At 33.3% G+C, this 288358-nt stretch overlaps 3 protein-coding genes and 2 long non-coding RNA genes across 7 annotated transcripts; 2 read left to right on the top strand and 3 right to left on the bottom strand.

Annotated features, from left to right (window-relative positions):
* Positions 1–29056: 29056 nt before the first annotated feature.
* On the bottom strand, positions 29057–42467 carry LOC128676614 (uncharacterized). The gene is made up of 3 exons (XR_008405437.2): positions 42306–42467; positions 31078–31465; positions 29057–30651 (listed from the first exon to the last, which is right to left on the bottom strand). It is a non-coding gene; the product is annotated as an uncharacterized LOC128676614 (long non-coding RNA).
* Positions 42468–49503: 7036 nt separating this feature from the next.
* LOC128676569 (uncharacterized) lies at positions 49504–54513 on the bottom strand. Its single transcript, XR_008405428.1, has 3 exons — positions 54417–54513; positions 50856–50993; positions 49504–50040 (listed from the first exon to the last, which is right to left on the bottom strand). It is a non-coding gene; the product is annotated as an uncharacterized LOC128676569 (long non-coding RNA).
* A 690-nt stretch (positions 54514–55203) lies between these two features.
* Positions 55204–59478, top strand: LOC128676709 (very-long-chain (3R)-3-hydroxyacyl-CoA dehydratase 3-like). 3 transcript variants are annotated; one of them, XM_053756989.2, is made up of 5 exons: positions 55204–55343; positions 56164–56296; positions 56637–56842; positions 57975–58114; positions 58595–59478. In XM_053756989.2, exons 2-5 carry the CDS (start codon positions 56188–56190, stop codon positions 58935–58937), a joined length of 798 nt encoding a protein of 265 aa, XP_053612964.1. In that variant the 5' UTR covers positions 55204–55343; positions 56164–56187; the 3' UTR covers positions 58938–59478. The 3 variants fall into 3 exon arrangements, with proteins under 3 accessions (XP_053612964.1, XP_053612965.1, XP_053612966.1); XM_053756990.2 differs by having other exon boundaries at positions 55229–55343; positions 56170–56296; XM_053756991.2 differs by lacking the exon at positions 55204–55343 and adding an exon at positions 55409–55846.
* Positions 59479–87352: 27874 nt separating this feature from the next.
* Cad86C (Cadherin 86C) lies at positions 87353–213901 on the top strand. Its single transcript, XM_053756387.2, has 16 exons — positions 87353–87568; positions 140358–140444; positions 196803–196993; positions 197564–197808; positions 198514–198597; positions 200046–200171; positions 201029–201187; positions 201454–201559; positions 207080–207272; positions 207922–208165; positions 208402–208987; positions 209078–209429; positions 209935–210205; positions 210287–210417; positions 210848–211177; positions 211282–213901. The coding sequence occupies exons 2-16, from the start codon at positions 140401–140403 to the stop codon at positions 213749–213751; spliced, it is 5532 nt and encodes a 1843-aa protein (XP_053612362.1). The 5' UTR covers positions 87353–87568; positions 140358–140400; the 3' UTR covers positions 213752–213901.
* Positions 213902–236758: 22857 nt separating this feature from the next.
* On the bottom strand, positions 236759–242649 carry LOC128676759 (uncharacterized). The gene is made up of 8 exons (XM_053757071.1): positions 242537–242649; positions 242025–242136; positions 241522–241615; positions 239566–241373; positions 238876–238974; positions 238433–238610; positions 237747–237882; positions 236759–237388 (listed from the first exon to the last, which is right to left on the bottom strand). The coding sequence occupies exons 1-8, from the start codon at positions 242566–242568 to the stop codon at positions 236830–236832; spliced, it is 3018 nt and encodes a 1005-aa protein (XP_053613046.1). The 5' UTR covers positions 242569–242649; the 3' UTR covers positions 236759–236829.
* Between the last annotated feature and the right edge of the window lie 45709 nt (positions 242650–288358).

Raw genomic sequence — 288358 nt, 5'->3', positions numbered from 1 at the left:
GATCATATAAAAAACCCGTTGGGAAATCAGGAACTTATAAATAGTTTGACTTACCGCAATCTATGAACAAAAATGAAAACATGTTTTTTATTTGTGTGAAAACGTATTTTACTGCACATGTTTTTTTCGTCACAAAGCGATCTTGGTATAGAACAGAAAATCATATCCATATTTAATTCTAGGATAAATCAGGCCATGCTTAGGTATTGCGGCATGGATAAATTACCTGTATCAGTTTTTTTTACGACAATATTATGAATTGTCAAGTTCAATAAACTAATCTATAGCCAACTTCCGACATTTCATTGCCATTACCTTGGAATGCATTGCAATTCATGAAATATATTTTTCATACTCATTTGGCAGTTTTTCCAGTTACTGGATCCGCTTTTCTACTTTCTCTTCTACACTTTGTAAGGTCTTCGGCATTCTTAGTTAGGCCCCGACTGAGCACGACTGAATAATGGCTCAATCGTGTTCCGTTGTTGTGATGTCCGTCGATGGACAACGCGGAAATCATGGATTTAGAAAGGGCCCCGTGCGCGGGTCCTTTGGAAATTGTATGGAGATTTAACGCACGACAGTGTCAAAATGGAGCGGCACTTTTTAGACCAATTGCAAGCAACCTACATCAAAGTTAACGCGTAATATTTCTCTTCTACCTGGATGATTTTATACTTTGAAGTAAAATATATAAAGCGGCAAGTTTTAATCAAATGATATAGTTAGATGACATTCACCACATCATTATCTCATACATTGGGTTTGTCTGTCCAACATTATATATATTATAATGTTGGTCGTTATAGACAACGCTTTTGGGAATTTCTCAGTACAAAGAGCTCGACTGTTGCGCTGCTCTGTAGAATTGAAATCACATTGAGATTACTCTAGGGATACAAAAATAAAATTGATTTACCTCAAAGAACTGAAGTTATTATAAGATTTAGACTTTTATAGTATGAGTTAAATATTTAAACGAACTTTGTAAGCAATCACAATTTGAATTAACTTGAAGTTACGATAGCTATAGAAAAAATAACACTTTCACTTCACATTCACTGTTTGTTACGTCTGCGTTATATTCCCGAATATAAAAGTTTCATGAAAATATTCTTAGAGTGCCCTCTTTTTATCTCTACATGACTGTGGAAAAGAAGAAATGTTACTAAAACTAAGTTTTTATTTATTTCTCAAAATGTACATATTATACCTACATATACATATCATACTGAGAACTTTAGGCAGGTACAAAATTATTTTATTAATTATTTGACACTATTGGACATTACATAACTCAATATGCACGTACATACTATTATTATATTATTATGATGAAATTATTAAAATTAATATAGTTTTGACTGACGTTGTTAACAACGCTGTGGACAAACCTGTGGTTTTATCAGTAATATACCTACTGTCACAATTTGTATACAGATTGTCAAATAATTAATATAATAATTTTATACTTGCCTAAAATTCTCAGTATGATTCAAAGGAACTTCCCTTCCCATTCACATATCCAATTGTATATTGGTTTACGACTTGTATTTCGTACATAATAATGTATAATTTGAAACAAATATTGTTTAGTTTAATTTTAGTGTATATTCAATATATGAGTAAAATTTCTTAGAAAGTAAAAATATAATGCATGAAATAAATAATAATTACAATAAAATAAATTACGTTGGTAACAAAGGGAATCAACGATCAGCGCACTTTCAAAATTGAAGTTTTATCTAACAAGCAGAATCGCCGGGAGAAAGGGGATTGTCGTGTCGGTTGCAATTTTGAGCTCCATAAAAGAAAATTAAAGAATTGCTCAACTTTTAGTGCCTACAGTTGTAATATCTTTACAAGTTCTTTAGGGTAATATTTTATGTTTCTCTGTCTTTTATTTTTCGCTCGTCTGAGCGTTTTCCTTGTAAACACCAAAAATGTTATAGTTGTTTCAGAAAAGCTAATTAGATACATAGTCAAAATAAAACATGATGTGTGTAATTTTTACTCTGCGAATTTTGAAATGCATTTTTGTTTGGATTTTTGAGAGTATCGCGAAAAATAAACGCAATAAAGTGTGGTGTTGGCTATTCTGGGTTCGATTGCAAAGTCTGTCTGTTTATTTAGGCCGTGTTGGTGTTTTCCGAAACATTTTTGCAAATGTTTTCAGTTTTGATAAACAATCATACGTACCTATAACTTCAAATTCTTTAACTTTTCTATACGTTTTGTGTCAAACATGGAAAAAATATTAATATATTTTTTGTTTACCACGTGGAAAAGTATCCGAATTAACTTGATGGCAACTACCCTATTGTGCAGTGAATAAAAGCATGCTCTATAGATTATGTTTACCATTTTTCTTTTATATATTGTGTTTAGTAATTATTAAGAGCACAGATTATATAATACTTACCTCCAGTAGATAGAGGTACAGTATATTTTTTCTTTGTTAACTTATATGAAGTTTTAATCAACAAGGGCGAGGTTAGTCGTGGCAACATATATGGATCTTTATAAATATGTCTGCATCAAGGTACACAAGTCCATTTTCAAACAGACTTTGCTAATTGCACATAGTAATTTTATCAATAAATAAAAATGTATTAATGATTAGCTGCGTTTCCTAGGCTTCGGTTATGTAGGAACATCGGGATAAAATGTATTATTTACTTGTGCTGTTCTAGGTTATATTCTACTCGTGCACCAAATATCAAATGAGTAGGTTACCTATTAAAGAGTAATAATATATTCTCAGTTACATTCGGAGCTGTGACGCCCGGCGTATGAAGCACGGCGAAAAAATCAGTCATGATATTTTGAAGTTTTGGCTATGCTTTTACAACCGGCTACCTAATGTCAGCTCACTTTAGAAATATATGCCTTAGTCGTCGTACGACATCCGTGGGAAGATTTAGATTGGTCTTATACTAGGGCGGGACCACACACCTCAAGGGTTATAAACATATTATCAAACGTAAATCGGTTTACGCCCAATTGGGAAGATACTGGCAAAATTTTGGGCGTAAACCGATTTACGTTTGATAATATGTTTATAACCCTTGAGGTGTGTGGTCCCGCCTGAGGAACGCGCTTGGAGAGATAGTGGAGTATCTGGAGTTGCAGACGTGGTGACCACTTCCCATCAGGTGGGCCGCATTCATCTTTATTCGGTCAGTTATATAAAAAAACAGTTCGTTCAAATCTATCTACTACTTAGTTGGGTTTGCGTCTGTACAAGTACGCTAAACACATCCATTATCGTAATTTACACAGTTTAGTAAAAGATATTATTTAATTTATATATAAAACCTCAGTCTGGTGGTAGGTTTACCATATAATATACTTAACTTATTTTCTGTTCTGTAATTTCCGAGTATGTGAAACTATAAATCGAGTTTATTCAAGGCATTTGTTTGAGTTCGGTCACAAGTTTATGTTTGCGATTCTGACTGTTTCGCGTAACTGGGTTTCGGGTCCATAAATAATTTTGTTTGAGTAAGTAATTTGTGTAATTTTGCTTATCTAAATCATTTTAAACTTCCTTCCTAATTGGAATATTTTGACCTCAAAATGGTGAAGTATATTAGATGTTGTCTCTCTCATCTCCGCGTGTTCCTGGTTGCCGTCGGGGCTGTAAAGCCTAGGGTACAAGCCTTAAAAATACTTTAAAATTTTAAAGGTTTAGCATTTTACATCCGGCCGTTTATCAAAAACCCTCCATGCGAATGCACTGCTTTACTAACTACACGTTATAATGTTTTACTAACTGCGCCCCGTGGCTTCTTGATCCTACTTGAAACCTATACCATATTTTAATTTGTGAAAACCTCATCCAATTCTATCCAATGGTGTTTGCGTGATGCGCGAACAAACACACAGACAGACAGAATTTTTTTTTGCTCCTAATAGAACTAGTCCCATAAAGACCCCCATAAGTTTTCCTTAATTTCTGATATGTACAGTCAACAGCAGATCAACCAAGTTCATTGCAACCTCGCCGCTATTACCGCGCCATAGAGTTTCATCGAGGGTAACTTGATGTGCTGTTGACTATAGGCATAGCCCACTTATGGTTTTATTATATGTATAGATAGAGGTATATTCATTTTAATGTCAAATCCAGTTCGTGTTATTTATATATATGTATATGTTCGAAAAGCCTCTTTCAAATTGCCTAGTGCATCAATATTCAAATTGGCATCAATAATTTCAGTAGTAGACAAACATTTTATTGCAATTAATAATGTCGTGTATTGGTCAACGAATATAATGGCACGTAAATATTTTCATGGCACTAGTGGCTCAATAGTAGGTTCACAATGAAAGTTATGCTTTAATGTGGGCGTGCTTATACAAGATATTAATTAAATGTAATGTGATAGGCCCTGCACGTCAGCAGCAAACGACACAAGATGGATTGCTGTCAGTCTTAATGTTCAGTGGAAAATCCAGCCCAATGTGGGCGAACGTTACCCGGTTTTCAGGATTTTAAGTTCATTAGCTTTTACATGCATTAATGAGTTCACTTGACGAAAATTTACATTATTTAATTTATTACGTGTTTCTATCTTTAAGTTGAAGTGATAGGGACAAATTCACAAGTATCTCATCAACGTCTCCTAATTTTTGACACTGTTGAAAAATCATCATTTTAAAAAGCAATCCTACTAATATTATAAATGCGTAATTTTGTGAGGATGTATGTGTGTGTGTATGTATGTGTGTATCTTTAACGCAAAATCTGCTGGACGTATTGTTATAAAATTTGGAACACGGTAAAAACGACTTAGGAAATAGAGTACTTTTTATCGCGAAATTCCCACAGGAGTGAAGCCCCGAGGCGCAGCTAGTAATTAGAAATTTGTTTTTCATTTAGCCGGCAGTCAAGTGATAATAAAGCACGCCCCAATGCCTCAAATAAGAGCCAACAAAAGAAATGTCAAACCAAAACAATGCAAATGGAAAGCGGTGTAGACAACCGACAAAAAAAAAAACAAATTACACGTTAGTCTATCCCCCAACGTTTAAAAAACAGCGAATGATTTTTACGTTTTATGTTTACGCGCTAAATTGCGGTACAACACGTGGAAATTTAAAATCTAGACGTGTTCAAATGTTTTAATTAGATAAAAAATTTCCCTTTATGTAAATTAAAAATAGATATTTAATGTAATTATTGAAAAAATCCCTACGTTTTTATGCACTGTTGCGACATTTACTTTGTAAAGCACCACCACTGATTATCAGACTTTTTGACTGAATCCCACTGGAATCACGTACTTTTGGTATAAAGATTACCCTATGTGTTAATTTAAGCTAAGGTATCAGCTACCTCAATTCAAAATTTCATAAAAATTGGGTCATCTGTTTTAGTAAATAGTAAGAAACATTCCACCAATCCAAACCAGATATACAAGAATAGAAGAATAAGAAAGTTTAGAGTAGTTTAGTTAATACGGGCAGTAGTTACCCGTGTACAACTAGCTCTACTATACTAGCACTATTAGTAGTACAGCTTGTTCGGGTAGTGTCCTATCCAGCGCTGTAAATAGATTCAAATCTTTGTGGCTTGCCGCACAATATGCGACCCATTTCATGAATCGGGATCCTGTGTGGAGTTCGTTTTAACTTGACTCGTTGATCTTTAGTAGTATCATACAAGTCTCGTGTCAGATTACAATGGACGATAGTTGTATTGAATTATGGGAGGTGTTTGTGACAGTTGGCATTATGGTACTTGGGTATTTCACGGTAGGAAATTTGTTTACAGATTGGGCCATCACTACGAGAACATAGTATATTATTTGTTAGATAAATTAAAAAGAACCCGACTTTCAATATTCATCTCACTACAACTTTTAAACGGCTGCACCGACTTTGATCAAACATATCTAAGAACCACCGCATAAAAAATAGCTATCAAATAAAAAAACCGCATCGAACTCGGTTCACCCGTTGATTTAGCTCATCTACGGGTGAACCGATTGCGATGCGTGTCACTTATACAGACAGACACAATTAGCGGTCAAATTTATAACAACCCTATTTTTGCGTCGGAGGTTAAAAACAAAGCGTGCTCCGCGTCTGTCTGTTCCTAAGCTTTTTTCTTTTAAACGGAAAAAAATTAATGCAGTAATCACTGTTAGTTATACATACATAATTGATCCCGTTAGAAGATCCCGGGCCAGGCTTATGGTTATCTAAAATTTATTTCAGTTTGAAAACTAGGATACTTTGCGTTCTAGATAGTCTTATAGACTGAATAGTTTTCCGGATATACCTACTAATTTTGGATGTATACCAATAATTGCATACAGTTTGTGTCTCATCTCCGGCTAGTTGCTTGGTGATTGGATTCTTGGTTGGGATTCTAAGATATAAATATGATTATCATTACTATCAAAGCTCTTTGAAGATAGGTAAATATACTTGTTAATGCGTAAATAAAATATAATATTTATTTTGAAAACGAAATGAATAAAGGAAGTCGAGATTATGATCTACCTTTAAACGACAAGAAGCATCTTTACAATACCTACACGAGATTGAATGCCTTCATCGGATGTCTATTTGTGTAGTACCGGATATCGCGTGAACACTGAACATACTTCGCGACGTGTTTGCTCTGTATTCAGATAACAAGGTCTTTGGAGGATATGGTCGTACTTGACGATTGAATATAGAAGCTTGGAAATGCGTATTTATTATGAGGAAGTGTTTCCTTTCGAGATTTCCTACAAGTAAAAATTGAAGGAAAAGTCGGATAAAAGGGTAGTCTGTCTGTCTGTGATGAAGATAAATAGAACTAGGTACTCAATTTGAAAAAAGTCAAAAAGCTTTTATTTATGTTAAAAAGTATTATTTTGAATCGCACAATTTTTTTTTGCATTGTTTTAAGAATACTTATTATTATCTTTGATGAAATACAATTTTTATATCATTAAAATAATAGTTTAAAATAAATTAATAGTTTCTAAGGTTTATTCCGGGTATACTTACACCCGGGTGATATGACCTAGATGACCAAAACCCACAAGTAATTTATAATATTTATTTGCTACAGTAATTTGTCACCTTTGTACAAAAAATACAGTAATACCTAATAGCACAATTCTATGTATGTACATAGAACACGTCATGTAATTGTTAAGCAATATACATGGAGTGGGTTGCGCCAGTCAACTTTGACGTTGGCTTTAACCTGCGCAGGAAAACGCAAAGTACCTACGCCATTTTGTTGAAAAGATGGCAGCGGGCAGGTTAAAGTTGACTGGTGCACCTCACCCTTAGTTTTGAATACATTTTGGTAAAAGCAAATAGCAATAAAAAGAATCAATATTTTCCTAATTTACATCCTTTCATAAGATGGTAAAAATTGTTAGGTGAATACTGACATATAGGTATTTTCTTTTTTCTTTCACAAATTGACGATAACGGATTTTTTTGGTATAACTTATAAGATATTCTTCCTTCTTTCGTCTTCCCGGGTTCCCGTTTACATTCGGCTTTGACGCTCCAAAGCCTAGGGTTAGCGTAAAAAAATTGCCATTAAATTTGGCAGATTTGTCTATGATTTTCAACCGGCTGACGTCAAATCTTTCATGTCTATGTTCTGTTATTTGGTTTCATTTTGAGGCCTAACAAAATCTTCACATTTTTTCATTAAGGTAAAAAAAAGTGAACATAGAAAAATGCATGATTAAAAACGTTTTTCGGACTGAAAATATCGTATAGAGTCAAACAACCGAAATAATTTGTTATTCTTTTTACAATAAAAGTAATATGTAGCATTAAAGTACATTTTACATAGAATAAGTAGGTAATTAACAACTTTTTGTTCGGGGTTAAAAAAATTAAAACGATCTAAACACTAACCCTGAGTGTAACGTTGTTAGTTCACCTAACCTCCCTGCAGTTAACGGTTTATAGAATCGGGAAGCCATCCCAGCCGGCAAATTAAAGGTCCCTAACGAACTTATACCTAGTAGGGTTACCATAGGTCTCGCTTATTGAGACTGTCGCTGTATCAATTTTGCCCCTTCATGTGGTATTTGGGCCTGCCCTAAAATAGGACCACTCCATAGTATTTTTCTGAAATCTGTCCTATACAGAAATTTACATCATACTAATATTTCACTTAATGCTATAATCTTCTTGCATTTCAGAACGACCATTGCTGAGAAGAAATGCCGACAGAATTGTGGCCTGAAAATGAGTTTTAAAGGCTATTTCACCCGAATATCCCGCATTTGTTACTAGAAATTATGGCAACCCTACTTATAGACAATTTACCTTAAAGGTCGCCTTTCTAATCCGGGATTTCTCGACTAATTTACTGCCAACTTTTGAGATTCCCGTGCTTTTGTTAACAATGAAAATGAGGAATTATAATAAGTATTTTTCGGTGCCAGCTTAAACTTAGATTTAGCAGAAGGGATAGAAGGGTGATTCTCTATTTAAATGGAAAACCCTACAATCTCCTGAGCGAGCAAGAATTATTAAATTATTATCTGAAACTGTAGTAAGCTTAAAATTGTTATTAAGTAAATTTGTTTCAACTCAAGTACATATATCAATTTCAATACACACTCACATTTACTGAAAAACCTTTTCCCCGAAACCTCATCTGGCATTTTATTAGTTCCCTTACACGAGCGAGCACCTACAAGACTTTATGTTTATTGGAACTTTTATTGGCTAACGGAAGGGTTATTTTGAATTTGTGCGGAGATTTTTGTTAACATCTCGAATTATTACTATAACGAAAATTTGTGGGAAATGTTAGTATTTTAATTACACATCCTTTCACCTATGACGAACGTGTAATTAAAACACATTACCCACAAATTGTCGTTTATTTTGGTGTGGAAAATATATTAGTCATTCGCCCACGCACGGGATGCTCGGCGTATATATATATACGTGGTTTCAATATAATTACTGCATTTCTAACTAGTGTAATAATATTGGGAATTCGATTTAATTAATGTTAATGTAATAAATTTTGAGGTGTTACAATAAAACTACTAGTCGGTTGTAGGTTCGATGATAGACCCAAATACTGAATTACTTCCCTTCAATACTCTCCCTTATAAGTAGTTATAAACACGAGTTAGACAAAGATCTAGAATCTAGATAAACACTAGTTAAAATAGTATAGATCTAGCAAATATCTGTCACTCATATTAGTAGCCTACAACTCCATAGATACTGAACAATACAACATCACAGATGATGATAATCCTTGTTGTTTGTACATATATGTATATATTATACACAAACAATTCTCTCTCGTTTTCCCAGGTTCTTCTTGAGTCGTTAAGCGTCGGAGCCCAGGGTCCGCTTTCCTCGATTTTCACTTCGCACAGTCGTCGGCATCATAATTGTCAGACCATTGGCACGCATATCATTTTTGACGATATAAGATTAAATAATATTAGTTAATATTAGTTATTAGTCAAAAATAACAATTCAGATGAACATGACTTCTCATACAAAAGTTCACACGTACAATCCTTGCGCAGTTATTATGATATAAAAAGAATTATCTGTCACGGAGTTTGCTTAGGTAGATCCATGGAATATCCATGTCACTTTTGTTGACACTTATACTCGTATCGCCCTCGCTGGGAAAGTGTTTTGTTTACAAATGATAGAGTATTTTCCAGATTAACCTTACCCTTGTCAATTTCACGCCCTCTCGTTTGTTACTCAAAAAGGTATGTGTTTATTGAAAACGTTCGGTGCGAGCATCCGCCGTGTTAGAGCTATGCCCTATTGTTACGTTGCATCGACATATATACAGCGTTGTTTTCCATAGGTTTTGACAGTGACTTGGGTTTTCGTTCGTCGAATCTCCATACAATTTCTGCATTATCCGTCAACGGACGTCAAATACCTATAATGTCCCTATTACTGGAACACTGGACTATAATTTATAAATTACGTAGGGAACAAATGTTTGGATATAAGGAAACCAGGAAAACACTTAGATAGAGAGACTGGACTATAATCACACAACAAGAGAATTCCGAAGAACTATTCGAAATAAACATAAATTATTTTTTTATCATCACGAAGCATTACTGCAGAATAATAGTTATTAGGCATGGTATTACATATGACAATTCATGTTATAATCTAAACTATTATTATAGAGTCGTTATCCGAAATTGCTATAAGTATGCTATATTTTATCTAAAAATTCCGGGCAACATCTAGTTAAATATAAACCAGTCGAGTATTCGAATATTGAATTTAAGTCTGTACACGCCTTTATGCCATTGCGGTGCGCTCATTGATCCAATTCATTTAGTGCCAGTTCTGTTGGTAGGTTTGTGGTTTCGCGTATCACGGTTGGTGTTAATGTGATATTAAGCGTACAAAGTGAAGTCCTGCGTTATATTGTACGTATGTGATGGATTTTAGTACTCGATATTCAAGCCCCATTTTATCAATAAGAGCATTCATGATTAAGTATCAAAACATTGATTGATATTCTAACTTTGACTTCCTACAAAATTCAACTCAAATTCTCAAATTCAACTCAAAATCTAGAATTATACCCAAATATAATTACGGAGAACATAAATGGAGTTTATACACTCGGTAAATGAGTACAGAATTAGTAGTAAGTACGTAATTAATAGTTTCAATGTTTTACAAAACTTAGCGAAAACAATTTTTCCTTAAAAGTTGTTTCAAAATTTTAGTTTTTTTATGATGATTGAGTTTATTTTTATAATTTTATTATTATTTTTTAAAAGGACTTCGCAACCAACTTTAAATCTCCGTATATTAATTCAACGGCATGTTCCTGTCTATGTCTATAATTTTCTTTTTATTTCATTTATTAAAATTCTCTGACCGATTCTTAAGTTCCTTAAAGGTATATTAGCATAATAGTAACTTAGTTATACAATTATTATACAGTTAATTTACGATTGCCATAATAGTTGCCAAATTGCCATAATAGTTACTTGCCAAATCTACTAAATCTTTGATAACGGTTATCTCTCGTTTACCTGATTAATCTGGTAGTTCTCAAGTAGTTAAACGATTAAGGTTTACTAAGCCCTTCTAACAACGAAACTGACCTAACCTTAAAGTTTTGGAAACAGAAATTGAACCACTGATAACTGTAGTTTAAGTTTGTTGAATAAGTACTCGAATAAAGGGAAAAGTTTCTGTTACTCTAGTCATGGAGCCGATTTATAGCCAAAAAGCAAATTCATAGAATTCAATAGCTTTGTAATAATATTATTCGGCGTCCAAATAGTTATGGTTGTTTGGTACAAGGCTATTATATAGTGGACTCTGACTCCGACGCTCAACGGCTGAGAAAGTATTCGGGAAATCGCTCAGATGAGACAGAGAGAGTTTAGTGAAAGGCTGTTGTACCATATTCTACTAAAAATTTAAATTCGTTTGCAATTATTGTTTCACACAAAGTCTTACTGATAATGTTAATCGTGTACATAAAATGGATGGAAGAGAACCGTCTAAATAAAATGTCAATGATTTTCAGTACCAAATAATACTCATTACATTTTAGAGTACTTTACATATTTTGTTTCACTACTGAATAATTACTCATTGAAATAATGATACAAAACATAGTTTGACTTGAAATGTTCAACCTATTTGGTGACAAACAATTAGCCAAAGTTTATATCACCTAATATACTTATTCAAATCATAACTCCTTTTTCGAGAGTGAAATCACCAATACATGCGTGTGACTACTATTCATTACTAGATTAAGTATACTTATTATATATTTATTACATAAATATTTTTATACATACTTCCTACTATCTACTTTTTGTTATATTATAAATAAAATGTCTTAAATATATCATAGAAAACGTGGATATGAAAAGAGATGAAATTAAATATGTAAGTAACAATTTGGCACCAGAACCAGAACTGAAAGATAATTTAATATCAACAGTTTCCACTTGAGAGGGCGATTTGTTCAGTAGACAGTATTCTATGAATGTCCTAGCTGACTTTATGTTTAATCGAATAAGAAATAAGCATGGAATTAGTAGGTAATCCGTAGTACCTTTTAATTTTATGGAAATAAGTTTTTTTTACAAAAATGACATTTATGACGCCTGTCGTCAGAGAGATCATATTACATTCAACACGTGACAAAAACATTGTACCCAAACTCAATTCATTCAATAAGTATCACACAATTATACATAATTTCAGCTTAATTTGTTGAAGATATATGTTTTATGCAAGTTGCAAGATTCTACCAGAATGTACCTATTTGACATTCCTAAAAGCGTAACAATTAAGTGTCTTTCAATAACAAAATGTTGAATACAAAATATATATTAAATTGTGTTCAAATTATATTCTATAATCAATTACACATAAAAAAAATTCAGCTATGTACTTCACTAAAATTAACCAACGAAGCTGTCAGCCTTCTGGCCATGTCACCACATACCTGGTTTATATCTTATCGGGATTGTAATTTTCAATTTTTGTTTATACATTGGATTTATTTTTCATACATTTGATTATAAAGTTTATATTTAAATAACAATCCGTTGAAAAATAAAAAAAACAGGAAAATATACTCCTGTCCTTTTTCAGCTGTAAATATATTATATTTACTCTTTGTTGTACATTATTGACATTAATTTAATACTGACTTAATAAACGTAATTAAGTCTACATCATTAATTTCAAAATTGGTTGTTTGATTGTATGAAAATTAATTTGATTCTAAATTCAGAATACAATGATTTAATATAAATATGAACAAATTATTCGGTAGAGTAATTAAATTTTTTGCTAAATTTAGAATAACTATTTTTGAATAAATATTCCTCACCTATTAAGGCCAAGGGTAGTCCAGGCAAAGAATTGTGCCACTGTATATCCTCATATTTCCCTATATCTCATCCTAATAAGAGACACATAGTCTTGGTAGCTCATGGGCAACGATAGCATTCCTAAGGAGGGTTGACGCCAGACTGGCTACCCGAATCTACAAAACTTACGTAAATTTTTACCCTGATCCCGGGTTTCGAGGCGTTACAGCTCCGGATGCAATCGGTAACAAGTAGGGTGAGAGAGAGTTCCTATTGAATTATAACGAAGAATAGGGTCCGGATTTCCCGATTTTCCACTCGAGTAAAACTTCGGACAAAAGTTTTGTTGAAGCAAGGGTTTATAATAATTCAGGAAGCAGTCCTGAATTATTATAAACCCTTACTTCAACAAAGTAACTATTTATCGAAATCCTATATGGTTACTATAGTACGAGTATATTACAAAGTCGCATCCCGCTGTTTTGCTTGTTTGTCCCTATGTATCATAGATCTTTAAAGCTACGTAACAGACTTCGATGCGTGTTTTTTTAATAGATAGCGGGGTAGGTTTTGGTGTATATAATTATTATAGTTTTACCTCAGCGAAGCCGGGCCAGGCCGCTAGTATTGCATAAGTAACTGATATTATTGTTTATTTTATTCCATATTAAACCCAAAGAAACTAATTTCAATATTGACGTCTCCTTTTATTTATTATATCAGAAGTGATAATAAGTATATTAATAATCTTTAGACGAGATAAATAAACTAGTGTAAGTTGTCTATTTCTGAAATTCATGCGAACAAACTAGCAGGAACAGTTAATATCTTATAATAGAAAGCGAAAAATACAAGAAAATTAAAAAAAAAGTAAAGAACAATTGTTTTTCAACCTATTAATATAAGTCGAGTCGGGAAAATAAACCAAGTACAAAATACGGAGAGTTTAAAAGTAGCACAAGTAAAATCTTGAATATTTCTAAAGTTCATGGTGTTCATTGAGCGATTCCCATTCCCATTCTAAAAGTAAATCATAAGGGTTTTAGGATTTAAAATTGTTAGTTTTCGAAATGCATTGTGAGAAGAGTATAGAAAAAGGTTACATTTTTATCAATAAATCGCTTTTCTTTGTTAAAAAATTCTATTAAGTACCGGGACTATAACTTATTTGCCACAATTCGACGTATCTACACCATTTAAAGTAAATTGAATGTTATCACCTTGTCTTGCCATGCTAACAGCAATTGCCTTGTTCATTTGGTCTCATTCAATCTGTTTAGAGCTCTCCAAACTGGCTAGGGGAGATCACCATCTGATGGAAACTTCTTGATGCAGGTTTTACTGGTCTTAATTAATATAACTTGTCTGCTATTTCGATTCGAAAATAAGAGGAACGCTGCTGTCAAATTTACTATCACTCCAATTATGGCCAATGATACCTCTGCTTTTTCGTTATTTTGTGCCAATATTGTGGTGGACATGGGCCGGGAACAATAGCTCTCTGTCAGCCCGAGACAAATAGTCCACAAGGCGGGAATACTGATCCCAATGAATTTCTTTTTAAAACCTAGCTGTAAAATGGCAAGTGCGGTTCCCCGTACTTGGGCTTACGTTAGAGAATACTCGAGTTCTTTTTAATATGAACATTGAACATATGGATGTGCGCTAAAACCTAGGTTTTTTGCAACTTTATATAGCTGAATATTGTAATGTGCTTTGTAAAATGAATAAATTATTAATAATTAGCTTTTGGGTTCAAATCTTAACGTACCCATTGGAACCTATCAATCAGACCTAGTAATCAACAAGAAAGGGATAGAAAAATGTTGTGATTTCAGTTCTTTTTATATTTCACCAAGATGTTTTCCTTATTTTCTTTTACGCTTATGTGTTAGTAAAGATTAATTTTCCTGTTAATGTGAGCTGTAACATTCAGGCCAACTTCATAAAATGTGCGAAGTTTCAGGAGCAAACACATAAACTTGTGCTACGATATGTTGCCTCATTAGTGCATTCTTATATATTTAATTAACTAGCGTTTGTCCGCAGCTTCGCCCGCGTTCACCCTCTTAAGGATGGAATTTCCAAAGATCCCTTCTTATCAGACGTTTCTTAGTCACAATCTATCTTCCTTCTAAGTTTCATCTTAATCTACTAGTTTTCGAGATTTTGTGATAAGTGACAGTGTGTTTTACGCTTTTTAAATACAGTATACTAAAAAACTAAATACAGTATACATACTTTTTAAATACAGATCTATTCTTCTACTAGCGGCCAGTAAAATATAATAAATTATACACCTAAACCTTCCCCAGGAATCACACTATTGGTGATAACCGTATGAATATATGTGCAGTTATTGTTTAAGTTTATCGCGAATAGACAGACCCAAAAAGTTTACAAACAACAAATACAATTATGACAAATACAATTATGCCAAATATTATCATTAGGTAGCAAGAAAACTATTATAACAAGATATAAATTGAATAATTTATTTTGATGGCACACCTAACGTCTAAAGCTTATTTTAATTCGTCATCATTTTCAGCTTATATATAACATCTAGCATAGTGCTACACAAAACGGGCTTACCTTTGACGACCGGCCTGTCATAAAATTACAAAGGCATCTTACAAAATTTAAAGAATCTATGTTTTAAAATGGACAACGTTAATACCTAAAAATATTGTTTCACCAGTCTACACTTATTTGAACACCAAGTAACATACCTACAATAAAAAATACACAGGGTTAATGCTACCAGCCTTCTTGGACGTAAAAAAATACTTTACTTTTTTTAAATCGGTTAAAAAAAATGTATTCAATGGGTTATCGCCCAAAATGTGCACATGACATATAACTTTTAAATGGAATTTTGTCCTGTGAGACGGAATTTATTATTGCCCTTGATGAAACCGAAATATGTGTGAAATGGTGTTGTTTTATACAAAAAAAATAAAATAAAATTCTATATGTATAAACATATGCATTGAGATATTCAGTTTAGAAGGTGTTATACGCTATTCGTAAATTATCGTAATAAAAACAATAGTAAATTAAAAAAAACACTATCTATACGAATATGTATCAAATATAAAATGTTGTATAATTTTTTTGATGATATCAAATAAATCATTTTTCTTTCTTTCAGATACGCTTTGAAATCCGATAAATTCCACCGGCGAAGTAACTTGTTGTTACTGCCGAGTATTTTTCAGCGACCTGTGATAAACAAACAGACGCACAGAAGTAGGCCGCTTATCAGATTACTTATTTTTATTACATTGCAATGTATAAGATACAAAATCTTTTTATGGTTAAAAAAAATTCAAGGAATCGTTTCATGAACATTCAGGTCACATTGATATATAGGAAAGAAAGAAAGAAAACATTTATTTGCCAAAAAATGAGTACAAATAGACAAATTGATGTCAAAATGAATTAGACCTACACGTTTTACCGAATATAGGTATGCAAATATAAATAAATAAAGAGTAGCATGCTATCCACTACAAATCCAAAACAAAAAAAGAATTACAATGTATACTAGCCCTAAATTCAATCCGAGTCTATCATTAAAGAAATCATTTAAAGTATAATAACATTTACCAGTTAATAAAGACTTGAGGTGCAGCGGTAGGTAGGTAAATAGGTAATTTATTTTTATGTGTGCATGTCATAGTGCACATGCGCAACCTCCTCCTTCGCAAAAATAGGCAGAAAGATTTATATATAAGAATTTCAAAGGTTTTTTTTTTTTATTTGTTTCTCGATTTATGTTTTTGCTGCTAAATTAGTAACATACTGGTATGAGTAAAAGCTTACATTTAAACCTGTTGCATATTGCATGAGCGTACCCCGCTTAAAGTCGGATAAAGTCGATAATATAGCAGATGTTGAAGTAGTTTCTGGCAGCCTGAAGTCAAATAGCGCGTAAGGGTATTTTCTCGTCTCTAGTTCTTTTAAAATAAATGTATCGTGATCAGAAATTGACATTTATATGGCCATGGTATCGTACATCTTTATGGTACTAAAAGGAAGGATATACAATGCCAGTATCTTAGAACAAATCAGTATATTTGTACCGAGATACGTATGGCGTCGTCGCCGGCCGCAGCTGCTAGCTATGCCGCAAGGGAGAACCAACCTGGTGAAAGAGGCGCCGCTGACGCGGGCATTGCGCACAATTAATATCGTGGCTAATGATCTGGACCTATTTTGTTGCTCTTTGAATGATTTCAGAAGAATTGGACTATATGTGATTTGCTACAGATTACAATAGGCTCATTCTAACGCATTAGGTAATAACCTGTAATGTTAGATGTAAGAAATGTTAATAAATAAATAAATAAATTTACAGTGTTCGTTAAATTTTATAAAAAAAAGTCAGTTTAGAGCATATTAGAGTGTGTGGTTCCACCATGACATGTGGTTCCGCCCTATAATTGAACCACTCTAAATCCTTACGTGGATGTCATGTCTTAAAGGCCGACTAGAGAACACATAGCCTTGGCAGTTGATAAACAATAATAGCACATCCAGGAGGGTCGACGTCAGACAGTTGGCCGGCCGTAAAATCACCGTTGAACCTTCAAAATTTAAGGTTCGTTTCTTGCGCTCTCATCCCCAAAGGCAACCAGGCTTATACGTAGATAAGAGAGAGCTGTATACTCCATATTTTACCACCTCTGTCGAGTTTCAACTTTTCGAGTTTTAGAAGTCGTTCAAATTAATTATTGAAGTTATCGAGTCTGATGGTAGCTCCCGGGTATTTCGCTACAAATGTACCTAATCTGTCGAGTGTAGTTTGAGACAGGGTTGAAAATTTAAATGAATTCGAGTTTTTTGACGAATTCGTGAATCAAAAGTTTTTCGGAGGAGAAAAGTTACCTAAGAGAAGTTAAGATTTGAAAAAGAAAGAAAAAAGTAACGGATTCAAGTTAAATTGTTTATTTGTACATGATATAAACTTAACTAATTCGTTCGCGAGATAAACAAGAGTAATTTTTATTTTGACATTTATTTTGGAGTTTCGTGTCATGTGATATCATTTTGAACAATTAAATTTTTCAAATTTTATAAGAAAAAAATTAGAATTTCCACGTGCATAGATTGAAAAATGTACTCACGTAGAAGGTAATGCCTAACAGCAATTAGCAATCTACTACTAATCTACACATATACACGCAAACATCAAAACATACATTTCTCGAAATTTCATTTAAGGGTGGTAATTAATGGGAGCTCATTGATGTAAATGATAAAAAGCCGTGGGCCCGATAGACTGCCCTGTGGCACATCGAAAGTTACAAAGTGAGGATTGTGTTTATCCAGTGTGAAAAGATCCGAAAATTATAAACTGTTCGTACAAACATAAATATATATACACCATATATACTGCGAGCCTGTTAAACTTTAACATAAGTAGGACACGAAAATTCAAAGATTGTGTGTTGGCATTTTGTATTTATTTCAATCTATTTTCGTATTTTTTTCAAGTAAATAACAAATTGAAAATAGATTTGTAGGAATATTAAATTGTTAAGTAGGTACCTGATTTCTTAAGATAGATTTCGAAGAATGTGTAAGTTCTAAATTTGCTAATATCGTCTATATTATCAGTCTATCGCTAGTTTGAGTAGCGTGATTGTTGAGAAACTGCATCCACCAACACACTTCACAGTCTAACTACTCTCTAGACTGCAAGGCAGTTGAAACGTAAACTACATTAAATAAAGAGTGCTAATAAAATTAGATGGTAAAAGTGAGTATTTTCTATTTTACCTAAAATGTTTTATTAAATTAATGGAATTTCTACTGATCAACAACTCAACTGAATAAGACCAATGTCAGCAGTAATCGCATTTACAAATCAAACAATTAATTTCCAACTTGATTAAATTATTATATTTGAAAGTGTCAGTAAGTGGAATAAGAAAACTGGACTGGTGTAATCGTAGGTTCAGTCATTATCATGAATATTAAGCTCGAAATTTAATAATTTATTTGTAAACTAGGTTCTAAAATATCAGCAACCTTGCAGGATTACATCAAGGTGTGCGCATGGTCGATTGACTATCCAACCAAACCAAACGATTTTAAAAGTAATAAGATGAAAGAATTTTGGTATCGAGCGCGAATCATAAGAACCACTGAGCTACTGATTTCAGATATTTTTCATCGCATTATTATATTATGTGCGACATATTTTAAAAACCATGAAAAATATTATTTCACCGTGGTCTGGTTGACGGGGCCACGGGCACAAAGAGGAAATTTTCCAATATTTTTTATAGACAATTTTTCCGCATTTGTGATTTTACCATGAAAAAGAAAAGCGTATTTTTACCATGATATCTTACTTGAATGTTTTTTACGAATTAAAAAAATAAAGGGATTTAAAAAATTAACGTAATTTTTTCTTGCCCTCGCTAACTGTAACCGAACTTTCAAAAACAACTTACTCATTATGCAAAGTAAATAAAACTATTGTTCAGTTATGAAATGCCAGCCGATCCCACGCTACCAAAACAAATAGTTTACTTATTTTAACCCTTTTCTACCCTTTCTCGATCAATATATACCAGTCATCGTGATGAAGCGGATAATGCAACGTCCAGATATTATACTGTAATTTATCACTCCACCCCAGAGGTAAATGTTATAGAAGTGACAAATGATGCTCAGTTCAGTTAATTACTTAAAAAAACAAAAATAGTACTTAGTAATATATAATTGTAGTTTTTCTTTTCTTTTGAAAACATAGTTTGCGTGTGGTTCAGTCCTAGAATAGAACTAGAACTCTAGAGCCTACTGTGCGATCATTCTTCACTAGATCACTTGTCCAGATCCATAAAGGATCTGCATATTACAAGTTTATTTCTCACACGCATCTCGGGTTTCGAGCGTGGCATACAGTCGTAAATAAGGCCTGGTACACGCAAGGTTGATAGAGAGGGATATTAAATAACAAATGGGAGTTTCATTTTGTCATGAACAAGTAAAGTCATCATGTCCATTCTTTTCATAAGACTCAATGTTGCGGCACGCAGTTCGTGAAATGTCATTATTCATTTTCAGCTTTGAAAGCCGTAAAAGTCCAATTATCTACCTGTTTTATACAATTTGCATTACCGTTTTAAAGTTTGGGATCTAAAAAGAAAATTTATTTTAACAGTTATAAAATAAAGAGCTTATTAATTGTATTACTTACTATCATTTCAATTTAAAGTAACAAAATAAAATAAAATAATTATGCCTAGCAAATATTTTTTGTTTGAGTAGGTCTATTTTGTTAAGCAGTAATTTTCTGATCGTTGACATATGGCTGCTAATATTTAATGTGACCGATCACCAAGTTTGTCCGTGATTGATAAATGTATTCCAATCCAATCGGACGAAGAATCTCAAACACAGGGAGTGCCACTTCATCATCGGGAAACTTTCTTTCAGATTTTAGTATGTATCCAATATATTTCTAGTAGCTAAGATATATGATCACATCATTTCGGCATAAAAACATTTTTTTTATCATAGACTTGAGAACATTTTTTTTATCATATCTATTGCTCTACAGTAGCCTATGAAAAACATTTCAGCAAAAGATTTTTCTAATAACGTTTGCTATTCATGTAAAAGAGTTTTTATTTTAGCTAAGTTTAATTTACTTTGTATAGTTTATAGTCAGTATAGCGTAATATTTATGTATGGCATAATAACTTTACAAAAAGAGTTGTAAAAGAGTTGTACAACGAATTTTTTTTTGTAAGTTCAGCCCAGAATTCTTCTTTTCATATTGTATTCTTTCCATTCGGAACACAGATCGTCTCCGAATTAGATGGGAGTCTCGGAGACCAGAAAGGTCATCATATTTAACACAACAGTAATTAGGTATTATGACACATTGTCTTATTAGCCGTTTAAATTGTCAAAATCAAGTATACCCAAAGTAGTGATTAATGTATTAATTTTGGGTAATCAATCATTCGTTCACAATTGTAGTGTAGCTATATTTCTTTATTAAATAAAACAACTTGTAGCTGAAATATATTGTATAATAGAAAGTATACAATACATATTTCCTCACAGATTATATAATACTTCTAGGAACTTCTTGAAGCAATAAAAAACTTCAAGAACTTCCATGTCAGTTTAAAGACTTAATAAAAAAATCGTACCTGAGCCTCACCAGGAGCAGTAGGTAATTTCTCTTTTAGCTGGACGCATTCTCAGTTGCTGCCTTTTCTTCTCCACTTTGAAAGGTCTTCGGCGTCTTTCACTACCTGAACATACACGTATACTTGATATCATTAAGCCAGCACATTTTGTGTTTGCCTTTTATGTTAGTGTCAGATGGTAGATTTGGTCCAAAACAGCCATTTGTTTATCACATAACGATATATTTACTACATTACACTTATTACACCTAGTTAGGTAAAGACTAATCAGGCATTATCAGATAAATTATCCTCAATTTACGCTGAATGTGAAAGAAATTGTTGTACACAATCTCTCATAATAAGCTTGATAAATTGGTGTTATTTAGAAGAGCGTCTTATATTTCCCTGTCTTATAATATTAGCTAGTAAAATAAATTCAGCGTCTCAATATTGTGATTTCAATTTTTTAGAGTTGTCTTCTTCGTATACACATTTTAAATTTAATAGTTATTTGTCATTCCTACACAATCCTTCATATTAGAGCCTTGTTCCACTAGCTCTTCCTTGCGTCGACGCAGCACGTTTTAGCTCTGTCGTTTTCTATTGACACTGACGTGCATTGACGTCAACACTTCATACAATTTTTGCGTAGTCAGTCGACGCACGTCAAAACGAGCGCGCAATGGGGCATGGCCTTTATTTCACTAAACAGAGTAAATTATATTTTCTTTCATATGGATTTATTTATTATCTCTCTGTTGCGGGTTGAGTAAAGAACATAATTTTTTTGCCGTGGTTCCGCCCTGGAATGGACCACTCCATATACTTCTGTGGATATCGTACGAGGCCACACACAGCCGTACACACAGCCGATAGGCAACAATAGCATTCTCAAATAGGGTTGACGTCAACCAAGTGGTCGGTTGTTAAATCACGGCCGAATCTTCAAAATATGAAGGTTTTTTTTTTACGCTGACTCCGGGCTTTGCGGCTTCACAACCCCGAATGAAACCGGGTCATGCAGAGATGAGAAAGAGACAGCACTAATTTACATACCTATTCAAACAATTATCTTCATATTACGGTTTCAAAGATAGTGATATACGGATGAACGAACACAGATTGGTGTCTTAGTAATAGGGTTCCTTTGGCCTTCTTTGAGTAAAGAACCCTTACCCTATAAACGGAAACTTCGCTATGACCAGATCAAATTAACTCGGTGCTTTGTAGTTCTGCTCATACATTTAGTCTACTTATCTACTTATGTATCTACTAGGTATGTCAAGTGCAAAAAAGAAAGAGCAATATAATATATAAGAAAGCGAAAATGTAGGAAAGCGGAATCGGGTCTCCGACAGCTGGGGAAAGAACCGGGAAACCGCTCAGATGAGAGAGAAAGAGATTTAGGCTTATAGGTAAGTTTCAAGTCACGTGCAATGATATAATAAAAGCAAGCAAAGCAGTAGTCAAATTGATATAAGACGGTATTTTTATTGTCCATGTCCATAAAGTTCACTTTCTTACACGAGTACATGTAACCAATCTTCACAGTACCTACTTACTGTTGAAAATAAATTAAATGTTATTTCAAATCTTTATATTCTAAAATTAAGTAATTTATTACCCACAAAAAGAATTTACCTAAAAAAGTAAATATTAATTTATATAGGCATAAAATCATAAAAAGAAATTAGCATGCATAAAATGAACTATACACATAACATATACATATACACATAACATATATACATTCTTTGAGTTTTCATCGCGCCATCATGGAAGAAAACCAAAATTGAGGTATAAATAAACTTGAATATTACACTTATTTTGCGACCCCGATCAGCACAGTAGGGCTGACATTTTATGATAGTCGATTTACAGTAGATACTAACGTTAATAGCCACTTTCTTGTTATTGACGCCTCCTGCAAAGTACAATTTTTATGGTAGCCATTAAATACTTTATCGTTGGATGGATGAAGTTTTGTTTTTGAATATGTATGATTTTGGACGCCATTAATTTGTTGCTGAAAAGATCGGCCATAAGAGAAGCGAGTGCGAGCATTTGCATGAAGTGAATATAAATTAGAACAAAGTGCACGGCACCTAACTTTGATTTCCGCAAAGTTAGCAGTTTTGAACGTATCAAATACGTATAAAATAGAACCACGGGTACAACGCGGTTAAATAACCTTTGAAAGAGATAAGATTAAAACTTGTAATATAATTAGTAAGTTTTTTATTATGCTGTTTAATCATCAATTAATTTTCAGCTATTATATTATTTATTTCAGTTTAATTACCTACATAGTATAATTAAATGAGATCATTTGTTATAGAATTCTCAATAAGTACTCTCAGCATCAATATTTATATTCATATTTCCCTTGTTTAAGGTAGCCTGGAAGATATTACACTAGTTACAAGGCCGATAATCTTTCTAGTATTGTTCAAAATTATATCTTGTTTTTTATGCAATAAAGTGTTTTTTATTTATTTACATCTTTTTAGCCACAATAAGTCCACTGTTAGCCATATGTCTCCCAAAGCCTACCACAAGTTGGCTGTACAAGTCACGTCAGATGGTTGTAAGTTTATAATGAAATCTGACACCAGGGTCTATTGCTGACACACTCGATAAAGAAAGCCTTCCACAATCTACATAGACCGATTGAAACCAGCTTGTGTATTGCAATTTTTTAGATTTTGGTACTCATAAAAGCTAGAATAGTGCATTTAAGAAAGATCTACCATAATACAGAAAAAGATATGGAAAAAGCAGAAGTGATAACAAAAGCCATAAGATATGAACAATCCGCGGGCGTTATGCCAAATAGGATCTAGCCGAATTGCAAATGGCGGAATGCAACCGACGCGTCGGCCCGCACAATGCTCACCGAAACACGTACCTATTGTACGGTCACAATGGAGAGGCATTACATCAAAAAGATTATAGGAATTCCGTATTACTAACCTGATATTACTTCCACGATATAGGAATTTGTGTAGATTTTCATCAAAAGTTTGTCCAAATCGTTTTGTACAAACGTTGCCTAATAAATGTTGATTAGCGTAATTCAAATTTTAGCTTTGTAAAATTACGAGCTAAGTCAAGAGAACAAACACAAGAGACCAAACATTTTACGAAACTTTAGGTAACATATCCAAACTAGTAAACACTGCACCGTAATGAACCAATACCAAGGCAACGATTTTTTAAATTTCTTTGGGTAGGTATATTTTTTAATTTGCAAGATGTACCATAATAAATTCTTGTGTGACGTCACGTTAATTCTATAAATTCCTTAGATATTTTAACTATGTTATACCGTATGTGTTGTTATAAATAAACTGTAAAAAACTTTGCTACCTCAAATAATAAGTCTAAATTAAATTAAACATTAAAAATATTTAATTGAGACTGCATGTAAAATAATTTCCAAAAGAAATATTTTTTGTATATGGCAATTTTCACAAAAACGTCAACACCAAGCTAGTCTTTCTATATGTGAAGATTTACATAAATTTAATATACATAATTATACCTAGTTGGAAATGGATGTAATTTAAAAAAGAATGTAATTATGTAGAACAATGTATTTGTTTTAGGTATCATGGCGTTTTTTTTATGCCGTCACCTGCATGAAACATTCAAGACGTGATATGAATGCAAATATTTTAAATGTAAGCGATATTTTTATGCTATATGGTTTATAACAGTTCAAATAGAAGTGTATTTTTTTATTTCATTACTAGCGGCCCGCCCCGTCTTCGTTCGGGTATAACCATAATAAATAGTAGTAGCCTTACCTACACCTGAAGGTTTCGTCTATATGTGCCACATTTTATCAAAATCGGTCGATGGACAGGATTCACCAAAGTTGTCCTCTGCCCATACAGAGAAGAGGAAGAAACAAATAAAACAATTTCCAATGCAATTGTAATTATAAAATCCAAATATAATTTTAAAGACGTCTCACTTATTTCTCATTCTAGCTTGTTAACTGAACGGAACGGAGGTTCATCAGGCAGGAAAAGAAAAATATTGTTTTATTCCATTAATTTTCACCCTTTTCGCCAACAATTCAGTTTTAATTGCGGACAAAGGGATCACGTTTTCTCGTCCATTGCGGGGCGGGTATCGGAAATGTAGCGATGTAAAAATCCAGTGCTGGCCCGCTGTGTGAAGTGACGCGTTTAATGCCCTGCTCTGCATGGACAGATATGACGATCAAAAAAACGTTGCCTGTTAACGTTTTTGTGTACACCAGCTGTGAATTGCAAAAAGAAATTTAAGTCAAGTGATTTTTCCGTAATGAAAAATCATTTTTCACGTGTTCGTAGCAAATAGGTCCCAAGTCCAGGTCGCCTGTGGATCGAAAGGTCCCAGGTTCGAATCCTGCTCGGGACACATGAGTTTGTATAAACTCATGTGTCACGGGTAGGACTCTTCTTAACCAGTACACCACCACCGCTAACAATGTATTTCTGTGGACCTATAAATCTACTATTTCTATGACAGAAAACTTTAGAATGTGTATTTTATTAACAGCACGAACTTTCAATACCGTTGAAACAACTTCGGCAATTTGATAGTATACTAAAGTCAATCAGTTTGTGACGACCTTGGTGGCGCAGTGGTAAAGTTCTTGCCTCTGAACCGAGAGTTCCCGGGTTCGAACCCCGGTCGGGACATGGTGGAAAATGATCTTTTTCTGATTGGCCCGGGCCTTGGATGTTTATCTATATATGTACTTGTTATAAAATATAGTATCGTTGAGTTAGTATCCCATGACTCAAGTTTAGAACTTACTTTGGGGCTAGCACAATCTGTGTGATTTGTCCTAAATATTTATTTATTTTATTTATTTAGTTCAAGAGTATAAATTTTCACTTAGGACCGACTTTATTAAAAAATATAAAAATATAAACAAATGACGTACCTCACTCCATCAAATACAAATTGATATATACCTACGGCATTAGTGCCAGCGGCATATTGATGTAAAGGTATTTCTTATAGAAAAGTGCTTTACAATCAAATGCCAATAATCAAATTCGTACGGATCAATAAGTAAACGAAAATAAAATCCGTGGAATTCCGCAGGGAGGGATGGTATACGCTGGAGCGGAGAATGGAACTCGTTATTAAAAAGTTAACCCCTTCTCCCCAACATAATAACATTATATTACATTATTTATGCTACTTGTGGAGTTCTTTCATACAATTTCTTGTTTTTAATGAAATTTTAAATGTAATTGATCATCAAAATGTTGGAAAAGAGGTCACAAATGCAGTAAACACAAACACGTTATGTGGATCATAATCGAGGCCTAATAATGCAAGTCTATAAAATCTCTATTATTCATTGGTACCAATTAGACTCAAAAAGATTACCTCAAAGTCCACATCAAAGTCTGGAAATAATTTCAATAATTTAAATAGGAAATTCTACATAAATTATTGAAACAAACCGAGCTCCAAGCAGTACCAGGAGATTTTATGGGGGAATTTACCGCAGATGCCAATATTTTGGCAATATTTCAGGTGCCTCGTCTCTAGCCATATTTCGTTATCGATTGAAAACTTTCGCCGCAGGTGGCGTGTCCGTCACTCGAAATTTATCTCGACTTTGTAATTGCAATTTATTCTAAATTAAGTGTATCGAGAATTCTATTTTTAGCTAGGTACTTTGCATTGTTCACATTGAAAGTTTTGTTTGAACGATATATTTTTTTTCTTGGAGAGAACAAAGGTGTGCTGCGATCATAGAATTGTTTATTTAGAAATGTGATTCGTGATTCTCTTTTTTTGTAATCGATTTATAAAATCAATAAAGATGAGTTTTAATAAATTTCTACAAAATATTTTGATTTGACTCATACTTTGAGCGTGGTTTTCCGTGCAGAAAAAACAAAGAATCAAAATCAATTCACGTCATCACATCATGGTTCGTGAATCATTCATTTCATTTGATCCCGTTTAGTACCCTTAGCGTTGTCCTATACTTTGAACGTTGCCGCAGGACCATGGAAAAATGTCTGACCGAGTTCATCAACAGCAGTTCGGCATCTTTCTTGCGAAGTTTGGCACCTGTAGGTATAAATAAACTAAATGATTCTTGTGTAGGAGGAAAGTCAATGAAACTACACGTTCCTTACAACACTCTTTTAGTGTTTATTTATTAAATAAAGCGTCTTCCGTATAACAAAAAACTAAAAAAGAATTTTCTCTATAATAAGTACACTGAGAAAGTGCTTTTTATATGCATCTAGCTGAGTCGATTTTCTTGCGTATTCCGGGTAAACTAGTAAATAGCCTTGTTTTCTTTACGAATTCCAAAATCCAGGACATTACTGGTAAAGAATTGAACAGATTAGACATAGTTTAGTTTATCAGAATCTTAATAATTATGTGAGTGCGGTACTTGAAATTCTACGAACATGTTTGGGATTTAGTAAACATTCCAAAACAATTGTGAACGTTGGATATATCTCCTTATCTGGTTACACGACCAACAAGAGTCTCTAAATTTGATCGTAATTCGAAAATTCCAAATATATGATTCCCCTGTTGTTGATTGTCTACATAACAACATTGTATAATTAATTTGTCAGGTAGAATGTAGGTACTTAACAAGGTCGTGTGAGAAAATAGGGTGGGATTTGGGAGTAATACAACGGTGTCCGGTATCCTTACAAAATATTCATAGTTATAATATTAATAGGTAGGTAATATTAGATAGATGGTTTCACTAAATTACTGGGCGTCTAATATGTGGATATCGAAACGATTGTACAAAAGTATTTTGTAGCGTTGAAATGTCTGTTCCGATTTTCAGTGACGTGAACTCAATTTGTATTTGACAGTACAAGAAATTCTAACTTAAAAATGAGAGACAAGTATAAAATAAAAGTAAGGTGAAATATAGAGGCTAATAATATTAAAAATCTTCTTCCGAAAAGAACATTTCCTTCTTACGAAACATTCGATTTATTTTTCGATTAGAATTGACACATCTTACTAAAATGTTGCTACTTTTTTGTCAGCGCATTAGTGCACATTATGTAAACAAAAATGTGATAATTTAAAATTTGCAACAATAACGAAAATGTCTAATGAAATAATATCTTAAAAGTATCGATATGAGAAACTTTTATTACATGTATTGTCTTTTTGTTATTATAATATGCCTTAAGTCTAATACACATTTACTTCTATTGATACGTGTTATCATTACCATTGACAATAATTTGATTATGAGTGTTACAATTACGTAAAATTTATTTTCAACAACCCAAAAGAAATTGCACCAGATGTCCATAATCAACTTATTAAGTTTATAAACAAAGATAAATCTACTACAAAAAATCTATAACATTTTATTTAACCTCTGATCAAGTACCCATTAGACCTTCAAAATTCGACCCCATAACAATAATTACGAAGCCCGTTAGATCTCTCTGAAATACTTTTAATATGTCCATCGAATGTTCGTATTTTAATTAGCCAGGTAATTGGACCTCCAAGATTAAACCAGAGTAGGATAACACTAAGATGCATTTTTGAAGATTCATGTTTTGGATGGGCGGAGTAATGGGAGCGCAATGCACGATAAAGAGATGGGATCGAATTCTGGAAGTCCACTTAGTACGTACTAGACCTAACGACCTAACCTTTTCACTACTGGTAAAATATAATTGGTGTATCGTTCTGATAATTAAGTTACTTACTAATTTAAAATATAACTTCTAATTTTATTTTATAATTTTACAAATTTAGTTCAGTACAGTCAAAGTGGTCGGTAAATTAGTTTCAGAATGTTGGTACAAATAGCTGCCCACAAAATCCACTTGAAGAATGCAGTACGTTAATACTTATATAAATGAGTTCCTATTCTATCGTGGTTAAAGTTAAACTCGGTTACGGTTGTAATTAAAATCAATTTGTAAAAGCGCAATTTAATAAATGTATGTAATAAAAAAATTAATATATGACTGCACCATATACTCGTATATCTAAAGTGTACAGAAATAATAAAAGAACGAACTGTAATTCGGGGTGAAAACCAAATTTTTTTATACTATCTATATTTTATAAATTATAGAAAGATAATAACTAATAAGCACCGATCAATTTAATAATAAAATTAAAGGCATATTTATGTTTCTAAACAAATACACTTAAGTAAAACATGAGTAATATTTGTAAACTCGTTTTCAGCTTAGAAAATAATTCTAAATATATAATAATAAAAAATTGCTTCTTATACCTGAAATGTAAGTTATAACAATTATATCGTCATACATTGTTATCATTAGAGCCATTAGATTAGATGTTTACTTATGCTTGTGCTACAAGCACAATTGTCGTAACTTAATGTGAGTTCGCAAGCAAATACAAATAATTACGTACTATATTATCTATACTATCTATGAATCAGTCGCATTCATCTTAACAAGCATTTATAAATATTTGATGCGAATTTTGAACACTTTAATATAAAGGTGCACACTGATTAGTCAATATTCGGTCTAAGGCCGTTCTAGTATAGTTGATCGCAATCCACACCAATTTTATTAGATTGATACATCTATATTGCAGAATAGAGGAGAAAATAAAAGTTTTTCTTAGCGATAATAGCATATATACAGGATGGATCTTTAAACACCACCCAAATCACAATATCTGCAGAAGACGCCTTATAACAAATTAAAAAAATTAAAGCAGAATTTTGAAGTTGAGTTATTAATTACTCAATGAGGATCAATAATGAGGACGCTGGCTTCCTCTTGGCTGACAATAATGGGCATTTACCAGCAAATCTTGACCATTGCAATGGTTCTATACCAAAAAGAATGGTCAAGTTTTCCTTTTTCCGTTGGTCCGTTTTGTACTTTTTATAGACAGACTGTCGACAATATTGTCGACTTTCCATACTAAGTCCAGTGTACGAAGGGCAAATAAGACAGTTTTACCTATAGTTTTATTTGAATACCTGCTGTATATCGTCATCCAAAGTTGCTGCAATTATTTGTTTAGTGTTTAAAGCTACCCTGTAAATACTACTCCTATATACATACATGTTTCTGAGATGGAAATGTATAAATTATTATAAATTAAATTTAAATCATCAAAAACTGTCACGAATTATAAGTTTTCTACTCAACGGCGTTTACACGCACTCGTCTTCAGTATTTTTTTATAACAGTGCATGCTATAAAAAACTGTCAGTTTTGTTACAAAAGATGAATACTGACAGTAAGTTCGCAACATAACAGAGTATGTCTAATTTGTATATAGTACCAAATACCTATGTATTGTAAACAGTAGTACAACATTAACTTCTACGGCTCACATTCCAACATTATTAAATTTTGGATCCCTACTTTTGTAACATGTTAAAATATCGTGTCTTCGTCGACGTTAAAACGCGTACTTCTAAAGTAATGTTTTTATGATGCCTTTCAACTTGACATCTACAGCCCAATTCTATATGTACCTCACACTTGCGTCCCTTATTTCCACCAAAGGTAGTCTTTACAAGAAATTTATTTATAATCGCCTAATTGGTAAAAAAGACTACTTTTTAATTTTCGACACCTACTTTCTCATAAGGCTCCTTCGTTATAAACTCCTACGTTGATCTGCAATAAACGAGACATTTTATTAATCATACAATGATATTTCGGTTATTGTATTGTGATTTAGTTTTTAAATTCAAAATCCTTTCTAAAGAAGTATTTTTTTATATTATTAATAAGGCGAAAGAACGAGATCAAAGAAACATTATACATTTTGCATTTTAACCGAATTCTGAGGGTTTCATTCAGTATCTAAAAATACCAAATGATTTTCTTTCTTACAATGCGGTTCGAATTTATGTATTGGAATGGAATTTAGACAATAACTAGGCTATTAACGACGTTTAACATGTTCTTTTCAGGAATAAAGGAAATTATTCTTTAAAATTTTACCACACAAGAAAATATGTCAATTTTGTTTTATTTTATCCGCGATTTTAAACGTACTATTAGTGTTTTAATTACTATTCAAATTTCAAATATACTTACATATATCAGTGCTTCACCTACACCACATGTATAGGACACCCCTTTTTAGCTTTATCATTATTTATTGGGGGAGGTATAGTGACGTACGTATCTCGACTGGTCGAAGCAACAGCATCGTCAAACAATGGCGGCGGCGGGATCACATTATCATCTATATCTTCATCAGTGACCTCTTGTCTCTTCTTCTTCGGCATGTAGCTCAGCACGCATATCACCGCGATTAGAAAGAGAAAGAATATGAATACTACGTCGAACATTATTAAAAAGTTCAGCGTTAACAATTGCATCACGCTACTTCTCGATCCTCTGCTCGCATTCTGTGCTTGGGTGCAGTGTCTCGGCGCGATGTGTGAACATTTTAATACATTTTCACGTCTAGACTTCGGTTCTGTAACAAAGAAATATGTAAAAACTAAATATGTAAGTACTCGTAATTATCGAAAACAACAATTGTGACTTTCTACAGGTATGATACCTTATTATCGAAAACAACATTTGTGACTGGTATGGTACCTTAAGGGAGACGTTTCGCTTGTTTTTATTATAAACCAGCAGCCTGGATTCGCTCGGGTAAAGCCATAATAAATTATACACCTAAACTTTCTTCTTGAATCACTCATTTGAATCTACTAAGAATCACGCATCAAAATCCGTAGCGTAGTTTTGAAGATACATAGGGGCAGAGAGACAGCGGGAAGACACTTTATACTGTCTAGTGATGTGCACAATTCGTCGTACGTGATGTCCTCCATCAGGTAACTTTTCTCGCAACAAAATATTTCGGCCAATCATAGCGTACCAAAGCCGTCCACTATTGGTTGCTCTGTACCTACCTACTTCAAATGGCAATAAGGTGGTTATTCGATTTAAGTTTTGAGGTTAAACGAGATTGTAGACCGTACCATGTTACAAAATTGTCTATGTGTAGTATGGCGTGAGGATTCAATCATTATGTATGAATATATATGGTGAATCGAAGTCATTTGTAAATACCTAGTTTTATAGGTAAATAGTTTAAAAGTAGCATCGGCTTGGTAACTCTAAGGATGTTGTGATTAATGGCAAAAAAAAAATCAATCCATACTACTTATATGGGAATAAGTTTCTACAAAAATGGTCGCCTCTGGAGCCTTTCCTGGGTGCACTGCCAGGTCATGCTTATCATGATAATGCAATGTCATCCACACTACCTAAATGTATGTACAAAATTCCAGCTCAATTGGTTGAAGATATCTGCTTCAAACTTGAGTTGCAAAATTCCACCCGAGACATAGGGTCATAGGGCACTGGCAAAAATCCTTGGAAAAGTATTCAATGTGTGAATGAATGTACCTTAACTTTATTTCGATCAAAGGCAAAGAAATAGTAATATCCCGATTTAAAGTTAAAGTATAAATTAAATTATTACAAATGGGATAAAAAAATCTATTTTGATGGACTCTCTAAAAATAACTAAGCCGTAAACACTCTCTAAAACAATTTGAAGTGAGTCAAGTGTAAGTACTTATTGGTAGAATGTCTATCTGATGGAATGAATGTCTCATTCGTTTCATCGTCAAAAATAACATCGCCTCGCCCCGGTCCGGGGTTAATATCCGTCAGAGTCTCATTTAAGTGGATGTGCTTCGAAATCCCAGAGAATTTATTTCGACCGAGCCATGTCCTCAAATGTTCCGCGGTTATCTTTAGAGTATTACATCTAAAACGGCTGGACTGATTTATACAAACTTTTAAAAACATCATCATCATATCGAGTGTGTTATTGCTAACTCTGGTGTCAGATTTTATTCAAGTCGACTAAAGGTATCTGACATGACTTTTACGACAACCTACCGCCACCTAGCGGCAGGCAGTCGCATACACACTAGTGAAATGAACTGTCCACTAATGTGCAGGTTTCCTCACAATGTTTTTTAATATTATAAATACGAAATAAAGTTTGTTACCTCTTAACGCTCTATCTACTTAATCACACGTTTTGAAATTTTGCATACATGTATTTTGAAGTATGTAGAAAGGTATAAATAACGCGGGCGAAGCCGCGGGCAAACACTAGTGAAAACATAAAGAAAAAATTAGAATGTATACTTTTAGAAGTAATAAGTTTCGTACATTTAACCAATATCGGCGTGCTACTAAAATGTGACGTCTCACGAGGAATGGTACATTGTGGAGGGAAGTCGTTTAAGACGTTTCACTTGCAAATTTTTATTAAAGTTCATAAAACGTCACAATCATCGTCATAAATACAGATAAAATGTAGAACGGACGACCTCGGTGGCGAAGTGGTAAAGTGCTCTGAACCGAGAGGTCCCGGGTTCGATCCCCGGTCGGGTCATGATGGAAAATGATCTTTTTCTGATTGGCCCGGGTCTTGGATGTTTATCTATATATGTATTTGTTATAAAATATAGTATCGTTGAGTTAGTATCCCGTAACACAAGTCTCGAACTTACTTTGGGGCTAGCTCAATCGGTGTGATTTGTCCTAATAGATTTATTTATTTATTTAATTGTGAGATTATTCTCGGTAATTTTTAAGCATCAACATGTGAGAAGTAAGTTTAACTTATGAAATATGCGAAGAAAGAATATTCCAATGTTGTTTCCCGGTACGTGTTAAAATATGCATGGGCAAATGAATGTTTTCCTTGACAGCGTACAATAATGTTTGTAACACAACCCTACATCGCTTTTTCTTGACATTTTCTCAACTTTGACACAAAATATTGTGAATTCCCATGATACAAAGAGGCGTGTCTTATTTTTAGAAAATTATGCCATTGTGTAATATATATATATATATATATATATATATATATATATATATATATATATATATATATATATATATATATATTTGTCGTAATCAAATAAAATTTTGGATTGTTTAGTAATTGTCTTTTTGTAACATTATAATAAGATGTTGACGTGCGATTTGCAGAAGAAAAAGTAGAAAAGCGGCTTCTAAGCTCTGTAATGAAGAAACTGGAAAAGTCGCGACACCGCGGTCGTCAATGTGTTCTGGCTATCGCCAGCAGGAGCTGCACATAATCGTATTTACAATTGATTGCAGCGCTCCTGGCCGCAAAACATTTAAGGACAAGAAGGTAACCGTATCTCATTCATATATGTATTTGCTTTAAAATTAAGTTCGAATTTTTTTAATTTTATTCCACCCGAATAAACTTACATATTTAAATAAGCTTGTAAAAATAAATACTAACGCTAAATCACTACATAGAATAAACAAAGTAGGTAAGTTCCCGCTATCTATACTTGCTTATATAATATATTAAAAAATACACAACGGATTTTGATACGGGTTTTATACATAGATGTTTTTTGATGATGTTTGTGGAAGGTTTAGATTTATAATAATATTATTTAATATTATTTAATATAATAGAAAAACTTTATGATAAATATAATAGGCGATTATTAGTCATAGGTGACTTTAACTTGTACTCTGCTTCTGTGAATACTAATAATTACTTTGAGTATTTTCTAACATATTGTGAATTCACCCAGATAAACAAAATAGATAATAGCATGAATCGTCGGTTAGATTTAGTGTTAACTCCAGCGGGAGAAGAGTTGGTGAGCGTGCGTGCTGCTCCCGAGCCGTTTGTTCGCATTGACCGGCTACATCCCCCGCTTGAGATATCAGTGACTTTGTCGGCTTGCGCGACGGCGGCGGCGGACCAGCGACTGCACTGGGACCGCGATAGGAATGATGCCAATGTGAGTGCAGAAAACCCTCAGTGGAATTTCGCCAAGGCTGATTATCCCCTGCTGTACGGTAAGTTAACATGCATAGACTGGTCACCTCTCTGGGATTTGGATAGCGTGGAAGCGAGTGTGTCGTACTTTTATAATATTTTGAATATGGTTTTTAGTGAATGCGTCCCATTAAAAAAAAGACACCATTATTTTTCAAGGTTAAATTACCCTGAATGGTACGATAGTGAAATTATACGAGAAATAAAATTAAAATCTAAGTATCACAGGCGTTATAAGCTAACTAAATCGCGGGAGGATTACGACTCTTTTGCTAAGTGTAGGGCGCGTCTAAAAACAATGATAAGGAAAGCTCATAAAGACCATCAGGACCGCGTCCAAAACCACCTAATAGAAGATCCAAAGTCTTTTTGGAAATATTTAAAATCATTAAATAAAAATTCAAGTGGGTCCAAAATTTACAAAGACGGGGTAGAAGTAGAGGGACATCAGTGTGCTGCGGAATTCGCTGAGTTTTTCCAATCGGTGTACAGTGCTGCTAGGCCGAAGCTTGACGTGGACGCAGCAATAATGGAAGCGGGTGCTAGAAATGGAGCTGCGCGGGTGCATATCGACCAGCTTCAACTGAGCGATGTGCTCCTGGCCCTCACAAAGCTGAAGCCAAAGCGTTCTGCTGGCCCTGATGGTATTCCAGCTTTTGTCTTTCGCGATTGTCGCATGGTATTGGCTGAACCATTGCTACACATTTACAACCTGTGCTTGGCGGAAGAGGCATTTCCAGATATATGGAAGACAACTCGAGTGGTTCCAGTACCAAAAGGTGGTGCTGCTCATAGCGTGGATGGGTTCAGACCAGTAGCAGTGCTTTCAACACCAGCTAAAGCATTTGATAGCGCATTGCAAACAGCCATATATGATCAGGTAAAGGCGCAGCTGACGGACGCACAGCATGGTTTCCGGCCGGGTCGCAGTACTACCAGTAACTTGCTTTGCTACATGAGGCAACTTACGCTGGTAGTAGATGGTGGGGGGCAGGTGGACGTGGCTTACTTTGATTTTCGGAAGGCGTTCGACACGGTTGATAACGACGTTCTCCTAAAGAAGCTGGCTGGTGTCGGCTGTACTCCACATCTGCTGAAATTTCTAGCCAGTTATTTGAGCGACAGGCAGCAATATGTGGAGTGCGCTGGATTCAGGTCGGACTCGTATTATGTCAGATCAGGAGTAAGCCAAGGCAGCAATCTTGGGCCCTTGGAATTTATCATAATGGTCAACGACCTGCCGGAAGTGCTAGGGGACTCGTCTTGCCTGCTCTTCGCAGACGATCTGAAAATGTATCGATCCATCACGGATGTTAACGATTGTGAGCGTTTCCAGGATGATATAGATAATGTGCTTTCATGGAGCGAAGCCAACAAGCTGAACTTTAATTTATCCAAATGCGTTACCATCACTTTTACTCGAGTTCGTCAACCAATTTATCACGACTATAAAATTGGTGACATGAGTTTAAAGAGGGTCACAGAAGTAAAAGATTTGGGAGTTAAATTCACGGCAGATTTACAGTTTCGGGATCACATTGTTAGCGTCTGTAAGAAAGCTTACAGAAATCTTGGATTTATACTTCGTAGGTCCTACGGGTTCAATAACATAAAAGCAATCATCGCTTTGTATAATGCGTTGGTCAGGAGTAACCTCGAATGCAATGCAGTTATATGGGCACCGCATGAAGCAAAATATAGCCTTATGCTGGAGCGCATTCAAAATAAATTTGTTAGATACCTATATTTCAAGAAATATGCGGTGTATCCCTTCTATCCGCTAATGTACCCTACATTATTTATACTGGGTATGGTAGGATATAACGAGTTGCGAGTTCGTAGAGAGTTGCACCTGGTATCCTATATTTTTAAGCTGCTGAGAGGTAGGCTAACAAATAGCCAGGTCTTAGAGTGCGTTTGCTTTTTTGTCCCAAACAGGTACGTGTGGCGTCGCCGTCGCCCGCGTCTGCTGGCCGTGCCGCGCGGGCGCACTAACTTGTTCAACAAGGGGCCGCTTGCACAAGCACTGCTCACACTTAACCAAGTAGCTGACCGAATAGATTTATTTTCCTGTTCACTGGGTGAATTCACTAGAATTGCACTTTTTGTTATTAGTTATACTTAGGACTCAAATGATTTTTAAGTACCTATTTAATTAATGTAATTAAGTTAGTTACGCTATTATAGGCTAATGCTGTAAAAATAGCTGTAAGGGTGGTGAATAAATAAATAAATAAATAAATAAATAAATAATTTATGATGTTTTTCTCCGAGCGAAGTCGGGACGGGCCGCTAGTATAATAATATATGAAGATCTAATATCATTATCGCAGAGAAATGATTTGCAAAATAGATCAAAAGGGTCTATTCTAACAAGGATCTGATTGTAGACCCCGGAGACGCAGATCACTTTTTACTTCACCTTGGAAATTACGTGATAAGAATATACTTTTTTTTATCTTATCTATTTTATTTATTCAAATATAGTTTTTGAAAAATAATAATTAATTTAGACGTTGATTGTTGTCCATTTATTATTATTATTATAATAAAATTAGCTGTTCCCCTCTCCTCCTATCGCGCAATCCATATTTACATACATGTGAAAGTCTATTTATTTGTGTGTCTGTTGTGCAAATTTTTATGAAATTTGGAAAAATATAGTGACAAAAATTAGGCTACCGTGAGTGGAGCAGCGGGCAACAGCTAGTATTGTATCATCCTAAATAGGTTTCTGCCCACATACGTTTTTAAAGAAATAACACTCATTCCAGTTGCTCTGTGGTAATAATACAAAAGACTTTAGTCACGCGACAACCATTAAAATATCTTTCCTTTTTTGCGATCCTAAATTTTACCATTTAATGTTATCATAAACCTAAGAAGTTTTTCTATTATTTCACAATGTTTTGTTTTAATGGGATTGTACTAGTCTTCACCAATGTAGCTGGGTTACACGCTAACAATTATAAAATAAGATTTTACTTATTATATTCTTCTTGACAAGCGGTCCGGAGGTTCGTTCCCGAGGCGATAATGTCGAACATAAAAGTCCTGTCACTCAGCAATAATGTAGGCTTTCTATTGGTGAATTATTTTGTAAGGCGGTTTAGTAGTTCTTGAGATTACCCCCTATGTAGGGCGTGAACTCACAAACACTTTCCTTACATCCTTCCACAAGCTTATCGAATAATCTCGTAATAAGCTGAGATTTATGTTTTCCGTAACGGCGTAAAAAGCCGATCAAAATCGAATTACAAGGGTAAAAAGTGCACAAAACATTACTACAAAATATCTTGTAACATTAATATGAATGATACCTATTCGGACTTTCATCATATAAAGTATACGTTTGGACAGATTTTTGCGTTTCCAACGATGTTGCCGAGTCATGGACCCCAGAAATTGAGATAAATTGCTCTATCGATAAGCTGAGCCATTAACTGATGTATTCAGGTTGATACGTTGCATATACTCGTATGTACATGTGATATAACTTTTGGGTAGGATAATATAAATTGAAATACTGGCCTGATCCCAGCTTATGAGAGTTTATAATTAATCGGTATAGATAGGGTAGATTGATGTCATTTTAATTTGAGTAAGTGTGTTGTGGAGATAAATCGAAATTATATATTTTAGACAAGAAAAAGTCGCACAATTTTAGCTTGAGCAGTGTGGTTCCCGCCTTAAAATTAGATCCAATACCTCCTTGTGTCCATTATATCAAAGTCCATCCCGACTTTATGACTTCGAACCAAAATCCTTATAAATTTTATGTGACATAAATAAATGCACTGTAAATCTCTTGTGACATGCAACAACAAGATTTCTCGCGCTGCTGTACAGGTAAAATCAAACATGTTAAATAACTACGTATGGTCTAGGACTCTATGCCGTGGTAATACCGGCGAATTTGCAATAAATGTGGAAAGGTTTGTATGCAGTCAACTGCATTCTTGGAAAATGGAAATTCTAATCAGCGACAAAGAAACATCCCGCCTGACAATGAATGTCGACAACTGGGGATTCGAGGCTTGTAAATAATGAATGAACAATCACTAGTTTTCACTATTATATAGATATTAAATTTGGCATAAAATAAATTGTATTTTCAACTACACATACAATGTTTTACAATGAAATAACAATAAAATTAATAATAATAATAAAAAAGAAATTCATAAATAATGTTATTAATATCTAAACGATTTGTGTTAACATGGATGGTTTAGCAATAATATATATATAAATATATATATATATAATAATAATCGATTGTTATTTTGAAATAAGACGCTCTTTTCTTAGTCAGTTTATAGTTTATTGAAATAATAAAAAAAGTATACTTTAAGTACCTAAACGTTAACTTAAAAAGAGATCGGTACTTTAAAAAATACAGTATAATTAACATGGAATCCTTAGTTTTTTTTCACAATGGTACTATTTCTGTAGAATGAATGGCAAAGAAAGCTCAGTATCGAGAGTTTTTCGATATAATGAGTCATTTCGTTTTCTCATGCCTTTTATTCTTAACCAAGATTCATAACTCGACGTTTATGAACTCCTAGCTTTAATAAATTATAACTGTATGAAAAAATGACGTTTTGAGAAAAGAAAAATATTTTAGAAGTTAGTTCTTGTTGTAGGAAAAAAAGACTCCAGAATAAAAATTGTTTCCTGAAAATACAAATCTGTGTTTATATTAGAGAATCGACATCCATACTAGTCCATATCCATCCATACATCATAGATTAGCACAGATACTAATGATTATAAGGAGAAAATATTTGTTTTTTTATTTACTTTTTGTTCGTAATTAACAAACTCAAAATCTTCTAGGCAGATTTTGATGAAATTTGGTACAGAGAAAAACCTACTGGCAAGAGTAACATTGGCTAATTTTTGTAGTTTTGAGCGAAGCCGGGACGGTCAGGTAGATTTATATAAAGTGCGAATCTCCTGTTCTTGGGTAGTCGTTTAAAAATGTATACTAAATTATGATTTCTATAATAAATAACAATGTTTAAAATGTAAATTTATATCTATGTTGTTCATATTTATTATCTACTCACGTATATCTTAAGGCAGTATGATGATGGAGAATAGTAGAAAAATACACGCACATTTCCCACGTTATACCTTGCCAAATAGCTTAGCAGTAATGCTATAAATTGTATATTGAACGGCCCGCGCCAGCCTGCGACGTCCCCATACAAATACGTAGATAACAACCCCAAGCTCAATTTCTATCACTTGATCCAATTTTATAACACAATAGCTATTTGGGAGTCGGTAAACGAAAATGTAATGACGCTATGGTTTTTTTTTTTCTTTTTGAAAATAAATGCAATCATTTATCAAATTTGGAACACTTTTCGGGATTTTTAATTTATGCGTTCTTATTTTAAATTCAGTAATTGCTTGAATATTCTCAAGCACTAATTGGATACGTAAAATAAAAGATGATCACACTACCTGTCCTCTTCTTACAGTCGTATTCCTCATGGCTGAGGGTCGTGGTCAAATGGAATGAAAAACACACAACGACTCTCTTGGAAATTTTAATGGAGTGGTTTACAATTGTCTTCTCCACTTCACTACAGTACAGGTTTCCTCACGATATCTTCCTTCATCGGAACCGCTTCAAATACTAGGTACCTATAAAGTATACCTACCTACTTACTTTTATATATAACCGCCGCGCTAACTCGATAAGTGCATATTGAATTGAGGTGCGCTTTGAAGTAGTTTCAGCGGTGGTGGTCCAGTAATCAGGACGTCTTTGATTCTAAGATCAAAAGAAATACAACAGATTCAGATCGTACTCACGCCATAAGTTTGTGTACCAATGTGACTCATTAATAGTTTTCACAGACCGCCACATCCTTCCCGTGATAAAAATATTGAGTCTTCTTCTTACTGGTTGAACTGTGCGAGTTCTTACTGGTCAAACTATAAGTTTTATATAGGAAACATACCTCGCAGTCACATAAGTCAATCTATATTGAATTCTGTGCTCACAGCAATTAAAAAACTTTTGCCAAAAACACGTTTGTTAATAAGACAAATCATTCACATGACTGTAATGTTATTTGTGGCCAAACGCATCACTATTTGTATATATAACATGGCATTTATGATTTACCTAACTTATTTTACTGTGTATGGATTTCAAGCAGTCTATTCATCAATAATGGAATTTGGAAGTTTCAGAAACAGATATGGATCCAATTAACCCGAATCTGATATTCATGATCTAACCGTAAGTTATACCAAATATTGTTTACCTTCACTATTAATTCATTATGCCCTTGAATTAGACACTAATCTACTAGTTAAATTTCTTCCTGATTAAATTAACAAAAAATGCCTAAAAATTATGGCTAGAGTTCATGGCACCTTTTAACCACAATCTAAAACCTGAGTTAAAAAAATACTATTGCTTTTTGATATGATAAAGGCCAGCCAATTTTACTTCTAAAAATCTAGTGTCTAATTTTATCTAAATCGCTCCAGTATATAGTATTTTAGTTTATTCTTTACAAACGTACAGAAAATATAACGTAATTCAACATTTTCCATTTTCTTCACTTTTCACGTTTCACGTTTGGAAACTAGATAATTTGAGTGTCTTTTTGTTGAGGCATTTCATTTTATGTTACACACATTATTTCTATATTTGTAAAAAAATCAAGCTTTTAAATAAACATGTTAAAAATATTATGTCTTATACTATTTATGTCTCAAATTTTGCAATTTCACAGAGAAATCAAAACCATTAAATAATAGTCAGATTATACAATTACAAACATAGGAAAAACACGAAATATGTTATTATTTAAGCAGATCCAAAAATAAAACAAATTTTACGGAACCCCTAGTGCGCGAGCAGACTCACAGTTGACTGGTTTTTATAAGCTTTTATTTAGTTTCACCTATCGATGTTTGTCTGCAATTCAAGTTGAATTTCACCTGCTTCCACTAGATCTGCAGAGTTGAAAATTTACACTTCCACGTATGGCCTGATAGCGTACCAACGATCGTATAGATAGCTTGAGGTAAAAATGACATTTTGGTAATAAGGACTTGTTTCTATAAATAATTTAATTTAGCAATTTAGACAAAGTTTTGTGACATCGAGATGAGTAGTGTTATTTAAATGTAACGCTAGACAAAAAATATTATTGGACAGAATCAATTTTCGAATTGTAATATTATCTCATCTGGTTTGATGATTGCCATCTAGCGATAGTAGCAAAAAACGGCTGCAGAAATATTTCAACCGGCACCGACCAATCCTTGTCCCGCCACGCCCTTTGGTTGCTTAACATATATTACTGCTGTGAACACTTTACTATTACACTCTCTAATTCCTTTTCAAATTGGAAGAAATTTATCGAGTAACATAAAATTTAATTTTTTTCAATAGAAAAGCAAATAATACCTCTAGTCTTAAATTATCACACTGGCATCCAACACAGTAAGTTCCCTTGAAGTTTGGTCTGTTACCGGTAGGTCCGGCTGCACACGACACAAGATTTTCGCGGAAGCGAGGAAGCACGCGACGCGTGCGCGTCGGCCGCCGGTTCTCGGCAGACTGAAGGCACTGGAGGACTCCAACCCCAATCCTCCCAACCCTCCCCTATTTTGGTATACAAAACACTGGTGCTTTTCCGGCACTCTATGATGCCATGAACTTTACTGAAAATTGATTTCGTTCATAAGGTAAAGAAAGTTTTTGTATATCCCGTTTTATGTAGGACAAAATGAGCTCAATGTGCAAATATTGTTTCATCAAAGTAAGTGCTGTTTCGTTGTGCCAATACATTAGTTTATAGATATTATGTGGTATCTTCGTTATCAATTAATTGCGTTCCGGTTGAGATACACATATAATATCTATAGACTACAAACATGTAAAAAACATGTTATACACATTTTTATTTAAACTAATAAAAATACTCATTTGTATGTCACTATTTATATGTCTCAATTGTCTCAATATTAAAAGTACTACGTTAAAATAAGTACTAAGTTAAAATATTGTAATAGTACTAAGTTAAAATATTGTAAGTACTAAGTTAAAATATTGTAATGATTGCTTGTGTTAAACAAAGATACAAAATCATCTTTTTCAGATTGCCATGGCATTTTTCTGTAATATGATAATAGGTATTGATAGAAATAAGTATCATTGAGTATTACCATGTAGATAATTATGGGATAAAAAGTTGGGCATCCAACCATTTGGGTCATATTTAGTATGGCCCGCGTCACAGATTATACAATACTTCCTGTGCCGCGTGGAGACAATATCCGGTGCCGAGCGCACGGTAACTCATGTCAAGGCGTTTTCGTTGGCACCTGACTTTCGAACCTAAAATTACTAAAAATAAAATAATAAAAATGTACAGCTGAAGCAATTATGCTGGTCTGGGAGCAAAATAAAAATAGGATATTAAACAAGCTGCTATTCCCCCGCACAAATTGTAAAAGTAAATCAAGGGAAAGGCTATAATCTGGATATTATACTCAGAGAAAGATATGATAATGTATCTGTATGACCACATTTGATTTAATATGTGTGGCTCTGATCGGAAAGTCCCAGGATTGAATCCTCCTCATGCCACATGAGATTGTATACCAAATTTGACTTTCATTTAGTAGTTTCTAGAGACCAAATATTCGGTGCAATGGAATGGACTGCAATTAGCGGCTGCAATGATGGGAATTGAAACCAAACTGTTTGAACTAATGTTAAGTTGTAATCTTGTTACATTGGTTTTAAAATAGTATAGCAGTTCTTGTATAAGCCTTTGAAAAAAGATAAAATGACGCCTTTTCCCAGCAGTGCAACTGAGCTACTACACCTATAGGCTAGATAAAATTAATAATTATATACTGTTAAAATTACCTTGATTGACTTAGTGTTATTAGATAAATGAAATTTAAAAAACCAAGACGGCGGCTTTGAAATGTTTGAAGGTTTTTTTTAGATAAGTAATTCGGAATAGGCCAAATTAAAGGTGAATTATGAGAATCTTGATTCAGTCGACATGCAGGCATTATTTTAAATATTTTACTTATTATTACAATAGTATTTCAAATTAACGCTTGTTGAAGAACCACCACCAGACTAATAGTTCCAACAGGAACATAACACCATAAATGGGTCGTACAACGAGTCAACTTGACGAGTTTGCTTTCTTTCCAATTTTCATTCCACAACCTAGGCTTCGGCGATGATAAATTTTTGTGTGAAATCGCTTTTCATATTTTCAGAATATTATTACAAATCACGCGTCTACTACCGTGGAAAACAAGAATGGCTTTTGCAATATTTACGCATTTGCGCTGATTTCTATACCTTTTTACGTTTCTTCTGTACCTAAATAGCGCATATAAAGAATTTAGATTCTATCTGTTTAATCTTATAATTATTACAAATGCGAAAGTCTGTCCATGTGTATGTCTGTTCCTCAATTTTACATGGTTGCCTTAGCCGTATTAGAATGAAATTTAGAATAGATTACCTGCCAAATATAGGCTACCGTAAGCTGAGCTACAAAAATAGTTTGATGCATCCGTTCTTTTTGGTAAAAATTATCGGAAATCAAATTTTCCTATTTATATGCTGTTTCTTGGATTGTCTAAAATTAATTTTTAACTTTGCTATTGAACCAACTTTGAACAATATTTGAATATAGATGAACTTATACACGACTGAGTTCGCGAAAGAGTTTCTTAATAAGAGTATCATAACTTACAAATATTTGCACGACGTTCCCATTTCCTTGACGTAGGTCGTTCCGGGGAAAACATGAGATAACGTCAGCAAAAAAAACCGTTCGATGGTCGCCCTCTTCCCAGTTGTCACTTGTTGCTCTGTCCTTACCCTCGCCCATTCTTATTTTTTTGGGTCCTCCTCACGTACATATTACGAGGAATCGAGTTTCTCATTCGGCAATTTCGCGAATGTTGGCTTGCTGACACATTTGTGATATCACGTTTTTTTGGTTGGAAATCTATATTTTTTTATTGAGTTCATGCTATGCATGCTATTTCATGATAGTCTATTTTATTTCGTTGAACTGTATTCATTATGCATTTATTATAATATGATACTAGCATAGCTTTTGCCCGCGGCTTCACCCGCGTTTATTTTGTGCGTCTGCTTATAAATTATTATTATCAATATCTCGAGTTCTAAGCAACGTATCGCGATGAAACCTATACAAGATTTTGAGTTAGACCATACTGTAAAAACCAAATACAATATATAGGACAGACAGACAGACAGCCAACATTTTTAAAAAGAAAATTTTTTGGCTTCTTTTAGTCTCATGAAGACAAATTAAAAAATATTTTTCTGTTATATCTCCTATGTACAGACATAGCTCATTAGCATTTTTATTATATGTATGTATAGATTAGTAGGATTATATAGTGTTGAAATTATTTTCGTTTAATTTTACGCTGACGCAAAGCACTAATATTTTATTGCGTTTATCATTTCACAACAATCATATATTTTAGTCATGTCACACTAATTAATGTATCCATTAATTTTATTCCATTTGATATGTAAACCATAATGAGTTCTCACAAAGACCACAATTAATTATATCAGGGGGTTGCCATGTTCCATGTCATCTATTGTTTACCAAATAATTAAACGAAGGACCCAACCCTAACCTAAACCTTTATTTTATCTAAAAGGGTCGTTTCAATCGGAAAATCATCAACTCATGATTTATCTTATTACATCCAAAGTCATACAAAATCTCAGTATTTATTTCCAGTCTCTGAGGGTAGAAAATTGAAAAAAAAGAACTCAACAAACTTTATCTACATGCACATTAAATTCTATCAAAATCTTCTGAAACTGAACCACAGACGGACATTCACATTGATAGTATTGGTTTAAATTCCTGTCAGTGCAGGCAGCATTGTAAATTAAACGTGTTTGATGTTTAAATTCTATTGGAAGCCTATTGGAGTTCTATTTTGAAGGTGATCAATAGTAACGAGTAAATATCAGAGTAAATTTTATTCAAATGCTAGAAGTGGTACCACTGAAATATATTAAAGGAATAGAATGGTAATAACATAGTTGTCATTTTAGTATCGGGAAGCATTTTGCATTCTTTGATCAACAATTAAGTACATATTGTTGAGTTTATTCAAATAATACCCCGTTTAAAAACTAAATGAGAACAATCATAATTTTTCATTTGGTTTATAAACATACTTTGAACTTGCAGGAGTACTTGTATCGGATTTTTTTTTGTTGATCTGTGACTAGTTCCTCCGCGAGGATGCTAGAATCAAGCCCCTTCTAACTTTTAAAATTCCAATTTCTATGTGCGATACCGCTTGGAATTCTCTCATTTGTGTTCGCCGCGAAATCGCGAACGATTTACTGAGTAGGGTCGGTCGTAACAGGATTGTTATTTGATTACAGTATACTTACATGTATAGTGTTATGTGTACGCGATTGTACCTAAAATGTTTCGGTATATATACGCATAACTCATATGTATACCGTAGCATTGTTGGTACATATTGCGTAATAAGAAAAGCGAATCTACTTGATGTTCTGCTCTCCTGATTTACGGTAAATTAGGAAGAATTATGGTAATTGATACAAAGCCCGATACTATACTACGATAGATAGCGAAAAAAGGACCCTGGAAGTCCAGGGTCAGAAGAGCGGTAAAACGCTCAGAAGAGAAAGAGAGACAAAGCACGATACGATTTTGATACCGCTGGAGCCACATCGTAGAGACTGATCTGCGTGAATTGGAGGCTGTCAACTGGCTAACCCTAGCGGAGTCGAGTATCGAGTAGATTTGAAGTGAAACGCAGCGAACCAATCACATTGTGGTGTGGTTGTCGTTGCGTCACAATGGCGCACTATGATTGGTTAGTTGCAACTTACTGGGAAGGAAGAGATGGCGGGATGAGTTCAACAAAATACAAAGCATGCTCTTAACAGGGGTTTCGTAAGGGGTAGATAATAAAGTTTATTAAAAAAGCACAAAAGACAAGTTTTAACTTTAGTAAAAAAAATTAAATAAAAAGTAAATAAAAAAAGTTGCCTTGAAGAAATGGTAGGAAAAGTAAAGCCTTTGCCCATCATAGAGATACCAATATCTGCAGACTAATGATAAAAAATTAACTAAGTATATAAAAGGCTGAGAACAAACTATGTATTTTAATTTCATTTCTCCATGAAGAACAGACGTTTATTTGGACAGAAATGGGATGGAAGTTAGGTCTTTGCTCAACGCAACAATACCTGCAGGCTAATTAAAAAACAATACGAGTAGTGTATAAAGCGGAGATCAAACCTATTTTAATTTCAATTCTCCATATTAAACGTCCACTCCTTCGGGACGTGCCGCCCGCTTGTTCCAGAAATTAGGTCAGCCCTCCACGCCACTGACAAAGGGCTTTCATATCGACGTGGCATTTTTCGTCGCCATTACGTACACAAAAGAAACTTTCTCCGTGATGAATTTAATTTATGTTGTAAATAATTTTAGAATTTTCATGGTCATTTTAGATGAATAATAGATGTCGCTATTTTTTTTCTTTTTGTTGATCTTTGATGTCGCTCGGTTATCGCGGTTTTAACCAACAAGTTTCAGAATGCCGGCTATATATCAGCGGTGCAGTTTGCTGAACTTCGAGAATTCTCATAGGTATATATACTTTAGATAACTTCACCTAAATATAATTGCAGAAACTTCACACGTGTCCATACATACCTACAGATAAGAAGAGCGTTGATTGCATAAACAAGTACGAAATTTGAAAACCTCATTATTGTGCAAAATCTAAAGATCTTTTATGAAAGAAGGGGATGATAAATGAGCAGGGTTGGTACGTTTTCTTTTGACATTTGAACTCGGCGGCAGGATCCCGCCAGGTAAACACGTAGCTTTGAGTAACAAGGAGGGTTATTCACTACATTACGTGCGGCGCTTACCACACTTGTAGTCAGATATTTAAACTTGTAAAAATGTTTTTCGCCATTTACAGTTCAACCACACCACTATTTATTTATATAATAGCCAAAAGATGGAACGTGAATGTTTTAAAAAAAACATTTTTGAAACTACGCCTAATAGAATCAGTCCATATCTTCGAATGGATATCGTTAAAGGCGACTAAGGGACATATAGCCTGGGTAGCTGATAGCATTTCCTATACTAGGAGAAATGATAAAATTTTAAGGTTTTTTTAAGGTAATACAGCCTCGAATATAATCTGATATACGTGAAGATGGCAGTGAGATAAATGTTAAATTAAATTAACATGGCTATCGTGTTTGAGATTTATGTCATTATTATAAGTAGGTATTAAAAGTAACTACTATTACTAAGTATAATACACAAAAAGTGAATGCAAAATAAACTTCATATTTATACATTTCACCATATTTGTGGTCAAATCCGTGTGGTTTCATTGTGAATAACCCAACAAGGAGTGCTTTTAGTGTGATTATGCCGTATCGTCCTAGGACACATTGTCACAAGTACTCTCATTATTAGGAATTGCTTGATTCAGATTGATGTGGCTTGATTACTTTGCTACAATGTGATTAATAAAATTTAAATTATTATTAAGTTTATTTGTGATAGCTTGTTTTAACGTTAACGGAAAAAGATAGACAAAATCTTTTTTCCGTTTACGTTAAATCTTCTATTTTATTCACACATATATACACATGAAACAAGACAGAGTGCTGAAATATATTTGTTTCTCATTACATGCCCGTCTCAATCTGCCACTTTGTATGAGATTAGCCAGAAAGAGTCGGGAAATTTTATACAAATCTTCTGTCTCATTTGGTTACACTAGTCCGGTCTTTGAGCCGGTTGGGCTGTCGTTTTATACATTAAAATACCCCTATATGTAGTATGTAGAGTTCACGCGAAATGACAGTCGTGAAGAGAGAAATTATAACGTAATATGGTTTTGAATAGTTGCTACAAATTTGGCGAAAACTTACCTATTAGTTCATATACGAGCTACATTCAACGTTTTCCCAGACACGAACAAGAATTCCTTCATTAAACGCATACTTTCTAAACGGCGTGGTAATAAACGCTCTCAAAATTTAAATGAAAATATTCGGCGGAATTTATGACGACGTTGATTAAGAAAACCACATTAAGAACGTTGCTCGACGTCGAACTTCCACGGTTAGGTTTGGATGTACTGGAACACTTTTTTATACTGTGACTGGATACTGAAATATTTCGAAGGAACTAATATTCCACTTCAAAATGTCTATTTGACAACTTGTGTGCATAAGCGCCTGCGGCGGTCCCGACCTTGTCCCGGTCATGTCAGAAAAATAAGTGGTACTCAGAGCCAAATAATCCCAAGTCGCAAAACCCAAAGGCCACGTTTAGCTATCATCATCATAATTTTCAGCCTACATCAACCCACTGCAGGGTATGAGTCTCTTTTTTCTAGCGTCAGCTTCTAGGTACAGTTTTATGACAGTCTCATCCATCGCATTCTCGTAACCTAAACGATATCATCGCGTTCGAATTGAAAGTGAACGGTTTAGTAAATGTGGAATGGTTATTACCTATACGAAAAATCTCTAGTTTATAGCCCTTTACCTTATATATTTCGAAACATTGCTTACAAGGTCACTGAATTTGAATGGAATAGCATAATTTACAATATAAATAAAAATAAACTCGAATACAGTCAAAGCGCCCAATTTCTTTTGTAAATACTGTGCACTGGAACTTTTCCCGAGCCAGGTAACACAACAACGTCGTTGCTCTCACAAAAAGTGTAGGCGCTTGTAATTTTTCTAAACAATTGTTTTTAGCATGAAACAATTTATAATGTGTATATTCTAAGTGTAACGGGAATTTCGATCCGTCATCATTCTTACAATATAATTTAGCTTACAGTAGGTACATAGGTACGCTACGAAAAATGTATGTAAGCATACTACGTTTTATTTTTCATTTTATATATTACTCGTGAATTCTTGTCCATATCTTAAAATCAAATTTTCATATCTGAGCGATTTCCGTATATGGTTTACCGTTTCCCCAGCTGTTTCCTTAGCCATAGTGCGTGGGAGTCCAGAGTCAGCTTCCTTATGTTAATAGTAAATACCACATAAGTTCAGAAGGTACAGCCTGAAAACAATATTAGGTGAGTACTTTTTAAATAACGGAAATTACACTTTAGGTACTCTTATTCATAGAAAAGTTAATATCTATTAAAATATTTTTGTCCCTGTCTAACTATACAAAATTTGTCATTGACAAATAGAGACACACATTGTAATGTTTTGTTTTAGTTACCTCTAACATAGATTTTTAAGTATAAAAGGGAAGGTTATTAAATTTTTTGATAACATTTGTAATCTCTCCGTTGTTCCCCCACCGCACCCTAATTAGTACACGTGCTACCTACGGACATTAAATTCTCAGAAACAGCACGGATTATTTCCCGTGCATTAATTAAACAGTAGCCAAACGATTCGAGTGCAATCAGCACAAATCGCCGAACGCCGCGTAATGGCGCTAAAGATACGGATCTAAGGCTGTGTACACACCGTTTAAATTTAATACTCATTTCCTTTAAAACTCATATATTCAAATTTTTATAAAAACCTATTGCCCGCGGCTCCCCCTGTGGTGAAAAGTAGCCTACCTACGTCACTATCCATCTCTCCAAGTATCTCGTCTTCATCATAATTTGTGTTCATAATACTTAATAAAAAGTTAAGTTTTCTTTATTTATCACTTTTGTATTTTGTAAAGAAGAATTAGTTTTTTTTTTCTCTAAATCATAGGAAGTTCATATTGAGTATCTTATTTTACGTAACATACAAAAATTTCACAAAATAACTATAAAAGCAGGTTCAGAACCAAACCTACCTTTAACATACAATTGTTTTTTAAGTATTTCCTTTTTTATGTTTTGACTTTATTGGAAAATAACATACCTGAAATTATCGAGTGTACATTAGGTTTTAAACGACATCGGAGAGTAACCGCTGCCGCGCGCCGACCTCTGTTTCGATCATGCTATGCGGTGACGACACAACTACGAATTTAGAGCTTGCTACTTCATTTTGTCGATACTAAAAATATGAAATATATTTTTCAGTATTATATTCATAAAGTCTTTCACGCAACTCCTTGTGAAATGGAAACGAAAAAGTAGGAAAGCGAACTGTCTGGTCTCAGAAACTCAAAGGCTGAAGAAGAAATCAGGAAAATGCTCAGATGAATCTCTTTTGATGGAACAATGAAATACTACAACATGGAATGGTTTTGTCAACCACCCAAAAATAATATTTTTTCTACCTTCGTCGGTTTGGAGAGTAAACATTCATTATAGTACTTATGTATAAAGCAATAAAGGTGCTTATATAAAGTTTTAACTGTTATACAACATATTTGACAACAGTACATGAGAAATAAATATTACAGAAATAGCAGTAAATAAATTTAACATAAGGTTACGATTGTATTTTGACCTCAAATAGGAATTTTGTTTGGCAGAAGGTGCGTGAAGTCGCTTCTACTTTTAGTCTGTCAAAAGTATCGATATCTAAAACTAATATACATTGGTTACATCTCTATAATCGTGACCAATTCGTACACAAGCCAGTGGCGGACAGTTGTTCGATATACAAAATTAGGTGTATGGTCGAAACCAGCTGTGTTTGAGTGAAATCAATGGATAGCTTGAGACCCATGTCATTGATTTGCTGAATTAACTCCAGATTTCTAGACCAAGAGCCTGTGATGCGATGGTCAAACCATCAGTGTCTGGTGGTTCTCGAAGCGTTTCGACTGCGGCCGCGCTGTCATACGATCCATCAATTTTCTTGACGATAGAATAATTTCCAAAATCATTCTTAAAATTGACATTACCCCATTACAGATTAACTGTTTTAAGTCATAAAAGTAAATACTTCTTGTTTTTGTTAAAATTAAAAAATAATAATAAAATGACAGCGCGGCTGCAGCGGTCGCCATCTTTACTATCAACAAAGTATGTAATCTATCAACATGGTAATGATCTTTTCAGTTTGACATGGGACATATTCTAGTACATAGTCTTGTTTTTGTTAAAATTAAAAAATAATAATAAAATGACAGCGCGGCTGCAGCGGTCGCCATCTTTACTATCAACAAAGTATGTAATCTATCAACATGGTAATGATCTTTTCAGTTTGACATGGGACATATTCTAGTACTGACTCAGCCATAAAGCGTCGGAGTTATTTTCTATTATCAAAATAAGTACATATTAATTTAAAATTTAGCATAACAGCATAAAATTTATTTATAAGGAATACAGTATTTTTTATATAATTTGCCTAGAATTTCCAATATCTATTGGAGATCATTGGGTAAGTTATAAAGGGATATTAGCTGCACGATGACCTAGGGTTCGACCAGTGCATGCTAGACCAAAACATTCCACTGCCCTGTCTGAGCAATAAAGCTGCGTAATTACGAAATAACTCTGTACTACAGGGACTATTTATTTAATCACTTTGACGGGAAAATAATAGAGGTTCACACTTAGATGTAAATTACAAGAACTGACTTGGTAATGAGTATGTTTTTAACAAGATTTTTCCTACAATGATAAATTCTAGCAGTTTACACAATTCGGTAGAAATATGTAATCTGTTAGAATTTACAAAAGAAAGTAGTCTCTATGTTTTTATTTCTGAATAAAGGTTAACTTTTTAGATCTCTTCACGACACGACGAAAATAACCTTTCGATCAAAATATGTGAAAGCGTAGAAAAAAACTAAAATACTCTTATTTGGATTAGGATTCAGATTCAAACTTTTTATCAACTATTACCCGAGTGTAAAATACGACTGCAGACTATGTTTTCATCGTAACAATCAAATAACTACGTCTTTTACAAAAAATATTAAAAATTATTGTTACCTACGTCTTGACGTGGGGTCAGGTTCACTGATTTGAACTCTGTGATGACTATATTTACGTCAACTCGTCAAAAAGTGCTAACTAGCTAATTTATTACAATTTAACTATTTTCTTAAACATGCACAATATCAAAGTATTTTTTTACATTGCAAAAATTTGATGAGCAGATTTAAATAATGAAACTGACTAGGTTTAAAAAATACTATGTGTGAATGACGAATTGTTTTGTATTCCCTTAAAAATGGCTGATTAGCATGATACATGTTGATGTATTAATCACACAATGTTTATGCTGATATTATATTGATATTAGCTCATGGAAAGTCAACATTTTATGTTGTATTTTGACTACACTTAAATTTCATTTATAAGTTGTTGTTTTCCATAACATGTGTATTGTAAAAATATCTTTTCCTAATTCTTTAAAATTGTTTTTTTCTGTTTTTTCTTCACAACTAGGAACTTTGTTTACAAAATGATAAAAAACCTGTTACGAAACGTAAATAACACATAAAAATGATTGCACAATAAGCGTTGAAAAAATAAGAAAAAATCAACGTCGAACCTGTATGTAATGACTTAGAAATACATTTTAACCAACTTCAATGGTTAATTTGGTCTGCTCTATTCCCTTTTTACTCAATGGTTGGCCGGCTCTCATCAAAATTGTTTGAAGCCGATCTATCGCATATCGTGTCCGCGTGATGAAACTCCCGTACGCTATTGTATGCGGGTTAGCAATTTCCGTACTGCTTATAGTACGGTATAGTATGGGAATGGAACATACATTCCCGTTGACCCTCACCCCATGTCCCTTATATAAAATAATTTTGATTCAGATAACAATAAATCCACTTAAGAAAAAAAAACTTAATTACATGTTAGTAAAAATTAACGTGAGTCACTCCACCCACCAGTACACCCACTAGTTAACCACCAACAAACACCGCGAAAAAATATTCCAATGTCCTTTAATGAGACGACAATTATCTGAAATTGTGTCTCGTTTTTTAGTATCCCTCAGTAAAGGAGTTATTATCCTACTAATGTTATAAATGCGAAAGTTTGTGAGGATGTGTGAAGAATTTCTAATATTTCGTTAATATTTAACATATTCTATTAATTTAAAGAAATATTTTTTGTTTTTTATATATTTATATTTGGGAATAGATGGAATATGCTAAAATCGTATCTGTATATCAGTGTTCCATAAAGTTCCATAAAGTTCCATATGTAGTTCATATTAGCCCTACAAGTTTAAGTCCAATATGCAACATTTTCCCCAATTTTCTTAACCGTGGAGCAAAAGGCAAGGAACAGGGGAAATAAACTAAACAAAGAAGCGGAGATGTATTTTGAGCGATTAACATCGTAATTATAATGTATGCTCTAATTAAGACCTTATTCTATCGAAGGTTGTTTAAACATATTTTTAAAATGGAAATTATATAATAATGAATGTTAGTATGAAATATTTTAACTACAGATAATAATATAGTCTGTCTGTCGCGTATTCACTTCTTTATTAAAAAATATATAACTGGAGTATTTGCACGATATTTTCATAGAAATAGAAAATTCTTACGTCAGGATACAACGTAGGTACTTGGTTCATAGCGTATACCAAAAAATCACGCGAGTCTCCTTTCTTGCTGCTACAAGTATTCACGAGTAGTTGTACCTACGTGCTTACATAGATGTATAAATTTTTTAATGAAACAAAACATAAACTCGTCTATGTAAAAATCAAGACATGAATAGAAACATCATTTTTTTTACGTAATTGAAAGAAACCGTGATACACGTACGATTTTTTAAATTGTTAACAGAATTAGGTATACTACTATGTTTTCTAAATTTATTTGAAGGGACGAATAATTTAAGGCTGGAACAAATATCTGGCCATACAGTTTCCATAGGCAAAACTCAAAAAAATATGGCTTAATATCAATGTCAATGGTGATATAGTTCATTGGGAATCGGACGTTACCAGTTTTTTTTATCTAAGCCAGGTTTAATTCTTGACAGTGTCATTACAAAACTTTAAATTTTGAAGATTCGACGACCAGTCACCTTTCTTACCTCTACCCCCTTTGAGAAAGCTATTGTTTTTGCCTATAAACAGTCCAAATTGCTAATCCCTTAGCCTTGTATGACAACTATGGGATGATATGAAGTGTTCCTATTTTAGCGCAACGACAACACGCCATACATATAGAAGTTAAAATATTTTTAAAGTTTGATCTTTCCATGCATAGATTGTGTGCGACGCACGACGACGACTGATTTGAGATTGCGACTAAAAAAGTCGCTATTGCTTCATTATTCCAAATAAAGTAGCAGGTTTGCTTTTGCACGAGTCAAGATACTCGTGAAATGCGTTTTTTGTCATTTACAACCAAGTTTCTATGTGTGAAGTATGTATATTTTGTGCATCAATATATTCGGAATAAACTTTTGAGTTACAGATCATTTTATATGTGAAAGTTGAATAGATATAAGGATTCAAAAGGTATGTTTCTATATTTTTATTAGATATTATTCTTTTAATATATACATAATTCTAGTAAATGTTTATTTGCCGTTCTATGTTTTAGTATAATGGTTTCCGGCGTGTATACTTTCAATTTAAGTACAGATTTTATATTTAAAATTTTATTTGAAACGCACTTCGACATGTTCATTTTATTCTTAATTCTAATAGAAAAAAACAGGAGTTCACTTAATAATTTTAAAACTTGTTAGCATATTTTTATATGTATGATACTTAACTGCTCAATTACTGTATGGTTTTCTACTTTATTCGTAATATTGTTTTCGTAAGTACTTGAAGAAAAATGGTAATGTTGATTTGTTTTTGTTGGTGGTTATAACACCATCCTATGATTGAACGATCCTAGGTTGAAATCCCACTTGAGTTTATGTACCAATCTGAGTCATGTATGTTTTCATCGACCACCACTTGCTTTTGGTAAAGATAACATCGTGAAACTGCAACTAGAAGGCATTATCCGTGTAAGTCATGTCAGATGCCTTTTAACGACTGAAATACAATCTACACAGCTGTACTCATTATAAGTGAATTAGTGTATTAATTAATTAAGTCAATATAGTTTTTGAAACCTAACATGTTCAATACATAGACATATATTTACAGAACAGCTGTGATCTTCAGGAGGGCGAGATTGAAAGTCTTTGAACCAATTTTAATTTAATTCAAATTAATATAATTATTTCAATTGTATCATAAGATATTGTATGGACTAAAGTGTGATATAAATGATTTATTATATTATATTTTAAATTATTAATTAATTAATTATTATATTCAGTTACAGGTACAGTCAGTTACAAAAATGTTAATAATGTTAAAAAATTTGCAACGTCGGACACACGGTACTAAGCCAAATATTCAGGAACGAATATTAATAGAAGCTGAAAAATCTAGACCAAATTGTTTAGAAGGTATGTTTTTTTTAAATAATTATTTACAACTTTATTTATTAAACGACCTGCACACGATGTTACCCGTGGTTTACAATTCGTTGTAATTATTAATTATATAAGAAGTCACAAACTTTCGCCCTTATAATATTAGTGGGATATTAAAACATGGTAGAAAAGGCGGACTTAATGCTAAAAACATATCTACCAGTCAATCTAATATAACCTAATATATTTTTTGCATATTCTAAAGCATTCAATGGGAATATGATTGAGTTTAAATCCTATTTACTTTTAAAGTTTGTAAGTAAATCAATACTTAGTGCAAGTTAATGCACTGATTATGTTTGTTTATTTTCAGGACGACTGAAATTAGCATATCTTGTATTTTTTAACGTCGTTCAGAGTTTTGGATTTCTTTATGTACTTTACTTAACGGCTGTACATTACAGTATACTGGGATATGCTTCGTTTGCCTTCACATATGACCATTTAGGATTTATCGTGAAGTTGTTACACATCATGCAAATACTGGAGATTGTGCATCCTATCATTGGTCTTACCAAGGTTAGTACCTACATTGAAATTAAAATCATGGATTTTAAGAAAACACACGAATTGTAAATCGTGCTTTCTTTGGAGTTATAGTGCTTTATATGACACCTGCCTACGACTATAATTAAAAAAAATTATAAAAGAATACAATTCCTAATGCATAATTACAACAACGTCCAACAAATATTCATATTTGCAGTAGTTCGTATTTAAAAAACAAAATAGAATCTGTTTTCTGCCAGTCTGCATTAAAAATACGTCTTTTATAAAAATAATAACGCATTGTTATTATTAAATATTGATGCAACAGGACGGAATTGTGTTTGGGTCTGTCTAAATGACGTTTGTATCCAGCGAGGTTGATATTTATTTCTACCGAGTTATAATCTATATCACTCTCAAGAGAACAATGGATTTTCATACAATTTTTCAAGTCAAGGTTTTTATTTTAGTACTTTAATTACGTACTTTCACATAAAATTTCATAAAAACATGTAATATGTTCATAAAAAGGCATTCATTATAATATATTTTTTTTATGATATTCATTAGCTTTTCAATTATGATTATATAAAAAGTGATTCATCTCTCTTTCTCTTTCTCTCATCTCTGCATGTTCACGGTTGCGTTCGGGAATGTGAAGCCACTAAGCCGGGAGTTGGCGTAGACAATAACCTTAAAATAAATACGTACATGATTTTACAACCGGCCACCTGCCTGTTGTCAATCCTCTTTGGGAATGCAGTTCTAGCCTATCAACTGCCTAGACTGTCTCACATACCATATCCAAGGGAAGATGACTGGTTCTATTTTAGGGCGGAACTAAATGCCACAGCTTTTCAATTACATAGGTATCAAAAATTCGAAATATCTGTCTTTCTGTAATTGGAAAATATTTTTCTATGATACCACAAAAAAATAGTATTTGAATTAAAAAAGTCAATGTGGCGAAAAAAAATATCCTATTATATATATTTCATATAAAGTATAGTATTCGATTTAGGTACTTCTCACCATCGCATCGATTCAGTGATTGTCGTTACGTACTTCGAATCGATTCGATTCTAACTATATATATTATACTAACCCCTCTGAGCAAATTACTTTTTGATTTGATTATACCAAAATATAATTTACTTTTCAGGGTGCTCCAACTGTGGCGTTTTTCCAGCTCTTAGGCAGATTGTTTATACTGTTCATAATGATTGATCCCGAACCGAGGATGCAGACGAAAGCTATTGTGCCCTACCTGTACGTGGTTTGGAGTACCATTGAGGTTATAAGGTGAGTTATGCAGTCTGCCTTACTTTATCCGATTGTCTGGTGTCGGCGCAATATGTTTGTTCTTTCCACAATTCCTTATTTCTATTGGTACTTACATCCACCTCCAGCTCCCAACATCCTCATATCCTCTCTGACACAATCCATCCGAGCCGCCATACAGTCGCCTGAAAATCGACTTTCATTGACATGGAACTGTAAATTTTGAAGTTTCATAATGTTGAATATGGTATTTATAATGTTAACTATACTATACAATCTAAATTAAGATATAACGAAAGATGAGTATGACAAAATGGAAAAAATCGCTTAGCGTGTCAGTAAATTTTTTTGAGATTTTAATTCACACACTAAAAATGAACTTCTATATTTTTATGATTAAAATCTCCTCTGGGGTTGAGGCGAAACATTATTAACTTTTTTTTTATTCACAGTAAGATCGTGTTATTATTATAAAAAATTTTAAATGTAAATTATTTTCAGACACATATACTACATTTCCCAGTTGGCGGAGAAGGAAATATCTCTTCTGACGTGGCTCCGATATTCAGCCTGGATCATCCTCTACCCCATGGGAATATTTGGAGAAGCGACTGTCATGGTCAAAAACATCCCATACTTCCGCGAAACGATGATGTTTTCCATAACTTTGCCTAACACCTGGAACTTTTCAGTTGACATGATATTAATTTTGAGACTACAGATTTTCTTTTTAGTGTGCCCTGTTATGTACATGTTGACCAATCATATGTATAAAATGAGGGTTAAGAAAATGGCTCAATTCAGATTTAAGCCATTTTTAGTTAGTAAAACATTAACATCATGACCGAAGCATTGGTTAGGTGACAAGATTCAAATTCACTTGTAAAATGTCCTAAAAAAAATTATTCAAACTTTAAAAAACACAAATACAAAAATTCAGTTTTATAAATAAAAATAATCTTCCAACGCGCCACAGGGAGGAAATGTGCCCAGTATACTGGCAGCGATGCGCCGTTGTATCGCGAGACTTACACGCTGAGTAAAAAAGCTGCCAGCTCTCGAGTCTCTTGTTGCCTCCACGTGGCGCGTCGTGACGCCTTGTGAAATAGGTATACACTTTTGATGTTTGATGTTAAAAAATGATACAAATGTGTACAATGTAATTCAATATGGACGGTACAATAGATTTTTATGAAAATATTGTTAAAATCATTATCTTTTTTGAACTGCTGTTCTATGTTGCGTTCTTTATAATCAAGAGCTGTGCTCGTATTTAAAACGATACAAGTATATTTTACAATTAATTTGATACATGAAGTATATTCGTAGGTACTTATATATTTCTACACATAGAAAAATATTTCAAAATAAAGATAATTTTGAAAATTTCGATGTTATTCATTTCTATTTCTTCTAATCATAATAATTACCTACCATGAAACTTTAATACGCAAGTGAGTATAAGAGTACCTACCTACTTGTAAAAAAAATTGGTTGTGAAACATTTAATTTATAATTTTAATATTATACAAAAAAATAATCAGAAAAAGATCATGACCCGACCGTGTAAAACAATGCTTTTGTCATAAACTTTCCGTTTATTTTCTTTCTCTTAAAAATGCTTTACCAAATAATACATTAAAGATGTACTGGTTATTTTACTAAATAAATTTAAATAGTAAACTTATCAGGTGATAAGGTTATACAAACCGTGTTGTTATAATTAAACCATTTAAGATAGTGCTTTGTTATTTGGCACAGTCTATAAGAGATCACAGATAAGATTTATTAGTATTTTAAACCAAATGTGAAGTGGAAAATTGCATCGCGTATTTTAAACAATTTTCTGAAACCATACACATTCGCTAATCAAAAGAAACCTTATATTTACTGTAAAGTATTTTTATGAGCAATATACGAAGAAGGAAGTGAAATTTTATTTATAAAATGTAACTATATATGTGAAATGTTAATTACGATCGAGATTCTAAGGGCGTCTACATAACTAATATTAGATAATATTACTATATTTTTTTGAAGTAAAAATATTTTTTTATGTAATAGATCATCATGAACGAGGTGTTTATGCTTTTGAGCAAACAAGAAGTTCTATTTATTCGATTTTATTTTATGTTTAACGGCTTACCATCCAATCATAATGTCAATTTTTACGAGCATGTTAACTAAAAAAATATATTTAAAAATAAATCAATGAAATTTATTGGTAGCGTGTACACTTTGTATCGCGAGACGGATTTACAAAGTTCCAACATCCATATATAAGTTTATTACATCTTAAGTTGCTTCACATTTTATGTATGAACAATTCAAAATTACCAAAGTCCTGTACAAATAATGACGAATACACAAACACAAATGAAACGAATGTACGTACATACAATGCCCAAGTTTTTGCTGACATGGCGAAACTATAAAGCCCCCTGGCTACGGACCTTGTAATATGTAAAATAAGCTAAAACGTATTGTAGATAGAATTTGCCCTTCTCGTTTACAAAATTTTGTTAAAAAATGTCTGTTGAAGTTACAAGTTTAAAAACAATACTGATGCCATGTTTTTTACTGAAGAACACAATATCAACTTATGTTTATTTTTGGTAACAATACTTACGTAGAGGCTTGAATTTAAAAATAGAGTAACTATAGTTTTTTTTTTATTAGTTACCTATCATGGACCACCACTTGTTTCCGGTGAAGGAAAACCTCGTGTGGAAACCTGCATTATATATAGTTGGTAATTGATTATCTAGTATGTGAAATAGAGAAGGCAAATTTGCTATTAATGCCATTGTATGTGCTTCATTCCACTTAATGTCGACGATCCTTGCTCATGAGGAATACGACTAAGGAAGTAAGGAAGGTGCCACAAACATTGTGTCTGTTTTGTGTTTGTCTTATTATTATTTAACTTATTTTCCACAACACAATATATTCCCCTGCACCACCTGCACCTGCACCTGCACCTGGTCTTGGATGTTTGTATATTTAATGAAATAAATCCCCATATTCCAGAAGGTACCTTGAGGTGCGGTCGGCTGTTCTTCCTTCGTAATACACAAATACAGAAAAACAATATTATCATCAAGTGTTTTATTCCTTTTTGCTATTGGCGTTACTAAGAGAATTGCACCAGTCACTTTGACGTTAACTTTAACTTGTGTAGAAAAACGGAAAGTAGGTACGTCATTTGATCAAACCGCTGTAGAACTGTGAAAACCGCATCAAAATTCATCCATTAGTGCGTTGCATGACAACAGACAAGAATAAAAAAAAAATGGTTTGGGCTTCTAATAAAGGCCAACCATAATTATTTTTCTTTAATTATTTTATTACATCCTATATTGTACGACATGGCTCATTTACAGTTTTATTATATGTATGGAAGACTTTCTACCCGTGTACCAAATTTCATAACCATCGGTTCAGTAGATAATGCTCTTCGCGCAATATCTACTGGACTGATTGTTATGAAACAACAAACAAACAAACTTACTTTCGCATTTATAATAAAAGATTTCGCGTCAAAGTGGACTGGTGCAACCTACTCTGCGTAGGCGTCTACAAATAAGTAACTTCTACAGTAAGTACATAAACACACGAAGTTCAGAGGTCGATGTGATAAAAATACTAAAATAGCCACCTGTGTGTGGGTGTGAAGTGAAATTAATTTTGATTAGCTTGTCTGAAAAACAACGCAAAGAACTTCATTATTGTGGTCGATGGAATTTTTTCTTGTTGAGTGTTACTAACACTGGTGTCAGATTTTATTCAAGTAGCCCAAAGGAATCTGACATGATTTTACGACTACCTAGGCAAAATTACTACTATACTTGTATGCATAGAGGATTGGATTCTTTACGATGTTTTCATGGATCGGAAACCAGTGGTGGCCTATAAAAACTATTATGCATGAGTCAGATTGGTATACAAACTGTATGGTACGTGAATTCTGGAGTTCAAATCAAATATATATTTTTTACAGAAGTGCAATACACCTGTGCTTTTTTCAGCATGTAAAAATATCTATAAATAAAAACAAATTGTATTAAACTAGCTGCGCCCCGGGTCTTCGCTCCCTTGGGAATTACGGGATAAAAGTACCCTATTCCAGGTTATATTCCACCCGTGTACCAAATTTTATAACAATCGGTCCAGTAGATTTTGCGTGAAAGAGTAACAAACATACACATATGGGTGAGTTTCACGAGCGATTTGAACACCGCCGTGGGCTGTCATTAGTGTTTATTAAATTTTACCATACACAGTAATCATTTTAATTATACTATTTTATAAATAAGTAAAGTACTGGTACTGTCAATTTTATAAATATTTAATTAAAAAAATATATTCTTTATTAAAAAAAAAAAAAAGTGCGACACTAATGAAACGCTACACGCCGCGTTCAAACAGTCGTGAAATTCACCCATATATACATACACATCCTCACAAACTTTCGCATTTATAATATTAGTAGGATATACCATAATGTTAAGTCAAGTTTGTCAAGCTGCTGTCGAGTCTAATCACGTGACACCACACACCCAGCGCATCATTGTCATCGTTGTAATTCTCATGCATTGGACAGTGATTAAATAATATCATGTCATAAACTGAACGGGCGTCACTCTAAATAAAAGACTATATTTTTTACCGCCGACGCGTAAAGAGGGGTGTTATAAGTTTGACTGCTAAAGTGTGTCTGTCTGTGTACGTAGCACCGTAGCTCATCAACGGGTGGACCGATTTGGATTCGTTTTTTTTATTTGATAGCTAATTTCTATGCGGTGGTTCTTAGATATGTTCGATCAAAATCGGTTCAGCTGTTCAAAAGTTGTAGCGTAATGAATATTGAAAGTTGGGTTTTTTTTAATTTGTCTAACAAATAAACTTGTTGTATTATCGTAGTCGCGGTTTCGTCGTCCGTCTAGATCCGCGTCTTGTCCAGCACTTAGTCCCTAGTCGATAGTCCTTTTTTTCTCTCCAGTCTGTCACTTTATTTATAAAAAAAACATAGAATCAGTCAAGTCTATAGAGAGGTTGAACGCCATTACATAAACTTACTAACATTTGTAGCAGTACAAATTGTTCTCGTATTTATGTCCTATTTGAAATAGAATTTACGCTCTTTTCGGAGATCTCGTAGATTACATTCCTTTTGCATTTGTATTCGGCACGTATTTCAAATTAAGACTGATTTACTGTTTCTGATATAATATTCTGTGGCACGTGCGGAGTTTTTGGCATAGATAAATGTAATTATAACTACTGTGTTAGTTTATACGTGTGGTTTCGCCTATAGGCCTACTCTATAACCTCACGCGGAGGTCGTACGAGGCGACTAAGGAATTAGCTTAGGCAGGTGATGGTTAACAACAGCAACTCCAGGCGGCGTATTGTAAAATCATAGCCGAATTTTTCACCGGTCTTCGCGGCATCATATTTTATCTCCGTCATCATATTCCCGATTGGCGGGAATATGAATATAAAATATAAAATGTCTCTAAGTAAGTCTCTAGACAATTTTTTCAGTTTTTTTTTTTACTTTTGAATGGTAAATAAGTGTATTACATTGTTTCATCTAAAGAAAGCATCATTGTGCACTGTGTTATAATTACTTACTTTCAGAAAAAAAATCAACATTCTTTTCTCTTCACAAACTCAATATTGAAGTTGTGTAGCAAAAAAATTTCCCGTAGTTTTAAGTGTCTAAAATCGACTTTTGTACATAACAAAACCGCATTTTATCTTGATTAAAATCAGTGCTATCTAACAGCGGGCAAGTTTTGCCGGTCAGGAAATATCTGTCCAAATAAGTTCGAGACATCGCGGTCGACCCGTATCGAGTATTGTAACACGGTGTCTTAAGTAAGCGAAAAATGCAGGAAGACAGCGTTGTGTGGCAAAGTACATTATATTATTTACCACTAGCAAGCTTAAATTGTCTCGGTGAACACTCGTATAGCCATGCACGATTGTTCCGTATTCATCCTAATATAGCGTTTTAGGTATTTTTCCGAAACGTCACACTATGACATTTCATTTTATTGTCACGTCTTTTAAATTTGATTTACTTATCCAATACCAAAATGTTCCCAAATGAAAGTTTAGCAAAAACCGTTTTATATGAAAGGGGATGAATATAGAATTTAAAATGAAATTTCTGTTGAGGGTTGAGTATGGACTGAAAATAGGTTGAGTAAGGAAAAAATGAGCAGGATGAATTATCATCAGATGCATATGAAATTACAGAACAACCGACTGGTACACACACAGGAACACCAGCACCCCATTACGACGTGCAGCGTTTCGCCGTTCTCCTAGGACGAGTAACAGTTGTCATACTTTACAGCTGTCAGGTGATGATGGTTCAGAGATATCGCAAGCGTGACCACACGATCAGGTAGCTGTTACCACACGCATTACGCGGCGAAAAACTTTTACTTTATTTAATCCAACAATGATCTAAAAACGATAAGTATAGGATGAAAAAAAGGGACACGGGCGGAAATTAGACCCAGTCGTCTACCTAACCGAGATAAGGATCATTTATAAAAATACTGTTATTATGAATACATACAATCACATACATTTCATATTTGGGAACCAAATAATATAATAAAATATTTTTTTGATTGTTGTAGGTATATCCAGCAATTAAAATAGCTGATGATTATGACCTGTAACAGCGGTGTAGTTAAGGGATTATACTTGGCCTGTCATGGATTTGCTCGGGTAAATCGTAATGATATATTAGGTGTATATTAACCTTATACTCGAATCATTCCTATATATTAAAAAAACCTGCATTAAAATCTGATGCGTAGTTTTAATGATATAAGCAAATATAGGGACAGACAGATAGCGGTAAGTGACTTTATTTTATACAATGTAATGCTAATACTAATATCTATTAAATGTCCTATTAGGCATATAAACAAAATACTTAAGAGCAGGCTCTTGCATGTGATTTATTGCAATCAATGAGCTAAATAAAACAAACATAATGTTATCAGGTTAACGAGAGACTGTTACAGCTTTAAATTGCTCTCTAATACGTCTGAATATTACATAACACCCAGCGCTTCTTAAACTATTTTATGGATAGCGTTCTCGTCTTTCTCTATTACAGACATTTTGTAGCAATTTCTTGCCAAGCAAACTTTACTTTTGAAAAGGAAATAATTGAGTTAAGACCATTGAACGTTGAACGTTGAACTTGTTCATCCTATTTATGTTACTAATTTGCTCATGTTCCTTGGAATAAATTGACTACGGAATATGAATCGGTTGAGTAAGGAAAAATAATACGATGGACGAAACGTCACAGGATGAATTCGGAATAACCATAATTGTTACGGTCGGATTGGGTGGAGTAAGAAACATGATGAATGAAAATATGATGTTATAGCATGACTACGGACAATACTTTGATTGTACTATTTGTTGTTAAACCTGCGAAGGCGTGGTCAATGGGTTGAGTAAGGAAATAATAACAATATGGATGAGACGTCACAGGATGAATGCGGAACAACCCATAATAATTGTTATAGGTTGTATAAAGTACAGGTTGAGAAATAACGAGGTGAATGTGACGTCTTAGGATGACTTTGAACAACGCTTTGAGATTCACTGTCTGCTATTAGATCCGCGAAGGCGTGGCCAATGCGTGCTCGCAACGACAGCGAAAGTAATGCGATCACGATTAATGTACCACCGATATAATTGTTGAGTATTAAAGGTTCTCTCTAACCAGGATCGTGGCTGGTTCCGTATCCGTTTTAACGTATTTATAACAATTGCCGATAAATAAGACAAGTCAATACTAATTCCAACAAATGTTATAAATACGAAAGTAACTTTATTTGTTTGTTATGGTCAGTCAAATGACGTATTATCTTAACAATGTTCCCTAAACTTTTAATATATATATGTACGTATCAGTAAGAAGGACATAGTGTATGTGGAAAATGCACGTAGACGAGGCCGCTGGCAAAATATAGCTTATAAGTCTTCGTAACTGTGGCGTTGAAATATGAATCCATACAAAACTGACAACAATTTACTCTATTACGAAAACTACGCATATGAATTTCGAAAATATTAATTATTATTTGTCAATTTATATCGGAATCAGAAGAACCAGTAGATAAAGTCGACTGCAAGTAAAGTGGGGTGGGGGTAGGGGTGAGTTTACAATGATTTTGGGTAACTTCATATGCTGCTCACTGTACCTGTGATCGTAGTAACGTCACCTAACACACTTTTATGTCACAGTAGTAATGTTTTCATATACGAACATAAGTAGAGAACGATTTTGTTAAATATATAAATAATTCCGTTTGTTTTTGAGAATAGCGAGCCCTTTTTATTATATTTTACGAGTAACTATTATTTTATAAGTGCACGCAGTCTGCACATGACTTTATGAGACTTAATGAAAGGTTACAGTAAGTATCGATAAAATTTAGTTTCGTCGACTCGAACGTGACTCGTGTCTACTTTTATGAGGTAGATCGTAAATTACGTGTAAATTTATATTTCATTTAGAAATTGTGACGTAATTTTAGATAATTTCACTTAGAAAACGATCGTAAAATAAAAAAATAAATGAAAGTAGGTACTTCAGATTTCTCTTCAGATTTAATTTTATATTTATAGCTTCATTTGATATCAAAATGTTAAAATTGGGTTGAACTTTAACCTCCGCAGAAAAACCTACTTTGGGTGTCGCTAGCGCGCAGGTTAAACTTAACGTCAAAGTTATCAGTCAATGCTGACGGTAACTTTACTAGGTTGACTTTAACCTGCGTGTCACTATGTTTAGACATAATGGCGTACTTTGCATTTTTAAGCGCAGGTTAAAGTTAACGGTGCAACCCACTCTATATTTTGTAATTGACATATGACTGAATACTATATACAAAAATTTCAAGTCAACTAATTATTTTTGCTGCTTTCAGTGTAATATATCACCCTGAACCAAAAATAAAACAGAACATCAGACAAAAAACAACAATGTGAAGAAAAACTTTTAAATCTATTAAGTATGTTCTAGATACGTGCATACACAAAATTAGGTTGTTTTCTGACCAATGAGCTCAGTTCTAAATAGAGACCGCAAAATAGAAACAACCAGATATCACTTTAAATATATTGATACATTTATGAAATCTAAATTCTCTAATTTTTGAATCTTTCCGAATAAAATCATATTCGGCTGAAAAAATATTGAAAAAAAAATCATAAGTTGTGTTTTTTTATTTATTTTTAAGAACACAAAACGCATAAATATTTCAATTTCAAACAAATGAAAAGAATTTTCGGTCATTTACTTGTTAAATAATGTTAAATGTCTAATTGGTTAGAAGCTCTTTTCATTGTACAACCGGACATTCAAAAAGGGTGTCTAGACTGTCGACTTTGTATGAGGAATTATTTTTATAAATTGCTGATGTAATCTTGGTCATAGAAATGCCTAAAATTCTTTGCTTTTGTAGACTACATATTATTTTTTTTTGTTTGTCCTATAAATATTATTTGAGATTTTTTTTCCTGATGAGTGAATGTCGTGTGAACGACTAACGGATAAGCTCTAGCCGGAAGTGGTAGTACTGTATGCTAGTACTTGTATTATTCTGGGGTAGAATTAATTACGATTACTATCTGTTTCTTCATGGAAAACACGCTATCGATAACAAACTATCAAGACTATTCAATCCAACTCAAAATTCGTTTACCCATTCGGCTAGTGTTGTCACCCAAACAGCAATGGCTGAACGACTCTCACAGTTTTTGTCGAGTTTTTTGACATTGTCCGATTGAATTCGATTCGAGTTACTGTCAAGTCACAAAAGATCCCGGTCATGGTCGTCAGACTAGATCGGTGTAGACAATCCAGTAACAACCTCCCATGTAAATTAGGCGACGACAAAAAACAGGCTTCCTTCGTCCGGGATCATCAGCGTCCTGACAGCTAGGGTTGGCAATTATAAGATTTATCACGTCTTTAGCCGACAAATGGATTTAGTTTTTGCCCGAAAAGGCTCAGTATTCATAACATACTTTTGGTCACTTAACAGTCAGTCCCTTGTATTTATCATGTTATAGAAACCGAGTTTGAGTTTTTGCATTTGAAGGGTTTAATACCCATTTTAGACAACTTGACAGGATACGGAATAAAGAAAATGTTTGTTTGCACGCATGCATTTTTAGAAAACATTAATATGAGGCGAAAAAATAACAGCGATACCTATCTCGTTTAAAATCGAATCGAATACGATTGACTTCTAATTTGCTAGCAAAAAATCGAAATCATTGTTTAGTATGTACTTGTTAGGATGCGTATGAAATTAAGCTTCTAGTTTGATAAAAACAAAATTGTTTTTATCAAACTAGGATCTAAATAGGAGTTGCATTAATTGTTTTTCTTGCATTATTTATTTAACTGTAGATAGTTTAAATGGCTTCTGTTTCATACTTTCATTTTTGTATATTTTTTCAATATAAGTCTTCTGAAATAGTAATAAATAATTTGACTGTTTCTTTTGAACTTTAAACATTTCCCTCTGACCACATTGGCAACTGAGATTCACAAACTGTTGCCAAAGACATGACGCCGCTTCCTTTTTCGTATCTGCCTCGCAGTTGACAGTACAAGAGAAACAAACATAAATCATCATTTCAGCCCTTTTTCCTTCCACTGCTGAGTATTAGCTCTCTCATCGCGTATACACCGCTCTCCTCTGTCATGTAATAAACATATTTTTTTTTTTGGAAACCAAATGTATACCTCAACCTTTGAGCGTCGCGCGTCGCTGCTTTTGAATAATCAGAAAATATTATTTGACAAGAATTTTGAAAGAATTAAATTTTGGTTCCAAGATCAATTACCTATCTTTGTCATTCTGTAGTACAAATTGCTATTATTTTATTGCACCGGCAGCACAGCCTACATTATGCTATCAAAAAGTATTAATAGATGTATACTAACAGACCATGATGGAATTAGTAACATGCTACCTATCAGTGTGAAAGTGAAAGCGTGTGTACCACAGGAATTACCATTGGCACTAACTATGTAATCTTCTAGTTAATTCGCAGGTTGTAACTATTAGAGCAGTGAGAGCAGGACGTTAGATTTTCAGTTATTAGAAACTACATGTTGACCATGGGTTTACTAGTTATCACATACTTTAATTGTTAACTAGCGGCCCGTCCCGGCTTCGTTTGGGTAAAACATTAAAAATATGCACCTAAACCGTCCTCAGGAACCACACTATCTATTGGTGAAAACAGCATGGAAATCCGTGCAATAGCTTTTGAGTTTATCGCGAACAGACAGGTAGATGGGACAGAGAACTTTGTTTTATAATGTGTAAGGAAGGATACTACCTACTGAGCAAGCAAACAGGCATACGGCCTACCTCATAGCGCGTGGTCACCGCAGCCTAATGCCGCCAGATGCCTGCAATACCAGTGGTGTCAGACGCATTGTCGGCCCTGAATTAATCGTTGCACGCCCTTTTTGAAGAACTTCATCTTGTCTCTAAAGACAATCATGACATATTCATTCATGATAACCTCAGAGTAAATTGTGGAAAAATAAAAATTTGTGTTATTGAAATGGCTCCAATACCAAAATTGTAGGACAAACTTATCACTGCGGTATTCCTTAATAAGTTTGATATTTGATGAGCTTCCAAGAAAAAAATTTAATTTAATGTTGCTACGAACTACTAGCATTTTGGAACCACTGCTGAGAAGAATTATCTAAAGAAACTTATCTCATCAACTTTTAAACAAAGTTGATGAGACGAGAAGTATGCGCCAAAAGTATATATATAAACAAGTGGAGTCGTAGTGACCCTCACAAATTTAGCCGCGACGACACGATACGAAGAAGAAGCTAACGAAGAACCTTCCTAACAATCAAACCTTTAACAAAAAGACACACAAGATAGTACCCTTAATTATAATAAAAAAAAAGTCAAATAAAAACTGCAAAACAGTAGAATTGTAGGAAGGGGCCTATTTCAAATCCGACTTTCGTTTGTGCTAAGTGTAGATAATAAGGATTGCGTGAACAGACCTGGGAACGAACCCGGGGCAATAAGGAAACGAACTGGCACGATCTACACCTATGATGCTAGACTGGAAGCTCTAATTGTGTTTAGGTTAACACTAAGAATTTATGGAGTGGGAGATAGAAGTTGTGATTATAATAAATTTTAGTAGCAAATTAATTCCAGTCTTTGTAGAAAGTAGTTAATTTGTTATTTGTTTGTGGGCTGTATTCAGAGAAGCAATTTGCATGAGCTTGTGTCTGTTTGGCGATTTGCCACGTATTACAAACTGCTAGCATTTTGGATAAATGAGAAGAAATGGCGTGAAATCTCATTAGAGCAAGAAGGGATTTCTCCCTCTCGTCCTTGTGTGATGGATAATGAGAGCAAGAGAGATAGATTTTATTTAGAGTTGTACTGTGATATGAATGCCGCGAAATAAATTGAAGTAACCTGTAATGAAAACTCTGAATAAACTAACGCAACACAGGTGATAGGATAGGATAAATGTAGCTTACATGTTTACAACGCACGTATATAGATGTATTTTCATATAGAAATTCAAATATAATGTAGGTAATATAAAGAACACAAAGTCGATTTAACACATGGAAATTCACGGCTCAACTAGTCACCTGTATACCTTCTAAGGGTGAGTTGCACCTTTATTTATTGCGCAGATTAAAGATAACGTCAATGTTGACTGGTGCTACCCACTCTAAAGTATTTTCTTATCGTCGCTAACTTTTTGCTCACAGCACCTCAAGGCATGACCTTTTCCATAATATTATAGAGAAACTGACTTCTCAATCGCTGGCCCACTTTATCGAACAAACCACTATAATTAATATATTTTGTAATCGAATATGGATATTGTGTGCTTATAAGCCTATAATGGACAGGTTTGTGATCTACATTACTTAATAATTAATTTAAACATTATTTACTTGCATTTGCCAGCGTGAATTTCCCGCGGAACCAGCTTTATTCGGAGATGAAAGGAATTCTTATGCTCTTTTCCGTACAACAAACTTCATATAAGTATTTTTTTTTAAATCAAGAGCAAACAAACTCATGTTACCGTTTGTAATTACTAGTATGGGATAGTTCGTATCTCATGAGAAATGTTTTTTTAGTTATTATTACACTCAATTAATGTAAATTATCAAATTTTATCAAAATACACTCAAATTAATATGAAATAACTTAATTTTGTTTATTCTCTTATAATTTCATTTTTGTTGTTTAATTGTATTATCTAAATTAGATTATATCTTATTAGGATAAAAATCCGATCTTCCGAAGATTCTTACTTTCATTATAAAGAAAAAAGCTAATTGGTTTATTAATTGGTTCAGTAGGCTTCGTTGCCTTCGCCTTTGGCAATTAAAGATAAAAGTATTTTATCAAAGAAACTGGGAGAAAAAACGCGAGTCAATTAACTTTTAGCTAGATGAAAACACGAATATACTTAGACTCGAAAATGGAGTTACCAGAATCACCCCTAGAATGAAGTTAACGTCTTTATGTCGATAGATACCAGAATCACCCCTAGAATTTTTTTCCATCCTCCGACTTCTTCATCTGAGACCTTCTACCAATGTAAAATGTCGTCATTTTGTTTTATCAGAATGTTCCTCAAATACTTTGAGAATAAGAAACATATACTTAAATAATATTAATTTTTATTTGTTTGAAACAAAGTCGCTTGTTGTTGAACGGAAAATTTATTTGGTTTAAATAATTTTAAATATTCATATTCGTATTCATTATTATTAATACGTCACTTAAATCTTAATGTGTCATTTGTTTGTGGTTGTATTCTAAATTGTTTGGTATTTGTATTGAAATTCTGAAGGTTTTTTTGTATTTCTTACTAAATAGTAATCATTTTAGTAGGTATTTTTGTTTATACATTATATACAGACATAACTTCAGCAGTTGCTTCCGTGAATCCTATCCTAATGCTACACGCCATTGTCTGCGGAGCTACGGAGGTCAACCAAGTCGTGGTATGTCTGTCCGACTGTTGATGTTTCTGCAATTGTTTTATATTTTTGTACCCCTTCTCAAACTTTGTCATTTCAAAACAACCTAAATCTACCAACCAACTCATTCGAATTACATATTTATTACAAGACAATAAGTGTTAAAATCATTTGACCATTGTGTAGTTTTATGATGTTGTTTGAGGTGATAATGTCTTGGGTTTCTACGAGATACGCCGTGGGCGGTGTGTACCTTTGGACATGTAATATGTATTGTACCAAGAACACGCAAATAAATAGAGTCAGAACGTTATCTTTATAGGGTCGTGAATTTTGAAACGGTCTGCGAGTCATTGGCCCTTTTTTCACCTGTTTTCGTGTATAAGTACGTTTAGAATAGGTATAGACAGATTCATAAATTTCTAGTTTTCATTCGATGTCTAAATAAGAATCATGAATTCAACGTTCACTCATTTGGAACATTTCTGTTTTTGAATGCCAGAATCATCATCATTTTTGTATTCCAATTAAAGAACATAACATTCTGTTTTTGTTTTTCTTATGCTGAATGCTTACAAGCACAGCAGAATGGTGGGCCTCACGTTATAATTTAGCACAAAATTTATTTCCTATGGGAATCGCGCACATCATTTGTAGAATCAGATGCTGTGATTGTTACCGGTTCCAACTTACACGATCTTTACTGCTGAGCTTTTCATTGAGAATTGAATTTAATATACTGACTGAATGAAATATGAACTCGGAGAGGTGAATTGGTGTTGGAATGTTCATGTTATTTTTACAGGTATTTCTGCACAAGTTTTTAACCAGTATTTTGCTTATGGCTCAACTTCGTCGTGACTTTGGCGAACTGCCAAAATCAATTTGAAGCAATACTGTTGACGGTTCGAAGAATATAAAGCGACCTTAAGTACCTCCGAGCTTTAGAAGTACATAATATATATCCAAAATAGGTAATTTTTGTTTTGTTTGAAGGAGACTGATGTAGATGTAGACTTTTATAAATGCACTAGGTTTTGCCCGCGGAATCGCCTGCATTAATTTTCCGGGATGAATGCTACCCTATGTCCTTCTCATCATTTCTAGAAGATTGGTTGAGTAGATAGAGCGTGAAGAAATAACAAACAAACTTACTTTCACATTCATAATATTAGGATTAGGATAATACATTAGTAATGTCTGAAAATATCAATCAATTCGACTACACCAAAAACTGTGTTGGATATCATGTTCGCGGTCTAAGAAACTTAGCATATAACGGCAGTAATCTGTATCTGTTTATATCTGTGTATACGTTTATACGTACGTTTGGTTCGAACGGCCAGACTGGCGCCTGCTCGGGTCACCCATTAGAAGGGTTGAAATCTACTAGAATGTACTACAAAACGCTGAGAGTAAAATATTAGGTTGCGGAAGTTACTTTCACGGAAAGTTGTTTGGCAAATATTTTGTTACAAACCCTTTTTTTAATTATGGGTAAAATAATCATCATCCGTCAATTTTTTCCACAAAATTTTAATTGCAATTTGCCAACAATATACAAAGGTACAACTATACTGTACTATATGGTTCAAATTCCTAAATAAAGTTTTTTTTTGTATGGAAAAAAAAAGAAAAAATACAAAATTTGACCAAACTATTGTACACAAAATCGTCACCTAAATAGGGAATATTTTGTAGAAATCTTTCGGTTACCATTTCACTTTTGAAGTTTACAATATGTCGCATTTTTTTCACTAGCAACATAGGTAGGTAGCATTATCTTTATTATTTATGATTTGTGATCTCTCTCACCTTGTATTGTCTACTACTATACCGTGTACTATTCAAAATGTATTATTATTAACTAGTTGAGTCATTCCTAACAAGATAAGTAATAAAGATTTATAAATACCTCATGGCTGAGGGTCGTGGCTCTGATGTGGCATTCCGCATTGTTTAAATGTAACACATACAAAATTTCCTTGCAAAATAAATGGAATGGTTTGCCATTACAATCTTCATTTTACACACTGATAAATCATTAACTAGAGTACAGCTTTTCTCACGATGTTTTCTTTTACCGGAACAAGTAGGGGTCTATTAAAGCTAAGTACTATATATATATATAAGTCAGATTGGTGTACAAACTCGGGGACAGAAAATGAACTTTATTATTGCGCGTTTATCAGCCGTTTTGCTTTATTATAAACTGTATTCTTTGTTTAAGCCTTATTGGAGATGAAATAAGCCCTTTTTCTTTCGCGGTCTATCACACATAGTCACGCGTAGTCAAAGAAAGTCATAAATAAATCTATTATGTGAACGTGTGTGACTTCGCACATTTCTTAGAAAAATCTTGAGATAGCCCCAAGAGGAATGTTCTCGTATTCGCCTTATCTTGCAACAAGTTTTTTTTGTTTAAATTTTATATTTTTTTATAAAATTTTTATACCTATGTCTCTCTACCTTTCATCTTAACAGTTCTTGGGTGGTAACTGAGGAAACATAGGAGCTCAGTGGTAAAAATTGTATTTATTGTTTTGACCAAAGTTTTACTTCCGGGCCCTTGACGTCAGGGACTAGGATTCCTAGAGAATGCTTCTGATACCTTGCAGTTAAGGCATTATGTCCCGTAGTCGCCTCGTACGACTTCCAAGAGAGGATAAGGTCCTATTCTAAGACGGAACTACACGCTACAAATGTTGGTTGTATCTGTAAATAAAATGTTTCAAATTAAATAAATATATATATTTATTTTTATTGATCAGTACCTATCATGAATTGACAAGTTTATTTTTATCTACCAAAATGCATCTTCAAGTCGGGTGTTAAGTTAACAGTGTTGCCATCAAATCAGAGAAAAGGACTCCATTACGCGTCTTTATGTCAACGATGACGGTGACCATTCCCGTCGTCGTAATGACGTCATAACGGCCCATAACTTTTGAAGACGGGTTATATTGCCATAAATATCACTAGGTGATTTACCCTCTTGCTGGTCCAGTCCCAACTGGACCTCTGTAATCCCGACCTCATCAATTCGGAAGAATAATAATAATTAGCTACTGAATGGGTATAAAATAGAATGCATATTTCAATAACCAAATACAATAATTAAATGTCCATTTAAATTATCTCTTATATTAATTACGAGATTTATTATTTTTCGGTATCATTAAAGTATATTGCTTTATGATTCCAAAATCGGTGACATCACAATATTTTTGACTTTATAAATAAGTATCTGATTTAACTAGTTGGAAAGTAGTAAATTGGGAACAGATAAAACTAATTCGACACCAAAAGAAATAACCTAAAAGTTTAGTTTTACTAGGTACATTCACAAAAAAGAAAACAATGGCATAAAACACAATTTATTCACCTTTAATAAGATATACTAAAATGTCTATGTCTAAAGAAAAAAAACCTGTTCCTGCATCTTCAAAAAGAGATCTACCAATGAAAATATTTGTAAATCACTAAAACAAGGCTTATTTAGTTCCAAAGGGTATAAAAACATTTTAGAAAGGTTGAATGGGTCATGTAAATGAGTGCTATTATTTTGGGTCAAATCTTGATGGTCCAGTGGGCGTAAACCTCCATTCGTTCTAAAATAAGAACTATGTCGTATGTTTCTGGTGTCAAGATTTTTAAAGAGTCAAAACGGTACATGCTTTTAATGGTCATTGAAAAGTTTTATGCTATTACTATCAGTGTTAGAATAAAAGGATTTTAAGTGCTAGGATGTCTTTAAAGGTAGGATAGGAATTCTTAAAGAGATTTTTGTAATTAAGTCGATAAAAATGAATATTTAAATACTATTTTGTGTTTTTATGTAAGTACATATTTGTTATGGATTTACGCCCACATAATAGATGGGTTTGCACCTGGGCAAAAACTTATTAGTGCCGCCTTCTCTGGCAGGAAATAAATGTCTAGATATACCGTAAAAAATTCAAGAAAACCCGGCAAACCCAAAAATTGCTGGCTTGATGTCATTTACCGTGCGATGTGGATCATGTGGAGACATAAATGTAGGAAAGCGTACCCTGGGCTCCGACACTCAACGGCTAAGTAAGAAACCAGGAAATCCCTCAGATGAGAGAGAGAGAGAGAGGGAAAGAGCGCCCTAGCACAAACTGGCGTATCGAACGTGAACATTTCTTCCCGGCGTAAACTCGTCTCCAGACCAGTCTGGTTATTTCCTCTTGCCGAGTATAGAATTGGGCCATAAATAAACAGAAAGTGATTATTTGGCATTCAAAGGCTTTGTCTATGTTAATTTCTGTTTGATTTGAAATTTATTACAACGATAAATTATTTACTTGTGATTTTAAAGTTACACTGAATTCTGAATTCTGAATCTGAGTTACATTTTCTATATCACCTTCTAGGTCAGATGTGTTACAAAAAATTACCATGCGGGCGTGTACACAAATTTTGTATGTAATTAACTACAAATATTAGTTTGTTAGTAGTGTCTAGCTTTCTGTGATCTGTCTATAAATTTCATAAAATTTTAGCACCCACGATACAGGTACCTTGTAGTGTAAAACAGGAGATACTGTACCCTGTGAGATACTGTTCATTTGACAAGTCAATACAAATACATTATGACTAGTCTAAATGTCTTTTTGAATCATTATATTTTGATCATTGAGTTTAATTTTGGACCTTGGGCTCCGACGCTCTATGGTGGCGGGCGCTCAGATGAGATGAGCCTCAGTGTCAAGTCGAGCGAGTACGACTCGCTCTTGCCAGGTTTTCGGGGTCTGGTTTATGGCCGATTATTGTGATTCAGATAAATCTCCTGGTCGTGGGTTTGCCGATAGCTAATCTTGGTCGCTATAATAAAACGCGCAGGGAACTATGCTTTTATCCTTTACGGTTTCACGTGGGAACATTTTTGTTATAGTTGTTATCAAATTACCAATATAGTTTTAATGTAGATAAGTATTTTTCGAATTAATCTAAATTAATTAGGAAGTTATATAGCCACAATATGAATGATTGAATGACAGCAGAATTTTTAAAGCAAAGGATGCTAACAAAAAATGGTTAGAATATTTTTTTAAAATCCTGAACGACATAAGATAGTCTGTCTAACTGCTGGGCAAATATTTTAACTCGTATTAAAGATAGTTTTAACTATAAAATGTGTTTTCTCGAGTACCTACGAAAGTATTCTGAAGTGATAAATATTCCAATCTTATTTACGGCGAACGAAAACAATACTGAATTATTTTTAAAGGAAATAGTACTGCAAAAGTAGACAAAAGGATCTCGGAATGTCATTCCCATATATAGACAGTCACGATACTGAGCGATAGCATGTTAACAATAAGAAAAAGTTGAAACCAAGTTGAATTTGCTCCATTAAAAGCACTTGCGATCAACCAAGCGAATTATGGTAAGGATTATGGATAATAGTTTATTATTTTTATTGCATGTTAAATAAAGATTTATATACTTTATAAATGTTTTATATAACTAATAATGTTACCCAAAAAGTCATGATTTTCTGAAACGTATATATAATGTGTAGCTGTGAATTATAGCTATCCTTTCACTGAATGGCCACAAGTTCGAGTCTTACTCGTGTCATATGATTTTCCATACCAATCGGATTCATGTATAGTAATTTTTATAGACCATCTCTTGCTATCGGTGAAGGTGAGGAAACCTAAACTGAAGTTGTTGACATAAGTTAGTAAATTAAATGGAAATGTCAATGGCAGAAATCACTCCATTAATATTGCCTAGGGAGTCGTTGTGTGTGTTACATTCCACACAATGCCGTGATCATCAGCTATGGGGAATACGACTACTTATAACAAGAAGTAACAAACAAAAACACATCTTAGGTAAACATCTAAAAGCAACTTAGTTTACGTGCAATCGCAAGTAAAGAGTGACGGTGTAAACATATATACTTACTATGTGTTGTACGTTGCGTGTGTATATGGTGCTTAGGTTACATGCAAAAATCTAAACACATCTAAAGATGTGTTTTATGTATGTGACAGTTAAGTTTTGTTTAAAATAAAATGTTTCATACATAACATTTCGCTGCAGCCTAGCGTACCCAATCGAGGAAACTAAGTTTACAGCGAGTCAATTTCCATACATCAAACCATAAACTGGGCACAATTTCTCTGCAGTTCTCCTTGTGACAGTAACCCTACGTCCTGTATGTGCGACGGCACGATGTATGATGCGATGATATGATGATCATGAATAACTTACGGCGACAACCATTTCTAACAGGTAGTAGTTGACGTTTTAATTTTAGAGAAATTATAGGAAATACATTATACTGCATGTGACCGCTGGTAGACTAGAGTGTATAACAAACACCATTCTTGCACCATTTCAGACTGGAAGAATTATTGGTTAATGGTTTTAACTTTCTTGTTGTCCATACTGTTGTACATACATAGTTTATAAACATTACCTCCTAACTAAAATCGGGACGTAGTTAATTATTAACTGTTCTTAAGTGTTTTCACGTTATCGTGATTTTGTATACGTATGAAATTAAATTAATTGTGTATGAAATATTATGCCGAAAATCATGCAAGAACACTTCAAGCTACATAAATTCATTACCTTTGAATTTTTGCAGGATAGTTATTCTGCAAAAATGACATGCGGTTTATCGTCGCAGGTAAATAAAAAATATATACTTATGGCCATGTTATCACGCTATTTGATAGATACACAAATATTGAAACATCGCGCCGCATCGCACTGCCTTACCGCATTCGTCGCTTACCTAGGACGCCGAGTAACGCGTGTAACTAAGCGTTCAACGTGTAACTGGCACGACGTTTGCTTTCTTACGCTTTAATGAACTGTGAACCGTGTAGCCACTGATTTTATGCATCACCACTACGCCATAGATCATGTCTGAGTGCACGTCGGAAATAATGCCTGGAAGCCTCGGATTGTAAATAATACGTAATGGCGGGAATATATTCAGTCCAATACGGTTTCGCCGACAGAAACTTGTACAACAAACTGCGAAAATATAGTAACTTTTATACGAATTATTTTACACATTTTATTTTTGTAAACTTGACATATTTCTGAATAATTTACATGGATTTAGATTTTTTTAAAACCTGAAAATACCCTGGAATTACTAACATGTACAGTAAACTGTAATAAGTTTGAGAGTAGTAAAGTAGTTAATCAAACTAATTATAAACTTTAAGTTCCGAAATTCCATTTGTGGGATATTAGATATACCTATTTTCGAATTTTGGTCGGATACAAAGCGAGTAATAGGCTAGAAATAAATAAATGTAAATAATAAATAAATAAATATATTAGGACAAATCACTAGAAAAGTAACACAAAATATATACTTAAAAAGAGCAGTGAAGACAATATTATGAGTAGACACCTATGTAATAATGTAAATCAATCGAAAAAAAGAATATTTTGCAATAAAGATAGAAAAATAAGGTTATTTAGTACAAAATACTTACATAAGACAGTATAGTGGTTAAGACACAATGTGATAAACTATTAATGAATAAAAATAGTGCATGTTTCCTGATTATATATTTTTTCCTTCGTTGTCTTAGGAAATTCATAGTGATCTGAAAATCAGTGTTGGGCATTTTTGCTTAGCGTAACACTGAGCCGTTGCTATTGTGATGCGCGCAGATACCTAGTACTTAAATTTTTCTTTTGTTTTTCTATATGTGTATGTGTGTTCACAATAAAGAGTATTCTTTACTATTCTATTCTATTGTTTTATAAAAAATACTATTAATCGTTTAGTAGTCGAATCTGGGACCTATATCCTTAAGTTTGATCAAACGTCTTTTTGAATAAAATCTGATACCATTATTAGCAATAACAGACTAGTTGAAAGAAGTATTACAAAAGAAACATGAGTATATATCGAATGTAGTTATTCTGTATAGCAACTCCCGAGTAAAGCCGCGGTTGTCCGCTACTAAGTGATAAATTACATATTTTATGATTCGGACAGATAGCGCGAGCGTATCGTAGAGGTGATGATGGACTTTTAGAAGATGCGTGATATGTTTGGTCCAAGTTATAAGATGACGCGACGTTAATTAATTTATATATTTGACACTTTATGTACACAAGAAGCAGATAAGATGTAATTGGGAAAGAAAGTACGTAGATGGTGCTTATTTCAAAAGAAATTTCTTCCAGCAGACCAATGGGAGGTCGTTATTTTATAAGAACTGATAAAATTGTCATTTCATTCAAATGAATCAATCATATATTCTTCTGTAGAAGATAACTTGTGTGTGTCCGTCAATTTGCCAGATCGGAGATACGAGTAACTACAAAAGTTAAGGATAAAATGAATGGAACATGACATGCCACGCAGGCACAGTGCAAATTGATGGGCTTTAACCACATATTTATTTATTACTTAGGCGTTTTAATGCTTTAACGTGTAATCAAAGCTCGAAGGAGCTCAAAATTACGTATTTTGTTGTCACCCATCTCGCGACTGATCATTGTAAAAGTTTACTTCAAGGCCTGTGCTAAGCGGAGGCCTAGTTCGCCCACTATATTATATTTTATTTATTTTAAGAAAACAGTGTAATTTTTACACTGTTTTCTTAACATGGTTAAAATTACGAACATGGGGAATACTTTACTAATTACTTACCGCTTCTATCGCAAATTGAGCTCTCAAACCGCCACCAAACTCCACATTGATAGGATAAAATGTTATAAATTATTTTACCATTCATGAAATAAATTGATGGTTTCCCCGTAGCTCATGTTCATTGTATTATTTTGCCATTTTGCAATCATCATAAAATCTTAACACATTAAAATTACGCTTCTTTCTATCCTTTACGAGTTCAGCCAAGTCTCTCGGAGCTTATAATCTAATGGTGTCTTTCTCCAGAAATATGATTTACATCTTTAAGATAGATGGCTACTTTGCACGCATATGAAATGCTCTCAATATAATCCAGTTGGGTGCTATCCTCACTTTTGTTTTTATTTTCCGCTTTGGAAATTTATTTAGGTTTGATTTATAGTCGTATTATTTTTAAATATTTGTTTGAAATCCATTGTAAATACGGAAAGAGAAGTAACACAAAATATATAATTAAAAAGAGCAGTGAAGGCAATATTATGAGTAGACACCTATGTAATAATGTAAATCAAGTGAAAAATAATATTTTGCAACTCTAATTACAAAGAAAAATACCTATACACAAAAACCATAAAATTACAAAATACGTATAGAAATATTTATAAGTCATGTGATAAATTCCGAATTTCCATTTGGTTTGAAGTCTCTGGATGTAAGGCCCTTTTTACATTCTCTCTGGGATAGCTCTTAACACCTAAAAATTCAATTAATCTATAGCAGCCGCATCACTGGCCACAGAGTCGTGACTAGTAATTACTTTTTGTTATAAAAAAGAAATAAAACTTCGAAGCCAGTCTTGTTTATTACAAAAAGCTACGCCGGGTAGCCTGCCGACCTTCTATCAGGTACAAAAACTGATGCATTCAGTTCTACTTTATCCCAGTTTCGGGTTTTGGATATACATATTTTGTACAGAGTTCCTATATAATTAATTTATTTAGCATTAGTGTGTTTATACATGGCAATGAATACTTGTTTTGAAAATAATTAACTTTTAGTTTTGTATTTTTTTACACTATGTTATTTTATAATTGTAACAATACTAGTTAAATTTAATTTAAAATATCAAATGTTTGAGACACTTTTTAAATTTTTAACTGAAAACAACTTTAACTGAACATCGAACACCTCATACGACGTATTATTTTCTTCTCGTTCAAATAATCTCTAAATAAAAGGATTCTAACACCATCAATTCATCATTGGAAATTAGTTGAGAGCTATTATCTTTCACCTGGAGGTATTTCAATATTTTTCAAAGGAATCCCATTTATCCTGTGGACTTCCAGTCATAATTCTCGGATAACAAAGCTGGGATCAGGCTATGACCTCTGGCGGAGCGAGAGACTGGCAAAAGCAAAAAAACGTGCAACCTGCACGAACACGCAAATGAAATCGAAATAACGCAGAGCGAACCCGGGGAACTAATGTTTTTAATGCGACCCGAAAAATAGATTCTTATTCACTAGTTTTTACATTGTGGCCCATTTTATACTTTATATAGAATACTTCAATTTGTTTATCTTATAGCGATTGACTTGAAAGTTGTTCGTATAATTTAATGAATTAAGATTATTAAAAATATATTATATTATACTTAATTATATTACATTATTTCATTTTAAATTTTTGGGACGATTTTATTACTTAATTTTTTTGAGCGTTAAAGGTTAATTATGTACACATATCTTTACCACCGCTTCCCAGAGTTCTCAGAAATACAAACAGAAAATAAAGTTTCTCTAATTTAAATGTAAACTGTAAAATTTCACGCAATTTATTGCATTTAGCAATTTAAAGTTTATTGCGCGACAAAAGAAACAATATGCGACTCGTATAAGGCATTCTATGTTTGACTGGCATAGACCTTGGGACTAAACAAAAAAAGGCGAAAGGGGTGGTGCTATTAAAAAAATAAAGTACTTGACAGGAATTATGTTAAATCGGGGAATAAAGAAATCTGCCTATCTTTCGGTACAGGTTCAGAGGCGCAGTGCATTCGGGCCACAAATAAAATAAACCTGCAGATATGGCTGTCTGATTAACTATTGTGGACGAACATTGAGGCAGTGCACTTACCCTGCAATCAATTCTACATTGATTACACTGTCTATCATGCGTATTGAGAGTCGCATTTATTTTACTCGCGAAACTTTTGCTAAATAACAAATGAGTTGTAAAGAACATCTCAAAACTAATATTTAGGATTTCAAATAAATGTTTTTTATGGTCTTAACTACTAGGAAGTAAAAGATTAAGTTATAGATAAAACGATATATTATTTGCAAAACTTTGAAATTTTGCATGCATAGTGTCACAATTATGTGACACTATGCATGCATAAGTGTTGCAATGTTTGACCGTATGCCTAATCGGTGTGCAAAATATACAGTTGTGATATACAGATGCGCTGCAAAAATGTATGTTAAAAAACACAAAAAAGACAAATATATTTATCTACATCTTACAAAAATATATACATAATAGACATATACATAATAGACATATACATAAAAAAAACGTAGATGATGGATATCAAAAATACATAATTCAATATTAATTTATTTATTACATTCGATTTCAAGTACCAATGAAGTTTCAGTATTAAAATTCCGTTAATCTTAGGTATACAGAACAATGGTAAAAAGGGATATTTTTTCTTAAGTCAGATGTACTTCAAAATATTAAATTAAAAAATATATTGTCAAATTAATTAACAAAAAAGAGAGATAACTAAACAAAGCCAGATTGAACTAAACAGTATTAGCTAAATAAACTTGATTAAAAAAATTTACAAATGGACCAATTTACCGATTGGATTTATTTAAAGATTATGATTTTTAACTAAGTCATTTGACAAAATGATATAGTGAAAATCTACACGTCATTTTAACTTTACGAATGAAACACATTGCGTGATGTAGGGTGAAGTTAGTTACAGGGTAAAAAGAGCAGAGCCTCATAAATATTCTATTATGTGCAACTTGTGTAAGTTATTTTTTTAATAGTTATATTTTTTTCTTTGTAATTGTGTGAAACAGTAACAAATAAAGTTTTTATATGTCTATCTAACTTACTCTTTCGTACTAACCAGCAACTGGCCTGGCATCCCATGATGAAAGTTATATGTTATTTATTTAACTTTCATCATGGGATGTCAGTCTCTGCCTAATATTTCCTTAGTATCTTTCTTTTCCAACAATAAAAATCCGCATCAAAATGCGTAGAATGATTTAGGTAACATTGAAATAGTGAGATTTTTATTGTTTTATTTAAAATTTTAAAAAGTAACTCTTTCGTTATTCCAGTTTTTTTTATAAGCATTACTTTAACCTTGTTCCAACAATCGGATAGTATAGACTAAATAAAAAAAATACTCAAAAATACTCCTATAGTCCTAATATTACAAATATTAAAGTTTTAATTATGTGTATGAAGTCAATCACGCAAAATTTGCTTCAATATTTCGATGACATTTGGTAAACGGGAAGAATATAACTTAAAAAACATAGCTATTCACATAGAGTTCTTTATATATAAGCAAGTGAAACGTCATAAGCGACATCCCTCCATAATACCTTATGGAGTGATGTCGCTTATGACTTTTTCTCATGGAATGCCATATGTTTGCTCTGTTTAAGAAGCTACTCTGTTGAGCCCCCCAGTCCACAGTGCATGTAATTACGGAAGTTTTCCGGCAGCGCGTGACTTATGGCCGACCCCTCGTCTTAAAAATAAAGGCAATGCAATATCAAGAACTAATTATTTGGCTAAATATGAGGGTCAACGCCTAATTTTATATCATTCAATAGAATAGCTTGCCATCAATAACAAAATATACTTATATAGTACTCGTATGAGAGAGAGTTCAGGTGACATCACGTTTTTTAGGCAAAAAACTCGTCCCACACATTTGAAAACATTTTTGGAATCATAATGATTGGTTATTTTAAGTAAAAATATACATAACTTAATGAGATCTTATTTAGAAATGATCAAATTGTGATTTTTTTATGTTTTTTAATTCTCATTACCTAATTAAATAATTTTACGACTGATTTGACCCCGTAATAGTGACGACATTACCACATTACTGTTACACAAATATCCATATGACTGTTAAATTGACATCTAGAAAAAAGTATCCGAGTCGATTTATATTCAAAACAATATCCAAATACAATTCGAAACCTTCTCAAAACGATTTGTAATAAAATTTACATTTAAGCAATATTCCTTGATCTTAGAAATTATTACCTAGAATATTGTGGAACATCCTACGTTTCTGTATTATGTTTCTCCTCGACGTGGAAGAAAATCTGCGGTGAGCAACAAAGCGACGCCATACTTCAATTCCAGTAAATCTAGCTTAGTTCTACTTTATGCATATGCTAGCTCAAATGGTAAAGTTTTCCATAAAATTACCCATTAGAGTGCTGGAAATGTATGCTTAATCCTATTATAACGTTTCAAACGTAAATTTTGCTAACAAGCCCTATATTAAAATCTTTCTTTGAATATCATGAATGCTTTAATAATTTATCTTTTGTGTAAGTAAAACAATTAAAGGTTATACTTACACTATATAATTTTTATTTTACTTTTGATAATTCATTGATTGGTAGTATTTTTTTATAAGACATTTCAAAATATGAAAATTAAATTTCTTAATTTATGAGGACAGCCCAAGAAGTGCTGGCTGGATGTCGTTAAAAATGTTATGGGTGCCAATAATACTCTAATAACTAAAGATGCAAAAAATCGTGCGCAATGGAGGTGAAAAATAGAAAAGCAGAACCTGGTGTCTGACGTTCTATTGCGGCGGAGGCAACCGGGAAAATCTTTATATATTTCAGGTACTTAACAAACGTCTAAATGTTCCATTTATAAAATTAGTGGAACAAGAATCGAGTGAACGTCGGTGAGCATATCGTTTCAAAAATCATATAAGTTTACCATACCTACAACTTTTCAAACTTGGAATCGAGTCGGCAAATAGAAGTTCGATGGAAGTTTGCCACCCGTTCACTAGGCACTTCTTATTTAACTTTACGATGAAGTTCGAACGTGGGTATATTTACCTTGCATTAAGCGAAAAAAGTTTTGAACTTTCATATTGATTATGAGATCTCCAAAAACTAGAACTAGCTGTGCAGCGATTTGCGTGTGTTGTTGTTTTAATTACCTGATTGTCAAAATCCGATCTCATTTCTTCTTTTTTTGGCATCTGATGGAAGTGTTCACGGCCGCTCTGGAACAAGTGTAATAACAGAGCGGCTTTACAAGAGCTTTGCTGGCCTTCTAAGAAGTACGTTTACGAATAGAACCACTTATCCAATAAAGTTATTTCAAATAAATTAACAATATCGTGTTTTTGTCCGATATATATGAGTATACAATAATAGTTATTGTTTACTTCACAACTCGAAATGGTTCCAAAAGTACCTTATAACCATCGCGTGTACAGTTTACATACCCCAATTAAAATAAGAATGCTCCAATCTTTCAACGATGGTTCGAAATCGATAAAATCGCTCGATAAGAACCAAATTCTTTGATTCAAATATACTTGATACAATTTAAACCTTTGACCTCGGCGCATCCGGCGGTCGGCTATTTCCAGACACTGATATTTATGTGAAAACCTTTATACGGTGATGTTTATGGTCGACTTGTCTTTTTAAAGCCACATAATCCGACCACGACAAAAAGTAGTGAAATTTCGACGTAACTTACACGGACAATGCGCAGTGTAAACAATTTTCTCCGTTTCTGATATCTTTTTAGTGGTTGTTGATATCATGTTTTAGTGATATTTATTTCCTTTGAGGAATTTGTAAAAGTTACGTTTCAAAATTGGCAACTGACAATGCATCAGTGATTTTTATTGGGTTCCTGGTAACATGCTTGCTGTCTCTGTTCAGGTAACCCGCATACTTGTTTGCAACTATATATATATTTATAAAATATCACTTTTTTAAACTAAAAATCACTAAAAGTTTGTTAGTTATGAAATGAACGAAATATATAAGTACTTCAAACTGTGTAGTTATTGATTAAATATAAAGATAATAAATATAAAGATGTTTATTAAACTTTTTTAGACCTTAAAATAATTGATATAAAATCTAAATATGCTAACAAAAAATATGTTAAATTTACACTAACTTAAAGATGAATTCAATTAAAATTTTAAAGTTATCGATTTTAAATAGGTTTACAATAAAAATAATACTCCATTTCAATTAACTATTAAAAACAACAACAATAATCGATGAACGTATTTTTTCTTGATTGAAACTATCTATTATAGGTCTACACAACATGACCTAACTTTTGGATTATACAACAAACCATAGCATTTTGATCAAAAAACACGACGCTTATTAAACTGTAAAGCATTTGACCTATACATTTAGTTTCGCCATTACCTCCAGGGCTTCGACCAGCGGGCGGGCAAGTCCTCAAGCCGGTAGCCCTGGGCCGGTTCTCTCGTGTCCGCGAACCCAAGCCACCAACCACTAGTATGGCACCGGCCCACTACGCAAACGGTCGCGTCGCTCACTCGCGCGCTTAGTTCCTCAAACTGTGTGGACTCTGTGACTGTGTTTAGTATTGTATAGACGGTGCTCCAGGGGTGTGTGGGGTGAGAGGGAGATTTGGAGGCTGAGCGAAAGTGTGGAGGCGAGCGCCCTCTTTGCAACTGATAACTGGCTTTCGTAATAGTTGCGTGATAACAGTAAGTACTCTGATTTAGTTGTAACTGGTTTTCTTTGTCTCTCGTTGGAAATTGCTTAATTGGGTATTAGTATTATTGTGCAGGGCCATTTTAGAAGCTGGTTGTTATGAAACAATCATGTTTGAGTTCATATTGGCGCCTAGAAGATTTAATACCACGAATATATCGCTCGATTATTTTTTGTACTCTATCTCTTTACAGAATTTTTATAGTTATTTTTATGTATGGGAACTTAAATTTGCCCTATCGCGTTAACGTAATGTTTGTTTACAATTTGAAGTTATTTCAAGTTTTAAGTTGCTCTCAAGTCTGGCTTTTCTGTTAATGACGTGTTTCCGTTCGGAACTTTTATGCATGTGGTAACCTTCGTAATGTTTGTGGTTAAGTTTAGTTTAAGCATGCAGATACTTGAAAGTAATTTATATTATGTGGTAACGTAATAATTATGTATGATTTTAAATTGGAATGTAATGCGATAGGTACAAAATAGGTAAAAAATATAAATTTAAATTGATGCGTTTATTTATTAACAAAACTTTTTGTAAATATTTTAATTGTAGTTAAATTTATGCTTACCTCATTTTATAATTTTACATGGATATTATTTTTATCATTACTACACATGAGTTAGATTGATATACAAACTCATGTGGCACAAGTAGGATTCGAACCTGGCATAGGACCTTTTGATCCACAGGCAGGCTTTTAACCATTACACCACCGCCGCGTATTAATATAAGGATCACATTAATTATGTACTTTACTTGCAGATTGAAAAACAAGATTCTTTCATAATTACAACTTGCTGGCCCTATTACCTCTTAGAAGAGACATAGCATATCCCTTGATAGGCTTTAATAACCTTAATCCTATATCTCAGTGGTAATTGAATCGTCTTGCGTAATTTTTACGCAATATCAGTATTAGAATTATTCCGATTTCCACGGAGCCATCCACGAGCAAACATAAAGTTTGTCACTTTGGGTTAAAAGAGGAACTTTTGATAATTTAAAAGAGTTACTGTGAAGCCATTATAAGGTTCTAAATATACATAATAATATTATAAATGCCTAAAATCAAAATCTGTCTGTCTATCTGTTTGTCTGTGTCCCTTTCACGGCTAAACCCCTGGACCGATTTAAATGAACTTTGGCATGCATGTAGTTAAAGACTCCCGTACAAACATAGGCTACTTTAATAAAAAAATTAACCCCCAAATGACTAAAATGGGGGGTGACATTACACGCAAGCGAAGTGGGGGAAAAGCTCGTCTCATTATAATTTAAGTTCATTACTTTCTAACAACTTATCATATTCGAGGTTTTTCCAGTTGCCTCGTCCACGTGAATTACCCACGGGAATAGTTTTTCAGGCATAAATACCCACACATCTTTATCCATATATTTCACTTATTAAAAAATACTATTTAAAAAATATTATAACGGTGCGGTATAAGATAAAATTTGAAATGGTATCATAGGCAACTTACTATCGCATTTATAATAATTACTCAGAAAGTTTAGAAGGAATAAGATTTGATCAGGTCAAATTTTGCAAAATTTGTACTTGTATCTAAGCTGGTTTCATTTTATATCTTGACAGTAAAACAATTTTTTAACACAAAGAGAATGTCTCAGTGCACGCAGTTTAGTAGTCAACCTACGTAAAAGCCATCTATTGTTGTGATAAGTACTTACTTACGTACTTACAGATCGTCGTTTAGATTCCCTGTTGTGGCACGATCTTATGTCGATGCCGGATGGGGCCTAGATGCTATTTGTCATGATATCCTATTGGGATAATACTGTACTATTTGTGGATATATAGGTTAGATAAACGATTACTTAGTTGCCGATAGTAGACTTAAGTTAAAAAAAATTCGTTCTGGTAAATGATTATAATTATCATCACGTTTTAAACCGATGTCATCGTGATTTTTACTCGTGACGTCTTTTTGATAATCATATAGTGATTATAGTATATAGTTTTTTTTTTCAATCTTTTAAACCCACCCGAAACACATCTTATTTTTATAAAGAGATAAGCGTTAATTTGTGAGTTTGTATGTTTGAGGCGGGTATAATCTCCGAAACTAGCGAACCGATTTCAAAAGTTATTTCACCATGAAAAAGGTACATTATCCAAGATTGCTATAGGCTATATATTTTATCTTAAAATTCCTACGGGAGCGAAGCACCGGGCAACATCTAGTTTCTAAATAAATTGTAACTTGAAAAATGTTAAAAGTGGCACAAAAGACGCCAAAAGTGTATCCACTTTATTTGTAAGTTTGTGTATTTAAAAAGTGTTATAAAAGATATTGAAAATATATTTTAAATGCTGATTGGCGTATGTACACAAGAGATAAATTTGTTTTGTAATAAATGTTATACATTTCAATGAAAATGATGTATCAATGGCGGCATTATTTAGAACACCCGCTGAGTGGACACGTCCAGAAGAAGTTTATATCTAGACAATTCTTTTAAAACATATACGAGTATATTTGTGTGAATGTCTTAAATTTATTTTTATCACTACTCTCGTCTCTACTTCTCATCTAAGCATTTTCTTGGTTTCTACTTTCTACTTTGGTTTCCACTTTAGCCAAGCGTCGGAGCCTAAGGACTACATTCCACTTGTTCCTGTCAAATTCGTACGATCTTCGGCATCTTTAGTTGAATTAACTTGAATCTTGACCTTATATTGCCATATAATTACGGGGGATACGATAAATCATACTGATTTATTAGTACCGTATCATTAAATAAGTCTCTTCTAACAAATTTATTAAAAGTAACATGTCATTACTTAAGACATATAAAAATTAATTAAAAATATATATTAACTTGCGAAAGGCTATAACATAGATACTGTAGTCTATCTAGACTCGTTAGCTAAACGGCTGCACGGCTAAATAGCTTTTATAATCATACTGACATAATTGACAGCAACATAGCGGCTTTAATATGTTACGGCAGATATTACGCAAAACTGTAATATTTCTGATACAAGCACAAAACTTAGAATAATTAGACCTCGTTAATGCTTTAACGTGACGAGTGAAGCACCGAAGCACGTGATAGCAGCACAAAATCATGCGTTGTTTTCTTCTGTAGTGAGTGGATGGCAAATATGTGAATTGATAGTCTCATGTCCACGTGTCCATAAACGAGACTTAAGATATATTGACGTGCAATCTGTATTTCTCATTACAATGTAAACACAATGTGGCTTTGGTTGTGTGTGTATAAGCTTCGAGAAAATTTAAGTTGGACTAATATGAGATTCGAACATCAATACTTGATTATTAATATAGTTCCATCTAATGTAATGTTGTAAGTTTTTTAGTATTTTATCAAATTCCGTTTTCGATCCGTCTACGATAAGTAGGAATAGTAACAACCATAAATGTATAGACGATACTAAACTGTAAATGCATATTTATATAGCAGTTTATTAATTATCTACCTGTTCATAGACTATACACTCGTAATAATGATTATAAAGCGGCGGCTCATCATATGAATAACTGGCCACTGTGTACTTTATTATTTATGCTCTTTTCAATTATGTCATAATTATAGGTACTTACCTAATAATAATTAATAAATTAAAGAATATTGCTTGAAAGAAACATACTTTTTTACAGGTTTATTCTATATATTTATTATAAAAGATACTCACAGCACTTACTATTGCCCAACACTATAAAAATATTATAAAAAATGTCGACATAGGCAGATGAGCGAGCAAGTCGTTGAGTAGCGGCATTAGCTTTCTTTGATTGCTTGCAACAGTTTGTCATCCAAATCTACTGTAAAAAGTTGTCTGGTTAAAAACGCGTTTTATGTCCATATTATCTTTATCCATACTATTCTATTTAATAAATATATAAATATGAAAGTGTACTTTATTTGGTTTTCTTTTACTACAAAACGGATCTCTTTTTTTTGGGAGATATGAGGGCTTTGTGGTATGACATAGATTACTATTGTCCTGAACAAAGCAGGCGGTTATAGTTTAAATATAATCTTCTCAAAAAAGTTCCTGCCAATGAAGTGGTCAAAGGTCGACAAAATCTCGTAAACCATTTAATTCCCCTATAAAATTTAATCAACATGTCTGTTGATAGTTTGCAGGATTTAACTTAACGGTATTTATGTAGGTTCGAATAAATCATTAGTCTTATTGCGAACGTGAAGCAATTGAGTCATTTATTTGAAGAATGAATCCAAGTACGAATTATGACAATTATACAGACAACACCATTATTTTTTTCTTCCTTTATATCTGTGGGATAAATTACAAAAGTTTATTTATTAGATTTCAAAAACATTTTTTTACACAAATTGTAATGTCCATAAAAAATATACTAAAAATACACGTCATTAACGGGATAAATTATATTAAGGCTAGTGTAAGTATTAAGTATTCACATTACCAACAGATTTTGATTACAATACGAAGTTAAAAAAAATTAGGTTCTACTTTTTTACAAGCACAATGTAAAATAATTACATCAGCCTAACGATATGGATAAATATTTGAAAACATAGGTATCTGGTTTTCTTAAAAGTGGTATTTTACATGCGCACGCGCAGCGCGTTGATGTCTTTTCTAACAATAGGTTTGATATTTTTTTCTTGGTCTCCCACTTTTTCTGTAACTATATTCGTTTTTTATGTAAAAATAAATACAAAAATGATAACAGAACTTATAGATTATTCAAACCGATACCTATTAATTGTTTAATTGCACTATGTGGGTGTTTATGGGCTATAAGGCTGCACTGATAAAGCGGACAACCGCTGACCCTTGAGCTATTTAGAAATAGAGCCTTAATTAGACCATTTATGCACAATAATTAAACCCTTATAATAGTTGGGAATGTGTTTTATGGTAATCACAAAATTTTACGATACCAATTTCAATGACCCTTTGTAATTTCATCCAATTCTATTTTCCCCAGAACTATACTTACGACTGCTACTTTGTTGACTGGAAGAAATCCCTTGCACGGATAAGTCCGCCTTTGTCGTCTCTTTTTTTACTGCTTTTTTAAAAATGTTTTCGTTGTGCAATAAAGAGTTTAGAAATAAACAAATTAACTAGTAACTAAGTAGGTATTATATTAGGTAAATATTATATTTTTAAACTAATATTAAAAACATATTATTTCGTTCGTCAAAATATTTAGTTAAATGGATATTTTGACTGTTTGAGTTTGCAATTTATTTAATGCAAAAAAATCAATTTATTAAAGTACAAAGCGGACTCAAAAATATATCTAACATCCAACCTTTGGATCATACAAAAAATTGCTATGTAGATGCAACATAAATATACATAAACTGAAATACAAATAATACGATATATTAGACTACATACACAGTTATTTTTTATTTACTGTATAATACAATTTTTTGCAATATAATCAGTACAATAACTTTCAAATCAAATTATCAGTCAAATAAGAACGAAAAGTTTCGACTTTCCATACTAATTTCGCTCAGCTGATGACCCAATTTGTATTACTTTGTCATATTTTGACATCGATATCTTTAGATATATCGATTTAATTTCATCATCCGTACCAGGTCACAAAATTGGTGGAGTGTAAAAAAATACCCTGTACAATTATGTACAAAGTACAATATATTATAGTTTATTTTTAACAAAATCAGTTCAGTGTCCTATTTTGGTTAACAATTTATCAATGCCCCACATTTGTTTGTGTTAGTTGGACAACGTGACTTCACGTAATAAAGATTTGTCGATAGCAGTCGGCTAAAAGTGGGTTGCACCATTCAACTTTGACGTTAATATTAACCTGCGGAGAAAAACGCAAAGTACACCATTTTGTCTACAACTCAGCGGTGGCGCGCAAGTCAAAGTCAACGTCAAAGTTGACTAGTGCAACTCACCCTAAGCTTGATTTTTGCGTACAGACCGGTCAACTAGGCTAATAATATCAAAGTTACTAAGATCTAGGTCGGAATGTACTCTTGATAATAAATTTAGACCTCTAGGGCTTTATTTATAACGATCTAAGGTTCAATTTCACGAAACTGACCACGATTTTAGGCGTACATTTCCATTATTCATGTCCAATTGTTTTGTTGAAGGAAAATGGTTAGTTGACTCATTTAAAGAAAGGCAACTGGCTGGCCACTGATTGCATAGATTTATGAACTGATAACGACACAGTTTGATTTATTTCATTCATTATTTTGTATCAAATGCTGCTTTGAGAGAAGAAAGGGTTATTGTCGGTTGATTTTTCATTTTAAAATAGTTATGTACAAAGAGTTGAACTAAGCACTTTGAATTAAAATGCATCGATATATTATTAATAAATTAACTTAAATTTTATTTAAGTATTTTCATCCCAAGATGTAAATAACTTATTCATAAGTAAATAGCGGCCGGTCCCGGTTTTAGATTAGTATAAACTTGAGTTTGAATTCATTATTAGGATAATACTAAACTATAACGACAGAAGGGAAAATTTATAAAAAACCAAGTGCTATACCGCGAATTTTTTGAATAAACAGTTAGCGTTTTAAATGAGTTTAAAATACATTTGTTTTATTACTCTTTCCGAGATTTTACTCCTGTAGGATTGCTAATAAATAAATATTATAATTTTGAAAGTCAGGATTTGTGTAGATTGTTAACTCTATCAGAAAAAATGTACTAGACGGATTTCGACAAAATTAAGTATAAAGAGAATCAATAACAACAATCTCAATCCCCACGAAAGCAAAGTTTTGGGTCGAGCTAGATTCATAAAAAATATATACGAGTATAGCCAAAGTAAGTAGAAGCCATTTAAGGTGATGCCATCACGCATTTAGTAATTGATTTATTTCAGTTAAATATTTAAAAGTTTCAGTTAAATATTAGGCCAAGGTTTAGCATTTAAATAACGTCAATTACTAAATGCCCTACTAGCCTGTTTCTAGAAACGTATGATGTGTTACAGTTTTCATTCGAAAACCAATAATGATTGACATTGTCCTTGTACACATGACACGCTAAGCGATCAATACAGACAGACGAACTTGATTCATATTGAATTTTAACAATCCGGTTACACGTGTCATTTCATATTATCATGTGACATCAACATATCATTAAATTAAGTTTTATACTATCTATAACATATACTAACTACTACAAATTTCGATTTTCGTCTGAACTTATAAAATATGAATCAAAAGTGAATCAAAATATACATCCATTGTGTACTTTTAAAGATCTGAGCATACATAGGGACAGACAGCGGGAAGCGACTTTGTATGTAGTGATGAATCAATCAAGAAATGGCGCATATCTTGCTATTAACCTTATAGACATTCACCATGACACTTCTACAAAAGACACAGATACCAGCTATAGTTATATAGTTAATTTTAATGATAAAATATTATACATATTATAAAGCGCCAGTTTCAATATTCACGTCACTGATAAAATCTTCTCGTAAACCCTTGTCTTAGGTGAGGGACAAACGCGGCAAATTATTACAGCGAGACGCGATAAGGGAATTTTAAAAGTTAGTCGATTTTTACTTGTTGCCTATAATGTCATCGCCGTTATCTCTCGTACTCGCACTGCATAGGGCTGTATATCGTCGCCAGTTAGGGCGTCGGGTAAATCGTACCGTAGCGTAACCTTCGCCCCAGTGATCACGCGAATGCTTCGCGACGTACACGACTTCACCCTATCAGTCAGAAAGACAAGACATTCTGTATTTAGCTGGGGAATTAAATGGATAACGCTTGAATGGAGTTACTGTTACTCAAGGCGAATTATATTATTGTCCGTCTCCTAAAAATGTAAGCTTACGATGAGATGATCTCAAGTGTTCTTATTTTTATATAACATTGAGTTAGCCCCAAAGTAAGTTCGAAACTTGTGTTATGGGATACTAACTCAAGGATACCATATAATATATAAATGAAAAAGATCATTTTCCATGTTGACCTGACTGGGGATCGAACCCGCGCCCTCCAGTGTAGCAGTCCGACAAATTACGTAGGCAACAAATATCTAGTCATGCCATTTTCAGTTCTGACTGATGAGGCAAATTACAAATACTTCTGACTTGACTTCGCTAAAAAAGAATACGCATATTACAATAGTCTGGATAAATGACGATGAAAAAGAACGTGCGAAATGGGGAAGCCATTATACTTAGGAAGGAACGGTTAGTTGGTCCCGACGTGATACGGCTCAAGAAATTAACGCTAGACGTTATATTATGTTTATAGCCAAATAAAATATGCACTTCCATTTAGGGCCTACTTCACCACTTGCTGATAAAGTATGTTACAGTCTAGTAGACATCGAATAGATTAGACAGCGTTAAAAATGTTGTTACAGAAGTTTCGTAAAGGGAAAATTTGCAAATAACTTTAGGCAGATTTATCTAACAGTAGGTTATCTTTCAGATTACAATATCATATTTCATCAAAGATGGGAAGCCCTTCCCGTGTACTAATTTACACCCTAACAAAACCTAAAAACTTTCTATCGTTCCTCCCCAAGGAATCGCCCGCCGCGTTCATGTCATAACTTCTTGCTATCAGAAGCCAACGCCACATATATATCCAATGATTACAGCGCAATACTAGATCAGCTCCTTAATCTATATTTTCATGTATAATATAATCATGATTGTAATCTGTTTTGTATGCTATTAAATAAATAAATAAATCACATCAGTGTCATTTCCTGCAAGGCTACACACGGCTTACAAAAACCCTTTGTGGAAATGACCTAGGTCATTTATAGCTGATTCATAGCGTCATTTTGCGTCACTCGTGAATAATGAAAATGGCCTTTATATTCAGTGAAATGGTTTTGTGATGACGTCATTTTCATAGGTTTGACCTTATCAGGTTGAGTTATTACGTGAAGTGGTTATCAAGATAGGTGGCGCTAGTGAGTCAGTACTAGCCATTTGAAATTTGAATTTAAGTAGCACTACTTTTTTACTGAATTATAGTTAAAACACTGTTTCCTCTATAGGGTTCTTTACAGGTATATGTGCATGATGTAAAGCAATTGTGTTTAATAATTCCTCCATAGATTAATAATTACGCAGGATTATTTCAAACAAATATTATTATATAATTTATTTATATTAGTTTTATTTATATTAGGACAAATCAGACAGATTGAGCTAGCCCCAATGTAAGTTAAGACTTGTGTTATGGGATACTAACTCAACGATACTATATTTTATAACAAATACATAATATAGATAAACATCCAAGACCCGGGCCAATCGGAAAAAGACCATTTCCCATCATGACCCGACCGGGGATCGAACCGGGACCTCTCGGTTCAGTGGCAAGAACTTTACCACTGCGCCACTGAGGTCGTCGAATATATTATATAATATTTTCAAGTATTTCATTATAAAGCCATGTATTTAATTATATGTGACTACGGATGCTTTAAAAATTTAGATTTAATTTAATATAGAAAAAATCAAGTATAAAACAGTCCAGAAAAATCTACTTCAATATTAAAATATTGTGTAGCGCGATTATTTAAAAAAAAATATATATCATAAACTCTGATAATCATTACTTTCGTCTCTAAAAATGTGGCTTGCGAAACGCCTAACTTGAAACACCATGTTCAAAGATCTTTATTACACAGAACACCAGAAGCATTGAATAATACGGCAACCACGACCAACGCCATTATGCCTTTAGCGTCAACAAACCAATAAAAAATATGGTGAATATCCACTAGTTGATACACGAAGCGCTACTAACGAGTTTCCTTGCATTTGTTATTCTTGGGATAGATGCTATAAAAGTGTAAACGATGGTTGGAGAAGTTTAAAATTCTATACGTTAGATCATGAAAGGCATTGCACCCAGTCAAATAATGACCATCGGTCGCCAACCCTCGCTGCTGTGGTGATTGACCGCGCAAAATGTACCATTATAATATCACAAGGAGAATGTGGTTAATCCATTATTAATTCTATGTTTTGGTGTTTCTTGAACGTCATTGTTGTATTGGGACTGATTTTTTTTACGGAATTTTAACTTTTCGGAATTAGGATTTTAACTTTTACGGAATTTTAACACTTTTTTCTAATTTTAAACAGCCTTAAACTTAATGACATCATTACATTCGCATTTATAATATTATTATTATTGTATAATGCGTGGGCCTTCTACCCGAAACCTGGGGCACGACACAAAAAGCGCGTAAAAATTTGTGCCTAACGACCGGACCCAAATTCAAGTCATATTGTTTACATAATGGATTTGTTTATTGGGCACCTACAAATATCAATAAAAATTAGATTATTCCATATTTCCACACTAACAATATAAATACGAAAGTCTGTATGTCACGCTTTCACAGCTAAACCGCTAGGCCAATTTTGTGAAATTTGGGATAGATTATATAGAGCCGAGGCTGTCGCTGAGTTACGGCCAACAGCTATATAAATAAATGTATTTGCCATGTGAAATCCAAGCATTTATATACATAACAAAGTACTTATAAATCCTTAATAACTGGATTTGAATACATCAGCCGATTGACACTGATTGATTGACAGTCGTGGTAGCCATTTATTTAGTGCTTATCCTATGCACTTAACTACGCCTGTTTTTGGCTGAATTCGCATTTATACTCAAATATCCCTTTGAATATGAATTGAATTTCTTGATATTATAATCCGTAGAAGGTTAAAGGTAATTTAGTGTTTTATTATACGAAAAATGTGTAAAAAAAATTGACAACCATATTTTTTTATTTAAACATACAAAATCAGCTTAGCTTGGTGGCGCCACTAATATTTCCGAGACAACCTATTATTATGCAATAGATATGATATGAATAATACATTAATGTTTTGTCACTCAACACTAGGTATATATTCGCCTACCGCTATGATCTGTCTAGTTACAGACAAATTTACATTGAAATGTTTTGATTTATTGGTTGTGTTAACTTCGGCTGTGTTTAAAAAAATGACAACCAAAATTAAAGTTTCCATGGAAGCTTCTTCTGCGAAGCGAAAATTAATATAATATGTAGGTAATATATGATTTTGTGTTGAATTTATATATTTATTTTGAACTATCAAATTATTCTTTTTCCTCATCAAGTCGACTGTTCTAATTGCAACATATTGTAAATTGAAAAAAAAAACGGAATAAATTTCGCTATTTTTTTATTTATTTCCCTATAAAATTGGAACATTTCTAGAACCTTTGTTATATCGCACTTAATGATAAAACTGATCAAAAAGTTTCATTACTCTTGTAATTTTAAACACTATGTCATGCCAAGTCAGTCTCCGGCAGTCGCGCCGACAGACGGTCACATAGTCATATAGATATAATGAAAACACTATATTATCACATTAGGTGGCGACTGCGCGGCGTCTCCTGTTTATTTCTGCTAAGTTTAGTTAAAGCGGGTTCACACGCTGGTACATTTTAGACGTTGCTAATTAAAATAGGGCTACGGCGATCAAGGGTCAAAGGCAGGTCAGGGAATAAGGGGAGTAATAATTGGAATCAGTTATACATAGTATTATAAATGCGAGTTTGTGAGCATTTGTGTATGTATATATGTATTTATGTATGTTACTCTTTCACTCAAAATTTACTAATCGTATTGGAAATTTGGGTAAAATATAACCTGTAATAAAACATAAGGTTTTAACCCAAAATCTCCACAGGAGTGAAGACCCCTGGTGAAGATTGTTTTAAAAATACGTGGTCTGAAAACTTATTCTTACGTTTACGATTTTCTGATAAGATTTAGGATTTATCACTTAACTTCGGATGTATACCTCTATAAATTAATATACGATTTGAGATAGTTAAATCGGGTCTTTTGAAAATAGGAAATTATTATATTTATGTTTATATTTTTTGTTTTTTTTTTTAATACACGCGTCTTAAAATTCTCGTAAAAGTCTTTCAAGAGAATTTAAAGACTTGAAATATGTCTAACATCACCTTAAGTTTAGATTACAGCAGAGTCGACTTATAAATCATTCTCAGACCATAAAAGGCATCGTTGGAAAATCGCCGACGGCGCAGCAATGAGAACACACATCATACATATTATGTTGTTGATAAATACTTGTCATTTTATTTACTCATGTGCGGCGAAACGGGGCGCGTACGTGCACTGAATGAACACTGCATGATCATCGATTTTATATTGATAGTTCTTATATACTTAAGTAATAAAAATAGAAGCATCTATCTATGGGAACATGCAACTTTGGTACAAGGTTGCCATTGTAAGGCCATAATGTGATGCAGTATTCAACCGAAACAGGTTAGATATTCCATTTTAATGATGCAAGTCGCTTAGGTAAATTGACAGTTAGTTGTCATCCATAATATGGTCAGAAGATTGTGTGTTACTAAAATAGATGTTTGCATCAAGAAGATTTTTCTAAAAATAATATACTTTTACCCTTTTCCTAAAGTTTATTTTCCTACAAATAAATAAAGTTATTTTCTTTTGTTTAAGTAAATTATTTTATTTTATTTGAAGTTCAAATTCCTACAGTTTAGTCGTGGGAGTGAACTGTTTTGTATCTTTAATATCATCGGCCTTTAAAAATACAGCGCAAAGTTGTTATGAGACTCATATAGTGATAGTGTCAAATACCAATCTACCTACACATACATTCCTACCAGTTACAGAGTTACCAGTCTACACAGACGACCTCGGTGGCGCAGTGGTAAAGTGTTTGCCACTGAACCGAGAGGTCCCGGGTTCGATCCCCGGTCGGTTTTTCTGATTGGCCCGGGTCTTGGATGTTTATCTATCGAACTCGGACTCGTAAATAACGTAAACTGAGTGACGCCATTTTGAAACAGAAAAATCAGAAGGAAAAAAAACAAATTAATGACGGTTAACGAAACACAAATACATGTGTAAATAGCTGTATAAATTTGAATTTGGAATTCCTAACCAAAGAGGAGAATTTTGTGATTAAAGTTGCCAGTACAACAAAACGCCAATTTCACATGTAAGGACCTAATAAATAAAGTATATTTATTAAAACTGTAGAAGAACTTTTTGAACCAAGTCACAACATTGTATCCTATTTAAGATATTGGGGATAACTTTTAGTTTTTTACATTTAGGTAATTTTGTAAAATTATCTAGCTTTTTATTTCAACGGGCTCTCAATCAAATTATATTCGCAATTTTGTCGTTTGTTAAAGAACATATACTCATTGTCTCTTAGTTGATCTATTTTATATAGGTAAAGCCGTAATCATAATAACATACCATTATCATAATAATGTATCAGTTTCTCCTTCTTTCACGTCGAAACGGAACATCGGATAAAATGTGATTTTTGATGTAGACATAGTTGGAGATCTGGAGAGTGATATAAGCTTTCGCCTCTGACAACTGCTGGTAAGTAATGATATATTAGATAGATATCTTTACCTCATTTATCACAATCAGCCGAAAGCATAGATATCATCCCACATATAACAACTTAATTATGATTCTTGACTATAAATGGAGACTTGCTCTCATATGATGAGTGGTCATCAAAAATCGGACAGTTTCAATATATAATACATATTATTAAAAATACAAACCTACAAAAATATTGACTTGAATGTAACCTGGAATAACACATATGGTACTTTTATCCCGAAATTCAGTCATTCAGAGCGCGTAGTCAGTATTATATAAAACTTCTGAGTAATAGAAATATCAATCTTCAAATAAAAAATTGGGTCAAATAACTTTACTATATAAAGGGTCGTCGTTGGTAGGAGAAAAAATAGACCGCGTATTCATATAACGTTACGATTTGATGACATGCAACAATAGTACAGTCCATAGTGGATCAGTGGGATAAGTAGCTAATAGAAAATTAAAAAAGAAAAAATATTTAATTTTATATATTTTGTTATTTTGTTGCACCACTTTTTCAGTATTCAATACTAATATTATAAAGAGAAAAGATTTATATTTTTATGTTTCTTGTTTGTAATTAACACAAAAAACTACTGGGCCGATTTTGATGAAATTGAACATAAAGATCGACGAAACATTCTGGAGTGATATAGTCAACTTTTTTATTATGATTTTATCCTAGCGAAGCCGGGGCAGACCTCTAATCACCAATAAATTTTACAGTAATTTAAAAAAAATATGTAAATTGTGCATGTGTGCTGGTTTAGTCTTAAACAGTAGGATTTCATGGCCATTAAACAAAATATTATGTAAGTAGTATATGATAATAAAAAACGGTCTGTTGCGCAACGCACTAATTCCTCTTGTCAATAAAAACTGCGCATTCCTACATATAGATATTTCTTCAATCAAATTGATTCAGGAATAAAACAAATCTCGTAAAATATTCATGTAAAACCGAAGGGACTAATTTGCATACAAGCCATGTAGTTTATTGGTGCGGCTGTGTGTGGTCCTTGGTTGCCATAGCGATCTGGTAGCGTGGTCACTCCTAGGGCTATTCTTAAGGACTGTTAATGTAACTTTGCAAATGCAAGTATTTTCACAAGTGACGAATAGTTGTTCGTTATCTCTCTCATTTTTACATGTTTCCGATTGCCAGATCTCAGCACGGGTAAGCGTAAAAAAAAACCTTAAAATTTTTAAGATTCGATTTTCATTTTACGACTGGCCGCCTGCCTGTGTGTTGTCAACCCTTCTTGTGAATGCTATTGTTGCTACCTAAGCTGTGTGTTCTTAGCCGCCTTGTACGATATTCAAGGGAGGATATGGAGTGGTATTTTTCTAGGGCAGAACTACACGCCACAGTTTTGTTTGTATATCTGTTTGGCAGATTCTTCTAAAGTAATAAAATAAAATGAAGAAAATAAAAGAAAAGGCACTTGTGGTCTCTTACTTTGTGGCTTTAGAATAGAACCACTCGACATCCTCGTATGGATGTCGCACGAGGTGACTAAGGGATATGACCACAGCAGCTGATAGGAAGAAACAGCATTCCCAAAAAGGGTTGCCAGCCCCAAAAGTAACTGGGAACACGCGAGAATGAGAGTGAGGTAGAAGTAAAATTATTCATTTTATAAACTGATAAGTCTAATATTTTACACTAATGGTATAGTATATTATCAAATTACAGTTAACTTTAACCTGGGCAGAAAAACGCAATTTTGTCCAAACGTCAACGATGCGCAAGTGAAAGTCAACGTTAAAGTTGACTGGTGTAACTCACTCTAAGTACAAACCTAGGACAGCTAGCCTTAACTGCTCTCAGTTCGATAATTGTTTTTCCTAAGTTGGCGCCGGTCACACTATGAACATACTACGAAATGTTGTTGAGAACCGTTACATGACGGCTTTTCAATGATAATGTGTAAATACCTTATGGCGACAGGATGTGACCATGTGGCGCTCATAGTACTAGATTATATAACGTACGATTGCTCTAAGTATGATGCTGTATGTGACAAAAAATCAATTTATTTATTTAGAAGCGGTGGTGTTAAGACGATCGCCTGTCGATTGAAACGTCCCAGGTTCGAATCCTACTCATGCCACATGAGTTTGTATACCAATCTGACTAATATCTGACTGAATATAGTAGTTTTCATCGCTTCCGGTTAAGGAAAACATCGTGAGGAAACCTGCACACTGGTTGATTCTTATTAACTTGTGTGTGAAATGGAGAAGGCAATGGCAAACCACTCCATTAATGCCAATAAAGTTATTGTGTGCGTAATGACAACGACCTTCAGCCATGTGGAATGCGACTATTAACCGATTCATTGCGGATGGCACGCCTGCCGTGCCATTACTTTCTTTTACGTGTGGCGTAGGGCGCGGGAGCCGTGTCATTTTTAAATCGATGATAACTCCTTCAAATTAGGTTTTAGGGAGATCTACCCAGAACAAAATTGTCGCTATTTTTCATCTAAATCAAGGTCGTAGCCTTCGTTTCTGGTAATTGTATGATTTTATTAAAAGCAGGTGTAACCAACCTTTTCAGATGCTTAAAATTGCAATTTAATAATACCTAGGCTACATGACTCAATTTTGTTTTGTTTAAATATGGAAACACCTCTAAAAATAAGCCCACTAGTAAAAGAAATACCATGATTACTGAAGAACTCTTTGACATAAAGTCACACTTTTTTGGCGAGTCCAAAACGTTCCATAGAGAAGGCTACCTAGGTGTGACGTCACTTCTAAATAATATGTATTTCGTAGGACACGTGCGTGAACTTTATATGATAACTATGTAAAATATTGTGTTTATGGTATAGGCCTCATAATAAAAGTTGCTTTGATTTTAATAAGTTACCTTATGATAATACAATTTTTTGCTTTTTCTATAGTTTTAAAATGGACTTGCCCAACTAACTTCAAATAATCTTTAATATAAAAATAAATCGCTAAATGTGTTGGTAAGCGCATAACTCAAGAACGCCTGGACCAATTTGGCCAATTCTTTTTTTTTAATATTCTTCGTAGCTCAAGGATGGTTTTTACGGCGAGAAAATGTATGTACCTCGGGCGAAGCCGGGGCGAGCAGCTAGTAGTTACAAAATTAAAAGTGTGATTATTAGTTTCGGTTAGGTAAAAATTTATGTATTATGAAACATTATTTCCAAAACTCTACTCCTGTCATGTAGCCTATTAGTTATGGAAAAATACCACGTGCGGTTCAATATGGCTAATATGAGTCTTATTGCACACGACACTTCATGTCCTAAACAATGGAGGATCCCTGCCGGAGAGATAACAAGTTGCATGTCCCTACGAAGTACCAACAATGTAAAATGACCAGTACGTTTTGTACAATATGGTCCATTTTTGCGTGGACAGATAAGAAAAAGGTCCTAAAAAATTCGAAGGTGAATGTTTTCTTATCTTTTGTGAATTAGTTCTGTTTTGCTATCCTTGGTGATCAGATCTGCGTGCGTATCGATGACATTGAGATCGTATATCTGGGCTTTCGACATTTGTGTTGTGAGGACTGTGTTACTGTGCTCTGATCTTCGTAAAAAAACGACTGCTGCTTGTATAACTGGACTCCGTGATCTGCCAATGTGACGACTCAGCCTGTGTACATAAATCTCTGCTTGCCGTAAACTTCATGGTAACTTATTGGGTAAGTTACTCTTATTGGTACTCTTTTGAACTCCTATAAGAGCACACTACGAGGGCTGCTATTTATGTATCCGGAACTAGCCAATAATTCTAGAATATTTAAAAAGTAATTACAACATTTGAAAATAGAACTCTTCGGCTAGAGAATAAATATTTTTCATGTCCCTGTCATTTGTTTTTTTCAATTGGCGCCAATTTTGAAAATAGCTTGTCTTCATTGCCATGGATTTAACTCGTGAACATTTTCGCGCGATGATTTATTATGATTTTCGGCGTGGATTAACTCAAAAACAGTGCATCGAACAACTGATTTTAACTTTTGGAGATGAAGCACCATCGAAAACCACTGTGTATTATTGGTTTAAGGAATTTCAACGTGGACGGTCTATGCTCACGGATGAAATTAAGGAGGGTCGTCCTAAATCGGTAGTGGTACAACAAAATATTGATGCTGTGCGACAATTAGTAATGCAAGATCGTCATGTTACATACCACGAGATAGAGGCGTCTCTGGGCATTAGTATGACGAGTATACACGCGATATTACACGAACATTTAATTGTTAAAAAAATTTGTTCGCGTTGGATTCCGCACAACTTGAGCGTAGATCAAAAACAGGCTCGTGTCGACTGGTGTAAGAAAATGATAAAAAAATACAACCGTGGCACGTCAAAAGCTGTTTATAATATCTACACAGGTGACGAAACCTGGATCTATGCTTATGACCCTGAAACTAAACAGCAGTCAACGGTGTGGGTCTTTCAAGATGAACCGAATCCAACAAAAGTTGTTCGTGCGAGAAGCACTTTAAAGCAAATGGTCGCTTGTTTTTTTGGTATCAACGGACATGTAGCTACAGTGCCACTAGAGAATAGTAGGACGGTTAATTCTGAATGGTACACCACCATTTGTTTGCCAGAAGTCTTTGAAAAAATACGAAAGAACAACCCACAACGCAGAATCATACTTCATCACGACAATGCTAGCTGCCACAAGTCGGCTGAAACAAATAATTTTTTGGAGGGTCAAAAGATTGAATTGACGGGTCATCCGCCGTACAGCCCCGACCTGGCACCCAATGATTTTTATTTATTTCCAAACATTAAAAATAAATTACGTGGTCAACGTTTTTCGAGCCGCGAAGAGGCCGTTGATGCGTTCAAAACACACGTTTTGGACATACCTCAATCAGAATGGAAAAAGTGCTTTGAAAATTGGTTTCATCGTATGCAGAAGTGCATAGATCATCGCGGAGAATACTTCGAGAAACAATAAAACCATATGTAATAATATATGTTTGTTTAATTTTGTTATTCCGGATACATAAATAGCAGCCCTCGTATAAGGTAGGTACTCTTTTGAACAGAGTAAACTTTGTTCAAAAGAGTACCTATCTATGTATCCAATGGAGGGATCCTGTTTGTTCTCATGATTAAATTTATCATAATATGGTTTGTCATAAGGCCTTTCTCATAATTTTTCTAACATAATAATTGATTCACATAAAGTTTATTGCTATAATGCTTGTGTAGGCATAATGTTAGTTTATAATAATGAGTTTTGCTGTAAAATAGTATATCATAATGGGTTTGTCATAACAGTTATAGTCATAATCATAGTTTATTATAATTTATTTAGTTCATAAATTCTATTCTAACTCTATTTTAAACCCTTATAAGTGGCTAAAATTTGAATAAGTTTTTTCATAAGATTTTCTAACGAGAAAACGAGAGAATTTTGTTGATGGTTTCCTGAACCTGAAAATGTAAGACATTAACATTTCAATAAGTATTTTCACTTTAAATTACTTAAAAACACTAGTATAGGTTAAGGTGCGGCGGCCCTTGGGCCACCCCTTAGCCGCGAACATAAATAAACTAAATAAACTAAATCACTTTAACTTATCACATTCTTCTTATTAACATAGGTAAAAACTTAAATGTTATATGTTATATACTTAATATTATTTTTTTTTTTTTATTGGATTAAAACAGAATGATTTGGATTAAAACTTTAAGTCTTAAGTCCTACTTTATATTTCTTACTAATATTAGAAATATGACCCTTAAGTACATAAATTTCATTCAAATATTTATTTTTGCAGATAAACTAATATGGACGATTCTTCTTCGAACTCTTCGGAGCCGCCATCCGCCATGGATCCTTTGAATCCAAGTATTAATCTGCCAAGTTCGCCAAAACCTGGACCATCATCGGGTATAAATCCTTTGGAAGCTTGCAGTTCGCCGCAATTCGGTACATCAACTTCTCTGGATCCTTTGAATCCGTATATGATTCTTCCAAGTTCACCAACACCTGGACCATCATCAGCTATAGATCCTTTGGAAGCTTGCAGTTCGCCGCAATTCGGTACATTAACTTCACTGGATCCTTTGAATCCATATATGATTCTTCCAAGTTCACCAACACCTGGACCATCATCCGCTATAGACCCTTTGGAAGCTCGGAGTTCGCCGCAATTCGGTACACCAACCGCATTAGATCCCTTAACCGTAGAATTAGGAAGAATGATGTCTCCACAAGAAACTATGCCATTATACGATATGGAAGGCTTAGATTTTATTGGTGACGAAGAACTATACGGGATTTTGACCGGCAATAACGACGACACATTGGATGAACTTAATAGTGCAGATCCGAACGAAGAAACAAATATTAGCAATTCTTACGAAAATCAACAGGCCGAAGAGGAAGAAGATACTTCTCCAGAAGAGACGACCGGGTGGTATCCGGGTAATCCTACAAATATGTCCAATATAATCTTTACAGGGACAAGTGGTATGTTGCCGCCACATGATGTAAACGTCAAAAGTCCTTTGGACTATTTCTTTTTATTCTTTAATTCTCACTTTATAAACTTAATTCTGGAGTGTACTAATAAGTACGGTAACAAACTAAAAGCAACAGCGACTACTCCACGCGCTCGTTTTCGCATGGACTGATGTAAGTGTAGCCGAATTCAAAACTTTTCTCGGTCTACTGTTGCTGATGGGGACAATTAAGCTAAATAGACTAACAGACTATTGGTCAACTCATTATTTGTTTCGTCTATGTGTACGTCAATTTATGTCGAGAGATAGATTTTTTTTAATTTTAAGAGCTTTAAACGTGCAAAATAATGAGAGAACCCAAAGTATATTTAAAATAAAGTCGTTAATTGATTTGTTCAATGACACGATTGATTCGGTATATTATCCATTGAGAGAATTAACTATTGATGAATCTCTTATTTTATGGAAAGGAAGACTTCGTTTTCGTCAATATATTACAGGTAAAGCCCATAGATACGGCATCAAGTTGTACATTTTAGCCGACGCTAACGGAATTATTTTAAAAATTCACGTGTACGCAGGGTCTCAAGATACACAAGTAGGCGGTAAAAATCATATTAAAAAAGTTGTACATCTTCTTATGAAAAAATATATTGAAAAGGGACATTCCTTATATTTAGATAACTTTTATACCAGCGTGGGGTTATCTGAGGAGTTATTGTGTAAAAATACATACGTAACTGGTACCTTAAGAGCAAACCGTATTGGTAATCCAACGGTAGTAAAAAATATAAAATTAAAACCAGGAGAATCGTGTATAGTACACAACTGGAAAAAAATTGTAGTAACCAAATGGCAAGATAAACGGGAGATATTGTTCATAAGTTCGGAACACACAAGTCAATATAAAGCGACTACTAGTCGCCGTGTACGCACCGTCAAATACAAACCGGCCGTACAAATAAAATATAATAAATACATGCGGGCAATAGACCGACATGATCAGATGTTAAGTTATTATTGCTGTGAGCATAAGACCCTGCGCTGGTACAAAAAAGTTATTATACATATAATACAAATATGTCTAGTAAATGGCTTTTTGCTTTTTAACGCAAGAAACAAAGGAAATGAAACAACTTTGTACAAATTTAGAATGGACATAATGGAGAAATTACTGCCAATGCCAAATAGAACAGAACTTTCTCGGTCTCTATCAGAAGGAAAAATACATTTACCTGCCAACTTGCCAAAGAAAAATGGCAATATCCTAAGAAAAAGATGCAGAGTGTGTTATTTGAAAAATTTGGATGTTTGTTCTCAATCACGCTGAAACGGCTGAACTGATTTGGATGAAATTCTGAACGGGAATAGTACAATCAACTTAAGCTTAGACAATGTATTAATTTGAACGCGGGCGAATTGCGGGAAAAAAGCTAGTATTTTTAATAAATATATACCTATTAAGTACTAAATCAAACTTGACAGTTTATCATTACGTAGTGTAAATAAGTTGAAATTTCTTGTGAGCAAAACCAAAACAATAATTACAGAACTAACTTAAAACCTCATTTAGTCAAGCCCACATTCCTATAAAACTATTCAAACCATTAGGACTTAAAAATAAGTTCAAAAGGTTTTGCACACCTTCATTAGAAATGTCACTTACCTTCCATTTTCAAAAATACACTTGTTATGCCACTTATAATCACTTGAAACAACGTTTCTGTATGTTCGCGTTAGATTTCGAATGTCAACTAAAAGTATGTAAGCCTAAAACATGTAAAAACTGGTTGAAATACTGTATTCTTTTCCACATGGCTGAAGACACAGGAGGCGTGTCATGTAATCGTATGGCGCTTGACCCGGCAGCCGTGTCACATAGTTTTTGTTGAACGCCATTAGTAAAAGTTTGCAAAATTAGGCATCGCAATGAATCGGTTAAGAAGAAGATGGCGTCTATTTATTATTATTGTCGGTCGTTCATTAATTAAAAAAAAAAAAACAATGATGAGATTTTTTCAGAAATTGATTGTTTCGCGAATTCAATTCTTAGATACTTGGAAATCTTAAAAAAGATAAACAAAACATTCAAAGTCACTTTTTCACGTCAAATTCTAAATTATATAGTAGGAACTAGCGATACCTGGCCGGTTTCTTTTTATTTATGTATGTATAAACATTCGGGAGTAAAATGTCTATATAATAGTGAAACCTATATAAAAATCCGTTACGTGGATTAAAACATACATACTATACATATATACTATTGGTATTTCGTCACTAACAAATAACAAACCAAATAAATAAAACCCAATGCAAGTACAGAAGAAATACTGAAATCATGTTACACAAACAATCTTGGCCAACAGGACTACGTGATCATATGCGTCGGCGAAAATGACCACAATCCAACAAATTATTTAATAGAACTGTCTTCGACATTAAAATATTTGCAAAAACGAAATATTAATGCTATTGTAATAAATATTAACTACAACAGACATTTAAATGAATGTACCTTAAATAATTTAATTAAAACTGTATGTCAATATTTTCCCACTAGTAAATACATAGAATTAGATCATTATTGTAGTAGATATTATAACCATAAAAAATATTTGTATGATTTGAGTTACAAAATTAATATTGTAATTGACTCGTATGAATACAACTCAAAATATTTAACATTTAGAAACTCTAGAAACTATCACGAAACCAGTTGTACTACCAACCGAGTGGATAAAGATATATCTCGGCAAAAGCCACGTAAAGGAACGATACCATTCTATTTTCAAAAAGTAAACAGCAATTCTACCAAGAGCGATGCATATACGAAGAATGACATAGGGAATGTTGTATCAAATGATCAACAAAGTAGAACATTTTTTCGTTCCCAGTCAAATTAATAAAATAACCCTTTTACACCAAAATATAGCAGGTTTGGTTAATAAAACGGAAATATTAGAAGTTTATGAAGAGGAGTTTTCTAATAATCAATTACGCTTAGATATCCTTTGTTTTTCGGAAACCTTTATCAAATCTGGAGAGGAATATAATGTTAATTTCAAAAATTTCAATCTTGCATCTTTTTACTCACGAGATGATATAAAGAGAGGGGGCGTATGTATACTTTTAAGGAAAAATTTAAATTTTAAAGAAATTCCTCTATGTAAGCAATCTTCGATAGACAGTGTATTCGAATGTTGTGGTGCGGACATAACATCGCTCGGTGTTGTAATCATCTGTGTTTATAGAACCCCAGACTCAAACCTTTCAGAATTTTTCACAAAACTTGAATCATTATTACATCAAATACAGTCACATTGTAATAAAAAAATTATTATAGCTGGAGATTTTAACGTGAATATGTTAGAAACTAATAGTGATTCTCAAAGGTTGAGCGGTATATTTCTTAATCATAATTTAGTACAACACATAAAAGAACCAACAAGACAAAAAAGGTGTATTGATCTCATTGCTAGCAATTTCAAAGATGGTGTAGGAAAAACTCACAACCTCTACCTTTCAGACCACAATACAGGCCAAACTCTTACGTTTAAGATACGGACAGAAGACGAAAGAAAATACTATTATAAAATTCAACGTAACTTCTCTAAAGAAAATGTCCAAAAATTTCAAGAATGTCTTTCAGCCCTAACATGGTCCGAAGTTATGAGCGAAACCTGTTTAAATAAAGCATTTGATGAATTTCATGATAACTTCTGTATGTTTTTTAATCTATGCTTTCCATTACAAAAAATTAAAGTTAATACTAACGCCGGGTCACCAAAATGGATAACAAAAGGTATCAGAAAAGCATGCAGACATAAACGTCAACTCCGATTTAACTGCTACAGGCATCACACGGAAGAAAATAAATTAATATACATGAATTACAATAAAATTCTACGGAAATGCATGAATACTTCCAAACGGTGCCTGAATTTAAAAACTATTAAAAGTGCCAAAAATAAATGCAAGGCAACCTGGAATATTATAAAAAATAAAACTGACAAAGTGTATATCAATAATGACATCGAATCAATAAATACGAACGGAATAAATATCACTGACCCACGACATATCGCGGAAACATTCAATGACTATTATATAAATATAACTAACACTGACCAGAAAGCAAAACCACAAAGACCATCTTGCAACACCAACCAGCAAATTAACGATAGTTTGTATCTTACACCTTGTACCGAAGACGAGGTTATCAAAATAATTCAATCATTAAATAATACCAAAGCAGTGGGTTATGATGATATTCCTACTTTTATATTAAAATTATGTGCTGGTTTAATTGCAAAAGTCTTGACATATCTTATTAATTTATCATTTGTAAATGGCAAATTTCCTAATAAATTGAAAATCTCTATAGTAAAACCGCTTTTTAAGAAGGGAAATAAAATAGAGCTCAATAATTATAGACCTATTACTTTGATTCCTGTGTTATCCAAAATATTTGAAAAAGCTATGTTAAGGCGCATAAATTCATTTATCAATAAACACAACATCATTATTGAAGAACAAAATGGGTTCCAACAGAACAAATCTACCACTCTGGCAGCCTTTTCTCTTATTAGTACTATCACACAAAATATTGATAATAAAAAACCGGTTGTGACAGTGTTTTTTGATATGTCAAAGGCTTTCGACTTTGTCGATCATGTAAATTTGGTCGGAAAATTAGAAAGATATGGCATTAGGGGTTTAGTTAATGACTGGATAAAAAGCTATTTGACAAATAGAACCCAATGCGTGGAAATATCTCGTATAAATAAAAAAAATGAAATGCAATCACACCGTTCCATTTTCAAAGAAAACAAATACGGGGTTCCACAAGGAAGTATATTGGGACCACTGCTATTTTTACTTTATATAAATGACATTATTTCAATAACTAAAAATAAATGTGTTTTGTTTGCTGACGACATTTCTATAATTATTGCTGATACTGACGACGATGTTAAATTCGAAACTGCCATAAATGTAACTGTTGAAGCGGTAACTAAATGGTTGAAATCTAATAATCTGCACGTAAATATTGGAAAAACGACATTTATACAATTTTTAAATTATCAGACTGTTAAACCTACTCTAAATATAAATTGCCAGAACCAACATTTGACAGAGGCTACTAGTACACTTTTCCTTGGGCTCACATTAGATAGCCATTGTAATTGGAAGGCTCATATAGATAGTGTGTGTAAAAAACTAAATAAATTTGTATTTGCTCTAAGGAAATTAAGGTCTATTTCTAATGAAAACATTGCTCGTACAGCGTACCACGGTTACGTAGCGTCAGTATTAAGATATGGACTTCTATTGTGGGGAAATTCAACAGACATAAAAAGGGCATTTATTACACAAAAAAAATGTTTAAGAGCATTGTATGGGAAGGGTCCTCTTGAGTCTTGTCGACCATTATTTAAGAATCACAGCATCCTGACTCTTACCTGTATGTACATCCTCGAGGTAGGAACTTTCGTTAGATCGCATTCGAACTATTTTACTAGAATCGGTGATATAGCCAACCGCAGATTTCCACATAGAGATCCCACTCGATTGGTAATACCAATTTGTAGAACTTCGCTTTTTGGTAATAATTGTTATGTCATGTCGGTAAAGGTGTATAACAAATTACCAAAGGATATTAGAGAGTTGCCAGAAAAACATTTTAAAACTCAATTGAGAAAATGGTTACTTGACCAATGTTTCTATGACATGGAAGAATTCTGGACCATGAGATGTCCATAATTTATAGTTTTATTTTAAGGAAATTATTGGCTTATTATTGGTTTAAATGTAAATTAGTATAATATTGTAATTGTAATTAAGGTACAAGTAGAAACATGATAAATTAAGATGACATTAATCGTGAAAATTTACATGCCGAGAAACGGCGAGACATGCTGGTCTATATCTTTTATTTGTAACACCTTTTTATACCGTGTTTCATGTAAATAAATAATTTCTATTTCTATTTCTATTTCAAAAAAAAACTGCGGGATTTTATTGTTTATATATAAGGTAAAAACTTGACCAGTAATTCAACTATAATATATTTACCTACATGTAGGAATGTTAAATGTTATTATTAATGAATAATGGTCATCGTTACTCCTTAGACGGCCTTTAAAACCTGTTCTGTTATCGAGAAATCAGGACATAAATTAAGATATACACGCCGTCGTTTTAATATGTCGTACATCATATGATGTCATTTTTTTAATCTCTATTTTTGTATAAAATTCTGCATTGCCCACAAAACAATATCTTAGGCGTACTCTGTCGATGCTAATTGGATAATTTAAATCTTAGTTATCATAAAAACTAATTCATCCAACTTATTTTTAGATTTTTTTCAGTAAAATCATAATAAATACACCTAACCTAAACCTTTCTAAAGAATCACACTATCTGATTAGTGAAATACATGCAAAAGTCCGTTCGGTAGTTTTTGAGTTTATAGCGTTCATACATACACACAGACGCGGCAAGCGAACTTCATTTTGTAAGGATATTCACAAAAATATTACAATTACAAATTGAATAGAAATTTCCCAACTTTTTGTTTCCGTATAACACAAAAACAATTGTTCTTTTACAATCAAAAAAACCTACAAAATTTAGCTTCAGTATGCAAAACAAGCATTCAAGTTCATTGTTATACAATCAATAGCATGGCTCCTGTAATGTTGCATATGCAAATTAATCAATTACGTGTAGTCTTTTACTTTGTTCGCGTTAGCGATTGAGTGAGATAGATGATAAGATCTCGCGGTAAGTAGAGCGAGGCGAAATGATTTTTCACGGTTTTTATGAAGTCTGGTACAATCTCAAGCCTGAATGTTCAAAGTTATTTGCGAGGCTTTGAATACGAAGATAATTAGGACCTGTTCCGATATAAACCTTTTACTTATTCCACGATTATTTGTCTGCAAACGGATATTCATTCTCTTACTTTGGAAAAGAGTATAAAATATTCGAAGTAATTCGTATTCGGCAACATTTCTATATTTTCGAAATAAACAAGTTTTTTGAACATCTAAGAGGTCTCCAATATTGTTCCTCACTCAAAAAATGAAACGATGATAGTCTCGAAATAATTATCGAAATAATTATTGACGACCTCGGTGGCGCAGTGGTAAAGTTGCCTTGGACCGAGAGGTCCCGGGTTCGATCCCCGGTCGGGTCATGATGGAAAATGATATTTTTCTGATTGGCCCGGGTCTTGGATGTTTATCTATATATGTATTTGTTATAAAATATAGTATCGTTGAGTTAGTATCCCATAACACAAGTCTCGAACTTACTTTGGGGCTGGCTCAATCTGTGTGATTTGTCCTAATATATTTATTTATTTAATTATCGATATTATATTTGAATAATAATCATGGGTATGTGAAAAAAGTAAATAAACTTTTGATGTCAATAAGTGTTGTAGGTAGGTACTTAATTAACTATTTTATATTGTGCATTGGAAATAAAGAATGGGCAAAAAAAATTAAGTACAATAATTTAACTCATATTAACAAATCATGCAATAAAACCCTTTAGGATTACATGAAATGGGTCATACTGATTTTATCCTAGTCATAAAAAATACCTTGGTTTTAATTATATTTATGTCATGTTTCGCCCTATCGCGGCACCAGCTTTACGTGATTAAAATATTTAAGTAGGACAGTGTGCTATCGCCATTTTTAATTCATGAAACCTTTTATAAAATCGATAACCGACCATTTTAGTAGGTAAGTGAAGATATTTTATTTTTATGGTATCATCACCCTTGGTGCAATAATTACAAAGCATAAAGTGAAAGCTTTGCGCGATTTCGAAATTTTGAGGGCTAAATCCGGTACAGCGCTGCCTTTTACGTCGAACATCTGCGCGCGCAGGCCTAGATTACCTGAACCAATAAAACTTACGTTAAAAATCTGACTAAATATTAAATTAGCAATTTTTTTATACTAAGTATTTTATGAGTCCATGCGGTTCACTTAAAGTAAAGCGTACAATATATTAACTTTTATTTATATTTTATTTCAGTTCATTGTTTCTTATTTGTGCTCATGTGTTTTAAGATACATATCTCAATATTTAAGCGAGTATCCTAAATAATATTACTCTGAAAGACAAGTTACAAGTTATAATATTATGTAATCCCAAATTATGATTGTCAAAACTCACTCATAATTAAACAAACAGAATCATGTTTTCGAAAGTTTACATAACACGCGACCGCAAAGTGTCAACGATCAAGAAAGATGATAGGTTTTGTTGACATTTTGACAATAGTAATCGCTCTTTATTATCGTAACCCGAGGCTTCAAGCTTAAAGTTATTAAAATTGTGACTTGAGACATCGTACACATATTTATCAACTAACTGGCTGTTGCCCACAGCTCCGCCCGCGGCTAAATGTATCGGGTTAGTTTATCATACAATCTTCTGGTCTTAGGAGGTAGAAATTTAAAAAAAGTAGCCTATCGAATTCTATTTCAAATTTTACCAAAATCCGTTCAGTGGTTTAGTTGTACAAGCATTATAGGAATACGGACTTCCGTATTTTGTTAATATGGAATTATGTATCCATACTAAATGGATTATGAAACGGCCTGGAGCTTATCTATTCGGATTTTTAGATAGCTTCTAGAATTTTGTGTTATATGTTATTTATAAGATGAGCACATTTCTTCAAAGTAAACATTTAAGAGCTCCGAACTAATATCGAACTAATCTTCAGCGATATAATTCCATAAAAAACAAAATTGTCAGCTCCTATCTTTTTCTGCAAACAGCTCGGTTCACTGAAAATAAGTTCATTAAAGAATATTTCAACTACAAATATCGCTTACAAGATATTTTCTTACAAAAATCGCTGGAGAGATCCAAACAAAGACAGGGCTAACAAAGCAGTTAATTAAACGCAATGCTGTCGTTAGTTAGACTCGAAACTTTTAATCCGATGTCTGGAAACGAAGGGGTTTCACATTCGACGACACGATTGTCTTTCGTTTGTTTTGCGTTGGCTTCTACTCTTAACGCATTCCCTTGGTCTTTTTTCATAACTGTATTTTGCCTCAGCTCTAGTATATTCCTATTATTTTCTCAAATTATCCAACTATTGGCGCACATACCATAGGTACAGACAACAGTACACCAAGTTACCTTGCGTGAACCTCTATGGCGCGGTATAGCGGCGAGTTTGCAATGAATTTGGGTAGGTTGATGTGCTGTTGACTGTGCACAACGTCACTAGATTAGCACTTTCAGTCTTGCTCGTTTCTGCCAGGATTAGTCGGAAGCGGTACCAACAAATCCGATTGATCCACCAACAACTCGAACGACAAATCAACGGCAAAAATTAAGTATTGAAAATTATAATTAAAAAATATATAATATGGTTGTAATAGGCTAGATTGTTGGCATTGTTTCCGGTTTACGCAAGTCGTGGTGAATACCAGCGTAGGCAGAACTCTTCAAGTTCATATGTAAAAATGTGTGGATAAAGGAACATTATGTGTTTAGCTACAATTGAATCAAAATCGATATGTGCAAAGACCGTTTTCTACTATGTAATTTGCATTGCTTAACGGTTACTCGCCGCATTCTTTTGACCTCCATCGTGATATCCTTGCTAGAAGCAATCCTGGAGATTGTTGTTACTCGATAACTTACAATATAAACGTACCTACCTCGTATTGTTAAGTAAATAATAATTTTACAGTTTTTGAAAAAGTGCGCGATTATTATCGCAGTTGAAAGGAGATATGATAATATAGCCTACTTTGGCTCATTTATATTTAACGAAGGTAAAATATAGTAAATAAATTCTTCTCGAAATTGAAAAGCGCATCTTAGCTATTATTTATTTCTTTATAATAATAATATAAATGTTAGGAAGAAATTTTTAGGTCCTTGACGAGCGTAGGAGTGCACAATTTCTTTACACACGTTCATGAAGTTGCGAGAAAAATATAATTTCACATTTGGTACACGTATAGATTAACATTTAGGCCATTTCGAAGGAATTTCTTGGGAATTATAACATTTAAACGACTTGAAAAATGAAAAAGATGATTTGTGATATAAACAGATATTACAAATTTTAATTTTCTAGACTTTAACTAGACTAACAAGTTTTGACTAAGTAAACGTTGATTTATAGGTCAGGTCAGGACAACTATACAAGATTGCATTATTCATGATTTCCATTTAAATTGAAATATCTTTTCAAGTACTTTTGGGGCCCTAAATATTGAATATTTTAACAGTTATAGTGTTGAAATTTCACTTTATTAATAATATAAAATATAATTTGTTGTATAATCATATCCACGTGTCAGATAACATGCTATTCCAGAAAATGTGTGTAATTCTAGAATTTTATGTAGTCGTAAATACAGATGTTTCCTAGTCTATGGGCTAGATATTGTATTTCTATTTACCTATAGAGATCTCGTAAACTATGGTACCCTGACAATAACTTCAATCCATATAAGGCATGTAGATTTATAGAATTGTTTACAATATTACGTGCGAAAGGTTTTATGATTTAGTTGAAAATTTAACCAAAAATTCAGTTGTAGCATTTTATTTATAATTATATTAATCGTTTTTATACAGTTTAAAATTTATGGTACTTTTCTGAATTGTTTTATATTTCTTTACAATTCAGAAAAATATGTATTGAATATAATAACGACAATTATTATATTATTATTTTTTAAGTACGTGTATAAGTACATGTATTTTGAAGTACGGAGAAATATATACCCTATGTCCTTCAGCCCAGAAAAATAAATTTTCCCATGACAAATTCACGCAAGCGAAACCGCGGGCAAAAGCTGGTCAATAAACATTTTATATAGGTATCAATATATTTTAAAATGGAAAGGTGTTTTTAAGATTGATTTTACAGTAATTATTTTCTTCGTAGTTCGTCTGAAGGTTGTATCAAATGTCAGTCGTTAGGCTGGCATTTAAACCACTAACGTAACATGCCCCCATTAACATCGTGTGACAGACAGAAAAACAAACTGTTGACACTAAGCAGGATATTCAATTAAGCGATGAAATTACCACCGATAAATAAACGAGATCAATTTAACTTTTAACAATCTTTTTTGTTTTTCTTCTTCGCAGAATTATTTAAGATATATTAATATATCAAGTATCGTTGAGTATCCAATAATAGAATTCTCGAACTTACTTTCGGGCTAACTCAATCTGTGTGATTTGTCCATACATATATTTTTTCATTTGACATAATGTTTTAATGATAAAGCAAATAAAAAACAATTATAGCAAAATAAACTATTCAAACCACGACAGTTACATAGTCCGTGTACCTCGTCATTTCATCGATTATGACATGATGTTGCCACCGAAACAAATTCTCTTATTACGTATAAATAATTGCCCGACTCGTGGGAACAGAATCCGGATAACGGATCTCCATGATAAGACGGATATCTAACAGTTACTCTAAGGTGTCATCCACTGATCTATATCAAGAGTTTATAGCCATTTTATGGTAGTGTAAATTTTAAGACCTTTCTCTAAGTTTAAAATTTGTTCTTGAGTTTAAAATTGTTGACGTAATATGTTTCGAAGCAAACCCTTAATAAATTGATCTCATGATATTATTGGTACATAAGTTGAAAATTGTAAAATATATACCTATTGACATAATATTCGTCAGATAAGCACATTCACCTATATTTATTATTTTATCAATATCTAATTTTGGGCTTCGGGATATCATAGACGAAGGAAACCGAGAACAAGATAGGATGAGACAGGTGAATGTCTTGAAGATGATAATTTTAAGGTGTGTATGTATGTGTATGTGTGGGCCACCCTCGTAAACCCGCGCACCAGGCGGGCGAGCGCGTCACAAATTTTATTATCACATTAACTAAAAAGTAACTGATACCTTCCTTTTAACTACATAACATAAAATACGCCCGTGGAAATAAGAAATTTCACAATTCGACATTCTTCCATATTATTTTATCATATTCAGTAAATTACTATTTTCTAAACGTTTCGTATAATCACAAAACAATCGTAAAATAACGCAACTATATCAGGGAAGAAAAAGAGGGTTTTCACCATTTGACCACACCATTGTTTATTAGTATTATGGTCAATTAAAAGATCAACTAAATTCAGTAACAAAATTAATGTTTCCTAGTGAAATTATGTCTCTAAATAAGCATAAGAAATTTACGTTTTTGCGTGTATTTAATATTAAACAATAATTTAGTCTCATGATGTCTGTAAAAACATCATTTAAATAAATTTTTTATACATGTCACGCGTGCTTTTTAACATTTTTTTGAAAATATTAGTAAATTTTGAAAACAATTCCCGCTTGTTGCCAGATTTTTTTTCATCTCGTTATTATTTCAAAATTTGAAAGCAAAAAGTGGGCCGTTCTATTCCCGCTCGATTCCAGATTGTTTTCTTATTATTACTATTTAACACAATAAACATCTCTTAAACAACTATTTGACGTATGGTTCTTTTAATTATATTGTGAATAAGCATAAAAAGCTTATTTTGCACCTTGATGTTCTCAAACATTTTCGCAAGTTAAAAACACTTTCCCAACCCTAATTAGGCATTAGAATTACGTAGTAGAGTGCAATTAGGTACGTTCAATTCTCGGAAAACTTCACTCACCATTTACTTTAATTAAATTTACTGTTTAAATTAAAAGAACCTGAACAGCATTACATAAATATAAATATAAATTAAATGGATTAACTTAGAATAGAAGTGAGAAACGGAAATAAAAATCTATTACATAACAAATTGAGTTGGTTTGCGGTTAGTAAAATTAATCAATTCTTTGAAAGTATTCAGTATATTTTAAGTTAACAGTGAATGTCTTTATCACTGGCACAGATAAGTGTTTTAATAAAAATATAATTGAAAATCTCAATAATTATAACAATAGACGTGTGAAACTAACAAATTTTCTATGGTTTGGGCAATGAATAGGCAAAAAACTGTTGCAACAAACTAAAATATTAGTTTTTACTGATTGCGTTACTTCATTTTATAGTATACGCATGGATAGAAAATGTTTTGCGAGGTCGGCCGTTGCAAGATATGTTAACTCCCATGAAAATTCAAATTGAGAAACACGAATTTATTTTTATTATTATTTTTGGTAGTTTATTCTACTTAGAATAAAATAAACAGAACTTAAAGAATAATAAGTTTGATTGACATTTAAATACAGTAAATAACAACTAATAATAATATTGAAAGAGCAACAAACAAAACAATGAAATGAGTTTGAGTGCCATTTACATGATAAAAATGAGTACAATGGTGCTACTTATTGATAATGACTAAAAAAATTGCATGATTCTCTTCCAGACCCGTGAGAAGAGAGGTGGTACCTACTGAGAATTCCTTGTTTAGTAGTTGATAGAATAAAAGAATTTTAATTGACATTTTATGGACGGATTTTTTCCTTATTTTTTCATGATCTAATCATATACTGACTGACTGGCGGTAAATAAATGAAGTTGTATAAAAATAACTACTTAAAATATAATTCGTCGAATAGACTAAAATATTTTTTCTTAAATCCGAATTTGTCTTCATTCTTCCACAGATTGCGGAAGTTACTGCGCAGCAATTGAACTTTACAATACTCTATGGTCACTTCTATTACGTAACAAAACAAGAGCGAGCTAGTTTTCTCTGCCCTTTTAATATCAGATTGAAAGCGAAGTAAATAAAAGTTTTTAAAGTCTGCGTTCATATTGGGCGAGTTCACTAGGCAGACAGATCTATAACTGAAAAACATTTCGCTTTCATCATAAATTTTATATATTTCCCTAAAAGTAGATACAATTGTTCCTCCCGTGGCTGTCATACGAGGAGACCAAGGGATAAAAAGATATCTAATATACTTCAACAGTGCTACGCTCAAGAGCGTCGATGACAGGCAGGCGGCTATATATATTCAAATATTATTTTTAAGCTGACCCGGGCTTGACGGCCTCGAAGTTGAGAATGAAGCCGGAAACATACAAAAGAGGAATCATACATAACACTTATGAAAATGCAAAATTTGTAGCACTGGATCAGGGAAAACAGATGCCCTGTAATTAAAATAGCTATACACTTTCGTCTTACTACTAGACTAAACTTCTCGACCAATTTGTTCTTGATTATTTATCTAGCCTTCCAATACAACTCAATTTGAACTAATGAAGTTTACCCGTTAAGCCTTCGATGATGATTCTATCGAGTTTTATATTTGTCTTGACTTGGAGCTCCATCTATTTTGTTTTGCAGAAGTAAACTATGATATAGCTTTGAAAATTTAATATAATTGAAATATGGAACGTACGTAAATATTTTGTTTACATATGTAACATGATTTGTTCTGAATTGTTCAATAGGAGCTAAGGCTAAATGGTCTGTGATAGGAGCATAGGTGACTGAAATATAATACACAAAGTACGTAAATCGAATATACATTTTTGATTTGATTGAGAAACAGTCATAAAGGAGTTTTTTTTAGGATTTACAAGCAATCTAGTTGGAACCAATCAACATAAGATTTGCATCTCTCTCATCTAAGCGTGTTCCCTGTTTCTTCCTCAGCCGTAAAACGTCTCTTTCCCTACATTCGGCATAGATTTGCAAGTGAATAAATTGATACGATCTGTCTATTAGTCTTAACATATAAGTATTCCAGCCGAATTCTACTCATAAACGAAACGTACTTTCGTATGTAAATCCGCAGCGTGGGCGACCTATGTACTCAACACGGAGGGAGTAAGTAATTCTAAGCCAGATTTATTCCGTTGCCGGGTTATAACTCAGCAAAATACGTGACCAATGATCACGCCCACTCGCACAGACTGGCCTCACGTAGATTTCAAGATGGCGCTAGAATCTCCCTGTTATCACATATGCTATTATAATATTCACAGAATTATTGTCTGTACAAAAGTCAAAACGCTATGCTAATTTCAGTATTTAGCTGGATCATTTAGTATTGTTTACTTACTATCCGGGCTCAGTGACCCTAAATGAGTCTTGGCCCCAACACGCCACAAGTCCATCTCCATCAAGTCGCTCCAGCCCACCACCCACAAATCTACGACCGAATAGTATGTTTTTGGTTGCGGTGAAGTTCGTTGCTTCTTCTTCACCTGACTTAATTTTAATATAAAAATGAAAATTTTAATATGAAAATTACTTTAGTATGAAAATACAACAAAGGAAAAGGACAATTGGTAGCGATACCGACTTATCTCGAGCAGTGGGGTCGTTTCTGTACGGGCGAGAGGTCAGAAGTTCAGTTCTTGTTCTGGTTAGTCCACTTTCTATTGTCTATTCTTACGTCCTTATGCATCAGAGGCATGTAGAGTCTTAGGTCGGTCAAGAGGTCAATATGTAGGGTAGATTGTGTCTTTTTGATGTTTTATGGTACACACATATACGCAGTCGCAAAAGACAAACGCTATTTCTATTTGTTAATATAAGTTTTATTTAAACTTTGATAAAGTATGAATAGTAAGAAGTAGGTCTAAATATTTTCCATGGAGTTGTTAGAAGTATGTATAGTAGTAATTAGTAGAATACTATTACTCGTAAATTGATAAAGCCAACTTAAGTGTGAATATTATGGCTTAAATTAAGGCTTTTTAGTTTTTGACAACAACCGTTTCCTTGGTAGAGAGAGGGAACACTGAAAATTGGCACTTTAAAGCTTAGTAATTTACCAACGGTTTACTAAATCAAAAACCGGTCTTCCCACACCACTAATATTTTTGAAAGACCTATCCAACTACACCTACAGGAACTAAAACTATAGGAAAGAAGAAAAGAAAAAACATTCCACTCCACGTGTAGGGGAGGTAACTTAATATTATTATATTTTCAAAATTTTTTTGACCACTTTGTCGCTGTCATTCATGTGTAGTATACACATACAAAATTACATCATTTTAGTTTTAATGGCTTTTGAGCTTGATCGCAGACCGACAGACAGACGGACATGCCGAAACTATAAGGATTCCTTGTCTGTAGGACTACGGAACTCTAAAAATGAGCACGCATAGACCACCGCACGTACATATTAAATCGACAATAGTCCTAATTTCGTTTAACGGTATTGAATTGTAGTAAATTGAAAAATGAACACATTACGTAAATGCAATAGAGCTTCAAAGAAAATCAGCGTGATATTTCACAAATTTATGATTGGTTCAGCGATTACCAAATGTTTAGTTTGTCTGTGATGTGACAATGCTTACAGGTAGTACCTATATAAATATTGGTTGAGCATAGCTAGATAATAATGCGCTATTATGTATGACACTCAATATAACTTTAGGTGTAGTTCTCAAGCAGATATGAAAGATTTTGATACTCAATTAGTACTTTCGAAAAAAAAACATCCCACGTAAAACATTTTAATGTAAAACGTTGCCAACTGAATGCAGTTAGCATTCAACTGCACTGAAAAATATATTAGTTTCAGTATTATCAAGTTATCTTATGTAAAGCCAAGCTTCTAACTTTATATGTAGTATCTACAATGAACTAACTCCACCTGCTCAATCTCAACATGAAATACTACATTTTAGCAATTAGCGAAATCGAAGCTATGAGGGTTCAAAAATTCGGTGAAACGATTCGAGAATAGTAAGTAGATAGGAAACTAGCGTTACGCTTGCCTAATCTTGGCGACTTGACTTTATGATCTAATAATCTGTGAAAAAAAATCTAATTGAGTGCATTTTCTAGACTCGTTTTCTTTTTAGAAAAATGTACACTCGCGTTGTCTATACAGGTTCAATGTAGGTACAGTCCATGAGAAAAGTTCATCCGGTTACACAGATATTTCATAATCGGCTTTGCGACTGTAAAAGGACCATGAGGATAGCCGCACAGCATTGCTTGCCATAAAAGGTAGCATTTCATTTTTGTTACATTGTGTGCTGCCAATTAGGCGTCCTCATTGAGCGACTGTATGCTGTACAAAGCAATGCGATGCTATGCGCTTATACAAAATTATAATAGAGCACGAATATACGCATACATACTTTCTCACTGAAAATTATCTTCTTCAGATGTTAAATGATACAACAACGTCGTTAACAACAGACTACGACCCTGTTGCATTTTTTGGGCTGCATTCGGTCGTACGTTTAATCTTGCCACATCGCGGCGCGTCGTGCTGCCTGAGGCATTTGTAGCTTGGATAGGACACCAAGTGAAGTAAATTCTTCGAGAATGCTCATTGCTCATTTTATTTCCGATTGTTGAAGTTTGCTTTCAAATTATATTGTTGGTTTTATACTGCAAAAAAGGGTTTTTTGTGTCTTCTTTGTACAGTCTAGTGTAAAATAAATCATATAAAATTATCAATCTTTTTGTGGTCTTAAAAAAAAAACATTAAAAACTACATAATAAGTACGTACTTTTTAACTAATACCAAGTAACACTATGAATACGAATCTTTTTTTTTATATCAAGGTTTTAACCAACTACTATTTTCGATCCGTCGGTTGCGAACATGTTACTTATAAATTAGTTACCATCGATAAAAAGATCTGAAGGCAAGTTGCATTTATGTTAAGAAATACTCCCATAAGACCTGGGAGATAACAATGATTGATTTATGTTGTATTTGAGCTCATACATGACCAGCAAGTTTACCAAATGCGGTTGGAGTATGTGCATTTATCTACCCGCCTACGTCTGTGCTTATTTTTTTTTTCGATTGAGATATTATTTTTTACGTAGGATGAGCTCGATTGCCAGTCACTCAATTCGTTCGTATTTTAAAAATATTTCTGTGTGCGACGATATAAAATAAGTATTCTCGGAAAACTTCACTCACCATTTACTTTAATTAAATTTACTGTTTAAATTAAAAGAACCTGAACAGCATTACATAAATATAAATATAAATTAAATGGATTAACTTAGAATAGAAGTGAGAAACGGAAATAAAAATCTATTACATAACAAATTGAGTTGGTTTGCGGTTAGTAAAATTAATCAATTCTTTGAAAGTATTCAGTATATTTTAAGTTAACAGTGAATGTCTTTATCACTGGCACAGATAAGTGTTTTAATAAAAATATAATTGAAAATCTCAATAATTATAACAATAGACGTGTGAAACTAACAAATTTTCTATGGTTTGGGCAATGAATAGGCAAAAAACTGTTGCAACAAACTAAAATATTAGTTTTTACTGATTGCGTTACTTCATTTTATAGTATACGCATGGATAGAAAATGTTTTGCGAGGTCGGCCGTTGCAAGATATGTTAACTCCCATGAAAATTCAAATTGAGAAACACGAATTTATTTTTATTATTATTTTTGGTAGTTTATTCTACTTAGAATAAAATAAACAGAACTTAAAGAATAATAAGTTTGATTGACATTTAAATACAGTAAATAACAACTAATAATAATATTGAAAGAGCAACAAACAAAACAATGAAATGAGTTTGAGTGCCATTTACATGATAAAAATGAGTACAATGGTGCTACTTATTGATAATGACTAAAAAAATTGCATGATTCTCTTCCAGACCCGTGAGAAGAGAGGTGGTACCTACTGAGAATTCCTTGTTTAGTAGTTGATAGAATAAAAGAATTTTAATTGACATTTTATGGACGGATTTTTTCCTTATTTTTTCATGATCTAATCATATACTGACTGACTGGCGGTAAATAAATGAAGTTGTATAAAAATAACTACTTAAAATATAATTCGTCGAATAGACTAAAATATTTTTTCTTAAATCCGAATTTGTCTTCATTCTTCCACAGATTGCGGAAGTTACTGCGCAGCAATTGAACTTTACAATACTCTATGGTCACTTCTATTACGTAACAAAACAAGAGCGAGCTAGTTTTCTCTGCCCTTTTAATATCAGATTGAAAGCGAAGTAAATAAAAGTTTTTAAAGTCTGCGTTCATATTGGGCGAGTTCACTAGGCAGACAGATCTATAACTGAAAAACATTTCGCTTTCATCATAAATTTTATATATTTCCCTAAAAGTAGATACAATTGTTCCTCCCGTGGCTGTCATACGAGGAGACCAAGGGATAAAAAGATATCTAATATACTTCAACAGTGCTACGCTCAAGAGCGTCGATGACAGGCAGGCGGCTATATATATTCAAATATTATTTTTAAGCTGACCCGGGCTTGACGGCCTCGAAGTTGAGAATGAAGCCGGAAACATACAAAAGAGGAATCATACATAACACTTATGAAAATGCAAAATTTGTAGCACTGGATCAGGGAAAACAGATGCCCTGTAATTAAAATAGCTATACACTTTCGTCTTACTACTAGACTAAACTTCTCGACCAATTTGTTCTTGATTATTTATCTAGCCTTCCAATACAACTCAATTTGAACTAATGAAGTTTACCCGTTAAGCCTTCGATGATGATTCTATCGAGTTTTATATTTGTCTTGACTTGGAGCTCCATCTATTTTGTTTTGCAGAAGTAAACTATGATATAGCTTTGAAAATTTAATATAATTGAAATATGGAACGTACGTAAATATTTTGTTTACATATGTAACATGATTTGTTCTGAATTGTTCAATAGGAGCTAAGGCTAAATGGTCTGTGATAGGAGCATAGGTGACTGAAATATAATACACAAAGTACGTAAATCGAATATACATTTTTGATTTGATTGAGAAACAGTCATAAAGGAGTTTTTTTTAGGATTTACAAGCAATCTAGTTGGAACCAATCAACATAAGATTTGCATCTCTCTCATCTAAGCGTGTTCCCTGTTTCTTCCTCAGCCGTAAAACGTCTCTTTCCCTACATTCGGCATAGATTTGCAAGTGAATAAATTGATACGATCTGTCTATTAGTCTTAACATATAAGTATTCCAGCCGAATTCTACTCATAAACGAAACGTACTTTCGTATGTAAATCCGCAGCGTGGGCGACCTATGTACTCAACACGGAGGGAGTAAGTAATTCTAAGCCAGATTTATTCCGTTGCCGGGTTATAACTCAGCAAAATACGTGACCAATGATCACGCCCACTCGCACAGACTGGCCTCACGTAGATTTCAAGATGGCGCTAGAATCTCCCTGTTATCACATATGCTATTATAATATTCACAGAATTATTGTCTGTACAAAAGTCAAAACGCTATGCTAATTTCAGTATTTAGCTGGATCATTTAGTATTGTTTACTTACTATCCGGGCTCAGTGACCCTAAATGAGTCTTGGCCCCAACACGCCACAAGTCCATCTCCATCAAGTCGCTCCAGCCCACCACCCACAAATCTACGACCGAATAGTATGTTTTTGGTTGCGGTGAAGTTCGTTGCTTCTTCTTCACCTGACTTAATTTTAATATAAAAATGAAAATTTTAATATGAAAATTACTTTAGTATGAAAATACAACAAAGGAAAAGGACAATTGGTAGCGATACCGACTTATCTCGAGCAGTGGGGTCGTTTCTGTACGGGCGAGAGGTCAGAAGTTCAGTTCTTGTTCTGGTTAGTCCACTTTCTATTGTCTATTCTTACGTCCTTATGCATCAGAGGCATGTAGAGTCTTAGGTCGGTCAAGAGGTCAATATGTAGGGTAGATTGTGTCTTTTTGATGTTTTATGGTACACACATATACGCAGTCGCAAAAGACAAACGCTATTTCTATTTGTTAATATAAGTTTTATTTAAACTTTGATAAAGTATGAATAGTAAGAAGTAGGTCTAAATATTTTCCATGGAGTTGTTAGAAGTATGTATAGTAGTAATTAGTAGAATACTATTACTCGTAAATTGATAAAGCCAACTTAAGTGTGAATATTATGGCTTAAATTAAGGCTTTTTAGTTTTTGACAACAACCGTTTCCTTGGTAGAGAGAGGGAACACTGAAAATTGGCACTTTAAAGCTTAGTAATTTACCAACGGTTTACTAAATCAAAAACCGGTCTTCCCACACCACTAATATTTTTGAAAGACCTATCCAACTACACCTACAGGAACTAAAACTATAGGAAAGAAGAAAAGAAAAAACATTCCACTCCACGTGTAGGGGAGGTAACTTAATATTATTATATTTTCAAAATTTTTTTGACCACTTTGTCGCTGTCATTCATGTGTAGTATACACATACAAAATTACATCATTTTAGTTTTAATGGCTTTTGAGCTTGATCGCAGACCGACAGACAGACGGACATGCCGAAACTATAAGGATTCCTTGTCTGTAGGACTACGGAACTCTAAAAATGAGCACGCATAGACCACCGCACGTACATATTAAATCGACAATAGTCCTAATTTCGTTTAACGGTATTGAATTGTAGTAAATTGAAAAATGAACACATTACGTAAATGCAATAGAGCTTCAAAGAAAATCAGCGTGATATTTCACAAATTTATGATTGGTTCAGCGATTACCAAATGTTTAGTTTGTCTGTGATGTGACAATGCTTACAGGTAGTACCTATATAAATATTGGTTGAGCATAGCTAGATAATAATGCGCTATTATGTATGACACTCAATATAACTTTAGGTGTAGTTCTCAAGCAGATATGAAAGATTTTGATACTCAATTAGTACTTTCGAAAAAAAAACATCCCACGTAAAACATTTTAATGTAAAACGTTGCCAACTGAATGCAGTTAGCATTCAACTGCACTGAAAAATATATTAGTTTCAGTATTATCAAGTTATCTTATGTAAAGCCAAGCTTCTAACTTTATATGTAGTATCTACAATGAACTAACTCCACCTGCTCAATCTCAACATGAAATACTACATTTTAGCAATTAGCGAAATCGAAGCTATGAGGGTTCAAAAATTCGGTGAAACGATTCGAGAATAGTAAGTAGATAGGAAACTAGCGTTACGCTTGCCTAATCTTGGCGACTTGACTTTATGATCTAATAATCTGTGAAAAAAAATCTAATTGAGTGCATTTTCTAGACTCGTTTTCTTTTTAGAAAAATGTACACTCGCGTTGTCTATACAGGTTCAATGTAGGTACAGTCCATGAGAAAAGTTCATCCGGTTACACAGATATTTCATAATCGGCTTTGCGACTGTAAAAGGACCATGAGGATAGCCGCACAGCATTGCTTGCCATAAAAGGTAGCATTTCATTTTTGTTACATTGTGTGCTGCCAATTAGGCGTCCTCATTGAGCGACTGTATGCTGTACAAAGCAATGCGATGCTATGCGCTTATACAAAATTATAATAGAGCACGAATATACGCATACATACTTTCTCACTGAAAATTATCTTCTTCAGATGTTAAATGATACAACAACGTCGTTAACAACAGACTACGACCCTGTTGCATTTTTTGGGCTGCATTCGGTCGTACGTTTAATCTTGCCACATCGCGGCGCGTCGTGCTGCCTGAGGCATTTGTAGCTTGGATAGGACACCAAGTGAAGTAAATTCTTCGAGAATGCTCATTGCTCATTTTATTTCCGATTGTTGAAGTTTGCTTTCAAATTATATTGTTGGTTTTATACTGCAAAAAAGGGTTTTTTGTGTCTTCTTTGTACAGTCTAGTGTAAAATAAATCATATAAAATTATCAATCTTTTTGTGGTCTTAAAAAAAAAACATTAAAAACTACATAATAAGTACGTACTTTTTAACTAATACCAAGTAACACTATGAATACGAATCTTTTTTTTTATATCAAGGTTTTAACCAACTACTATTTTCGATCCGTCGGTTGCGAACATGTTACTTATAAATTAGTTACCATCGATAAAAAGATCTGAAGGCAAGTTGCATTTATGTTAAGAAATACTCCCATAAGACCTGGGAGATAACAATGATTGATTTATGTTGTATTTGAGCTCATACATGACCAGCAAGTTTACCAAATGCGGTTGGAGTATGTGCATTTATCTACCCGCCTACGTCTGTGCTTATTTTTTTTTTCGATTGAGATATTATTTTTTACGTAGGATGAGCTCGATTGCCAGTCACTCAATTCGTTCGTATTTTAAAAATATTTCTGTGTGCGACGATATAAAATAAGTATATATATTTATGTGATAATTATTAGTAACACAAAGATTGGTAGAAAAAAATTATTAAAAGTATTAAAATTAACTTCTAACTTTATAAGCATAACTTTATAATGTATGCGTACATAAACTCCTTATAATTATAAACTAAACTTTTAATTTTTTACTGTAGCTTTTGATCTAACTACTGATATAAAAGAATTTGTATTATTTATAACATAATATACCTAGATAATGCATGCAGCTCCGTGGCAGCCTATTTTAAACCTCGGAACGTTCTATATCTTATCCAGATTTCAACAAAATTGGTTTTAACAATTTAGCCGTGAAAGCGTCACTGACATTTATAACATTAGTACAGATGGATTTCCTGTAATAAAGTATAATAAAAATATAGTACTTTTCCCCGTTATCACGAGTGTTAGTTTTTTAATATAAGATATCGTGAGGTAGACATGTTTTCGCATGGACTGTGTAGAAAATAATAGTAATTATACCAAAGTGTGTGTGATTAGAAGCCCTGTAGAGGTAATAGCGCCGATTTTGGAAACTGTAAAGATGCTATAATTGTCTGTAAAAAAATATCAAGTAATAATTTAATCCTTCTAAAGATATCGGAATTAAATTTAAAGCTTTGCATTGTATTACCAAGACTCGATCTGAGATCATTAAACATGGCTACTGTTAAATCTCCTTCCTTATTATACTGCTTTCATTTTCCCTACAAACCGTTACTTTACACTTCATAATTTCACCAATAATTTATCTTGTCGCTTAATTATAAACCATTTTCTTGGCAAATTAATCAAATAAATACAGTGCGGGCTTATTGCTACTATAAATGCCATAGTATAGTAATTAATACTTAGAGAACAGCGAGCTTAGTAGCTTACACTAGTGTATATAATGTACTACTGTCCTCAGCCATTGATTTCACCTCCCTATACGACACGAGCTCTGCCTTCTCTTTTATTTCATCTAGGAATGCCCTTCTTGTTATTAATTGTTATATTCGGTGTTTTAATTGAATACAAAAAATTTAAAAATACTACTTTTTTATTATCTGGGTTATTGTATAATTCATATTTTTTTTTACAATTCTTTATTACGTCATTACAGACCACAAGCGCTGGATGGCGTTAAGCGTAAAAGTCATGTCAGATGCCTTTAGCCGGCGTGAGCATTCACAAATTAATTTATTTTCTGTCAAGACTCATATAAGTATTACAAAACATCTGGCGTGCAATCAAAGCAGATAATTTCTTATTTGGCGTGCCTACCCAAATGGCACGAAGACAATTGTATAAGCCTTATTGTTCAGCTTAATATAGAGTATTTGGGTCGCAATGAAAGTCCGACGCCCACGTGTGATATAGTATCAGCATCCGGGTTTGTTTTGAGCGCTTCTTATATCATCTTTGTATTGTAAGACTAAAGACTAAAGATTTGATGCCGCCTTCTCTCTTCGCGTGTTGCCAGTTACTTTCGGGGCTGTGATGCTACGATGACCAGGATCTGCGTACAAAATGAACCTTTAATATGTTGAAGATGCAGCTGTGACTTCATTATCGGCCGCCTGCCTAAGATCAACCCTCCTTGGAAACGCTTTTGTTGCCTATCAGTACCAAAGTGCCAGTCTCTAAGTTCTACACGTAATATAAAAATAATAATAGTTAACCAAAAGTCTATTATAACTAATGTAGTGAAACGATTTCAATAAAACTTATAAATAGAATAATTTATTACGAAACTCACTCACATATTGCAATCGGTATGATGTATGTCCACTTTTACTTTCAAGCACTGAATCCATTATGTTTCTTCAAAAACCTGTTTCATATTCGCAGCTTGTCTATCAATGTTAAGTAAAAACTCATTTTCAGTGTTGTGATAGATTCACAAGAGTGAATTTTATGCTCGCGGTAAAAGGCCATTGTCACTTTCCCGCTCTTCAACTATCTCTCTCTCATCTGAACGTTTTCCAGGTTGATCTCAGCCTTTGAGTGTCGGAGCCCAGGGTCCGCTTTCCTACTTTCTCGTCTCCACTTCGCACGGTCCTAGGTTATTAAAACCTTTGGCGTATAATCCTTGACGACATCAAGCTAGCACTTCTTGGGTTTATCTTCTGGAAAGGCCTGACGGAACAACATAATCAGATACTACTTATTTGTTCCGTAATTTTCCGGTCCTCTCCCACTATCACCATACCAAAAACTATCTAAATCTAATGCTCTGTTTTAATATGAAACAAGTATAAATATAAACACACTATGTATATTATGAGTTCATGGATTTTTATATAAATTATAGTAAAAGTTAGGCGAATACCAAACTACACTGCATGGAAGTACAGGTGTAGGAAAATGGAAGTCTATGCGAAGGCAATAGCGACTAATTTATTACGATTTTGAATATCTTGATGTACTGTTAACTGTATGTACCACGAAAAAATTATAAAGCCGCCTGTTCCCTTGTAAATAGGTAATACGATGTAACTAGTTGGACATTTGTATTTTTTACGCGCCGCACCTCTGGATTTGATGTCACAGCGTGGAATACAACCGAGAATACGAGCGAGAGAACAGAACAATACAGAAATCTCGGAATTATTAATTAGAAAAAATTACTCAGCAAAATAAATTCGCCTCCTGCCATCACTCTTTAAAATATTGTCTCCATTACTCATAAAGCGCTCTATTTCTTTTATCTATGGGCTCTACCAAGGTATTTATTATTTTCAACATATCCTTATAATTTCTAGCCAAACTTTGAAAAAGAAAAAACTTATACAAAACGCTTTACGTCAGTAATAATTATTACACAAAAAATAATTTTTAATTTCAAATGGTTGTAAAGAGACATGCAATAATAATAAATAGGCGAGTACTATTCTAGTACAGTTAACGACACGTCGACCTACTCAATTTCATAGTAAATTAACCTTTATTATTACTGTCATAGAGATCCATATGGGATATCTAGACGTGGTGGTTCCATCGGCTTACTAAAAGCTGCTTGCCTTCGCTGACCGGCTGTGAACCTAAATACCAAACCCTGTCGAACACTTTGTTGACTAGGGTTCCGTATTCATGGTAAGTATGAACTTACTATATGATGTATTTCATTTTTATGCCAGGGCGAAATTTAAAAATTTTATCTTATGAAAATAATTGAATCAGTTTCTGGCTGCTTAAAATGATAATTTTGCAAGAGTTAACCGTAGCAGTATTCTTAAAATATTATTTTTTTTTCATTATTTATTTATCGAAATAAAATAAATAAACTATTGACTAATTACTAAAAAATAATAAATTTTAAAACAATCTTTAAATACATAAAACAAATTTTAAATACATAAAACAAACTGACAGTACCATTAACATAACTAGGTATACTTATTTATTATCAAAAATAATTGTTTCTTATATAAATCAGTTGCAATTTATTAATTTCTAAATGATAATTATGATATTACTTTAATTTATAATTATTTACATACAAATAAATATTTAACATCAGGCATTAAAGCATGTACGGCATGTAAAGCATGTACAGGCATTAAGGCAGTAAACCATTATGTGAGAAAGGAAACGCAGTGCAGTCTCAAGGTTGATTCGTATCCTGAGTTCAGTGAATCGAGTTTTAATATTTCCTTTTTATGTTTTAATCAATAATGCGCCTGCGCAGTGCTGAGAGTCTGCGTGCCTTTTCTGTCTACTATGATATCTGTCGGTTCATTAGTATTCATATTATGTAGAATTGTATTCTTATCAAACATGAAAAACTAAATGAATTTATGTTTAATATGTCCTTACATAATGTCGTTTCAATATATTTCACGTCAAAGATACGTATAAAGTTCTAAAATTTTCGCATTTCTAATTATAGTTTCTAATTTAGATGATTTGTTTTACAATACCTACTTACCCATCAGTCAGATTCCTTCCTTAGCGTAATATAGCGTAATAGCGTTTACCCGCGGCTTCGCTCGTGTATAATTTCCACGGGAACAGTTATTTTTCCGGGATGAAAGGTTATATAGGAGATTAGTTGAAGACAAACAAAATTACTGTTTCATTTATACTATTACTTAATTATAGCGTATTTAGTCTAGGGTTCGCTTTCTTCGTTTTCTTTTGTATTTCGTACGAACTGTGGCGTCTCGATTTGTTGTAAATATATGCTGATATATTATTAGCTACATGAAACAGTCGAAGTTTATTTAATGGCGAATTAATTGAGTAATAATATCTACTATAATCAGAGATGTCAGTCTGATGGCGCTAATCTGATCGCTACTTAATTAATCATATCATGAAATTGCAGCACGATTCAATTGCTACTTATGCGAGCTGTAATGTATATATATGTAACAAGTGATTCGGGTTTTAAATGAAAATTACTTTCGCCTCATATAAAATATATCTCGGGTTGTCCCATAAAATTTAATTACCTATTTTGGTACGCATTATATAGTGGGCCGAACCAAGAATAATAATCTTTTTCTGTCCCAGTAACTGTGTTGATTTAAATCAAATTAAAAAATCATCCATTAAATAAAGTTTCAGTAAGTAAAGTTTTAACTCCAATTTATTTTCCGCCATTTGATGTATGTAATGACATTTATTTTCACCAATTTTAATCTTATTTTTTTTACATTTTTTGTATTAGTCCCTTATTCTTTGGGAGATTGTTTAGGAAAAATCAGTTACGTCACGACAGTCATTTGTTTTTTATTCGAGTTTCTTGTTTTGTTGCCTGTACAAAGGCACGCTTCTCTTATCTTCATCATAAAAACTGGTTGTTGCAAAAGTACTAGCTACCCAATAAATTTGCTGTGGCTACAACTGATTGTGGCAACAGTTGTTGCTGACTAATGTAAATGTAAATTGTTTGTTTCTTTTCCTATACTGTTATAATATCACAATTCTTGTATTACAAATAAGATAAGATTAGGTTAATTTTTATAAATAAATTCTCACTCTGCGTCGCGGGTCTGGCCCATTTATTATTCACTTCGCACAATCTTCCGCATTCAAATTTGTCAGATTCATTAAAAACATAAACCTTTATACAGTCTAGGCTCTGTCTACTCCGTAAGGGATGAAGACGTGATACTGTACCTCTATCTATACCTGCATTGCCACATATAGTCATCCTGAAATATTTTGTAAAATAATATCGTCAAAAACTAATATCAGTTGTAAAAAGCTCATTCATAATGTCTTTTAGATGTTTAATTTGTTACTAATGTTTAACCATACATTTGGCAATATTTGTTTAAACTGATATAAATTATCAATTATTTGTTTTACCTATTAAATACATAAAATTTAACGAGATATACGAACGAGGTATACTTTAAAATTTATTTTTTGTGTTCTCATGTAAGTGATCTCATGTATTTTTTGAAATTCAAATTCAAATCATTTATTCAGAAATTAGACCTTCACAGGCACTTTTTCTCGTTCTCTTCTCTTCGTTTTTCTCGTTTTTCTTTTTCTATATTTTTTATATTTATAGTTATTTCTCACAAGCTACAAACTACTGGCATTTCGGAACTGCTGAGAAGAAATGCCGAAAGAAACTCATTTGAACAGAGTTGGTCCCTATCATGCCAGATCGGCTTAACATTATTGTTTCTTACAATGTTTTTTTTCTAATAATATATAAAAGTACATAATGTACATAGTCAAAAGGTATATCAAAACAGGTTATGATTATGATCCGAGTGCTGATTATAATATATATATATATATTGATGTGAAACACAATTAACTTACATAAAAATATATGAGAAACGTGATGACCAGTTCATACATTTGAGAATATATAATATTTATATATTTTATTACTGACTACTACCATTACAGGTTTATACTGATTGCGATAGTGTAGACTTAAATCTAAAACTATTTACACATACATATCACAAATAAGGTGACCTATGTGAACTCAATGAACAATGTAATACATAAATCTTTAAATTTAAATTTTAAATAAATATTCTCTAATATAACATATACAACTAAAGTTATATGCAAGGTAACATAAATAGACCACAGGTGAAGTTGGAAATGAATTCAATTAGTTAACTCCAATAAACGGAGCAATGATTTATCTGTCCATTACATCGTGATTTGCATTTAGATGTGGGTTTTAAGATAACTTATTTGAGTTCTTTAACGAATATTTTTTTAGGTAGGTACCTAGTTTTCTGTGTAACATAGTTTTTCGTTTGAGGAAAAATATATAAATAAATAGCTAAAATATTGGAGATATGTTTTTTATTTGGCATCGGGTAGAACGGCTTGCCAGACTTGGTGTTGATGGATGGAATAAGTTAAAAAATGTGAGTTCTGTCTACGTAATAAAAAAAAGTGTTTAGTAACGTCACAGATTATATTGCTTCCAATAGTAACTTTAACAACAATATTTATAATTTAACATAAAGTTGATATAATATGCCACATCAATATTTCATAATTATCATGGACGTAATTATATTTGTTTGAATAACATTCCGAAATGGTGACGTCTAATCATACTTGTAATAAATCGTTCCTAATATACTTTGAAGACGATAAAAAATCAGTATAAATGGTATACAATTACCTGCTGTGTTTCGTTATATAAAAGCCTTTAGGTATGGTTAAAGGTATATGTTCTAATATCACAGAAAATTTATTGGCACAATATGATTTCCTATTGTTTTTATTTGGATAAAATTTATTCTTAAAAATATAATTTCGCTGTTTGGGTTATCGTCCATCTCATAATAGCTTACGCCTATTCAAGCTCAAAAAACACCACACCCATTTTTAATCTACACGTTCAGAACATAGCATAATCTTGGTCACGTTGCTTTGTCTGTTTTGTTTGCTGTGAGATAAACTGCATGGTATTTGTTTTAGTTCACTTACCCGAAAGATAACATTCCCAACTTGTTTCAAGAACATGTCAACTGTTTAACAATTTGTGGTATTTAAATACAAGTTTATAAATTTATAGTTGATAAAGCGCTTTCACGTCGGGAGTTTCAAATAAAAATGTTTCTGAAAAGCTAAGAGAGTCACGCATCCTGGTAAGACACAATATTTTTACAAAGCCATTTTAAGACTAGACATATAAAACGATTATGGAGAAAAATATATACAAGTAAAAAAAATGTAGTAGGCCCCATTTTCGCGCCATCTAACCCCTTCTATTATCGTTTATAAACGATATGTCTAAAAAATTGATTCTACGGTGATGTTAGATCGATTAAGTTCCGTCTACATATCTACTGATAGCAATTTTATTGCGAAATTATGTTCAAGTATCACTAATTTGTCTGACATTTAAAATTTCACAATATGTGTATAACTAGAAAGTAAATTAAACGGATGTAAAAATCTATTTATATTATTAACAAAGATGGAGTGTACTACATATTTATATTTTTTACTTGGTTTATTTTACTTTTTATTTGAGGTTATTTTAAATTTTAATTACCATGTTAAGTTATATCTCTCAATAAATATAGAGGTATCAAATTTACATTAGTAATTAAAATTAAAAGCATTTTCTATTTTGAATAGACCATCATAAATTTGCGTTGATGTTTGATTTGAAAACATCGAGAATAATATGTTATGGATCAAACAAAATATTTTCAGAACATTCGTCAAATTAAGAATCGATTGACGATCGATTCTAAAAATAATATATTCAAACTGAATTTTTAGAAACGCAAACTCCAGTTATCTATCGTGAACCACGTAAAACTGTGAAAACGATCGCTTCGTAATGTGTTGCTCCACTTTACACAATGATGCGCATCGGAGGAGAATTTCAAAACCACTCTGAACGGAAGAAATTTACCAGAATTAGCACAATTTGAACAAACAACATTTCACCACAACTTTTAGTTCAATTAACACGTTGCTGGGAACTCATTAGTATTAAATCTGAGATGAAAAGTATAGAAGATACGTTGCTACTTTGTTGAAGCGAGATAATAAACTACATTGATCTAGTAGAATTGACATTTCATGAACTTCTTAGCTTAAACAATAAAACATTTAAAGCGGTGGTAGTGTAATGGATATGACGCCCGCCTGAGATCGAAAGGACCCAGGTTCGAATCTTCGAATCCTACTTGTACCACATAAATTTGTACATCAATCTGATTCATTTGTAGAAGTTTTTATCAACGACTTGCTTCCGGTGAAGGACAATATCGTGTGGAAACTTGCACATTGATTGATTATTAAGTTGTGTTGTGTGTGTATGAAATGGAGAAGGCAATGGCAAACTACTCCATTAATAGTGCCAAGAAAGTTGTTGCATGTATTTCATTCTATGTAAAGACCACAACCCTCAGCCATGAGGAAATACGACTATGAAGAGAGAGAAGCAATAATAAGATATATTTTTATTTCCCGATTGAATGGAACTTGATTATTTCATAACTGCTTTTGAAAATATATTATTCAAAGAAAATTATGACTGGTCAAATGTTTTCATAATGTGAGAACTTTAATTAAACATATTTTTTTTGTATTTAACAAAAGAAAAACTTAAATTTTCTTAATTTTCTTCCCTATTAACATGAAAAACATTATACTTATTTTTAAATTTTACGTAAACACCAAATCTCGAAGATTTTCATCTAAGCTCTAGTTAAGAGATAATGTAACGCATGCGCGCCCTATTGTCTCAGTCCGCGAGATAGGAAAGCTCGTGCGAAAGCTCGCACAATATGCAGCTTTCAGATATTACGTCGTCCTATGAGTCATGAACAGTGCCGGTTTTAGCACTACAAGAGTTCCGGGCGAAATATCTACATAACGACCCCCTGCATAAATTCGCAAAAAAAATAATAACCCTATTATTATTTTTAAAATGACGGTTAATAACACATCTTTATGTTAGGTATCTAATTTCTTCTTATTGATACAAGTCTGCCCTAGAATTTCTGAAAGTCGTTAACTGTCATATAACCAGAAACATAATAAGGCGTATATCGAAGTTTTCTAAATTTAAATCCATTATTTATTTCTATTTATTTATATATATGTATAAGGCACTTTCAGTGGTATGTACGCTATTCTATTAATTTCCCTTTTATTTGTAAATAAGAGGCGCTCTTTTGTATCCAGCGCCCTGGGGTGTTGCCCAACGCTTCCCCCCCCAACCGCTACTAGTCATGAACGGGAGGATTATGCCATTCTTAGCGGCGAGAATTATGCCGAGTATTTTGTAATGGTGGCAAGATATTACAAAACAACTCTATAAGTTAGCAGAAACTTTATAAACCTGTCTGGACATAACTCTCAGAAAGAAAAAGCTCGGATGATAATATAGAATTTAGTTATAGTAATCATCATCATCGGCAGCCCTTTATATCCCACTGGTATAACTATATATCGTACTTTATATATTTACATAATAGGGTGGTTCGCAGAGCGTTTCGACCGCTGCGGCTGTGCGGTCATTACAATCCGTCAATTTTCTTGAGTAAGGAATCATTTCTAAATCAATCATTTTAAAAATTGACATTACTACAGTACAGAGTAATTAATGTAAAGTCACGTAGTAAAACTCATTCTTGTCGAAACGCTCTGCGAACCATCCAATATTGAGGGATCAATGCATGCCATTCACCTCTTGCCTTCCCGTGATGTCCGCTATCACTTACGACTCTCAACTGTTCTTAAGTCATCGATCCATATAGCCTTTGGATTTTCTATCCTGATGCTTCGTTTGTCAATAAAATCGATTAAATTCTCTATTGTTTCAGGAATCGAATAAAAGTGCCTCCAAAGGATGAGGAGTAAGCAACCATGTCGGGAACGCTGCATCGGCCCGGACATCTTAAAGGCAACAGGTTAGTCGTTTATTTATATCAATGACTCTCATTGCCTGACTGTGACCGCAATAAACTGGGACTATGGTCCCAGTTGCCCATTTATTAACACTCTTTGGTGTCAGGTTTTAGTTTCCAGAAAACCTCTACACAAATTGTGAAAATTGTATTCAAATTAATAATTTCCGGCTTTTAAATAATAGATAAATCCCGAATAAAAAGATATATTTTGAGGATGACTTCATTAGAAAACAACACTCGTATGTTTTAACTGTTTAACATTTCCTTAATAAATACAGGCTGGCTCTTTATACACCAGTTAAGTTTTCATAATATGCTAAGTTCATAGAACACAACTTTGTGATTTTGTGTCAAAAATTTGTGATTTTCCATATAGAATAGGTATTCAAATAAATTATATATCTACTTTTTTTGTGATTCAAATCTGATAGATTTTGTTGGTGTTCAAAATACCATCCTGTATATATCATGATTTCAATTCACAGACACATCCTCATGTCTTAAATTCATCATGAAAATAGTTCTATAAATCCTATGTCTTATACGGAACTAACTCTATGCAGACAATGCACATTTGCACATTGTCATAATGCACCCACGTCCCAGCATAATGCACTGATTTAATGCCTTACGAAATGAACATAAATAACCACAAATTATGTGCAAGTTTGCATGTGACATGCATGTTGGGATATCCATGAGTGACGTCACACGAATGAATGCGGAACATATGTTTATAAAAGTAAAAAGTTATTCCGAATGCAATTTTTAAGGTTGGTAAACAGATAACCACCGTGATGTAGTGATCACCATGCCTTTTTCTGAACGTCACCATTCCTTTTTCTCAGCGCGAGAAAATATTTGTATAAATATTTGTTTGTGTTGTAGGTACTCGTTTCTGTTTGTGTCCATCGGATGCGCGATATTAGCTCAATATTTATGTGGGCCGTTGAATATTGTCTATTCTACAGGCTATTTACATTCATTAACCTGTAAAACAACGTATTCAACGAAATTAATAATGTAAAATTGTATTTCATCTTGACGCGCACTACATAGGTACATCTAATTCAGACACATGCCGACGTGAATGTGTGATCATTGTGTAGTTAGTGTGAGTGCTTTTATTTACAGCAATGAAAAACCAGCAATGTATACCGAATCTGTCCAACGCTTAGAAAACTTAGTGTGGAGCTGGTTTAAGGTGAATCTCATTCTCATAATTATTTTTATATTACGTGCTTGACATTTTTTCAATTAGTTTTTATTTATACGCTGACGATTGGTTTTTTATGTAGTTTTAAAGCAGCAACTACAATTGAATCGAACATTTGCAATTACCAAGACGGTGGCGTAGCGTAGCGAACATTAAGGAGCATTAATCACAAATTATGACAATTGTAATCAGACGGCGCCGCCTCGACATGAGTCAGCTTGTTTCGCAATTCTATGATTGAAATGTACAGTCAACGGCACATCAAAACCTATCCAAATCCATGTCGAAATGGCCGCCATAACCGCTGCTTAGCTATGCAAGGTAAATTGAATGGACTGCACAATTTAAGACACGATTTTCATAATTTTAAAGTACTTGGAAATCTTATTTGTAATATCTATCCCCTCACTTTTCATTTCACTTTTTCTGTCAGAATTTCGGGTTGTTTTAGAGCACATTTAGTAACTTAGTAGGCTTTTTCTATATATAGCAGAATAGACTGACTGTATTAAGATTTTACCTCAATATCGAGTTTTAATAAATTATGTACCAAAACCTTCCTTAGGAATCACACTATCTATTGGTAAAAACCGCATGAAAATAAAATAATATTGTTAGAATAGATGAGAAGTTATGTACTAAAATCATAAAAGAAAAGATGCAGATCAATTGCATATTTATACAAAAAAATATGTCAAAATAAAAGTTTAATGACGATCCACTCTGGAATTGGTGCTCTCTCTCTCTCTCTAATATTCGCTTTCGCGTTTTAAGTGCAAAGTCTTTTTCCGTCGAAACCGTTTTCGACACAAACTTTTATTTCTCACTTTCCAGACTTCCGAGGCCTCGAGCAGTTTCTGAAATGGCCTTTTAAGTTTCAGTATGTCATCCAGCGAGAGAATTTTTGAATATATCTCTTTATCATCACAGTGTGTTCGGGTTTAAATCCGGCTGTCACAATCCAAAGTCGCTTGAAAAAAAAAATTTAAAGATTATATGCGGCTGTCATTTCACATTAACAAGCGGCCGCCTGTCTGATATCAAACTCTCTGAAAATGCTGTTGTTGCCGATAGGAACAAAAAATAGATCAACTCTTAATATAACGCTAAAAATAATATAGCTTTTAAGATTACTGCTAAAGTTAAGCAAGTAAAAAAAATATTTCTTTATGAATAGGCTTTAGTTTCTTTTCAATGGACTTACTTTTTGTGACTTTACATTGTTGGACTAGTATTCGTTGTCCGAAGTCATCATTTTATCGTTTTCTATATATATACGAGTATATTTCGTTATAAATCATTATAATTAACGTCACAATCACAAATATTACTTTCACGTAGCAAGGCAAGGCTTTTGGATCAAAATGCGGTAATATTTCACTCAAAACGGCTTTCGCCGACTACGTGTTCATAGCAGCTTAATTTCATAGGCTTATTCCTTTGAAAACAATTAACTGATTCATTAAAGTGAAATATATTGTTGTATTGTTTAAAAGACTTTTTGTTAAGTAAAAGATGCAGATTAATTTCATATTTACACAAAAAAATATGTCAGCTTAATGACGATCCAGTTTGGAAATAGTGCTCTCTCTCTAATATTGCGTGTACCCGGTTGCATTTGGAGCTGTGACGCCACAAAACCCAGGGTTAGCGTAAAAAAGCCATTAAATTTGGAAGATTTGCCTATGATTTTACAATCGGCCGCCCACCTGACGTCGACCCTTTTTCGAAAAGCTTTCGTTGCCTATCAGCTGTTAAGGCTTTCTGTCCTTTAGTTGCCTCGTACGATATCCACGGGAGGATATGAAGTGGTTATATTCTAGGGCAGAACTACAATTAAATATTTCTTTACGTTTAAAAGTCGATTATATTATATATTATTATCCCTTTTTAGTACATGAACTGGTATTTTATTTTCTCCAGACGATATCCCTTTAAACTTATTTCTATATTTTTCTTACATCGCATTCTACTTCAATACTATTTTTTGTTCAGAAATGATAACATTTTTTACGATTTTCCTGCTGTTTCGTAGAACAAATTATCTCGATATATATAACGATATCTAATAAAAGTGTTTATATATTATAACGATAGCTAATAAAAGTGTTTAATTCTTCATACGATGGCAATAATATTCAGAGGCACACGTCCTCTCTACTAATTACATTCATGATCGTCCCTCTTTGATATCTCCGCCTTTACTGAACCCTCCCTAATTGACTTCATTGTCTTTAGAATTGTTTTATTATTATTTTAGAACAATTTTTTAGAAAAGACTTGTTAAATAAGTTTGAAATACAGATTATATTACTAAATTTGTAGTGACTACTAAGCAGTAACTAGTTTGAAAGCATTCTATACAGTGATTATTATTTATTTTAATGTTGTAGACGTAAAGTGTCCTGCAAAGGGCAAAAAAAGATTCAACATGCCTTTTATTAACATAAAATAAACCTTTAATACCTGCTTATTAGTGGCAGTACATAAAATAGATAGAATATATTATTTTACGTGTAAATGAATTTAGGATACAGGAATATAAATTAGTTAAATAAACACACAATACACATTGAAAAGTCAGTCAAAGCAGGCGGAGCCGCGGCGAACCGTTAATCTGAGATAAGAATCTCCTAAACGCTTTCAAACACTGTATCGAATGACCCTTTTATTTCGTAATGATTTCGAAACTGCCATCCATCGACGCAAACTGCTCTGAAAGACAAACAGTTACGATGTTTGAGTCGGTAATGTACATATTATCAACGCTAAGTATCGCCTGAATAGCCTCTGACATCATCTAAAACGCCTTGCAAAATCTGTTTACTAAACGATTGAAGTGATTTTGACCGATAAAATTAAGTTGAAATTAAGAAATAATAACACTCTCTTATTTACTAATTCTTCCTTTCTTGGTTGTAATGGCACTCGGTGTCCCACTGATGGATAAAGGCCTTCCTTATTACTTCCATTGAAATTCAATTTCTTTTCGTCTAAAAATCGCACCTAAAATATTCATTAATAGGATAAAGAAAAAGGTGTGAAGAAAATGTAACAAATATAAAAGCTGTGGCCAAAAAATTCTACAATTAAGTCCAAACTTATTTCTGCAATCTAGGAATTGTTTGCCATTTCCCAAAATTATATCATATTAAAAAGAATAATGATTTATAAAAGTTTATTTCATAACAAATTCATCTTCAAGTCAATTAAAAACCGTTTTCATATAATAACACATTGCAAAACGATTAAGGTCTCAATTTATTTGTTGCTAAATTTTATATGCAAGTAATTGCATACGAGAACGAACAAATTATAAATACAATAATTAACTGTTTCACTATAAAGTAAAGGTGGGTTGCACAGTCAAATTTGACGGTAACTTTAACGTACGCAGAAAGACGCCAAGTACGCCATTTTGTCTAAACGTCAAAGGCGCGCCGATTAGTAATCAACATAAAACGTTGACGGTGCAACTCACCTTAAGAAAATTGTTTACATTGAAAAAAAAAAAACTTTTCAAATACTCTTACTACTTGTTTAACGATATTGTTTACGGTATGCTACTTTAAGCTTTTTCGAAAAGACAACGCAGATACACTAGAAAAAGTGCATACAAATTTTCATCATCACAAAGTTTTTAATAGAACTTTACTGTTTTTATATTTTCAGAATTAAGAAAGAAGTCCAGAGTATTAAGGTTCTTTTTTTTTTGTACTTACTGATAAATAAATATCATTAATCCTACACGAACATTCATTATAAATAAAAAAAGTCATAGATTAAAAACACAGATAGAAGCAGCAGTGGTATAGTTTCCATGTGAATATTTTTTCACGTAATTGGCGGGCAGAATCAACCAATAAATCTGCAGGGCTATTCCCAACCAGTTCCATAATGACTGGAGTAATCGGTCACATCCTTCGCGTGAGGAATTTTTATATCTTCATGAGGACTATTTTTAGAATCGCTAAAGTCGTGTGGTTCAACGATCGCATAATTGTTATTGTTAATTGGAAAACAATGCTCGGTGTGATATAATGTGAAGTTAGTTTTTAGTGTCCAACTAACTGGCTTTGCAGCTCTGTTTCTCTATTTGAGCATCATTACACCATTTTCATAATAAGTCAGTATTCCTCGTATTTTTATTTGGTGGTTTATATTTATTCATTCGTTATTATTAGGTTCATTAGGTAATTTAGTGTTAGCACACAGGTTCTACTTATAAGCAAAAGAAATTTCGTCCAAGTCGATAAGGTGGAGCAGAAGTACTTCTTCTTTTATTAAAATTTTGGATACATATCCACATTGTATAGATCTACCCAGACCGTAGACGTAGTATTCGGAAATAAACGTTTAAAATGTTTTTCTCAACAATATATTATTATTTGTATCTCGAAAGCCCCAGTGGATAGTTCTCAGAGCGTTGCGGCCGCGCTGTCATTACGAGCCGTCAATTTTCTTGGGGAAATAGTCATTTTCAAATCATCATTCATAAAATTTACATTACCACAGATTATTTATTTTAAAGTCAGAGAAAAATATTAATTCTTGTCATTATTAAAATTTTATTAATTATAATGACAGCGCAGCAGTCGAAACGTGCTTGCGAACGTTCGCGACGCTCATCTTTTGTTCTTCCTTTCACGGGAAAAAAATATATTCGCCATTTATTTTCAGGTTTATTGATTGTCGTGACATTAGTGTTACAACTAAAACGGTTTTAGTACGTTAAGTAACCGTATCATATTGAATTATAGCATCAATTAATTACACAAGCTTTCCGTTCTCAATTCTTTGAACATTTTATTTGAGAGCATTTTACGCAACCTTATTGTTCATATTCATAATTTATCACCATAATTGATTCTATTATGACATTCATGCACAAGTCGTGACCAGTTAATTAGCTATAAGTTGACCTAGTTCATCCATTTTAGACAAAGAATTTGAATGGAATCCTGCCTTGGTTTGTATGTACAGTTAAGAGAGGTTTTTTGATTTTATATTTCTTACTATAACAATCTGGCTCGGCTCGCACAGTCTTATGAACATATATGTAGTCAAATTTGACGGTAACTTTAACGTACGCAGAAAGACGCCAAGTACGCCATTTTGTCTAAACGTCAAAGGCGCGCCGATTAGTAAACAACGTAAAACGTTGACGGTGCAACTCACCTTAAGAAAATTGTTTACATTAAAAAAAAAAACTTTTTAAATACTCTTACTACTTGTTTAATGATATTGTTTACGGTATGCTACTTTAAGCTTTCTTATCTGTGATAATACACTCAACTGCTTTATTGTTCGGTAACGATTGACACAAAACGAATTAAATTTGCAGTTAACAGAAAATCATACAATTATTTTTATAAACGAGCTTTTAGTCCACGTTCGTAACTTATACTTAATAACTGTACGCCTTGTTGGGACGAAACGTTATCTTTTTCCAAGTCCGTTATGTTTATCAACTTAAATGCATGTCGAATGTACGAAACTTCATGGCTTTTTAATATTTCTGCTTTAAAGTCACATAGGTAGTTATATTGAATTTCATCGATAACTAGGCGACGCAGTATAGCGATAGTAATTGCCGCTATGTATGGGAATCAATGGAGCCGCGAGTGCCCGCGGTGTGTGGCGATCTTTGATCGTCCAGGGTTCACACCTGATTTATTATTGGAAAATAATATGCTTGATAAAAGTGATGACGAAATCCTTCGATGAGCGAAGCAGAAACGCGAACTTTTACGGGCCGTCAGGAGAAAAGTTGCCTAAAACATGGTGTTGAGGTATGGCAGATAAGAATTGTTGCAGCTTATGGTGGGAAAAGTCTTGACTACGTAACATGCAGGAGTGAATGGAGATGCTTAGCGAGTAGGTACTCGCTATTTCCATCCACAGCACGTGGGGAAGCGCCTTTGCCTAGGACCCGTAACCACGACATCCGTTGCTATGTGCATCAACCGGTTGCATGAGTCGTTGTAGTGCAAATTCACCGACACCGCTGTCACTAATTTAATTCTATAAATCATATACCAAAATCAAATCATACTTATTATAGACACCGGACTTGTGTTTTGCCGGCTACACAATATTTGAGATGTCAGAGACGCGAATAGCGTACATTGCGTATTTTCTATTGTGAGCTTTTATTACCGCAAGGAAAAACCAGCTATGTATGTCGATACTGCCAAAATTCAATTAATTATTTACCGAGAGTCTAAAGCTGGCATTCACTATAACCATGAAATGATATCATAATATTTTTTTTGAAAATAGAAAACATAATTTCGTCAGCCCTAGCTAGATATCTCAGCCAGTTTACACGGAAGGACAATTTAGGCAGCGCGGCAGTCTAAGGCAAATCGTTGTGACAAGCCAGCCGCTCGGCCGGTGACCACCGTGCACTGGACTGTGGCTTTATAAATATTTATTGAAAATCTTGCTTGCAAAGTTGCTACTGTGCATTTCTGATAAAAGTATGTTGGCAACATCGTTCATCCAGCGCCATCTATCGTGCTGACGTAAGCGGTTGCCCCTACTCGGTGGTGAGGCGTGGCGAAACAAACGGCGCGGGCTCACTTTTGGTCTAACCGTGCAACGGACGACTTGCTCTTGACTCCCAATTATCAAAAATTGTTAAATCATTTAATTTAAATTAACGAATAAAAACTCATCTATTTTATTTTAAGTACGTTGTGTGATTTGATTAAAGGTTCGAATTAGATTATCGGTAAAAGGTTGTTCGCATTTTTGTTAATATATTTTGATTAGTTTGTATCGTGTAAAGTAATAACGTGGGAGTATATAGTAAATAAATAATATATATATTAATATACGTGTTGTTTTCATCAGAAGTGTGAATTTTTCTCCACGTCATGGGACGTCACGGACGTCGTCGTAAACGTGCCCGATCATCGTCGAGTAGCAACAGCACGGTGTGCTCGAGCTCTCGAACCCCGTCGCCTCCGCCTAGAAAGAAATCTAAGGTATCACGTCGAAAAGAAGCTAAAACTGTGAGTACCTTGAATAATATTATTCCCGAGTTTGACCCTTTAAACGACGACATTAATGCATGGCTTAGTATTATACAGACGTACGCTATGACTTTCGGTTGGTCCGATGAGACGATACGTTATCAAGCACTGAATAAGTTAAAAGGCTCGGGTAAAGTCTGGTACGACTCGTTGTTACGTACGGATAGTCAGTGGCCCACTTGGAAATGGAGCGAATGGCATCGCCGCTTAGCTGATAGTTTCCAAATTCGACGCAATATGTTCGAGCTATTAAAAGAAATTGTTAATAAAAAACCTTTAGAAAATCAGTCTTTGTACGAGTTCTATTTCGATATTAAATGTAAAATAGACAGACTGTCATTAAACTTTACGGAGCAGGATAAAATTTCTATTATTGTCGGGAGTATTGGAGATAGCAATATAGGAGCGTCTATTGAAGCTAGTAATTTTAAATCTTGCCATGATTTAGCTAGTTATCTTCATGGCCGCACTTTCAAATCAAAAAATACGAAAACTAATTTTAATACTACTCGCGACACTCAACTAAAATCTACTGACCTATTGAACAATTCTTCTCAACCTTCGACGAGTATACCCTCAAATAGTACAAATAAGGATGTAAACTCAAACAGTACACCTGAAACTAGCCAAAACGGCCCGGCACAGACTCGGAAAATTATTAAATGTTACTCATGTGGCGGAAATCATAAAAGAAATCAGTGTGATGTTAATAAATGTAATTTTTGTGGAAAAAGGGGACACCTTGAATCTGTCTGCCTTCGTAAAAAAAGTATAGGATTGATTAAACCGGAAGTAGAAGAAACCAAAGTTATTTCGTCTGATAATTCGCGGAATAAATTTGTTAAATTAATCCATATTGATAATTTCGCTCATGAGGCATTTATTGATACTGGAAGCAGCTGTTCTCTAGTTTCCGAATCTGTGGTGGAAAAATATTCCTTAAAAACGAATACCCTCCCTTCGCCGGTTTTGTTACAAGGATTTTCTAAAGATAATTCGAAATCTGTTAGCCAAAAGGTTACTGTCAGTTTGAAGGTAGACAATGTAATATTGTCAGATGTCGAACTTTATGTAATTGACGAACTCTTAAATTGTGATATCCTTATTGGCCGCAACATAACAGAGCGTAATGACTTAATATACTCCAGGGTCGGCACATCTTTTACATTTGACTATGCAAACACTTTTACTGAGTTTTGTAACACTATCGATGAGACTAAAATTGATACTGACACTAACTTAAGAGAATTAATTTGTTTATTTAAATTATACAGTAAGTGTGTTGCGTCAGATATCAAAGAGTTAGGAAAAGTTAACAACCATGAAATGGTTATTACCGTAACAGATTCTCGTCCGGTTCAATGCAGACCTTTTCGCTCCTCTCACGCAGACAGAAAAATTATTCGAGACATGGTATCAGATTTATTAGAAAATAAAATAATTCGCCAGAGTAATTCTCCTTACGCGAGCCCGGCTATACTTGTGAACAAAAAGAATGGTGAGAAAAGACTCTGCATTGATTACCGAGCTCTAAATAAAATAACTATTAAGGATAAATACCCAATGCCTAGAATCGAGGATCTTGTTGACAGATTACAGGGCTATAAATGTTTTACTAGTTTAGATTTAAAAAGTGGGTATTACCAAATACTTATGAGTTCACAGTCAATCGAGAAAACAGCATTTATTACGGAGGACGGTCATTACGAATTTTTGAGGCTTCCTTTTGGTTTGGCAAATGCACCATCCTGCTTTCAGCAGATGATGAATAAAGTGTTAGGTAATTTGAGGTTCGAAAATGTTATAGTCTACTTAGATGACGTTTATCTGGTTACGCAAACTGTCGAGGAAAACTTTATTTTATTGGAAAAAGTTTTAAAAATATTTATAAATAATGGGTTAACTTTGAACCTTAAGAAATGTCATTTCTTTAAGAGCGAGATAGAGTTCCTAGGTTACAAAATAAAGCTAAATTGCGTTATGCCAAATGAAGTCAAGGTGGAAGCAGTTAAGAATTTTCCGGTACCAAAAACGGTGCATCAGTTACGTCAATTCTTAGGACTTATTAATTACTTTCGCAAATTCATTAAAAATTGCGCCATCATTTCGGCACCTCTCACTAAGTTGCTAAAGAAAGATGTTCCCTGGTTATGGGATAGTGTACGCGATCAAGCATTTCAGTTTCTTAAAGCTAAATTAACTTCCAATAGTGTTTTATCGATCTTTGACCCCAACAAGGAAAGCATTTTGTATACAGACGCCAGTCGCGATGGCGTTGCGGGTATACTTGTTCAAGTTACTGACGAAGGAGAAAAACCCGTATATTACTATAGTCGTCAAACAACTGAGGATGAAAAGAAATATCACTCCTTTGAACTGGAGCTTCTAGCAATTGTAACTTCCCTTAAAAAATTTCGCCTTTATTTGTTAGGATCTCCATTTACCATTGTAACCGATTGTAACGCAGTCAGATACGCATTGACTAAAAAGGATATTATTCCCCGTGTTGCACGGTGGGTCCTCTCGACCCAAGAGTTTGTTTACGAAATCAAACATAGAGAAGGTACACGTATGCAGCATGTTGATGCCTTAAGTCGGAACCCGGTTCCTTCTGGTGAGAGATCGGAAAAAGAAATAATACTATCGATTACGGAAGGAGATTGGTTACTTTCGGTACAAGTACAAGACCTTGATATAGCAAATATAAAAAAAATTTTAGAGACAGGTGAAATAGATGATAATAAAAACATTTTTGACTCCTATGAACTTTTGGGCGGTAAAGTGTACAAAAGAACAGAACAGGGTCGTCGCTGGGTTGTACCAAAGAAGTGCATATGGCAAATAATAAAGTGCAACCACGATGATATTGGCCACTTCTCTGTCGATAAAACTCTAGAAAGGATAGGATCAAAGTATTGGTTTTCCCGTATGCGTCACATAGTAAAAAAATACATAAAAAACTGTTTGAACTGTATTTACTATAAAAACAAGGGTGGTCCTAAAGAAGGAGAATTGTACCCGTTGCCAAAATACGCCCAACCTTTTCATACCCTTCATGCGGACCATCTAGGCCCATTTGTTGAGACAGTAAACGGAAATAAATATTTGTTGGTTGTAGTAGATGCGTTCACAAAATTTGTATTTATCGAGGCAGTAAAGTCTACCAGAACATCTGACCTTTTAGAGCAGCTTGATAATATTACTAAAACGTTCGGTAATCCGAAAAGAATTATTTCGGATTCGGGTACGTGTTTCACTTCCAACGAATATAGGCAATATTGTGCAAATAAGAATATTCGAGCGCATATTGTGGCAACGGGTATGCCTCGTTCAAATGGACAGGTCGAGAGATTTAACAAGACAGTATTAGAATCATTAAAAACTATTGGAGCAAATACAACAGATAATAGATGGGATCAATACGTCAAAATCGTACAGCAGGGCCTAAATAGTACAATCCATAAGACAATAAACGCAATTCCTAGTGAGGTTCTATTAGGCTACCGTCTACGTACAGACAGCGATAGTTTAGAGCCTGAGCTTGATAACGGGTCTTTGGTGGACGTTACTAAGTTACGCGCATGTGTCGATAGTAATATTAAGGCCAGTGCAGTGTCCCAAAAACAAAGGTTTGATAAAACTCGGACAAAGGCAAAAGTATATGAGGAAGGAGATCTGGTTTTAGTCAAAATACAGAGTTTGACCAACGATGGTCAAAGTAGAAAACTTTTGCCAGTTTTTAAGGGTCCATTCAAGGTCAAGAGGGTCCTGGGAAACGATAGATACGAGGTGATGGATTTAAGGGGTTCAGAAAGAAGTTTTAAACCATATAATGGCGTCGCAGCTGCCGAAAACATGAAACGATGGATTCAAATTGATGATTGGAATTTGGAATAAATTAGAAAAGTCCGTGTTGGCAAGTCAAAGGTTGAAGGTATGTGATAATATTACTTTTTCATTATGTTCGGCTAAAATCCTGATAATTTTGTCACACGCAGCATTATTTTGTCAAACGAATCATTTTACTAACAACTTTTCTGCGAGACTAGGCAAAGCCCTAATATTTTGTCATGTCTACTATGAATTGTAAACATAGTTTCGTGAACGCAACAGTATGTGCAATATGTGAATTCAGGAGACATCTTGGTATATTTAAGTGTAGCGAAATGCTCTTTAAATGCAAGTGATCCTCAGTAGTAATCCTTGGAACATCCTGGTCTCCTAAGTGTGGCATAGTCCCTTTAGGTGCAGGTGACCCTGGTGCTATAAGATGTTGCATATGCTGTTGACTAGAAGAACTGTGTCTATTGCACCTTACATTCTAATGTCATATACAAATCTTAATGTTGTCTGATGTTTTTCCTTTTCAGTGCTTTGCCTAGACTCGTGGGGCGCCCGGGACAGTCGCCTGGCAGAATGGCCGTGTTGGCAACATCGTTCATCCAGCGCCATCTATCGTGCTGACGTAAGCGGTTGCCCCTACTCGGTGGTGAGGCGTGGCGAAACAAACGGCGCGGGCTCACTTTTGGTCTAACCGTGCAACGGACGACTTGCTCTTGACTCCCAATTATCAAAAATTGTTAAATCATTTAATTTAAATTAACGAATAAAAACTCATCTATTTTATTTTAAGTACGTTGTGTGATTTGATTAAAGGTTCGAATTAGATTATCGGTAAAAGGTTGTTCGCATTTTTGTTAATATATTTTGATTAGTTTGTATCGTGTAAAGTAATAACGTGGGAGTATATAGTAAATAAATAATATATATATTAATATACGTGTTGTTTTCAAGTACATTTTGGAGTGTATTTTTTAAGTAGAAAGAAAGTCTATATGATCCAAAGGTTGACTGTCATATAATGTAGCATTAAGTCTGCATAATGTACTTTAATAAATTATATTTTTGTGCAATCAATCAAAAAATAAATAAATAAAATGTTGGCTGTGGATGTCTCTCACTTCACATCCTTATTGATTATATCGAATCATATTCAGTTTAGAAGGTGTAGTATATATCACATTCACACGTCCTAGTTGTGCTTCGGAAAATCACACGACGCAATCTCTCTGTAATCTCACATGTAGAAGCATACTTGTACATGTGAGAAAACATACCACATGTAAATATTGCGAAAGAAGGGTTGTCGTCGATCAGCGGTGGGTTCGTCACAATCAAGAAAATATATAAAATAATTGATGTTGTCACATTGCACCGCGTCACGCTGCATTGTCGCATTTGTATCTAAGCTGGGACTTCTGGTCAGATACCGTCAACCTTGCCGCCACCCCACACATAGATATTTATCATTTTACGGCGAAATGTCTCGCTTATTCGATGTTAGGATATCAAACTGTCATAAAACCCGTTACTTTTCTATAACAATTAGTTATAGGTGGATTATGAATGGGTTAATGACACTGAACTAATGTAAATACCATGCATAAATAACGCACACTATAACACTTAACTAAACTCCTGAAACTTTTCTTACTTTTCTTTAATTTTCATTTTTTAAGTTTGATTCTTAGACTGCAAACACTGTAAACAATAAAGTTCTACGGGAGATTCAGAATAAGACAAAAAATCCCATCTTCAACCATAATCCAAAATATATTATGGCAACTAATTAAAAAGTTCTACATTTAATAAATCCAAATTACAGTGTGCTCAAATGTTTGCATATTGCAACCCAGACATGCATGAAACGATGTCCATGGCACGCCATATTATGCTATCATTGTACAGTCGTCGTGAAAAGAAAAAACATCAAAAATATTATTTTTGTACATGAAAAATGTGTCATGTGTAATGTGTCAATTGTGTCTAATCAATATGGCAATGGCACAGCAAACATGCCGTGTTTGTTAGCCATCGAAATGTCATCGGTTAATACTGAGTAAGTGGGCAATATTAAAAAAGTGTTTTAATTAGATTAAAATTAACAACTCGAAGGAATAGAAATGGAAAAATAATAAAAACAAATACTGAGAAGAAGGTTCCTATTTTTCTAATAGTTGTTGCGTGACGATAAGCGAGGGTGTCGTACTATGCACCACCGCTCCTGTACGTCTACTCCGCCGTCGCTCATAAAAGTGATCGTCACTGTGAACTTGATACACCGGGTCCTTCTCTAGATTTGGTCCATGACAACATTAAGTATGAGGGTTTGTGTGCGCGATTGTACTGTTGTAGAACACAACATTCATTGCATAAACTATAACGGTATGCCTACGTCCACATGATCGATGTCCAATCAGACATACACAATGGTCACTTGCACTTGGCCTGCACTTAATTAAGCTTATATAATGAGTATGTACAGCAAGTCATACTCGATAAATAGCTCCTCAATAGCCGCTCATAATCGAAGCTTTAAGTAGTAATAAGCAATGTCTTAGTAACTTTTACGATTTCTAGGATATCTATCAAATTACGACCATTTCCTTAACGTACGTTTTATTACCTCTTGTCAAGTATAAGTAGCTTTTGCTGGCTATTCGCCTTTTGTGATATATTTATGAAATACAATATATTATTCCTTACGTGTTATCCCATGTTTTATTGTCCATAGATTTAACGTGGAGTAACAAATATACTTTAAAATGTCACCATAACTTTTCGCGTTCACATATAATAGGCATTCGATATAGCAATAACTGGTTTTCATGCCACACTTTTCGATGTAAAAAATAACAGATAATCCTTACGTAATATTCCCGAGAAATTTAAATGAATAGACACTTTATTTATTTTAAAAAAAGTTCAACCACCACTTTGAGAGAAAATGACTCTCACCAGTTCCACTGCTAGTATTACCGGATTCAGATAAATACTATATGAGTATACTAATAATAAGGAGCATGTGGTGTTTCTCTAAGTCAAGTTCGAAATTACTTTTACTAGAAAATATATGCTACCATGAATTTTTCTCAAGGAGTCGAAATAATAATATGCATTGAATTTCTGATAATCGTTATCTATAAAAATCATGAGTGTTTTTTTTACAATTATTTATTTATATAACAAATTACTAGGTATCTATTACTTGTTTTATTTTATATTTATTTATTTTATTTTGTTGACATGTAATTGTGAACTCATTTTTTTATGAACGAATGACCAATCGACTTGAATTAGTTTTCAAGCCTCAAGGCTTTTGAGATCTTAAATATTGTTTCTATACATAATCACATGTCGCTTCTATACTATACTATGTTAATCTATGTTTACTATATAACTGTAATTTGCTAATACTCTTCTTGTTTAAAGCATATAATAACCAGATATATTATTATAACTTAACTGCTTCAATGAGGTGAGTAATTGTGTTGACTCGTATAATGGTTGTAAAATACCACTTTAAACTTAATTAATTAAATTTTATATGGAAAAAACAAAAATGTTTAACCATATTTAAATACTAGTTTTAGCCCACGGTTTCGTCCGCCTGTATCTCTATGCGAAAGCGGAAAACAGACGTGATTTTCATACAAACTTTATTTGATCAGGGCTCTTTGACTATATGCATACAAAATTTCATCAAAATCGGTCGAACGGTGTAACCGCGAAAGTGGAACAGACAGACTTTATAATATTACTATGAATTTTCATTAATATCAAGCTTTTTAAATAATTTAACACAAATAATTAAATTTTTGAATCAACCAAAAAGACCACACTAAGAGTAAAGCTATAATAATTGAACACAATTTCTCACATAACATATTCAGATAGTGTCTATTCTACAAATCAATCGATTCCATTCTCTAATTTCAGAGTCGATCGATAACAACCGATGTCCTTACTTTACGATCTTCACTAGAGGGAATCGAATAGGAAATTCGATGAAATGTACATTTTACGATACCACACATATAGATGAAATCATTTTGGTTTATGTGAAAATACCTGAATTTAGTCATGTTTAAAATATTAGTATAGAAATTGAACATTTGTATTTGAGACCATTCCTGTGAGAATATTTATTTGCATGAATATACCTATGCACACATTTTTGAATGATTCCACAGTCCGATATTACTCCAAATAAATCTCAATTACTCACAGATATAAGGGTGGGTTGAATCGTTAACTTACGTTAACTTTATATGTCTGTGTCTTTAATAAATACGAAAAATGTGATTTCTATTTTTCAAATAATTTAAAAAATAAACGAGGTATACGTGTTTCGAGTCTATCAAAGTCTGCATGGAAGAACCGATGCAAACTTTGAGAGATTAAGTCCGCATCCTTTCTTTCATATTATTGTTATTGCTAACACTGGTGTCAAATGATATACATAAGATTGTTTAATTAAACTAAAATATAAACTACATAAACCGCTCGAAAACAAAATAAATTATATTAGAACCTTGCATACTGATACACAGTACTTATCATAACCTAACTAATATATATATAATAAATGCAAAAATGAAAATTTGTTTGTTTATTACCTCTTCAGGCTCTTTCTACTCATCCAATTTTCTTGAAATCTTCCATAATACATGTAGTTTGGAGTAGCTTTCATCCTGGCAAAATAACTGTTCCCGTGGAAAATTCACGAGGGCGAAGCCGCGGGCAACAGCTAATATTAATAATAGTCCCGTTAATCCATTACAGAAGGAACGAAACCTTACGCAACCTATCACCCCATAACAAATGACGTAACCTGGCTTGATCTCAAGTATCTGTATTGTTGAAACCGGTCCTAGCGGTAAATCAACTGGTAAAAACAATGGGAGATAAGCCATAATAGTTAATAATGATACTTTGCATAACAGTCACTGCAATAAACCAATATAAAATTATGCAAGATCATAGGAATTTATTTTGGCTGTAGATTCGGTACCTATCTGAAATGAGATACATATCATCATACTATGAAGCCTATATAAATTATATTATTATATTGCATTGTTCTATGTTTATTCGTATAATTACAAAAGGCTACTGGCAATCACTATAAACCCTACAAATAAACAGATACATAATTATAAACTGTATATCAATAGAGAGAAATATATTGTGATTAATAATTTATATGTATATTTATTTAAAATATGTGAAGCGGTGGTGGTGACTGAGAACTAATCCGTGAACCGAAAGGCCCCAGATTCGAATCCTACTCATGCCTTATATGAGTTTTTATACCAATATGACTCATCGATCACCACTTGCTTCCAGTGAAGGAAGACATCGTGAGGAAACCTATACTCTTGTTCATTTATCAACTTCTGTGTGTAATGGAGAGGACAATGGCAAACCATGTGTGTGTATTTTATTCCACGTGATGACCACGATCCTCAAACATGAGGAATACGACTATGAATCGGCGGCAAAATTTTCTTATACTAAATTTTTAAAAATGGAGCCGATTCATAGTATAATATTCTATCTTTTATGGTAATGTACTACCTAGAAGTATTTTTTCGCGAAATTATTTACCTATAAGCAATTTTTTGCGATGAAAATCAATTTGATTTGCTGAATTGATTTGCTGTGTGCTACGCTACCCGCTAAATTATATTGTCTTATCATATAATTTTCAAATCAATGCATAACATTTTGGTCACCTATTCAATAATCAGAAATTACGAATGCCAGTTCTGTCAGAGCATATCATTAATCTCACATTGGAGAAGGTCACTATGCATAACTTTAATTTGAAAATATTATCAAAATCTATCAATCTTATTTCCAACTGAAATCTAGCTTAGTGTTTTTTCGACGAAGTAATTATACATATCTAGTAGATACATATCTAGTAGATATGTATAATTATTCGTATTCTTAGAATTTTATTATTTTATTATAAAAAAATTTCCAATGGTACCAATTTATACATTTTATACCATTGGTATAGATTTCAGAGATATTGATTCTCTTCTTAATATTTTCTGATATTTAATTTTATTGTAAGTCCACAAAAGATAGGTATGAAATTGATGAGTCCTCTGAGTTATGTCTGTCTGTTTGCGATAAATTTAAAAACAACTGCACGGATTTTTATGCAGTTTTCACATATGTTTTTATCCAAGCGAAATCTGAATGCTTTTAGCACAGTAGCTCAGGTTTTAGTAGACAGGCATGCAAATAAATAATATTTTTTTAAAAACTTGTTTGGGAAACAAGTTTTTCTCAGTGTGTTGTTATGACATAACTTCAAGTAAGCAAAATAAGAGTGCTGCTAGAAGTATGTATAAAAAATAAAACGAAGTAACTTAACGTTGATGCAACTCTTGCAACCATGTCGAGGTCCTAGATACGATAAATTAGTATCCTTTATTACACGATGTCTAGGCATAATAGTAAAATATTTCTTTAAAAAATATTCTAAATACATGTCTCTCTCTTATCTTCGAGCCGCTTGTTCCCAATTGTATTGGGTGCTATGATACCTCGAAGCTTGTATTTAGCATAAAAAAATTACCTTAAACTTTTGAAAATTCGACCGTGGTCCCACAATCAGTTTCATTTAGAGCTGTGAGGTCGCGAAGCCCAATGTCAGCATAATAAAATAATGTTGATTTTTTAACTTGTAATTAAAAGACTGCCTGCTTGATGTCAACCTTTGCGAATTCTATTTTTGTCCATTAGCTGCTCAGGATATGTGTCATATATCACCTCGCATCTATCAGTCTATTCCAAGGCGGAACCACTCGCCACGATCTATCAATTTATTCTGATACAAACTTATTTGTTTAGTAGGACAGGTTAGTATGAACACATAACAGACATGACAATAGTAGCTTTTGTGTATAGTTATCTAGTCTAGTAAGAAGATTATCGTGAACACTATCTTCGGGTGCTCGTACTATGTAATTAATGTCAGTCAACTAGCGTGCGGACCCACATAATGGCCCTAGTTTCGTGCAAGTTGCAGCGTGCGTGACCCATGGACTTTCTGGTCATTTTGCACTGCGTGAACTTCTTCGGTGGTTTGGTATACTAAACTTGTTAAAAGACATTGCACTAACACCGGCCGACTGGTGGCTACGACTGTTATATATGTTTTTTCTGGTATATATGTATTAACCTCGGTTGAAACTCTTTCTTAACCAAAACGAAGACTTCATCTTTTATATTCGACACTTGCTACTACGGCATACTTCTTCTTTTGTCGAAGGCCCATCACGAACCATACAAACACGTAGCACGTTACTAACTTCCACATGCTGTCTCTTTTTCCCATATCGTGTAGGTATCGTGTAAAAGAAAGACAAAACGTGTGGATGCAACAATGTCCAATGCAGAATCTACACTTCTCCATAGTGGGCTCCATTTTTGGCGGTGTCATCACTCCAACGGGCAACAGGTTTGCCTTGCTTTCTACGTCCCTCCATGGTCTCCATTCCAGTAACTTACGGCCCCATCTTCCGTCCTCCCTATAAAATGTAATCTGTATATTTTCACTTTAGAGTAGCGACACTTTTGGCAATGCCTAAATGGTAGATTTCACTGTTTAAAATACAGATAGAATAAGAACTGGCAAAGCACACAGTCTTTGTTTTTTTTTCCAAATTGGCTTTATTATATACTTTGCAATATTTCCTATTATCGTAGACCATAGTCACCAAACTCGTTTATGTTCTTCCTAAATTTTCCCGAAGCTGGATCCCGGAGCACAGATGATGTCCTATACGTCCAACAAGCACGATACCAACAGTCATGAACCTCATTAAGTCCCGTCTACTTTATGAGTTCAGACACCCTACCCGGAAAGTAATTCAGTACGTGCTTGCCGTGATCTTAGAAAGTTAAATCACACCTCTGTTTCTGAACGCTATTTATGACTTAATCAGTGGTACATGACTTTACCGGCGTCGCTTGATAGATGGGTTGCCGTAGTTCGAGTTACGACTGTAAGTCTTCATAAAAGGCAGTGGACATTTATCCTTTTAAAGGTAAGCACTAAAATGTACAGTAGCAATTGTCTAACTAAATGAATCTGTGTAAGATTGTAAACTATTTTATGATTACGGTCCATTCTCCACACTATCTTTCTTACAAATTTTATAAATACGAAAGTCTCTCTGCCCGATTTTGATGTAATTTTGAATAAATACAGTTAGCGATATGAGGTCAAACATAGGTTACCGCAGGTGGAGCTGCAGGTGTTTGTCTGTGCAATGAAATAAACACTAGGTATTCATCAGCTTTTTTTAGGAAACTTAAATATATGATTAGATTAAGTTATTTTTACTTATCGCATTTAGGAACTACTACAAATTCATTGAAATAATTTTTAGCTCTTGAATATATAGTGTAGTTTATAAAAACGAGAAATCTACCTATTTTTTATGCGCTAGAGTTGGCATCATCTTATTATTCCACGACGTCGTCGGAAGGAATGTTCGCCTGTGGCTTTGTTTTGTTTGTGTCAAAGTCGCTGTTTAAGGCGAGTTCATATTTGCTGGACTTGTTATTCCGTCCACGGAGCTAACAAAGCGGTCGAGATAACTGGCCGATATAAGTCAACGGATATCTTAAAATATTGTCAGTACAGAAGTCACACAGGAAAGAAGTGGATAAAAGGATAAACAGTGTTAGGGTGATAATAATATGGAAATATGAAGAGTCAGTATCACAAAGTCAAAAAGTATGATGGAAATTTAGATTTATTAACAGAACATATTACGCCGATCACATAAGGTAAGAAGATGACTTGGTAATAAATATGATAAGAGCAAAGCATAAGCTCTTTAAAAATGCTCATAGGAGCATTTTGACAACAAACATGTGTACTATTAGTCTATTTCCAGACTTTAATTGGATTTCAAGCTTTTACATGGAACACTAATTATTTATTCTAGAAATTTGAGCAGTGATATTTTTACCAATTTTTTTAAATATTACTTTTTGTTGGCTACCGATGATGATGATTATTTATTGTTAATTCGTAAAATATTTACAAATTAACTTGCATCTAGATAAAAGTACAGAAATACAAAGCCACATGTGTTACACATCTATACCATCCATACTTCTAGTAACGCTGAGCGCATAACTGTATGATGCCATAAACTGCTTGTGATCTTATGCTCTATGAGTTTTCATTAAACTGTTCCATGTTTAACAATGTGATATAGCCTTTATACGTATGTTGTAGTCTCACAGCCAGTTTTAGAATATTATGTTATATGGACTTTTACAACGATAACCGTAATGTACTTTAGACTCGGCCTTACCCTAAATGACGTATTTATGATCTAGAACTTTTGCAAATCAATTTCTATTAATTATTAATGAATTAATGAGATCCAATTACGGAAGCAGGCTTTAGGGGAATTTAATAAAATCAGAAAACCATATGAAATTTCGTGTAGTGATTTTTGAGTTTATCGACAGAAAGACAAACAGACGCGGCAGAGGACTTTGTTTTATAATATGTAAGGATTTTCAAGAGCATTGATATTACATAGTAACAGGCGATCTAAGGGCAGTTTCCTTGCACAAAGGATTACCTATAATTTTAGACTAATTTTTAATGATTCTTGTGTTTAATTTTACATTTGCTAGGATTGTATTAAATGCAGACAATATCCAAACACTGGCACGTTAAAAAAATAATTGTGAACAAACAGGTATAGCAGTAAACGAAGCGTGATCATTTATAAATGAACAAGACAAATAAATTATAATTGCTAGAAAATAATGAATACTACGCACAATAAACAGAATATAATACAATTGTATAGACTCATTGAAGTGCGAATAAATTATCATAAGCGACACGTTTCCAAGGGAGCGAGGCGGGAACAATAAATATTTCAAGTAATGACTCTGGGAGTATGAACGCAGTACACGGTAGAGAGTAGGTACAGTCAACTGCACATCAACCTAACCAAATTCATTGCACACTCGCCGCTATTACCGCGCCATAGTGGCTCATGCAGGGTAACTTGATTTGCTATTGACAGTACAACATTTCTGAACTCCTACTACCTCAGCTATATATAGGATACAACTAGCGACATCTTTATTCATGTTTAAATTTAGAATAGAATAGACGTCATGAAATCAAATGTGAAACTTTTTTCCATGTGTCAAAAGCTAAAATTATAATGTGGCTTGCATGACAGTGACAGCACAAGTGATGATGTTGAATGCAATATTGGAGACAAAAAGCATTTTAATTATACTTTAATGAGAACAAAAAATAGTAAATCTTGCTATGATTAAAATTGATCAACTAGTGACATTTGAATATCGTGTTTCATTATGTGAATGCATTTATACATTTCATACAAAGACATTTAGAAAAATATTGAAACTCCTACATTGCCCGTCCTTATTTAATAACGTTACACGCGCATATCTTTATAGTATGTTTTTTTTGTTTTAGGTATCTACATATGATGATCAATTAGTTCAGCAGGGTTATTCGAGGTATTGTAAGTATTATATCAGAGTTTTAATTCATACTCTAACGATTTAAATTGTTACCTTTGCCATAAAGTTCTTTGCTTTTTTTTCAAACGTAAAATACATACTATGTTATAATTTATTATCTTTCATAGCTACTATTTATATTTAATCAAGCTGCCTCCGAAACGCAATTAAAAAAAATCCGACACAACAACGTAATTCCTAAAGAAGAAAATAATATCCTGAAAAATATACATACATGAAATTTACATACATGTTTGACAAATCTCGAATATCCCACGCCATTATAAGACGTGTCCATATTGTGTTGTGTAATGTACAATATATTACGCGCACGGGCATACGCAACCCGAATATAAAATGTGTTAATACCGTGTCTGATGTATATCTAGAAATAAGTATTTGTTTGTAAGATGGCAAACTTGTCTTGTACCAAAAACTTGAAATGTCAAAACGACCCAGCAATAAAATAAGAACAGTACGGGCGGCCCATTTAACCACTTGCTGATAAAATATCTGATAGTCTATAAGACAATGTAACATCGAACCTCAAAAATTCCACAAGGTCACTTCAGGCAGTTTAATATAGCAGGTCAGTTTATCTGTCAGATTACAATATGATATCTTATCAGAAAGTGATGAAACAGGCACTTAGTATTTTATTGATTTAAAAAATAAATTGATTTGAAATAATATAATGTTGATTTAGTTTTTTTTCCACTTGAAATTTCAATGATGCATCATTTCACATAATGCTTTTTATTGAAGGAACTACAACAGACAAACTTGACCAAAATACTAAAATTATATAGATTAAATAAGTGCGGACAAAAACTAATACGTTTGACCTACTAACATCAAGCTAACATTAGGTTATCGACATTGACGGACAGAAGTTCCAAGGCCTTATGTAGTTTTCATTATATTTAATAGATTAAATTCCATTTTCATTTATCAAGATGGCTTTTATTCATCTTGGTTACAATTTAAGTCATTTAAGAAGACTTTCGAAAAATAATTATCAGCAGATGTGAAATTATGAACTAAAAACAATAAATAGCTCGCATATTATAATAAGTATTAGATATTGAAATACAGAATAGGTACCTATCAAACTTATCTATCGCGGAAATATGCACATTCAACTGTAAGTTCTCGCAATATTTATAGACTCATAAAACTTTAAATTGCATTTACGGTGAACGTTGGTATTATTTGCATAATCTATAAATTATGTCAAATAAAGTAAATATGATTGGTTCTCCCACGATAGTAAATACATTTCAAAATTAACATAGTGTGCGTGAACATTGATTTATTTTTATCTCATAATTAGGTAAATGTTTACCGTGACTTCACCCCCCTGAGAATATCGGGAAAATAAAGTACTTTTTCTCAGGAATAATGTTGTTGAGTAGTTACAAACAAACTTAACGAACACTACTAACTTTTTACAATATTACTGTAGATGTAGGTACTATAATGTAGATAGTTTAAATAAAAATATATAGGACATATTATTATATTGTAAGTTCAAACTTGATAATATAATGTTATCTAGGACATCAAAAGGAATCTAAAGATACCTCACGATCACTAATCATAACACTCAATTTTGAACAGTAGTGTATAAAGGCTTATATTGCATTTTTGTATATCCCATTGACTTCAATATCATTTATATCTACCCTGAAGGTCCTTACAGTACATAATAATATGTATTGTTGTAACCAAAGTGGGTCTTTTATATTATAAGATTAGGGACGATTCCAAGGGCATTCCCTTCAAACCCGATGCCTACTCGTACATTGACGATGTGATAGGGTAACCATGTTGTGATAATGTTCATTCATTCTATCGCCCTGCGACAATAAATTTACAGTATAGTTTAGACAATTTATACCTCTAACAAAGAGGCTGGTATACTGTTTTGTGCACCAATCCGAATAGCAGTTGACGATTCCGATTAAAGATTAGATTAGATTGTACATCCTGATGTCTGTCAATATGTATGCATCTACATTATATGTATTATACGGAAGAAAGTACGATTCTAAAGTCGCGTCATTAACGCCCTCGACTATGTCTCGGGCTTAACGTTACTTTCTTGCCTTGGTAAACAATGTAAGTACTATTATAACAGGTGTAAATAAAACCAGTAGCAATTAAATGACTGAACTACCACTCAGCGTTAACCTACATAGGATTAAGTTTTTCTGAAAGCGTTTTAATTAGCCAAGCCCCTGAATGTAAATTTCCAACCACTTGTAATTAAATAATCGTAAATAATGCTTGCAACAGCTTGTGGCGCACCCTGCAGGGTGGAGCCGAAACTACAAGCGTGTAATAAACCCCGTTAACAAGATGGATTTGTATTTACTTCTAGCAGTTCTATAACCAGACTTGGGAACAGGTATATTGTTGTCAAACTTATACTTTCATTCGAACTTAATTTTTCTTTCAAAATAACAAAACTGATTAAATTGTAATGAAAATTTAATAAAACTAATGTTTTATTTAGTTTTATTCTAGTCATTTATTAGTGTATTCTAATTTTTTATTAGCATGTTGATGTGTCCCACTCTTGAGCAAAGGCTTCTGCTTCCATTTTCTGAGAGATGGACCCAAATAGCTACCTGATTATTGTTGATTTCCTACGGGGTTGGCAACAGGCTGTCCTGGACAGAGATTTTTTGTTGTTAAATGAATAAAATGACATTGTTATAAATCAATACATATCAAAATCGATTTATTATTTTGCGTTTAAATACTTTGTTTAAAAAGTTCATTGTCATCAAAATCACTCTGTCCTCTCGTAGGATATCTCGTAGATAGCTTTTTTGTGGTGCTATTCTAGGTCGGATCCACACACTGCTATACTATCCTCTGATAGGTACCAAAGATGAATACAATTACGAATTAATCATTAAAACTCGTTCACGACCACGTCCATCGAAGAAGGCCGAAGATATTACGAAAGTGTTTTCACAAGGGAACTACACTTGCATCATTAACCATTGGACTTTTTTAATGATTGCCTCCTGACGTAAATCGGTCACAGCGAGCCATGGATGGCGTGTTAGCACAATAGTTGCAGGCATTCAATCACTGTTAAGTAACTTGGCAAATTTACCAATGGTCCACGAATCTTTACGATTTGTTATACTATTTTTTTCGGAAATGCGACGCTTTTTGCTAAATGTTGGTAGGTTTTGACCCGAATCGGTTCGTTTTTGCAATTTTTGATCAATCGAGATAAAATAAACCGCTATATGATGCTCCACTAAACGATAAAGTTCTTATCTTTAATTACTTAGGATTTTTTTAAAAGGGTTAAAAGTTTTCCTCCTTGCAGCTCGCCACTTAGACTGTGGGATTTGAAGTATGTTTACTTCGTAAAAACCAGAAACAATATTCTGAATAAATTTATGTTAATATAGTATAGTATACTATATTTATTAATCAATGACAAACTTTTCAGGTCGTCGTTGAAACATTAATAGGTTACACGTAGGCGTGGGGTAAAAATAATAATTTCATCTGATTTAACCGTTTAGCAGCTTACGGGGTCGCTAAGCCCCTTAGCAGACACTTGACCGCAATTGTGTTGTGTGCCAACGAACAAAAGGGTATTTAGGTGGAACACGTGGGAAACAAGTAGGCCATTTTTTATTACTTTTATTTATTTCACTAAGTCGGTCTACATCTGTAAAATGAGTGAGTTTATTGTATATAGACTGGTCTATTTGGTATTCAAATGGCGAAAAAATTACAAAAATCGAGGTTGCCTGATAAGCATGTGTTGCCAGTAAAAAGACACATCGCAATAATTTATTTACTTCAATTTGTTGATAGACCGTTGTAAACTTCGAATTTTAGTCCCGACTTCATTTGTTTTTGATTATTGATGATTGATTGAAAATTAAGTGAAATTCTTTCTATAATTTAAATTTAAGGAACTTCGCACTATAAAATATAAAATACAATAATGAAATAAACAAAAAATACCTTTATAAAAGCCATATTCCTATTCATTATAAGTACTTTTAACAAATTTTGCTTATAAATTCTTCCTTTTCCCAATTCAATTTGTAAAAGTTGTTGAGGATCTAAATATATATTTGGTCATCATCTACTGACTTCAATATGACTAATGAACGGACACAAACTCTGTAACTACGTACCTAAGTAAACAACCCACAAAGTTCCTAGACTCTTAGGGAAACAATGGAATTTCTCTAGACAATTGGATGCCTAAGATTTTAGAATACATAGAGTGCCTAACTTTCTCTTGCTGATATCTAGTAAAATTATAGTACAGTGCTATACTTTGGGGCTATGTGGAAATGGTATGGGTGTGGTAACCGTGGGAATTCACAAATAAACGGACTTATTCGCTTTTTAGGATGTTTTATATGAGAACCAAATTGAATGGAAGTCCGTTTAGTAATTGAAGCACGAAAAACTAACAAAGAAAGTAATATTTAAAAAATATTAAATTGGATTGTAATCTGTTTTATATGTTAATACATTTGTTAAATTATCAACAGTAATTTCAATGTAAACGTTTATAAAATATTTAGTAGACACGAAATCGGAATATACACTGTATATATAAATAACTGATGGAAAAAGGTAATATTATTATACAGACAAATACAATTCAATAAAATATACTCACATAAAACAATAGGAACTGTTCAGTAAAGCAAGATTATTTGCCTGAAGCTAAAGGCATACTAGAACAAAACGCAAATCCTTTTGAATGCGCTAACTGGATCTATCCGGTGCTAACTGGTTTTAACTGGTTCGCCTCGCTATTGTTTTATTTGTTAATAACTGTGTTTATTGTCGCAAAACCATTGTATCTTAAATTAAATGTTAGGATAGTTATTAATTTGTGTAGATATTTTAAAATAATACAGAATCTCAAATTAAGATCTTTATTTGTTCTTCAACTATCAACAAAAGATTACTTTGAGAGTTTACTTTCTATGCTCTTTTATATTGCGGGAGTTCTAATGAAAGGTGTGTGTTTGTTTGGTTCATAACGCTATGAAAGAGATCTTTGTTTTAGTTCAACAACTAAGAAAGGTTTTTACAATTCATCTCATCTACTTTACTTTCACTTGGTTTTCACAATAATATCTTTAGTAACGTAGTAGTATTAAATCTACGTTTGAAGTATTGATAATATCCACTAATACTTATTAATATTTTCTGAAGTAGCAGTCTGTTCCGGCTTCGATTGTGTAAACTTAATAAATTATATACCTAAATCTTTCTTAGAAATAATACTATCTATTGGTGAAAACCGCATGAAAATCCGTGCCATAGTTTTGGAGTTTATCGCGACCAGACGCGGCGGAGGATTTTGTTTTATAATAAGTAAGGATAAGGATTTCCAAAAATGTCTTGATCATAAAAGTGTAACAAACATTATAAAGAAAAATCTTCACAGTCAGCTCACACTCACCGTCCTTTTTGTGCATATTTATTAGTAATTATAATTATTAGTAAGTCTGGAGTCTATCTACCCCATAAGGGATGAAAATGTAAAATAGGATTCCATTCAATCTTTATTTTTGAGTTACTTTGAATTCTCCTTATTCCGATATGCCTTCTAAAACCGAAAATAAAATTACTGTTTTGTTACATATTCTTTCTAAAAACCATTTATTATCATTTCTAAATTTTCCTGAATTTGTTCTCTTTTCATAGATATTGATAAGCAAAACTGAATTATTAAAAATATATTCGTAATGTGTATAACATTAGATATTTTAGAACCTCATAGACCAAGTTCAATTTCACTCGATCGCAATAAATTTTTCCAGAAACCACATGTAACAATACGCTTGTGGCGACAAATAACATTTGTAAGAACAAGTCTTGCAGTTCTATTCCAGAAATAAACACTTATAAATCTTTTGAACAGTATATTTAATCATAGCCACATTGAAGAAGTTTATTTTGAACATGGCCTGATATTTTCTGATATTTATATATCAGAAAATATCTATTTGGATGTAATCTACGAGTATAAATATATTCTCCCTAGGTACACATTTTCTTGCCATCTAACAACTAAACAACTAGTACAAAAGTATTACTTAAGTACAAAAGTATTACTTAAGTACAAAAGTAATACTTTTGTAATATAGTTATGGATAGCTCTGAATTGTATAGATATTACGTAATTACTAAGATCAGTCACTTAAAAATCAAGGGCTTTCATGAGACTTGGATCTATTAGCTTTAACCATAAAACTGTTTCTTCATATTTTTTAGTAAAGAAAATGTAGTCTATTTAACCTCTACTATTCAATGACAAATCCATAATAAACCGTTTACACATCCTTTAAACTGGGACAAGCGTTTTCGTTATCCCTAAATATGTGATTTTTCATGGGACAGAATATAAACAAGCAGTTAAAACTGGAATTATTTTACGGCGGTGCCTTCATACTACGTATCTTTTATTGTAACTAGCTCCTTTGTTGGCTTCAGTAAATCAGCTTAGCTGGCAGATGTTGCTGGCCGTATCTACGGTTAGCAAAGCCTCTGACTTTTCCATTCTGGCTGGATTAGGTTCTGTTTTCTTTGCTATAGTTTCTGATTCTGTGTGTGAGCGGCCTTTTGACCGGGAAATTCGTGTGAAAGGCAATATTACGATGAATGCAGGCTTTGTGATGTCATTTCGAAGTTTAGATTGCTGTTTCAGAGCGTATTTTTGGTTGTGAAAAGCAAATGTATCTGGTGATTTCAAAAATAAAGTAAGCTATCTGAATATTAGTAGACATATTGACTTGGGTCAGTCATTAATACAGTAGTTGTCTTCTATGGTACTACTGAAATTTCGTTTTGGGGTTGAGAGAGTAATAAAAAATAAATATATTACTTAGGACACATCATACAGATTGAGCTAACCACAAAGTAAGTTAAGACTTGTGTTATGGGATACTAACTCAACGATACTATATTTTATAACAAATACATTTTTGATAAACATCCAAGACCCAGGCCAATCAGGAAAAGATTATTTTCCATCATGACCCGACCGGGGATCGAACCCGGGACCTCTCGGTTCAGAGGCAAGCACTTTAGCACTGCGCTACCGAGGTCGTCCAAAAAAAATTATTTTCATCAGATCCGGAGTAATAATAACTTGAATAACAACACTTTATAGGTACTTGCAAAAAATGTCTTATACAATGTGTGTACAAATTTTGAGATTTCGAATGTAATAAGATAAGGGCTATATAGTATTTCTTCGTGCTACACGAAATCAAATCGGTCCATAACAAGTTTATGGATTGTTGAAATCTTAAGAATAGTGGCGCGATTTGTTATTGAATACAGATAGTCCAATCCAAAAGCTTACCTAATAATAAATCATAAGGGCTTTGTAACAGTTGTAACAAACCGACGTACAACTGATTGCGAAACAACTGTCGTAAAGCAATAATAGTTCAGAAGTTAAGCTGGTAGTTGACTTTTTAAAGCGCTCTGACAAAGTTTAAAGTAGTACACATATTATATATATATATTTATATAACATAAGCACGCATAATACACACGTATTTTACGTACTTATTCGGTTCTGTAGATACTAGAAAGACAATGTCCAAAATAGATTTGGAATGAAAGTAAAACCAAATAACTAAAACGAAAATATGACAAAACAAATTCACATTTACAGTATGAAATGAAAAATTTTTTTGACGATTCATTTTGCGATATGATATAGTGTGATGTCTATATAAATATCATCTTTGTTACATATAGATTACTCATAATTCAGATCAAAGTAAAAGCTTTATGGGTAACCTAGTGCTTGTTTTACAAAATATTGCCTTGTGAATGGCAGGGTCTAATGAAATGTCAAGTAATGTGACATTACGGCTAGATCATTGGACCCGAATTACTACGAAACTTAAGCTACAATTACTCGATATCGATACGCCGACTCGAGTAGCCTTGAAATTAGCTTGGGTAATCGATTACTCGTTTAGTCTGCACGGCATAACCACATCGGGATCGCTCCCAGCTATACAAATGCACAAAATAATGATAATATAGAAAGTTAATTCAAACAGCACGTTAACTTACTTTTTTCTTTGGATGTTTAAAGATTTTTAAAACAAATGTTTTAGGATTTTTAAAAACAAAATTATTAAAATTTTGTAAGATTAATAAAATTCGTACTACCGAGATTGGACCCACGAATAAACGGAATCAAATTTTTGTCATCGGATTAAATTTTAAGGAATTGTATCATGAAACTTAAATAAAATTTCGCAATTTTCGTAATAAATTTTATTATGTACCTACTTAAAGTGGTCAAGTTCTATGTTGATATTACTTTATGCCTGTTGTTGTTGATCGAGATTCGACAGTGAGTGAAGGCATTCTATTTTTGGCTTGTTTTGTTTAATAATGGTATTTCAGGAAATTTTCATATTAAGAAGAGATATTTTTGGATTACAATTTCTATATATATTACGAATACATAATGAACACAAAAGTGAATGTCACTCATAAAAATATGTAATTTTATGAGTGACATTTTATAATAGCTATCATTTGCACTCCTCACGGGGAATACAATTCAGATCACAGCTTGTGAAAATGTGATAAAAAAGAGCACCATTTCAAAATAATCTTGCAATATAATTAAGTACCGAAACAAGCGTTATTCTGTTTAAAGTGACATCTAGGGTTAACAAATAAGGATTATTCTAAAACTTAGAAATTCCAGGTAGATGTAGACACGCGATGATCGGATCGCGTTCGCACGCATATTACTCAGGCCAGCGAGGCCCTAGGGCCTACAGCGACCTAACAGTACCCCGCGTGATTAGACGGCACACGATACGCCATTGTCGGAACACGATCGCCTTTATGTCTTCGGGAAAAGTATAGGCAGAGCCATGGGATGCGTTCAAATATTTTTTAACTCGAGAACAAAGGAGGTAAGTTTCTTCGAAAATAATTAAACCGAGTTCGTATCAATGTTAGTTAGTATGAATATAATTTTACAAAATATAAATAAATAAAAAATAATTTTTATTTACGTTTCACATACATATAATGATACTGTTACAAAATCATGAAAATCGCTCACGTGGGAGTTTTGCCACCAATTCGATGATAGGTACCTAATTATTTTAAATTTGGATTTTCCTTTAAGCACAGAATTACAAATTGGCGATCTTTAGTTACATTGATGTTATGGTACCTATTAATGTCCAATTTTACTTTTTATTTGAGTCTGAGCTCCTCTTTTCTATTCCAATTGCTGTGCCTGACAACCCACAAAATGTACTTTTATTCACGTGTCCACTTTATGCATGCAATAAAAAAAAAATAAAAATTTAATTTGATTATGTATAAGATCGATTGAAGAATTGTTTTTTTTTTTTAGTAGAATCTTATAGCGGCCAGAATCCGCGTCTTTACTTTTTATAAAGTCCAACCTTAGTCCAAGTCTTGCATCTCGAAATTGCGGAAATGGACACGGCTAGCACCCACTCCGCTAGCGGGACATTTCAATTGCGATCCTGCCCGGTGGGCAAGTATCTTTAATGGAATAGAATTGTCCTTGTGAAGCTAGAATTCATTAGCTGGCGACTTGTCTACAGGGATTTACGAGTCGGATGGGCCTTAATTAATTTTGTGCATTTCTCACGTTTAGAACTGGCTAGAGCTCGCTTGCGGTGTTGCTTAGGGTTTTTCGTTAAGTCAGGGTAAAAAAATCTTAACTTTCCAGCTATTATTATTATAATTTCAAGAAGAAGGTTTACTTCGTGCATACTGCGCCCATGCGAACCGGGGTGTGTCGCTTGTTTATTTATATAACGTTCAAATGCAAACTTGATAAAACCCATGTACCTACCATTTACATCTATCATATATCGATATATAACAAACGGCTTCGGTATCGCTTCGTCCTATTTGGATGTTACGCTGTGTGTCCATATTTTTTATTGTACCCAACACCCGGTTACGAGGGTCGAAATAAAATAAAAACTAGACATGTCGAGTCCATCACGTTTGTAGTGAGATCCGTATGTTAATGGCCATAATATTTTTAAATCTGACTTAAATTATTATACACGAAATTACGACGAAATTCATTGAAATGGAACTGATATATCTCTAAAAGAGGTGGAGCCAAAATTAGCATAAATTTTAACACAGTGGCCGATTTAGCATCATTCATAAACTATAAAGTTTCATTTTTTTTTAAAAGATACCTATTTCACACAAATTTTCTGTGAGTTAATTTTATCTACGAAAAACAAAAGATATCAAAATTTATTGACATTAGTAATGAAAATACTAATTTATTGATTAAATACTAGACTAAAACTATAACCAACATTTTAGTCGATAAACACACATGAGGGCCCCGTATTTTTATAAATTGTATTAATTCATAAAGTGTATTAAAAAATTAGTTTTATACAAATTAAAAAATTAATCACACTTTAAAAAATATTATATTTTGTGTCTTCCAATTATGGTTTGTTATTTTTAAAGTCTACACGAAGGATTGTTGCCCAGTCGAAGCTCGGAGAAATAATCTGAAGGCTGCAGCCGGAGGTGCAATCGCATCGATGGCGCTCCGTATCTCACTGCCGACACTTAAATGTGATTTCCCTGTTTTTGAAACGTGCATTGTATATCATGCATGTGAAAGATTCCATTCTTAGGGTTGCCTCAACGTAATATTTTAAGGATTATTATAGTGATGATAATTTTATATGAAGTTGAAAAGTAAATATTTCAAATAATACACCAGACATGTACAAGTTAATTAAGCATTTTATTGCACTAAAACAAGTTTTACATAATTTAAACAATAAGGCAACAAAAAATATATATTTACCAGAGGGAAACACAATAGGCGGCGTTATCGCTCGTGCAATATTTCACAGGCTAAATCATAATCAATACAAAGGTGAAATATTAACTGACATAAAAATTAGTCCAATTATTTTTTCAAGATCCGGTTCAGTTTAAACCTTTAGAATAGAGCAATTATAATTCGACACTCAAATCAACGAAACTGACAGCGAGAATCAGACCTAGCCTTCAACAACAAGACCAAAACTAAAATATTTACACTCAAAGGCAATCAACAAAAACTCCCACAGCTTCGAGAACAATCAATCTCGAAGTCTGAAAGGAGCCTCAATCAAAACAGAATACAGAGAAGTATAAAGGGCCATATAAATCATAAAATCAAGCCTCCATTCAAGCCGGTTTATTTTGAAGAAAAAATTTGACCCTAAGGTCCTATTGTTAGCTGTCGAAAGCCGGAGGGTGCATCCCCAATTTGTCCGGCCATTCGAATAATCAACGCTCGAATGTTATTTATAGCCTCATTATATCGATAATCGTAGTTTTTTAACACTTTTTAAGGAATGTACGATATTGGATTTCAATGTATCCCTTTCGGGTGCGTAGGAGGCATTTAATTGGATAGGTTCGAGCCTCGTTAAGAAATCAATAACTCATATGCAGTATCCATTGCTTGGAGATGAGAAATATTAGACAACTTTTTTTTAACTTATTTTATTTCTTTATATTGTGTATGCGTTAGCTTTGATAACATTTAAAAATTTACGTTACATTCTTCTTAGTAAGCATTCTCTGAGCATTTCCCTGAGTAGATCGTAGCTATAGAGCGTCGGAGCCCCGTGTCCGCAAAATCCCTCGTTTCCGTATATTTTTATTGTTTTTCGAAAACCATAGATAGGATTTCCACCAAACATATTAGTATAGTATAATATTTTATATTTTTATTGATAGTCTGTCTCCCATCCTTTGTGAGATAAAATTTAATAACGATGTTTCTTTCCCAATCAACATTTTCCTGCACGTCTCACGACTCGACCTATAGAGTCAAGTGTGACAGCTATTTCCAATATAAATTCTTGGCGTAAGCTCATCATAACATGCATTGTTTCTTTCATCAGACAACGAAGTGGCTTCCGCCATCGCACTGACATCATGTCACACTGAGCGAGTTTAAACGAACAGTTGACTGGTATTAAGTGCATGGAGAGGTTAAACATGAAAATGAGGTTACTGTATAAATGATTATGAAATAAGGAGCGTTATTTTATTAAGGACTTCAATTAATTTTTTGACAGACTTTTTACTTTTTAAAATAAATTCTAGGTGGAAACTCATCAAAGCATGTATTGTTTCGTTTATTCCAACATCGCGGAATTTATAGGTACATACAACACTACACATTGGGCTAGTTTAAACAGGCAGAAAAAAAATAAAGAGATAGTTGTATGAAATGCTTCATGCTTGGACTGTCTGGATCGCCGCGCCGCGTCTTTCGAATTGTAACAAAGACGAGGATAATACATTTTTATCACCTAACTAGCTTTTGTTCGCGGCTTAATTTTAGTTCTTAAAAGGAATCGAAACAAAATTTCAGTTGTACTATGATGATAATGATAACATTTGAAAGGCTCTCGGAAAAGTAAATATCGTGCCAGTAGAAAATAAAAAGTTTGGTCCTCTCGCGAGCAAGCGTCAGTTTTATTTACTCCAAGCATATTGTTTCCTAATAGTTTCCCGATTGAACCTGACCCCGTGTACAACGGGAGGGTCTGACCCCACTCCATTACATTTTTCCCTCCGGACAGGTACAGTACAAGTGGTACAAGCCTTGATTGATTCTATCGGTACACGGATATCGACTTACAAACGAATTCCGTTACTGCAATAGATATTTCTATTTTTATATGTGCTGTAAAGGTAAACAAAAAGGTATCAATGAACAAGTTATCCAACGAATAATAAAAATTCAGAAACTAGGATTTTAAATGAAATTTGTTACACGGGTAGATTTGGTTATCTGATATTTAAAAAAGTAAACTCAGATTTTATTTCGAAAATAAGTCTGTGACTTTCCGACCGGCCGTTTGCCTCCCGTCCCTGTCAAGACTTTTTATCCCTTATGTAGATTTGACCGTCCTCTCGTACGACATGTCGAGCACCTTGATAGATAAATGAAAAATTGATTGTAATTTTTTGCTATAGTCTTGCACTAAAGATTTCAAGTGCGGGGTATTATTTTTGAACAACTTAAATCCTCGGATTTCTGCTCCCATCGTGGGTCAGAGTGCAAGATCAAGCTTTACCGTTAGCACTCCATATAAGCTGCAATACTTTATGGTGATTTGATACCATTCACTTCAGATTGCTTTGGATATAGCTGCGGTTTTGCCGGAACCAATTGTTGCGTCTCGCTTTCTTCTGAATGCTTCGATTTCTAATAACATTTTTTTGCCACAAAATTGTGAAGGCAATTATTCTCATTATTATATAAACATAATGTTAGAGTACGATTTCAATTGAACATTCAGCAAAAATTAAATATTTTGGTTATTTCATTACACAGTTTTTGTACGCAGCTCCAATGGGATAGCCAGTGTAACCTCGAATAATGGTCCGATTTCAATAAATATTCCAAATTTCATCAAAATTGACCCAACGGTTTAGGACAGCAATTTATACAGACTTTCGCATTCGTGTTGATGTATTTTACAAAAATGGAAAATTGACAAGTGTCGCCTTTTACGAGATGTTATTTAACTGGCAATGTATGTTATGTATGTTTTTTTTGTAATGCATTGAATGACTAGATTTCTCTGACGACAATAAAAGTTTGTGTCAAAAAATAATAGTTATTTCATATACAGGTGGCTGTGAATTATTTCAACATAAGAAGAATCATCAGGAATAAAAATCTCATGAAAAGAAAACAAAGTTTTCTTAACACTAGATAGCTATCTGGAAAGGACATCCTGCGCAAACAATACACATGTATTAACTACGCGATACTTTGAACATTAGGTACTCGTTGGAAGCATCGTGTCTACGCATATCTGAGCAGAAAAAGTTATACTGAGGGAATAACAATTAAAGCAGTTCGCAGTACAGGATGTGGCTACGTGCATGTGTACTCATTTATATATTTACATTATATCTACATACATATTTTGTTTGGTTGTTTGGAATATGTTTATTGTACAAAAAACTCATGTTTAAAGTACATAAAAAAGTAAATCGTAAACAAAACGTAGGAGAATCCAAGATGTGCGTCATTTTATACTTTTTTCACTGACAATTAAGACACTATCAAAATTGGTTTCTACTGCTGCTGAGTAAATTATTCGAGCAAACCATCGAATGAGTGGACTTGTTTGTATCCATTTAAAAATATCTTATAAACAGAAAAATATCTTCCTTTACATAGTACTTCGTTGGCCAATATTTGCAATATGCATAATGCAACTTGGAGCAAGCATCTGCGACCCTGACCCCGGGTCATTGACCCCGCTCGTGACACTTCGATCGACTATCGATCACGACTCTCTATCGCGGCATCGATTCGATTTTTTCTCGATTTTTATCTACACGAGTCAGCATGACTCCACTTGCCGAATCTAATATAATAGATAACTGCTTTTTTATTGTTGTCAGTACCGTTGTCGTCTAGTTGACAGGTGCCGATTGTGTGAATTTTTATTATAGCTTTTGTTCAAAGTTGTTGACCAATTCATAAATATGTTCATAGACACGACGTCGTCGACGACTACGTCGTACGAAGCCGTGACGGTGGCTCGTCATGGCTTCGTACGACTTAAACCAGGATAAAAAAATATCCTATATTACTCTTGAACATTTCGCCTGTCTCCGTGCCAAATTTCATAACAATCGGTCCAGTAGTTTTTGTGTTTATTTATTGCAAACAAAAAACGAAAAACAAAAATACAATTCTCTTTGTAATATTAATGTGGAAGTGGGATTAGTGTAGAAATATGGATTTAATACTCATTTATTCATATCGAATATTTATATTTTATTTTTCTATATTATTGATGGCATTCCACTTTGATATATTTTTACATATGTATCAGCCATACATCCTTACATGTTATAAACAGAAGTCCATCTGTCGTGAACGCAATAAACTCAAAAACTACCGGACGGATTTTTATACAGTTTTCTCACAGATAGCGCGATTCCTGAGGAAGGTATACGTGTATAATAATATTATGATTTTACTCGAGCGAAGTCGGAACGGACCGCTAGTTAACATAATTGTTGCCTAAGTTTTTGTGTAGCCTACGCCAAAACATTAAATGATTGATCGCTATTGGATGATTGTTTGATAACTAAATACAACGGCGTAAGGTATATGAAAACTTATATATTTTATAAATAGATAATACAAACAAATAATGCAAAAAACGTGGCTGGGGCGTGCAAAAAAAAAGATATAAAACACCAATATATCATCTGTCAGACAACAATAGTTTATTTTGAGATCGAATAAAAACATCACGATATTAAGTTAAAAGGTCAGAAAGGCAAATCTATTTTGTGTTAATTTAAAAAAATAATCCGCCAATAAAATCTGGCAATAATCTTAATTTCATAGAATGAGATATTTAAATAAACTGAAATTAACTAAACTGACACAAAAATTAAGTCTATTAATGCAAGGCTAGATTGGATCTCTCTCGGTTGTTTCCTTTGCCGTTGAGCGTCGGAGCTCTGGATAGCGGAACCAGGTTAGATTGGATGTATTAAATCTCTAACTTTCATCTCCACACGTTCGGATAAGTAAGTAGTCGCCAATGGTAAGTATCCCTTAGTCGCCTCATACGACGTCCACGGAAAGATATTGAGTGGTCTTATTCTAGGGCGGAATTACACGCTACCATGAGGATATTATATCAAGTCATATGTTTTTTAATAATATCGATTCAAAACCGTAGTAAATCGTAGGTCCGAAACAAATCATGATTGTCCTTCACGGCATATTAGGAGTATCTTAACAAAAATATTCCAAACAACTTCCTTATTTTAAAACAAATGCAAATTATAATCGCAAGCATTTGAATTACTTCGTTACGCTAGATGGCGGTAGGTAATCGTGTCAGATTTGAGGCCCAAAGGCATGTCAGATGCCATTTGGCCTCAAATCTGACACACTCGACAAGAAGAAAAAAAAATGGAATTTATAAATCCTCACAACATATTTCTATCAAAATACATTCCATTTTCTGTAATAACACAACCAAATGTCAACCATTTTTTTCCAACCGTGTTGTATTATTTTTATTTGACGACCTCGGTGGCGCAGCGGTAAAGTTCTTGCCACTGAACCGAGAGGTCCCGGGTTCGATCCCCGGTCGGGTCATGATGGAAAATGATCTTTTTCTGATTGGCCCGGGTCTTGGATGTCTATTTATATATGTATCTATTTATAAAATATAGTATCGTTGAGTTAGTATCCCATAACACAAGTCTCGAACTTACTTTGGGGCTAGCTCAATCTGTGTGATTTGTCCTAATATATTTATTTATTTATTTATTTATTTTAATGCTATTCCATTTATTTTGAACCATATATTGCAGTTCTTTTGTGCATTCCGTAAAATTGCGCTTGAACTTTAAACCAGGCATGCAATTGTAAAACGGGGCGCATTATGCATTTCCCTGCATGCTACCAATGTTTTACACATAACAAACATTATACATAAGTACTTAAATTATTTTTCCTCTGTACCCAAGTATGGATAGAATAAATTAAAACGCGCTATTATTTATTGTGATATTTGAATTTGGAGTAAAACTAAAAATTGTGGAAAATGTGGCTGTAATTTTATGATCGGCCGCGTAACTGACGTTAAGTCTCTTTGGGAATACAATTGTTAACTATCAACTGCCAAGGCTTAATTAGTCGCCGAACAATTGCGCCATCGAATATGTTCATTACATGTTATAAAAAGTCCGTTTATCGCATCTGTATGAATGCGATAAACTCAAAAACTATCGGGCGGATTTTTGTATGATTTTTACCAATATATAGTAGATTCCTGACATAGGTTTAGGTATATAATTTATCATGTTTTACATGAGCGTAGTCAGGACAGGCCGTTTTAAAATAAAGCAAGTCGATTCTCACGAGACTCCATAATAATTGCCACACAAATCAAACATATTTGGACCGCCCGGCCGACAGTGATCAGGAACAGGGCACTTGTTCGAGAGACTCCTTTTATGGTGGGTCTATCTCCTGGGACCTCGAGCATACTCCGAGAAGGTATAATATTATCAATCAATTTCATTTAATCAATGCGCATCTTATTTCTTTCCACGGATGAGCCGGGGATCAGAAAGCTCAGGAATCAACTAAGATTTAATAAGATTTTAAGACTTCTGAATCCTATTCTTACAAAGATGCTTATATTTTTTTACGACAATATTCTTTTAACAAACGCGAATTTTATTTTGTCGTATTATGATAAACCCATTTCTTGAAATTCTATTGTTCTTTTATAAAATTAAGGTGATCAATTTATTCGTTTCGATTTACACGGAATGATTGTACAACAAAAGAAATGTAGATAATATTTTTAGACTTTTCTAAATAAAATATAACACAGTAGTATAGATACATTTATCAACGAGCACACGTTATATAATGCTTCTCACTCATTGGCTTTCATTAAATTCGTGAAACAAAATCCAATAAGACTGATTTTCATATGTCATGAATGATTTCTATTAAATAGGTATTAACTTATAAGAAAACATTCGTCAACACTTTATCATATTTTAAATTGCGATTTTGTTTTCAGTTCACAACATTATCAGTTTAAAAACATGTTCACCATCGCTTTATTATTTGGCAAAAGCTATTGGTTCCATGCGAGTGATACAGTTATCTAACACAGTTTACGGTCCACACCACAAACCAAAAACGTGCACAAAATAAAATATTAATCTTATCTAACAGATCAATCCTATTTATATCTCGTAGGCTGGTGTACCCAAATACTAAAGCTCAGGTAGATCCCTAAAAGGCCCGATAGACTTGGTGGTATCGTTCTGAATTGATACCTGTGGGGTTAGCACGAGTTTTTGCGTGAACTGAGTTGTAAAGACAACTGTCAATATTTGTATGAGAAATAGAAAATTAATTCTGTTTTTATATTATAATTTTCGTTGATGGATACAATATACTTACTCGATATGTTAACTTGCGAAAATTCATGCTAACGCCTCTGACTATAGACTTAAACAAAAGTAAACTACATATACGTACTATAAATGTCCATAAAACAAAGTTTTAAATGTATATGCTATAGTGGCCGTGAATCCATCAATCCAACGCGGTTTGATGTATTAGTGTAATGAAATTGAAATCCGTGCCGCTGGCAACGCCAGATTGATTGTCCAATATACCTACTTTATCGGTTTTATTATTGTATTTACATAATTATATTTACTAAGTTAATAGCTGATGAAGCCTGAGAACCTTGTGAAACAACGGGAAAATATGTTAGGTGAAAAGGTGTGCAAAATATATTATTATTATGATCCGAGAAGTCATGAAGCATGGAGCCTACATATGCCGATAATTTTACAATCTATCACACATAATAAAGAAATGCAGAATAAATACGAATCAATCGATTAACAACATGATGATAGTATATTATTAGGTATATGTGTTTAGTAGGTAACAGTTACAGGCGACTGTGGCAACATCGACACAGACACGAACAATGAACGCCTCGAATAAAATGCAACCAAAATAAAAAGAGATGAGAATTTACATTTAGCAAAATATTAATAGTTGTCCTGATTGGGTCGAGTTGTTTTTGTCGAGGGCGAGGCAATGCCTCTGGTAGCCTTGGGTGATACCCGTTCTGGTTCTGAGTCAGGACGAACCTCGCCCCCTGACTAACCGAGGATTTGCCTCGCGAAACTATTTAGTCAATCAAGACATGCTCAAATAACATTGAAATAATACATTTAATTTTAGACTTCAGTTTGAAATATGTCACGTGGCGTACAAGTTTTAAAAAAATTCACGCATGATAAGTATTTTTGTAGGATTATTGCATGTTTATTCCATTGCGTTGTTGTAATAGGAGATCAGATTAGGTTATAAAACATAATAATCTATCTTTTATGCAAAATAACATTTCGTTATCATTAGTAAAATCAGTTAGCCTTCTAGAGTTTCATTATTTGTATCGCCATGTAATCCATGTACGATGCCGTAACAGGTCCCGCCTACACTATCTACTCTTTCGACACTAAAATAAGCCATAAATTATAATTTTAAAATACGTCAAGAGCCACAGCACCTCTAGCAATGCGAATCCAAATCATAACCAGTTAGCTCAATTACTATTTAAATGTCATTACTCAACCAATTGTATATCAATGCCCTATCTGATAACTGCAATTTACTATCGTATGGGTTACATTTATCACAATAAGGTATAAGATATATTAAGATAGTTGGTCCGATCGAACTGAGACCACAAAATATGGTGAGAATAGAAATATCTTGAAATCTTTTCTTACTTACATTGGAACGGCTTAGTGTTTTAGATTTTATATATATATATATATATATATATATTTTTTTCTCTCTTTTATATTTATTTTTATTTCCTGTGATCAAAGACATGTCCCTCAAAATCGTTATTAAGCTGTATATGTCTCTCTCTTAACTCAGAGCTTCCCGAAATGCGTCTTTAGTTTAGAAAACAACTATTTTCCTACGTTTTATTTTTGCAACTTCCTCTCAGCCCTAGTCTGAGGACATTAAGACAGCACTTTTTGATTAATTATGCTTCATCAGCAAAAGCATCATTGTTTAATTTCCAGAAGACGCAGCCTACCAATCACAGTGTAGCAATGTCACGTGACAACAACGCTGCCATACGATTGGTAGGCATTGGTTTGTGATACGGGAACGAGTGTACAATTGAAAATTTGTACCAAGAATAAAGTTCTGTATCGTCACATATTTTATAAGATCTGTGAGCAAATATAGATTCTAGTGGGAACTGGGAACAATGCCCTAGGCGATCGGCTGTGACCGACGCGGGCACTCGCTGATTGTACCTTACGATGACAACTCCACGATATCAAATAAGTATTTATTGCAACCACACAGCCCTGGACAATCCTTTGTCTCTTTGTATAAGACCCCGAGAAAAAGCGACAATTCTTTATCCATTGCATTATAAATATTTCAATTTTAAAATAAACCTGTTTTGATTATAATTAAGGATTTGGAGTGTTTACAAAAAAATATAATAAAAAATAATAATAAACATTAAGCCTTCTCATTGACAGAGATCGGTTTGATCAATTTGAATATCTACATTTCTACAAGAAAAAATATAATATGTAAAATTGACAAATCATTTATGTATTTAAGTACATAACACATTCTGACGTTCATTTTTAGAATGATATAGATGAATGCAGAAGTTCGGTAACGCATTTTGGATTTTATTGGGTTGCTTGGGACTGCATTGTTTGCTCACAATGTTTAATTAAAATTAAATTTACTCTCAAAATATGCTATAAAAAGTATATTTGTCTACAATAACTTTCCAAAGCTTCATTTCTCATCTTGAAAAGCACCGAATTATCCGTGAAACGCGGTTCTAAATAGTGATATAATTGGACATAATAGAAAAAGAAAAGGCATCTATTAGAAAGAACCTCCTTTTTTAAGTCATTAAAACTAACGGACGGCCTGATTTGACAATAAAATGTAATTGGTTTTATAAATTTTAATTTACATTAAATGAAAAAAAACTGGTTTAAGTAAAAAAGGTGATTGGTATTTATGAAAAAACGCCTTGTCATCGTCCGGCTATAGTATATGGAAGAATCAAGAGCCAAGTTCGAGTTGATACTAGTTCAAAAATGTATTTTTCTCTGGTATATCTTATGTAGTATCTAATGAGTAACTGGTCAATACTATAAGGCACATTTTTGAAACTAGAAAAATACATTTGTTTTAGTGTAATTTTTTATAAAGTACTGTGAGATAAAATCATAAATAACACGTATCCAACTAATCAGTTTAGTGATCAATACGATCATAAGATAATTAAAATGTTTAACGTTTCTTTAAGGATATTTATACTTTACGTTTAAAAAGGTTTACGTACAGCCAACAGCACATCAAGTTACCCCGCATGAACCTGTATGGCGCGGTAATAGCGGCGAGTTTGAAATTAATTTCGGTAGGTTGATGCGACGGCAGGGTTTATTTGCTAATATTTTAGTACGGTGCAGACCCCTAAAAAGGTCCGAACAAAGATGCTGATGATAACAAAAGCAACAATAATCTCCCGCCGACCAAATAAGATGAGCCTTCAACACGATTATTAGCGGAGCAGGGGTCAAAGATGTTTAAAGATAAACGTAATCTTGTCTCCAACCATGAGCGAATTGGTAATGCATTCTGGTTTTTAAATAATAGAGTAAATTGGAAAAAACGAACTGTAATTCATCTCCATGATGTAAATATTATGGTGGTCGAAATAACTAAGTCGAAATTAAGCACAGAAATACATTATTTTAATAATATGTAATAGTATAATAATCTCCATATATATAAACTAAATAATTATAATAAAAAATATATCAATGTTTGATTTCAGAAATGAGAAATTTTGTAAATTGGCGGCCCATAGCCCTCCTCGAACATGCCTACATATAATAACAATATATATTTATTCGACTGTAAATCAGGACCTAAGCAAGCTTGCAGAAACTAAATAGACATTTGAACAGAATGTTTATCATTCCACGAACACTAGACGTCAAATTAGTAACACTTCATTGTTTAGCTACAGGGTTAAAAGCGCACGACAGCGCGCTAAAGACCACTGCCCTAGGGTCATCGCGAGTACAATGTGTTGCTCCACGTACTAATACTGTATTGTATAGTATAGTATAGTAGATGGCTACCGGTACACTTCTGTCGGTGACCCCGGTTCAGCATTCCTTCTTGGGCATAATAATACACATGAGCGAGACGTAACGATCCGCTCATTAAATATCTTTCTGGATTCGTGCGTTCTCTTCGTTATTATGGACCCCTGGTACTGTGGTGCTAGATGTGCAGCTATATTGGAAAAAAACTATTGGGTTTGGGGTTTATATTTAATTTTTTTGAAACATCAATCATATTGAAAAACTAAGAAATATATATAAGTAAAACATAATAATATAAATAAGTAAAACAAAACCATGAAAAACCTATTGATTAAAAATAATTTGACTTTCCTCAATATTTGATTAAAATCCTCTAATTTATTTTATTTATTAGTATTTTTTAAACTACTTTGGTAAAACAATACTTGTAAATATGATTATGACATAAATAGTTGTTTTTGAAAATAACATTAAAATGTTTCATTCTCCAAAATGACTGGAGTAAGCCGCAGGCGTAATAAGTATCGTTATAAACATACCTAGGTAATTTAAAAGCTTTATAACATTACAAAAAGCCATCATCTTATCTTTAGAAAGGTAAAAATACCTCGGAAACTATTAAAGTTGTATTAAGCATGAAAAGACAAGCGTTTTGTTTTTATTTCGTGATTTATAGACTTTTAAGATCGTTTTGAGGAAATTTAAGTGTTATGTAATCAATCGGACAGCCATAATTGTCCACGATGATAAATGTCGTATTAATCCGATGTCCAAGTATAAGAGTTCCCACACGCGTAATTAAACCTTCGTTAATCAACATTTCGTTTTAATTAAACGTGGCTTTCATTCGTTATTTTTTCTTTATTATTTTGTAAACTACAATTTTGGTAATAATAACATACAACAAAAAAAAGCTATTATTTTCACATAAAAATTTAATTAAATTATTAGGGCAAGATACGTTAAATTCACATGGTAAATATAATATATATATGTAATATATTACTATTTACATACACAATACAACACAAAACAACACACAATAATATATACATAAATAATTTTTAATTATTGCTATATTTCCTATTTTAGACACAGCCTCTGAAGAAACAGGACAAATTATCAGCCGACCCAAAAACACTATCATTTTCGAGCGGCCGACGAGTTTAATTAACAAATCCAATTTCGTTCACAAAAAGTGTTACCCTAACCAACATTTGTGTTGCCTCGCTTGTGACTTTGACACATTTCGGAGTTTTTTGTGACGTACGTGATCTAACGGTGCCAATCAATTGCTAGATCGTCTCCACCATCTCGCCTTGTTAACTCTTGTTAGTGAAGGTAATTGAACACGACCAATGATGAACCGTACCATGGTAATAGGTAACTGTACTAAACTATATCCGAATACTGATGCTGTTAGAGAGTGTCAATAATACGTGTTTAAACTTGAACTGGACCTGAACTCCGACGCCCTATGGTGGCATGGCATTAGCAACCGGGAACTCGCACAGATGGGAGGAAAATAGGAAGGCATAAGTAATATAAAAAGGGACTCTCTGGATGTAGATAATTTCCATACATGCCTGTAAAATGTCGCACGCACCTTTAAGAAGTGTTGATTATATTAGAAGAAGCAAGAAGTGTTTAGGTATTGAAGCTTTTTATGAAATACTAGATGTTTCCCGGAGCTTGCTACCGTGGGAATTTTGAGATAAAATATAGCCTATAGCAATTTTGGATAATGTACCTTTCTAATGGTGAAAGAATTTTTTAAATCGGTTCGGTAGTTTCGGAGATTACCCGCCTCAAACATACAAACTCACAAACGCTTACCTCTTTATAATAATAGCATAGATGTACGTAATTTACGTAATGAAATATTAAATAATCCAACTCATCATTACTTCAAAGAGTTCTTGTCAAAAGATCTATTTACTACAACAATTTTCAAAAGATTTTAATATAGCTTAAAATTACTTGTTGAGCATTTAAATTGCCTCTATTCAAATGACAACATCTTCACTGCAAACAAATGGGAGAGATTCTATCTTAAAATGAGCTGTAGAAACTAACATTCATTTGTTCAACAGATAGATGTAAACATAAATGCCTTTCCAATATAGAGAACTCATTGTTTTGAGCTCAGTCCGTGGGTAGTGTTGAGCAAAAATGTTGATATTGTGTAACACTTGAGATGGACTTGTCGGTCTATTGGGCAATTCTTAGTGTTGCCGAATAGTCGATAGTTTTACTATCGATAGTTGACCTAATTATGAAAAATGTTGATAGTGCCATCGATAGCTTGAAGCGAGGAAATAGTATAAGTGCTATATCGATGATATCGAGAGTATAAAAGTAAATCTATACTATATCGATTACTTTATAATAGACTGTCGATAGTCTGATTTTATTGTCCATACAGTCTAATGTAATCAATAGTATGCGCAGTTTATTTAAGTTACGAGGAAAAATTGTATTGATATTACTCCCTCGGTCCAACCTATAAGTAGATAGATTATCGACACTATTGCTTTAACTTCAACTGTAACCTATCACTATTGGACTGTTGGTTGGTTTCACTACCACTGAACCATTTATAAGTAAAACCAGAATAATGTGACCTCTTCAAGCAAGATTTATTTTTATTACGTATCGTCTTGAGAGGTCTCCTCTAAATGGCTAATAAATTGGGTTAGCTTCGACTCACTCTGTCTCGATTCCCACTGATATTAATTTTAATAAAAGTTATCTGTTAACTTCCGAATTTAAATATTCAGTACACCATTTTACTTTATACACAAAACTAATTTCTGTTTTGTTACTAATTATTACTTAGTTCAGGCATACTTTTGTGGAGTTTACGTGGTTACAGATCTCCTGGAAATATGGAACAATTATTAACTAATTGAAATAATTTTCGTCTAGCTTGGGAACTACAGAACTTCATATTCTGCCAGATGTTCCGTAATGCCTTCCACCAAGCAAGATACAGGTTAATTCTTAGTTTGCTGGTGGATGGTTGAGCGTTGGATCTGCCTTAGCAACTGTATCATATGTTTGTACAAAAATGTATTTATTTAAATCAATAAAAAATATATTATTATTGTTTTGTTCCCTTTTGAGCGATAAGCTGAGATTTTATTTCATAATTTCTCGGTGGGAGCCAAGAACGAGGGGGAATCGACGGTAACCCAATAAATTAGGGAGCTCCACGTCACTCACGTTAAGAAAAAACGCTCTTAACTTAATGGAACGCTTATCTTAATCCTGAATTCCTGAGTTAATGTTTCGCATTTTTAGGGAAAAATTGGAAATAAAAGAGGCAAGTTGCGTTCCGGGAGCTATTTGGTGAGGAGTTGGGAAGATATTTTTTATTTTAATTCAGTTTTATTTGTTTATCAAAAGTGTGTTGCAAAGTTTTTACGATCTTTAATTTTTGTGTTTTTTTTTGTTTTGTTTTATCTGTAATCAAATCAAGTTATTTTTCTCTATCGACAGTGTCACCTAATTAGTTTAGGTCTGTATGTATCTTGAAAAAATTAAATAAACTATACCAATTTTCAGTTCGGAAACTTCATCAAACACACTAGGTTTATAAGGAGTTTGTAGCCTCAGGAGCTCAAATTAAAATAAACATCATAAATCACATGTTTTCAAGTGATTTAGACCCTATTCTCAGATAGTCGATAGTACACAGGGAGAAAGTGAGATACGATTTGATAAACTGGATGGCAGAGCAATATTACGCAAGCGACATCTCGTAGACAACAGCAGTCGTGGCAAATTTATACTTGTGAATACTTTATACATTGTTTAAGAAATCTGGAATTACCTTAGTTTTAGGTTTTTACTTAATATATCTTTGGCAAGGCTCATCCTCATATAACTCCCCTCCTGTCGTCGGGGGTTAATAAATAAATTATATCGAAACCACTTATTTTGACTCATAAGTACGCTATAGAACGGACTCGGAGAGATCCCGAATTCCAAGAAATATATTTTTAGAGATGCTTCACTTTATTAAAGATTAAATCCTCGTATATTTGGGCGAATTCTTTTAAGCTAACGAAAAATATGTTTTCTTTATAGCATTTTTTTTTTGTTTGTGTATTTTATAAATGCCACATGTGAATATCTCACTTCTTTGACCAGATTAAAACAAATTCTGTCATAACAATAATATAAATACGAAATTTTAATCTTGAAAACAGGTATTTTGACAATGGATACGAACCGAACTGGTAAATCACACATTTCGAATTCCAGAGCCCTTTTTATTGTTGCTCTAAAATAATATTCGTTTGATATTTTGAGAACTTGGCTTCAAATAATTAGTTTTTTCCGTTGCAACATATAACATACATTCCGTTGTAACATACATACATAGAATTTGATATGCAGAAAAATCCCGGCGACTAAGGTGAAATAGCATTCCCAAAGATGGTCAACGATGGTCTTCGTGTATCAGTGCACATGCGATGATTAGAAAGAGAATAAAGTGATTGACCCACGTAAGCGTATAAAACATAATAAGCTACATAACTGCAGCCTTAAAGAAAAATGACTTTCCTATCCAACGAAATTGTCTTTCTTCGGAAACAATCATCCTTAATAAACTAGTATTTAGCCGCCATGAAGTTAACCACCAAGCCACCTATAATAAGGTCAGAAGGGTCACTCGCCGTGATTCTCACTGTAAAGACTTTTTGTTCAGATTAACCAAGTAACCATAAACTGGCAAGTCTACACTGCGTGAGTAAAATCTTTATTATGCAGCAGTCTTTACCCAAAATACTCGTATGCTAAAGCACACTTTGGACCCTACGCGCGACGAACACAAAAGAAGTTTATTATAAAACTAGCGGCCCGTCGCGGCTTCGCTCGAGTGAAATTGAAGCATTCTATATATGAAAAAACCAACATCAAGATCCGTGGCATAGTTTTAAAAAATATAAGCATACATAGGGATAGACAGCGGAAAGGGTTTTGTATATAGTGATATTGTTATAAACTTATGATGATATATATTTAAAAGGTATTTACCAAGATAAGGCATCTTCAATTAAATTAGTTTATAATATTTTCACGAAAGGCATTTCAATCTTTTCAAACAAGTAAATAATTTTATTCGCCTATATCGCTCGCCATTCTATTGGCACTATCAACTCGTCCAATTTTAACTAACTATCTTCCCCCTATATACAGAGGTCACGATGTTAAATACAAGACATTAATAAGCTTTAAATAAGTTCAAATCTATCGGGCCTCCTGACTATCTGGAATGCGATCTTCATTAAATATAAGCTATTAAACGAAATCTGAACACAGCAAACAATTAGAGTTGAACTGATATTTAACGGAATGAAGTATGGGGCAATTTCGCTTGTAAGATTGCTAAACTGTGTTTCAGAATGGAGTTTGTGAGATAACATGTTATTTTGTTTCATCTGTATAACGATTTGTTATTTTATTTATTTATTCATTCTCTCTCATCTGAGCGTGCTTCTAGAAGCATTTGAAGTTTGAAGATTTGGCTATACTATTTCGACTAGATGCCATACCTAGCTGGACGTAAGCCCTCTTGGGAATTATGTTGTTACCAAGTGGTAACAGGTCCACTAGTAGACAAGTGTCCACTAGTGGATTTGGAGTCGTTCTACCTATTCTAAGATGGGAATCACGCCTTTTCAAATAAAAAGCTTTTGGTTAGATATTATCATCGTCATTCTTTAAGTCTACTGCAGGTAAAGGGTTACTGAACAAATCATTAATTCGTTCGTGCCAACACAGCTGGCCAAGATTATGAAATAGTAAACGAAAATTAATTCCAAATATTACAAATCATAATTGTGTTAAGGGTTTAAGAAATATTGATTGTAGTAACCCGGTTTAAGATTTCCGGCCAGCAGCGGTCAACGACTTGAAATTCCAGCGATTTGGTTCTACGCAAGAAAGGAAAATCGATAAAATTTACTTAAGTGAGTAGTAACGTGTGACTCAAAGCGGGGCGAACAAAGTCTCAAATAATTAACGATGTGAATCATAAATCGAAATAAAAAAAAATTAATATTTACAGGTGCACGATATTAATTTATATACTACAATTCTATCAAAAGGGGAACAATAGAGTTTGAAGATTGATTGTTTGAAATCTTCAAGAACTTGACGCGAAACTCCATGCTGGAAAAACTTTTCCTAAGCCCTCCTACTCGTACGTACTTCTATAATGCAAACGAACAGTTATAGTGCAGCCGCACTTTAAAGACCAAGTTCGGCTTTGTAAGTCAGATCTGTGCTCATGCCAGGAGCTGACAATATGTCGTCGTCGATGGACACGTCGTGGAGGACATCATCATCCCTATTGTAACATTATCAAATCTGCAATAACAAACACAGTTTTTAAAATAAAATCGTGTTATAATATTCTATTGTTCGTTCACAAAGCATCTATCTAAGCGTTAAGCCCCAATTTTGTAAAGCTATTTTTATCTTCCAGTACCCAATATGGGATTAGCCTCTAATCCTATTGCAAGAAACATAATCCGACTTCCTACGATTTCGCCAGTTACATCGGTTTCCCAGCTTTAATTTTGAAGGCATAAACTATGAAATTAGCAATAAAATTTTACGAGTGAATAGAACGCTTCAGGCTAAAAATGACCCTGTATCAGCGAATCTAAAGCGTTGAGCTGTTTCTTAATAGTATTAGAATTTGTAATAATGTAGGCGGAATGGTTTCGCGTCGTCACGTCCGAGCCACACATTCTTGGTGTTATGGTAATGGGGCGCGGGGTTCTAAATGGGACAAGCTGGTACTGGGGTCAAAAGACATCGTGCTGTCGCCATTTTTGTGTGGTATATCCCGTGGAGCCCGAGGCAGGCTCGCTACCTCGACGCGTTCTCGTAAATAACAATGACAAATGATTCCGAAGAACTGCACAGACCATTCCCGCCGCACGCTCGTTTCTTTTTATGGCAGTATGATACGATATATTTAGCACGGTTCAACCTCGATTATGGCTTTTCACGCTTTTAGCTAAACATTGCCAAATAATTTAGGATCGATTTTATTGTCCGTAGGAAGTTTTAATGTTTGAAGCATACAGCGTAGTGGATATCATCTCAGTTAATGCAATGCTACTGTCGCTATAATCATTAGGAGTGGGTGTAATTTAAGTAGAATATTTAAACAGGAAAATAATTTCAATTGTTGTGTATTCCTCTTCGTTTATAAGTATGTAATATTTTTGTAATTATATTTAAACATTTCTCGAAGAAAACTTCCTGAGCAATCCACGTAAAATTATGGAAGTAGTACTAAAAAAATATAACAATTAAATCTATATTAAGAGTGGATTCCAAAAAATATAAATTGATAAAGTGCGCCATTTTTTCTACACGTCAGCGGCGCGCAGGTAAGTTAACATCAAAATTTACTAGTGCTATTCACCCTTCCTATGTAACTATACTATAGTTCAGCTGCAGACTAGGTGCCCTGACATAGCATGGTGTGTCCAGCACGCGACAAGATATAAAGTCTCCCAGGTTCGCGTCAGACAAATATATCACACTGCCGCGGCGCCAGTAAGAAACACCCTAAGTAAGGCTGGGTACACACTTGCTTTACCTAGAACCTAATGAATAGGAAATCCTTTTATATTTACACTATAGAAAAGCTACCACGGCGCCAGTAAGAGACACCCTAACTAAATCCTTATAATATATCATGGTAAAGACATTCAGTCACTCTAGTTCGTATCAAATAAATATTCATCACACTACTGCGACGCTAGTAAGAAACTTCCTAAGTAAGGATGGCTACACACTTGCTGTATCTGATACATAGGAAAATCCTTCTATATTCATGGTAAACCAATACAGTCGTTTTCATTCGTGTCAAAGAAATACATATCACGCTACTGCTGCTCTACTAAGAAGTATCCTGACTTTGGGAAAGGCTGCAAATTAGCTGACAGACAAGATTTATATAAAATTTTAAGTGATTCTACCAACATCCTTACATTACAGATATGTGCTTCAATTGAAAACCTTTCTTAGTGAAAACTAGTAGTACGTATAACGACTTAAAATAGTTTTAACTGTGCCGCTTCCATCTGGCCCTGACAAAAACTTATCTTTAACTTCTCGTCTAGCATATGTGTCATGTATGTCATGAATGGAATACATGCCCATAGTATGATAACTGAAAGAAGCCAAAGACCGTGTGAAGTGAATTAGATAATGTAAAAAAATGGACCCGGGCACCTATCATAGCTGGAGAAGAAATCAAAAAATCGCTCAAATGAGACAGAGAATTTAAGAGCAAAGTGTGTGACCAACCTAAGCTGAAGTACAGTAAATCAAGTGGAGCGTTTCGCATTCGTCTTCCATTGGTGCTAGCAACTAGCCTTCCTGACTGACAGGCAATAAGTTGCCGGCTTAATAATTGTTCTCAGGATGTGTATAGAAATTAATCAACTTCTTGGTTAAAGGAAGACAGACGGCTCATCATTTTACAACTTCTAATTAAATTAGATTTATGAAAAAATTTCTACGAATTCCGATTGGAGGTGAAGGCAAGGGTCGTGTCATATTTGCAGGTAAAATAGATGACAGAATATTAATATATTAATTAATTAATATTAATAATATTTTTTCTAATTGTTAAAAACATTTTTAACAATTAGAAAAAAATATATAAGTATTAATAAACAAAAAGACATGTTTAAGGTAATAAAGATAATTTCTTTATTTATTCCTTTTGGAAAACAAAGTTTTCATACATTTTGAAGACATACACTTTTAATTAAAATGTCAATACCTTTACGTGCTTGTTACCAGACACGAAGAACATCTGTCCAGTGAAATTATTCCCGATTCCGCAATTCAGCTATGAATCTAATTCGACGTCGGCATCATCGTGCATACTCAAGTAAATCCGTCTGAATTGCTAATGTTTCTGTCTATTCTAATACAGAGTACTGTGAAGTATTGCTCTGACACTTTGTAAGTCATGGTAGCATAGTACCTGTAGTTATTAGATATTATAGTTACATGAACAGATAAGTCTCTCTTCATCTTCGCCCGTTCTCGGTTGCATTCGGGCATAAAAAATATACATGAAAATGTTGAAGATTTACATAAGAATGCAAAGTTTTTTTGCAACTTGGTCACGTCAAGCTAAATAGGGGCTAATGATGTAGGTAATATACAGAAATGTTATTTAAAAACAAACACGCATAAAACGACCATATAAATCTATCTGTTACCTGATACTGCTCAAAAATTAATACCTAATTACGTTTTTAAATGTAAATAAATACATATAATATCTAATACAAAAACTTATATGTATCTCAATAAATTGAAAATACAATTAATAGATGTAAGAAACCAATGGAAGTGGTTAGCTAGGATATGAATAAAATTAACCCAACAGCATATATAGAGCTATAAAAGTTCTTCCTGATCAGAAGCACAGCCGCCATTTCATAACACAATTTTCTGTTTCGCAAGCGCGCTCTGCGGTTGTGTTATGATCCTGAGTCGAAAGCAATTTATACCATAACCAGCTCAGTTTAATTCCCTTGGTACTTACGCTGATGGGCTTACATCGGGAAGTGATTGTAAGTAGTGAAAAGGCAAATAAATAATAAAAATTACCACAATGATGCATTTTTGCATGTATCCATTCCTATACATACCTAGATTAAATATGGTAGCCATGACATAGAATCATGTCTAAAACAATCTAGATCAAACAAAAAAATATCCCAATAAAAATATTGAGCTACTTATAATGCTACATTACATATAGGCATTCAGATACATAGTCAGACATGGCCAATCCTAAAACACCACTTTTTTGTTAATAATAACACTCTCGAAAAGAAAGAAAGACCGAGCATTATAAAAAAAAACTTTAAAACAAATCATTGGAAATGTCCTTGTATTATCTATCAAAATGATCAAGCAATCATATCTGTTTGCCAAAGTTAGACATCGAATCATTAGATATTATTGAGAAGTTTTCTTCCAAAGGCAATCTTATTTAAACTCCATAATAATGGCCATCAATTAGGCTCTTCTTTTGTGACAACTGGAAATTCAATTTACGATTTACAGAGCAACCGAATTCAATTATATCTGCTCTCAGACTCTCGACATAAAAATGGTTGTTGAAAGTTGATGATTCGCTGTTGTTTTAGGGTCTCAATAAAAATAGAAAATTAACAAACATTGAGTTTTATTCTTTGTAATATTCTATTTTTGACGACCTCGGTGGCGCAGTGGTAAAGTGCTTGCCTCTGAAACGAGAGGTCCTGGGTTCAATCCCAGGTCTGGTCATGATGGAAAATGATCTTTGGCCTGGGTCTTGGATGTTTATCTATATATGTATTTATTATAAAATATAGTACCGTTGAGTTAGTATCCCATAACACAAGTCTCGAACTTACTTTAGGGCTAGCTCAATCTGTGTGATTTGTCCTATAATATTTATTTATTTTATTTATTTAGTCAAAGACTATTTAGTTTCGTTAATATAAAAACCTATTGAAAACAAAGGAGTACAACGGAGCTACAACGTGCTGTGTCGTCGCAACGGAGCACAACTGAGTAATGTGGCATGGCTCATATCAATTAATTTATATACAAAACAACAAACAACACTAAACTGTTAAGTTTAAAATATACCAAAAACTTACAAATACAAAGGAAATATAAGGAAACTAAGTACAAAGGTACTACTTATTTATAAAGAAATTTCTTCCCGTAGACACGCCATGAAAAATGAAAAAAAGAGGCGTTAGCGTGTATTAAGAAAAAGTCAAAACCGAAATACTTTTACCTGTTTTTTTTTTTTTTGCAGCGGCTCACAATTGGAAAATTACCCAATTAAAATGGTTAACATAATAATGTCGTTATACAGCATTAGCCATTAATGAGAAAATCGCCTTTTGTTTATTATATTGCGGAAATAATTAGGCAGATACGTATTTGGTGCCGCCGACTGAAGAAGTGTTCAGTGCTCGTTAGGATGTTTGTTGTAAAAGGCACAACAATCTTTTCTACTCTCTGAATGCTATTCAAATACGAACCAAAGACCAACGGACATTACTGCATCTTAGAATCTTAGGCTTACTTGGAAAATACATCTTCGTCTTACAAATGAACGTTAGTCGAGATCTTTGAGTACTATTCATTTTTTTATAATATTTATGTGCAAATAATATGTTGTTGACATCTTCTTTGTGGCGGAAATTAAAAATATCTAAATCCTTCCAGACCCATGTCACAACTCAACGGCACACAACTTTGTGCGAATATTTTTCTTTTTTATGCTTATCGGGCTTCGAGACATCACAGCCGCAAAAAAAACACGACGAGGATGAGAGTTCGATTGACTGTGTGATATATACCTTGCATCCGTTGTTAAGAAATAAAGAATCGAGACTACGAAAACCAATGATTTGTCAAAATCTACGTAAGATTGAAGAAGCCATAATTTCGCTGTGTAGTCAGTGTTGCAATTCTATTTGCGCTGTAATTTCTCACGATACATCACATAGATAGAGAAGTGTAAAAAGACTACTAGAAAACAAAAGCTTGCGATTTCTATTCTTAGTTGTATCGTAAATAGGTTAGCACCGACATCGGTGCAGGGCACAATTTTATTTTTCAAAATAAACAAGTTTTCGGTTTTCGGATTTTAATGCTCTAACTTCAAGTCCATAAAGTACCTGAAATTAGAGTATCAAATCTTTTTCTGCCTTGAAACTTAGTCATAGTACTGATGTATCATTTGAATCCTTACCTGTTGCGAACTATACGTGAACTAAGTTCCGAGCATAACATGGACATTTTTTAACGTAGTTTTATTTTTATTGTTCCCAGGATGACGTTTGCCTCTACCGTGGTGTTGCTATGCCTAGCATGGGGCGCCCGGGGCGGCGACCCAGTGTTCGATCCCAGCACCCTGATGAGACTCGTCCTGGTGCCAGCTGATGCTGCAGTGGGTTCCGTCATCTACAGGGTCCGAGCATCCGACCCTGATTTTGACTACCCGCTACATTTTGAGCTTGTTGGTAAGAACTAGCACCTTGCTTTGGGCGATGCTACTTATGATTGATAAAAGCCAGTACATATAGAAACTGGAGTAAGATCAAAGGACGTAGGTACATTTCGATAAGAAATGTGCACACATACGCTACTAAAAGTAATGGCTAAAAATACGGACGTAAACAACTTTAATCGGCTTTTATAGATAGGACTTTCTGTTATTCTGCAGCTATATCACCATTGCAATTGAAAATAAATAAAAGAAGTACATTTTAATGATATTAACCACAAACATCTAAACATTTTCCCGACATGCTGAATGATGGTACAGTGGGTTCTGTCTTCTAAAAGGGACCGCGATTCCGAACCTGATTTTTAACTCTGGAAACCACAAAATTGGAACAAAAAAATTGCTTGTCTGTTCATGAAAAGACATGTATTGATTAATAATTTCGTAGTATAATTATGGAAGGTTAATAGGTAATGGTTTTTTTAAACTTTTCGATCTACCATAAGTGTTATCTCTATGTTATGTGCTAACACATGGATATGTGAGATATGTTCATTATGCTTTAAATTATATATTTTATACTCAGGTCAATGGGGTCGTCTGGACATCGGCGTGGAGTCGCTGCCGTGCACCCGATACAACTCGGTCTGCCAAGCCAACATCATCCTGTTGAGAAGACTGGAGCCTGGACGATACGTGGACTTCAGGCTGTCAGTCAGAAACACCAGAGGGCGCAGCTCTTGGATCGCCTGCTCTATCACCGGGACCAACGCTACTACCCCACGGGAGAAGATATTTCCTCATCAGCCAAGCATTGTTTTAGTACCAGAGGTTAGAATTTTCTTCTGACTTTCATAACTCTGTTATAAGTCAGAAATTTCGTGTCTATAAATTCTAGATAAGACGTGAACTAAGAACAGTTGCAAAGAGACTCAAGTAATTCTATCACCGAGAAAAAATTCAAATTACTCCGAATCCCAAGATTTGAATGTAATAACATTTTCAATAAACTTATTTTATTGGCTGATTTAAATCGAATATTACATGCCTCCATTGTGGTTTCCTTACAGTTTTATACCATTATCATTTACGTCCTTCGTCTCAGCCTTTGGCACCAAGAGTCAAATGGAGTACACTGAGCAGATTATCCAGTATCCATGTGTAAAAAGCACCTGTCTCGCACAGGCAACAAATGAGGCGTCTCCAGTGATGCGATATGATTGATGATGATGACTCACCATGTGTTCGAATTAACCGCAATATTTTAAGTGACGTATATTTATGAAAAATTAGGAGCTCATAGTTTGGTGTTGACGAAAATTTAAATTTCTATACTATATAATTGTGGTTGACTGCTACAATGAGATGGACAAATTGGAACCGATATTTATATATAGCTAAGTCATATTCACAAATATGAGTAGAGTGAACGAACATTTAATTTTTTTGCTTGGACACTAAATTCTGGAACAAGATCTATGCAAACTGTTTTAAGCATCCAATATTATAATTTAATTTATTTTTTAATTTCCTCAGGACGCAAAGCGTGGGACAGATCTAGAGATCGTTATAGCGAGAAAAACTCCACTCTCGCCGAAACCTTTGGAGTTAGAACTGTGGGTAAGTTGATCTGGTCATTTGGAATTGTTCTTAAACACTTAGACACTCGAGTCTCACTATAAATAGTGAGACTCGATTGTCTAGAGTGAGACGAATTGAGTCTAACAAAACTATAGTCAATTAAAATTAAGCTGTAACTCAACTTTACCAATTTTATAGTTACACTATGTTAATACGACTTAATCAACATATACTACACAAAGTTTACACTGCATAATCTACCACCTACTTCGTATTTGCCAGGATTAAACGTTTAATTAAGTTTGCTTAATTTGGAATATATCTCTGTCGTTTTAGTAATGATTTTACGTTGACGCCTACTTGAAATTGTATGTTTGTTTATGAACCAACGGTGATGTCTTATATCTGGAGTTCTGGAAATGTATAAACATGAACTGATTTAGTACTGTTTTGATGAATATTGGAATACTAATTATAAATAAATTAAATCATCACAAATGTCATATCTAACAAAAAATGTACATATACCTAAATCTATTCTTTGTAGCTTGTTAAAAATAAAATTAAAAGGTTTTGATCGCGGTGAAGAAAAACATCGAGAGGAAGCCTGCATTCTAATTTATGATCCATCAGGTAGCCGTAATGTGTGAAATGTAGAAGGTAATGGCAAACCTCTCTACAGGCATGTGTGTTACATTCCACATAATGTCCACGATGTCGTCCTGAGAATTACGATTATAAGAAAAAGTAAAAATAAAGTTTTTTTTTTACTGTGTCTGGGTCAAGATTTTTTATTAAAATAAATTGGTAATTACGTTATGAGAGTGCAATACAGTGGTCTTAGTAGAGGTAGGCATATCCAAAGAGGTTGTTCAATTATAAGGCATTAAGAGGAGCCGTGTTAAATTCTCACAACCGTGGAGAATGCCAGACAACAACCAGGTTTTATCGACCACTTAAATGTTATACCTGATGGAGCCTTGTCCTTACAATACAATACAGTGGAAGTAGCATAGAATGCTCGCTTCATGCGTAATATAATAAATGAATAATAATAAATAATCTTTATTGCATCTAAAAGCCTTCAATTACATTTGCTGGAGTTTGAAGTCACCTTTTAGGCAAACTATGTATAGGATAGTGATTCAAAATAAAAACCTAGTAACTATCGTATTATTTTGAAATAGTTTTATTTTTTTTATTTTTTTTCTTTTTCTTCTAGTAGGTAAGTCTGTATCAGTTGCTATTTCTGTATTATTTATTTTTGTATGCTATATGTATGTATTCAATTGCGTCGACGCATTGCGCGGCACGCATTGCCGCTCCGTTGTTTTACATATAGGCGCATAAATTTAGCTTACTCTGGATACAATTTTTCTATAGCATAAAAGCATAGTTATTAAGTTTTACTATATATTATATGCATATTTTTACTGTATGTGTGTATATGTTTCTTACTTTATTTTCATGGATAAATAATATTCCAGGGTTCGCCTCTATTCGCCATACGACAGCGCCGCGTGTCCACGGAAAACACTGAAGGCACGATATTTCTGGTCGGTCCCTTGGACTTCGAGGCTCAGTCGATGTACCACCTAACTCTTCTAGCCGTGGTGAGTTATTTAATTTATTAGCTAGTCTTAACACGGGAAAAATTGTAACAAAGTACAATTTTTAGATAGATAATACTTATTTGTATCTACAAATACATAAATACAAATTTAAGGTACAGAACAGCACAGCATCCACAGCATACCCTTTTTAGTGTATTTTTGTTTTTAAACATTAAAAATACTCTTATCGTGTACTTACTTACATGTAAACCAGACGTGCGTCCATCAAATTTCAACGATAAAATAATTCATGTAATTCTGATATCGTATTTTTTTCTACTTTTGATTTGAAATATACGAGGCTAAAATAAAAGTTCTTGGCACCATTGTTATATATTAATTAAAGAAAAAATATCCGTTTTTCTTTCCCTTATTATGTGCACACAATCTTAGAATTAAGCGGGCCATCTGGACCCCTTCGTCCCCATTCGTGTGTTGATATTGTTAACCTACTTCACTTCAATTAGTTGAAAACCCAACCATAATAAGCTCTTCTAATTTCGGTCAACTGCCTTTGAGGAAAACCCTAAATATGGTCACGAGACATGCATATGTACTCTAATTAACGTTTTTATAACACTTTTATGCATAAAAGCTTACTTAAATGGCTGTAATTGAAGTGGAAAAGGCGATAATAACCAATTTACGTAACTATTATGATTATGTTTGCGAAATAGACAAAGTTTCACTTTTTTATAATTAAATTTTTATGAATTACTTTTCTCTTTATGGTGTTACGACACATCAATATACATAGCTAAGAACTTGTATCAAAAATAAGGTACCTATCTACTTATCTCATATAGTCACTAATGATTAGTCTTCTCAATCTTATGATTGTGGTTTTTTTTTTGTAGGACCCATATGTAGAAGTGGGCAAGGACACCCGTAACATTGCCGGCATAGAGGTGGTGATTGTGGTGCAGGATGTGCAGGATATGCCTCCAGTGTTCACGTCGGCACCGCCTATCACCCATCTACCTCGGCAGGTGACGCCAGGAGACATCGTTGTGAAGGTGTGTGATTTCGTGGGAATTTCAAATGGGGTGTGATAGTACAGATAAATTTATTTATCGAAAAATAACGAAATTTTTAATTTATAATAAATATTATCCTCCCTATTTTTCGCAATAAAAAAAAGAAAAAATCCGAAACGAGAGCTAGCGTCTTCTATTCTGCGAGATGGTGCACTTACGAGTCTCGCGATTCTAGGCTCTGACAACTTTTAATGGGATAAATATGTGATATTATGAATTTTCAGTGGTTGTATTTTGTTTAATAGGTTCGTGCAGAAGATGGAGACAAGGGGGCGCCGAGGCAGATCAGATATGGGCTGGTGTCTGAAGGGAATCCTTTCACTCCGTTCTTTAATATCAACGAAACTACAGGTAAGTTATTGTACTTTAATTGCAGGATTTTATAAAATATATACGAGGTGATAAGGCATGATATCTTGGATAGAAACTTTATGCGAAAATGTTCAACTGAAACTAATCGACTTTTCCGTCGATATTCACACGTGAGTGATTTTTCATTAATAATGAAAAGTACACGAATTACTAAATACTAAAGACAGCCTGAAGGTTTATAGACAGACTATGGCTAAAACACGTAGCACCTCATTGCGACACGTCCTCTCCTTTCTTCACATGATACACGATATAGAAAAAGAGAGCATGTGGGCGGTAAATAACGTGTTACGTATATATGTTTTGCGGACATGAGATGCTCGTAGATATATATATTTTAAACGCCAAACGACAACTTCATACCGAAAGGTTTCAAGTAAACTTATTTGCACAATGCTTGTCGTAAAGGTTGCATTTTAGTCCTGGTGTAAAGGTCATTCATTAGAACTCACGAGGAGCGGTGGGTCACTGCCTTTATAACGACCGGTCAATTTACCCCATTTCGTAGGGCTGCCAACCGTAATTAACTTTAATGTGTGTTTTTATTTTCATACTTTGCATAAGGGATTGCAAAAATGTTATAAGATAAAAATCACAATGTACAAACGTGTTGTCAGGATTTGATTTTTAATCAAATTAAACTGGAGGTTCTTCTCGTATTCGATATACCTACCGCTTGGATTGAATCTAATTCTACCAAGAAGTTCTCCATATGTCGAGCAACTCTTAGTTTCGTCTACCTCGGCCCACCCCGTAATGGACATTATACTGTGTGTATACGTATGTTCCAAAATAATATTCATAACTTTTTATAAAAAACTACATAAACACGCAAAAGTAATTTAATAGGGGGCAATCATATCTTTGCAGTGGTAAATCTGTTTAATCAAAGATCCTTTCAAATTAAATCTCAAAATGGACCATTAAATCACATTCAGGTACCATTTTTTTCTTTTCTTAAATATAGTTTTATATAAGGATGAAAGCTATCTGTCGTTTTTGGTTCATGTGTGACAAGTCTATTGGCAAGAGTTTCCAAACTTTTGTCAATGATTTTGTTAGCCATAACACTAATGTTCCCGTCAACCCGGTCGGCAGCCCTTTCTTGAAATTTGTAAAGAATTCAACCCTAAGAAAGCGGTGGCGTTGGCGTGAGGCAACATTATAAATGGGACTATATAAATCCAGCCAACCTACTAATAAAGTTGTGTGCTACCAACAGTTTATGAGATTGTGTTTACTTTTGTATGTTTGGTATTTTATACGGACTTGCCATTTTGGTTTTTACCTAAATTTGTAGAAGTTCGAGCAGGAATTTTTATTTTACTTCTATTTTCATATAAATGTAACTTTGCTATACATATTTTGATAGTGAACTTTATTCTACTATTCCAATACTAGTAGCCCACGTTTCTCAATTTTTAGGTTATTATTTTTTATTATTTATTCTAAGTAAAACATTTTTTTAAAGTGTATGAAGAGACTCAGAGCACAACCCAATTATTTCAAGTGTCCATTAATTTGATTAGAAAAGTGTCTTATAAATATGGAATCGCCTTGGCCCCGAGTGTTCTGGGTCAGCGGGGTTTCCCCGATACCATCAGAACGTCCGACTTCGGAGGCTTCCGTAGGATATCCTATTTCTTTATCGCCCGCCACTCAACCTTGCTTTACTTAGCTCGAAGTTCTTTGTAATTGTAGAAAACTGTAAAATGCCTCTTTTACACCACTCTTTTGTAGTGTTTTGTTTCAAACAACGGCTCCAATTTTAAATGTTTGATTTCTTTTTTTATTTAAGCTATAGGTGACGTGGCCAGTAGTTCGAAATAATGGCCAGAATTTAGTATGAGATATTTACTATTAGACCAATCTAATAGTAAATATCTCGGTACATAACAAATTGTCTATACATACTCGGTTATATAATCGCGCTTCCCTTTGTGTTCAAATGCCGCCTCGTAATGTTATGACCAACATTTCCTTATATAATATTTGGATATTATGTGTAGATATTTTCTGATGATGTCTAATGGGGCAGAAAGGTACTGAAAAACGCCACTTAGGACACTCACCGACCAAGTGGTCGGATGAGACTCTTTCTAGCTAAAATAATGATGATTTAGTTAGTTCAGTCACAATGATTTACTTACTCTACAAGACTTGAATAAAATAGTAAATAAATAGTGATAAAATAAATAATTACTTTTTGGGAAAATATTAAAAATAATTGCTGAAACAAACTCATCATGCAATAGGCGAAATAAAATATATGATACCATTAATGTTTCCAAAACTTGGTGAAACTTTAGCAATTTACAGAACAATTAACAACAAAGTCAATTAAAACTTAATTTGTTTTTCCTGATATAATTGCTTCTGTAGCAAAATGTGAAAACACTAACATTTCATGTCGAAATATAAAGTTTTCAGTAATTTTAGTGGAAATATTTAATTTGTGTTTATATTACCACACCATATTACTTTGTAACTAAAATAACACAAAACTTTTGGTTAAGACAAAATACTAAGTAAATTTTGTCTCTAGTTTCCCAGAGCTAAATTAATAAAACTCCTCAGCGCTTTCTCAAACTCGCGAGTTCCAAGTTTCTTTTGCGGCTGCGGCGACCCGAAGCCCAGGGTCTAAATAAAAATAAACATTTAAATTTTCAAGATTCGAAAGTGATTAATTTTATGACCGGCGTCGACCAGTCTGTTATATCTCTTTATAATGTTATTATTGTTCTTTTACTGTATTTATTTTTATTTTTTGTATAAAAAAGGATATTATAGCATGGGAACTACACCCCTTTACAAGATTTTGGTGTGAAATAATAATAAAAAATCGTTTTATTAACGTGGAAAGTAAAAAAAAACCTTCCGTTAAAAAGCCGTTATAAAAAATTTACATCATTTACGTGCGTACATTATTCGATACATTTAACAATGACTTTTTAAAGAAGTCTTATTAGATTACTGAGGTTAATATATAAGTCTGTGGATTACAGTCACCTAACTCGAACAATCACTTCCATACATATACAATAATACATTATTGCACACAGTTGACCGGTTTCAAAAGCGAAAAATCAACTACATTTTGCGAGTACAAGTTGAAGTCTTACTAACCGCATAATAGCTCATTAGAGCGAGAGCAACCGCTGTCTCGCGGTAGACCATTGTTTGCAAGGCTGCCTTCATAACATCACTTCCTTCGGACCAGTAGCTGACAATAGCCAGTTCCGACATTATCAGCTATGCTAAAGAACCGTTAAAACGTGAATTATTCACAATGGGATAGTTTAATGACAAGTATGGCGATGGCGGCGAGAAGTGGAGGAGATAAAGTTAGGAAGCCCATCTAGGCACCTCCGCTTATTTGGTCGCGAAAGTAACCGGAAAGAAATGTGAGAGAAGTAGATACCTACTTATTGAGAGCTTCAATTTTTCATGTCTCTGTCAATTTGCAAGAAAAATATTAGTGCGAGATTTTCGGTGATTTGAAGCTAAATACTTGAAGATAACACGTACGTATACAATGGAAAAGTAAATACTTCCTGACTACTGAAACGAAAATACTTGACTTTTATTTTAGCAAAGATTATATCTCATTGTACTAGACATGCAAGTTTTTTTATAAATAGTATAAATAGTTTTATAAAAGCAAGTAGTTATAAATTATAACTAATGTTATAAATTATAACTACTTGCCGGACAAACTCGACCAATGTAAACTGTTGTTCTGTACATTGTAGACTATACTTTGCGTAAAATATAAAATAAATTTAAACTTTATTTTTTTTTTAAATTTAACGCAAATTATACTGACTCATCTATATGACTGACTCTCTGTAGTATTTAGACGAACCTATATTGTTAATTACAGAATAACATCGCATTGAAAAAAGTTTATAGTTGAGTCGATAAAACTATTACTGATTATAATAACCGGTCTTTATGACTCAACAAATATTATTTTTAATTATTAATTATTTTGTCGTACTATAACGGGGGAAAAAACTGATTTTGAGTTAAAATACAAAAATGGTCGTGAAGTCTTAAGCGTGCGCCTTCCAATATGGGTTTGCATAGTTTTGAATTTATCTCATTAATCAACTCACCTTATACGACCAACTTAAATAATCGAGATTCAGTCTGAATACCAAAGTGCAGATAATAGGCGGCTAAGTCTGTTCATACAGTGCCAATTAAATGACAAACTTTAGGGGCATAAATTTTAGGAATTCAGGATAGGTTTTGGGTAGCTTATAGAATTATGTTCGTGTAGGTCTTGTGAATTTTGATTGGACCATTTATAAACACACCATTGTGAATAGAAATGTTTTTTTAATGACGTGACCAAATATATTTAAATTGAAATACATAGGTACACACGAGTATAATAATCTTGTCTTTGTCTAAAAAATTAGTAAATATCGAGTTTGAAACAAAAATAATGCATAGGTTAATATTGATCGGTATTAGGTACTTTACAATTTATTTAAGTGAAATAGAAAAAAAGCTCCGAGAAAATATCTCGATATCGACACGACAGCACATCTCTCTCATTGCTCTTGAACATTTATTTTTTGTTTATTACCAAATTATTTTTAAATTTAATTTTTATGACGATGACCAAATGCCGAGTCACCAAAATCACTCGCAGTCTTCAAAGATACTACTTAACTATAATTTATTAATGAGGTGCTAATTTGCCCTGTCACCAAGACCGAGCAGTGTACACTTTGTATGTTAATTAACTACATTTTTATCACTGACAATTTGACATGAAAGTTTAATGAGAGAGAACAATGATGTAAGGACATGTTAAAAGTACGCCGTGATTTAATGGAATCGTTGAAACAAAAGGTTAAAAGTTTGAGATACAAGAACAATATTTTGTGTTTGAATAATGAAACATCATTTCGTAAAGTTAAAATAGCTGACTAATTTTTCCCTGCTATTAATAAATGCTCTCGCATTTATTAATATTAAATGCGAGAGTATTTATTAACCGCAGGGAAACAAATGAGTGAACATTGCGTATGTACCTAGTTTATACGAGAGTATAAACTAGGTACATACGCAATGTTCCCTCATTCACACGAATTCAATGTTCATGCACTCGCATCGGCATAGGTAGGTCTGAGTTCGGCGATACGGTAACGTGTAGCCAGTAACTATGCGTGAAGGCCATCTACCGGTGTTCTATCGAACTAAAATCGTACTTATCTCCTGTATTTTTTCTATACGAAACCCTGACAAAGGTTATTTAATATCGTATGATACCAAAAGATGGCGGGTAAATAAAAAACAAAACTGATTTATAAAAAAATTAAAAGTCGTGATATTTACATACATTGATTTCGCCCATAGAGACCAATATATATTTTTTTGATCTATAAGTTTGATCCATTCATTGGCAGTCTTTTAATTTTTAATTTTTCTAAATAAATGGTCATTTTATTATTTTTTTATTTTGTTTTATATGATAATTTCCAGGAGAGGTAACCCTGGAACGGCCTGTAGAAGAAATCGCAGCAATCTCCCACGCCGGGACACCCATCCTGCTCACGGTGGTAGCTGAGGAGGTGCGGCTGTCCAGGGAGGAGCCCGAAGCCATGTCTTCCACAGTCCAGCTCGCCTTCATATTGCCTGAACGGGAGAATTCGCCACCGTACTTTGAGAACCAGTTGTAAGTACTTTTTAGCCATAAAAAACAGTTTAATGCCAGCTCCACACTGTCGCCGATTTCAGAATATTAGTTAATGAGTGCTATATTTACCGCATTGAAATGAAAATGAAAAAGCAATGTTTACAGCCAAAGTTTGTCAAACTGTTCGACGACAGTGTGGAGCCGGCATAATAAAGAGTATCACGCAATAGTATAAATATAGGGTGTAATATTTATTACTTTTGCCAGATCTATTTCTGATATTAATTAATGCCAAACGTAGTGTATATTATGTACATACAAACTATGACTACTTTTCCTTTTTCTTTAATCCAAACCAATCATTCAAAAGTCTAATCGAAATCTACAAGGTAAAATTTGGATTTCTTAAAATGCTACAATCTACTGGTATTGGCTGTAACAACTATTACTTATTGAGAAGAAATGCCGAAAGAAACTCAATTAATGTCTAATAATATATATTTATATCTCATTGTGGAAAACATTAAAATGACTGGAAGTTTATATAGGTATATTAAAAAAAATATATAAATTGACAGGAAATTATGTAAAGGCGTTTTTTACGCAAGTCACTGAGTAGGATGAGTTATTTCTTTTGTAATTATTTCAGTTTCTTTTAGTTCTAAAACATTCCATTTCGTATTTTCAGCTACATCAGCTACTTAGACGAGAATGCTCCTCAAGGTACCGCGTTGACCTTCAACGACCCCTACATCCCTCAAGTGAACGACAATGATGCTGGCAAGAATGGCGTCTTCTCTCTCTCACTCGTAGGCAACAATGGAACCTTCGAGATTTCACCAACTGTGGCCGAGAGACATGCTCAGTTTATCATCAAAGTCAGGGATAATACGATGCTGGACTTTGAGGCGCGAAAGTCAGTGATATTTCAGGTAGAAATAAATTATTTTTATACTTTACTAGTAGTTAATGTTATAATATTAATTATACAGTAATGTTAAATTCTCCTTCTGGGCTCCGATGATCAATGACGAAAGTAACCGAGAAAACGCTCAGATGAGAGAGATAAATAAATATAATAGAATATAGCTATACCTGCCGAAATAGAAAAACATTTTAATTTTTTATTTTAATCTCATAATCATAAAATATATTGTTTCTTTTTCAGATTTTAGCTCAAGAACTCGGTCCAGCAACGAACCTTTCAGTTACTGCAAATGTAACTGTATATTTAAACGACGTGAACGATAACCCGCCGGTGTTTTTGGCACAGTCGTATGACGTGGAGCTCCCGGAAAACGTGACAGCTGGCACCAGAGTTGCACAAGTTGCTGCTGATGATGTCGACACGGGAGCGTTTGGAAAAATTCAATACACTGCCATATTAGGATATCTAAATACTTCTCTATATTTAGATCCTATTACAGGGTTGATAACTGTGGCTACCGATAACCACGGCTTCGACCGTGAAGCAATGCCAGACTTGCATTTTTTAGTAGAGGCTAGAGATAACGATGGAGTAGGATTAAGAGTAACAGTGCCATTAATTATTAAGTTATTAGATGTAAATGACAACCCACCAGAATTCGAAAAGTCTTTGTACGAATTTGTACTTACACCTAGCTTAAATAATTTCACGTCAGCAGCTATAGTAAAAGCAGTTGACAAAGATGCAGAGCCACCAAACAATGTAGTCAGATATGAAATTACACAAGGGAGTTCTGTAGGAAAATTCGCTATTAATGAAGAAACAGGTAAGGTTTTATGTTTTTCTAACGATAATCATTATGATTTATAATCTGTTTAATAAAAGTAATTTGATTTTGTTACATTTAATTTTTCAGGTGAATTGTATCTTTTAGAAGCATTAAAAAGAACGAAGAAACAAAATGTTCATAGACAAAAGCGTCAATATGATTCTACACAGGAGAACGACATCTTTGTTCTGACAGTAAGAGCTTATGACCTCGGCATTCCAAGGTTACACTCATCTACTTCAGTGAAAATTTATCCACCAGAAAGTAAAACTAGGACAATGTCCTTCATAGTACCTGGTGCAAATCCAGATAGACAGAAATTAGAAGAAGTACTAAGTACACTATCTGGTGGCAAGGTTACTATAATTGACATTAAGCCATATAAAGGACGAGACAATGGTGCTACAGATATAAGTGGTCAGGAGTCTAGTCAAGACAAGTAAGTTTTCTTTAAGTTTTTTTAAGTCAGATATTTTTATTAGTCTGTGGAAGAACTTACTTAAGTATAACTGATAGAAAATTATACATAAATTTATATTTAAAAAATGGTAAGCCATAGTAAGGCATAATAGGGACCAACACTGTTTGAATGAGTTTCTTTCGGCATTTCTTCTCAGCAGTGGTCGTTCCGAAATGCTAGTAGTTTGTAGCTTTGGTAAACATATGAATATAGAATATGACATGAAAAAGTGCCTGTGAAGGCCTAATTTCTGAATAAATGATTTGATTTTGATTTTTACATTTTCTTTATTAATCAATAAGTGAAGCATCTTGCCACAGTTGCCACCCATTTATAAACCGTAATTTAGAAAAAAAACTTAATTACAGGCCTTATATTGCTATTAAATATTTTTAAAAGTTTAATAGAGTTAATGTCTAAGCTAAATTTAAATTCATAATATTTATACAATCGTTTCTAATGTATAATTTAAAATCTATTTCAGAAGCGAAGTTATTGCTGTTGTGAGAATGTCAGAAAATACAGCAATTAACGTTGCGAAACTTCAAGAACAACTGTCTAAAAATGTTACAATATATTCAAATGGTGCTGGTAATACCTTCAATACTGGATCAGGATCTAGCAATGGAAATACGCAAACAACAAAAAATACAGAATCTAATGGTAGTAATTCTAACACAGTTTCTGGTTCGGAAAATAATAGTGGAGGATCTAACCAAAATAATCATGCAGCTACCGTTGATAATAGTGACTCTGTAAGTCAATTTGTATAGAAAATGAAATTATAATTTATATTGTTTTAAAATGTACTTTATTTTATTTTATACTCATTTCAGGGTTTATACCGAGCTGAAAGCCGTCTTCTATTTTGGTTGTTGATATTATTGGCTATATTAGTAGCTCTAATATTACTATTGCTCATATGTTGTTGTATTTGTGAAGGATGTCCTCTATACATGCCACCAAGGTAAATAACTAAGATTACTTAAGATTACTATTATAGCACCTTTATTAATTTCTACAAACATGGCTTCATCACGAAATTCACAACAACTATTTATTTACAACATCTTTTACATTCATCCTTCATTTATTATTTGTTAATTTACCTTTTCTGTTATTAACAGACTAAAATGCACCAACTAATTTCTACGTGCATGTTTTCACTACGCTTTACTCCGTTAAATTTAGGTAACTACTTTCTGTTATTTATTTTAAATATCTTTTAACACATCACTATTCAATGTCAAAAATAATTAACACATATCGCATGCGTTTTTATTTTATTCGCATCAATAACTGTGTGCACAAAATAACTCTTGATTTTATCAGTTGTATTATACTTATAAGTTATAACAAAACAGCTAGGTACATAGATACCCATTAATAAATTCTAGGAAAAGAGTGATACGTGTCAACTCCACAGAGGACGACGTGCATTTAGTTGTACGCGACAAAGGAGTTGGGAGGGAAAACAAGTCGACGCAAAATTTAGAAAACAAATCTATACAAGCAACTGATTGGAGAAGGAGGGAGGCTTGGAGCGCTGAACAGGCAGACTTAAGGACGAAACCGACACAATGGAAATTTAATAAGAGAAATTATAGATCTAGAGATCCACACTCTAAGCCTGCATCAACCCCAGGCGATTTACGACAGGACTTTGTCCATGCTGCAGAAGATAATGATTATAGATACAACAACGAAAGACAATCTTTTCGAATGAGGTATGAAATAAATTCTTAATCTAATATTCAGTTTACATGTATATCTTAAATATTTTATTAACCTTGAAATTTATTGTTTGTAATTTATAATTTCTATGTTACAGAGATGGTCCGAACGTAATTTACACAAAGGAAATGCAGCTTCAAGAAGCATTTGCTAATAAACACAAAGAATACATTGAAGATCTGGAAAATGGGTATGATAGAATTGCAACATTACATTACCAACACAGAGATCATGATAACGATTCTATACGTAGGCATGAAATCGACCGTGGATCTGATGTTGGCATCATTCTTAAGTCTGATGTGGATAAAACTAATAAAGATAAGACTGACAATAAAATGAAAGCAGAATATCAGGAAAAAGGACATGCTCCATCTTCACTTGGTAGAGATCAGTTTTTCATTAAAGAAGGCAATACTGAAATTCTACGTCTTGTAACACGTGGCAAAAACGAGGAAGAAAGATATATTAATTTACCTGTAAATCAACAACGGCCGGTGACACTTATTCCTCATACACAGTACGTTGTAGTCGATAGTGGTAAAGATCTTTTAATGGAGAGGTTTATAAGGGAACAAGGAGAGGAAGCGAAACAAATAAGAGAACAAATGGATAGAGTACCTACTGAATTAGATCAAGTGATAGATGAAAAAGACGGTAAAATATATATACAAAAATCACAACTAATAAGCGAAGCCCCAAATCAATATAATGAATACTCGAATCTCCCTCCTGAAGTTCCAGGGGCAATACCATTAAAAACAGAATATTTACAAAATCTTTTACAAATGCAAAACAAATCATCCATTCACCAAGAACTATTAGAATCGTCTTTAAGAAAACAAAATGAACTTCTTCATCAAATACTTATTGAACGTGAGCGACTTTTGCATAGTCAAGAAACAGCATCTCAAGTTGAAAGTAAATTAGAAACGCAAAGCTTACCTGGACACTCTGTCATGGCTACTCAGACCGAGTGTCACATTGGAACACAAACAGAACCACAACTTCTCAAACCTTCTAGAAGGAAAGCTAGAAGTGATAATGATTCTTACAGTGAAGATGAGTCTCAAATGATAGTTGAAGATGATGTGAAAAAAGTAGCATGGTTGAAAAGAAAAAAACCTAAAAAGAAAATCAAATATAAAGATCCCCGGCGAAGTGTTAGAGTTTATGATTTGAAAAGAAAAATAAAGACCCCAATAATCGAAGAAAGTGAGGCGTCTCCGTCATTAGAAAGTGAGAAACATGTTAAAATAAGTAAAACTAACGAAAGAGAAGAACATGTAAGAAATTATGGTGACAGAACCAAAAGTACAGTGACAACGTCTAAAAATGAAACAGTTTGTTCTACTCAAATAAAACAAACTGATGGTGATAGAAAACAAAGACTTCGAAAAGAAATTTTAATGGAGATATCAGACTCATTAGATGAAAAAGTGAATTCTGCCAGTAGTGAAAAAAGACAACGTCTGCAAAGACAATCACCAGTTGAGGAGATTCCTAGAAAAGTTTTAGCATTAGAACAAGAGAGTAGTAAAGATAGTGAAAATAAAAGTAGAGCAAGTACTGCATCTAATGATCAACGAAATCTTATATTTTCCCGACAAGGATCATCAACGGAGGCTCGAGAACAAACAGATATTCCATTATCTAAATTAAATTCCCCAAACTTACATGAGTCACCGACTAAAAAAGATAGTTCAAGCGCAGCAGAATCAAGTAACAGAAAAATAGAAGAAGGCAATGAATCTGTAAAATCATCAGATACCTCGAAAAATGCGCAGAAAAGTTTACCAAGGTACATGCAGTGGTATGGTAAGAAATCGTCTAGTGCTGCTCCTGTAAAATCAGACAAAGTTGCACCGAATAAACCCAAAAGACCATCAAAATCAAAAAATGAATCGGACAAAGAAGTAACAAAAGAAGACAAAACCGGTAGGTATGGTAAAATCATGAACAAAGATGAGCCAAAAAAAAACTTCAAAGAAAAAGAAAGTGAATTTATTCACCCACGCCTTTTGAAAGAAGAAAAAGTCACACCGGTTCCCGAAGGACCACTGCCCGATGTCCATCCCTTATTGCAACACTCGGAACATAGATACGAACATCAATATGAAAATCAGAACCCACTGTGTTATATTCAACCCACTCACATTCCTAAATATTTAGGAGCAAAATCTAATGCTCCTGCTCGCCCGTCATTAGACCAACAACCGATTTACGTTAATCAAGATGATGTCAAAAACTGTAGTGGAAGTAGGGAAATTTCTGAGAGTGCTTTAACTCACAGCATATCTATATCGACAAGTTACGATCAAGATACAAAACCTGAACCAGAGGTCCACGTGTCCAAAATTAATATAGGGGGCGATGCCGTACCTGATGTGAGGAGTACTGGCAAGATAGACGATAATGATTCAGGAATTGCTATGAGCACTTTAGTACAAGCGGGTAACTTCAAGAGGCTGCCAATAACAGAAAAGAAGAGCATCTTTACTATAGCATACGACGACGTCCAACAAACAAAACAGTTGCGACCTGATAGTAGTTCGACTTCTTATTAAGATTAATTACTGTATAATAGTATAATATAGTATCATCAGTATTGTGCCTTATTGTTGGTTAACTGTTAATTTTATAATACTAAAACTATGAGACTTAATTGTACTGTAATCCGTCCATTTACGTAAATTTTGTCCTTGTAAATACATTGTACTTACAATCGTGAATTAACTGCCTTATTTTGACGACTGGTATTATTTAGAAGTATTATTTTTGTGTAAATATAAAACATGTTAAATGATAGTTATAGAGGCATATTTAAATTTATTTTAGCCTTGATAATACTCGTGTAAATACTACTTTTTATTATTGATCCCACAAAACATGCTGATACAGTGTGCTATTCTATATTTGTTATAAAATATAAAGTTATATAATATTATACCAATTATTAAAATGTCTAAGTGTTTCATTGTTTCGCCTTTAGTCTGTGCCTAATGCCATTAGTTGCCTTATGCCGTCTGTACATAACCGCGAAAGATTTTGCCAAAATGTGGCGGATTCTGTATTGCTGATTCATTTATTGCTGGTTTTTCAATGCGATATGTAATTAGCTCTAATTGATAAAACCTATCACCTAGTGTATGGCATGGAAGAAGGCAATGGCAAACCACTACATTAAAATTTACAACTCTTACACCTACTTCCATATTACATAATTAATAATAAAAAATATAACATATTAAAATATAACAAATATACATGCATTGTTTTAAAAAAGGTGCTACGAACCACCAAATAAATATTCAGCTCCAGCGCGCTACGCCGCGCACAATAAAATAAAAAATACAAAATATAGAACGCCAATTTTGGACTTATTTTGAGAACTTGATAAATAACTAAATTAAAATTAATGAAAATTACAAGAACCCTTAAAAAGGGTAAATAAATCATGAATCATAAAATAAATAACAAATTGTGTTAAAAAATCTGCCCTATTTCCTTAAAAAAAGGTTAGTTGTAAAAACGTCATTGCTGCCGCACCACCACCGTCACAAACGTAGCACCTTATTTTCGAGTACTAGGCAAACATAAGGTAGCAAGATGTTATCGAATTTCTCGTGCAACACAACGATAATGTTTACTAGTGTGTGTGAGAGGATGTCTTTTTTCTCTTGTATGACGGCAATCACCGTCACGTTAGTGTTGCTATTTCTCTCTAACTCTTGTCTTGTTTCGTTCTTTGGGTGTAGTTCTAGCTATTCAATACTAGATGGCATTAATTTCAGACAATAATTTTTCTTTAATGCTACCGGATTTTTTGAGGTTTATTTATTATCTACTGTTTTATGTTTCATTTATCTATTATGATCGATCTCTAATCTCTATATAACTCTAAATACCTACCTATCTACCTATTTACCGAAACACACGATAGGTACAATATTATTAATTATTGTGCCACTTTTTTCATAGATGGCGCTTTATACTTTTTCCTATTTGATAATTTATTTGACGAAAGTGGTAACTAGATGGATCTAGCACCACACAAAAGTTTAGTTGCAACTGTAATTCCATACTATCACCGAACTCCGAAGTCAATGCACGAACATTGCGTAGGTAGTTTGTATTTTCATTTATTTACCACTACGAAATACCAGCAATGTATGCCAAATCCGTCAGTTTGGCATTTTTTTATTATTGTCGAACTGGCAAGACGAACAACGCAAGTAATTGCCTGGCAAACCATCACCGTCAAAAACATAGCACCAATATGGGATCATATTGAATTTATCATTACCGTGACTGTGCTGTGTTCAATATGGGTACAATCATAATATTTTTTACTGACGGCTAAATAAGCTTCTACTAAATTGTTTCAACGCTCAATCATTCGCATGGCTTCCTTCATTCAGCTCATTTGCACAGAGAAGTGGCGCGGAAAATTATTTCTTTTCATATTCCCATTATTCACGTCTTAAAGTTTTCCATCCGGGAGTTTAGACTGTTTGCCCTCCACCCCGTCTGAAATCCGAATTTTTCTTTCCAATTCTTGTTTATTTAGTCTTGTTTATATTTTTAATGAATGAAATGTAAATATTTGTAAGCATTTTTCATTTGAAACTTATCTATTTATGTTTAATATTTGACCACGGGTTTTCTCCACAAATAGTGTGGGTTAAACTTACAACATCCAGATTGATTGTGAGATAGTTATTAGTACTAGGACCAAATAAATTAGAAGAGGGAAGTTATTCATTTAAAAAATAGTAAAATTTAAAAAGTAGGTAGTAGTATAGGTATTGGAACTATCGAAATAACAACCATGGAATTAGTAGACGTACTCCGTACAACGTAGTACCCACTTAACAGACAATCTACCTACAAACAACGGTAATAACATCGAATAGGGTAAATATAAATCGAATAGTAAGTTATAAATAAGTCTTGGTGACTTTCATGCTGGTTTTCTGGAAATACGGAATGGAATACATCAAAATCACCACAGTAAAAATAATAACAATGAGACAGCCGCAACTTTTATTAAGAAAGTACTAAGGCGACAGAAGCGGACATGAGGTATGGAAATTGTTCTTCCCCGCGGCACTTGCTTTCACAGTCCACTGAGCTGATCATAATAAAAACGCGCGCCGTCGCCTCTGCGCCAAGTTTGACCATAAATTCGGTGGTCGCAACGCTAGGCGAACCGACGGAAAACTCCCTTGAAGGGTGACCACATTTTGACTACCATTTGCTGATCATCCTCTGTCGTGCTTAAAATAACACAACATAACAGTGTTTGTATTATGTATGTAAATAAATTCTAATGTAGCTAAATATAGTTTTCAACAGTTGTACATTACATTTTTTTTTGAGCTGTGCCATTATTGACAGATTTCTAAACGAATTACGTAACTTAACTTCAGAAAAAATACCGAATGTGGATGAATGCAAAATTAATTTTAATATTACCTATTCGATGTATTTTTTTTTAATCATTATATTATAATTTTAATCAACAAATAAATCATAAGCAGTAGGGATTAACACAGACCGGCCTTGGCAAAAATTACATATTTATTTCGATGGTTGCCTAAAGGCTTCATAAATCTTAAATCGGCGTAAATCAAATTATGATGTCCCAAAAAACGGAAACGTATAGCTACCTTAACCTCGATCTGCTTTTAATATAATAATAAATATCAGTACACTACTTTTTTCCAAGTTTTTTTCTCTTTGTTTTCCCCCGGGGCGAGCTATTAAAAAGGTGAGGGCGATGTTTTATGCGATTTTAAGTGTGTAACTGCTCTAATGTCCGTAATATTGTGAGGTCTGCGGGGTCGCGATTTTTTTTTCGTATTCTGCTAAGAAGACTTCGAAGGTATACTAGCTTGGTAAGTACCTACTTCTTTCTTTACAAAAAAAATATATAACTTTTAAATATGATGTCATAAAAGTGGACTTATGCCATATGGCATTCTCTACCAGTCAACAACTAGACCAAACAGAGATAGCAAGGATGTGCAATAGTGCATTTCACAAAACTCAATATAAAACTATTTCCTATATTAATTCAAACAGAAATCTGTTTGAATTAATAAGTTTTTATTTTTTTTAAAATAATGAATTTTTATTAACAGATAAAGAAACATTTGTTTAAAGTTATATTATTTTATATTTCATGTACAATAAATACATTCCAAACGACACAGTGGTTAATGTTTAAAATATAATTTCTTATGAAATTCGTTCAGAACATTAATAATATCTCAGGGCCTGGCCTGACTGTCGGCTGATACCTCTCATTAGGAAGGGTTAACTTGAAGTATCATTGCCATTTATTAATGGTCAAGTACAACCCTAGCACAGCCGCGTCGCTCAAGTTAGGAGTTTTACGCCCAGTTTTTGCCCAGTTTCATCCCGAAAAGTTGGGCGCAAACCCAACTAGACGATGGGTTTGAGACCGACTGTTTGGGAAGAAACTGGATAAATACTGGCCATAAACCCATCTCTGGTTAGGACCGATCTGTAAGTGAATTATTAAATTGGCGTCATTTGTTTTGAGTGCATTGGAAATTATTTTAATAAAATTGAATATAGGTCCAAACATGACGTATCAAAGAAATACCTTTTATGAAAGGTCGGCTATATATTATCGCGGTGCAGTTTGCCGAACTATACAGATTTAGTATACATTGTTGGTTTTTTATTGCGGTAAATTTTTATTTACCGCTTTTGCTCTCATACAAACTACGCAATGTTCATGCATTAGCGTCGACTAATCTCGAGTTCGTGTAATCAAAACTCATACATTGAGATTTCCCTATATAAAATAACAAAGTCGTGTTTCTCGTAAATAAAAAAAAACAATTAGTCAAGTAAAACATTAATTAGAGCAAGAAAAAATTAATAACTCTCGCAATGAATTGTGAACGGCAAAAATTGACACTTATTGCTTTCCGAGTTTGCCTGAGGAAAATTTGTGCGTGCCAGTTTTGTCTGATAGTTTGGACCCACATAAAATTTTATTTTACTATTTATGGATAAATAAGACAAATTTTTATGCAAAAAATAATTATTATTGCAGACTTTCACATACATAATATCAGTATGGACTAATATTATGTATGCGAAATCTATTATGTTTTCACGTATAAACTGCTTGACCGATTTCTTTTGAAATGTATGTGTAATGTATTTTTTGAAATGTATATACCTATCGTTTATATTTGATTTTTCAATTTTTACTACTAATTTGAATTTGACTTTGACTGAAAACAAAAACTTTACATGTAGTTATTTCTGAAGTCAAGTACATTATTTTTAAAGTAGTACTTACTAAATTATCTCGTTATGATCATATTTTTTTATAATTTGGCACCATTTTGACCCATTTAGTGTTTAAACGATAACAAATGAAACATAAGTATTTTATCGATTGTATTGTAGACACTACAAGTTGGTACTAACGGGAATAATACGTCAAGAAAATCAATTAATCACGAACCGTCCCAATAGGTAAATCCCTTAAAATCCTTAATTATTTCTCTATGATTTTAATTTCTGCCGTCCCCAAATTTCGGATTTGCGAACAACTGTCTCCACTTCTTTGTTTTAATAACAAAAGAAGGAAGATAATTAATACTACTTAAATTTTGTTTAAGCATTCACAAACTTAATTAGGTTTTTTCCGTGTTAAATTAAAAATATGTCGAGTCGAGACGCAGCTGTGTTATTTGATTTTGAATTCATATCTGGCTCCAAGATAAATTACGGTTTTTTTAATTTTGTTGATCTAGATTTTTGTACTAATAAATACAACATCCATATACAATAATATATATTATTTTGTATGGATATCCATGGATACGACAACTAATATGGTATAGTATAGCCATTGTAATTAAGCTTCTTGATGGAAATAAGTATTATAGATGTAAATTCTATATCATTCATTGTTAAAGAAAAGATCCAGATTTTTTAAATTTTGTATTTGACATTTTGACCTTAAGAATTGTGGTCCCTGTTTTTCGTTTTATACAATTGTAAAATCTGATGACTTTGCAACAGAGGATATTAAACAAGCATCCTTCCATTATTAATGCTTCCATAAAAAAACGGGCAAGCAGATCTACAGATTTGACTTCACAAAATGAACACCTTCGATGAATAATAAAAGGTTCTAGATTTGGGCATTCAAAAACAATGAAAAATTCCCAACCATTTGACAATCAAACAGCACGAGCGTCCGTATTGGCCCAAAAACCGCGCAATTAGAGCCCCATTCGTCCACAACAAAAGAACGTCCCTTACCCCGAAATTAGTGATGACTTCAATAAAAATAATTCTTGTCTTTTAGCCAAATTGCATCGCGAAAAGTCCAAGAAAGCCTTTAATTAAGGCTCGCCCTCACCACCCCGTAAACAGAGGAGCGTCACCTTTTATTTTTGTTAATTCTCAGAACGGTTTCTTCGCCGCATAAGTTAGGGCTAACCTTTACACGTTACGATTCAAATGAAATTCGTTCGATCGTTTTATATGGACCTTTCGAATCGAATAAGGTATGTGCAACTTTTATTCAAATGTAACACACACGTAAGGAAATTTTTTATGTATGACTCAGACTTCATACCTAGGTTATTGCTGCTGGGTATATGACTACATATGGCCTTTACACAAGTAAGTAATTTTCAACTGTTTCAACCGAAAATTTTTCGTATTATTTAACTATTTATCTCCCAATTAGATCCAATATATCCAATAGAGAGCTACAATTTATACCTAATATATCGTACCATCAAGTTTATTTTTAATACCAAAGACATTTACTTCAAGTTCTTAAATTAATCTGCGCTTCATTTTAATTGTTTCGTAAAAAATGTTGCAGGTAATAAAAAAGACCTGACTATACGATTAAACGAATGACGTGACAACGAAATTGTCCAATTTGAAAATCGAGTCGTGATGTCGTGAACACTAAACCGTCCTGCCCGCCCTTCTCCGTGATTCTTTACGCCTTTTTGTCACCGTTTTGAATTCTTTTGAAGAAACCCTTTCCTCCCATCTGCTACGCCCGTCAATATTAACTCCGTTAAACTTTTTAATATCCGTTAAATTTTGTTACACTGCCTAATACCTTTTAAGAGGTCGCCAAAAGTATAAGGGTAGTGGGTAACGGGTTTTTCTTATTAAACCTTTCTTCGTTAACATTTAAATTTTAAAGATTTTTTTTAAATATACTAAGACAGGACTTAGGGACGAAGATGTTAAACTATATGTTAGGTTTTAACTAGGCTTTTATGTAAAAGAAATTTCACTAATTTCGAGCCACATGCATAGAAAATCTCCTGGCTTAGCTAGTTTCAACATAACACAATCAAGTATGTATGTGCAACGTTTTAAAACAGGAAAGATAAAAATCTCTCTATAATCTGAACGTTTCCCCAATTGCTTCCTCTCGGGTTACTTTACAAATAACATTCCAGATATATCGAACTAAAGTAGTCCACTTTAATTCGTTGTGCTTTTGATTGTTGTCCATTGAAAGCTGAAATACACACCGGACACACCCTATCAAAAAGCATCATATAAAGCATTTTTAATAACGCTACGACAACCACGCCGAATAATAAACTACGTATTGTAATTCAACGCATACACAATAAGGGAGACATTTCTTAAGATTCATCTAAATTATTCACAAGGGAAAAGTGAAAAAAATAATGCAAATTAGATCGAAGAATGTTTTAAGAAAAAAGTTGTTTGGAAACAGATCGTAGGGCTGTCTACATGGAATTTTTAATCCATTTCCTTTGTGAATTAATATTCAAGACTGGGCTTGGTCTGGTTCATCTCCTTTGCCATTATTGTCCGACGCCATCTTGGTCCAATTTCGCTTTGATTTCTCTTTTAATTACCTCCCTCTAGTGATCGCAGGGTGACTGCTTCACCACGTAGTTAGGTAAAATGGAATCTATATTGGAATTGGCACATTAAATTTTAAAAATAGAAAAAACTTCTTAATACATTTGCTTTTGAGTTTTAAGTTATGATTTACCTATGTGAGAAAGTTGTAATGAAGTATCGTATATTTATTCACTCAAGGACTCTCAAGAAATGATGGCCAGACACCGAATACAGTGCGAGGTAGAATAGTAGAAAAAGTACGAAAACGGATCTTGCGCTCCGACGCTTAACAGTTGAGGAAGAACTGGGAAAACACATAGATGATTTTAATTTTCTTGTCAATTTTATATTCAAGAGCCATTTTTTAAACGAGGATATAATGTCCTATGTACTGCTTATTTTTGAGTAACACGTAAATCAGGATGTTTTTGACTCTTACGATAAATAATTATTAATATCTAATCGAATAACCGAAACTCGCATCACATTTACATACCCATAACACTGAATCATGGAACCCTAGATCAGCAATTACACAAATAGACCCCTGCTTTGCATCGACGCAATATTGTCTTAATATATTCAATATCCGAAATGATAATTCCGCCAAGAATCCATTATGGGTGTTTACTTGACCTGTGCTTAGTGCTTACTAAGACAACAGGGGTGACCGCTCTCCACTTCTGCGCTCCTAATAACACGGGGTAGATCTGGAGTGCTCCTTGGGGATTTCGAGGGAATTGGAAATAGTTTACTGTATCATTCTTATTTTATTACTATTTTAAGCTAGCTTGAAATCTGTTTAAATATCTGTGTGAAAACTTAACCTAAATCTAAATAGATTACTAGGAAAGCATAATCAAATCATATTTGGTACAAAAAATAATAAAATAAATTCTGGTATATTAGAGTATTCAGAACAACTTCGTATTGATTTTTATTTTGGAATGTTATCTCAAAATTCGTGGCCCGAGAAAACTCGGCAGTCATATGCATAGACAAACATCCCACCCTGACGATAACAAAATAAAAAGATGCAATAAGAGGAAAAACAAAGGTGAATCGAATATCGTGACTTTCGAATTTGGAATTCAAATCTCGCACGGTTGACTTTTGCGACACGAACAATCGGAAAAATATATGAAGATCTGTCAAAATATTCTACTGCTTCAATATAAGATTTTTTTAAATGATGTTTTGAATGATTGAGTAAATCCAAAAACCAACTTTATGGTAAGAATTTATTTACTTTTATGTATTTCAATCAGATTCTCAGTTTTCCAAGATCAATCAATATATTATATATATACATATTTCGATGGATTTTCTAAAACAAATTTTCCCTCCATAATTGATCAAAAAAGTATTAAAAAGTATGTATAAAAATCTTTCTATAGTACATTGTACACGGAAAACTACAGCCTCAAAAGTATAGTTTATTTCCAAAAATATGTTTATAACGTCACATATTTCAGTCGCAAAATCCGGGATAATCTATAAATATTACCGTACACTTCGTGGCAAATTCTAAAGTGACAATATTCCTTATTGTATGGAGGTGAAAAATGCGTACCTATACCGTTCACCCCTCGTGCGGGGCGCGTGGGGAGTTATTAAAATTATAAACAAATAAAATTATTCCATATGCACCCTTACGAGTTCGCGGCTTGAATTTGTGATATATGCGTGTTTATTGTTAACTCTGAGATTGTTAAACCGACAAAGACAACGTTTCATTTATCATGTATGGAAAATTAACATTGAATATTTAGTTCAAAAATTTATTAATTAAACTGCATAATCTATAAATTATTCTATATTCAAATACCCAGCTTTTTTATTTATATTTCCATATTAGTCAATGTTTTTTTCTCCTGCTGTCATAACTCTTTATTTATATTTATGTATTTCAATTATTAACGTCATTATAAGGCAGAAATTAGTAATTTAAGTTTCCACTCATTAACATGCTATGTATTTTGTGAAATTTTATATAAAGAAACTCAATAAAATATGATTCTAAAAATTGCACAAAAATCTATTTTTAAACAACTTAACAATAACATACATTTTTCTCCTTTTTGTATGCAAAAATCTATAGCAAATCACATGTGCGCCGTAAGGAACCCAATTTCCTGTTATACTCACACGTGGACATTTTTCATCCATCGCGAATTCCCTTTATTTTATATTAAAGCGATAAACATGTCGATTGCTCGAGGTACGCTTGGCCGCTTCCCCTTCCAGATTATTCCTTTTAGCTTCAATGATTCGGCCCCAGTCTGATTCCTGCCCTAGATAGGATCACTTCAAAAATTCTCATGGATGTCTACTGTATACTATGGGATGTAAAGCTGACACCTAATACACACAGCATTCTCAAAGATTATGTCAAATTTAAAGTTTAGATGTTTAATAATGATTTGTTTAAAAATATATATGTATATATAGAATCAGAATCATTTATTCCTTAAATTTGGTACAATAGTTCTTATATTTAATTCATAATATCAATAATACATTATTGCACAAATTAGTTACATATTACACATAAGTACTGTAAATTCAGTGCCTCTCCCCAAACCATAGACCTCCCTTACTCTTATAACCTGTACACTATATGTCACCACAGATAATGCTATATCAGTGGCATACGCATTGGTTCTCACAAATTTCACCGAGTCGGCACGCTAAGAAGAAGTATATGTATACATAAGTACAACATGAAGTTATACCGAATACAGTAGTGCAATTGGGAATGCACTCGCGGATATGCAAGTCATGAGAAAACGCTTATCGCGGGTTTAGACGCGAGATCGACGGGATGAGTCATGGAGGAACATATTGCCGATTTTTGCTTCATTGGTTACTCATAAAAATATAATAATTTATAGGTACGTTTCATGTGAGATAACTTAATTAAAAACTTAAATTAATTTTGCCACGTTGCAATATATCTATTTAGATATTACATTATCTTTTAAGGTATTTCATTTGTTTAACTTGTTCTGTTGTTCGGAGAAAGGCATTACTTCCCAGTTTTAGCTACGCTACGCTTAAATTTATTTGTGGAAATAAAAAATGTGAAAAAAATAAAATACTTTGAAATATTTATGCGTTATACTATATGTATATTATTAAATTTAACATAGTATCCTTGAGTTGGTACTGAGTTTCACCGCAGATATTTAAAATTACACGATACCGCAATTAAAAAGCAACCGTTTTCTACGTCTCGTCGGACCGAAAATAAACACTGAACACTCGTGTGTTTTCCTTTAATTAGCATATGACTGTTGTCTTGCTCCGCTCGGTACATCATTTCCATATGGAAAAATGATACGATCTCGCTCTAACGCTCATGCTAACGGTGAAGAAACGAACACAGTGTAACGACATGTAATCGCATCGAACTAAGTGAAATCTAGGAAACTTAATTTTTAATTATCTATACTGTTATTATAAAGAGGTAAGCGTTTGTAAGTTTGTATGTTTGAGGCAGGTAATCTCCGAAACTACCGAACCGATTTCCAAAAAATATTTTACCATTAGAAAAGTACAATATCCAATATAGGCTTTTATATATATTGTATCTCAAAATTCCCACGGGAGAGAAGCCCAGGGCAACATCTAGTCAGTAATAAAATAAAGCAAATAAAATTTCATTTCAAATATTTTATGAAAATATCTAAATTTATCTGATTATTGGCACAAAAATTGTGTAAAAAATATTTTTTAGGAAAATGACCTATTTTTCATTCAATTAAATAATATACTTGATTTAAAATTGCTACTTGTACCTATATTCTCTGCATACGTACGTTAGCACATGTAAGGAGCCCTTTCAAAATTATACGGTGCCTCGACGCATTAATTTGCCATATTAATTTAGTCGTAAAACTGTGCTTGCGACGGGGAATTTGGGAATTCGAACTTTGTCCCAAATGGATACTTGTTCACACAATCGCTGCGACATAGCTTTATGGGTCCCATTCAAGAGAATACTTCCAGAAGCGTTTGTTACCCTTCCCTGAAAACATTGTTCCGTTTATTCTATGCTTGATTTATTTTATGAAATAATACGTTAATATGTCGGTAATAAAAAGTTTGGGTATGTGTAAATTACGGTCATTCTTAGTAGTTTTAGTCTTTCACACTTACACGGCTAAACCGCTGGATCGATTTTGGTCAAATTTGGAATTGACCCGAGGTCTAACATACCGTGGATGGAGTTGCTATAGCTAATGATAAATATACTTTTTTAGAACGTTTTAGAAATAATATAAGTTTTATTATCTTTTAATCCACAACACATATTGCAATTTGAAAAATTCAGAATTTTTTCTAAATGTTTCAGTACCTTTATTGGTAAGTATATTTTTTTTTTCAAGTGAAAGACGTTATCTTCCACAGCCTACACTTTCCCAAGTTCAAGTGATCCATCTTCAGCTCCTGACAGCTGAAGGTAGCCATTTTTAACGGCATTGTAGAGGTGCCCGGGTGGAGAGCGGGACCCCTGATAATCGAACACAATTTATGATGGTCAAGCATATTGCTAATGCACTCTGAGTGGATTTCCTTGAATTATGGCGTTAAGGTTTTTAATACGAAATACGTTATAAAAAATGTTCTACCAACTATATTACTAATTTATTGCAAGTTCTAGTTGTATTTGTTAACTTGTGAAATTTATAATGAATTCCTATGTCCTGTAAATCCATCATATAAATATATATCAAAATTATTGATTGATATAAAAATAGAGTAGATAACAAGGTCAGAAAATTGTAAAAAGAATATATGCTCTAGATAAAATATATATAGGTCCTGTTTAAGATAGTTTTGTTTGATAGATAAATTCTAGATTGTAACAATGCCGCTTGTACATTATGCGAAGATTTAAAGTTGGGTGGAAAGTCCATTAAAAATAAACTCAAACATAAAAAACTAAAATTTCATCTATAGACTAAGTATATCGTTATTTTTCCTATGAACTTTCTAAAACTCAATGTAACTGGATGTCGCACTATATAATGAATGAGAAGCCTGAGGCCTCACTCCAATAAATATCGTTTAAAACAAACCCCTCTTTTAAACTTCATTAGGCGTTCCAACATTACCTTCACCTTATTTTTGTCAAGCAGTTACACGCACATGCAATAATCATTACAGTTTAATTACGAAAAGTTTACAAGACGACAGTATTAAACATACAAGTTTATGATAGCTATTTGTCACGACTGCCGAGCACCCAAGAACAAATACTGAGATGTCTACCTTCGTAATGAGGCCGGGACGTGAGTACGTAATGGTAATGACATTTTATCTTACAAAGGAAAAGGACAGAGACGAAATATATTAGAATTTAAACAGGTGTATGTATGCAGTGCACACATATGTATAGTAGCTACTTCTAGTAGTATGTGTGACCTGTCACTATTATTTTGTCTTGGAGATTCAATTAAATTTCGATCGATTATTTTTTTAACAACTATAACATGTCATGGCAAAAGCCTCCCCACTCTCATTCCATGCATGTTAGCAGTTATTTAAAAAAAAAATCTAGCAACATCACATGTCAATGTGTTACGATGAGACGGACCTTGGGCGATACTCTATGGCTGAAGAAGTAACTAGGACAACGGTGAGGAAAAAGGATGCTAGGAGGTTCGAGTAAATACAAACCTACTTACTTACCTACATTTTAATATATCCTTCTTATCATTTTAAAAATCTTATAACATCAACCATTAATTGAATTACTGAATAGGATAAAGCGAAAAATTCTAGCAACTATTCGGGTGGCTGAGCCAGTAAAGCAAGTACTTGTACATGACTGGGCAAATTTACCTTCCATTTAGACATCTTAAGGCCAAAATTGATAAATTAACAATGCCCAAGTACAAAATTGAACCGTATTGTTTAAGTTCAAATACGAATATGGACGTCGACAATATCGGGAGCAAACAATTAGAGGTAAGTTAGAAGGGGTGCCGATTAAGTTATACACATACGGGTAAGGGCTGACTCGGGAGATTAAGATTCATAGAAAGACCCTTACATGGTACAAACATTGTATTACGTCGATGTCTTGGCGATGTTTGCTCAAGGTAGCATGTTAATTTAGTATTCACCCCCGCTTGCTCTGCCCAATATTAATATTTCGGGCTTGTAGGTTTCTTCAACATGTTGCTAAGTGTTTAAGGTACTTATTTACGCTATAAATAAAACTAAGTTTAAGATAAAAGCAGTATACATATTTTAGATACTTAAGAAATGGCTATCTATTTGTGTTTCTTGTAATTTCTTTATAAAAACTGATTACGTTACATTGAGAGTTATTTCAATAAGCCGAGGCGAGATACTAGATTTAGCATTTCTTTTAAGTATTCCCAAATTTTATACAGGTTACAATTAGATTATATCTAATATTAATAATAATATTAGTTAGAGATCAGTTCATGACGTCGCTTGCACTAATTTGCGGTAACAAATAAAGGGAGGGCTCCAGGGTTCGTTAATGTCCTCGGAACGCCTCCGGGTTGTCCAGTGAGGCTCCAGGGGACAACTCACTATTAAAGTGCTAAGAGGGCATTTAGGACCCTTCTGGACTTGGGTGTCGTCTGAATAAGTAAATGTCTTAATTATGTTGGGTTTTTAGACAATTGGATGGGAGATATCGATTTTCAACCGCTGCAAAAACATAAATGCTTATTACGTTTAAATTTTTAATTTAGGGCAATTTAGGTATTTCGTGTTTTTCTATGTTTGTTACATTTTTGCCCTTCCTTTGGTCATTTGTTTTTGGATCGGATCTGCTAGTTTTAATTTTACTGCACGCCACCGACGTTTAAACAAAATAGCGTATCTACTCTGCGTTTTTCTACGAAAGTAATCAACGTCGAAGTTGCCTGGTGTAACCAGTGATAGTGTAACCAGTGGGTTACCAGAATATTGAAATTTATCAGCGAGTCCTAGTTAATAGCGGTCCCAGATGACGGAACCCTCTGTCTTCATTCAAGGAAACCTTTTTAAAGAATTCTAATAAGCTGTGGGTGTACGATAAGCAAGTTAATCCTGAAGATAAATAGCGCGTCGTACCAAATGGTCAGTGGGCAGCAATAAGTGATGACATCTTTTGTCTCTTTCGCACACACCCCGAGGAGACAATGTAAGAAAGGACGTCCGTGCGTCAGCAATCGACAGTATTCGAGCTATATTTGTTACACAGAGTAAAGAAAGTACCAGATCTTACAAAATTACGCAGAGAAATTTCGGGATATTAAATTTGATGCTTATTTACCACTTACATACTACTTGTTTTACTGAAAGCAAATTATTAAACGGCTTGAAACACATATTGGTTTTAGTGAGTAAATGCAAGATTTTGTTTGACAAGATATGCTAAAATGTTATGACAAGATTTACAATATTAAAGGAACTAAGTATTTAAGGTAAGGATAGCTGTCTAATCTACCACATATTTATTAATACAATTCAAATTATTTATTGCTTTTTACAATGTACAGTATGGTAATTCACCTCAGTCATTATAATCTAGGTACCTACAATGTAAACCCTGTCGGGCATTGCAATTTAAAATACAAATTAGATTAAAATTAAGAATATCAAATTATAAGTCAATGAATTACAAAATTAAAAATATCTAAATAAAATATGAGGATAAAATATCATTTCATCATATAATTTGTTATAATTTGCAAAGAAGATTAAATTGTATTTCTGACTGCCTACTACTTGGTAGGCGGGAGAATCGACACTATTAATATATTTATTTTGCTTTAATTCCACTATAAATATAAATAACCGCTGGTGCTTCTAAAAGAACTAAGAGCTATTTTCGAATCGCGGACCGTCCGATCGTCCGCAACATTAACTGCACGCCACGGAGGGTTTGTCAATCGCCTTTATTTAAAGTCACCGCCTATTGTGTCTCAGTGGTCATTGTCGTCGAGATTTATACGATCCGATGAATCGGCAAGATCTTCTAATGGCCCTTCTGTGACGTCTTTACAAATTGTGATTTAATTCGTTGAGCGTGGATAATCATTACCACCTCTAATACTACCAACACTACTTTTCATCACCGAAGTAAAAAAATAAATAAAAATAATGATACGTGTTTAAAAATTATTGCAGTTAAGTTAAAATCTTCTAGATGAAATTTGTACAACTTTTCAAGCCACAGAAGTTTTCAGTATTGGAAAGCGTCATGCTTTCCAATACTGAAAACTTCTCTGTGTTAGTCAGAAATACACAAATTTAAAATGAGAATTGAAATTATATTTGACTACTTCTGTCTAAACGTTGTAGTGTTTTGTAATATTTTATTGATAGTTAAACCATAGTTACCATCACCAACCAAAACCAGTTATTTATTTTGTCCTTAAGGGTAAAAAAAATAACTGTATTACTACTGTTAGTAAGATTGGTACCTAATAACAAGGGCAAGAAAGGCTTTTGAAATATCTACGGTGACAAAAGGTATCAGTAGTTCCTTGAAGGAACATGTGAGAACAAGCGAATTATCAATAGTTTCAACTATAAATAACAAACCAAAACACTGATACAAATAGACAATAACATAAAGTACATACGTCCATTTCACAGATAGAAATCTACTGTTACCAAGCTAAAACTTCTAAGATTGCGAAAATCCCTTCCCGAAGCAATATCATCGAAAATCTGGCAAACATGGATTCCGGAGATCGAACATCGGATAAATTGACCGGTCATAATAAAATGTAAGGGGTAAATGTAGATGGCTATTTAGATAATTGTTGGCGAGCCAGTGTATCGGAAAAGTCGGTTTATGGCTCGAGGTGGGTCATTTATAGCCGAACTATCAACGCAGCGTTTTTCTTTGCGATAGAAATTGATGATGTATACGATGCATGTATGTGTTTTTTTATTTATTATATTTTGTTTACCAAATGGTTAAACAACACAAATAGAGCAATACATTTTTTTGTCAAACAAGCTGCCATCCTTTTTATGAACGAACACAGTGTACAAGTTTGTTGTCCTTGTGGGCGATTATACCCAGTCACGTGCAATTGCGCCGAGACCATGTTCATTTTTGATCTGTGGTGTAATTTATGATGTATGTACCATGAATATGACATTCTACTAACATATTCGTTTGATATCATTAAATAGCGATTAATTAAAAACTCCAAATATATATTGTCACTGGGGAAAAAATTGTAGATAAATGATAAAAAAAATATTTAAAGTCATTTACTTAGTAATTTTCTGAGCTATACTGTATTTGCGTCTGGTTATATTTTGATAATTTTCCTGTATCTTCTTCTTCTTCTTATTTAAGAGCTATGCTCTTGTCGGTGGAGTACCTATACGCTACCCCTCTCTATTCTCGGCTTTGTTTTTAAGGTCTCGATACGACGCAACGCCTGCCTTCTCTTTCAGTTGGCTTGCATAACTCTTCCTCGGTCTCCCTGGACCTCTTCTTCCTTTCATCTTTTCTTCAAAAATAGTTTTAAATAAGGCGTCGTGTCGTATCAAGTGGCCAATCATTCTTCTCCTTCTATTTTCTATTTCTGTCAGCAGTCTTCTCTTTTCCTTTACTATTTTCAGCACTTCCTCATTGCTTTTTCTCTCTGTCCAGTTTACCAATGTTACCTATCTACGAATATATAATTTTATTATATTTATATTTAATTGTATTGCATAAACCTAAAAGAATAGAGTTATGGTGAATTAATATTTAAATTTTAATCGACTTTTGTCTACAAAAACGTTTTATTTTAATAAATTGTTCAAAACAAAAGCCAGCAGGTGAGATGTGTAATGGCACGTCCTTTTGCTCTTTCCGAATATTTTATGCACCAATGCGCGCCTCCCAACGCCGTATTATGACGGTCAACTGCACACCCCGCCGTAATCAGATCCACAAATATTGTGTCCTTTGATAAAGCTTTGTTCCTATCTAGTTTGTTGACGTTATCGCTACTGCTTTGAATAGTTGTTGATATGGATGATAGAATTGTTGATTGCCAACTTTGATCGTGGTTTAGTGTTTTGATGTTATATCCATTTATGTTAGATAAAAAGATTCATATTTCAAATATTCAATGAAGATACGGACATGGAAATTATAACTGAAATTCATTTAGAAATAAACTGAAAGTTAGCTGACATATTTATAGGAAAAATTGCAGTTAAAGTATGATATTATTAAATATTAATTAATTAGAGCCATCAAGTGTCCCACGATGAACACGATGAACCATTCGAAATTATCTCACCATCTGGTTCTTGGCTTAGCAAGTTTCCGCCTATTTGAACTATGAAATACAAAATCGTTACAATACAAAGTCGGCAATAAAGGACAATCAATAACAAAACTTTGCATAATTTCACACATGTTCCAAGCAACAACTCAAAAATTATGCGCGTACGTGCCACCGTTCCCCATAAAATGGCACCGAGTCTTATTTCATATAGTTACACTCCCATAAAGCATAAAAGGCATTCAAATGTGATGTTATTTTGCCGCCAATGTTACGTAATTTATATTCGTGCGATTCATAATTTTCTTTTATTCACTTTATGTTGATTTTCCTTGGAAGTGCGTAGTGGGTAACGATAATATTATTTCAACAGCCCTATGCATCATGAGGGACCTACTTGTTTTATTTCGTTGTTATTATTACGTGATGTATATTGCCTTTTGGGTCGGTTTTGTGTGTACTCTTTTAATTGTTAAGTACCCTTTATTTTCCTTGGTTTTGCTAATTGAATATGAGAATATAGTGTAACTTAACTACTTGGCTTGATTATCATTTTCAAACAAGTCTATCAAAATATGTATATTACTTATTTGGCTATTCATTTATCAAACTACTCTTTTATGGTTCTCCTGATTTCTATATTCAAATCATGTAACACGTATTTAATATAAATTTAATTCAGCTGATTATTATTCGATTTACCTCATAGTCAAGACGTGAAAACCCTCGATGTTATAGTATAAAGATTCATAAATTGAATTTTTTGTGTCGATTGTAATGTTTAATTAAATTGAACTCGGCGCCCGCTTTCCTACTTTTTCTTCTCCTTACTCTTCTTTTCTGCACATAATATAAGTGGACATTCCATCAAATTGCGTCTAACAAAAAATATATAATATAGTCAAAATAGCAAACCTTGCAACTGGCAAAAAGTTCAATATCCGACCCGCATTATCGGCCCTGTTTACACATGTATAAGTTGAGTGCATGACGTTTCGTAGGCGGGGTGCTAAGCCGAATATTATGGCGGCCCGGCAGGTGCGGCTAAACTGCCAAGTTGCTGCATGGCGATCACGTACAATGTTGCTTTTGAAGTTATATGCTTCTTGGCTGTTCATGGTAGTTTAACTTTAAAGTTAAGCATAACGTGGCGCGAATGTGTCCGATGTCTGGAACATCAGTTCTTCAGTGCACAAGGGTAGAGGAAAAACCGAGAAAATGCCGAGAAACGAGAGAGAAAAAGAAAGAGAGAGAGTCCAATTGCTATTGATTAATTGGTATTGATTAGATCAAGTTTTCCTATAACAATAAACAAAAATGTAATAAGTAACAACATAGCATACTTGTAATGAACGCCTTTGACATTTAAAAATCTTAAAACATGGGTAATTCCATAACCAAAATTAATATCTATCCCACGTTTACCTGCTGTATGTCACCAAGTGCAGAATAAATTGACAATAATTACATTATCGGAAAAATTCCGGGCGCAAGCCCACCTCTGGTCGTAACTCCTAATGACATGCAATAACGCTTCCCCAATTTTCGACATAAACCCGCCATAACAATATCGGCATCAGCGAAATTTTTTGAGAAATTTTTATTCGAGAATAAGTAGCGTCGATCGATTCTCTTTGGGACTTTTGGAATAAACTTTTTTTTATTCTTATGGTCGAATTTGACTTTAGTCACTTTTTATGATCTTCCAATAACAACCTTAAGGTGGCAAATATAAATATGGAATAAGTACTTACATAATGTGTACAAAAGTTTTTAGGTTAAAAATTGACTTTTTTTTTGTGCTTCTACCTCTCCAACATTTTATTCATACTTTTTGTGACGCAATGCTTCTGCTCTTTAATTTATTTAAAAAAACTTGCAAAAGAAATTATACTTTCGCAAATACTGATATATTCTAGTGAATGAAAGTGGTACGAAAGTACAAAAAAAAAAATTCAAATGCATCCAAGCTCCCAGTACTAAAAGGAGTGTTATTCAGCGGTTGCCATAATCAAAATTTTCGCCCTTCTTGGGGTGTTTATCGGACACTCAATTTGATTTTTACCGCTCTGATTTCACTCCTTCAGACGAATGCTAAAATGTACGTAAAGAATTACAATGAGCTGTTTGAATATAGGGGACGTGGTTTTGGGATATACTATTTAGATACACTTTATTATCTACTTCATCATATTTTTACTTCAGTGTTTTCTAAAGTTGCAATGATATGTAACCGATTTTTTTAAAAATGGATAACAACGGCACACGTTAAGATTGTATAGCAGGTACGATGTACACAAACACTAAACAGATACGTTGACAAGTAAATGAAAAACAAAATATTAATCTATATTTCCTAACTCTGTTCGCTGTTTTTTTTTTCTTTTTACCTACGTTTCTGGTTTTTTACGATAGGTTATTTAAAATCTGACACCAGTGTAATAACACACTCAAAAAGATGTGAAGATTCATAAAATAAGTGTCCACAAATTAGCACAACCTTTATTTATACGACAAAGTACAGAAAAAAAGTACAAACTAAAAATGTATAAAACCGTCGCATCATTCCCATGCTATTCCCACCCAAAGATGTCCATTCCCGAAATCCCGCGGGGCCTTAACTGTATCATCACAAATCCTCACCCGACGCGGTGACCACTGGACCGTGATCAGCGTATATTTAAATTCAAATTTATTGCCCGGGCTATGATATGTTTCAATTGTCAGATCCTTTAAATCCACTTATTGGAGAAGGGTAAGATATTTCTGTTTTTTGGTAGTACAGTAAACCGCATGTTAAATTACGCTGCATGGACCTGTTTGCTGCAGTAACAAAGGCCAATTTACAATGAAATTATATAGTTACGTTGATGTACTCGAAAATTCATTTGTGAAGATTTTAGTGTGTTATACATTTCATTGAAAAAACATTACACATTATTTTTTACTTACATAGGTACCTAATTTACAAAACGGTATATGTTTTCAACTATTCTGAAATGGGTTAAACTAGGCTTAATTTTTTACCCGGGCATACCATACTATCGCTGTTTGTATTAGAATGCAAAAATAAACTAAAGTGTAGAAATCAAAACATCTCTTTGTAAAACAGATTTTACCATTCACCTGAAAACCAGAGCATATTACTAAATTGGTATAGTCATTACAGCATAAAGATTTTCGCCCCCACTTTGGCCAAAGTGCACATGTCCCAACGATAAGGCCTACTCCGCTTCCAGCTCACGTATTCGCCCCGCTTATGAGTAATGAGGGGCTCATAGAGGCCTCACACCCGTCACACCTCATGAAACGCCTTTATATTCAAATTCAAATCATACCGCTGATTAATGTTGTCTTCTTTATAAGCATTTGTTAACGTCTTCGAGTATCGTGTTAATAGTCTTGATGTGACAAAAAGTGACATATGTTGTTGAGAAAATTGCCACGCCCGACTCACCATCACACTGCTCTCAACGTTTTTGAGATACAAACACCGGTTTGAAAAACTGTTTTTTTTTTGCATCGTTCTTGTCTTCCGTTGAGCCGACGCGAAATATTTTTATTTGTAGAAAACACCATCACTCGTAATATACTCATCTCAACCACAGATTATAAATTCTATAATATTATTATAAATTGGTATTCTTAACACATAAGTACTCAAAAGTTTAATAATAATGGTGGAAATCGGTTCGCTTTACACAAATGTTTGCTGTCTCGTTTGTAAGACGTCTGGCTCTAAGACAAATTAATAACAAGATAAAGAAACTCCGCGGGTCTTAATTCATTAATTAACCTAATTGTATTTGCACCGCGCCCATTATTATTGTGTTGGGCTGATTTCAAAGTATAGAGCACTTTCGGCTAAACAGATCTTCATATTTTCGTCCTCGGTTATGTTTACCCTTTTTAAAGTTATATTTGGCTAATTAATAACCTGGATAAATATCAGCATTAAACCCACGATTCATCATGAATCATTTCAGCCACAAGAAGTCCACTGTTGGACATAAATAGTTGAAGTCAATTATACACATTACAAAATAGATATTGCAACAATATATTGAAACGAAATTTTTAAATCCTAATTATTTTTTATTTTGCCCAGCTTATTTAAGTTATAAAAAAATATATTTTAGTGGCAATATTTAATTAAGACAGGCTTGATGCAATGAATTTCCATTGAAACCTTGCGTTCTTCATAGAAAGCAATGAATTAAATAAAAATAGATTCTTTGATAGACTTTAGATAATTAAGATGCTCAGTGTAGATGATGACTCTGTGTTTCGTTACTCTGTAGATGGTAGCGCGTGGGCGCCATAAGAATTACTTGATTGCCGAAGAAAGGGGTCGAATCAAAAAGTTTCCACAAGAAAAATTTGGCCAATTTAAAGAAGGAATAAGCGGCGGATACCGATGGAAGTTGGTGAGATTTTTCACTTTCAGCATTAATTGTTAGCGAAAGTAAAATAAATCTTTGCTACTTTACTTTGCCTTTCGGGGCTTGTAGGCACAGGGCTAATCAATTAATTAAATTACTGATATTTTTGCCGCTCAAGTTTTGCAAAGCCAATTTATTATCGTTAACCTTTTTTTAACAAATGTAAGGCATTTGTCGTTCTTGGGTAAGTAAAAGGGTTTTGATTTAAGGTATGGGTTTGGTAAATTTAACATTTCTAGGAATTTTTGAAACTAAATCAGATAGTTCATTAGATGCTTAAACGGCGCTTGGGAAAATATTTGTTTATTTTTTATTGGATATGATGTAAGATACAAAACATAATGTGGACTGATGAATCGCAGTAAATTCATTAATGGCCATACTTTAAAAAAACAACATAATTCGCGCAAATAACATCTATCAACCTCGTCACTCGTATGACTCATATCATCGAAACACAATCCATTCCCAGAGCGGTGATACAAAACCAAGGGACAACTTTATTGATAGTGTATACCGCCATAACGAAAGTTTGTGAATAAAATAAAATAGAAAAAAGCGAATATCTGGCGCTCACAGATACTGAAACCATAACATTCCATCATAGGTATAGGAAAACTGCATCATAAAAAAGTGAGACGTAAACTTTTTTCATCATTTTGTTTGTTTGTTTTGATCAATTCTGTGCCATATAGTCGTACACAATGTGATTGGCTAAAAACGTTTTTATCTATAATTATTTTAGGTTGTAGCTACATGAAGAGATCAATATTTGGCTAAGATTTATAGATAATGATTATACCTAGATCTCGAGCAAAAGCCAGACCCTCCAGCTGATTTATTGGCACCAAGGAGAGTTAATCACTATATCTAAGTATATATACTGATAAATATTCAGTTTAATTCCAAGAAGGTAACTAATAACAAATATCAGATCATGTAAATACAATTTTATACATTGTTTAAAAACAACATTGTTCTCATTGTAATAAAAAAAGTGACACTATCATTAAGAATTTAAAAAAAGTACTTAGGCGATATTTTTTTCTTTTTTGCCCTTTTGGCTGTATATAAAATTTGCTGAATATTTTCTACACTTTTTGATCTCGGCGGAATTTGATTGTACGACGTAAAGAGATCTCCCACATCTTGCGATTCCGTGCCAATAATATCATTGCTAATTAACGTCAAGCCCAAGTTAAGCTTAAGAGAAGTTAGTTCTTCCCGAAACACCAGGTAAATAACAGTCTGACGTAGAATTTGCAATGAAAACTGTTGATTCAACTTCAAAGTTTTTGACTTAATTTCCAAAGCTTTGAATTTTTGAAGTAGCTTGTCAGCTTTTTCCTTCAAAAAGTTCTGTAATTCGATTGCCAACATATCGACATTCTTATTTTGCGCGTACGCACTTCCACTTTCAGATTCAATGTGTTTGAGCGTACTTGTGTCTTTTGTAAATGTATCCAAAAATACTGGCTGCAAAACGGGTGGGTCGTTTAAGGTATGCCACTTCCACTTGCATGGTGAGTCGATGGATTTGTCTATGACTATCCCTTCAGATTGATTATATTTTAACCTGTACGAAAGAAAAACCGAATTATAAATTTGTTCGAATGATCCCTGCAGAATTTCAAGTACTGGTGTTTTCATTGTCGTGAAGGATACATTCTTCTATCAATGTAATATATATGAAAGAAAAAATAAATGTAGTCTCTTAAATACAACTAAAACACCTTAGTTTCTATTTTTATATATACTGTACGTACAGACAGAAGTACGGTCAGCTGCAAAAGTATGACTTGACTTTTACAGACGTCTGTTCTGAATAAAAAAATATGACAAATAATAAGAACAGTTAATAATTTACAAATTCAAGAAATGATATTTAACAAAACGGATCCTTAGCCCAAAAGCATTAAATGTATCAAAAATACCTTTCACGTCCATAATTGTCATAAACGATACCACAACCAATACCATCGAAAACTCCCAAAATAGTAACAGGTTCTGGAAATCCATTCTTTGGCTCTCCATCACTATATATGACATATCTATAATTAACGTTTGGTTCTGCAAAAATCAGAGTTAAGCAGTTTGTAAATTATTATTATTGGAATCAGAATAAGCGATTTAATTTTGACAAAATACCTCCTATAAGTTTCTATGCCACTGCACCTAATACAGGGGGATTGACTTGGACTGTGTACTGTGAATTGTGCCTTAGAATAATACCACTCTATATCTTCCCCTGGATGTTGACTGTAGACACATTGTCTTAGAAGTTGATAAGCAAAAATACAATTCCTAGGATGGGTGATGTCAGATGTTAATCGGCTGGTTAGGCGAGTATGAGAGAAAGAGAGGTCTATTGACTGAGTCATTGAGGCTGTTTAGCTACTGTAGTTCAGCTCAGCTCATTCAGGAAGCGAATTCATTGCCAATAGTGTACTACAAGCTTTGCATGGCTCCAAATAATGTTTGTTGAAATTGACATTGTTTTCGATGAAATAAAATCGATTTTGTTTAATCGACGAAACGTCATTTTCAGTCAACGATAAGTGTATATAAACTACTAAAACGTTCCTATATTGGATATGAGCTGGTGCTAAATCTGAAGTACCTTCAGCTTTATAATAATCTAAAGCGACTCTGCCATTTTTGTAGAACAACTTTCCATATCCGAATTCATCGATATCAGCAAGCACATCGTCACTTCCGGTATACAAGACAGTACTCTTCTTGTTCCGGTCAAACCAGTTATTAGCAGTATTAACAGGTTCCATTCTGTACATGTTTATCTATAATATTATAAAATGAAAATACACATTTCGTTATGGTTTTCAAACACTGATTTATATTTATTACTAAAAACATCATACGAGTATTCTGCCAGTTTGTGCCTCATATTTTGTATCATGAAATTTAAAACACGTAATTGCTACATAACACATTCTAATTTTTTTATACGATGCCTACACGACATGGGAAAAAGAGACAGTATGTGGGGTGGACGTTAGTAACGTGATACGTATTTGTGTATTCCTAAATTTTTATATGACTTACCCTTCTCATGACTCTCAAACTTGGCAATCGTGTCCATCCTTTAGTTATACAATCCGGATCAGATAGTTGATATTTGATTACTCCTTTATCGTTTACTTCCTAAAACAAATTAAGTTTTTTGGAATAAAGTTTTTTATATATATGAAGACAATGTTATTTAATGGTATTAGCAAAATAATACAACTAGAATAAAAACTAACAGTTCCTTAAAAGGAAAAACGGTTAAATTGTTAAAACAGGGCAAAAAGTGATACATGATGATGATTACCATTAGTCTATTTCTCAAGGATGTAGGTTTCGGTCATGATGAGGAATATAGCACACTTTATGAACAATTAGGAGTGGTTTGCTATTGTCTTGACTTTTCTTTCACTGGGAGCAATAGTGATCGTACACAGGCAAGATTTGTATACAAATTTGTGGCACGAGTAGGATTCGATCCTAGGTTTGAACTTGTAAACCAATAATAGCCATAGTAGTAATTTTTTAAAAGCTTTGCACTTCTCAAAAAAATGGTTGTTAGAACATCTCCATGATATGCTATGGTTTGGATCATGCCCCATAACATTTTAGAACAAACGTCTCACGATGAGGAAAATATTGAACCCATGTCCACATGCAAGCCTCAAAAGACCGAGTAACGATCCGTGTAAGAATTCCATTAGACAACATAATAATAACAATTCTTACCAATGATTTATCTCGTTTAGTAACAGTAGGTAATTCTTCAACACTTGGTTTTGGAGGAGATACATTTGAGAGAGAATGGCTTGAAATATTTTTATATACGTGATATAGCAAGGGAATTTTAAAAGTCTGTTGACGTACATGATGTCCTTTATTTGATCTATCAGAAACATTTTTTTGCATTTCTTGCTTTACACTTTTAATCCCTGTGGAACTACTATAATCTGGCTCAATATCTTGTGCCTTATGCGTTACATTTAACTGTAGTATCGTATCAGAAATACTATTCAATGTTTGATACTGTACGGGACTTGTTGAACCATCTTGTTTTCCATAATGTGGGTTCAGTGGTACAATGTGCTGTCGTTTTATCATTACATTTGGAATACCTTTGGTGTCTACACATTCCAGGATGCTTGAGCTAGAGATATCTACTAATTCCATTTTATTTTGAATGGGTAAATCTAGCATTGACTGTAATTTGATGTTAGGTAAAGGTGTGTTCTTCACTTGTAGTGTTTGTTGCTTCTTTTTACCTTCTTTTTGCATAATATTTTTCATCATTCGTTCTTCTAGCTGTTTCTCTTTCATTTTATTGTCTACTTTGTCTACATTTTTATCTTTGGAAGTTTCGCGTTCTTCTTTTTTATCCTTAGAAGTATCCTTTACTTTCTTTTTTAACTTTGGTTCTCCTATTTTATCTTTCGAAGTATCCTTTATCTTATTTTTTGTCTTTAATTCTCCTATTTTATCTGTAGACGAATCCTTTATCTTGTTTTTTGTCTTTGGATCTTTTGATTCACCTTTTTTAATTTTTTTACTGTCAATATTTTTTTGTTTTACTTCAGATGTCGTAATTTTTTGTGTCATAGTTCTTTTCTCAGCTTTTGTATAACTTTTCGAAGCACCTGAAGATAATTCTTTCCCTTTTTCTGACCTTTTTCTATATTTTTCCTCACTTTTACTTGCACTTTTTTTAATTTTAATGTCTGGAGGTATATTTTCCTTATTCTTATTTAATTCACCTCTTAAAGCACGTACTTCCGCATTTTTTCTGTCATTTTCATCAAATGACGTATTATCAAAAGACGATTTCTTTACTATTTTTGTACTGTCTTTGGCTTTAACAAATAAGGTGTTTATGGATGATACTGAATCTCCTACTGTTATTTCATATTGAGTATTTAATCTAGACATTAATAAATCTAACAGCTCCATAACTTTAAGGTTGTCTAAAGATTTTATTTCTTCTACGATTGGAAAGTACTCTATGTTTGGTTGACGGGACAAAGGACCCTTCGCAGTCAAGGTTTTAAACTCATTTAAAACCCTCAGTAATTCTTCCACAGATTCATCTTTTACATTCAATTTATACTTATCTACGAAACCTTCTAACATTGTTTGTAACGCAGCCATAACTTTGTTCATTACAGTCTTAAAGTAATCAGGTTGACGTATGGACGATGGGGATTCTAATTCACTTAGCAGTCTTTGTAATTCTTCCACACAATTGTCCCTTATATGTAAATTATGCTTATCAAGGTGACCTTCTACGCTAAATTGTAAAGAATTCATAACTTTGCGTACCCATGCAATTAAATAATGTATCATTGCCTCCTGGGCCTCTGCAGAGTCGTTCATAAACTTATTTACAAAATATTGACATCTCTTACAGTTAGTAATATTTGCTTGCTTACAATAGTCGCACACACCAATTGTTTGGTTTCCTTTAATACATTTTATTTCAGCCAGTAAATTGCGAACTCTTTGTATGATATCTTTGCATTTAAAACATTCGACACTATGCTGCCCTGTAAGGTAATGATTACTATTGTGTTAGTGAAAAAACTACTACTACTACTAGATACCTAAAATACGCATTAGGTAATTCTTGACAAAAAAACACATTTCCACTTAGCGTTTCTAATTTTATTGAGGTATGAAATGCAATACACATACCAAGTTCAGACAAAAATGTAGATCCTTTGTGATGTTTATTAGTGGTATTGAATAATATGATTGCGTCGTACTTGTCTTCTGATAACGGAGCTTTCTAAATAACAACAAAGAAACAAAATTTTGGTTTTAACGCTTTTTCTGTATCATCCATAAAGAAAAAGCATTAAAACCAAAATTTTGTTTTATTTATCAAAACATTTACACAAATATTTTGTAGAAATAATTGATTCCACACGGTTAAAATCTCTAAGAAAAGGAGTACCTCAAGCGCGCACTTCAAAACGAGTGCAATCGAGCGCTCCAAAGTATATAATTTTAAAACATTATAAACCTATTTATTTTATATTATTGTATATAATACATTCATATTTTGAATATTTTTTTTTTCAAAACTATTTACCTTGTAAACATATAATGATAATATTTAAAATTTAATTATTTTATTGCACAGATTGTGCGATAATTCTATTAGCAAATTAAGGTTTATAGAGGTACCCACTTACCTTTTTACATTTATGATGAATGTAAACAGATAACCCCGAATTTTTGAGATCCATGACTTTTTTGAAATTACTGTTGCATTGGTCTGCGCAACATTTACAACATTGATAGCATCTAGAAGTTAGAAAGTATGTGACGGAAAATAATTCATAGATAAAAATTAACTAGGAGCTCAATAGCGGTTAACGCGCTCAAACTGTCATGATAGTCGGTTATTGGATGGGTGACCAAATATACAAACTATAATATATATAATTTTCTATCACTCTCTCTCTCTCTCTCTCTCTCTCTCTCTCGCAACGTGTTCTTAGTTACATTCGGTGCAGCGAGGCTACTGAAAGCCCGGGGTCAGCATAAAAAATTAACCTTACAATTTAAAAGGCTGTGATTTCCGGCCTAAATTAATACTTATTTTTAGCATTATTTTACCTACATATATAATAAGACCTAATAAAATTTAAATATCTGGGAACAGCTATAGAGCAAAAAAGTATGTGTGAAAAAAATGTTTTACCTTTTATTACACAACATTTGAGGAAAAGCCATAATGAATTAATTATCTTGAATCATAATATTATTGCAAAAAAAATCACAAAAGAAAATTATGACTTTCATTGTCAAACTTTGATAAACTTCAGATTACTTTTTAATCCTATGAATTATCGTTTGTCGTAACGATGATTTTGCCAACGTCAAATTTGAGAAATATACAATAAGTTATATTTGTCCAATGTCTATTGGTTAAATCCTAAATCATCTCATTCACAGAGAGAAAATTGCACTTATTATATTAGTTAAATATTAATGTTCTTATATCTGTAGTTTTATCGTAATTTTATCTTATACATATAAGGACATTACATTTACATTTGTGGATAAAACCAGTAATAATTTTTCATATATTTTTCTGCCGGTAAAAACAGCACAAACTTTACTTTTAAACAAAACATTAACTTAGAATAGAGTACCAGGGGTCCAGAATTTAGAAAAGATCAACATGTTGCCAACACTTCACGGACACTCAATTTAAAAAGTTTTCGCTCTTTGTTTTGTCCTGAACAAACTCAATTAAGTGCCCTTTGCCTTCGAAATATTTAATGTGTCCGTTTTTCTTCTTGAAGATTTTTTTCTAGTTGAACGTTGTTTGACATACAAACTTTTTTTAAAGAGCATTAATTTTCTATTGTGCCTGTATGCAATATTTTAAAACGTGTTTACACAGTTTCTTTTAATATTTATAGGTACATCCCGAAGACAATTCTTGGCATAATTAGCGCATTAACTCGAACTACTTATTCGGTATGTAGAACAAAAAATATGTTCAAACAACGATTAAGTCGCAAAGCTATTATTTTAATTATATCGGAAAGACGTTTTAATCAACTCCAACAACCAGGCAATCAGAGGCGAGTAGGAGTGGGTGTTTCTGAATTAGAATTGAATGTAAATGTGCGGGCTTTATCGCGGATTATAGTGTTCGTCTGCAGGCAAGAGATAGTTGTTAGGTAGTTGGCTACACTGGCCTGTCCGCACCGGGTATAATACATAAGTGAAGAACCAACTTTACTAGAGCTCTCTCGCTCTTATTAATCTGAGCGTTTCTCCGGTTACTTCCTCAGCTGTTGCGTCGGTGCCTATAGGGTCCGCTTTCATAGTTTAGTAGAGCTAGGTGGTTTAAATGTTACCAAAAAAATATCGCCTTAACAATATTGAATCTTTCTTATTACTAACTTACTTACTAAGATACCTTTATGAAACTCGTAAATTGAATAAATTCACTAAAAGGATCTGAAATCTTCATACAAAATACCTCCATTTTCATATCTGATAATGTGCTTTAATCTACTTAATACTTTACCAATGTGTCATTGTCGTTACGTCAGCTCAACGATCACAAATGCTAGTGGTTCATAGCTTCGAGCAATCCATATTAATATTAAAACTGTGTTTGTTCATTTGTCTTTGTTTCACGTCGAATTGCATTGAAATTATTTTTGGTTTCGACACAAATTAGAAAGTTAAAGAGTCTACTTTTTGCCTGTAACTGCAAGTGTTGTATATACTTATTTGAAATATGAATTTAATTTTTTGTTAACCATTTCAGAACTGTTATGTTCATATTTTTTTATGATACCTACCATTTTAATCTTAGTTTAATGGGTTTCACAAGTTTCGTATACATATTTAAAAAAATAAAATTCATAAATACTTGCTTCCATGAAAGTATTGTCTAAGCAATCGGGAAGAGTCCAAGTTATTCTGGTTAAAGACGCGAGGCACCCGTATGAAGGCGGTTTAACAAATTTTACTGCCAACTAATCCTGCCTTTTCGCAACATACACCCAACCTTCATATGATTATGTTCACATCGCGCTTGAAGGTTCGATCCTGTGTTGAAATACTTCTTTTATCTATGGTTAGAAGCAGGTTAGAAACTTTACGACTACATCTTAACCAGACTATGTAAATAAAAAGATTAGATGGCGATTGGACTAGATCTCTGTTAGACCAGATTTCTATATAGTTTTCTGGGTATATATTGTTACGATAGTCTTTATTTACGAAAATCTAGCTAGTATTATATAATATATAATTTTACCATTTAGGAACTTAACACTGTTTGATTATTCATCAATATCTTTCTTTTTCCTACTGCTGGGAATAGGTCTCAGTAAATTTAATTATTACCTAGTCGTCCTATAAATAGTTTTAAGGATAATATTGTCTATTCTATGAATTTAGAATTTTTAGTTTATTATAGTAATAATTATAATACATTTTCCAATTAATATTTTCTACTATCGAGTGCACATTTATTGCAACAACAAAAATTTTGAATTTTATGATGTGTATTTGACAATATTGTTGACCAACCTCCAAATAAATAGGTACTGCTAACATAAATTAACAAATTTGCGAAAATTCTACACTTTAACATAAAACACAGACAAACAGAAAAGGTAAGAAAAACATTTGGGTTTTAATCAAAAGACATAACAGGAATCATTCCTATTTCCTCTACAGTCGACCCTTGCATGTCGTGTTCTGTACCCAGTTATGAGGTTATAATCCCTGAATAAATGTAGGTTATGGCCGCTTAACACAGCTTTGATAGCGTAATTAATTCCTAGATTTACTTTTATAAATTGTTATATTAACTTAATATATTTTGGGTCTAAACCGTTGGTGTCAGTTGGGAAAATTGCAAGAATAATATGCAAAGCTGTTAGCCAAATTAATTCGTTTTAGTTTTGTGACGTCATTTTGGAGTTAAATATTAATTGCCAAGACAGAATTAAAGATTTAACGACGCAGTTGTGTGCAAGTGGTGACCATTATTTAAAAAATATGATTGCACGTTTATTAAAAGTATTTACTATTTTTTTTTACTTTGACGTAGCTATCATCGTAGACACTAAAATTGATAAACCGATTACATAATTTTTCTTTGTTTGAAAGGTGATCGAGAACGTATTAAGAGTGTTATTTTATTTCACTATATTACTATACTTATCTTAGTCATGACACATATTATAAACGCGAATCGATTTAGAAATTTTGCACACAATAATTGAAGTACGGGGAAGGATATAGGGTACCTTTCATCCCGGAAAAATAGATATTAGTATAAAAAAAATATTTTTATATACTTAGATTATTATGATTAGAAAGTTAGTATAAAAAAAAATATTTTTTATATACTTAGATGAGTGGGTTAGTGCTAGGTTTTAGTCTGACTTTTAGAAAATATTTGTTAGAAATATAATAGTAAATCCTTAATCATTTCCAAATTACCATAGGCAAGTAAGTGTCCATTATTAAAAAAATATTATTGCACGTTTATTAAAAGTACTTACTATTTCTTTTAACTTTGACGTAGCTATAATAGTAGTATCACATTTGGCATACCCACATTTCATAACTATACAGTATAAGCTACCTACGTTAGCGAAATTGAACCTGATCTATAAAGGTCTTTACACACTGTCCTCGGTATAATTATTATATAGTTAAACTAAGATCCATTACAAAATATGACAGCCAACAAACTAACTTTGTATTTAAGATTTTCTCCAGAATATGAATAATATAGAGTAGGATAAGGGTAGGCTGATGATGATGAATAATATGAATGCTTTTTGAAAATATTATTATAAAAATGAAATCGTACGTAGTACGGAATATTAATTTCCGATGATTGAAGAAATTGATAAATTTAATTAAATATATCAAGAATTTCTTGATTTTGATGAATATATAATACATCAACGGACAGTAAATTGAAAACAATGAGAGATACACAAAGCTACAAGATACAATTGCAAACCTATAAGCACTCCCAAGAAAGATTGTTGTTAGGTAGTTGGCCAATGGTAAAATTGTTGTCATATCAAATATGAACAGCACAGAAGCTTCGGCCGAAAATGAGAAGCAATAATAGCGAGTTCTGGGCCCCGACGCTTTACGGCTAAGGCCGCATAGCTTTAGATGAAAGCGATAAGTTCATTTTTATTCATCATTTAAGAATATCGTTCGTGTCGGCGGTTCCTTCCTAGTTGGTTCCTTCCATTATCTCTCTCTATCCTCAGCCATTGTTTTGACCTCCCTGTACGACATCAATCTTGCTCGCTCCTTTATTTTGTCCATATAAACCCTTCTTGGCTTTCATTTTCCTCTTTTCGCTTCTCTATAGATACAAGTTCTATATAGATACAGTTGCAAAACTGTAACAATAAAAAAAAATATATACATAAATGTGGCTAATGCACAACCGCCTTTGGCAAAGTTGTCAATCCGAGCAACCGCGCATTACGCTAAATGGTTCGCGTAACGGGATAGAGAAATCCGGGATAAGGGATAGGAAATAGTTCAACTATGTCTACTGCGGACTCGCCCGGGTTCGCTTATGGGCAATAAAGCAACGGCTGGGAAATGGGCCTTGTTAAATGATGATTTCTTGCTTCCAACTGTTGTTATTCGTAATTGTTTAATTTTAATGGCTTGTTCTGATGGGCCTTCCGAACTTTTAAGTGTGTATTGTTCAGTTTGTTTATCACGTTGGCTAATTAATATCTGTCGAACTGCCTATTAGAGACCCCTCTAATAGGCAATAGGCAAAATAGACCCCGTTGCTTTTTATACATGTAATTTTGTTCAAGTTATCAAATCAACTTAAAAGTTATATTATCATAGTGTTGTGATTGAAATATTTGTTAAACAACGTGAAAACTTATTTTCAGATGAGATTTAATACTTACTTGCCCATGTTATAAACTGTTCAATAAAAGGACATACCTTATGACATCAGGCAAGGGCCCAACTGTAAAATCACAGCCGGATCTTCAAAATTTTCAGGTTTTTGGTATATGCCTTGAATACAACTGAGAATATGCGAGAAAAGGAGAGACAAAGATGTAACTACTTAAATAAAAAACTCAACATTAAGACGCAACAAAAAAATTGAGACACCTTTCCGCATAATACAATTTAAATTACAAAGAGATCCAGTTCCAAACAATCTTAATAAACTTGAAGCCAAACGCACAATCGGAAATATATTCAAGATCCCGGCAGCATTTACATTATCGCCGTTTGACTTCACATTAAATCTTGGAAGGGCAATAAATAACTGAAACTTTTATCCAGCCCAAAATAAGCACTCAAAAATGCAAAGAGCAGCGGCACAGCGCACGTTCGCTAAATTTATTTTGTTTCGCAATTCAAATAACCATAACTCACCTAAGCCTATCTAACGATGTAATGAATGCCCTTAAGTTACAAGTAACGCTAAGTTTTAAGCGATAAAGATGTTCCAATTTATTGATCTGGCAATTTTGATTCTATGTGAATCTGGTCTAATTGAGCCTAGTCTTTATTTGAAAGAGGAAAACGATTTTTTCTTAATTAAATTGATTTGATTTTCCTTCTTCCTTTTGGCGTGTCGATGCCATTCTAATAATATATTTGTTATTATTTTTTTTTATTAAAATCAAGGAAAGAGAGACAAGACAAGTATACAAGATATTGATAAAAAGGGATTTCAAGTGAATGTGCTTAGTCAGCGTAACGCTCTATAAACATGCAGTACTTGTACTAAATTCTATACTGATTTTACAAATGTCTAAAATTTCACGATGCAGCCGCCTTCCATTAAAACTTCTCGAATTCTTATTTTAAAATTCTTATTCTTCAAAACCATTGAAGCGACCGTTGGCCGCCATCTTGGTATCGCATAATTAGGGGGTTTGCATGCAACCCTCGCGCGTCGTATGAATTCTACCTATCATCTGACATTGGACCTATGGAGCTATATCATTTCGCACCTACCTCTTACGACTTTGTGAATACGTGAGGAAAAACGCACGCGAGAAGTTATAAAGGGCGATCGTAATTGTTTTGAACCTTTCAGAATTGTTATGTTTATATTTTGTATTCTTTTCAACTTTGCTAAATTCAATTAAATCATACATGTCACACACATTCCTTTATTTATTCGAAAAATGTTATTATGTTATATTTAGTTTATTCTAGTCTTGTGTTAATAATACTAATTAGTATTTTAGTAGTGTTCTTATTCTCTTTTTTCGGTAATACGATATGATATGATGTGTATTCAAATTCAAGAAAGGACCACAGATATAAGAACATTAGTGTAATGTTCGTATGTCTGTGGAAAGGACATTAAAAAAACCTATAACAAATGTAAAACAAATCTAGACTGCCATTAACACTATTCGGTCTCTTTACATAATCAAATATTCGTTCGGTTGAGCGCACAGCGGCCTCGCGTCTAGACAGGTACATACGCTGACGTTTCTAACGGTTTTACATAATTAAAAACCTTTGAGCTAATAGTTTCATATTTCACAATGGACGTAGAAATCAATAGAGCTTTTTGTATATTTTATTCAAGTTTGAATAATAGGAATAATTTATTTGTAATACATTGGTACAATCAACAGCATGTCATGCATGGAATTCTATCTTCAAGAAATAACGGAATTTCTATTAATATGGGCAGGATGATGTGCTGTGGACTGTACAAGCACAATATCTTGAATAAGAATATGAACTGGTTTGCCCTTGCAATACCTCGGCCTCGCGGCTTCACAACCCCGATCCATGGTGAGACGAGATGACTTTATTAACTTGTTTTCATGTTCATCCTTATAATATTATAAAAATAGAAGTCTGTGACAATGAACTCGACAAACCCATAAACTTACCGGATAGATTTGTATAGGGTTTTCACCAATAGATAATGTAATAAATAGAGAAAGGTTTGATTTATAATTTATTATGATTTTACCCCAGTATACCTTGTTTACAATATTAAGTTTTATAATATTCGCAAAGCCAGTCGACCGAATAATTGTATCGATAGTAAACATATTACCGATTTTATAACAATGCGGTCTCATGAGCAGGCCTTCTCGCAAATTGCACTCAGCGAGGCATAAATATCTATTACCATGTTGTGAGATTAATATTTTTCAATGCATTTATACTTTGTTCAAATTAGGCGTGCAAAATCTCGAGTGATGTCGAAAATCTGATCTCGTGAATAAATTAAACCTATATTGTTGAATGGAATTTTAAAGCCTAACAAAACACTAATGACACCAAATTTTTATTACACTTCCACCAATGAGAAAACTATAGATACGAGTATAAGACTACACCTTCGTCTGCGTAAAAATGGGAGTTTCGTGAATGGAATCAAACACGTATAATAACATTGCAAGACATCATTGGTAGAATATTGATCCTGCAATTTCCAAAGTTACGTGAAATTACATAAAAGTTGACAAAGAGACACTTACTTGTCACTGTCTGGTTTTTCAGCCAGTGTTCTCGGCCAGTATGCACTGTATTGCAAAATGTTCGAAGTCTGAGAACAAATGGGTGCAGACATCGACAAACAAGGGCGGGGAAAGCTAGTTAACGGGAAAATGGAGATTTCGGATTTTTGTTTACTTTAATTTCTCTTTATGAAACGCCTGTGGGGATTTAAAATTACATATTGTTGAAGTTTTGTCTCTTGTTTCTGTTGTATTTCTTGTATCTTTGTTAAAATTGTACATTGTGAATTAATTTTATTGTTCTGTCTTCTTCATAGTCGTATTCCTCATGGCTGAGGGTCGTGGTCATTACATGGAATGAAACACACGTAACAACTTTCGTGGCATTATTAATGGAGTGATTTGCAATTGCCTTCTCCATTTCACACACACAAGTTGATAATCAACAAGTGTGCAGGTTTCCTCACGATGTTTTTCCTTTACTGGATTGTTTAAGTCTACTACATTGTTCTGTGTACTATTTTATAAATAGCTACAGTCAGCAGCACATCAAGTTACTCTGCATGAACCTCTAAGGCACGGTAATAGCGGCGAGTTTGCAATGAATTTTGGTAGGTTGATTTGCTGTTGACTGTAGGTAGTAGGTGTTACTTACTGTGCCTGCAAATAAAAATAAATACAATTTATCAATCAATGTAAATTAAAATTAGATATTATTTACAGACTAATAAGTTTGGTCTCTCATTTTTGTTAGCAAGTAAGTTTTAGTAAGTACATTCTACGAATTAGCCTGAGGAATAAGATATAAAATAGGCAAAGTTCTTGTTAGTATCCTATGAAAGTACATTTTAAAATTATTTTTTAACAACCCATGTCACAGTCTCACAGACGAATAAGTACAATTAAAAATGAGACTAAATAAATAACAATCGCCCCTCGTCTGAACCGATTAGTCACAAAGGTGTTATAAACACGACATGTTACGAATTCCGACGAGTTCCGAAAGGCAAGCGTCCAGCAATTATGTCCGACACGACACGAAGGAACAAAACTGAAACAACGCAAATTAAAAATGCGTGAAAAAGAAGCATTCGCAACAACTTGAGCGCTCGCCCTGGTGGGAAAAATTAAGTGGCGTGCGCGAGTCGGGGTCTTCAGTGGAGTTCCGCACATTTGGAGTTCTTTATTCATCTTAGGATGATATTCATATTGTTTTATTGAATCCAAACAAGAAAAATAAAAGTATTAAGTTAAACTAAATAACAAAATAAGCTCCATAGCCCGTCAAGAAAGTCATCTCGCGATTACGTGCCCGAAAGACTGAGTCTCTGGTCAAAGCAGCTGGCACTTAGTTATATATACTAGTTATATATACTAGTTATATATATACCTAGTAGTTTTATTTACTCAAATCCTTAGCATAATTTAATTTAGAACATTTGGATTGAGAACTTTTTATACATAAACGAACAATAACACATCCATACATCAGTTTACTATATACAGGTATACTAAAAAGTTGTGATAGAGAGTCAACACCCGTGAGCAAAAGTTATTTATTTTCTTATCGCTTGTGTAACTATGATAAGTGCTGTCTTTTAATTTTTCTAAAGGCCTCTATAACAATTTTGATTACGGAACCCTAAAATAAAATAAGACCTCAAAGCGACGGGTTATGACAAATATGTGAGGCGATACTGTTAATGAAAACCTTTCGGGAGACGCGACGGACGTGTAATGTTGGCACAACGTAATGGAATGGGTTTGATCGTTGAGCTCTTTCTTATTTCAAATTGTTTTGAGGAAAATGGACAAGAGCAAGTTTAGTACCTATGCGGGAATAGGCGTATATGATGTGTCCCTAGTATCGAATGAGATTGTATTGGTCATTGAATTTAAGTTGACGTGTGTGATTGGTGTTTTAACATTATCATTTATCCACATTTGTTACATTAGATATTATGAATTATTACAATTTCTATTTTGAAATCAATTTATAGAGTGACCGACTGACACACAATGCACAGCCGAAACTACTGGGCGTAGAAAGCTGAAATTTGGTGTGTAGGTTCCTAGGACAGTGTAGGGGAGCACTAAGAAGGGATTTCCTGAAATTTCCACGGGAAACGGATTTCTGCTCACATATGAAGTTGTGGGCAAAAGCTAGTACTTAATATAGATGAAGAATGACGAATATCTATAAAATGACCAATTCTGTATACGTATAACAACATTCAATTTTTATTCATGCCACTGTATACCTAGAACCAGTTTATCGGTGAAGTTGAAATCCTGCACACTAACAACACCCCTCAAATTAAATTACGTCTACTTGTAAATGTATAATTTGACCAAAAGCCAAATTGAGTGCGAAAATCGTTTTTGAAACTGTAAAAATGTCTGCTGATTAGACAAATGGTTTAATTAACCAATGGCACTGTGACTGATCGCCTTGGAGTGGAAATTTCGTCGCAATTAGAAACACTTGCAAATCACATACCAATTAGGCAAGCGCCCAAACTCTCCCCCTCATTGTTTGTGAATGTTCTAGTTGTTGGTGATTTATTCTGATTTTAGCATATCACACACATTAGCCATTAGCCACTTTATGCAAAATAGGTATGTCTATATATGTATCTTCTTGAAGGAATGGTAAAGAGAAGAAAGATCCAAGGAGAGGAAATGTTGAGGCAACTAAAAGTGAAAGCAAAAATTATTGTATCGTATCAAACTATTTGGAGTTAATGGTCATCATCCCGGTCTACTATACTAGAGGTCCAAGGTTTCAATCCCCGTTCAGGTTAAAATGGAAAATGACCTTTTTCAGATACACGTGGGTCTTGAATCTTTATTATGTTAAAAAATATAATAGGTGTCTTTGAATTAGTATCCCATAACATAAATCTCGAATTTATTTTGGAGCTAAATCAAACTGCTGTGTGATTTGTCCATATTATTGTAAGCTGAGAAAAAAAGGCACTGATATGACAATTTGGTGTGACAACGAATCAGATTTAATTATACGAAGACATACCAGTGTCACTCCAGAGCATTGTTTACTTATAATTCATAACTTGCTCATAAACCGCATTGAATGTAAAAACAGGATATATACAAAACCGCAAAAGAAACCTTTACAAAGCTGTATTCTCCGTCAATATTAATCGACAAGCGAGTCACTGAGACTTCAATACAAACCAAACAAAAAGAACACAGGACGGTATGCATTCATAATAAAACACTGCGAGCGAATCACCGGAGACATCTGAATAATTTGAGTTTCTAGAACAGACAAGTCTGGAAACCTTGACAGCTAATTAGACCCTTCATTGTTAAACGAATCTCACCGCAAATCTCATGACAAACGTGAAAAAATATCTTAATAACCAAAGAATAAGTTTCACAATCGCTCGTTCGATGTTTAAGATTAATTCTTTTCTTAAATATTTTGAGTACTGGAAAAATGGAATCATCTGGCACAACGGGTGGCGGGTATTGTGTAGATTCAGTGTCCAGGAAGAATGTTTTTCCGAACGTTCTTTTTATTGCCGAATTTGCGTTTTATGGCCTGTCACAAGGGAGTGTTGAAATGTGACAACTCGACACCCTCGTCTGTTCTGTTCTTTTTAATCTCAATTCCATGATTAACATTCTGTTTTCTGTGCCATTTTATTAGTGAATAGTTAAGTTCCGGACTTAAACATATCTTGTCAATGCAAACGAAAGTCTTGGATATTTTGGATTGATAAAAAATTCTGATTGTATAAGGTTTTCTTGTAGAAAGTAGTTGTGCGAGCAGCATCTCCGCACGTGTTTGCCTATTATTGGCCTCGGGTCAATAGCTATATCTATTCCGAATTTTATCAAAATCGGCCCAGCAGCTGTGTAGCCGCAACAGCGTATCCAGACAGTCTTTCGCGTTTATAATAATTAGTATGGATATTAATATGGATTGATAGTATGGATAAATTGTATTGTATTGTTTCTAATAAGAAAGTAGTGTAGTTGTAGTATAAAGTCTCGTGTCTTTATAAAGACTACAAGTTAGGCCTCTGATTAAAACAAATACATGTATGCATCTATTACATAATTATAATGAGCGTATTTAGTAGGGCGGTAGGGTTGACCACTGTCAATTATTTCTGAAGCGAGCCCCTTTAGTCCGAAGTCCAGATGTCCGCGACTTTGAAATATGAGTGATATTCGTTAGCTGCACGGATTAGGGTCGCCGTATTTAAATCGTCTTGTTTCTTTATCTACTATTAAGACAATTAATCATAATATATCTGCACCAAAATATGAAAATGATGAATTGACATATACAATTACTTTCATTGCATAAATATTTAGACAATAATGCCAATAAGCTTTTATAAATCTTTTATAGATTATAAAAGATTTATAAAAGCTTAAACCTCAAATCAGGTTACAAACCTAAAAATCAAAACATAAAACAACTAAAATTACAAAGACATTGTCGAACGTGGGCAATGCCATGATGAAACATCACGAATTTCGTTGAAATCGCCTCATTTTCACTTTCAATTCGACGATTAGATACCAGGAATGCAGAAACCGCAAGAGTCAATAAAACAGATTTCGCCGCAACGAGGGTGTCGCGGTCTGACGTGACGCGGTGACGACGGTCACTTTATTGCTGACCTGTCTGCTAACTCTTTCTGCACGCCTAGTCACTGGTAAGAATATAAATAAGAAAACTTGTCAATATACTCGTATCAAATAAAAAAAATTAAGTAACGCACAAGCGATTTTCGTATCTACTCTCCTCTAATGACTGGTTATTAAAAACAAATATTTTATTATATGATGCTTATGATATTTTTATAGGATGGATTTCTTAGTCAATTGATAGTTTTGTAAATCTAAAAGTTAATATAATCTGCGTAATTACGCATATTATATTTACTTTTAGATTTACAATCATACTCATATATTAGTATACACTAGTGTGTACACTAGCATATATATACATAGGAGCTATAATATTACTCGTCTTGCGACACGTATATACTTGACTAGTTATTTAAAAAATAGTCTATAGGTTAAATGAATCATTAAACTGGACAAGCTTAAAAATAGCATTAAATGAAATAATATTATTACTATATTTACATTATTTCATATGAGTAAGACACTAGACAAGGCATAATTATCTACCCTTATTAATTAAGCCCGCATATGCAGTAACCATGGACCATTAGAGGAAAGACAAACAAACAGTAACAGGCAGTTATAATAATCTCCCGTCAAATTTGCTTGACCCACCGCTAGGGGGCGAGTAATCCCTGTGATTATGAAAATCTTGATTATAAACGGTTTTAGGTAAAGGGAAATCCTTATGCACCGTTATGAGACGGCATAAAATTATATGTTCATGTACAGCCCGTATTGTCATCTTGCCTTTTTTAGTCTATGTAAATGTAAAATATACTGGGAATCAAACCCTACCTACATATTTTTCTATGAATCTTCTTTTAGTAATAAGGGTAGTAGTTGCTCCCTATTGGTTGCATTCATAGCTGTGAAGCCCCCAAAGCTCAGGATCAACTACCTGACGTGAACACTAAGGGAAAAGAGAGAACTCATAATGGGAGTAAGGATGTTTCATTAATAATTTATTTTTTGCCAACTGCTGGGTAAAGATCTCCGTTCTATTTCTACGGTTTTTCTACAGTGCAGTTTTATCCATCGCTGGTTGAATGAGAAAGGATGTATAACAAATTGAGTTTCTGCCAACAATACTAGTAGAGCTAGCACTAACATTTGCGAGAACGTAATCGTATAGACAACGTCAAAGTTTATATTGGAAATCAATAGTTCGAACAATAGATGGGCTATTTCATTTTCTATATAAATTTTGTCGAAATCGTGATGAAAACTGATCCTCTGTTGACGTACACATATATGAACACATTACTGATATAAGCGGCAGACCATTTAAACTTTTCTAACTGGGAGCTCCATAGCTCGTTACCAGAGGATTATTAAATATTGAAGCAGTGTTTGCAGATGAAAGCGCTCTGGAAGTTTATACCCGTTTGTTCCTTGTGTTACACCCAAAGATTTGCTAATGCTGATTTGCACTTACCCCAAAAGTCATGTTTTCTACTGCATCACCTATTTGTTGACTGGACGAAAAGCCTCCTCTTTTAAGTCCGCCCTTGTAAATGTAATAAAGTCAAATAAATAAATAAATAAATAAAAAAGATTTAGTCTTTATTTAGTCTAGATATAAATAATAAATATAATGAAATTGTACCAAAACTTACAAAGCATCGGTAAATGATACATTATTATAATATCAATATTAATAATAATAATAAATAAATCATTTTATTGCAGGTCATAACATAAGTTTAAACCATTAAATTAAAAAAGGAATTTCTTTGAAATTTTAAATATTCAAATTTTCACCAAAATTCAACCATGCTCAAGCTAATCTACAAATATTAAATTAATCAAACCATTAGTGAGTTCAACTATTCCTCAAATACTTTACTCAAAGTACTAAAAGGAGTCAAAAGCAGTGATACCAAAGGGAGTAAATCTTTCTAGACGAGTGCAAATCCAAAACCGGAACAAAGACTACTTATTTAAACAAGGATTTGTTTTAACAATCCAGCTCGATGGACGCATATTTCAAATTTTACAGTTTCTATATTCAGAGGCACGATTCTGGACGAACCGCCATTTTGTACAGAGATGAGCCGTGTAAACTAAGTCGGATTGGAAATTGAGTGGATTACAAATCCAGATTAACATTTTTTCTCATCCGGTATCAACACACAAATAAAATTCCAGTGAAGTAGTCGATATGTATGACGTATGATATCACTGATATTCATATTGAATTTATATAAATTATGCTATAATTGAACAGAAAATACTTCTTTTTATCGTGTCGGAATGCCTATTTAGATTGTATTCGACCAGCACTGCAATTCACATCTCACTATCAAATTGATTCGCAGTCCTGTGCCTCGTCTGTGTCCGTTTGTTAAGTCCGATAAAGTCAAAAACCACTGCACAGAGTCTCATGCATTTTTCACCAATGGATAATATGATTTCTGAGGATGGTTTTGGTAAATAATTTATTATGATTTTACCCGGATAAAACCATAATAAATTACTGAGACAGGCCGCTAGTAAAGAATAAATAGCAATAATAACTGTGTAAATGTAGTATTTAGTATGTTACTTGCCTATTATACTTGCCTATGTCTACTAATATCTAAATAAAGAGGGGACTTTACCGCACCAGCCATAATTCAGTCACACGTCAAAAAGAGTTACAACAAATTCTAATAAAGTCGAATGGAAATTCGCATTTTTCTAAAGTGTTTTGTCAGGCGAGCAAACGTGGGGTGGAAGGTGTCTCAATCAGCATAAAACAAAAGAAATCAATAAAGCACCCCACTCCCCGCTGACAAAGAGCAAAGATTTCTTTCACAATTAAACAGGCTGGTGCGTAGGGATGATAACCGGGTGATTTTGGCTTAGCGACGATTTGCTGCAAGTTCTAAATGCGAGTGGCAGTATTATCGACGGTGTGCAGTGACGATTAGATGAAGAAGAAATTTGATTTTTTTTATGAATTTTCATAATCATCACCTGAACCTTATGTATGTACCTAACCTTCTTTTGTAGAAGGTCTTGTAATGTAATTTGTAATGTATCCAGTTGTGTTCCTACATTTTGTACTAACATTATATTTATTAGAATTTGATTTTAAAAAATCAGCTGAGGATATTATAATCTTTAAGAACAATTTGAGTCAAAGTGTTTTCTTTAACTTAAGAAAACAGTTTTTCATTGTGAAAAAAAAATTCACTCACAAAAATACAGCTAATTACCTAATTGATCATAGATAAAAGAATAATTGACTTTTAATAAAAACTTATTAATTTTTTCCACGAAAAATAAAATTGTACAACATAATAATATAAGACTTTTCTTATTAAAATACATCACATACGTATAGTCTTAGTCACATTAGATGGTATTATATGTAAATTCAAATCTTAAAGTCCCCTTTGAGACCCACGCGTCACATAAATCTTCGTCAATCGTTATCCTAACTAATGTCAAGCAACGATCAACGCCAAACTGCAAAACAAAACGGACGCAGCAAAAGTTACCTTATTTTAAACAGGATAGAGTTTAAACTTGATAGAAACATAATGCGTTTATACCAATCAACATTAGTCCCTTTATGAAATCAAATACACAACATAAGAAATCTAGACATGGTACGATGCTTACAAGAGAAAAACAAAATTATATAAGTGAACTATTTTCGACAGTGTTCATATAAAAACTTTAACTAAAGTTATCTCGATTGAAATAAGCTAATCGAATAAGTAAATATAATAGATCACACAAAAGAAATAGCTACAATTAAAGTAACAAAATTAACTAAATTTTTATCTGAGTTTATCATTAAAACAAAAGACATGTAACTTACAACATGTTCCACAATTGCTATCGACCATTGAAATAATAAAAATTTCAAAACCCAGAGAATTGTTTAGGAAATACCAAAAAAACTTTTCTTGTTTAGTCGAGACGTCTTATCTAGTTGCGACGATATCGTACCCCGTGTAGCTTCTCTCGACTGCTCCTAGGCTCATTTCTCTCCTGATTGACTGGGACTTAAGAAAAAAATTAGATTGCCACCTCACCAGGCGATACTATCGACAACTTTTTTTTTCTTTCCGCTAATGGGCGTCTGTTTTATCTCCCCTTAATGTCCTTATGCGGGTAGCAGTAATAAGATTTTGACACGTTAATGAAAGGCAGATTATTCTGATTCTTTGGAAATTGGTGCAAATAGACGCGTTTTGTTCGGGAAAAGTCCTTTTGTTGGCGTTTTTGTTTTGTAATTTTTATTGATGTGTTATTTACATTTTTTTTTTATTTACACTAGCACCAGTTTTAGTATTTCTATTCTTATGTGATGTAAATGATGGCTGGGAACTGGTCAGTGAAGCCTGTGTACAACGGAAATGGGCTGATTAAATTAATAGAAAAATTTTCCCATCCCTCGAATCCTAGTTATTTCCTCACATTTTTATAACTCTTAGTTTGGTATATATTTTTTTCATTAACCTCTATTATCATCATCAGGTAATCAACGTGTAGTCAAAGATCATCACCCATCGCTGTCCAATTCCCATATTTTTTGAGCAATCTCCGACCACTTTTTGCTAGCCATCATGAGTTGACTACAAACATGACAATTATTGTCAATATTGAAAACTTTAGTATGGAAATCCTCAAATGTTCTTTATACTAAACAAGTATTATAATTGCAAATTATAAATGTGGCCATCGTTCCACCCATCGATCACGAATCAATTTTTCAATTTCTCAAGATATTCCGTTCAAAGAGCATCAAGGACTTAAGGGCCTCTACAGACTGAGGGTGTGACGTCAGCGGCGACTTTAATTGCGAAGCACTTCGTTAAGATCCGCTGATGGCATTTTTAATGAACGCCCGAATTAATGTAGTGGCGACAATCGAAAATCGAAGTGTGGACCAGCCCTAATGTTTATTTAGGATTGGTCGTCTATTCTGTGTTGATGGGATATTCTGAAGACTGTGTAGGTGGAAAATTCTGGGTGTTTAATGTTCGGCCTGCTAGATCAATTTGAATTTGGAATATTTTAAAACAACCATGTTCATTGGTCACGCTTATTCTGCTGTAATCTTAGCCAATTGATCATAATTAGGTTTCATTGTGACGGTAGTAATGATTGAATGATATAGAGTTCAGAAGTACATAAAACACACATAAAAAGTAAATCGGGTCGAAATAGATATACCAAACCAGGTTACTATAGGTATACTGTTGCAGAACAAAAATATAAAATCATTGGAATAATGTGACTGTCCAACTAACATCCTCACTCACTCGAACATCATATTTATAACTAGCTGCGCCCCGGGGCTTCGCTCCTGTGGCAATTTTGGGATAAAAAGTACCTTATATACCCTTCCAGTTTTTTTCTACCCGTGTACTATTTCATAACAATCGGTACAGTAGATAATACGTGAAGAGGTAAGAAACAAATAACAAACAAACTTACTACAGTTTATTTTTCATTAACAAATTAGCATTTTTTCTGTTTAATTTATCCTAATTTGTATCATTCTTTCAAGTTATTTCAAGGGACTGATGGACAAAGCAATCAGCAGGAAAAATGTTTGCGTTTCATAAAGAGCACCTTTTCTCATTTCTGACGCCATCTGCCGGCGGACTTATTAAGACGCACCTGTCAATCTTCACAGTTTTTATTTCGGGCCCCGCCTCGAGTTTCAATATTTCGTTTTGATCCCATATTTCAATGTGTCCGTTATGACTTCCTCTTTATTGCTTTCGATTTTAAAATTGATTTCTGTATTTTTTTTAACATTGTCTACTACAAATACTACTAGTAAAATAAGAAACCTATTTTTAAATAAAAGTACCTGTTTCACCGCTTTCTGACAAAATGATATTGTAATCTGACTGATAAATTATCTGCCTGCGATTGGCCAGTTAACCCTATCGAACAAGTGTGAAACACATTTTTTACGTCATCTGTTTAACATATTACATGCTGTCACCTAAAATCTGCAAGCGGTGAAACAGGCCCTAAATATAATAAGTAAATATGAAATATAAGGAATTTCGTATGGTTCTATTTTATTAACAAATGCACAGATGCATTTAAAATTGGCAGTCCAATAGACCATTACATATAGACAGACATACATACATCTCTTTAATCTCCTAAGGGTAGCAGACAATGAGGGTAGGTAGGATGTGGCTGCCCCCGTCTATCTAGCTGCGCCAATCCGCTGGCCTAAGCAAATTCAGCGGACTGTTGGTTTTTCAGAGGATTCCTGTTTCTTCACTTCTGATTATATTATTCCATACTTTGTATAAACAATGGCGGGCCCAAACCCTTCTGCACTATTGCCCGCTGGAAACGTGTAAAGTTTCGTAGTATGGAATAGGATTTTTCATAATGAATTACTTGTTCAAAACTTACAAATTTGGAAGAAATAACGGGGTGGCCTTTGTCCAGCAGTGGGACACAACAACAGACTAGCATAAAAAATAAGTACTTGTTCGAATCGATGATCAATATATTTATTGATTATATATAAAAATATAAATTTAAAGATCAGCTTAATGATTGGTTATTTTATTTATCACAGCTGGAAAATTTAAAATTATTTTTGAATTTCGAGTAGATAGGTCTCTCTTTATCTCACTTTCATATGTATTCCTACTCCGTGATTCCTAATATTTTTTCTCTAATACTAATTAATATTTGCGTATTCGAAGAAATAAAACAGTGCCTTACAATATCAACAATCTCACAACTTTGCGCTGCGGAAAAATGAAAAAAGAAACAACGTAATACAAAAATGCATTATTGATTACAATGTAATTAACGAAAGCTCATTCCACATTTATGAGCCGTTTTATAAATATTTTTACTGGGCTCTTACCGCTGTAAAAGGTTTTTGTATACGTTGCTTTTTGGCTCCTTTTGCCAGCTAATCCAATATTGACCATCCCGGCAGGCTATTGACTTATGTTTGTGTTACTCATAATAATTCGCTGGGCTCCTACCGCCTTTTATTATTCAAAATATCAATTTACTCGAGCTTGCTCTCTTTGTTTTATTTTATTTAAAATGCGGATATAGAATTTGGTAATTAATTGATTTTTATAGGGTACAAGATTAGGTAAAAAAATTGATTCTTATAGGGTACAAGATTAGGTAAAAAAATTAATCTTATAGGGTACAAGATTAGGTAAAAGCAAAGGAAGTAAGCTTAAAATAAAATATATGTTTATAAAATGTAATGTTTGAATAATTTTATTTTCAACCTTTCATATTTTATCTGATACTTTTTTATTTTTACTTTTATTTTTAAACACAGTATTCACATGCCTAGTATACATACAGACATGTGAATAGTTCATAATTTATTTCTATACATAATTAAAACCCATGGAGTGAAAAGCGTAATCCCCAACATAATCTCATTAAAAATTCTTCGAATTTTCATTGAAATTTATGGGAGTAGAAGAAATGGTTTCCGTTCGTAACAAAGAGATGTGTGGTATCTAAATGTTAATCTTTGGCCACTCACGCAAAAATTATGTTTTTCGGACACAGAAAGTTACTGGGGTGGAAACGGGCGCGCAAACCAAGCATCATTTAATTTAGCCGTGTGAAGTCATAATCTCCACATCCTCTATTTTATCTATGGTTGAATACATCGCACACAAATGGTAGCTATAAAAATAATATTGTTTTAGAATAGATACATACATATAATGTTTTCTTGTAGCGTCATTATCAACAACAATATTTTAATCAACAAACATTCAATATGACAATGTGACATTTCAAAATCTAGATGCCGATAAACATCAGATTTCAGAAGATATTCCAGAAATTGCCTTAAAGTCTGAAAAATCTCATTATGACCATCTTAGTACTCAGAATGCTTACAAAGGCTTCGTTTTATTTCGCGTCAATTTCTACAAAGCAAAATGACTTCAATTTGAATATGTAATGGCGGCTTAAGATAATCGACCCTGGCTTACACTAATAAAGACGAGGCAAGAAATGGAACGGTTTCAAAAGAATCGAAAGTTCGATTCGGGGTGGTGTAATTTATTCGAGTGTGGACCAGCCATTTTGCGGCGGGGCGCGCGCTATCGCGTTCCGGGAGACGCTTTAAGACATCGATGCTGATTCTTTTTTTATTATGCTCCCCTGGTACCCTAAAGACGCTAATATAAAGCCGCCATATATAAAAAAGCCTCTTTTGTAAGGATTCCTCGATTCCAGACAGGAAGACGCGACCCTCGCTCGCGGAAAACAATCTAAATTACATTTTCACGCAACTTCAAATGTCTTATTAATTACTTGCGACTTTTCAATGCAATAAATTTTCTTTTAACGCTTCCTTCTCGAAATCGGCTTAATACACAACGCTGGCTTTGCATACTGATCGCTCAATTGTGTCGCAGACTGAGGCCCTTGTTAACCATAATAAAGGGAATCATTAAAAGTAGAATGAGCTTCATCGCAAACTTTATTTTGCTTTTTGTAAAAAAAAAGTCATATGTCTGTTATTTGTCAGATCAAAATTTGGATAAACAGACAGAAATCCAACTTTAAGATCGAAGTCACAGCCTAATCCCCCAATATATAACCTCAATCCATAGATTTGTTCCTGAACCCTAGTCAAATAGAAAATATCAGGTGAACATGATTTAGGAGAAGTCTTTAGCCGTCGCGATACGCCGTCATCACCTTCGGAATGACCCCCATTCCTCTACCGAGATAATACAGGGGATAGTGTCACATATTCCCTAAGGATTTGTCAAACAAATGCCCCTGTTGTATCGAAAAAATTGCCGTCTCACTAGCCGTTAAGGCTATTTATGGGTGATTCACCGAAGCTTTTTTATTAATAAAACGTATATTATGCGCGCAAGTGCGTTTTATTTCACCGTCCGGCCTTTTCGCGGATATTATCGTCCTTCTTCGGACATCTAATAATATTGATTCGCCGTTTCCGATATAAATTGCTTTTCATTCAAAGCGTCGCAGTTTTGTTACAACGATGTGGAATATGAATTTGGTCTCATGTGTATTGTAATATTTTGGCTATCGATTAATTTAACGAAATTTCTTATACATTCATATCATCATAATAATATGATTACACATAAATAAATTTTAATTAATTTATCAGTTTTACGAAATTGATGTGGAAGTTTGACTGACCCTTGAAGTTATACGAAAACTAACTTATTATTGGACTCGAATTAATTATCCGTAACAAAATTTTATTTGAATTGCAATTCAATGAAATGTTCATAGACAATACAATCATATTTACTACCGTTATAATTTCACGGAACGGATAATTTGTCCTTGTTGTACTCAATACTTTATTATATTGTGCTAGTAAACAGATATATTTATTGTATATAACTAGCACATATATTACAACTACATTTTAATAAATAACGTATGCATATTTTCTACAATATCCCTATAATACATATATACAAAATCAACTTTATGTTTTTGTTTATCTAGAACCAGATTCTTCGTAAACATCGTAGCACAGGTATCGATGTGATTCTCCCCCGCCCCTGTAAGTAGTTATGCAAACATGAAGATATTGATACGGGAACTTATGTGACAGACAACACAAACAGAACTCACATTTATATAAATACTGGCAACATTTGGTTTGGTGTTGAAGCAAACCTTTCGTGATTTTACTTGTACAAAAGAAAAATTATTTCGTTACAATAAGTCGTATATTTCCTAGTACAATTTATATTTATGATATATTTTTATTGATAGCCATTTGCTGTCTTTGTGTCGAGCAGAAATGTGTCTCTCTCTCGATAAACAGATCTATCATATAACTTCTATTAATTAAAAACTAATAAATAAAATAGTTACTAAGCTGGGAGTCTATAATTTAAAAAAATCGAAGCGCGGACTAAATTAAATCCTAGTAATATAATAAATGCAAAAGTTTTTGAGGACGTATGTGTGTGTGTGTGTATGTTTGTTACTCTTTCACACAAAATATACTGAATGGATTGTTATGAAATTTGGTACAAGCTAGAATATCTGGAATAACACATAGGTTGAGTAATAATACTTTTTATGCCGAAATTCCCATAAGAGCAAAGCTTCGGGGTGAAGCTAGTATCCCTATAAGTATATTTTTATGTATGCAACGACTGTAATATCAAAACAATTTGGAATTAAATTTTAAACAGCCATAAACAATTTTGATGGAAGTTGCTATCTCGTCCCGCAATCGTTGGTAATTGTCGTGAATAAAATCATTAATTCCAAACCGAATAACGCATTAAAAGTAACAGCTTGGCCCAAATTGCTATTCTCCCTCGGTCTGTTACAGAATAACCCTTCAATCTTGCGACGCTGAGATGTGATATCAAATCTTAAAACTTTGTATGCATCGTTATTATATTCTTCCATACTTTTGTTTGTAGTACGGTAAAATTGTATTTGTTCAAAAGAAAAATATATTTCTAAAGCAATAGTTTCATTGTCCTATAATATAAGTTGTATGCGATGACAATTTTAATAAAACCATTTTTTTATTATTAATTTATTAATCTAAGTTTAATTGTTACACTGCTTCAGAAATGATCGGATACGATATAGTGTTAATATTTATATTAAAATACATATACGTACTTATATATTTAAAATGTGATTTTTTATACATACCAATAGTGTATTTATATATATACCAATAGTGTATAACATTACCAATAGTGTAAAATATTTAGAAATAAAATTATTAAATAGGTATCTATATAGGTAGTTAACGTTTTTGGGGTTCCGTTCTCAAAAAGGAAAACGAAACATTTTATACATCACTTAGTTTTCCATCTGTCAGTTACTATCCAAATTTCTTTATATTTATATATATATAGATTATAAAATTTTATGAAATAGCACTTTTTGTTTAGGTGAATGAAATGAATAAGTAGAACAGTTCATTCAATCAATCGTGAATAAGTTCAAAAATGCCAAAATAGCAATATTACCTACCTACGTAAGATTGTCCCGGCTGCTACTAGACAAGCGCCATTAAATAACAATACAATCTGGATTCAGACCCCTTGTAACACCTCTAATTCTGGAGGCGCAGCGTGTTCCCATATTCTTATAAATTAATTACTTGTAATCTACTCATGGAGACTTACAGAAATGAAGTTATATACGAGTTGTGTGTGAGGGCGTGGTCTTACTTTCAGCATTTTGTGAAACAAGATCTATTTAAAATTTAATTATATTTACCTATTAAAATAACAATATTCAAATTATGATTCCTTTTTTCAAAAGTAATCGTCAGCTTTATGTTCAATTCTATTTGAATTTAGAAATACCTATAGATTGAATTTTTAATTGAGCACTTGAAAATATTTGGGTTGAAATAAGAATGGAACCCAAGTCTTTAAGTCTTTCCAATTTCGAAATATATATTTTTTATTAATAATGGCGACTATTTTTAAAATGGCGAATCTTACAAATTCTGTAAAAAACAGTGGAAATGTGAAAATGAGGTCTATCATTACATTTTGCCTTTTATGAAAAAACCGGACTTAATAAGGACCCGGAGTATCAAATTGTGCACAGCTACAATGAAATAACGTTAAGAGGTGTTTGCGCTTCCCACTCCGTCTGCCTCAGCCCCGCTTATCGTTACACAATTTATTATAGAAATGGCAATAAGGCGTTCTTTTTGTTTTTGCTTTGGAAAACCCGACCCCACCTTACTGTGCTGAGACAGGGTCCGTAACAACTTAATGTCCCAACGAGGAGAACCCGGAATTAGAACCGATCCCCCGTTTAAGAGCCGGTTAATAAGATACACATGTCTCCTGGATTTCCCCGTGTTTTGACTTCGTCATGCTTTGCTACTTTGTGATTTGAAGTCTCATCAAAATTTAATACTAGCGGGGAGACTAAATGCAGAATTGTTACTAATTTTATACATATTTAAATGTATGCGTTCTTTAAAAAATAACAATCGTTTATTTCTCTTCACATAAAAATAAAGAATAGAAAGACATCCGGTCTCAGTACTTTTTCATCAGTTTAATGCCCAAACGGTCAACTTTCTAGGGTATATACATTGTGATCTAACTCGGGGTAAAAAAGGCAATAAGAGCATTCATAGATGAAACAAAACACGAGTAGAACTTTTTCGCGTGTCATATATGGAGGTAAAATCGATGAAGTAAAATTGAAAGTTCTCCTCCGATTTAAACCTATTAATTGATGAACAAAAATAATATTTTCAGTAAATTGCATTAAAATAAATTATTTTAATTTGATTTCACAAATGAAAATAATTTATTTATACATGTTACTGAAATTACCTACAAGGAGCCAAATTCAAACCGAACTTTCAAACCTACGTGTCTTGAAATATAGATGAAGATGTTACAAAGTGGCACCAGATTTAGTCGAATCGATTACGGCAGCACGTTAACGTCTCGGTTTCCGATCCCCATTCCCTCGGGAACGATTAAACATGTAAAAGTAAGGATAACAAAGTAGCTGGGAGTCTTGAGACATTTAGCACGTAGCGTGAATGCGACGCGTCGGCGGGAATTAACGATCTGAAATTGGTGTCCGTGTCGGCTAACAAGAAAAATCTTTATTACTTTTTATGTAACAAATAATGTCTGTTGGCCGATAAGGTAAGTTTTGCTTTTTATGCAGCATCAGTCAACTTTTAGGTTAACTTTCAACCTGCGCAGAAAAGCGCAAAGTACGTACGTAACGCCATTTTGTCTAACGTCGGCGAGGCGCTGCTCAACGTTGACTGGTACAACATATATATTTCTTTTATCGTTATATTATATATTTCTTTCTCACCGTAAAATGCTACCTACTACATAAACTGCTATAAGCAATTTTAAATTAGTCTAAAATTATATTTTCAGCGAATCTATGTTCGAAATCCTGCGACAAATTTTGGTTTCCAGTAAATTATCATACTTGTTCAGTTTATGAACTTCAAAGACTCTCCAAAGAATAAAAAACTGTAATCACCATAATTTTTAACTATTCATATTAATAACACGCCATTTACAGAAAATTGGTTAAAATTAAAAGCAGTCCAACCACAAATCTCGAACGTAACCTTAAGTTGGATTTATCTTTGTTTTTCTTTCCCCACTACTTCCAAATCCCCGTAATGTTTACTCAACAGCTTTATCCAGATTATTTGCGATTGGTACTGCTACTGAAGAATATATTTCAAGAGGAACTTATGGGTAAGTACTTAGGTACCTATATTTCAAAAAAATGCCGGATATTTTCAGCCATGTTATCTCATACTACGCAGAAGGTACGATTAATAAGTACCAAAAAATGTTTACCGAAACACAAATGACTTAGAAAATTATATCAAAGGTGCAACGTACGTATTAGGTATTTTAGAACACCAAGGCACAATCGAAATCTAAAAACCTAGATTTTGCATTGGTGTGTGGGTATTTATTTTTACCTTTTTTAGATTACATCCACTTCAATCAAACAAATTATTTATTTATGGCTTCAGACGAATTACCTACTCTTTTAACACTACACTCTTACATTACACTCTTTTAACTTTTATTTATTTGTAATTAATAACTTTATTCACACACACATCCCATCTGAATCATGAGACATTTTGCTATGTTCTCATTTAAAATCGAGACACGCAACAAAAAAAAGGAAAAATATTAAAATTTTTACAGCGCCACAAAATATTTTACGACACCTCAAGCGAACTAATTCGTCCGATGAACAATGTCTATGCAATCAGAATGTATTTATTCTCACCGTATAAAAAGTCAATATGAGAGGCAATAAAAAGAGGATAGAGAGAAATAATAAAACGATTAGACCTATTATCAAAATAGACACTCAATACACAAGTATATATTGCATTTCGAACGAAGAAAAGAAAAACCAAAACAAGATTATATTTGGTGTATGTTTTGACGCTGTCAGCACCCAGAACTGGATAAGATTACCTATATGTAACAAAAGTATTAAATGTTATCTGATCTTTTAATTAATAGCGATCCCAATAGCTACAATACCTACTAGAAGAGTGCAATGCATGCGTGCGTAATGTAATCATGTACAGTGAACATTATTTTTATTAATCTGTTGCAGTTTCATATCTGAATATGGGACACCCACTAAGTAGTTAGATGGCGCGATAATTAATAGGAAATGACCAATTTTTGAGCGCATCCTAAATTAATTTATGCAACGTTACAAATGGTAAACAAAACTAATAATTTGATTTTGATTTTTTATATAAGTCATGGATCAACAAAAGGGGGAAAAATACAGAAATAGAAAAAATATTAAAATTAAACTTTAACAATTAAGAAACGCATTATCGAGCTACACATATGCTACACAAAATAGTAGTCGTGGTGGAAATAGGTAAATGATCTATTTCAATGTCAGTCAATGTACGTAACCTCTGGAGTGAATGGAATGAGAAAAGCCCTTGTAAAGAATGTTTGCGTAGTGGATAAGTAGCGATCAGGGGACACCTCCCCCAGCTTAGCGGCGCAGTGAAAAATTAAAACAGTTTTTGTGTGTTACGTCTGTATATCTATCGCCCTTTCTGGTCTATGAAGACAATGCGACCTTTTCTTTGTATGATCAAAATAAAGATACGAAATAGAATCATAGTAATAAATAAATGTTACCAGTGAAATTTTACTTCGATTCCTTTTAAGAACTGAAATTTACGCGTGCGAAGCCATGGGTAAAAGCTAGTTTAAGAATAAATCTTAAATCGAATGATCTAAAAGCATTGTTTGGTACATTGGATATCCTACTAAAAATTATAAACAAGAAAGATAGGATTTCACGAGAATAGGTTATGGTAATATAAATGTGCAAGTCAAATGTCTTAAAGACTACTCTCTATATATATAAAAAATCTTTTTTCGTTGAACTTTACCTAAACGTACCTACGTAAACCTTTTGATTTTTGGTTTATATAAAAATGCGCATTTTTTATTCTTTCTTTCTTATCGATTGTGTTATTGCTAAAACTACGCATTTGTCATTGACAAAATAATTACTTACGGATAAAAAAAATTAAAATGAATTAAAAACAAAGCTATTCTTTTGACGTGAGTGAAATTCCTTGATAAGATTTAATCTAATACTCAATTTTGTCTCCAAGAATGGCAAATTCAGACAGACATCTTGTACGTCTTATGGTTCGAGTAATCTTACTTTTGCTACTTTGCAGAACGAACTCAGTCGGACTTGTTCCCAAAACTTTTTAACAAATTCATTTACATGTAAATAGTTGCCAGCAAATTTTCTTTTTGTGAGAACTTTCGTGCTAATATTTTAAGAAAGTCTGTCTGTCACGCTTCCACGGCTAAATCGGTGAGCCGATATTTATGAAATTTGGATATTTAACGATCCTAAGTCAAACATGAGCAGGCATACGGGAAAACAGTTAACTACAATGAAATTTATTTATAATAACTGTTTTTTTTTATTTATGTGGGTCTTATTTGGATTTATATTCAAAAGGTATATGGAAAATATGATCTCGCACATTTCTGACCCACATGTACAGTGAACAGCACATCTACCAATCAACCTACCCAAAGTACCCAATTTCATTGCAAACTCACCGCTATTACCGCGGCATAGATGTTCATGCTATGTAACTTGATGTTGAACTGTACCACATAAGTGTGTCTTCATTTTTTTTTTCTAATTTTCAGATATTTTTTATATCCTTTCATTATTATTCTTAATATCAGTGAAAGTTTCATCGTCAATGGTAATAATTGCATCTTTTTTAATGAATTAACGACTTTTGTTTCTTAACAGTGATTAAAATAATGAAAAGTGTCATTATGAGGGCCATCAATTCGATCTCAGAGGGAACATTAGTGTTTTACCGCTCGTTTCGTAGCCATAAATGATTACTTCACTGTGCAAAATACTTTTAAAATATTATAGTGTAAGTCTCCTTTTTCTTTTATCTTTCTTTTGTTGAAAAAATATACTTGTTTACTATTTAATACAATGTTGCTGGTTACATTCCATTGACTATTATGTTAATTATCAATTATTTATTATTATACCAGCTGTGTCTCGCGGATTAGCTTCTTTAAGAACTTAATAATAGAGTATATAACTTGGTATTCTTATATTTTATCTACATAGGCCAACAATTTTATATTTGAGTTTTTTATGTTTGTTATGGTTAGGTACGTTTATGAATAGTCCCGGTATTTGAACTGTTCTTTTAAGCACTATTTTATAGTATTCGATATAAATTGGAATATGTATTAATATTAGATATAATCAAATTTTGAATATTTTATTTCGTTAAATTTCGTTAATGTAAAGTATAGTAAAAAAGTAGGACTTTATATTTTAGACGTATCGCAAAACTATTTTGAATAACATTTTAAGCATAACTAAAACAAATATTTATGAGCGTAGAGGATGGTATATATAAGGTTCTTGTTATAATACCTATTATATGTTTAAATACAATTATGTTATTAAGATAATTATAACCATCTAACAATACTTAAGATTATCTCATCCAGTATTTTGAACTTCCACCGACATTACAAAGATAGCACAATTTTCGCGGAAGTGCAATGAAAATTTTCTTATCTCGCGAATGCTTGCTTTTCTGCCGTCTCTATATATAAATCTTTTTCACATTGGTCGAGTCGAAATTTTTAATTAATTCGAAAAAATATTTTAGTATTGTCATATTATCACAGGTAAAATAACGCTTTAGAATATTTAATATTAGAATATAATTCAGAAGACATGAAAGACAAGTTATCAATTAATCTATAAAAATTACCCTTTCAGTTTATTAGACCGCCTGATTTAAAAAAAAAAATGTGTCCAACATTTTTATTTAAAAATCAAGCGGCCACAACAATTTTTACAGATTAATTGATAACTTGTCTTTCATGTCTTCTAAATTGTATTCAGAAGATAAAAATATCGGTGAAAATAAATTAAATTTTATAATTTAGCCCAAGAAAAAAGGTTGCCATAAACAGGCAAATATATTGCTTGTTTATGGCAACCTTTTGGAAAATTGGAAGGTTGATAAAAGCGTTATTTTCTTTTTATGTTATTCCTATTGTTGATAAGTGTTTTCCCAAGGAGGGTTGACAACAAGGCCGAATTCAAGATTATATAATGATTTAGTTTTACGCTGACCCCGTGATTCGCGGCGACTCAACCCCGAACGAAATCGGGAATATGCGGAGATAAGAGAGAGAGAGATAGATTGATGATAAGCGGTCATCTTAGCTGCACACCTACTCTCTCAATGTGAACTTTCAAAGTATTCGACTTTTATCAGCCACCCTCGAGGATCAATTAAAGTTGGCCGGAAAATTTTAAAGACAATTTTGGTTAAACTTTGCGTTTATTAACGCTTAAGAATAAACACAGTCTAGATTGCCTTAGGGCTATGTTTTGCTGCTTTATATATAAGATTTTGTTTAAGCGTCATCTTTGAGAAGAAAAAGACACAAGGAAAAGAAATTACTAAAACTGAGTCATGTGAACATGGTAATTTCATAATTATTTCATTTGTATTATGAACTTGAGATTAATATATAAGACTGTTATGAAAAGATAAATAATTAAATGTACAATCGACCAAATCTCATGTTACCCTACATATATCTTTATGCCGTGGTAATATCATCTAAATTGAAATTAATTTGTATAGTTTAATAGTTGGTCTCTATTACTTACTCTATTACTAAATTTAAATAATGGGATGAAAAATTAATGACTCGAGTGTGTACCGAACGTACGCCCCTTCCTAACTGGGATAGTAGCTGGTGCTCTTAACCACTCAGCTATCTAGGTCTAGGCCATTCTGGACCGGCTGAATTATTTCATCGACGTACAAATATTCATCGTTAGAGAGTACTCTCTTCTTAATATATAAAACTCTTTTACTAAAGTAATTTTTTTTTAATGTTGTAAAGTTAATTTTTTTATTTTAGGAAATTTAAATTTACTAAAATAAAATCCTTTCTCCACACCGGCGCCGTATTTACAATAAAACGTTTAGTGTAACAAACTTCCATATTTTATTATGATCGTTATCGTAAAGGGAGCGGATTCCCGCCATTTAAAAGTTACCGCGACTCCCCTCGCCTTGCCGATTTCATTACAGAATTAAACTAAAACTTGAAACAAGAATTTGGCGCAACTTATACGTGTTTCAGAATGTTGTAATTATATTATACTATAGTAATTTAAAGTGAATAATAATGTTTTTTTTTTCAAATTTTTTAAAAATATTTTCAATATAATATTTTTTGACTAACTTTATTCGACTTCTGTTGGTTAAATAAAAATCAACTTTCAATCAATGCTTTTTAATAAATGAATTATAATAAAAGGAATTACATATTACCTACTTATCGATATTCACGAACAGTTTTTTTACGTCATCTGTTAAAATGGCGCGGTGTTTATTTCAACTCTCTGTCACGCTCGCTATTGGAACTTCAAATTATCTTGTCAATCAAGTTTTATAGAATACCTACTAATTAAGAAATTCACGGCGGATTAGAAGTGAGTTTTAGATCGAGTTTTACCAGATAACAAAAGTGTGGTGATAACAAAACAAATTCGCCGAATCTCTAGTTCAGTGCAGTCTATCACTACATCGGAACCCCTGCTCATTGAGCGGTAAACACATAAATTACATTCCTTTTAATTGTCTAACTCTCACAGTACCTCACCAATTACTACCAACTTACGTTATTTATTTGTTTTGCTAAGGAATTAGTTATTACCGTTTTGGAAATCATGTCAAACACTTCTTATACTTTGTAAAATTAATGTTTATTCACAAATTTGGAGCGAAATTTTTTTTTGCATCAATTCAAATGACGGATTTGCAAGCATACTGGATAGATTGAAACCTGGGGCGCTAGATTTTAGGGGGACGTCTAAAATAACAATATTTATTTATATTCTAGCACAGTATACTAAACTTAGAACGAACTCAACTAGACAATCGGACAACCCAAGACACACCGACATATCGTAAGCAAAGTCTGCCTCTAGTTCACAATCATGCTAATTACAAGAAAAATTATTTAATGAAAATGACATCAGAAATTTCAATGAAAAAGTAATGTAAATATGTAAGAATACAATTGCGAAACAGGATAATTAGAAACATTTGATAATCGTATATGAGAAGCCAGCGGGAGCAGAGAAAATTTAATAAACCTGGTTGGAATTTTGTTAATACACCGCTGGCAACCTCTCTCAGAGATCTAGCTTTTTTCGCTTTAATAACAGACAAATTAGAGAGTCAACAGTGAGAACAAATATTCGTTTGAATAGTTCGGGCACGCCGAAAAATTCGCGCCAAAAACGTGAAGTCTCAATTGCTAACTTACACAGTATTGTTTACGTGCGACCAATCAACAGCTCGCTAACAAAACCAATCAACTTCGTCTCGCCTGTATTTGCTTAAAAGACTGGCACTTTTTCCTTTTGGACCCTCGTTTTGACCCTAGTCGTCACCCAGTCCATGGGTAAATTCCTCCTGTCACCTTCAGTTGAATTTTTTTTTTATTTATTGAAAATAAAGTTGACGCTTATACCTTTAAGTCTTTCTGTCCGTCAAAATTATAGTAGAAAAAATGTTTATAATTTAATTGCATTGAAATTATTCCTGAAACATAAGAACCTCAGAATCTAACTACTGGATGGATAAGGGATTGTATATCCTAGGATTCCAGATGAATCAAGACATTCATCTAAAGCACTATAGGAGATAAATGTTTTAATAAAATTATCAACCTCAGCGATCACTATACTTAATGTAAAATCGTCCACTTAGTTTTAATTTAATACGTATAAGACCCACATTTATTACTTGACGTCTTTGGAGAATAACCTACGGTGAAGTTTGTTGCGCCGCTTCTTCTTCACCAGCGTTTTGTAAGTCGGCGAAAGACTTTAAGTAAAATTTTGACGTCATTTGTGATGTACCTATATCATCCTAAAAAATTGAATTTGAGTAAGTAAGATTTATTGATTGGATCCAATAGGAGAGGACCTGTTCACGGATATATTTGATTAAAAAATAACGTCGTCAGAACCGTCGGCGCGCATACGGCTTCCACACAATAGGAGCAAAACTTCTGGACGTGCGGCTAAGCCGTCATTGTCACGTTCCTGCTAATGGACATTTACCTTTTGTAGTTCCACTATCTACGGAACCAAAAGACGAGGAGCCAGTTGGAAATTGGAAATTATTGGCCCTCCGCTGTGCGCCCATCTTTTATTAATAGGCCACTTTTTAGTGACGGCAGGGCTGCGTTCAAAAGTCAAATAGTGGATCCTAGAACAATAGAAAGCGATTAGTCTGGACTCCCGCTTTTGGTGGCCCTTGATTGGGTTTCGTTTCAGTTTTGTTTATTTTGTGAGCCATTTTATGTGCTTGATTAGCGTTTGACTAGGTAAAGTCTATTCTTTCTGCGCTTTCTTTATTTATGAAACCAAGATTGGCAGAACCTTAGGATATGTAGAAAATTCAAAAGGTTTTTGTCTGTGTTGTTTATGAATATTCTTAGTCACCGTTTTTTACTGCTGTCTATGTTTGATCTAAAATCCAAATAACCTTTTTTCACCGGTTCTTATTACCTGAATATATATTTTCTTCTGTTCAATATAACTGTAACAATTATTTCCTCGCAGAACCAAGCCATTACCTTTGAAACAGACTAAGGTGTGGGTCCGTGTCTATAAATTTCCCGATATTATTCAGGACGAGTAGCTCGGGGTATAAATCAGGGTTCCTCCAGTTATCGCCCACGTCCATTACTGGTGCGCAGACTACGAAAGTGTGTGAAACGTTCTTAAAACTAATTTAAAGCAAAAACTGTTTTATTTACATATTTTAACATTTTTAGCTCCGTTTTGATGAATTTTCATAGATAACATTTACAAAAATTGTCAAGTGATACAGTGCCTTTAAGTAATATGAATTAATAAAATATTGTGAGTTTGAAGAGTTTGTTTTTTATAGATACTTACCAAGTATTTTATTATCAGAAATAAATTTATTTATTTATTTAGAAAAACAAAAAGTTAAGCATAAGAAAAAAGTTGTATGTCTAACCTAGGATTCTGAGGTAAATATAAACATAAAAACATCGGACTACCATTATTTCAACGAGCCACGCAATAGGAAATTGTGAGGAAAGACGATTTCCTGGGAGAGGATTCGAACCACTGTCTGAAAAAGATTTAGGATGGCCGCGTATATACATACATACAGAGTTCATTTGTATGTATGTATATCATTCTAGTCACAGAAATATTCTTTTAAGTAATAAAATGTGGATAATATTTTTTTATTGTAAATAAGGAAAAATAGCAAAGATATTTATTTTGAATATGCCTCATCATTTGACACTTTTCAAATCTTTTTTTCAAATAAAATGATAAATTAAATAAATTATTTAATTTAGTTGCAACGAATTTATCTCGTGTTAGATTAAGATTTTTTTTCTTTAATAATATTTTTCCAGTTATTCCCTGTTTAATTGCTTAAAACTGACCCAAAAATATTAATGTCACTTTAAAAATAACTCATAGATTATTTTTGTATCAAAATTATGCACACTCGAATGGGTCAGAATTGAATAAATCAGGCCGAGAATTTTGGGTCTCTCATTACCGTATTTATTCGAGATAAAAATGTAAGGGACATAATCGCGAACGGATGAACGGACCCTCAACTTGGTTGTTCAAATTAAATTTAACACTTTTTAGAAACCATGCGCCATTTTGTTTGGAATTCGTGTGCGAATATGAGAAGTATTTATTTTTCCTGTTAATTTTTTTATACAATATTGAGAATATTCACACCTGAGTCGTTATTTTATTTTATTTTTTTAACACAACTTTATGTTTTCGTAAATGTTTCTTTCAAATCTAATTGGAAATATTTTAAACTCCAAAACTATTTTTAACTTCAAAACCAGCTTTTGCCTGCGACTTCACCAGCACGGGTTAAATTAAATTAGGTATTTCTAAGGATGAAAGATACTTAATGCTCTTTCTTTAGTCTATTTTGTTTTATAAATTTTAATAAAATACTGAGTAGACAAAGGGTGTTTTTCTTTTTTATTCTTCTTCTATACAGTCAAGAATTGTACATATTCTTATTTTTTACGATCGCCAAATTTTTCTTGACAAAAGATGACATTTATCATAGCACCACAAAGTCATCTAATGTTTGGGACAGTTTTAAACACCTAAATTAATTTCCCTGATTTCCTTTAAGAAGTTGCACCCCCTGAGTGGGGATAATGCGATGATATATAAAAAAAGGTCCCGGTGAGCTTGGACCCCTAATAAATTATACCCTCGATAACAATGGGATTTTTTCCCGCCCTTTGTTGCAACTTTTGATATCACCTGAAAGTACTTAGCTCGTTAGTAAAAAATGTACGTATAGTACAATCCGCGGTGTCGTTTATAGGATAATGTTTTTTTATTTTTACTTCAGACATATTGCAAATTGGTAAGTATGGCTATATATTCTTAAAACAATTTTTCAATAGATTTTTTAATTCGACATTTAAAGAAATCTAGAATACCTCTTTAGGTTTAGGCAAGAACCTTACCTAATTAATCATTATAATATTATGTCAGGGATTACTACATAATTATATGCGCTTAGTCTAAATATTTATTTTTAAAGAAATCGCTGATTTATTATTGTACCTAATTATTAAAGTAAATTATATTGCGATGCAACAAATTTTTGTTATGTACAATATACTTTTACGTACTACTACCATAAATAAACTACTTTACTTTCACGAAAAATATGCTAATAACATTGATCTCTAAGTGAATATGACAAACAAAATAGTAAAACGGTCACTTCCTTATATATCGCCGCAGTACTTTTGTCCCAAACTATAAAAAATAAAGCCCTAATATCGTTAAATGGTCCTTCGGGGAGTGACTGGCCAAAGCGGAAAATTTGGTCGACAGGGCTGTCAATTGGCTACTTATCGGGGTTAATAATAAATTGCATATATGAATTTAAATTGACAAAGGCGGCATTTGACATACCCAGCACAGGCGTTTAAAGAGCTGCCGATGATGATTATGATTTAAATTAAATTTTATAGTTCTGTTTTTTACAAATTATTGTTTTTGACAATAGAAAAAAGTATCTGATTTGACTTGTTAGAAAGAAGTTTTATAAAGCTTCTTAAGCTTACGAGTAACTTCGGTCCACTGTACTTCGGTACACTAATTGATAATAATAATGTATAATTACATTGGTATTATAATTAATTTATCCCTTGTCTCCGCTTGTGAAGTTAAATTCAGTCATTCACAGAGTACACAAAAAACCTTGCACCTACACTGTGGCTTATCAAGTTCATATTATATATTCTTTAATAATTTTATCATAAAAAATATTTTGGCAGTGACAACCCTAAGCAGTCGAATGGGCTGCGGACAATTTATATTGCAATAATCCGCTTGGACATTACAGTCGGGCCGTCGGAATGTCCGATACTATCGGAGGTAAAAAACGTTGCTAGTTTCAGCCAAAAAACGACCACTCATTTATCGACCACTCCGCACTTCCACATCACACCCCTACTTTGATTAAGTGTCGCTTGAGGGTAGGTATTTTCAGCTTTGCTACTGAAAATCGTTGATAAGTTTATTTCGAAGTGTTATTGTGATTTCCTATGTCACGTTTTTAAAAATAGGGCAGTGAAAATATTTTTTTTATTACAAAATCAAAAATATTTAGTGCTTAGACCTCAACTTTTCAACTCTGGCTTCGCCATCGTAGAAAGTATTAAAAATGATAAAAAGTGAAACACACTCAAAAAAAAAGAAAGATTTTAAATCATATTATAGACATTGTTTTAAAAAAATTTTTCAAAACGAGCTAACATTTGGCGGCATCCTGATCCTCTACTGTATGTACTGCAAATTCATGCCAACTTGTGTATAACATACCTTACATATCATATTTAAGATCTTTACAAAAGCACTAATTTTAGTCACCATATTTCCATCTTTATGGGCGCTAGCTTGCGCAACATATCGATCATTTGTGACTGAGTGAATATGTTACACACAAGCTGGCGTTTCTGTTCAGATCATCAAATAAATAGATCGTTTATTTCCCTCACAGAGTCAACACCGGTACATTGTGATGTAATTGAAAAATCGCTGCCAACTACCATTTCCATTATTCAGTTGACAATCACGTGAAATTCCGAAAAACAACGCGAAAAAGGGTTGTTCCACGACAATTCTGTTATAAAAAATTCAAGGAGTTAATCGCACGGCCAGCAAACAAACGAATTTCGATGAATCGCCTACGATTATTGCCAATTTGCAACACTTATCTTGTGAAAACATCGCTTTTAAAGGATTTCAACTGTTTTTATAAGCCTTGCATCATTAATATAGCAACATATCGATTTGGAAGATAAATACTTATCAATTCGAATTATCAATGAAATGTTACATAACTTTCTAGATATACGGAAAATGATGTCCGTGGTGTACCGCGGCAGGTTAGTGCATCCCGGCAAAGAGGTGTACTGTGTGGAGCACGTGGTCAAGTTACCTCTCTACCAGCAACTGGACTTAGATCTAATTGCAATGGTGCCAGCAATATTCTACATCCTAAAGAAGACAAGGAAAGAAGGAATTAATGATTTTGATGATCTTAACAATCGCTGTCGTAATTCTGATTATCGGTTGATCAATAGGTAAAATAAGCTGTGCATAGAATTGGAGAATATTGCTTTTTAGTTAATTAACATTTCAATACTCATAACACATAGCAAATAATTACATGGTTAGTATGAAGGTTTATTACATGGACGGATATATCTAAACTATCTGACACGTGTAATTATATGTTGTCTATAACTATGTACAATAGCTATACTGTTACTAGCTTTTGCCCACAACTTCGTATGTAAGTAAAAATCCGTTTCCCGTGGGAATTTCAGGAAATCCCTTCTTTGTGCTCCACTACACTACACTGTCCTAGGAACCTAGAGACCAAATTTCAACTTTCTATGCTCAGTAGTTTCGGCTGTGCGTTGTCTGTCAGTCAGTCACTCAGTAACGCAAGAGTTTTATATATATAGATGAGTACAAATGGAATTGAACTAACGTTACGAAATATCACTTGTAATTTAATGAGTAGTGCTTCAACCGGCTTTATATTCAAACGTAACACATATTTTAACCATGGATAATAAAATTTGTCCAAAGCTAAAAATTTATAATTACCTTGTGAAATCTAAAGAAGACAATCGACGTATGTCAAAAACATTCATCTATATCTTAAGTATAATACATTTCTATTTGGATCTCGATTTCGGTTGTATGCAGTTCAAATCCTCAAAATCGAAGGTTCTCATGAAAGTGACAAATATCATTCGGTCTTTTATAACATTTTTTATTACAGTTTGGTTGTTCTCGAATATAGCTGAAAGATATCTTGCAACGTGGTGCATATTATTTGCGATTGAGTATTTTCTGAATTCATTGGTCACTTCTTTGTCAACTGGAAAATCATTTTACGACCTTCAAAATGACTTACTTGCTATTGATTTCGATATTGGTGCTGACAGCCGCTCCTATAATTTGGAATTTAAGATTGTGTTTGTATTAGCTGCAGTTTTAATTGAAAGGTTTTTGATAATTATATTTATATTGTACTATAAAAATGTAGATTATGTTATAATTTTAATTAATGTCGCCTTTGTCATTCCTCAACATGTGGGTAATATTGTCACTCTGATAATGCACTCGATTACTTTTTATTCTGTAACTTGTCGACTTGTAAATTTTACAAAATTTGTGCGTAAGCGAAGACAAGATATTGTGACTTGTGAGTACATCTACAAGCGCATGATTAACTCTACTCAGGAGGCCATGACAGTTTTTGAATACATAGTAAGTATTTCCGAGAAATTCATAAGTGGGCTATATCTGTACATACCTAGGTACGTAGGAGATATTAAAGAAACCTTTTTTTCCCAAAGGGCGCAGGCATCGAGGTAGACCACGAACTAGATGGCGGGATGATTTAGACAGGTTTCGGCGTGGTTGGCAACAAATGGCTCAGTATAGAGACCTTTGGAAGACAGAAGGGGAGGCCTTTGCCCAGCAGCGGGACACAAAATACAGGCTATAAAAATAAAAATATTTTTTTAATTTTTGTGTGTCTGTCTGTATGTTTATTCGCGTATCATGCAAAAAGTACGGGATGGAATTGGATGTGGTTACTACTAACTTTAAATCTGGTATGGGTTTCATTGTGATGCGTTGCTTAGCACCCAAGATATTAACAATAATAAGTCATGAGTAGAACGCACGAGATAAACTTGGGAGAAGCCGCGGGAGAAAGCTAGTTTAAAATATCATCATTTCAGCCTCTTTGTGCCCACTGCTGAGCACAGGCCTCTCTTCGCGTACGCCAACCTCCTCTGTCCTGTGCCTCTCTCATCCATGTACAACCTGCGACTTTTATTATATCGTCCGCCCATCTCATGACAGTTTAAAATATACGATATATAATATGTATAAATTTAATTTGTAATATGTGACACTAGATGTTCTAGTCAACAGAAAAAGCAACATTATAATAATGAAACATATACACTTACAGTTTACCATATTTTTGCTCTGCATCATTCCTCAAGTCATGTTGATAATTTATTATATGCTAACTGCCATGAAGGGTTACATGGATGGAAATGGATCTTCAGTGAGTATCTACCTCCTTCTTTACAACCTGTGCAGAAAAACTAATTATTCCATTTTGTCTAAACGTCAGCGGCGCGCATATTAAAGTCAACGTAGAAGCTGACTGGTGCAACTCACCCTGTTTGAATTATTTTGTAAGATACATTATAATATATTTAACAGGTTTTCTAACTTAATTTCCCATTTTTTTTATTGTAGTTATCATCAATAACAATCACAATAGCCGTGACTGCGATTCCAGCATTTATTGCAATAATTTTGCCGTGTTATTTTGGCGGCAAACTATCGTCCGAGACAGAGAAACTGAAACTTGCTATACACGATATTTTGTTGTGGGAAAAAGGTAATTAATATCATATATTACTGCCTTTGATATGAAACGATGATACAAAAAATCAATGTTATGAAATTGAAAATCACAAAAATATAAAATATGAATATAAGTGAATAACACATAGGCAACTTATCACAAAATTCCCAAGAATGTTATGAAAATAGTATCATTGAGTTAGTATTTCATAAGTTCATAACACAAGGCTCGAACTTACCTTGTTGCTAACTTTATCTGTGTGATTTGTCCCTATATATTTATTTATTACTTTTTAAATGTACTTCATTGATTTTAGATCCAATTCGGTGCAGAGACCTCAAGCGTTTCATCCATTACATTGAAGCTAGGCCGTTCGTATTCACTGTCTGCAAGGTCATCTCCATAGACTGGAGCCTTCCTATTCTTGTACTCAATATGATCGTCACTTACATAATTGTTGCTGTACAATTCACTCATATTTAATCAGTCGCTGACAGCCGAAAGATTCTTCGAGAATCCTTGCATATTATAAAAGTCCCCTGCCGCGTCTATCTGCCTGTTCGTGATAAACTCAAAAATGACGCACGGATTTTCTTGCGGTTTTCACCAAAATATAGTGTGATTCCTAAGGATGGTTTAGGTATATGATTTATTAGGTTTTTATCCGAGCGAAGCCGGGATGGGCCGGCAGTGGTTATTAAAGCGCAATTAAAGGCTTATTTAAGCAAATTGAGTTTGGATAAATTTTATGTATGGCATATCTATGTGTAGTGTAAACGTATGTTAGAAATTTAAGCTCACTGTCAGTTTTATCAAATAAATGTCGTATTTGAAAAAATATTTGATTCCATGTGATAATTTTGTAATAAGTGAGCGATCCATATGTCCTTATTATTATACCAGACTGCAAAAAAATACTATACAAAAAATTCAATGAAATGTGAATAACGTAATTTGTTATTCACATAAATATAATTGAAATTGATTTATGAATATTTTTTTATTTAATAAATAGTATTAGACCAGAGGTAAACCGTACAAAGATCGACATTGGTGCCTCTCTTACACGCCAAACAATAATGCTTGCATTGTTTTCAGGGTGAGAGAGGCAGTGTAATTACATGTGCTGTGGCAAAGATCCTAGGCCACAAAGTAGGCAACGCGCGTGTTACATCTGGTATTGCTGGCCTGGATAGGCTGTGGTCCACTTACCATCAGGGCTGCATACCTGTTTGTCTGCTTGATAGAATTAAAAAAGATGATGATAAAGATACATACAATCTTTAAACACTCATGCCTTACCATAGAATGGTGTGCAAATATAGTTACAGTCACGGCTATAAATACAAAAATTTAAATTAATATTTATTAATTTAAATTTTTGTGGTCGATCAAAATATTTTTCTAAATTTATTTTTTTCAATAAATTAATACGTAATATTTTTCCAAGACGATTCCCCCCAGCGGGCTGACACAGAATCATTATTTTCCTTGCATATGCGGGCTCATCCCTCGAAGGGGTACATTCAGCTGAGTCATCAAAACAATAAACAAAGTATCGGTGCCCGTTTTATTACATTATTATGCACACCCTATGATTTACGCTGCATAACTCCATGCAGAAGTGTTCTAATTTTTTGTTACTTTTTAAAATAAAATAATTCAGTTTTCTTAATAAAATATTACAATTCTGTGTTGTTTAGAACTTATTTAAAACCTGCAGTCGCATAAAAAATATTTTAAAGTACAATTTTTAGGTGACACGAGTTAAGTAGGTAATTTGTGCATTGGGTTCGTTCATAGTATTTTTTTATTTAATGATTGTTGATGATTGAATGATGAAAAAAATACACTCAAAACGGCGAAATTTCGCGCTTATCAATCAAAGAGCATTTCCTAGTACAAATTTATCACGAGCTTCTTATTGTGACCCACGGTATCAGGCGGATATCCGGAGGGGAGCCGTCATATTATCATCATTATGTCGAAAAAATTGGGAAAGGTGAGTGTGGATTTGTTATAATAATGATTTATAATAACTAGCTGCGCCCCAGGGCTTCGCTCCGTGGGAATTGCGGGATAAAATTGGTTATTATTCCTGGTTACATGATGAATTTGTACTAGGAAATGCTTTTTAATTGATAAGCGCGAAATTTCGCTGTTTTAGGTATATTTTTTAATTCGCCAAAGTTTTTAAAAATTTACTTTTTCGGATCCAAATCTATACATATCTATATAATATAGTAAATAAAATATACCCGTGTACCAAATTTCATAACAATCAGTCTAGTAGATTTCTCGCGAAAGTGTAACATATACACACGACACATACATCCTCACAAACTATAGCATTTATAAAATTAGTAGAATGCAATTTTATACGATAGATTTATTGTTAATCGGAGAAATTAAATTACATTTATATAAATTAAATACAAATTAAATTAAATTAAATTACATTAAATTACAATTAATACGTAAGCAAAGCGATTTCGCAAAGCTAACATGATAAAAAACAATATTCATATATTTAATGTATACCTATATATTATTTGTTTCTCTAATAATAGACAAAATTACGTCGATAAAAAATAGCAATTTGGGCTACCTTTTTATTCTATTTTCAAAAAAACCAACGATATCCATAATATTCTTTCATGACATTTTTTTATTGTTAGCGGTGTTTTTAAACGGAGGATTCATATTGGCTGATTAATGATGGCTCGTCACCTAGGCTGGTGTTCGGAAAAACAAATTTTGCGTTCGCGCCTTATCCTAAAACCCGTAAATTCTGAGAGGTTGGATATAACAGAGATTAGTCGTAATTTATTTTAACAATTTCCAATTTTAACATGAATATTAGTCATATATCACTATTTATTTGAAGCGGTGGTAGTATACCTAATGATTAAGACACCCATCTGTGAATCGACAGGTCCCAGATTCAAATCCTACTCATCCCACATGAGTTTGTATACCAATCTGACTCATGTATTTTGATAGTTTTCATCGACCACCACTTGCTTCCGGTGAAGGAAAACATCATGAGGAAACCTGCCCTCTGGTTGATAATCAACCTGTGTGTGTAAATATAGAAGGCAATGAAAAACCACTCCATTAATAGTGCCAAGAAAATCGTTGTGTGTGTTTAATTCCACGTAATTACCACAACTCTCATGAGGAATACGACTGTGATTATACGAGTATGATTAGTTATATGTAATTAACATAAAAATATTACAATATAACAATACATATAATAAAATTGATGAAAGGCCAAATTTGTACATTGGATATTTTTTTTAATTCTTCATGGAATATACTTAGTTACTGATATAGATGACGAAAATATAGTTTTGGAAATTTTTGTCTGTCTATCTGTCTGTTTGAACGCGCATCACTCGAAATCTACTGGACCGATTTGCTTGAAATTTGGTATGTAGGTACCTTATATACCGGGTTAACATCTTAGATACATTTCATCCCGGTAAATGGTCAGATTCCCGTAGGATTAATCCCGTAGAAAAACTAATTATGAATAAAAAATGCCTCAGAATCCTGGGTTAACATCTTATAGACATTTCATCCCGGAAAATGATGGGGGTCCTGTAGAAAAATTAAAATAACAATCCACGGAGCCGATTTACTTTAAAATTTTGTAGAAAGGTATACAAAAATAAACAAATTGTTTTTATCGATTAATGTCTGTTATAGATACAATGGGCGCAGTATGTATCAATATAACAGAATAAAACTAGGTGAGCACTAAGAGAGGATTTTTGGAAATTCTACTCTGAAGGAGGTGAACGAGGTGAAAAACTGTAAATATGAAATTCTACACCGTTGAAGTTATTAACTTGAAAATTTGGATTTTGGTTGTTTACAACAAAATAATGAATACGTGTTTCAGATTTTTTTGAAAATTAACCCTCAACCCCTTTATATGGGGGGTGAAAGATTGTATGGGACTTAATACAATTTTCAAGATAAAAAGCTGAAAATTGGCACAGTTACTTTTTGTAGTAAATAACAGTAATAGTAAATACAAAAAATGTTTAATTTACGTTTGTGGTTAATAAAAAATCGGGACGTAAAACTTCATGGAAAATGAGATGGCATGCGTTGCAGAAAGCGGGAGTGTGAGTAGGAGCGGGAAATTGGAAGGAGACACGTAGTGGGAAACAGGACGGGACACATTGCAAAAAACATGATGGCACAATATGTAGGAAATGGTACGGGATATCTACTTTACATAACATAACAAGAAGCGGGATTGGACAAGTTTGCGCGACGCAGCGGGTAACAGAAAATTTAACTAAAGATGAGAAAAAATGCGAATTTGAATCATATATGTTTACCAGTCTTACAGAGTAGGCGATTAAAAAAAATACTGAAATTTTGCTATGAAATTCACGCGGGCGAAGCCGCGGTCAAAAGCTAGTAAAACATAAAAATACATAATTCACATAGAATAGGAACAAATCAAAATCTCCCGTAGATGTCATACGAAGCGACTATAAGGGCTTATCATTATATAAGAAATCTTGAAAACTGAGGCGACAATTGCATCCTCAAAGAGGGATGACATCAGGCAAGCAACCGCTTGTAAAAGCTTAGTTAAATCTTCAAAATTTTTTTTTACGCCAACATCTGGGATCACGCGAAGATGAGAGAGAAAGAGAGAGACTTATCTAAAAAGAAAAATACTAAAATTAACTAAAATATAAATGGATAACAACTTGAATGATACTTTAGCTATAGCTGGTGGCCTTTTCGGTTTGTTACTCATACGTTCTAATGTTTGGATTTTATGTATTTTGCCAAATAAATGATTCCTTTGTTTCTTTATTTCATGGTATGTCTGTCTTACATATTATTATCAATTTTTTAACCAACTATAGTAGTGTTCTTTTGTTCAAATTTTATAAACTCTGTCACAACACAAGTTGTCCTACAACTTGACCAATCTGAAAAACAACTACGGAATATAATTTCAAAGATGACACATTATTACCCTAAACATTCAACAAGATATGAGCAATCAACAGTCAAAATTAAAAAAAAATAAGTCCACTAAAGCTATGCATAATCCAAGGTTCAATTGTACATACTTGGTATTTAATCAATCGTCTAGAAAGTTGCAGCGATCGATATGCGGACGGTTATCGTGTTAAGCGACCGCGAGAAGTGGTGAAATTTTTCGCATTCCCTTCTTTTGGAGACAGCATTCCTCAATCGGTGGAGTTATACCTACAGGAGAATAGTCTACAGCAAGGGCTTTATAAAAAAATGGAGATTCGTTATTTATTTCTAGTCGAGTGACATGGAGTCGCCTAAAATTTACAACATTGACGTCAATGTCGTTCAAGATTTCTTATATAATGTAATGGTCGTTTAATTAAAAAAATAGGGCAATTTCTTGGTTTATATATCATAATACTTTGAATCAAGATTTTTTATTGAGATTCTTTATTGAAACTTCGTACATCCAAATAGCCTAAGAATTACAAATATGTCGAATCGGATTTTCAAAAGGGACAGTCCATTTTATTTTAGGAAATGAATAAATCAAGAATAGTAATTTTGTTTCCTTCTCCGTACTCTGAGCTATATATATAAATGTAAGAGATTACTATGCCATTCACAGACAGAATCTCACCCCAACTAATATTATAAATGCGAAAGTACAGAGACAGAAGACTTCCCCTAATCAAGCACTCTTTTTGAGTTATACATACATATGGTTAGTACATTGCTAAAGGCGTCATTCAGCATTGGATGACAAAGTACTGAAGAAGAAGAATGATTAGTAGAATTTTATATTGTCGACTGCTTTTAAAAACAATAGAAAATCCTACTGCCATATGTTTACAGTTCCCGGGTCAGTATGAAAGGACGTGGTAAAGTCGTGGAGGCGGTAGGCGTGTCAAGATGGGCCACGCCTTCTCGTGGGCGTGCCGTTTGGATATTAAATTAAAATTAATACCCACGTGACGTCTTGTAATATTAAGGTATAACTGCTTGCTAGTATAGAACAGTGACTACACTTAAAAACATAAAACAGGTTGCAAACTGAATCTTTGAAACTTATACTCGTACACGAAAAGTATGGGTAAATATTTCGCATGATTAATTGGATATATATATATATTTTTTTTTTCTAATTGCGTCCCGGCGCTTCGCTCAAGAATTTTGAAATATAATACCCTGTGTTTTATTCCAGGTTTTGGTCCAAATTTCATAACAATCCGCTCAATGGAATTTTAGTTATTAAGTACCAAACAAACGTACATATTACACAACAAATTTTTTGCATTTATATTGAGTACATATATATATTTAAGTGAGATTAGTATAATATATTTTTTCCAGAAAAATCTCATGCATTTCTTTACACAAAACAAAAAATCGTTACTTACAATAAAATTCGTTGACTCATTCCTAAAACAAAGGACATTACTTTTACATTTTAGACATTACTTTGCCATGTCTATAAAAAATCTTGTTCTATTTTACTTGTCGTGAAGCAAAGTTTTAAATGGAATAATATTATTTTATTTGTCTCATGACACTACTATCACTACACACTATTAAACTAAAGAAAACGGAGATATTGTTTTTTATTAAAATGCTAATTTAAATTGCACACTCCTAACTTATTTACATACAATAAAAATCTTATGCATAAATTGCAAAATCTTAAAAACACATTTCTTTATTTAAAAAATATAACACTACTAAAATCTCATCTACGCCGTAGAGC

The sequence above is a fragment of the Plodia interpunctella genome, chromosome 16 (assembly GCF_027563975.2).
Source record: "Plodia interpunctella isolate USDA-ARS_2022_Savannah chromosome 16, ilPloInte3.2, whole genome shotgun sequence".
Taxonomy (NCBI): Eukaryota; Metazoa; Arthropoda; class Insecta; order Lepidoptera; family Pyralidae; genus Plodia; species Plodia interpunctella.
This window is presented reverse-complemented; position numbering and strand designations above follow the sequence as displayed.

What these genes read in the sequence shown, in the direction of transcription:
- LOC128676759 (XM_053757071.1), bottom strand. Translation starts at nt 242,568, where the DNA reads ATGGCTTTTCCTCAAATGTTGTGTAATAAAAG. An exon ending in GTTTGAGAGTCATGAGAAGG is followed by an intron (nt 238,611 to 238,875) that starts GTAAGTCATATA and finishes ATAATATTATAG; the next exon opens with ATAAACATGTACAGAATGGA. An exon ending in GACAATTATGGACGTGAAAG is followed by an intron (nt 237,389 to 237,746) that starts GTATTTTTGATA and finishes TCTTTCGTACAG; the next exon opens with GTTAAAATATAATCAATCTG.
- Cad86C (XM_053756387.2), top strand. Translation starts at nt 140,401, where the DNA reads ATGTCGGGAACGCTGCATCGGCCCGGACATCTTAAAGGCAACAG. An exon ending in CTTTGGAGTTAGAACTGTGG is followed by an intron (nt 198,598 to 200,045) that starts GTAAGTTGATCT and finishes ATAATATTCCAG; the next exon opens with GGTTCGCCTCTATTCGCCAT. An exon ending in CCTCTATACATGCCACCAAG is followed by an intron (nt 210,418 to 210,847) that starts GTAAATAACTAA and finishes AATAAATTCTAG; the next exon opens with GAAAAGAGTGATACGTGTCA.
- LOC128676709 (XM_053756989.2), top strand. Translation starts at nt 56,188, where the DNA reads ATGTTAATAATGTTAAAAAATTTGCAACGTCGGACACACGGTACTAAG. An exon ending in TAGACCAAATTGTTTAGAAG is followed by an intron (nt 56,297 to 56,636) that starts GTATGTTTTTTT and finishes GTTTATTTTCAG; the next exon opens with GACGACTGAAATTAGCATAT. An exon ending in AGTACCATTGAGGTTATAAG is followed by an intron (nt 58,115 to 58,594) that starts GTGAGTTATGCA and finishes AATTATTTTCAG; the next exon opens with ACACATATACTACATTTCCC.